The following is a 288,358-nucleotide window of genomic DNA, read 5'->3' as shown; positions in this document are numbered from 1 at the left end:
AGTAGGTGTACTGGGCAGTATGCGTAGTACATACTGATTTGTACCATTGGTATTTCCACGCTTAAGACTATTTCATTCCATTTGGATATTACGGTTGCTCATTTTATAAGCGTGTCTCTCAAAAGTTGCAAATAGCTTACTCCAGGAGGTGGTAAAGGGATTATACCCCAAATACAGTATGTTGAGTAATCACACTTGGTAAGCTCATTGCCAGTCAAGGTTTACCTTTTAAGGTAGCCTGATTTACACAAGGGGATTAGGAACAAAATCCCCAAACTACACTACGCAACTCATAGTCCTCTAACAACCATCTTCTGATGTTTCCTGCGCACAAAAGTGTCTCTGCACATTCAAATGTCTCCGCAAGTGCAATGTTTCACCATACTGGCAAAGTGTCCAGGAATAATAATGGATAGTTTGGCACCCTACACAGGGCAGGTACCAACTCAACACATAAATGAAAGGAAGACTGGCTGAACATACATACTGCAGATAACATGCTAATCGTATACACTGACCTAACATACTGAGGACACATGCACACTTCCTTATTGAACACTATTGCCTCATATAACACATAATTAGCATGCAGATCACACAGTCCTTGTGTGGTCAGCACCACACTTCTCACTGTGGACACATACACTGCAGATAACATATCAGTCTCAGACTGGGTGCAACACACTGAGTGCACACACACACACACACACACACACACACACACACACACTTTAATAACATATTAAACTTAAACTCTATGTAACACATGCAATAATGTATTGAACACATTCTGCATGTAACACACATCCTCTGCGGATAACGTATTGAACCACAGACTGCATGTAACCTATTGCGCACACGCACACCCTCAAGATAACATTTTGAACACTCGCTGCATATAACCAGTGATCCCGAGTGCACTTGGGGCAGTGTCAGTAAGTGTGGGTGCAGGGTAAAAGACGAGGCTAAAAAGAATATATATTCTGTAAATATTTAGTTGGTCTTTCAGGAAACTGCATATAAAATGAGGCACAAAGCTTAAATGACAAATAGTCGCAAGTTTAAGTGGGAAATGCACTATTTTATGTTATTAAACCTTTATTGATTAGTGTGATTACTGCAGATATCTGGGCGTGTAAAAAGAGAGCTACAAAATGGTATTCTGGTTCGTGCAGTGGGAAATAGTGATATGTGTGTTTAGTGCTACAAGGCCCCAACCTGTGACAGAAAGTACTGTGAATATGCAGGTTGTTATTTTAAACTACACACATAGTATAACATTGGCTGTTGTAAAATGCTCAAAAAAATATAGGTTCAAAATAAAAAAAGTATGTTCAAAATATAGATTTAGTCAGGAAATGCAATTTCAGGTGATGCAACTGTTTAAAGGCATACTGTAAATTGTGGAGACATTTGCTATTATTAGTGTTAAAAACACTTTGTACAAAAATCAGTTGTTGAACAAATGATCTTGATCTAATGTATGTGCCTTTATTTATGATGACAAATCATTTTTCTTGCAGGTTCTCCCAGTAATGTACAAAATTGTTTTGTTTTTTGTGTAATAATTGTCATAATGTTTTTAACTTATTTTAACACTGTATGGCAAATGTTCTGTATTTGACCACATGTTCGGTTAATTTTAATAAAATATTTTCATAATTCTCAGCCCTTGGCCTTTGATGGTGGTGGTGTTATGTTCTGGTGATATAATTGTTTGTAGGAGTGTTTCTGCCTTGGTGTATTAAGCTGCCCAAAGGGGATTTTTTCCTGACTATGGTCTATTCGGTGCCCTACTCCTTTGGTGTTGAAGGGGCACCTCTCATTGTATTTGGGACAACATATAGATTTAGTCAGACTGCACCTATTGTAAACATTCTTTTCTGTGTCCATTAAAATCACACACTGCAGAATTTAACTGGTAACATCCCGTAAAAAGAACAAATCGTTGTCATCACGAAGCTTCAAGTGATTTCATCAATTAAAATCTATACTGTATCGCAAGCGTTCTTTACACTAGTAGATTAACTCAATGCACACATTAATATTTCTTTTAGGTAGTAAGCATCCTGGCACCAAAGGCTTGTTTCTTCTTTTGCTTTATGTCCCTCCCTTGGCTCCATAGCACAGGAGACTCCCTCACTTTCCTTTTCAGCCAGGGCATCTCAATTGTCGGAATTAACTGTTCTGTGACAGTCGTCTTTTAACTAAAAAAGGTATGGGCACTTCATTCCCTGCAGAATCTTCCCACTTTGACCTCAGCACAGGGCTTTAAGTGGGCCTCAGACCCGGCAGTAAATAAAACCTAACATTGAAGTAGGTCCATATAAGGCCCTATAATCATATCTTTAACTTTACAGATGGATTTCTGAACAGTGAATGTGAAACACGTTAAAGTAATCCAAGGCAGAGATTTATTTCCTGTTTATATTTAATGTTTTAATTAATCTTCCATTCCCTAAGAGTGTTTTTTATTTCTTGTGTGTTGTGATCTGTACTTTTTATGTGACTCTTGTTACTCTTGTATAGTGCATACTTTGAAATGTGTCACATCCGTGTATTTATAAAGGACTATGATTAAGAGCTCCAGAGTTGAGGCTAAAGGCAGAGTGAATTTCCCACAGTAGCTTTCACTGGATCAAAAAGGTGTTCATAAGACGTGGTCATCCAACCCTTGGCCTCTCAGCAGAGAGCACAGACCAAAATTCATGTATGCCAGTTGCAACTGTTATTCTATGCAAATGTGTGTGAAGTAGATAAACAGTGGTCAAAATATTAACAAGGTGTAAGTAAAACAAAATGCATTGCTTGTAGGTGAGTGGGTGTATTGACTGTTTGAGGTGGTGAATTGAAAGAGATGCAAGAAAGAATATACAGGGGAGAGGGAAAAGATGGCGTTAAAGGGGAAAGATATTAGGTGTGAGGTATGCGGGTGGAGGATTTAAGAAGATGTGAAAAAAACATGTCACTAGTGTATAACAAAGAGACTGCAAAGGAAAGTAGTGTGAAGGGAAGGATGGGAGTGATTGAAACACCCTGAAGACCACTACTCCTTCCACAGACCTCAGTAATGTTCATTTCAGAGTCTCATAATTTCAGAACTGAAACATTTTCACGATTATTTACAACAAAATCGTTGTTGTTACTCATTTATCTTATACAGCTAATCACCACTGACAAAGCCAATAGTAGTGGTTAGTTTTAGGTGTATGTCAGTTGTGTTATACATCTGGATACAATAACAGAAAGCACAGGAAAGCAGCAGAATGCAGTTGGCCGGCACACTATGGGAAGCACAGATTTTTATTTTACATGTTTAAGCCACACCCTCAAATGCATAAGCCACGTCCGTTTCAGAGTCCTCCCAGTTTTTGACATCCCTCTAAAAGCTACCTCTGCATATAACTAGATAAGCAAAGCCGAAACTCACTTCAGATAACGCACACACACTCTCTCTAGGGTGACCAACCGTCCGTAAATTTCACGGACAGTCCGTAATTTCGGCCGTCTGTCCGTTGTCCGTGAAGGATTCTTTAACGGACGCCATTTGTCCGTAATTTTAACCGGGCACCGATCGCACCACCCTAAAGCCGGCACAACTTCCACCCACCTCCCTTCTTGACTCCGATACTGTTGAGGTCGGGTGTAACAGACTCTGATGCAGTACCAAAGCTCCTATACCCAGCAGCATTGGAGAGGCACAGCGGGATGGCAACCCTCACACCTTCCCCCGTGATGACCTGTTAAGAGGTGCTTGAAGGTGACTGAGAGGGAGGGGCTGCAGCTTCAGGAGCAGAGGCATCTATTCAGATGCAAACAGCCCTGAATGCGTCATGTCTCTGCAATTTAGAGGGGCCTCACACATTCCCTTTCTGCCCAGGGCCCCAAAAATCGTAGAACCGGCCCTGATTACACCGAGGCAGCATATGGTTTTCTTCACAGAGTTTAATTACTGTTACTAAATTGTAAGCACACCTCGGTTCTTCAAACATGCAGTCTATAATGTAATAAAATAAAGAAATGGCACAATCGCACCCACACTGATTAACAAAGTATGGAGGACAATCAGTTAAATTAGTTCTCTTGGAGTATCTCCTTTAAGTACTGTACATCACAGTGGGGGATGGCAAAACTAACATTTTAGAAAGAGAGCCTGTCCTCTCGTTGTCTTGTCCAGGAGGGGGTGAGGAGCCCTACCCCACCCTGGAAGAGACCAAGATGATACTAGAATACTGCATGCCCACCCCTGTGCCCACCCTGGTGGATCCTGTCCCCCCTCCTGTGATGGCTCCTGCCAACCCCCCAGTGATGGCTCCTGTCCCCCATGTGGTGGCTCCTGTCCCCTCCCCCTGTGGTGGATCCTGTCTCCTCCCAGGGTGGCTTCTGTCCCAGTCCTGGAATGGCTCCTGCAGCGAGACTGAAGTTCTTGATGGGCCTTTTCTCAAAAAGGCTCAGCTCAAAATGAATATGAAAAGGTGAGCGAGTGAGTAAGTGAAGGGATGGGTGGATGGCTGGATGAATTAGTGAAAGGGTGAATGGATGAATGAAAGATTGAATAGATGGATAATGAGAGAGGATGGATGGATTGATGAGTGAGTGGAAGGATGGATGAGAGAAAAGGTAAATAGCTGGATGTATGGGTGGAAGGGTAGCTGGATGGGTAAAAGGGTGGATGGATGAGTGAAAGGATGGATGAGTGAAAAGGTGGATGATGAGTGAGTGGGTGGATGGATGAGTGAAATGATGGCTGGACTGATGAATTGATAAGTGCAAGGGTGAATGGATGGACGGACGAGTGAAAGGGTGGATGTAAGGATGGATGGATGGATGAGTGAGTGAAAGGGAGGTTGGGTGGACAAAAGGATGAATAGATGAGTGAAGGAGTGAAAGGATAAATGGATGAGAGAAAGGGTGGATGAGTGATAGGGCCAATGGATGGATTCATGAGTGGATGAGTAGATGGATGGGTGGGTGGATGGATGGAAGGATGGCTAAGTGAAAGGGTCGATGGAGAGAGAAAGGGAGGATGGATGGATGACTGAAAGGGTGGATGGGTGGAAGGATGAGTGACTGGGTGGATGGATGAGTAAGTGAAAGGATGGCTGGATGGGTGAAACGGTAAATGGCTGGGTGGATGAGTGAATGGATGGGTAAAAGAGTGGATGGATTGTAAGGATGGATGAAGGGATGGATGAGTGAAATGATAGATGGAAGGATACATGATGGATAGGTGTGCAAATGGTTGAATATGTTTGGATATGGCTGGGCTTACTTATATACTATTGCGCGACCTCCTCTGACGTGTCTGTAAAACCTACCTATTGTCCTGAAGTTTTGTCCTGAATTTTGACATCCTGTCCTGAATTTGTGTCCTGAATTTTGACCCTTTGTCCTGAATTTTTACACTCACCGTCCTGAATTTGCACCAATGCCAGTTGGTCACCCTAACTCTCTCACACAGACACACACCCCTCCCTCCTTCCCTCGGGGCATATTTTGCCGCACTGCAAGTAATACACAACACATAACATACAGAAGTCTGTGGTGTAAATAGCAGGCCCCGGCACCCTAGGGAATCCAGACACACAGCTCCCGGGCCGCAGCTGAGTAACATATTCCGACACTCACTCCTGGCTTTGTAGCCTACAGCAGATGAATGTTGAATTGTTAAACCTATGTTAAGTGAAACTGCACTAATCATACTGCATTATGTTGTTGACTAAAAAGCCAATCATGTTTGGAGGTGCGCTACAAATTGCATGGTTGCTTGTCAGCTGTAGTAGTCCAGCAGAACAGAAACAAGAAACCGAGGGAAAGAGGCAAGAGCGTAAGAATCGTATCCAGGCAGCATCTAGCTGAGGCCGAAGGGGCTGATGGGTAAGTAGGTAAAAGGTCGGGACAGTCCGGGGTGAATGAGTACATTCTCCCAGGGCCCTCCCACAGAATGCGCTTCTGCTCAGTCAACACGCCTCTCTTAAAGAGACACAGCCCTGCACCTGCCTCCCGAAGGGAGACCTCTGCCAATGCACTCGCCTCAGTCGGGAGGTCTTGGAGAGCGAGTGAGAAGCCTCACATGACGGTGCCCAGGGCACAGGAAGCTGGACAGATTCAAGGAATGGGAGCCCGTCCTTTCGTCATAGGTAGGAATCCCGAGCGCCCCATATATAAGGAGCTCATTATTGTTCTCGAAACAGGGATCGCCCCCCCCCCCTTCCCAGCTCCGGGTTTTTGTGGCTTGGATGCTCCTTCCTGAACCAGACCCCATTCTGTTCACCTCTTTATATTTTCCAAGTCGCGGCGAAGAAGAGCCTCCTGTCACTTTAAGGGGCGGGGTTTAATTTGGGAACGAAGGGAGGGGCGGGACAAAGAGCAACGTGAGTGCCGTGGGGGTATAGAGGGCTATCCGTATGGTGAGGGGTGACATTTCCTCTGGTAAAGCTCAGGATCCCATTGGTGTATGTCAGACGCTCCATCGGCCCATAAGCATCGTTCAGCGGGGGTCTTTGACCTTCACCTCCACAACCTGGTAAGTTGCCATCCGTGCCCGCGAGTGGTGGGCAGGTGGCAGGGCATGTTGCCAATATTTTGGAGGCGACAAGATGGGGATTTTTGTTTCCGAGATTTTGGGTTCGGGGAGGTGGGGTGTCACCACATTACACCCTCGTCTGTATTGCAATGATGGTGTTTTAAGGAGGGGTTAAAGGGGCTGGGGTGTAGGGCCTTGTGGGGTGGAGGCTTTGTGTATGTGGATAGTCACAGACCAGAGGTGGTGGTAGCCGTTGTCACCCTGGGGTGCCGGTGCACATTCAGGAGGTGGGGGGAGGGCACCACATTGCTGATGGCCGTGGCCAGATGGGGAGGTAAACAGTTGTCAGTGAGAGTGTCTGGAACAATGACAATACTTTGTTTGCTGTTGCTAAACTGCAGCGAAGAAGCCATAGCCGGGTTTAAAATACCTGCATTGTAAAAATCACATCAACACTTTGATATGTACAGACACACAAGGTGGTGGGTATTTTGCGCAAGACCAATTCGTAAACATTTTCTTTTTAAAAAAAAACATGTTTAATACATGATAGAAAGAATGAGAAGAGAATGTATTGAGAGATGGAACGAACCCCAAGGCGGTCTGTGACTGTATTTATAAAGCAGAATGTTCAGATGAAAGGTAACTGAACAGACACCGAATTTGTATCATTCCGTACAACCAGTCTCCCTTGGGGCATCAGGGCGAGCTTCGTGAAGCAAGCAAATAAGTAATGATGTTGCACAATTCATAACCTACAAGGGACCACCCGAAATTGTAAAAACTCTAGAGTTGTGTGGAGGACTGTGTCTGGCGCAGGAATGGGAGCAGTGCTGGAATTGGAAAACAATCACTCCAGGAATCCATAAATTGGGCGGGGGTGGGGTGGTGGGGGGGTGAAGGTGTGACAGAGGAAAGGGGGTGGAGTCACGAGGGGCAAAAAAGCAGAGCCTGACAATTTATACACGTGACAGTAAATCGATCCTAGCTTGCTTAATTTATCACATTTAAAAAATACCCTACAGGGTTAAGACACCTTCTGCAGAGATCTTTGTGCACCCAGCAATTTTGAGGAGGTTATAATAGCAGTAAGATAACTCTGGTGGTTAACACAGCTCTTGGAGAGTTCAATGTTTTGTCCACTCACGGTTTTGACTCGTACAGTAGCATAGCCTAATAAGCATTGAAGATGCAATAGGCCTCGCCTTTTATTAAGTTAAAGCCATTTGCTTTGCTATATACCATTAGCAAAGCAAATGGCTTTAACTTAATAAAAGGCGAGGCCTATTGCATTTTCAATGCTTGTTTTTTTTTACTTACTACAGATCTTTACTGAAGTGAAATGTTGGTGCACTACAGATCTTCAGAAGGTGGCAACAATGATACTTAACTTGTCACGACTCAATTATGCGGTTTAATGCCGATCATAGAAAGGACTCCTGAGCCGAACATAAAAAGACTGATCTTACCTGGTTGTCTCCGATCATTAACAAATCATCGATGCTCTGCTGTGTCTTCCCTTCTAGTGACGTCAGGTTGCCCCCGCTCTCGCCCGTCTGCTGCAGACATGCGCTGTTGAACAGTAAGATGCTGTTACACGGGTCCCCCACACACACCTTGTAGCTGTTGCTCTGTGTGTAAAACCAGCTCTGGTTCGGACATGCAGGCTGTCCGTATTCAGCTTTGTCCGCACTGGCTTTATGAATCCTCAAAGCAACAAAGATGATAACAGTCAGCAGGAAAACAAAGGAAATGACTGCGATCGAGATGACCAGGTAGAGGTTAAGCTCTGGGGTGCTATGTCCGCTTTCAGGGTTCTCTCTGAATTACTTACGCACATCACTGGTGGCGTCCATGACAGTGATGCTGAGGGAGACTGTACTGGAAAGGGCGGGTTTCCCATGATCCTTCAAGATGACAAACACACTCTGCTGACTCCCCTCGAGTTCTTTAATCTCACGAGAGGTTCTTACCTTGCCTGTGTGGAGCCCCACGTTAAACAAGCAACGCCAACAACGCCTCCCGCTTTTTTTTCTCTTTTAGAGCCGTCCCAGTTGGACTGGCTCGCCTGGCTGGTTTCTTATCTTTATGGGGCCATGCCATAAAGATAAAAAAACCTTTTACGCCAGCAGTAAGTCGGGGCAGCCAGTCCAACTGGGACGGCTCTAAAAGAGAAAGGTGTACGTCACTAGACGCTCTTTTCCCATGGCTGGCCACCGTTTAGCATAAACGGTGACGCCAGCCAATGGAAAAGGGGGGCGGAGCTTAAAGCCCACTAGAGAAATCTCCTCAAATCATTAAATCTCGCCAGCGAGACTGCGCATGTCTGCACAGTCTTACGCTAGGCGAGACCTAAAAAGCGCTTCTACGCCTCGTCAGGTGTAGTAAGCGCTCTATAAATGCAATTACAATACAATACGACACAGGGTTAATGTGCTCTGGTGCAAAGCCATGCGTCACACGCAGATCACAGATTTGCATTTTATTTAGATCGGTAAGTGGGTTACTGCTTTTGAAACAGATCATTTTCTTGCCTCCAATTCATAAGTTCCAATCCTTCTAAAACAGCACAGTGATCTTATTACCTGCATCAAGGAGCTGCATTAAAACTGTAATTCATGGCTTTAGATTCTTATTGTTTTTTTCTCAAACTGTTGTTACTCTGAAAATGCAAAGAAAGGTTCCATTGGAAAGTAATAAAGTATTTTTAGTACAGACAACTCCAACCACAGCAATAAGTTGTATATCCTGACTTTGCGTTTCATCCACATTTCGCTCTTAATGTATAATTTCTACAAGTATGGCCGATATGTGATTCTTACATCTTTGCATCCTCATTGTTTTATGTGAGATTTCCTGGACATTTATTTGCACACTTGTATGATTTATTGTGCCTCTGTGTGTGATGTGAAACACTCTGACATCATACTCTGGGATGAGCAGCACTATAAAATAGTTAATTAAAAGAAATGCCTTCTAAATTCTTATCTGTGAAATTACTCATACACACAGATACAGCTTTAATTCTTACAGTGCATGCACATCTCTTACATAAGGGATTGAGTAAAGTCAAAAACCTGCCTCCGTGATAGTTTCTCTAAAGTACTTGTGAAGTGATAAGCTGTGGGCCTTTGATTCCTTGGCATCTAGGTGTTAGGCTCCAGTTCACTCCCTACCAAGATGATAGTTAAACACAAGAACGGCTGATGACCCTTTAAATCAGACCTTCGTTTTAGGCCCAGTTGGAAGTAAAAATAAGAAAGCCCCCTCACTGCCTGCTGGTTGCTGCTCTGAACAGAATGCAGCCAATGTGCAGGTGCTGCTGAATGATGTCCTAGTATCTGAAAATGACACCAGGACAAATTCAGCATTTTTTACGTGGGATTTGGCCCGGAAACAGCTACTGGAACCCGGTTCTGGCAGGTTCCCCCTATTTTCCAGCACTGGATGGTAGTGATCTGTGGATGTGACTGAACCGGAATAATTTCAGTCTTGGAGGTGGGAAAGGGAAGGACCATGAAATCTTCGGGGGCTGGAAGGAGGCCCTTCTAACCTCAGAAGGCACTGGTCGTGGGTTAGTGTTGGACCTCAAGTTGGTTATTGTAAGACAGGTCTGAGGGACCGCTTTTCATAGTTTTATGAAAACTTTTAGATCACAGTGGCCTCAGGCCGCTCCTTGATGTTCTAGATGGTGGTTGTTCTGGGGAGATAGAGCACTCTTCCTCACACGAGCCACCACTTGTATTCGTTTATTTATAATGTGCTACAGTTACCAGACAACAGTCTAGTTTCATGGCGCCAGGGTGGGAGGAACAAGGATTAAAGCAGCAAAAAAGTCAAGGTGGCTGAGAAAAGAAGAGACAGAAAAAAGAAATGGGAAATGGACAGCAGGAAAGGAAAGAAGGAAAAGAACATTGGCGGGGAAAAATTTGGAAAGCATGCCGCAGACTCTGCAGTAGTGACTTTTTCTGCTAAAAGAGGGAGCAGGAAGAGACAATATCACATCTGGAGGAATTCTGCTAAATTAGAAATTATACTTTTTTTGGTGCCTTCTTGGAACTCTAGATTGGTGAGGTTTCTGCAGGATTGAGGGAGTTGGTTCTTTAGGTCCTGTTTCCAGTCGTTTGTCGCCCGATATTCCTATATTTCCATTCCAGGTGTTGCCAAGTCAGAGGACCCTTCAGTTTTAGTTGTAGCCAGTATGGACTTTGACGAACTCCTCCGTTTCATGGACAGCTACATCGGAAAACGCAATAGGAACAGCAACGATCTGAGGCTGAAGGCCCAGTTTCCTCTGCATGTGAACAGCCACATCTAACAACATGTAGGAGGATCTGGGGTATGATGCCATGGCGGGGTATTGCTTGGTTCGGTATGTAGTGTGCTGTCTATCGATTTCATACACTATGCTCAAAGCGCACCCCCCGCTACACATGGACAGTCGTAGCTCGGGAGAATGAGAGAGAAGCTGTGTGCCACGGCTAAAGCTGGGAGACCAGGTGTTGGTTTGAAGGATAACCACGCCCTCCTTGGAAGAACTACCAAAGAACCCTCCTGGAGAGCGTGTCTAGACGGCAGGAATGAGCCTCGTGTAACGAAGGGTGCTGACGTGTCTGGAGGTTCTCTTTATGTGATTGCTTTACGCACTAGATTTGTGGTCTTGGCAGGATATTTGTCAGCCCTTAAAGCCAGCACAGATATTTCACAAAGGCAGTGCCTGCTTCTGCGCTTTTCTTTTCTCCTATTACAACTGCGTTGGCCATTTGTATTGGATTTGAGGCCTTCGCGACTGGACCTTGTTAGGAGACAATCGCGTATTCCAGCATCCTTTACAAAGGAGGATCAGAGACTCTTTTCTACAGGTCCTGAAGCGAGGTGTCTTTGGGTGTCTGCAGGACTTCATGAATCCAATCCTGTTTTTTCTCTTACATATCACTGAATTATGGCGCACTGGTCAATTGGGAAGAAAGCATTAGGTTACTAAATGCAAACCCAGGACTGTAAATACATTGCCCTGCTAACTTGGGGCAAAGTGGCAACTCTGCATGGACTCAAGGGTGGGAAAAAGCGGGCTTTTGAGCATCGCGAGATTTTAAGTCCACAAGTTCACAACAGCGATGCTTACCAATGTGGACCAAATGTTAACCACAAAAGATGTGATTCTTTGGTATGAACCTGAAGATAGCCAGTCGGGTTATAATAATCAACCAATAGCGATACTGCTCCAGAGCTCTCAAACTTTCCAGTTTCAGATGTTAGTAGGTCATCCAGTCTAGGTTTGTCCTTGGCATTCTGGTACTTGTAGTCCTGGTTTTTATTAGACACTGCAAAGACCTAGACTGGATAAGTTTCCCATCCGTGACCCCCAAAACATGAGAACTGTGTGCTCCAAGGTAAGTAAGACTTCCACCCGGTGAGCAGAGCCCTACTTGCTCCTTCTGTTCTAACCTAGGCTTCTTAGCTCAGAATTATGTGCAAGTTCCGGCCTATTACATATCTGCTATTGTTCGAGATCACCATCCTATATGCAGAGATCCAGAGCGCAAATCCTTTAAAAAGAAGTTGGGGGACTAACTAAGTTAGGCAGTATTCAGGTGACATCATGGTGCATGATATCACTGCACGCGACATCACAGGAACTGATATCACAGGAAGCGACATCACAACCATGAACTCAGAGGAAGTGACATCACAAGAAGTCACATCAGATCTTAAGACCGTACATATATTTAGCAGTTCTATCATGAGTACATGAGAGTGCATTACGAGATTTAATAAATGAGATTGTGTGTTGGGCTTGTGCCAAAAAAGTGACGCTACCCTGATGCAAAATCTGGGCCTTCACTTCCACATTTATTTTTTAAAACTCTTCAACAAGGAAATTGTCAACAAGGAGAAATGTGGCAGAAAATCTGTTCTGCTTAATTGGTTGCAAAGTCTGCATTTTAAAATATCTTATGGAGTTAAAGCATCTGCTGCAGAGATCTTTGTGTGCCCAGTAAACCCTAGGAAATTAAAATAATGATAAAATAACTCTGGAGGTTAACGCATTTGCTAGCGAGGTCTATGTTTTCTCTAGTTCCGTTTTTTGATTAAAGTAGCCTAGATGACTAATGTGTCTCCTGCAAAGCACATCATGTAATATGCAAATAACAGATTTGTGATTTATGCAAATAGGTAAGTGGTTTACTGCTTTTAGCACAGAGATCCTTTTGTTATTTGTAGTTCATTAATCGCAATCCTTCTACTATAGCACAGTGAGCTACGAAGGACATGTGACTAAGCCTGGGTGTAGTTCGCGGAGTTCTGCGAAGTGGAAATGCATTAGTTAAATGCCGTTCGCGGTGATTTTCAGTGCCAAGTGCTTGTCCGCACTATCATCGCGAACCGCACCATGTACAGTGAAAGCGGGAGCTGCTTCCTTTCTGCCGCTCGAGTAGATTTTTACTCGTGCAGCAACTTTCTCAAAGCGAACGGAAGGTTTCTCAACGCGAGCGGTCGCGACCACTCACAATGAGAAATCTGACCGCCCGCGTTGAGAAGTCTCACTGGGAGGTTGATTTTACATGTTCGCCAACTTTATGTCGGCGATCGCGAACAAGGAAAAATCTCGCAGGGAGGTGAATTTTCCTTGCTTGCGCTCGCCAGTTTCATATTGACGAACGTACGTTTTTCAGTGCTCCGTGAGCTCCGCGTAACGCAGAGTGCGGAAAACTCCGCAAACTCCGTGAGCGGAACGGAGTTCACTGCCCAGACTTACATGTGACTCCTACACCCTTTAAACCTCACGGTCTCATGCAGGCCCACTGGAATTATGTGATTCTGATGCCACTGCATTTTTCGCATAATTATGGATTTGGCACGTAATCCATAATTTGCTATTTTTAGCAAAAGAAAATAGTTTCTAGCTTAAAGGGATGAAAAGTTGCAAAAATGCATGCTGATGTGCAGCAGAAGGCACTTTGAAAAAGTTGACTGTTCACCTTTTAGTTGCATATTGCTATATTGGGTGTTAAATTAGTACTAACAAGGTGAAACCTTTTTCCAGACCGTGTTAAGATGCGTAAATATTACAAAATAATGAAAAGGTACTATCACTAACTGTGCCACATCATGCCGCATAATTTGCATATTCTTGCCATGTAATTTAATAAACCCTGCCGCATAATTGAATCCTTCATTGCCGTACAATTCCAGTGGCCTTGGTCTTATATAACACATCCTGTACATTGATTTACACACACGTGATTTTTTGTCAATGTATAATGTGTACGTGTGATGTAAAGTGCTCAAACACCCTGCATTGAGATAAGTAGCACTCTAAAAAAATGGTTATATTTAAATTGGTATTTGTGTAAATACTGGGACAGAGCAGCACACCTGAACATTTTTACAGAGCATGCATAGCTCTTATATACAGGCACTGAACAAGGTCAAAACCATGTCCCTCTTAAGTACTTGTAAAGTAATAATATGCTGCGTGCCTTTGTTTCCCTCCCTCATTACGTTCACGCCTAGGTGTGAGGCTCCAGATAGCTCCCAGCCAGGGTGCTGAAAACAAAAGGAGGACTAACGGCTCCTTAAATTCGACCGTTGTTTTTGGCCCAGCTGGAATTTATAATAACAAAGCTCCCTCACCGCCTACAGGTTGCTGCTCGGACCGAAAGCAGGCAAGGTGTGGGTGCTGCTGAATGTGCCCAGATGTCTTATAATGACAGCGGGACGAGTTCAGCTTACTTCAGTGGGGCCCAACGTCTTGCCAGGGTGGACGGCTTGCACCCTGTGAAAATAGTGGGTGAACGCCACCTACCCGCTTGTACCCCAAGTATTGTGCCTTGCAGAGATCTACCAGGGCAATTTCAGCTTTGAACCAAAGTGGGGCGGCAATCACTCCCATCTTGTCAACTTTTGTCTTGGACACAAGGACAACGTGATCTGAAAATTAGCGATCTTTTTGTCACTCGTTCAAGTTGGAATGTGGTGCGTTGATGGGATCCTTGAATAGTTTAAGTGGGGTGGACTGTCTTCCAGGTCATGTGATAAAATACTACATGGGAACTTAACAGTCAGAAGTAGTTGACTGCGAGGAATTTACTGCAATTTGGTACAACCCTTCGTTCCAGATGTCCGTAGAGTGGTGTGATGCTGCCATCTGCTGGAAGGTGCTGGGCATGCATAATGTTTTGTTTCGGAAGCGCCATCCAGAGAAGTGCTAGCGTATATGCAGGGCCACTGGAATTTTGCGGCAGGTGAAGACCAACATATGCGGAAGGATTGACAAATATGTAGCAAGAAAAGGCAAATTATGCAGCATAATGCGGCACATTTTGTGATAGTATTACTTTGTAATTTTTGTCATCTTTACTCCTGGTAACACTTTCTGGGAAAAGAGTTCACCTTTTTTTTTGTTGAGTTTTATTCAGTGTGAACTCGACCGGAAGGTATCAGAGCACTTTACATGAGCACCAGTTGCGTTACAGATGGACACATTCATTTTGTTAGGCACGGGGAGATAAGTGATTTTCCCAGAATCACAGGATGTTGAGCGTCCCTGCCAAGACTCGAACCCGGTTCCTCAGCTTCGAGGTCGACCACTCTAGCGATTAGACCACATCCTCTCCCCATTATTAGCAACAATATAACATCCGAATACTGCAAGAAGCAACTGAGAGATGACCAGTCGGCCTGGGCATATAGCGTTCCGGTGCACAGGGACCTGAGTTGCCATATATTTTGTAACTTTTGATCCCCTTAAGCTAGAAACAAAATGTTATTTTTGTTAAAATCAGCAGATGATGGAGTAGGGGTACATGGGGACAATCCATAATTATGTGAAAATCGCCGTGACCACGGAATCGCTTAATTCCACTGGTCCTGCATACATGTTAATGATCAAGAGAATTGCATACAGAATGGTGCTGCACAAAGACCTTCAGGCACTGTCTGTGCTTTACCCACAACTCAGAGGAATTGGCCCAGAATGAAAATAGGACCCCCATCAGCTATGCAGCGGCAGCTGCTAGTAGTTTCTTTTTTTTTTTTTTTGCAGATTTTTTTCAGTTATATATAGCGCAAACTCGACCTGAATGTATTGGAGCACTTTTATGTGACCACCAGTTACATAACATTAGGTCTCGTTCATTGGTTAAGTGCCCAAAGGGTAGCCAAGTTACTGCAGGACAGGTCGGTTTGTTCCTGCAAACCTCTTAGTGTGTGGTGCTTTGACTGTAAACTACCTCTGTTCTAACTGTGAGACGCACCTAGCCCTATTTGGGGACCTCTGGCCATATGGCCCCTCCAGGTCTAAGGCCTTCCGAATCTAGGTTTTCTATGCAGAGGCGTAGCTTCACAGGGGAGTGTTTGGGGTGTGAACCCCCCCCCCCCCCCCCCCCCCCCAAATGCATTCTTGGCTTGGTAGTCGGATCTGGGAAACCTCAGTCGGGTCTACTGTATCTGTGTTGGTTTTTATTGTTCCCATTGCACTGAGAGGCTTTAATTCTTCATTTTTGGGATTGAGAACTTAAATATATATTATGAGTGGTTTACCAAAAAAGTAGTTAGTCTGTACCCACAGAAGTATTTATGAAATGGGTGCAAATTTACTATGTTTTGGAATTCACAAACTTATGCAGTAGTAGGCTTGGAAAGCTGTGCCATTTTCAGATTTCCAGACATACTACTGGCAATCAGACACCCAAAGGTGATGGAACGAATGCTTGGAAATGGTCTAACCACTGGCAATTGCTTAGAGTAGTTTTTCAACTAGGCCTGGGCAAAATTTAAATTACGCTGGGGTAATTTGGGAAATTTCTCATTACTCTTGTTATTCAAAATTCCCAAAAAAGGACGTTATTATGCACCTTCGCTTAATTAGGTCCGATTTAAAATAAACATTACAGTGAATGGTGCAATTTGCAGTAACAATTTACAACAAATGCATGGGAACAATAGCACACGAGTAGTTATTTGCGGTGCTTTTGTTTAAATGCTCCTTTGTGCCAACATTTACAAGATTTTGCACTAAAATATAGACCAGAACAATAGATTTGCATTTCGTGTAATTTTGCTGAAATTTCACCTAATTATGCGAAAGCAAATTGCAAACATTTTTGCACACCCCTAATTCCAACCCATTGTTTTTCTCCCATTATGCCACTTTAGACCGAGGTCCACCGAATGCAAACCAGTACTGACCCAGAGACGTTTTAATACATGGACAAGGTGGGCTGTTGTCCAAGGCCCCCAGCCTTTCAGGTGGGGCCCTGATAGGGCCAACTCTCCCTCTGCAGAGAGTGTTGTCCTGGTTACCTTTAATATTTCTTCAACAAGTTGTTTTAAACACCGTTTTCCTTTAATTTAATTTATTTTCAATGTGGGTGATGTGTGGTATGGCAGACGTGTTTATGTTTCATGCAACATTGAGAGAAAACACTCTTTTAGAACAAAACTGGATCTCACATATGAGAAATGGGAGGAGGTCACAAATATTTTTTACAGTAGTATTAGTGTGCTGCTGCTGTGTTACAATATCGGAAACACACGTCGTTATCCCTAAATACTAGATGTAAACCCATTTAGAATTTTAAATAGTGGACTGTGCACTTAGTGACCTGGCCAAAGAGGGCATGAAAGAACTGAAACTGGTTCATGAAATAAAATCTGTTCCGAACAGTGGGCCACAAAATATGTTTGGCCCAGGGCCCCCAAAACCCTGAAGACATCCCTCTACTGACCCTATTGCTTATGTGATCAGTCCATCTAGAACCTTGGCCATCTGACTCCTCCACTTAGTGTCTCATCTGTTTTTTTAGCTGAGAAATGTGAGATTCAGACCCCCGATTTCACACTGTCTAAGCTACGCCCCTGCTTCTATGAGTAAGGGCTTGGTTCTGTGGAACTATGATGACTCCAAGGGGCCCTGGCGTTGAGGCCCTCCCCAAACTGATGGGCCACCCTGCGTGTGAAAGCTTCTGACTTTGGGATGCTTGTACATACATGAGGACTCTGTGACCCTCCGTGTGCTATCGGCCTGGCAGTCGCTCTCACACAGACGATACATGAGTAGCTCTGGTTCACAGATATCTCATGTTTAGGGGAGAAGGGGGTTGAGGCAAAGAACCTTCACACGCACAAGGGCAAAATGAGACAAAAAAAAAGATGTCCAATAGAAGAAAAACTTATAATGACAAATACTCTAGCATTCCTATGGCATGGCATTCCCCCAAGAAAGGAACTGGCTTCCTAATCACTGTGAAGCTGTTTCACACAGCCCTCTTCTAAAATGCCAGACGTCTCCTCTTGTGGTTTTCCTCATACTTGCTAAATAATTGTTTTTTTTTGTAAATTCACAAATTCCCACAAACTCCTGGAAATTTGCCAGAGTCCGAGATTTGCAGTAGATTTTCTGTGGCTAATCTCTACTCATCCGGATTTTTCATTAAGTGAAAAATCCACATGGGCACATTCGATCGAAGTTTGCATTTGCAAATGTAACTTTTTATCCAGTCGACACATTTTGTACCGCATGAGATGTCCTGTCTCCTAGACCTGCATGAAAGTTGGCAGTGTTTCCTACTCATTGCTACACTGGAAGCACAGTTACTGGAACCTTTTTAATTCGCAATTTTACAATTGTGTAAAAACTCGCAAGAGGAAGAGTTTGTCAGTGTTCCATGCATTTTTGTTAGGCCACTCCTCTGACATTTCTCATCCCTTCTCCTAATTTGTGATTGGGAAAGTAGCCATTCTGGCAGCATTTTGGCTATCGTAGGTGCCATATAACGCTCCTAAAATTCCACTTATTTTGTGACTCATGAGATGGGATTTAGAATCATAACACCCTTTTATGTGCATTTAGGTTTCCTCCCTCCAACAGTTATGGTTTGTTGTTTTCATTTGGTGACAGCGTTGTGACTGCATTGTTTTTTTCTTTCATTTTTCGTTATTGTTTTAATCCAGTGCTTCTAATGTGGTTTTTCTTTTTGCTTATCAGAACATATACATTGGCCGATTTCTGCTGCTGCTGCCCAGATCCCGCTGCTGCTCGGATCCCGCTGCTACCTGATGCCTCCCTTACAGTAGATCTTCCCCTGTTGGGATCACTCTGCTATTGGTATTTTTCTGCTGCTGTGATTTGTCATCTGCTGGACCCTTGCTTCTGTCTGGGTCTATCACCTCCAGAGGCACCATGATCTGGATGCTGAGGCTGTATGTCATTGGGACAGTGCTGTCTCTGCTCTCTGTCTTTGTTGGTCTGGTGGACTCTCTGGGTGGTTTGCAGATTCTTTGGGGCTCCGGAACCCCAAGCTCTGATCCTTCTCAAAACAAAGTTGTAGAAAGTGACTTCCCCATGGAGATCATAAAGAGGGGTGTACAGTTGAGGAGTAAGAAAACTGTTGGCTCGTAGATGTTCGAAGGACCGCCAGGTGGCACAGTGGAGGACATGAACGAAGGCAATCCATGACTTCAAATTCAATTCATAACTTGGCTGTCCACATCATTGTCGACACACCATAACACGCGTAGGGTTTTCACCCTGTGCCAGATGAGGATGAGCTGCTCCTGCTTGTTGTGAGCAGGCGTGTCAAGCTTACATGCATTTTAAGGTGACAATACAAGTTGACCAATTTGTACTGCCTATGTCGATCATTTACATGAAGGTACTTGTCTGCCCTGAGCCCTAAGTCCTTGAGGGGTCGGTACTTTGTCGAAGTACATCAGTGCAATTTTCTGATTGTGGACCAACACTGCCTGTGTGGCAGCATTATTTGACCCATTTCAATAGAGTTTGTAAAGGGAGGCAGGAAAGCTGCTCTGAAACCTGAAGTCTCAACTCCATTTCCTGTTCTGCTGTGCAGAGCAGAGGTTTTCTTTGTGAACTAGAGGTGCTTCAGGTCAGCCTGAGGTCTTGCACGCGTCTTGTACAGGCGTGGAGAATGACCACTTACCCGATGTCCTTGCTTCTTGACTCTTTTCATTGGGGAAGGAGATACAAGTCTGGGGAATTGCGGTGTATGCTTTTTTACCATCTCTGTTGTGCTATGTAACACTATTGTCTCCTTGAGCTGTGGGGTGGGCGAAGGAAGTAAACGGGTTGGGGATTGTTTACAAGGAGAATCCTGAAATGCCTGAGAAACTTGACTCTGTGTATCTGCCTGTGAACATTGAGCCGTAGTATTTTGTTTTTTGTACTGACAAAACGGTTCTAAATACTGTCTTGATGAAACTGAATGTAGATGTGTTGGGTTCTTAGAAGCAGAATCTTGCCAGGATATTCCTCTGGAGAAGAATGTCAATAAGATGAATGTCCTGGAGTGAATATTAACAGCATATCCTTTAAAGTGAAATGTTAACATAAGATCGCCTAACTCAAATTCTGGCTAGATAATCCCTCCTCTGCCCAGCTGGTAATACTCGCACCCCCATTTCACCCTTATATGGCGCATCCTAGAAGTAAAAAGTTACCAAAACACTCTCAGAAGGAGCGGAATGCTGGATGTAGGAGTCCCATGAAGTGAAATGCTGGCAGGATAACCCTTCCCACCCTGGAGTGTAGAATGCTAGCAAAGCAAACTACTTGAGTGGATGGCTGGTAGAGAATGGCTCAGTGAGTTATGTCCTGTTGGTCAAGATATATGGGGATCTGCAGCACTAGTTCAAAGCACAGTAAGGCTAATTTAACCTCTGTGCTTCCGACGGCAGCATAATTAGTATGAATAAATTGTGTGATAGTAGTATATGTTATTTATAGCACTTGTCAGAAGGCTGATATGAAGCACCATATAAAACCAGTTACTATTATTAGGAAGAATTATTAACTTGAAATGCTGGCTGGAGGAGTGTGCCTGGAATGGCCTACCCGTATGATCACCGGCCTTTGGGTGGATTGCTTCCCCCCCCCCCGGCCAGTGGAATGGTGACTGAATTAGAGTTTTTTTCTTTCTTTCTGCAGATTTATATAGCGCAAACTCGACCCAAAGGTATTGGAGCACTTTACATGAGCACCAGTTATGTTACAGAAGAACACATTCATTTTTTTGGTAGGCACGGGGAGATTAAGTGATTTGCCCAGAATCACAGAATGTGGAGTCGACCCCGAGGCACGAACCTTGGTTTCCCAGCTCCAAGCTCGGCAGTCTAGCCGTGAGACCACATCCTCTCCCTAGAGTTCTCAGAACTGACATTGCAACAGCCTGGTCTGCTGACTTTTCTGTCCTGTGTTGTGCTTTCCTCTCTGCCGGCTTGGGGCTGAGTTGGGAACCAAGAAAGCCTGTTTATGCAGCAAACAACTTGTTAGCAGCCTCAACTACTTGGGGCCTGCATACCGTCTTGCTGAATTAGGAAGAAGTTTGGCCGGTCTAAAGAGGCCATTACACCTCTGTTGATCCTGCTCTCCTGCCTACAGCAGTAGGAAGCAGTGGTCGGTGTGTACTTTGGGCCACCGGCAAGCAGATACATATTAGCCACACTCTTTCCCCTCCTGATAATCCAGAACATGCTATTTCTTCATGCCAGAACATCACGTATAATTTTAGATCAAGGCGGGGAGGCTAACATGGGAAGACCCGATGGATGCAAACCTTGTCAGAATAAAAAGGGAGACTCTTGTACAATGTCTGAGTCACGCTGTCCTCTGTAATTCCTGTTATTGTTGATGCGTCTCACCAGTTATCCTGATGACCATTGATTAAACATAGTAAATACTGCGTCAGAGTTTTCTTTAGTCCTCTCTTCCTGACCATCTGATTGTGGGTGAAACACAATTGACTAACGTGATTTTATATTTTAAGGAGGTCATCCAGTGTTCTCCAGAACTGGGATGTAATCTGAATGATCCAGTCGCCGACCATTAGTAAGCAATACTATCCTTTTGAAAATACTTGTGCATCTTTATTGCAGATGGAATAATAACCTGCTCTAAAAATGATCCATCTAATGGAACTAAACTACCACATTGTAAGTCTTATAATGTGAAATCCTTAATAAAATCTAATAGTCACTTTGTGCCAAGGCTCTCAAGGAGTAGGTAAAAGTAATAAAAATGGTTTCCACATACCAAGACATACCAAGACATCTTAGCCAGAGTACAAACTCAACATATTTACTTAAGTAAAAAAAAAAGCACTCGTAGACCACCTATGAGTTGGTATAAAATGAACTCCTTACCCATCTATCTTTCCGCTTAGATTCTTCTGGTTTGGGGACATGAATGCTCATTCTTCCTTAAAAGACCTCCAAACTCATGATTTTCCTCTTTATATGGCCAGTGTCAGGCACTGCAACCTCTCTCTGTCTTTTAATATTAATGTCTCTGATATCAAATCTCCACCCATCCAGTCTTCAAGGGATTCTGTGAACGAGGGTCGGTATCGGAGGAGAGTGGTCCGATGCTCCTTTAGCCAAATACCCTGAATCTGGGTTTGTAGATCTGTCACCAGCAAGTAGTCAAACTCCAAAAGGATCCTTGAGCATTAGATTACAATGAGAATTTTTTTTCAACATTATGTTCATTGCACCATAGGCAAAACCTTTCAGTTTTGATTTACTCCCCCTTACCCCCTTCAATTGTTTCAATCTATCCACCTTTTCGTCCATAAAAACAAACCTTTAAAAAATAATCACCTCCCCTCGGCAGGGTAAATGGTTGATGCCAAGGTGGGTCGCACAGCAATACCACTATCGTCAAATCCCCATCCAATGACTTGGTAACTACCGCATAGCAACCCAAAGAGTTAACTCAGGATTTGAGCATTACCAAATGGAGCAGAATTACTGAACAAAAAAGCCAGACCTCATGATCCTGAGGTAGCTGGCATGAGCCAATATTGTAAACCTAGCCCTACCGATAAAGTTACAGTGAGTGCCCACCAAATGGAATGCATGCAAGTACTTAGCCAGTGACCCATCAGGAGTCCTTACATCACATCCCTTACATCAGGAGTCATTCCATTTGGAGTACCATTACATCTCATCGTCATTACATCCCATTTACACTTACCTTTTATTTTTTTTAACTTTTCTTTACATGCCTACCGAGTTAAATGTAGAGAATACATAATGGGTAACCGTGTAATATGGTCCAATATTTCCATCATGGGGTTTTGGTGAGATCATAAACCACAAAGCTGAAGGCTGCGTAATTGTAATTGTCACAGCAATATATGATCACATTATGTTACCTGTTACGTATTTTTTTTTTGTTACATGTTTATTTTGGGACTGTTTGCTTGAAAAGCTGTTTTCTTCCTAGCGCATTTAACATTGAGTACAGATTGAATTGGAATTCTGGGAAAGAAAATGGACAAGTTAAGAGCGAGTGTTTTTCTGCAATTTCATGGCTTAAACGTTTACAACATAATAGGAGATTTATCACATAATTTGGAACAGAATTAGTATAACTTCTAGATTTCACAAAAATCTTGTTGCTTCCTCAAATGGAAGAAAACAATACTGATAAAGAATATACATCATATTTTGCATTTTTATTGCCTAATTTAGCTAACCTCGCTGCATATTTTAGTCCCCAATGCTGCATTATCCTAGTAGCCCCCACAGTAGTAAAGCTGTGCAGAGTGGTAATTGACATTATGATGATGAAATACTATATTTCACTGAGTACCATGAAATGTAGGATTTTATACCTGGATATTTTGTGCAATAAAAGCATCCATACATGTCATATATTTTTAGGTCTCGCCTGGCGAACGCAGCGCAAAGCGCTGCTGTCGCCAGCGAGATCTATTGTTGCTGACTTGCCTCGGAAGTGGGACATGAGATGGGCACGCGCAGGCTCTTGGCGGATTTGAGTTGGTGTACGCGCTTACAGACACGCGGCGTGCACATCTCCTGTCCCCCTTCCCTCGCAAGTCAGCATGCAGTTTCACTTTCGTGAACATTCACTCGTTAAAAACGCAGCATTTGTTAAAAACATATTTTATACTCTACCGATCTATAAACTGTAGCATTACAGATTTCTGTCCTTTCATATTTACATGCCATAGTATATGGCGATTTGGTGGACGCATGTTTTACTGGCTTTCTCGATAACGAACAACAACAGTATGCACACGCAAAATATGCGCGCAGAAGCTTTTCCTATGCGTGTACGACTAGCTTTCTCAGTACAAATGGCGATGATGTAATATTTGCATGCGGTAGGCTATGGCTTGTTCGTAAACACGTGCTACTGGCTTTCTCAGTAAACAAACACCAAAGATACCACGTGCCAGTTTTGTTAAATAAACATCGCAAAAAAGCACGCAGTACCTTAATGTCCTTTAAGTTTGCAAACAAGGTGCTCCAAGTATATTCGCGCAGAATTATTTACTATTTATAAAAGTTGCCTACTAATCTATTTCTCCCTCTTTATAAACACACACAATGCTACTTCGGTACAGTTTATCACATGTAACATTTCACTTTTGCAGGAAAAACACCATATTTATCTAATGCTCTACTACTACTTATCAGTTCCAGCCCAAGTATTAGAAACTCATACGATCACAATAGATTACAAAAGGAAATACAGGCAGACCGTATTTTCGTATCCTTGCCTACCAACAGTCATTCTTCTACAACTAGAGATATTATCCAACCATATACAATACTTAGTTAAAGCGCATACCACACATTGCATGCCGTTTATTATATATTTTAAAATAATCCGCTATTAAGCCTGTTCGCAATACATAAAATACCTTTTTAGACTTTACAGACTAAAAAAAGACTAACACTGTTTACACCGTTGCTATACTAAACGTCACTATTAATTATACTGAATATGTCGCCTCTAAAACGTCCTAATAAAAATACGCTTGGAATTTATAACAATTAAATGCCACACTCTAATACAAACTAGACATTCACACATTATTATTGATAAGCTTACACTTTTGGGGCCATTAAAATTTTAATCTCCGAAGCTGCTTTGCTCCTCGCAGACTGCTAACATAACACATTGTGCACGTGTATGGCATCGTTAGGAAAACGCCATGACCAGAACTGTGCACGAGCACGGAAGCCAAGTACTAGCACGTTATTTTTTTTTCCCGCAGCATGCGTCTAGCAGTGTCGCGCAACTTTATCAGTAAACGATAACACATACATACTGCATTGGCATAACACATCTTAGCAGCCATCACAGTAAGAGGGGGCTCTTACGCTATAGAAATTTGTTCTGGGAGCAAAAAATAAGGCTGCGCCTACAAAGGAGCGTGTACAGTATTTGCTGATAAAAAATTGCTCCTATACGTACAGTCTCACCCAGTTCCCGTTTAAATAAATTATGTACACACGCCAAAGAACATCTAAAAGCCTACACGTCTTCTGTACCTTTATGTGTCACCCCTACAATAGTGCACTTCAACATCCCTCGCAGCTGTCACACTATGAAGAGGCACTGTTGCTATTGCTACCTATTACTTTAAGTCCAGGGAGACTGCTGTGCTTACAAACAAGCCATACCTTTTGTTAATGAAATGTTGCTCCCATACGCACAGTCTCTCCAACTGCCGTTTAATTAAATAATGCCCACACAACAAAAGCCCTTTCAGCCATCACAGTAGGAGGGGACACTTACACTATAGAAACCCGTTCTCAAAGCCGGAAAAAAAACCTGTGCCTACGAAGGAGCGTCGTTAGTTTTATAAGATGCCCTAATAAATCAAAAGTAATTCATGGCATTTAATTGGACACCGTGAATAAACAGAGCACATTCTATTTTATTTAATAAGCCGCTGTAAAAAATATTGCCGTGGCTCAAGCAGCTTGAGGAGTGACTCTTTACAAAATATTAAAAGAGCCTGCAGGTTGCTTTAAAGACCCTGAACCTCTTTCAAAGCTACACTAAGGAGAGATAACCAATATGCAGCATAAATATGTAATTTTAGATCGGAAATGCTACAACTAAATCAGCAGCAAATGTGTTTCTTGGGCTGGCAATCCATCAGCAAGTTGTATGCCAGTGACCACATACCCTATCTAGTAGTTTAAAAGAATTATGGCTGATAAGCTGGTTCTTGGTATTTCTATGAACACAGAGGTACGGGGCTCCATCTAATTTAAAACAAGCATTTGCAATGCAATAGGTCTCGCATTTGCAAGAGTTGGAGCTAGTGGCATTGTAAATGACAATGCCCTTTATTTATGCGTTTGAAAACCTACAAGCTGTGCCTAAACAAGCACTTTGTACTTATAGTCCTTACTTATGAGAAGCAAGGCTGGCAGTCTCCTTTACTGCAAGCCTTGCTTCTCGTAAGCAAGGACTATGCATACAAAGTGCATGTTTATGCGCCGCTTGCAGGTTTTCAAAACAAATGAATAAAAGGCATTGTCATTTACAATGCCAATAGCTCCAACTCTCGCAAATGCGAGACCTATTGCATTGCAAATGCTTGTTATTGTTTCACGTGGTGGTGTAAACCACCACCCACCTGCCATTACACTTATTTTTTGCTACTCTCTAATTTTATATAAATAATTATATTTGGATATATATGAGGGGAACCTCTCAACCCCCGATACTTTATCGTATTTATTTTTTAGAAGATTTTTTATTGCATATAACTCAAATAGAATTGTTGTGACATTAAGCAGCATGTAACACCCGGCCCCCCTCTCCCCCAAACAACTCACAGGGTAGCGGCAAAGTCTAGATGTCCTTGATGCAAGACATCTTGATTGGTACCCATGATAGGAGCACATAGCTACCCCCAATAAGCATTCAATTCCCCCAAATTATAGTCCATTTATTCGGACAATCCCTGCTTTCGTAGACCAGTCTCTCAGCATGCATACACCAGTCCATGCCTCTCATCCAATCGCTCAGCTGCGATGCTACCTAAGCCCTACACAGTCATGCAATATTACGGTTAGTCATCATCAACCCCAGTGTCAGCCAGAGGCGGTCCATATGGGTGAGATTGTTTTTATCCCAGATATTTAGGAGCCACCATCTCGCTGATGGTTCTGTGTCACTTCCACAGACACTTGTGAGACAGACAATCACAGTTTTTCGATATTGCTGGTGTGCCGGGCAGCCCCATATCCTATGAAAAAATGTTCCCGCGTGACCACGTTTCTTTGGGCACAGTGTTGTATCTGCTTTACCTATTTTAACCAATGTTGCACATGCATAATAACATTTTTGGAGGATTTTAAACTGTATCAGGCGAAACCCTGATCTTATAGCCACCTCCCTCGGGGTGCCAACGCTTCAGGCCACTCATTTTCCTCCAGGCTGACTAAGTCACGCTCACAACTCTCTTGCAAGCGAGTCAAAGTGTTAAGAGAGTTGCTCAACAATTTTTTGTAAGTAAGTAAGTTTGACATATCATCTTCAGTCGGGGAGGATTTAGGGAGATCTTCACGCCTTTGCAATACCTTTTGTAGGGCATGGCGTATTTGTAAATATTAGTAGGTCTCAGGGGGTGCCAATTTGTATTCTCTTTGTAACTCTGCGAATATCTCACTCTGTTTCCACATGTTTCCCACCCTAGATAGGCCAATGAGATATCGCTGATCAAAGCCCTAACCGCAAGGCCAGGGTACTCAACTGCGCGCTATCCCACAAGGGAGTGGCTCGCGTGAGCTTGCCCTGCCAGCCCATGATATTCAGTGCAGTGTGCCAAAGAGTAAATGTGACTGTGGTAGGGCTGTTGAGGAGTGTATTGAGTGGTCCCCATAGATGACTCTAAGGTAGCAACTGGGCGGCATGTTCCTCTTATCCATCCTGTAAGCTGGTTTGTTCTACCGGGATATGGATCCAATGGTTAACGGAGATACGGTTGTGACGGCCAGTAATACTTTTGTAGATCAGGGAAAGCTATCCCCCTGTCGTAGCAGCCCCTTGTCAGTTTCTGAAGTGCAATTTGAGGGGGGCCTCCATCCCAGAGAAGTGTACGGGTTGCACTGTCTTGCTAGGCAGTAGGCCAGTGGGACTGGGTAAAGTGTTTTCTGAAAAGCGTACAGAAAACGGGGGAGTGCCATCATTTTGAATAGGGCAGCTTTCCCTAATAGGGACAGGGGCAAGGCTCTCCAGTGTTAAACATCCCCTCGCAAGCATGCAAGCTGTGACTCAAGACTGGCACATAGAAAACATCTGGGTCTCTGGCGAAGAAGATCCCCCAGATAGCAGAAACCCTCAGTGACTACTCGAGTTGCACAGTCATCCGGCAGGTGCACCGTGGTTCCATGAAGGGTATAGACCAGAAACTTGTTTCAGTCGATGGTGTAACCAGAGTAATGAAGAAATAATGTGAATATGTTCACTACCCTGTCAAGAGTAAAGGTTGGGTCATCAATATAGAATAGGATATCGTTTGTATAAAGGGAGATCTTATCCTCTCACTCTGCAGTCCATCACAGCCCCCTGAACAGGGGTTCGCTCCTAATCCAGGCCACGAGTGGTTCCAAGACAAGAGCAAAAATCAAGGGGGAAAGCGGACAGCCCTGTCTTGTACCCCGCTGGAGGTGAAACAGTGCAGATGTGCCCCCATTTACCATTATCTGAGCAAGGGGATCAGAATATAAGAGCCACATCCAGGAGATTAAGTGAGGGTGAACCCCAATGTGTCCAAAACTGCATACATAAAGGGCCACTCCACAATGTCAAAGGCCATCTGTGCATCAACCGACAACACAAGGGCATCTTCTCGGACTCTCGTCGCATGGCCCAGGACTCCATACAACCGTTGCAGATTGAGCATAGAACTCCTTCCGAGCATGAAGCTGGATTGATCCGAGTGGACCAATTAAAGAATCACTCTAGCCAATTGTGTAGCTAAAAACGTTGCCAGAATTTTCACTTCCGCGTTTAACAATGATATAGGCCTGTAAGAGCACATTCTTCCGGCGGTATATCCTCCTTTATGAGTAGCAACTATATTTGTTAATCTCTGATCTTTGGGCAGTACACCGGATTTGCAGCACTCTAAGAACATCCGCAGGAGATAAGGGGCACATTTTGTCTCTGTAAGATTGTAGAGCTCTATTGGCAGGCCGTTAGGGCCCACAACTTTACCTTATGTTAAATCACAGGTGGCTTGCGTCACTTCACTTTCCGTCAGCTCCTGCTCTAGGAGCTCTTTATCCATCTGTGAGAGATGGATAACAGATAGAAACTTGCGAGACTCCTCAGCAATAGCCGATAGTGCTGGGGAATACAGGCAAGAGTAATAGGTCGCGAAGACATTGACCATGCTCTGACTGTCCTTAACACATTCGGCTTTGTCATTTTGGATCTCGAGCACCCACCAAGATGCCACTTCTTTTATTTCCGGCAAAGCCAAAAGCCTCCCAGTTCTGTCACTCGCCTCATTGAGGCGGTCCAGAGTTGCACAATGGTGATACCTATCGGCCTCTTTCACGACATCTATGTATTCCTTTTGCTTAAAGGATAAGTTCTGTTGTAGGTTTCCCAGGTCATCAACCGCAAGTTAAGATTCCAACTCCTGGATCTCCCTTTCAATTGTTTTCAACCGTGCTCTCTTTTCGTTTTTATGCCCCTTAATCCATGCCATGCCTTGACCTCTTATGACTGTTTTATATGCTTCCCACAACGTTTGTGCAGAGGCCACTGAACCCTCATTTCCATTTAAGTTTGTGGGCTCATGAAGTCCCGCCCGTATGCAGGGTACCTTGAGATACTAGGTACACCTTTGTCTATGTCTGCGATCCGCAAGTCCGTAGAGTTGTCGGAGATGCCTCTGGCAAGGTGGTGAACCTCACCAATGTGGGGAAGTTGCTGAGCAAGTGTATAATCAATGCACAAAAGGCTCTCCTGGGCTCCCAAATCGTATGTGTATTGTCGTGCGGTGGGATTTAAGGCACGCCACAGGTTGACACGGCCAATCGCCAACAAAGTCGGCCAAAGGTTTACGGGCCGACACTGACTGGCGAGGAGGCCAGCAGTCATTGATGTCACACAGGGCAGCATTAAAGTCACCGCCCAGCAACAAGCTGTCTTTCGGGAGGCCTGAGGACAGAAAATGCTGCATTATGAGGTCGTGGGGGTATATCGAGTGAAATTATGTTAAGGGAATTGCCCTCCCCTTGTCCCATAAGCACTACATATCCTGTGTGAGTCAGGCCAGGTATTCTGTATGATAAATGGGAGTGATCTATGCATAAGGATGCCTACACCTCTAGATCCTGTCGTGTATGCCACATGAGCAACCTTCTAACCCCATCTATCTAGGGCACGGTAGGTGTTCCCTTGAAGGGACGTCTCTTGTAGGAGGACTACGTCCGGTGAGTGTTGCTTAAGGTATTTGCAGTACCACTCCTCTTTCTTTATCTTATTTATTGGTTAAAGAAATGATTTAAACATTTTTATTTCTTTTCTTTAATTATAATTCGGTCTACATCTTTAAACTCCTTTCTCCTATTTATAAATTTTACTTTTTTCTACAGTTAAAGTTAATTTCACTATACATCCTTATCATTACATTTCTTATTAATGCTAACATCTTAGTAATGTACGCTCATTTTCCATTCTTATGTTTAAATTTGTATTTCTTTTATAAATACTTAACATTTTCTTTATGTATAGTACATAGAGCAGTTACGGATCAGCTGCACTTTACATTTCAAAGACATTTGTAGATCTAGCCTTCCAGACAATGCAAGCTACCAAGAACTTACAGTGGGCTTAGACTCTGCCAACTGCTTACCATTGGTTAGCTTTGTCACTCTTGTGGGCTTGCATTGGCTTGCCTTCATGTTCATGTGTTTATTTCTCTCCTGAAGCATTGTCTTTTTACCCTGCTTTTGACTGGCTGACTTGTATCCTTCCACTGTTCACTTTTAGAGACCTATCTTTTTCTTTTTGGTTAAACACTCAATGAGAGTGTGTGTGTTTTCCAGCTTTCCCCCTCGTGTGCTTCACCCTTCCTCCCCTGCACTTTGTGTTACTCTTTTCCTCATGTGCATCTCCTCTCACACCCCCTGTTGCTTTATCCCTCATGTGCTAGTCCACTACCCTTCATGTTGATCTTTCCCTTGTGCCGCTTTTTCCTCCCACCCCACTCTGCTTCATTTTTGTTTTAAACTACTTCCACCTGCTCCTCTGTTGTTCCCACCGACTTCTGCGTCCTTGTTTTTTAATGTATTTTCTTTGTAAGGCCATGCAGCAAATTGCTGCAGGTTCCCTCACTTAAAAGGAAAAAACCCACATTTGCTCTACTTTAATTTAATTTGTTTTTTATTTACCAAAAAATCTCAGATCAGTAAATAAAAAGCAATGCTGTACAGCATCACCAAAAGCTCTCAAAGATGAGAACTACTGGCTGGGCCAATGCTTGTTTAATTTGCCTATTACTTCGGTCCTCATGGACAGAGCCACATCAAATTTGGCACTAGTTTAGTCTATGCAGCTAAAGTCCGGTTTTCAAATTTTAGTGCAGTCTTGGCAGGGCAAAAAAGTTAAAAAGGCACGGATGGAGTCAACAAAGATGTGTTTTCCCACTTTAGCTCTCATAGGTAATTTTGCACACCGCTACAGCAAAAAAACGTGCAACTGATTTATTCCAGACTTGGAACGAATGTAGAACTTTAATCAAAAAGCATACTTTTCATGATTTGGTGGAAATCCGTTCAGTAGTTTTTAATATTAGCATTAAAAATAATTTTGGGGTGGGATTGAGAGGGTTAATACTAGAAGTGGGCAGAATGTTTTGTTCTGCCTGTGGAATTGGCAGAATTTTGGACACTTTACTTTACTTTACTCTTAAACGTGGAGTTCTGGCCCAGTTCTTAAAATCGCCAAGTTTTTCTGTCACGAGTCTCCAGAAAAAGTGAGCTGGCGGGCGCAAGCCAGATTTGGCATCCCTTTGCTCATTCTTCGAACATGGGCAGTTGAGGTCAGAGGGCTGCCACTCGAGTAGATTTTCTGCTGCTTGAGTACATTTTTCTACTTGAGCAGCAGCAAAATCAACTTGAATGGCCACTTGCTCTTGTGCAACGTGTAGTGCCATTCATGCTGATTTTTCACCACTGCTCCTACTTCTGGCACTAAATTGAAGCACCAGCTGCATATTTTCCGCCCGTTTGTGGAACTCCGCGGAATTTCGCAGAGTTTTATGTAACTCTGTGGAATTCTGCAGAGTGAAACTCTGTGAGTTCTGCCGACCCCTAGTTAACACTTTTGTGTATTTTTACATTTGACTCATCACACTGTCCTCAAACCATTGTTCAAAAACAGTTTGAGGTCCCAAATTTAAAAAAGAAAGATAAAACAAAAGTAACTGGAAAAGGGAGCATTTCCCCACATTATCCATTAAGTGCCTGGCTGGCTGCAAGAGAACATTTTCTTGGGCGGCCAGCATCACAGAATGCGGTACGTATTCAGACAAAAAAATAAAAGCCACTTAAGGGGGCAGCAACCCCTGACCCGTCCTTCAGCCTTTAAAAACAAATTGTTTTAAAGGTGTTTAGTTCCCTCTGCAATGTTTTGCTCTTGGTAGACCGCTTTTTCCCCAACTCCCATTGGCAAAAGGGTGTACAGAGCATTGTGGTTGGCATGATATATGGTTTGTCTTGCATACCATATGCGGTAAATTTAGGGTTTTTTTAGATTGGCATTTGCTGAACCATTACTCACCCCTAACCATGCTTTTTTTCTGTGAATGTACATGTATTTGTTCCAGCTTCCTTTCAAAAAGGGTTTTGGCAAAGTAGAAAACCAAGAGAAGAAGAAAGAAACCAAAGAAGAAGAATATTGAGGAAGAGAAGCTAAAAGTAATCAATTTATGAAAAAGAGTATTAACCATGGAGGAAACAATGGTCTTGAAAAAGGATTAGGCTTTTGTCCAGAAACCCATCATGGTATAGCAGAAGAAAGAATCACTATTATATTGGCGGTCGCCACTAGGTAGTTATAGTTAGGTCAACTGTTCCATAGAAAAATAGTTTTTTGTGTTGCTAATAACTTTGGCATCGTTTGATGAAACTCAACAAAACTAGTTTGGGCATGGAACATTTTGGGGTGATCTGTCAAGTTTAAGCTGATAAAAAAGGGGTTCCACATTTTTTTCCATAAACTTATTTAGGTGAGGCTACAGCAAAAACTGCTGAACGGAATTACACCAATGCTGGCAAGAAACTATATCTTGGTTCACAGATTGTGCTTTTTGTGATTTTATGTAAATCTGTTCAGTAGTTTTTGAGAAATTATGGTTAACAACGAATTGGATATCTGGATGGTTGGATCTGTGAGAGTCTCAATTTAAAAGTAGAGCATTCTGATTGACTAGGGAGCTTTATTTCCCTTGGGCCATCTCACGCCCCTGGGAGTCTGACTCCTGCAAGAGCAGGTGCTCTGACTGGCTTACAGCAATATGAGAAAACTTTTGCTGGCAGCCATTGCAGGACTCGGGTCTTAGTAAAAGGGGACTGAGTAGGGATACCCTGACTCCGTAGGCCCAATGAGGGACGGAGATGAACCCACCTGCCACCTAGTGCCAAAAAAGAAAACAAAATAGGCAAAAAATGATGCGAGCCTGTAGAATTGCAAAAAAAATAATATGGTGGCTGGACTGCATTTACTGTGTTTATGCCCTAGGGAGCCCACACCTGGGGATGTATTTGTAAAGGGAAGGGGGCTACGTGACCTCCCTCCCTGAGCCTGCAAATTCCCTGGTGAGCCCACTCTGGGGCATACATTACTTTATATGTAGAGGGGCTGCACATTCCCCCTCCCTGATCTTCTAAAGGCCCTGAGGAGCCCACCCCCAGGGCCCAAATTGAACAAAATGGTTATTTCAACCAAACACTGAACCTGAACCTCAGTGGATGTTCGTACATGCCAGAAATAGCCCTGTTCCTAGGCCCTGCCCACAGTCGTAGGAGTGTCCAACCATTAGGTTCAAATTAGGGATAGTATTAGCTACCAAAGAATGACAACCTTGAGAAAGGTAGAATCCTTCAATATTAAAACAAACATTGGCAAAGCCAATAGATCTTGCCTTTCAAAAGCAAAAGTTAACCTTTTGGCTCTGCCAGTGCCCCATGCAGATATGGGTCAAAATGCCCACCACAGCATTGTGTATATGAATGCGTGCATCATCTGGCTTGTGTGTGGATAAGCCGTGAAGCTTTGGTGGCCAGTTTGACGTTTTAAAAAAATGACTGTTCCAAGATGGTAGACACTTGTCTTGGAGCTGTAAATTAAAATAACACAACAAAAAGCGCTCAAAAGTCCATTCTAAGAAAAGGAAGAACCCAGCAGCACTTTGCTGATTCCAACCCTCAAAAAAGTAGAAAATAAGTTTACTAAAATGTGCATATAATGAGGGTGGGGGAGCGAATGAAGGAATGCCAACAAAGCCCAGGAAGGATAGGTTGGGGAACAAGAGAGGAGCTGTGTGTGTAGAAGGAATCAAGAAGAGAGTTGGTTAAAAAAAACAATAAAAAAATATGAGCACGACTGGTTGCAATAGTTAAGCTGATGTTAAGGGGATGTGAAGGAGAAGCAACTTGGGGGAACCTGAGGGGGAAGCAGCACATGGAGGAAGGAGCAAGAAAAGACATGCACTCCCTTTGGAGTAATGAAAGAAGAAGACGTCTTCCCTGAAACCTAAGCAGTGGAAGGATAATAGTAACATGATTAAAAGAATTCAAATAAACCATGCTCCCGGAAACAAACACAAGAGGGAGAAAAGCCATCGAAACAAGGAATTTAGGTAGACAAGAAAGTCAGTCGGTTACTTGTGCACCTCACAGAATTCAGAAAGATCTCTCTAAATGCACATTCCCAAGGATCCTTCATATTTTCCAACATCTAACACCTCTTTTTTGAGCATCTTCTTGCATCTGTCTCAGTTCATGCCCTTGTACTGTTGGTGTGACCTTGGAGGAAATGCCATGAAAAGTCAATGACTGAATCTGCCACTGGATAAATCATACAATCAACAGCAAAGACAATGGACCCAGTGCACAAAGAATTTGTCCAGATTTACTCTTGCAGCACTCCTGGCTTACTAGTGGAATTCGGGTGCAAGCTAGGAGTACTACAATAGTAAGTCACCTGCTCATAGAATTGTTTTGTGAATTGGTTTAAATGTATCTGAATTTTGTAAATGAGAGAAAGGCAAAATGTGTTGCTTCACATACTAAATGAGGGTTTTCCAGGTACTAAAGAACAGTGCGTTTCTTCGGTCCATAAACGCACGATAGCGTTCAATGGAAACAGGGACTTAAGTGGTGATGAAGGGGCACATCTGTCAAATATCTAAGGTGAATCGGGCATGGCACTCTAGTAGCAAAACTGAACGTGGCACAGTGGTCTGGTGGCATGGGCGAGCGGCGAATATACATCACCTACTTGGGAAGGTAAAACCGCACAAGTGAAGATGAAAGTGCAGTGGTAGATGAGGCGGAGCGGGCACGGCGCTGTGGTGGTAAAGGAGAGGATGAGACGGTGCACAGTACTTCAGTAGTAAAAGGTAAAGAGGATGCAGACCTGGTTGGGAAGGTGAAGCGGGCACAGAAAAGGCGATGTGGGCACATCACTTTGGCAGCAAAGGTGAGGGGGCAAAGTGGTCTGGAAGAGAAGGTGAAGGTGAAGCTATTGTGGGAGCAGAAGTGATGGGCACAGTGCTTTGGTGGCAAGGATGAAGAACAGACAGTGCTTTTGTGGCAGAAGAGCTTGGGTGGTGAAGTAGAAAGGGGAACAGGACTCTGGCATCCAAAGTGGCAAAGCGCAGCACTCTGATAGTGAAGGTGAAGGGCACAATACTCTGAAAACACTGGAGCCAGGGCACAGGGTCCAACATAAAGGGCTACTATAACAGGGAAACAATGGTGCTGTGGAAGCAAAGTCGGCAGGGCACAGTACAAGGATAGTGAAGGAAAAGGGGGAATAGCACTCTTGTAACGACTGTGCTTATGCACATCAATCTGCAAGCACAGATGGTAGGGCACAAGACACTGGGAGTAATGGTGAATAAGCACAATACATTGGGAGCAAGGGTACAAGGGTAGAATATTCTATAAGCAAAGGTGAAGGGTGACCCTGCCAGCGGTGAAGGTGAAGGTGAAGGTGAAGGTGGCAGAGTGCTCTGGAAGAAGAGGTGAAAGCTCACAATGCTCTCTCTGGTGGTGTTAAACGTGGCGCAGTACTGGAGTAAAGAAGGGGCTGATGCACGGTGCTTTTCCTCATCCAGAGTTCACTGTAACAGAATTCAGAGAGCATGCAAAAACAATTAAGCATGACTGAGATTGAATAATATCCGCATCTTTTTTAAGGGCTTCAAAACGACATCTTTGTTAATGAGCTCTCTATATATTTATGCTGCATTAGTATTATTACAAGTCACTATTTTCTTGAATGTAATTTCGTAAATATAATACACAGTTTTGCTTTTCATTCACTTTAACCCAAGGCAGATGTGGTTCCCAGTGATGTTCTCGTCATGGAACACTGGATGTGCCATGCCCTCATGAGCCATCACACTAAGGAGCTTAGGCACAAGCCCCTTGCGCCAGCAGTGCATCACTTTTTGCGATGCACCGGCAGCACAACCTGCTTCCCCATATTTACAAGGACACGGAAAGCCACCCTGCATGGCTTTTCGTATCCTTGTAAATATGGCCCTTTTACATGCAACACTTTGAGTGAAAGGGGCGTTCCATTAGTGTTGCTGTGGGTGTTCACAAGCAACATTCATGGCTTTGCCTCATTTCCAGATTTATGAGAAATTGTAAACCTGGAAATGCGTCAGAATGCCATGCCTTCCTAGGGGAGGCATAGGGAGGCGCAACAAGGAGAAATGTTTTAATTTCCCCTCGTTTTTTTTCCTCTTGCTATGCATGCTGCATTCTGCAGCCCACATAGGAAGAGTAAATCACCTCTAGCGATTGTTTTTGTGCTGGAAGGTATCCCTTCCTGCACAAAAATAGAACATCCCCATGACGCAGGTGACTGCATCGGCACATGGCAACTAATTGTGCGCCAGCGCAGGGGAGAGCAAAGGGTTCCGTCATATCGTTGTAGATATGATGCATCCCAATGCTTCAGAATTAAAACAGCGCGGTGCAGCCAAATGGCTTGCGGCACAGCACTGCGTTGCATCCTTGTAAATAAGCCCCAAGCTTTTTGAGCATCTAGAGCACAGTCTGCATGAAGCTCATAACCTGATAGGCCCGTTGGGGAAGGGGGGGATTTCGCAGATATACCGCTCCTTGGTCATCAGTGCCCTAGAAGAATTTACTGCTCTGAAGGAGAAGTGAGAAGGTTGGGTGGGACCCCTTGGCTAAACAGACTGGAGGGAGGCTAAAATGCCCCTCATGAGATCGTTATTTCAACCAGTCTTAGGCTGACACATCTGAAATATTTACATTTCACACCCAGTTGCCTGTGGCATGTTGGACATCTTCCTAGCCCCTCCCGCTTTCGCTACATGTACCCCTTCATTAATGTGGCTTGGAAGTGCCCCAAAATCGCAAAATATTGGTCAATGATTGGTAATATACTGACTCGTATCCTAGAAAGAACAACTGATTTATCCCCTAGAGTGGCCTTGTTGGGGATCCTTGATGATACAGGTGGCACTCATGGGGTATGGGCATTGGTAGTAATGGCTAAAATAATTGTTAAGAACAGTGCTTAATTTGAGCCAGTGGTTTCCAGTATTCGGCACCGGCGCTTATGACAGTATGCCACATGGTGGCACAGTCTGTCTAATTTAGAGAGGAGCACAAAAACAGTTGTTTATTAATTCAGTATACATAAAAAATTACGAATACCTGTCCCTCAAGCCAGTCTTATAGCTTTAGGGGCCTGGAATAGTCTGATTGTCACACTTGTAGGGGTGTGAGGGTTAGTAGTTGTGTTGGTACTGTCATTGCCAATGTTGGCAGGGGCCATGTGTGGTGCAAGCTGCAGTGGTTTTCCGACCAGGGCCCTGGCACTTATTTTGTTAAGCACTGGTTAGGAGACATATTGCATGCAAGTAGAAATCATGATCACCCCAGCCCCCAATCGCAGTGCTGGAGTGGCGGCCAGCAATGGACTGGTGTGCTAAGGTGGAGGAACCTATTTATAGAACTGGAAGTTTTCCTCCATTTGTGGCATGCCATAGTAGAATGGTTCATGGGATTTATACGGTACCAAAACTGGTAACTGGACTGGATGCACTGGTGCTTTTCTTGTGTTCTGAGCAAACAAAAGCAATAAAGTTGATTAAAAAAATAACCCTGGATGCTAATATTCTATAACACGCCTGGCGTCTTTAGCACACTGATAAGCTGAACACTGCTCTAACGGTACGCTTTGCAGGATTCGGTTCTGAGCACAGCAGTGACTCCATTCAAAGTGACACAAGGGGGCCATCTGATAACCCCCCCCCCCCGCTCCAGGAGTGCAGTCCGTGCAGGGTGAGCGCCATCTCTTCATCTGTGGAGGAGAAATGAAGAGCAAACTTGCAACTTCCTTTCACTGCCTGAGCTGTCACCAGCAGCTAGAGTTCGCAGTTTAACTCTAGAGAGATCGCTGGCTGCCCTTTTAATCTGTGTGTTTTGCTCATGGTTGGATCTCTCTGCCATCTGGTGAGCCTGCCTTTAATGTCTCAACTGCTCTTTCCTCAACAAGCTGTTGCAGGGTGACATGCAACAAGAAAACTCCTTGCCTCTCATCACAATCGCCTTTCCAAAACAAAGAAAGTGAATCTGCTTGTCTGCAATAGTGCAGCATCGACTGTATGAATGTGTGTTGAAGCATTACTTTCCACAGCAAAAGGGAGAGCTGACACTGCTTTTTAACTAGAATGTACAATGCATTTCCACACAGAAAATTAAGTATGTTCAGTAAAGACGGTGGCAACGTGCTGACAGATAAGAGGCAGGGAGAAGCAGACACGGGGCAGAGCAACACCGAGTGTGGGGCGTGGGAGAGAAGTACATGAAGGAGACAGCTCGAAAACACATGCAAGCTCATGAAGTGCTTAACATCAGTGAAAAAAGAAGTTCTTGAAAAGCAAGAAATGGAAGCCTCCAAGGCAACAAACCAAAAGAGATGTAAAGAGGCAATGCTCCAAGGCAGGGACAAACACAAGATTGACAAGCTAGAAGCAGGCAAATGAGTATGACAAGGAAAAGCAACCAAATGTAAGCAATGGGGGGGGGGGGGGGCTTGAAGTCCCTGTGGTAAATTTAAATTACCTAGACTTAATTTATGCGGTAAAGTTCAATAAGAATAACTCAGTAAAAATAAGAGGCAGAATCCGTGGTATTTGAGGTTTTAAAAGGGGATTTATTCCTTACAAAGGAATTGGTTCGAACCAGGCAATCGGATTCCGTCACCACGAAGGTTCGGGAAGGGATCGAGCGATACTTTATTGACAGGTTGTCATATATATAGTCAATGCATTACAGTAAAGGCAAATGCAGGAGGCGTAACAGCTGAGAAGAGAGATAAGAATACACATACGTAATGAAAAAGGCGTTACAATAGGCATGCATAAGGGCGTGTACTAGAAACGTCATTCTGAGGATATCACAGGTGGGTGGATCCATAAGAGAATCCTGTAAAGTCAGCAGAAATACATGGCAGAGGTGCGCGCACGGCATCATGACGTGTGATTGACGTGTAACTGGAGGGTGAAGGGGACTTGACATTTAGCCCTACATGAGGAGACAGAAGTCTGGGATGTCAGAACAACCTAATCCCAAATCGTATCTAATATCTTGTGTTTACGGAACTGTATTATCTGGAAGGAAAGGTCTCTCAGGCAGAGGCTATCCTATACTGACTTCTAGTGCGTGTATAAGCGTCTACGTGTCTACATGAGATGCGAGGGGGCATGGGCCTATCATGGTAACAGGAGCTATGAGTTACTTGCACGGAGACAGTAAGGCCGGGCCCTTTGCTCTGTAGCTGGGAGGATGTTTACCTAAACTACTAGACAGGAATGTATTTCTCGAGGAGCGGAGCAGATAACTTGAAGGCTGAATACAGTCTTGGCAGGCAACAGGCCGGGCCAGGCACCGTTAGCCGCGCAGGAATTAAGACAAAGGTCAGGGATACAGATACAGGTCCAGGCTGGAGCATTCAGAGGCAGAAAGCAGGAATAGCTCGATGGCAGAATTCAGGGCCTAACTTGCCAGAGCTGAAAAACGTGAAAGGTACTCTATATAAAGACGGTGGCAAGGCACACTTAGGAACGGAATATTCGACCCATTCATGGTGGATCTGAAAGAGGACATGTTAACGTTGGACGCACATGTATTTGCGTCTTCATAGCTGGAAGTGGAGGGAACATACATGTACTTGTAGCATGTACATGGAGCCGTTGGGGTCTAAGATAGGGGACACAATTGTTCATAAAAATTCATATTTCCTCATTCCCTCCTTGTCCCCTACGGACCCTTCATGAGATATCGATCCTCAGGAATCCATCAATCTGTTCATGTAACATCATTTGTTCTTCTTTCTTCTTCCGGGATTTTGAATGAGAACTTGAGTGTGGAATACATGATGTGGCACACAGGCCGCAAATCGCTGGTCCACATTGTAGACACAGGCAGCAACTGAATACTATGAGAAGGCCAATACCTAGGAAGGATAGGACTTTCCATCCCCAGGCTGACAACACGCTCCAGAACCAACCGGACCACGTCCAGGTGCCTGGATTCTGGTGTATCTGACTTGCAATCTTATGAAGACGAGTTATGGCTTTATATACGGATGGCGCGTTTTCTGGAATGAAAACACAGCAACTTGATCCGATGACTCTACAGGCTCCGCCCCTATCGGCCAGGATGACGTCAAGGACAAGACGATTTTGGAGAACAACAATCCGCATCGCAGACTGCTCCTCTGTTAAGTTGCCTAGGGCAGAGGTAGTTTCATTCACTACTGCTTCAAGGGTTCTGGTTAATCTGCGTATCAGTTTACTATTAGAGACAACACCTATGTAGGGGAAGAGACCTTTATTGAAGTCTGTATATTGTTCCCATGCCGTTTCAGTGTAGTCGACAATCGGGAGATCTCTCTGGGGTCTATTGTGTACTAGATGGGTGTTTGTATGATAATCAGGAGGGGCTAGGAAAACAGGTGGCAGAAGGAATGCAATGTAACAGGTACCATCCCAATCTAGAGGTAAACGTATATATGCGGTATGACCACAAATGAAGTAGGAATGACGGGAAGCTCTAAATGTAGACTTGCCTTGATCACTGAATTCGATCACAGTAGTACATTTACTATGACCCAAGTGTACTGAACTATTCTTTCTTACACATAATTCACCTTTGACTGGTAATACGGACATAGCAGGCAAGACTGGTGCAGCTTCGGATTCAACATTCAGAATCATGAGGTTAAGTGTAAAATTACCTAATCCATATACTTCATTTTCTAGATCAGTTCCTGTCCTTTTGGGAAGTCCGTCCTTGTTAGGGTAGCAGGCTTTAAGCAAAACTAAGTTCAGGTTTCCCCATACCCAGTTGCTCTGGTAAACTACGGTATTTGAATCTAAAGAATTAATCAAACTAAACCATGCACCACAGGAACCATTGTGTGTGAATGGATATGGAAAGAGGGGCAGAACTCCCTTGTATTTCTGGTAGGGAGGGAGTCGGCCACATATCCAACAATTTGTAGCGTTGTTGGCCTGATGGGAGTGATGTAACATACTAATGAATGTGTTATTGCGCAGCGCAAGTCTGTAGGGCAACTCATGTGGAGGTAATTCGCTAAAAGAGTGTTCGGCAGTAACGTCGGAAGCAGAATGTGCACGCTTGAAAATAGGATAGTATATGTGCAACAGTATACTTGCAGCAATAATCAGAAGATTTAGAAAAAACATAATCAATAATGTCACTATACAGTGACTATGAAGTAATTTACAATATGCACGTTTCTTGAGCTGTTGCTGTCTATCTCTCTCTCTATTTCGGTCTAGAGGATACATGTCAGAGACTAATTTAACCGATTCACCTAGGAGAGGACTTAAACAATCAAATTGTCTGACTTGCTAGACCTTAGTTTCAGTTTGTATTCTTGGGCAGCAGTTTTCTCGACCAGGGGGAGTTTTGAGTCAGTCTGTGGAGGAGGGTAGGGCTGAGAGTTCAAATCAGAAGGCAGTCCATGAAATTTCTTGATATGGCTCGAATGTAGCCAACCCTTGCGACCCTCAATCTTCACTGCTGTCCTCGTGGTCAGGAGTACTAATTTCGGCGTTTGCCAGCGAGGCTCCAGCGGGCTCCTCCTGTCGAAATTTCTTATGAAAACAAAGTCTCCGGGAACCACTTCATGGGGCTTCACCTCGGTATTGTCGGGAAAGGCTGCAGCTACCTGTGAACGGCAAGATTGTAGTGCAGACATCAAGGAAGCAAGGTAATCTGTCAGCATATTACAATCAACATCAGTGATTTTACGAGGTATAGGCGTCCCCCACATATTTGGTGGCCTACCGAAGACCACCTCGTACGGGGATAGCCCTGTTCGAGAATGTGCTATCATTCTCATGTAAAAGAGCGCAACTGGTAAAGCTACTATCCAGTCGACGCCTTTCTCTCTGCAGATTTTAGAAAGTCGTATTTTCAGAGTCTGATTATGACGCTCCACGAGACCTGCTGCCTCGGGATGCCGGACACAGTGGAATTTCCATTGATAGCCTAACAGGAGTGAAATGTGTTTCATTAGCTCGGATGAGAACGGTTGACCATTATCTGAGTACACGATACGGGGCAAACCATACCGTGGGAAGAATTCACGAACCAGCTGCTTGGCAGTGGTCGGGGCTGTGTAATCTGAGACTGGATAGGCTTCTGTCCAACGGGAAAGTGCGCATACAACTACGAGGACATATTTGAATCCTCGACAACGTTCCATCTGGATATAATCCATCTGGAGGACTTCAAAAGGGTGATCGGGAGGTTGAAATCCACCTTGTTCTACAGGAACGCCTTTACCTGGGTTGAACTGACAACAAATCATGCAAGTACGCACTTTCTGTTTGGCTGCAGCTCGTAAGTGTTTATTAAACCAAATGTTTTGAATACTGTCTAACATAGCTTTCTCTCCTAGATGCGCTGGACTATGTATTGTGTTAATGATAACTTGAACCATGGAGTCGGGGAGAAACCATGTAGATTTTCCCTTCGTCATCCATCCCTGATCTGTTTGGATCCCTCCTAGTTCAGTCCATTTCTTGATTTCCTCTGGTGTAGCATGTGTCTGTATGTCGATTACATCAAGGGCGGGATCCCTTACTGTCATGCAGTGTGTCGATGTCGGAACTATTGTTTTTGTCAAGTCAGTTGCATGAGTCCGATTCTGTGCTGTTTGCTTAGCTGTTCGGTCTGCTAGGTCGTTACCCTGGGAAATGATATCGGTAATTTTTGTATGGGCCTTACACTTCATGATGGATATTAAAGTAGGCAGATGTATTGCATCTAACAGAGCTTGAATGAGGGGACCGTGTTGAATGTTGGCACCGTGAGAAGTTAAATAACCTCTCTCTCGCCAAAGGACTCCGAAGTCGTGTACAACTCCGAATGCATAACGTGAATCTGTGTATATGTTGACTCTTTTATTTTTGGCTTGAATACAGGCTTGTGTCAGAGCGATGAGCTCTGCTGCTTGAGCTGACAAGGTGTCAATACAATTCGTTTCAATAATTTCGGTGTCTGTCGTGACTGCGTAAGCGGCCACTAACTCTCCTGTACTTTTTCTCATGCATGAACCATCCACATAAAGTGTCAGGTCTGGATCTGGTAATGGAATGTCTGTCAAGTCTTGTCTGGGTTTCGTCGTAATAGTAATGACTTCAATACAATCATGTGCCAATGGGTCTGTTCCACTTAATGGCAAAAGTGTGGCAGGATTTAATGTACTACAGCGTCTGATTTCTATGTGTGGCTGGAACAATGTTAATTCATAACCTGTCAGTCGTGCTATAGTCAAGTGCTGAGTCTGAGTTCGGTTTAAAAGAACTTCCACGGAATGTGGAACTTGCACTATCAATTGATGTCCTAATACTATGGAATCGCTTTGTCTGATCGCTAAAGCTGTCGCTGCGACTGATTTCAGGCACGTAGGCAGAGCCTGGGCTACTGGATCTAATGTGCTAGAAAAGTAAGCACACGGCTTGTGTGAACTTGCTTGTTCCTGAGTGAGTACTGACAAGGCAGTACCTTCGCGTTCTGTAACAAAAAGTGTAAAAGGCTTACTGTAACATGGTGTCGCTAAAACAGGTGCTTGACATAAGGCTTTCTTTAAGTCTTCAAAAGCTTGTGCATGTTCCTGAGTCCAAGGGAGGACAGTCGAAGTCGCTGCCTCCTGGGTTGTCAACTGAATGAGTGGTTTTACTAGAAATGCATATTGGGGAATCCATTGCCTACAGTATGAAGTGAGACCTATGAAGGCCCGCACCTCCTTTTGTGTCTTGGGTGGTGGCATGTTTACAATTAACTGGATGCGGTCAGGTGTGAGCTGTCTCCCCCCCTTGGACAGCAAGTGCCCAAGGTACACAACTTGCTGAACACAGAATTGCAGCTTCGAAGGGGACACCTTGTGCCCCTTGTCGGCCAGGAAATGTAAAACCGTCAGTGATGCTTTTTCACATTCGGGCTCGCTTCGGGCGGTGATCAGCAGATCATCGACATACTGAAGCAGGGCAGTGTTAACAGGCATGTGGATTCTGTCAAGTTGTCTTTTCAGTGCTTGGCTGTAAATGCTGGGGCTTTCTGTGAATCCTTGAGGTGCGCGTGCAAATTTGAAGCTTCGTCCATTTAAACAGAATCCGAACAAATATTGGCTTTCCGGATCGATTGGGACGCTAAAGAAGGCGTTCTTGAGGTCAATTACAGTAAAGAACGTTGAATCAATAGCTGTTAATAATGAAGAGATATCTGGAACCACGGGATACTGTGGTACAATGCATTTATTCAATTCGCGCAGATCAATAATTAATCGATAAACGGGGGGTGCATTTGGATCAGTTCGTTTAAGAATTGGAATAATAGGAGAATTACATACATTGGAGTCGGTTTCCACAACCACTCCTTGTGCTATGAGCTCGTCAATGATTTGCAGCAAAGCCACTACTGCATCTGGAGGTAACTTGTATTGTCGAATTCGTGGTAATACCACTCCTGCTTTGAGTGTGACTCGATATGGTGTAATATGCATACAACCTACATCAGTGGGGCCTTGTGCCCATAAATGTGCAGGGACATTCTGTAACCGGTGATCCATATCTCTAAATACATAGTGACCTTTAAAGTCACGCAAAAACAATCGTACCCCTTCTGGGGAACAACATATTACAGCTCCTAGAGCTTTCAATGTCTTTATACCTAACAAGTTTTCTGGGCATGATTTTGTAAGCAATAAATCTGTAGTCCGTATCAATGGACCAACTGCAAGAGGAAGAGGTTGCGATACTTCGTTAACAATAGGCTTTCCTGAAAATCCAAGGGAAACATTCTGTGAGCCTGAGAGGGGTGCCCCTGGAACCTCGTCGTGACTTATAGTTGTTCTGCTTGCCCCTGTATCAATTAAAAACTTTCTGTCCTTCCCTAATACTTGACTATGTACATAAGGACCCTCTTGATCTACAGGAACCTCAATAAGGGGTAAGCCAACCTCCCTCTCTAGGCTATTTCATGTGTATCGCTGATAATCGGGATAGTCATTTTGTGCATACTGGTACATCTGTTGTGTCGTGTTTTGTGTGGCGACACTAGGCTGTGGTTGTGGTACCGCTACGGTCTGTTGTGCAGCTTGCATAGGCTGTACATTCTGAGGTACTTGTGGTTGGATCTGATCCTGTCTAGGTGGACGCGGTCTCTCCTTGGTTTTACCCGTAGAGATATTATGTTTCAGAACTGCACAATCGTTTATATAATGACCTGGCTGTTTACAATAGTTACATGTCCCTTTAACAGGAACCGCTGAATTACTGGACTGTGTCGCACCCTTTTTATGACTGTCAGCTGGAACTGACTGAGCAACGAGCATTTTCATTTTCGTGTCTTTCATACGTCTTTGTTCGTGTTCATGTTCTTCTCTAATTCTATTCTGATGGTACTGTAACATTTGTAACATTTGTGACGGGGTGTTAGCTTGCCAAGAGCTCTCTACTTTCAATACTCTGTTCTTAACCTGGGGCAAGGAATTCTCGACTAATTTTGTTACAAAAAGATGTGGATATGAATCGCTACTTGCTTTCAGGCCGCTATTAATACCAAAACATTTTTCAAATCGGGAATAAAAATCACTAGTGTCTTCATCGGGTTTCTGTTTGCAAGCTGAGATTGCACCCCAGTCTTCCTTTTTCGTGGTTAATAAACGTGGCAATACTTGTACTAATAATCCTGGTAATGCTTTAGTTTTGTCCCCAAGCCCTAGGCCTGCAGTTCGGGCATTTTCTTCGTTTTCTAATGCTGTCCAATCAATCTTTTGCTCTCCCACCTCCCATTCTTTTTCTTTGAGTTTCTCGTAAACACCGGCAGGCAATAATACTTTTAATATTTTCATAATGTCAGGATAGGTATAATCACCCATGAGTAACATGTCTTTTATTTCACGGTGGAAACCTGCTGGATCTCTGTCATGGCTAGGCACTAACTTTTTCATTTCCAATAGTTCTATTTTAGTTATGGGCGTGTACACAAACACGCGTCTAAAAGTATTATCATCATTTCTAACTGGGTGCACTTCGCGTAAGGGATTCTGTCTGTCTATGTAATACATTTTTCTTTCCATGGAGGGAGCTGGATCAAGCTGTGGACACAGGAAGGCACTGTATCTGTGCCGATGTTCTAGAATTACTTTAATTAGATCGGTACCTAGGCCTCTCCATTTATTCATGAGTAGTTCTATCAGTATATCAGGTAGGGGACCAGGATCGGAATGTTGACCTTTATACAATATAAGGAGATGTTGTATCATGTATATACCAGCTAAACGCTGTTCGTCTGGTGAAAGATTCAAAAACGTATGTACTAGCGCGTCATCACTATATTTATCAGAACTGTCAGCCCATTGTACTGCTGACCTGGCTAATTCTTGTTCATCCATAGAATCGAGTACATGGTACCCCATTCGTTCTTGAAGTATTTTATCAGTAGCCTGAAATAAATGTTCAGGGGTCTTTGGATTTGACATGGCTGCTTGAATATTTCTCTTACTTTCTGGACGTATCGGACGTATTGAATTATTAAAGGATCTTCCCTTACCTACATAAGCTATCATTTCTCTAGCTGGTAATTGTAATTGTCCTGTTGTCATTTCTAGTTGTTCCTCCTCCCCCGCGGACTCAGTCTTATCTGCATCTGTTTCTCTTTCAGGTCGTTCTCTTTCACATATTTGTTCTACTGTTTTTCGGATCCTTCGGTACATACTTTCTATACTATTCTGTTTATCATGTTTTCCGTCCGCTATATTCTGACCCCATTTGTTAAGTGCTTTCATTTCTTCCGGGTCTACACCTGGCCTATCTCTGTGTCTTATCAGGCAGTTTATGAAGAAGCGTAACAACAATTTTTGCGTGTCCACTTTCTGGTATGCCATGGCCTCGCCAATACTTTCAGGACCTTGCCCTGTTTGGACAAAGTGATATATTTTGTCTAGATGATCAATCATTCCTGGTAATATCATTAAATAATTCGCAACTCGTCGTAGACGTACTGATGATAGCATCATTCTGTCGTCTTTACCAGGTACTGGATCATATCTACAATCTGTAAGAGGCTCTTTAAATATGTCATAATTCACTGTTTGAGGTGTACGTTGGTGTGCTAAATCCCTATAAGTCAATCGACGCGCTGATGGCGGCGTATGAAAACTTCCTGTCGCACCTCCTGAGGTGCTAGGTCCAAAAGGATTCGTTGGGTGTAAGGTGGGAAGAATAGATGCAGGAAGGAGTGAAGGAACGGGCGGAAGGTTTTGAACGGACGGAGGAGTATGTTGCTGCGGAAGTGGGGGCAGATTATCTCGGGGTCGAGCGTCATTAGCAGGTGGTGTGCGTGGCGGCGGAGCATTAACATATTCGGGGGCTACATCGTCTAAATAGGAAGAAAGGAAAATGTCCTTTGCGGTCTTGGGGAGCAATTTAGTCGGAAGCAATGGAGGTGCCAGATCTTTCGGTACTTCCAGGGTGGCCTTAGGTAAACCCTCGGCCAGAAGAGGATACATACCATTCATAAGAGTGTTTCGTTGTCTGTCTACTTGTTCTGCTTTTGCTCGGATACCTTCCTCAATTAATACGTTTTCTCGGGCTTTGTCTGAATCCTCCCTACTTTTCTCTTCTTTTCTGAGTGCTTTCTCTGTGCGTCTATGCGATTCCTTACGCCATAATTCAATGGCATCTTTCTGTGACTGTCTGGCTTTCTTTTTCCATAATGCTTCTTCTACTCTCATGATGCAATCTGCATCCCATGTCCCAGCAGCGGGCCATCTCTGATTCTCTGCTAAATCCTTGGTGTAGTCCACCCACAAATCGAGATATAATACGGCATCTAGGCCATGTTTATGGTACATAAAGTACCCTGGAGTGTCCCTAGGTGGAATGGGAACGGCTTCCTCGAGTATCCCTTTTCTAGTTCTAATCTGTCTTAATTTTGAGAATAACGGCATCTTAAACCTTGCTACTTGATTCTTTCTCGGACTTGAACACAATTAATACAATAAACACAGTAATGAAGATCGAACAATCACTCATACCACGACATTTAAAACATATTTAAACATTTTAAAACGAACAATAATAATTAGAATAAAACTAGCTAACTGCATAATACTAGATGTACTGCTAAACAGTACAGATACACCGCTAAAACAGTGCAGACCGGATCTGTGTACCCAAACCCGTCTTGACCGGCACAAACCAATGCGCACGTCTAGATGCGTCCCCAGCAACGGTACTCACCGGGAAGCACGGAACGGAACAGAAGGCCTCGGAAACTCTGGTCTGGACTAGACCAGACTGGACTGGACTCGACTCGTGACATGGATACTTCGGAACTTCGGAACCTGGTGGGCCTCTGTATACCTCGGATCTTGCTCTCTCAGCTAGGCTCTGGTCGGGATCCTCCGCACTCCTCACCGCCTCGTCTGGGTGTTGATCGCAGCCTCAGTCACCTCCGTTGGCCTGAGGGAGGTACAGGAAATCCTGCAGGTACGCGTAGTTGTCCGTCCGGCTGTGGCAGGAGACCAGGTCTGCAATGCACCTCCGGCGCGTGGGGTGGGGGAGGAGTCCCTGTTCGGGCGCCAATTATGTGGTAAATTTAAATTACCTAGACTTAATTTATGCGGTAAAGTTCAATAAGAATAACTCAGTAAAAATAAGAGGCAGAATCCGTGGTATTTGAGGTTTTAAAAGGGGATTTATTCCTTACAAAGGAATTGGTTCGAACCAGGCAATCGGATTCCGTCACCACGAAGGTTCGGGAAGGGATCGAGCGATACTTTATTGACAGGTTGTCATATATATAGTCAATGCATTACAGTAAAGGCAAATGCAGGAGGCGTAACAGCTGAGAAGAGAGATAAGAATACACATACGTAATGAAAAAGGCGTTACAATAGGCATGCATAAGGGCGTGTACTAGAAACGTCATTCTGAGGATATCACAGGTGGGTGGATCCATAAGAGAATCCTGTAAAGTCAGCAGAAATACATGGCAGAGGTGCGCGCACGGCATCATGACGTGTGATTGACGTGTAACTGGAGGGTGAAGGGGACTTGACATTTAGCCCTACATGAGGAGACAGAAGTCTGGGATGTCAGAACAACCTAATCCCAAATCGTATCTAATATCTTGTGTTTATGGAACTGTATTATCTGGAAGGAAAGGTCTCTCAGGCAGAGGCTATCCTATACTGACTTCTAGTGCGTGTATAAGCGTCTACGTGTCTAGATGAGATGCGAGGGGGCATGGGCCTATCATGGTAACAGGAGCTATGAGTTACTTGCACGGAGACAGTAAGGCCGGGCCCTTTGCTCTGTAGCTGGGAGGATGTTTACCTAAACTACTAGACAGGAATGTATTTCTCGAGGAGCGGAGCAGATAACTTGAAGGCTGAATACAGTCTTGGCAGGCAACAGGCCGGGCCAGGCACCGTTAGCCGCGCAGGAAGTAAGACAAAGGTCAGGGATACAGATACAGGTCCAGGCTGGAGCATTCAGAGGCAGAAAGCAGGAATAGCTCGATGGCAGAATTCAGGGCCTAACTTGCCAGAGCTTAAAAACGTGAAAGGTACTCTATATAAAGACGGTGGCAAGGCATACTTAGGAACGGAATATTCGACCCATTCATGGTGGATCTGAAAGAGGACATGTTAACGTTGGACGCACATGTATTTGCGTCTTCATAGCTGGAAGTGGAGGGAACATACATGTACTTGTAGCATGTACATGGAGCCGTTGGGGTCTAAGATAGGGGACACAATTGATCATAAAAATTCATATTTCCTCAATGTTCTTGGTGAGCCACAATATGTCTTGCAACAGACAGCTGTCTAGTAGGCTTCGACCTAAAAAGGGATCCAGCACCCAATATGAATCTGCCACAAGACAGGACACCTCAGAGCAGTAACAGCATCAACGTGTATATGACTCTAGAGAAGATCGTAATATCCTAGCTTCAAACATAGGTATGAGCATTGGTGCATCGGCCAATCGCCTTTCCACCACTTCTTCTCCGCCCGTGAGTCTTAACCCCCGGGTTTGATGACATCCGCCTCAATGCCTCTGCCTGTGTCTCATGATCAGTTTTGGGAGCATGGACAGCCTAAGCCACTAGCAAGCATCTTCTGGGGATGTAAAGAGACAGTTTTTTCCATCTCCAGTGACTCATGAGAGAGCTCTGGGAGTTTTTGGCCACCTTAAAGGTTTGCCCTTGCTGTTGTACTGCCCAGGCAAAGTCAAGGATCAGGAGTATCTTTGCATTGTCCAGGAGTAGTGTGCCTCAAGCCCTGGCAGCCTGAAGAATATCATTCCTGTCATGGTTTTTGAAGACTAATATAATGATCGCGCTTGAGTGGTCCCTGGTTTTGAAGAGAGCACATGCTCCCTATGAGCTCTCTCCACCGAGAAAAATAAAGAAACAGCTTGACGCAGTGTGCCTCAGTCCTCACTGGGACACCCACAATACATATGTTGTTGCATCTTTTATCGTGCGGTATTTGAGGTTTTCTGAGATTTGCTGCTTGGAGACGGACTTCCTGGGCTCTTATTGGGTCTCTGAGCACAGGAAAACATATTTGTCCAGCTTTTTTGTTTGTTGGAAGCTCAAAGTATAGTTGCAAGCCATTGATTAATCAGTCCTTCCACAAACCTCAATGTACCAAGCCTTGGGTCAGATCCCTTTCCAATCACATGAAGGTCGGTAAGAGCATTAACCAAGGTGAGTAATTGTTCTTTTGATGGACACTGTTAACCGCAGACTTCTCACCCGTAAGATACCATATGCGGAGGGTCTGGGAAGTGTACTGGGACCAAAAAGTCAGTCAGAATCAAGTGGGCAAGTGACCTCACTAGACATGACTATCGAAGCAATAGTGTTTCATGAACATATGCACCAGTTCCCATGTTGCAGCCTGACAGATGTTCAGAACAGACACCTCTTACACAGATGCCATTGTAGTGGTCTTAGCCCTGGTGAAATGGGATCTCAGACCTTCATATGGCTGCTTCTTGCCTACTGCGTAGCGGATATTGATACAGAGCAGTATCCATCTTGTCAGGGCCTCTTTTACACTGCCTTACGTTTCTACACACCTGAAAACTCATTAAAAAGTAATCAGCTACCTGATTGTCTTTTGTGCGGTCAATGTAAAAACAATGCTTTCCTTGGGTCAAGGTGGTGGAATCTCTCCTTCTCTGAGGTGTGAGGCATGGCAAAGAACACTGGCAGAGTGAAGGATCGTCTAACGTGGAAGGGTGTGACAAGAAAGGAAGTAAGGCTGCCCGTTTCCTAAGCACCAAATTGTCCATAAAGAAGGTAATGTAGGGAGATTGTACCGACAATGCCTGAAGTTCATTAATTATTTTCAAAGTTAAGAGCCTTAAGGAGCAGCTGTGCAGAGGCTCAAAGGGTTGTACATAATAAATGTCAAGACCAGACTCGTGTTCCACTGAGGCATCACAAATGGTTTTGGGGGAAACATGTGGGTCAAACTTTTAATAAAATGAATTGCAACTAGTGGCAAATAAGGACAGTTGGTCCAGAAAATACAGAAAGGGCAAGGGGGCCGACAGATAACCCTTCACTGCAACTACGACAATACATTGCTGGACTAATGAAAGAACAAACAGAAGAACATCAGAGAGTTTGGCTTTTAAGGGGCTAGTATTTTGGGCGTCACACCATGCAACATATTTCTCCCAGCGCCCTACATGGATGAACTTTGTGAATGGCCGACTGGCTGCAAGAATGACATTGACCAGCTCGATTAGCAAATAAAAATCATTTAAGTGCTGCAGTTTAATCTCTATGCATGGAGATGTAGCTTGTATAGACCAGGATATAGGTCCTTCTGAAGTGAGAATGTATATAGGAGCCCTTTATTCCATTCTAGCTGCAATTCGTCCATCACCACTATGAACTCTGAGTGGGGAAGGAATAGTGGCCTGCTGCACCCAGGTTGGTGTCCATAAGCCACTACTGCAGACCACACGCTGTCTCCTTCAGAACCTAGATGGAGTCAGATAGGCAGCCCTGATGCTGGGCCCACGGGGATCCATGCACTAGTTATATCTTGCATATTACATCACTTATACAATGTGAAATTATAGCATTGATAAAAACAGTTATGACACCGTCAATCACATTATTTGTGAGAACACAGTGCATGGTAGAGTGTCGAATCATAAGTAATATTGTGTGGCGAGTGAGGTGTCAGCATTGTGTACGAAGGTGAGCGACTCATAGTAATTTGAAGGTGTTGGATATATTATAAATATAAGGAACAAGTATAAGTTTAGAATTTGTAAAAATGTGTGTAGTTTAAGTTATGTTTGTATAGAAATATTAAATAAAGTTATAGTAATTTAAAGGTGGTGTGTAAATTATGAATTTAAGGTGTAACTTTAGCATTTCTAAGGTTTTACGTTTGGGTTGTATAGAAATAATATAACGTTTTCCTAACTATAACAAAGGTTTCACCTTTGATTTTATCATTGAATTTGAATGTTTTTTCTTTTTAATAAAAATGTGTTTCAAAGTGTAGAGTCTAGTGTTGTCAAGTGGAGTGTCGTTAAGTGGAGTGTCATACAGTAGAGTGGAGGAGAGTGTTGTGTAATGTAGTGTCGTAAGGTATACTGTCATAGAGTCTCACAGTGGACTAACGTGTCATGGAGTGCAGGGGCGCGTTGTATAGTACAGTGCTGTGAGGTGCACCAGATTGAACAGGCAGAGCGCAGAGTCGAGTAAAGTGTTATAAATTGAAGTGGAAGGTTGTACTGTACAGTGGAGTGGTGTGTTGTAGACTGTTGGAAAGTGTTGTAGAGTGCCATAGAGTGTTGTACAGTGGATTGTCACGGCACTGAGTGGAGTAGAGGGTTGTACTGGGTAGTGTAGGGGCATAGAGTGGAGTACAGTGTGGTATAGTGGCACATAGTGTAGTAAAGTATTGTAGAGTGGAGTTGCAAAGAATGGAGTAGAGTGTTGTAAAGGGTAGCAGTACAGAGTGGGGTGTTGTACAGTGCCATAGAGTGGGTTAAAGTGTTGTGTAGTGGAGGAGAGTAGAGTAGAGTAGAGTGGCATAGTATAGAATGGATTAGTGTGTTGAAGAGTAGAGTGGAATTGACTGGTAGCATACAATACAGTGCAGTGAAGCGTTGTAGAGTGGAGTGGACTGGTGTGTTGTAGCCTGTCCAAAACTGTCGTAGAGTAGAGTGCCTTAGAGTGTATTACAGTGTAAAACAGCATAGGGGTGTGGAGAAGAGTAGGGTGTGGTATAGTATGGCAGGGTGGAGTAGTATAGACTGCTGTAGAGTTGAGTGGCACAGAGTAGCGTACAGTGGAGTGGCGTAGAGTGCAGAAGTGGAATGCAGTGGCTTAGAGTGGAGTAGTGTCTCATAGAGTAGAATATAGTGAAATGGGGTGGGGCGGTGTAAAGAGAGTTGTGTGGAGTGTCGTACAGTGGTATAGAGTAAAGTAGAGTGCTGTACACTGGCATAGACAGGAGTCCATTGTTGTACAGTGTAGTGCTATGAAGTGGAGTATAGTGTAGTGTAGTGGAGGGGCGTAGACTATAGTAGAGTAGAGTATAGTATTGTGGAATGGAGTACAGTGGAGTGGAGTTGCGTAAAATAGAGTGGCGTACACTGGAATAGTGTAGAGTGGAGTGGCATATAGTGGAATAGCATAGAGTGGAGTGGGGTAGAGTGGAGTTATGTATAGTGAAATAGCAAAGAGTACAGTGGCGTAGAGTGGAGTGCCGTTGACTGGAGTGGCATAGAGTGGAGTGGCGTAGAGTGGAATACCATACAGTCGAGTGGTGTAGAGTGGAGTAGCATACAGTGGAATAGCGTTTGGGGGAGTGGTGTACAGTGGAGTGGCAGACAGTGGAATAGTTTATATTGGAGTAGCATAGAATGGAGTGGGGTACAGTGGCGTGCAGTAGAGTAGAGTAGAGTGGCGTACAGTGGAGAGACACAGACTGGAATAGTGTAAAGTAGAGTGTTGTGGAGTGGCGTACAGTGGAATTGCATGCAGTTGAGGGGCATAGAGTGGGATAGAGGGTAATACCATAGACTGGAGTAGTATACAGTGGAGTAGTGTATAGTGGAGTGGCATATAGTGAAATAGGATAAAGAGAAGCATTGTAGATTGGAGTTGCGTAGAGTAGAGTAGCATATAGTGGAGTGGCAAACAGTGGTGTGGCGTACGATTGAGTTGCGTACATTGAAATATTGTAGAGTGAAGTGACATAGAGTATAGTGGTATACAATGGAGTGACATATACTGGAGTGGCATAGAGTGCAATGGCGTACAGAGGAATAGTGTACGGTGGAGTGCAGTGGCGTGGTGTACAGTGGAATGGCATACAGTAGAGTAGGGCGGTGTAGTGTGGTGTCGAGTGGAATAGCATACAGTAGAGTGGCGTATAATGGGGCGATGTCAAGTGGAGTGGCGTGGAGTGGCATACTGTGGAATTGCATACGGTGGGGTAGAGTGGAGTGAGGTACAGTGTTGTGGCATACAGTGGAATATGATAGACTGGAGTGCTATAGAGTGGAGTGGCTTGCAGTGGAGTGGCAAAGAGTGAAGTGGCATACAGTGAAGCAGCGTACAGTGGAGTGTCATAGAGCAGAGTGGTGTAGAGTGGAATACCGTATAGTGGAGTGTTATAGAAGAGCAGGGTAAAGTATTGTGGCTCAGAGTGGCATAGAGTGGAGTGTCATACAGTGGAGAAGCATTCAGTGGAGTAGTGTAGAGTGGATTAAGGTTGAGTGTAGTGGCGTAGAGTGGAGTGCCATATATTAAAATAGCTGTAAGTAGTAGGTTTTATTGTTGTTTCCTACCTAGTACCATTTTATAGTGCTAATAGGTAGATAAATGTATATACATATTTTCTATATATTTTTATAACAGATTATGGAGAACTGCGTAAATGTAAGTCATTTTTAGGTATTATCGGGATACTCCGTGGACTTTTTTTGTAAAGAATTAAATATGTAAAGATGTAAATTACACTGTATCTCTCTCTACATATATACTTATATATAGAGAGAGAGATACAGTGTATTTTTTATATTTTAACACATTTCTTTCCTTTTTTTAAGTACCGCAGTAGTTCCTAGGAAGAAGTTTCGCAACACCCTTTCCTTCCGCATATTCTGAATTTCATGTTTATAAATGGACTAGCTACATGCATTTGAAACGTACTTAAACTATGTCTTCCTTTAAGTTGGCTGCTGAAAGACCTGAAGAGAACCTGACCTTTTCCCTGACACCTGGTCGTACTAATACTTTGAGCCACAAAGCTCTTTCTTTCTCGCTTATGTTCTTGGGCCATTTTGGGATGAATGGTTAGGAGAATTCCCAGAATTCAGCTACTCATTTACTAATCATATATTGGGCATGATTTAAGCGTTGGAGTTTCTTGGGTAGTCAATTGAATTGACAGGGTAGGATTGGGTAGTTTTTGCCACAGTTATAGGTTTTTTGCCTTGAAGCACTTAGTCTGACAGATTCCAGGGTATGCCATAAGGTTCAATTACCTTCCAAATACCTGTCCATTAGGAATGGGCTTAGGCACTGTATAATGATGGGCACAGTATAATGGCTGTTGTGCCTTTCACCGTGCTTAGTGGGTGTTCGATGCAGTGCCTGGCATTTGGGCAGGGCACGCTGTGGGGGGCATTGCAGGCCCTGGGACAAAATAGAAACAAACCCTTTTATAGTGTTTTATGGCAGGTTCTTCGAAAAAACATTGTTTTTTCTTTTAGTTTTGGGGTTTTGTGTATTGTAAGCTTTTTCTTTTTTTGCATTTTTGGGGTTTTACCTTTACTTTGTCGGAACTTCAGGGCCAAACGGCTACTTCAAAACTGGAAACACATTTTTGGAGTGCTAGTGCTCTTTCACCTCTCATTCTCAATCGTGGGATTCTGTTTGTCACACCACATTTTAATGATGCCTTCTCAGCAGGATCCGTGTCAGGGTTCCTGGGAGCTCTTTTGGCTTAGGTGACACATAGGAATTTTTCAAACTCCTGTTCATTCTTCCCCTAGAGGAGCCTTCACATTGTAGATGTCCCACAAAGCATTAACCTCTTTGTCCTCTACTGAGCTTTATGTCCCACAATTTAGACATGAACTTTCTGATATTCAGTTTCTTCTCTCCTAGAGTTTTCTAACTTTAGATTGACCCTTCAGACTACCCAAATGGTGAGCGCAGTCCTCGAAATCTGAACAGAATTTGTACATTTTTGCAGGGGGACCCAAATGGGTTCACAAGTTTTATAGTTTGCTAACTTGGCACAAAGTCTGTGAACTACGGCCAGGGACCCAACACCAACATGGGCTGATAAGCAGGGTCAGATTGGGAAGGCGGGCAGTCGGGCATTGGACCGCTGTCTTAGGGTGACCTGCGGGCTGGTTTTTTTAGGGCCTTTGCCAGGGCATGCCCTTTGCTTAATTTCTCCCCTGATAGGCCATCGCACTTCAGGCTATGATGGGTGGGGTAGGGAGGTGAGTCGGAAATGGGGCCTTGCTGGGCCTGGTGTCGCTCTTGCTCTTGGGCCATTCTGTGGGACCCGCCATGCCCAGATGTAGTTTCTTTCCCCCTGACGTCCTGTATCCCCAAACCCTCTTCCCTGCACCCCAACCTGCTAGGCCATTACATTCAAGGCATGGTGGGAGTTATGCAGGTCCTCCTGCACATCCGGGAAGCGGGTGCGGGGGGCGAGTGCAAGTCATTTTGAGACCATTGGGTCATCTTCACCCCAGCTCCTTGGAGTTGAGGCTATGTGCTTTTCTTGACCCCCACCTTGCCATGCCATTGCCCTGAGGGTACGGTGGGGTGGGATGAGGTGAGTAAGAGAAGTGGCATGATGATTTTCTTTATTTTCGTACCAGCCAGGACGTTAACATACCAGTCATGTTGCACGGTGGCAACCCTAGCCTCATGAGGTGTTGTGGTTCTCCGGCCATTTTTTTCACCTCGCCCACCTTGCCAAGATGTAATGCTTCTTGTTTCTGCCAATGTTAGTGGCTCTGTAAGCTTAAAAATGCCTAACTATAAAAACAATTCTCTAAAAATGAGTTCAATGAGACTAACTAAATGGTGTTTCATGAAAGGGCGCGGTCCGGGTATGTGGGCCACTTTTTTGGGGCCTGCACAGGCCTATTCGTGATCCCAATCCCGCCTTGCTCATAAGTTTTAAAGTCTGCGAATTTGGTTTAGAGTCAGAGAATTTCACGGCAGGTTCGCGGACATCCAGGCCCAATACTCGCATTGACTTCACAAACTCTGAACTGAATTTATAAGCTCAGTGCGTCCAAACTTTGGGGATTATTTACAAATCCCTTGCGCCACTTTTGCGTCATCTTTAGCATGAGAAAAGTGACGTAGGGGTGGCGCAATTTACAAGCCCCTTTTTCTTTTAATTTTTTTAACTATGAGGAGGGTGTTGTTTGCCTCCTACTCCCGCCACTTCCCGTCTAGATCGACTTTTGATTTTAAAACAATCATGCAGTTTTATCAACCGATGCCAAAGTTATAAGCAGGGGGCTTCTAGTTTCAACTGATTACAGCCGTAGCAACCTGTAGTGTTCGCAAGGACCCAGTTACCAAAGACACTAATGAAGGATAGGGTGACCAACCGTCCGTAAATTTCACAGACAGTCCGTAAATTGGATCTCACGTCCGTTGTCCATGATGATCCCTTTTACGGACGCCTTTTGTCTGTAATTTTGGGCATTGGGGAACAGTCCTTTTCCCCTGCCAGAAGCCTCAGCCCCCTGATGGGGCCGCCTTGCACTCCTCCTCGGAGCACAAGAGCAGCCCCACCCGCCCATTGTCAATCTATATGCCACTGATTGCCACTTACAGAATGACAATGGGCCAGTCTGAGCTGTTACAGCATGTGGTGCCCTTCTCCAGCCTCAGTACTTTGCAAACACACATGTTTAGTAAGCATCACTTAATCAGAGCAGGTGTCCATCACAGGACTATACTGTGATGTTTACAGGGTACCTAACACCTGATTCCTCAAGAAAAGCATTTGCTACTAAGTGGTCTGTGATACAATTTCTTATTTATCAATGTATATCAAGTCACACTAATGGGACATACATATGGCCTGACACACAGTGGACACGGAACTATTGCCACCTTGTGGTCTTTCATCATAATTACCCAATGGGAGGCAGAGGCTCAGAATGGGGCACCCTTAGCGTGAGCAGTGACACACACACGAAGAAAACAGGCCTGAGGAAAAGAGGGGTGACAGGAGAGCTGCGGGCGATGTCCTGATAGCAAAACGGCCCAGCAAGTCCCTTCAATTTGCAAAGCCCCGCTAGACCGTCAGGTTCATATATCGAAAGGATGCAAAAGATTAGATATATCTCCCGAATGCCCCAAACTCATAGTTGGTGTTAGGATAGGGGAAGCTCTGAAACCTGCCCCCCTGTCCCCTTCAGGTGCCAGGATAAAGTGGAAACTGAGGGAAGGAGAGCTAAGAGGGAACTAACTGCAGAAGAAAGGGAAACCCCCAAAAAAGGATCAGGATGCTAAACCGGCTTAAAGTGAGATGGAAAGGGAGGAAGTGCAACAACTTCTGTTGCCAAGCGCAGTCCTCAATGATTGCTGTCCTTTTAACTGGCACTGCCAGTTCCCGACCTTACTGACCTGAGCATCACAGCCCCAACCGTAAAGGGCCCTCCCCTGTTTGTGCTAGCCGCTACTGTGATTTGCTAAGGCCATTGGTAAAAGCTTGCTACAGATATTTTTCTGAAGAACTGATCGCTAGAGAACCCCGAGTCTGAGGCTGATTCCTGACACATTGCTGCAGGGCACAAGTTGGGGGTAGACGGTGTCCACCCACTATTTTCACAGGGTGGACGCCGTCTCCCCTGGCAAGATGTTGGGCCCCAGTAAAATATGCTAAACTTGTTTAATTTAATTTTCCGACACCGTGCCAAAGTTAAGGGGCCATCCTTTTGTTCCAGTTTGATCCTGGCTGGGAGCTATCTGGAGCCTAACAACTAGAATCCAATGCAAAGGATAGGAAATAAAGGCACACAGCTTATCAGTTCAACACTTCCGAGTTACTTAGGAGAAACTACTATTTGAAGACAAGCTTTTGACTTTGTTCAGTCCCTGTATATAAGAGATATGCATACACCTTATGAAGGTCAGATGTGTCAGTCTATACGAGTATTTACACGAATAGCAATTTAAATACCAGTATTTTGTTTTCTTTTATAGCACTACTTATCCCAATGTAGGGTGTCGGAGCACATTAAACCACAGGCACAAGTTCTACACTGACAGTAAATCTTACAAAATCAATTTAAAGGTCATGATGTCACTTCCTGTGATGCCTCGTACGATGACATGCACTTCCTGTCATGCCACATATAATGGCACTCACTGTGATATTACACGCCATGATGTGCAAAATTAATTATTGTCGGCTGGGAATCTTTGCCACAACTGATGTTGTTACTGCTTCGGTTTCCTTTGCTGAACATGTTTTCAAGCTGCTGTGGAGAGCAGAGCAGCTGAGCCCTCCTGTCACTCTTGACATGGCAGAGTCTAAGGTCCACTCTGTGAACGCGCCGCGGCGGCACCGACAGCACGTGGGCATGCGCAGAGCAACACAGAGAAGAAGGGAAAAAATAGTACTGCAACGGCGGGAAATGTAAACAGACGTCAGCGATGACGTCTCTACCACCTCAGAAATGTGCCGCCATAGATGGAGTACCCCTGATAAGTGAATAGGTCACTCAGATCATACACTGGAATTAATCGATTGTTATCGAATGATGGTGGATTAGAACCAGCAGATATTGGTGATGAGGAATATGTTAGTGAGCAGGCTGCTGGAATGAAGTGTTCGCTCGGGCAGGGGGCTCCCTGCAGCGACTCGAGGCTTCTCTTTAACCTGGGAACTTTATTCCACTGCACACACCCCATGACTTACAACGGGGAGCCGGGGCCTGAGTTCACCCTCCAGTGAGATGCAAAAGTGTCTGAAGAAACTTAGGGCCGGATTTATCATTGTATTCCGTTGCCCTTGTGTCATGCATAGCGTTGCTAGTAGGGTGACCAACTGTCCGTAAATGTCACGAACCGTCCGTAATTTGGATCTCACGCCCATTGTCCATGATGATCCCTTTTACGGACGCCTTTTGTCCGTCATTTTGGGTATTGCAGGAAACAGCAGTGCTCCCCTGCATGAAGCCTCAGCTCCCTGATGGGGCCGCCTCGCACTCATCCTCGGAGCACAAGAGCAGCCACACCCTCCCATTGTCATTCTGTATGCAACTAATTGCCACATACAGAATGACAATGGCCAGCCTGAGCTGTTACAGCCTGTGATGGCCTCCTCCAGCCTCGGTCTAGTGCAGGGCATTCTGTCAGATGAACGACAATGCTGCTACGTAAGAATCCAGTTCATGAAAAGAAGCTGGTGAAAGAAGTTAAAAAGAAGGGGCTGGAGTTCTTTTACAGTCTCATCATTTTAGAACTGATGCATTTTCAATATCATATTCAATGAGGCCATGGTTGCTGCTTTTTTATTTTATGCAACTAACAACCATTGACAAAGGCAATAGTTCTGGCTTGTCGCAGGTGTAACGTAACTTGTTGTGTTATATATCTGGATACAATGACAGAAGTGGCAAAATACCAGTCGGGCGGTACACTATACTAAGCACAGATTTTTAGCCTAGGTGTTTTAAGCCACGCCCTTAATCACATCGAACACCCCCTTTGGAGAGACCCCCCAGTTTTTTCATCCCACTTAAAGCCCTGGAAACGACACCATGTCACAGTCACCTCATGGCCTGGCACTGTGCAACATGCATGACTCATGACTGCCACTTTTTCAGATTGCCTATGTGCAGGGGCATAGTGAACCCTATCCCCACCCCACCCCACACCACCCCTTGCTTTAGGAACTACAGCAAGGGTGAAATTCTTGATGAGTCTCTTCTGTCTGTAACTCTCCAGACAAAGGCTCACAGGCACATGTATCAAAGCAAAAACCGGTCGCATCATCCCATATGCAAAAATCGCAATTTAAGTAATCTCTAAATTGCGATTACTTAAATAGCGATTGCATTTAAGGAATCTCAAATTGAGATTCCTTAAATGCAATGCATTAAAGTTAAAAAATTAGCGATTTCGCTAATAGGGGGAGCAAATTACCATGAAGTTGAACTTCATGGTAATTTGCAAAAACTTTGAAAAATTCACTTTTGTGCATTTTTCAAAGTTTCATGAGTGTGCAACATATGTGCACAGATCAATTTCAAGAGTGCAATAGGGTGTCATTTTGATACCCTTGAAATTGCATGAGCAATTTGCGAGTACCTACTGGTACTCGCAAATTGCTCATGCAATCTCCAGTTCATTCCTATGGGCCTGGAGGCCCATAGGAATGAATGGGACAGCATTCCTTAATTGCGACCCGCAATTTGCGAGTCGCAATTAAGGAATGTGTAGGAATCGCTATTTTTATAGCGATTCCTACATGCATAGGCTTTTGCAATTCCTTATTTGCGAGTCCTTAATAATCGCAATTAAGGAATTGCAAAAGCCTACGTTGATGCATGTGCCAGTCAGCTCATAATAAATATGACAAGGTGGGTGAGTGAGTAAGTGAAGGGATGGGTGGATGGCTGGATGGATTAGTGAAAGGGTGAATGGAATGGAAGAGGTGTGGCGCCGCGGCCAGGGCGATCCCCGGCGCCGGCGGCAGATTAGCACAGCACCATGTGACTCTGGGCAATAGCTTGCTTAATCTTCCAGATGGCCCCCAGGGTGGATGTAAGGATGGATGAGTGAATGAAAGGGAGGATAGATGGACAAAAGGATGGATAGATGAGTGAAGGAGTGAAAGGTTGGATGGATGAGAGAAAGGATGGTGGATGAGTGAAAGGATGGATGAATGAGTGATAGGGTCAATGGATGGATTCATGAGTGGATGAGTAGATGGATGGGTGGGTGGATGGATGGATGGAAGGAAGGATGGCTAAGTGAAAGGGTCGATGGAGAGAGAAAGGGAGGATAGATGGATGACTGAAAGGGTGAATGGGTGGAAGGGTGAGTGACTGGGTGGATGGATGAGTGAGTGAAAGAATGGCTGGATGGGTGAAAGGATAAATGGCTGGATGGATGAGTGTATGGATGGATGGATGGATGGGTGGGTGAAAGAGTGCATGGATTAGTGTACGAATGGATAGGGTGAAAGGGTGGATGAAGGGATGGATGAGTGAAATGATGGATGGAAGGATACATGTTGGATAGGTTTGCAAATGGTTGAATATGTTTGGATATGGATGGGCTTACTTATATACTATTGCGCAAACTCCTTCGATGTGTCTGTAAAACGTACCTTTTGTCCTGAAGTTTTGTCCTGAATTTTGACCTCCTGTCCTGATTTTTTGTCCTGAATTTTGACCCTTTGTCCTGAATTTTTACACTCACCGTCCTGAATTTGCACCCATGGCAGTTGGTCACCCTAATGAGGGGAAGTTTGTTTCGTTTCCCAGCGGGCGCCCAGTGGTTTAACCTGGCGTCTTGACACCAGGAAGTGAATAAAAGGAGGCCGTTCTAGACGTGGCCAATTAGCAGGGCCGTTTCTAGGTGTTTTGCCGCCCTAGGCGAGAATTGAAAAATGCCGCCCTCCTCCCTTTTACTACCATCACTCTCTCTCCCTGTCATCCAGGCTAGAAGAATTAATGCATTAGATCACAAAATGTGCCTTGTTATGCCGCATAATTTGCCTTTTTTAGAACCATAATTTAGCCAACTCTCCGCATAATTTGGTTCCCCCTGCGGCTTAATTTCAAGTGGCCCTGAGTATAAATGACACCAACAATCAAAGAGCACATGGCAAAACAGCTGAGTCGGTTAACCGCTTGCTGCAGAGATCTGCAGTGTTAGCGGGTCACAAATTGAAATATTTGCACAGTCTACTCAGCCTTTTATCTTTCCAAGTTAAAAAGGAGTGTAATATTGACCTAATATGTAAGCCTGAGGCACAATTTAAACAGCGATGTATATTTTGTAAGTGGGTGTATAGAGCGTAAACGCAGCCGTAGAACATCACAGCGCGGTAAAATAGTTGCCTGGGTACATTTGAGTGGTAAATCATATAGAGCTGCCAAACTGACTCTAGAACCAGGTGGATTGGAGAGTCTCACTATATGATTTTATTCACACAGGTCAAGCATCACACGCTTCATATCTAGCTGCCGCTGATTTGTCTCGCATAAATCGTGACAAACAACCCCAAAAGCTAAAGCGCAGGAGGCAGAGCACAATGTGAACTTGTTTTTATTGCAGGTTAGAAAATAGATTATGGCTATTCGTCTTTTTTTCACTATTTCCAGAGCATTGTAAGACCGGAATCTGTATTTTGGGGAGAAAAAACAAAAAACAAATTTCAGATTAACGTGATGGAAAAAATAAGCCTCTTGGCCCCATATATGTTTTTATGTGTGGCGTGCTATTAGCCACCTGTTTGCACTGCTTAAAAACAAATGACATTCGTGAATTATAAACCAATTACCTGACACGGCTATTTTATTTCCTAGGCACCAGAGCAGGTGACACAAACAGTCTGACCCCCGCGCGCCGAGAGAGAGGGTGGTGCGATGTGCGAGACGTAGTCACCGTCACACACTGCTGCTTAAAGCACCGCTCATGGACTGGCCAAAAATGATGCCCAGAGCCGTCATTGGTAGCGCTTTCCCGCGCTACAAGATTGACGGCCCTGGGGACCCACACAGTGGTACCGCCGGCCCGCTTCACACACCACTATACTAGGGTGCGCTGCGCAGCTTGTACAGCAGGTGCGCTTGCACTCACATACAGGTGCTGCTGCCTGACCATGAGGCAAAAAAGTTGCATAGTGCAGTACAACAAGGTTTTTATGATGCAGCCCATCTCTGAATGACTTTTTGTGAATCTAGGCCCTGATTCCCCACTGCTCATACAGATTGAGTCTCCCAATAAGTTGCAGTGATCTACGACATGTATTCTGGGAAGAAATTCTGTTTGACACTTTAAGAAAGAGCTTATTGTGCTGTAGGTTTTGCTCCTTTCTGCTTTGTTATCTCTTACGACCCCCTTTAGCTCCACTTTACCACGTTTTACTTTCTATTTTACTTTCCCATTTGTCACTTGGAACACTGCAAAGTGTTCCTTGCAAACTTAGTGATGTTATTTAAAATACAATGTATTTGTAGCTTTTCTTACTTTTTTTACGTTCACTTACATGTGTACTCTTTTCCATGTGTCTGCACGAAAATGGTGACATTTAAATTGCTTTTAAAGGTTATGAAAAGGGTTCCCTATGGTTTCTTTACAATACTGAAATTATAAAAATTAAAAGAAGGATAACATACGTAAAGAACTTCACCTGCTTCTTCTGTGAAATGAATGCAGACTGTTCCAGTGGGCATTATATGCATGCACAAATAAAAAAAAAATCCCCCTTTTGCCGCCCTAGCCCTTTTGCCGCCCTAGGCAGCCGCCTAGTCTTGCCTAATGGTAGAAACGGCCCTGCCAATTAGTGGAACAGCACCTTGTCCCTGTTATCAGTTGCACGCTGGCTTCTCGCGACACAACGTAACCCACCAGACGGCAAACTAAGTTTTTCTACTGAAGTTGAAAACTATTGAATTTCTGCCACTAGGTGGCATCAGAGATGCTCGTGCAGGAAGGCATTGCATTGCCTGAGACTAAATAGAAACAAGTTCTTTCATAGTTTTATGGAAGGTTCTCAAAAGAAGCATTTTCTATTTTTTGGGGTTTTGTTTATGTATTGTGCATCTGAAATGCACATGCAACCATGGCAGCTGTCTTTGATTACGTGTGTGATGTTTTACCAAATGCTGTCCAAGGATGGCTGCTTGAGGTGCATGTGCATCTGTGGTGGGCATCTTTGAATGTGTTTTAGTTTATTTTAATACATTCTGTTCAAAGATGGCTGTTATGGATCGGTGTGCATCCATGGCACTCACGTTTAAATGGGATTTATGAAAATAAAATCAAACAATCAAAGGTCCCCACTGTGCATGCCTGCATTCGCGCACACACTGGTGTCCATACTTAAATGATCCAAAAATATTTTAAGATGGCCACACACTGACAGCACAGCAGCAAACATTTGTAAAAAAAAAAAGGGGGGGGGCTGGATGGATAAGAGGATATTAGGTGTGTGGGGGTAAAGTAGTGGGATGCGAAGGATGGGGGAGCATTAAGAGAGATCTAGCTAAAACTGTCCTTTCATTGCAGGGCAATGCAAGGTCTGATATCAGCCGACGAAGAACTCCTCGTCCAATCAGAAAATAGAGGGACAGAGATGCTCCTAGGCAGGACAAACGCAAGAATAGCGAGGAAAGCCATGTAATTAGGAGCAGGGAGATGAGACAGACAACAAAGCCATCCAATCATGAGCAAGGGACTGACACGGAGCTCACTTATATTTGATCTACTGGTTACAAGCACTAACTCTGTATGTCGAAAAACCTAAAAATGGGTGCATTGCAACCCTTCTGCACCTGTGCAAGGGAGTAACGACGTTCATGATAGTGATGCACCAGTGCAATATTGCAGGAAGCTGTTGCACAAAGCAAGCAGCAGGAGGGTGTGTGGAGTAGGAAGGAAGTCCAATAAGTTCCAGGCAGGTTGTAGAAAGAAAAGCTTGGCTTATTGATCAGAAGGAACTCCAGCCACAATCTTCCAAGGAGAGCCCCAGTCAACTGTCAACTGTCTTTCACAGAGTCAGCTTTGATAATAAGCATTCTTCCAGGTGGAATCTGCAGAAAGCATGGAAACATTTGAGGCAAGATACAGAATAGAAAATACAAATAAATAATTAAACGACATATTACCACAAGGTGCACGTTTTAAGGCTAGTGCTAAGTTTCGCCTCGATTCCGCCGGATGTAAAAATAATTACCAGACTGTCTGATTATTTGGTTATTGGCCTCTGTCTGATCTCCCCTCCCTTCTGTCCAGGCACCCCTGCTCAGATTGGCCAATCAGAGAGGAGAGCTATGAGACTACATGACTGGATGATAAGTCCTGAGCTTCCCAGCGGGACTTCCGTTGAGCAGAACCTCACATTCTCAAACAGAGGTATCTTTGAGCCCCCGGTTCTGATTTCCATTGTGAAAGAACTGCAGCACACAAGGTGTCCTGGATAGCACAGCTTAAGGAAATTGTTGACCTTTGCTGATGGTAATTAGGTGGAATGTTGAACACTAGCAACGAAGAGGCCCTTAACCAACACGGTAGTAGTCCTAACCAGCACATTGGCGCTCGAATGTCTTTCATTAGCCTTCTATGACCATTAAACGTCTTGCTGGAAAGAATCAGTAGCCAGGATCAGTGAAATATAGGTTTACATGACTGTTGCTTCTCTGAGACAAAGGGCCTGATCACAGGTTTGATGGTGCAGTGGCGGGACCGCCCCGCCGCCGCACCGCCAAACCCGCGGGAGAGCCGCCGCCGTATTATGACTTTTTTAGTCATTGGTGGGTGGTTCTTTTGCCGTTCCCATGGCGGTGCCTATAAAACAGGTACCGCAATGGTAACTACCTTGCAAAGTAAGTAAAACATACATTTAAGCTAAAACATAACATTTTTTAAAGTTAAAAATATCAAATAACAAATAACAAAACAGACTGCGACTTATATTTCTTTACATTTAGTTACTCCAAAGAAATTACGACAGCTTTGAGGAACTGCTAATCTACATAAAAACAAAACCAGTCACATATATGGAAAAAGACATACCAAAAGTAACTAAATGAAAATTATTAGTAAACAGGAAAGCTAGCTAAAACAGTAAAAAATAAAACCTAACTAACTCAGCCTCCCCATCTATCAACAAACAAACATTTAATATGAAAGGAATGTACTTGATTTAAACCAATAGAAAATAAATCATCTGCTCCACATTACAACACCCTCAACGAAAAACCAGCAAAGAAAGTGTGTAACATCTAGCAAGAATATACATGTAAGTATACCACAGAAAAGTGATCCATAATTTTGTTTGTGAATAACAAATGTAGTATACCTTTTACAACTGTAATAATTTATACTATCACATTATTTTTAGACATAATGACAGAAAGAGCAAGAAATATAACATCATAGAAAGGAAAGCAATTATTATCTCATATGGGCTACACTTACAACCAAGAAAGTACAGCAATGGAAACTGTCAATTGGAAATGTACTAAGGGCCTTATTACAAGTTTGGCGGTCCAACCAACGTAGGACCACGTCCGCCCCCGCCAGCAGCCCATGGCGTTGGCTGTCCAATTATGAGTTGAGCATGAGGCCATCGGTATTGAGGTGGGGATCTTGCAGCGGTGGTGAGTATTTTTCACAAATATATCAATGCCTGTGTTGACCATTTTGACTGCAGATGTGTCAGATGTACACGTATACTTGACATATGTGGAAAATACCATTTACCCATTACTGGGGTTCAGCCCATATGTGGGCAGTCCTGGCAAAAAGTATATGGTTTGAAAAGGACTTACCTGAAGATTGCCACAATCCTCGGGGTGAAGATCCTGCTGTGAAGGAGAGACCTGGAGAAAGGGATCCACGTTGGAATCTGCCTGGAAGAAGAAGAAAGGGGTGAGTACACACCCCAAATTCTTCATCACCGCCACCTTGAATCAGGTGGTCGAACCGCCGTGGTCCGCTTTTGGATCAGGCAACTCCTAATACTGACAGTGGTGCAACTCCCCTGTACCACCCTATGGTGGTTGCCTTTCCGCGACCGGGAACCCGGCGGTCTGCTGGTGGTCTCGGCGGTCCAGTGGCAGCCTTTGCAAATCCGATCTGTCCAATCATAATACGGTGGTGGGACCCCGAGCTCACAACGCTCGGAAAATCCAAACTCATAATAAGGCCCTAAATATTACTCTGATGCTTGCTATGGGTTGGGCCACTACAAAAGATAATGTAATTAATGTTAGGGATCACAACCACCCCCAACGGTGACAGAAATAGAAGTTAGACCCTGATTATGATGTCGGGTGGATGGATCACCGACAGACCATCGGTGGCGGTCCAACCGCCAGCTTCCCTTCAGTCCCGCTGCCGTATTATATTACTGATCATCGGACCCTAGTCTGTCAGACGCAAGATCATAGATCCCTACGGTGCAGCGGTCGGAGCAGCGTCCTACTATGGCAGCGGTTCAGAGGTAGGCACCGCTGTCGGAATTATGATATCCCTTTCCGGCAGTCTTTTTATGGCAGGAACCCCACCATGAAAAGGTTGTTGGAAAGGGATATGGAGGGCTACAAGCAGGGCCCCCTGCCATCGGAGGCCACTGAAAAGTAGCCCTGGGGGGAACATGTAGTGCCCCCACTCACCTCCGTGGACCGTGTTCTATGCACAACATGGTGCATGGCACACGGTGCACGGACGTGCTGTAAGGCGCTGCACCACGGTGGCATCTGCTGCAGCCCTTCTAAATGGCCGAGCCATGCCGCTGTGGTGGTTTCTGGACCACTGCCACAGCAGGCTGGTGGTAAGACCGCCTAAGTCATAATCTGGCCCAAAAATAGTCATATACAACATTCATAGAATAAAAGAAATTACTTCAAGCACACTATTACAAAAATAAATGTATACATTTAACATGAAATAGTAACTTATAAAATATAATAATTGTTAATGAAAAAGAAACATAAGATATTCATTAAGAAAATATAAAAATTCCTAAAACATATAGTACATAAAAACGTGATTAAAATGAATACAAATTTATAAAATACATATTTGTAAAATTTAATACATCTAGAATATAACTGTAAATATAATTTCTGATAAATACATAATAATTGATACATATTAAGAATATTTTTGCATTCAAAATATACATATTAAAAAATATTTATACATTTGGAAAATAATTTACATTTAAAATAACTTTTTTTTAACACAACGTATTAAAAATGAAAATAAAATATTTCAAATATAAAAGAAAAATAAATATAATACACTTCATTTTATGAAAGTATATTGACCAATTTTATGTTTTAAAATATATTATATACATTTTAAATAAATATTTACATTATACAATTTAAAATGTAATATTTCAATTTCCCAATTTTGTTTGTTAACTAAAAATATTTATAAAATTTAAATAAATATACAATTAAATGTATCAATACATTTACATCTATACTAACAATTTTGTCATAATTAACGTATTTTATAAACAAAAACATTTTACAAATAATAAATAATTAATTAGCATATTCATAAAATTACACATACAACTAAATTCAAATATACACATTTTGAAAATATCCCTACCCGTATCACCTAAAAACCCAACATCCTGCTACTAGAATACAACTAAAATATTTATTATACTTATTAATAAAACTTTTTTTAAATTCACATAAATGGAGGGGGCGTGGCAGACCAGCAGCTGAGATGGCGGCGCTCGAGTAGAGCTCCGCCCCCTGCCGGCCCAAAACCCCGAATAATCTGTTTAAATATCCTGGAATATTCCCAGGATTGCTGTGCCCTGTGCCCTCCGAGACCCTGAGGCACCCGGCGCGAGAAGCGGTGCGCCGGCGTCTATTCGGCACGCAAGATGGAAGCTGTGGGGGTGACGGCGGAGAGAGGCCTCTGATGCCGGAGCTTCGAGTGAAGGGACGTTGCGGAAGGCCCCGTGAGGAAGTCGGACCCGGCGTGACTGGGAGGTGCCCGCGGCGTTCTCCGTGCGGCCGCCCCTCAACTGTGACTGGAGGGAATACAGGGGGGCCCCAGGGACAGAGAGGATTGCGGCGCATAGATCGTGGAGGCTGTGGCTAGCGTGGGGCGGCCGCTGCAACGTTATTTTTCAAGAGCTGCCTCCGCGCTACTTCGCCGGCCGTGCCTCCCTTCCCCTCTAAGCTCCTTGATTGCCTGGAGAGGGTGCTGGCATGCCTCTGCAGGAAAGGTGAGAGGCCTTATTTACCACCCTTCCATGAGGTTGGCGCACTGTGGTGTGAATTTGCATGCTGTATTGCTGGGGGTGACTGTGCAGGGCACAGGGACTTGTAACGTGCTGCTGGGGCAAGGGATGCCTGCTTGGGCCTGATTGGTGATCTTTGTCCAGCTCTGGCTGTGGACACAGAGAGGAGCTATTACCTGTGTTATTTCCCCTGCAGCGGATGTTTTTGGGCCCTGGTGATTTCTTGCCGCTTTCCTTTGCCTTGCTGGTGCCCCCTCAGGTGCTTGTATATGGAGTGGGCCCTCTCTACCGTCCTTCTACCTCTGAACCTCATAGGGGCTCATAGCGCTTTTGGAACTACACGTGTGGGAAAGAGGGGCACCATCCTCAGAGGTGCAGAACAGCTGCAACCCACATATTAGTAGCGGCCTGGCCGGAGGCAGCTCAAGGTGATTTGTCGTGAAGATGGCGATATGGCGGCGCCCAAGGGATCGAGGCAGACGCATCAAACTAAGCTTGAAAAATATGCGCTCTCCAAGGCGGAGAACCTGGAGGAACAGAATGTGGACCCAGGCGTGAAGATGCAGGCGGATGGAGGTGCCCCTACCCTCCAAGACATCATGGAGGCCATACAGGGGATCTGCAGTGGCTTGGAAATTGAAAAAGACTCCGTCACTTTGGAGGTGACCCTAATGCACTCAAAAACAAATTGCGACGAAGGAGATGGAAGCCCGGCTGGAGGATCAGGAGGGGAGGGCACGCAGGAACAATGTGTGCATTCTGGGGGTGCCGGAACGGGCGGAGGGCCAGGTGACAGACCTCTTTGTTGAAGATCTGATTCTGAATCACCTGCAGCACACGCTCGCTCTCCCACTATTTTTATGTGGAAAGGGCCCATAGGGTGCCAGGTGGTCCCCCCAAACCCGGTGCCCCGCCGCGCCCTCTCATAGCTCGGATCTTCAATTATAGGGACCGGGACGTGATCCTGCAAGCTGCACGTTCCTCCCCCCCTATGAAGTTCGACAATTCCACAATCACTTTCTTCCCGGACTTTACAGTCAAGGTTTAGAAAATGAGGGGGTCCTTTTTGGAGGTTCAGAGGGCACTACGTGAAAAGAACATCAAGTACGCCATGCTTTTTCCTGCAAAACGTAGAGTGACAACGGGAGGGAAGGCCTGGTTCTTCTCGTCCCCGGAGGATACGTGAGACTGGTTTGAACAATGGCAGGCACATGGCCCCTCGCAGCAGGACTCAAAGCAGAGGGAGCGGGGCAGGATGATCTTCGTGAGGATCCTGATTCCAGGGAGGGCCATCGATAGAACCACTGTGGCGATCGTGTGTCGGCTTGTATGGTGGCCTCCTCATCGTTTGCTGTTTCCTGAGGCCGTGAATGGGCACTGCTCGAGACCGTCTACCACTCGGAGATGAGACTGTCCTTTAACAAGTAACTTTGTTCTGAAAAGGGTGGCATAATGTTGGTTGTTGGGCCCGTGTGTATTCTGGTTTTATTATGCTACAGCATAGTGTCTTTCACCATGAGGCCTGGACCGCTTCCTGACGGAAGGGGTCACAAGTTATCCCATATGAGAATTTTGGTCAGCAATGGTGTAGTATAAGAACTTGGGCCGGGATTGATGGGGCCATGTTCCCTCTACAATAGTTTTATGGTGTGGGGTAAACAGGTGCTCTGCATTTTTGGGGGGTGGGCAGTCTGGAGACCACGTTGCAGGGAGGCAGGGAGGGGGGATGGGGTGGTTGGTGCCTTAGGGGTTTGTTGTTTTGTTGTTGCATGTTTATCTTCATTTCCAATAATGTTCTTTGGCAGTGCAAGAAAGGTACCTGTTTTGGTAAAAGAATGTCCGACAATAGAACACGTGAATTGTTTGATTATGTTGCAACTCCTCTTACTTGCTAGAAGGGGCGATATGCTACTGTGTCTATCTGTGATACTTGCTTCATAATATAAATGGCTAGTCGCCTGAAACAGCCTGGGCGACCAGATCGACTTAAATTGCTCTCATGGAATATGAATGGGCTTGGGGATAGAATAAAGAGAGGGATTGTCTTGCAATACTTGAAGAGGCAGCCCCCTTACGGGGTCCTGCTGCAAGAAATGCACATACAAAGCTCCACATACTGCGCTTTGAATAGGTGGGGGTATAAGTTGGTGGCACATGCAGGCTACACCAAGGGCTCTAAGGGGGTAGGAATTCTTCTCCGAAAGTCCTTTCCTTTTCGAGTCCAAACCGTTACACGCGACCACTTGGGTAGGTTTGTGACGCTGACGGGTACTTGGGAGGGCCAACTTATTAACATCACTTCTTTGTACATTTCACCTCGCCTTCACCTCCTGACACTTACTGATTTGGGTACACACCTGCTCAATTTGCTAGAGAGTGAGTTGCTACTTGGGGACGATTGTAATGCAGCCCTAAATGGTGAACTGGATAGACGTCCTGCCAGGCCGTGTGTGCCGGCGGGAAGAGCGCTTGCCGATTTTTTGATGGCAATGTGCCTGCTTGACCTATGGCGAGCCCAAAATCCGTCCTCTCTCCATTACACCTTTCACTCTGGGGTACATGGGAGTCTGTCCTGCATAGATTATATGTTTTGCAAAACGCAGCAGCTATCCCTGTTTAGCGGGATGGGTCACCTCCCTAGAGGCATTTCAGATCATTCCCCGGTGATAGCTACATATGGTGGTTGCCCCTCTGAACATCGCAGTGAGATGCGACTCAACCCCCGGTATTTGAGACTCCCTAAGATACGGGAGGGCCTAATTGACACAACAGAAAAAGATTTCCAAGAAAATGTGAGCTCGGTGGACTCGGCCTCCATGTTGTGGGAAGGCGTAAAAACTGTGATCAGGGGCCAGGGTGTATCTATGGTTGCTGGACATAAGAAAGAAAAGCATAAGCTACTGTTGGCCCTAGAATGCAAAAAATAAACAACTGGAAGAGGACCTAGTGACTGCAGGTACTCCCGAATGCAAACATAAGTTGCTTCTCAAGCAGAAGGAATATAGAGATATCGCCGAGGAGGTGGCGAAGGCTTACTATCGAGCCACGCAGTGTCGAGTCTATGAGATTGGGGACAAGGCAAGCAAGCTCTTGGCGTGGCTGGACCGACGCGAATAATCCTCCAGGTGGGTCACTGAGATTGTAACGGAGAGCGGAGATCACCTCACGGACAGGAACAGTATAGCAGGGGAGTTTGCGGAGTATTTTAAAGCAGTATACTCCTGCGAGAGTGCATGCTCAGGGATCGAGGCGGTGGAGTTGTTGTCCACCCTAGGACTCCCAGTGTTGACAGACACAGAGGTGGAGGAGCTCGAGTTTAACTTGACCAGAGAAGAGGTTGCTAAGGCAATTGGTGCCTTACAGTCCAGAAAGGTGATGGGACCGTGTGGTCTTCCAATCGAACTGTTTAAGCTTAACTCGTCTACTATTGCCCCTTACTTAATAGACATGTATGTAGAGTGTGGCTACTGGCTGCCTTCTCGAGGCTCAAAGACAGGCAGATGTGGTGGGGATTCACAAGCAGGATAACCGACCAAAATTGTTATTAAATCCAGAAGTAAAAATTTTAACGAAGATTCTGGCCACACGTTTGTCACCCTTACTCCATAAATTAATTCATCCCAAGCAGTCTGGATTTATGCCGAGCAGGAATACAGCGCTTAATCTGCGGAGGCTTCATGGAGTTCTGGGTAGAGCCCAGACTATACAAGAAGATGCTGTGATGATGTCACTAGATGCCAAAATGGCGTTTGATCTGATAGAATGGCCTTATCTCTTTGTGCCGCTGGAACGTTACGGTTTTGACCCAAAATGTTTGTCTTGGGTACGGCTGCTTTACTCGGAGCCCCTGGCAGGAGTGGTGGTCAACGGGGGTCTCTCGGCGCCCTTCACCCTGCATAGGGCGACGCGGCAGGGATGTCAGATCTCACCTTTGATCTTTGCATTGGTCCTTGAGCCATTGGCAATCTGGATAAGAAGTGACCCCCTCATCAGAGGCTTAAACTTGGCGCCGGATTGGGAAGTTGGAATATCCCTCTATGCAGACGACATCTTACTGTATCTGGCCCGGCCTTATCACTCCATTCACAGAATACTCCACATATTTACCCTATTCCAGAAATATCCTGGTTACACCATAAATTGGGATAAGTCCTCAATTTATATTCTAGCAGGGGAAGATATCAGACTACCCGCTCACTGCAGTGCCAAAACTGTTACGGAGGGCTTTCGCTATTTAGGAATCTACGTCACGACGGACTCTGCAGTCTTTTTTTATAACAATCTGGTCCCACCTCTGCATCGTCTGCAGGCCGATGTACAACACTGGAAATCATTGCCCTACACGCTCTTGGGCAGAGCGGCTCTATATAAAATGATGGCGCTGCCCCGTTTTGTCTATGCATTACAAAATACACCCTTTCCCGTTCCACTTACATACTTTCAGACTGTAGAATCGGAGGTTAGGACCCTACTCTGGAATGCTGGAAACCCTTGTATCTCTCTGGTTAAGCTCAAGGAGAGCTGGTATGATGGGGGGATCGCTCTCCCAGCACTCAGAAGTTACTACTGGGCATCACAATGGGCGGTCACTAATCATTGGGCGCACTGGCCAATTGATGAACCTGCTTATAGGATGGATAGACATAATATGGCAAACGCCTCTTATCAGCGAGCTCTCTATGGGGGGGCGGAGGAATGCCCCGGTATTCACACCGACTGCTACCATGGTGGTGCTGTGGCATGCTGCGACCACCGCCTTGGTTTGGAAGAATAAGATCACCCTTGTCACTTCTCTTTCTGGTTTTGACCGATTAGGGCTTTTGTCCCATGGCCCCGGGTTTCATAGTTGAAATCTTATTGGGCTTTCAATGGGAGGTGACTTGTGGGCAAAGCGAAGTGTGGTCGCATTCAGTGATTCGTAGCGTCAATATGATCTTAATCCAGGGGAAACTTTTCGATACTTACAGGTGCATGGAGCATTGCATAAGGTGTCCCTGTGGGAGCTGACCTACCGGCAGCCTTGCCCCTTGAAGATAGGTTTCTTGATGACTATTTAAAGGAAAAGACAATCTCCTTGACATATAGGAACATTTTAAACAATTCTCCAGATGCTCTAGGGAAGGTCCGTACAAAATGGGTGGAGGAAGTGGGGGACCTAGATGACGAGGAATGGCAAGAGGCGTTGTCATCTCCGCAGGAAGTTGCGGTGTGCTGCAGATTTAAATTGGTCCAGCTTAAACTCCTCCATAGAGTTTACTATACAGGTGTTGCTTTAGCCAGAATAGGCATTCTGAGCTCCCCGCATTGCCCCCAGGGGTGTGGGCAAGTTGTCACCTACCTCAATCAGTGTTGGAGTGCCCATGTATACGGTTGTATTGGAGTAAAGTGACCGCAAAAATGTGGGAAGTTTGCAGGAAAAGTATGGAGGCCACCCCCTGTCTTTGCCTTTTGACTGTGTGGGACGCAACTGACCTGATGGCTAAGTAAAGGATCTGGGTTACCCTTGGTAGTGCAGTAGCAAAACAAAATATAGCCAGAACCTGGAAGTGCGATAAGCTACCCAAACACCGTGATTGGGAAACGGATATGGATTGGTGTATGCAGACAGAAAGGGTGGTCTATGAAGGGAGGGGTTGCCCCCAGAAATGGACCAAGATCTGGGGGTAATGGAATAAAGCGAGGGGAATGCTGTGTGAACCGTTTCCAGATCCCTCTGTGCAAGAAGACATGATTCAGTAATATTTTTGGTCAGGATGTTGTGATTGTAGGACTGTAATGTGATAGAGATGTTGGACTGCCAAGATGATGTAATTATGGTACTTGTGCACTGTGTCACTTTATTATAGAGTGTTCTATGTTATTTTATTTTGTCAATAAAAAGATTCATATAAAAAAAATTCACATAAATAAATTGTTATAATAAACTCGCTAATCAAACAATTTAACAAACAACTAAAATAAACCAAAATACTATAATACATATAAACACGATATTGTATTGTATTTAATCTAACGATATTTTTTACATCGATTTTAAAAACAACACTTTAAATGATATTCCTACCTTCAATATTACTGTCCACAATATTTTTGACATCCTGATATTCTTGGCACAATATTTGGTATCACAATATTTTTTATTCAATATTTTGTCCAAACACCTCAAAATTACAGTGACACAATGTCATTGTCACAAGCATTGTGTGTTTTGCAGAGAATCTTCAAAAATGCTTCATAACTACTTAAAACATCATTTGATTTCCCATTGGGTAGGCCTTTTTCATGTGCCATTCATTATTGAAGACCCTTTTTGTGTTCTCAGCTACACGTTTCCTTATCTCAAAGGTTCTCCAAAGCATCTAAAAACAAGCTTTTCCCTGTTTCAATATGCCTTCATCAATCTACCCCATTCCCAAACTATTCGTGTGCCTCAGCTTCAGTTGTACTGAACACAATTCTCTTTCTACTTTGAAGTTCTTGCTTCGAGCACCAGGAGTACTGGGTCTGATTGGATGTGGAAGTTGTTTCTCTTGTTGTCTGTTTTCAGACCACAAACCCAAAGACAGGCCCAAGTATCAAAGCTTTCTAAATGGCTATCCATAACTTCAGGAAAAATCTTCTGGCTGCCAATACAGGATGCAAGGATTCGATCCTAGAATCCTGACAAAAAACATAAAAAGGCACATAAGGGAAATGGTTTGTACACCCTTACCTCCAGGCCCAAATGGGAAGCCCCAAAGGGACCTGTGAATAAAATAAAATGCATATTTTTCACTGGGATTCACAGATTCTTGGGCTGAGTTTGCAGCCACAGCACAATCTCCGAGATGTACGAATCGTTGCTGTGGGCTCTGAACTTGGCACAAGCTTCATGACCAAGGGACTGCAGACCCACAGCAATCTTCATGGACCCATGTTGGCCCATACGCAGGTTCCACAAATCCAAAACTAGGTTTGCGGACCCCACACAGGTCCAGGAGTTGGTTAAGGTTCACGAATCCTGTGAAACGATCTGCAAATCGTGAAAAAAAATCTATGGGGCTGGCTACTGTGGGGAAGAGGGCCTGGCCAAAGGCCTGGCACTGCAATCAAGCCCTACTGTGCATGGTCGAAAGTTAGGCTGTAAATATGAAGTTAGGCGCAAGAAACAGTTGGATGTGGTGTATAATCAAGAAATCCTAGATATTCACTGGAGAAACAAAGGTTAAAGTGAAGTTATGGTTACGTTTGGTTATAAGACATTAACATGAGTTTAAAAAAGCCTCATAAATTCACTGAAACAAACTACAGATAAAATGCAATTATGGTTACAAAACAACATCTAAAAATCACTGAAATTTGCCAGTTATTGTTAGGTGAACCAGTCATAACCTGTACCACATTGTGCCCTGCTTAAGCCTTTAAGCCTCAAGTGAGCCAAGAAGCCCCTTCCCTCCCTCAACAATGGTAATTAATAACATATTATGCGGTGCATGTCTGGATATAAGGTTTATGCTATGGCATATTTTCATGCAAGAGGTTAAATTTGTGAAGCAAGGAAAAATCATACTCAAGAGATATTGTGACAATTAGAAGAGTTGTTTCCATGTGTAAATTAATTGTTGCATTAAATCTGTGACGGAGTAAAAATATTTATCATCACGTTTGCTGTACTGTGGTAATAAACTCAAATGTGACCTTTGCACTATAGTAGTAAATGTGTGAATGCAGTTTATCAATACAAGTGCTCTAAATAACATTATTGGGCCATATTTACTTTCACCTTTTATTTGATAGTTCAATCCCTTAACATTGAGGAATATGACTTGAAAGTTACTCCGATGTAGTACTCATATATGGATTGTAGACTGTTTCATCATGGGAGACTCTCTCTACCCAAAGCACTGAATGTCCAGCATGATGTACAGCTTCTCAAAAGATGGAAAGACGAGATAAGAAGAAACAGGGACAACAGAGCCCTACAATAAGGACAAGCAAATTGAACCCCGCCCGTAAAGGCCCCGCAATCTCTCTCCCACTGAGAAATCACAATAAACACACAAGTATATTACATTGGATTCCCATTCCTTTCATCACTTTTGAACACCTTCCTACATCATAACAGATTTTTTAAACCTGTGGAACAGCGCGATATTAAATCAATACGCTAATCTTTCAAAGACATACAAAAATCTTAGCATTAGCCGAGGGTATGAAAATTCAAAATTGTCAAGTATATGAAAGATAGAGATGGCGAGTCAAATGCAGTGCGGCCACGTAATAAAATACCCATCCCAGATTCAGACCAGTTAGCCAAGAATAATCGGAGAGTTTCAGAGTCTGTAAACGAACGAGTGTCTCCTTTGTGTGTGATCATCATTCTCAGAAGACCTATGGAGGCATCATTTCTTATGCGCAATTCTTTGATTTATATTTGGAGATTCAGGAAAGGATGTGTCTAGAGGGCTGTGTCTTCCACATTGTCTTGGGTGAAAGAGATTGTTTCACCCTCCTATTCTAGCTTTTTATTTGCTTGAACCAGTCCAGTATGACAACACTGCCCAAAACAGTAAGGGCCAATCTATCATGAATGTGGGATGCTTATCATTCTTTGTAGCAACTTTTGGAATTCAATGAGCCCTTTTGATCTCAAAGATGTTTGGGAAGATGTGCTAGGTAACATTAAGAATCCAATATTCCAGGAATTCGACTCAAGAGTATACTTTTTTTTCACAACCTTCTGCTAGGACAAAGATTCTTATCTTCTGTGATTTTTGTCCTCCAGATCTGTGACTTCTCTGATTATTTAATCTTGGCCTGAATCATATGAGGATTAATCTTTCCTCAAATAAGAGACCGACTGCAACTAAAAAAGGCTGTGGGGTTCAGGTGGAAACATTACATTGAGGGTTTGGCACAAAATGTGTGAGATGCAGACATTTCAGCACCTCCATTGGGGTGGCTGATGTGCTCATGTGTCAATGGTGAAAAGTCAGGATATTGACTAAGGTCGCTGTCGCTGTATGCAGTGACCTCACTGAGGCATTAACTGACTGAGCGAATTACCCTCTGGTAAGGTGTTATGGATGCTCTCTCTGTGGTTAACTCACATGGAAGGGAATGGCAACTGTCAATGCCTCCACGTGGATATTGGGAGGCACTCATGTAATGAAACTGAAAAATAAAATATTTGACTACTAGAAGTCAAAGAGAAGGCAAGTGGCGGCAGAGACATAGAGGTAGGCTTTCTACCAATACCAGCTTTATGTCAGGGCCATTGCTCACCTTAATTTCTCTGAGCCTGCTTCCTCTTTCTCCACCCTTGTCGGCTGCATGTCTCTTTCTGCTGTTTTTTATTTAAATGGAGGCAGACTTGAGGAGCAGGGGAAGAAGCAAGGGTTCCAGCAGGTATGGAGTCAGGCCATACCTGGGACAATAGTGGTTGTGGAGACTTTACTCACACATGGCAGAGAGACTTTAAGAACAAACAAACAGAAAGTGTCCCCTCGCAGAAAGTAAGGCTTTTAAAAAACAGTTTTTGGTGGTGAATTCACATGGGGAATGCTACAGATGGAGAAAATGAAACAGTGGGGTGTTCCCAATGCAAATTCACCTAGAAAGCACTACCTCGTAGGTTTTTAGAATGATCTAAAACATAGGATCACATGTGGGTCACTTGCTATTAATAGAGACTCTCAGTGCATGAATGAGGAGCACCTGGATGAACAGCAAGTGGTCTAGTTCTTATGGTTGCTGCATTAGATTGGCGGGTATAGAGACTGCGTTCTATCCAATTTCTAAAAAGGTGGTTATGCCTGTGGGGGAAGTAGGGTGCCTTAAGAATATCTTCAGTAAATTTTCCTCAGTGTATGATTTTTAAGATCAGAATTTCTTTATTGTTCAAGGCATGTGAATGGCCGTGTGGAGTTTGGGTTCTGTAAATAAGATGAATACTAGAAGCGTAGGAGTAATGGGGAGATACGAATGCTTAAGTCTTTGGCATCCAAAATATATGAGAGCGCAGAAATGTATGGATACTCTTAGTCCCACATTTTGTAAGGGCTCTGACAGTTTTGTATAATGCTGCAGCTAACTGCATATTACCCAGGAGAAACATATGGTATGGAGGGGTTGGGTGGAAGTAATATGGGTCCAAAAATGGTGGTTATTGCAGAAGATTGTTGTGTAAGTACCAGTAGACAGATAGCTACAAGTATGTTCTGGCATCTGCACCCGTGGTTTCTTATGGCCGACACAGATGAAATGTCCTGATTTTCCAGGACAATAACAATGCTTGCATTTGCATCTGTAACACCAGAGTGATTGCACTGCTAGTCCTTTCAGGCACTCTCTCCGAATGCTTTAACCCACCTTTTCTTAACAGTGTATGTGATGCTGCAGTGAAGCATGACTAGCAATAAACATCTCTGAACCTGTGATAAGATCAGAACAAGCATTGGCAAAGCCAGTAGGTCTCACCTATGCAAAAGTGTTTGTCTTTTTCAATGCCTTTTAGTCATGTTGCAGAGCAACACAGCTGCTGTACAGCGCCTATCTTAAGTGAAGTTTTTATTAATAATAATTTGTTTCATTAAGTAGCGCTTCTGCCTTACTTAAGCACTATGACTAACCAATATCATAGTAAATCAATTTAATAGTACTCACTTTACTGACTTCTGAAGAAAGAGTTGCTCTTCAAAATTGTGAAATTCAGGCTACTACATGTTTTTGCAGCAGTTTTCCTTACTAATTAATCCTAATGGAGAGTTTCTTTAGTTAAAACAAAAGTTTGATTAAATTAACACACCTGATAAAAATTTTTTATAATCAAGCACTTGAAAGCCAGGTTTTATCATGTTTATGTTTAGATATTTTTTCAGCGGGTCACCCCACTGCTTGGGTCAGAGACAGCAAATGAAAAATAAAACGATGTTCTAGCATCGTTTTATTTCTCATTTACCGGCTCTGAGCCAGCTTGTACAAGGAGGGGGCGGGGCATGGGAGGAGGAGTGCTATGTGCTCTCCCTAAGTGCGCATATGTATTTGGCCGGCAGTCTCAGCCCGGCCAAACACATATGCGTACTTAGGTTTCTCCAGCCTGGCTGCATAGAACAGCGGGGCTGGCGAAACCCCCACAGACTCCTTGTCCTGAGCGGAGCATCTTTTCAGCCTGCTCAGGCCAATACCGTGCTGCTCATGCTCGGATTGGATGGGAGTCTGCCCCAGGGGCTGCTGGGACCCGGAAGAGGACAGGAGGTGCGATGCGACGTGGGAGGCAGCTTCAGGTAAGTTCTTTTATTAATTTATATTATTACTAACACCCCTGCGTGTTCCCCCTTTCGTGCGCTTCCCCTCCCGCGTTCCCACCCCCCCACCCTTTGTTTGTGGCGGCCGCCACTGTATTTTTATTCATGCTGTCTTTTGACACCTTGATTCAACTCACCGGGGTGGCCTAGGTGAAGTGAGAATCTTATCGAGGGGGAGGGGATGACGCTTCGTGGTAAGCACAAACACATGGACACTTTAATAGGACAATCCCCTGGAAGTTCTGAGAATGGTCTGTTTCAGTAAGAACTGTCTCTCATCACCCCTGACTGGGAGCGCAGGTCGAGAAAGACTCGGAGGCAGGAAGGGGCAACAGACTGCAACTAAAGATGGGATGAGCTCTCCTAAGAGCGACGGGGCTTGGAAGGACAGAAATGACCTCAGAGCTCAGAAGCATTTACTTAATGAAGAGTACATTGCACCCTGAGGAGCAGGTAGAAGAAAAGCAAACAGCAGAACACAGTAAATGGCCAACTGTGATGTAATCGAACAATATCGAGTGAAAACACTACGTATTCACATTTTATGGAGTTCTTCTTCTTTTACAAATCTCCTAATATCACACCCGTTGCGGCTAGAGCTGCAGACGTTAGAACTGGGTAACTAGGTTAGAATCTAGGCTTCAGTGCAACACCTGGTGTTTCCGTGCAAATCGGTTAATTACACTGTGCTTAAAAACAGTTGTGTAAGGGAAGCTGATTTTCTTGTGAAGTGCTAAAATGCCCTGGTTACCTCTTCACAGTCATTACAGAGTGAGATGGTGTCCCCTCCTTACAGGAACAAAGAACAGGAGGATCCTTGAACCCTATGCCCACCTACTCCACCTAGGTGCCACAAAGGGGCTGGCACCCCTGGCTCTTTTATTTTACCAGACAATGTCCACATCGACTCGGTGGTGGGCAGCCTTGTGGGTCACCCCTACCTGGCAGAGGAGAACATTGTAAGGGACTCTTCGGAAGAAGATGCTGATTCCGCCTTAATAAAAGGTTTTTTTCTGATTACCATGTGGCAATGAGAGCTGGGATTTATGGGGCATACACAGCACAAGCTCTCATTACTGAGTTCAAGGTGTTGTTCACTGCCATTCAGAATGGGGCAGATGGCCTCCCCTTGCTGGAAGACATAGAGCGTCAGATTGAAGTCCTCTCCGACATTTACTTTGATGTTGTTAAATCAGCGGCACTCTCAAGAAATCTTTATTTAAAGGATTTACATACTGACGCAGCACAAAGAGCTGTCACTCAAAAGTCTGTTTGCAGGCTCTCTTCTCTTCGGTGTGGAGCAGGAGGATAGACTGCACCTTATTTTTAAGGAAAGGATACATCCTACTTCATTCCAATTCCATTCCTAGAAAGGGACAAGTTGTTTGAAATTCAGATCATCATTCCGGCTACTCTCAAGAAGGCAACAGACTTCAGACCAGTCGGCTAAGTTTCAGCCTAGATCTACCTTCAAATCTTTTAGGAAGAACAAACCAGATCCGAACTCTAAAGGGCAGCACTGCTAACTATGCCAAGATGAGGCCTCAGTATTAAGGGTTAGTGGAAGGATTCAACAATTCGCTTCTCAGTGGCAACTGTTGACAATGGATTGTTGGGTGCTTCAGGTGATAAAGGGGGATTATCTGATAGACTTCCTGTCTCTTACAGTTTCTACGGGGATCATTCTTACTCCATTGCCTCCAGAACTAATCAAGATGGGGGCACTGATGGAGGGAGTTTTTATTGCTTCAGAAGAATGGTGCAATTGTTCCTGCCAGCAGAGAGGAGTGGGGTCGGGGGGGTTTACTCAATTGTCTTCCTTGTTCCAAAAGCTTTGGGGGAGTTTTGCCCGGTCATCAATTTAAAGAATCTCAATTCCCTCCATCAGGATATCAGATTCAAAATGGAAACCCTACAAAGGTTAATCCCCCTGATCCCACTAAACCACTTTCTGAGAACTCTGGATCTTATGGACGCTTACCTGCACATTTCTTTTGCCACCCAACATTACGGATTCTTGAGGTTTGCAGTGGGGATCTCCCCTGGTACTTAAAAGTTCTTCTAATTGGCCTGAAGTCCGTCCAGAGGCTTCACCAAGATGATGGCGCCATTAGTGGCTCACTAGCAACTTCTGGGAATTCCGTTTTTTCCCTACCTAGACAATTGGCTCCTGCATGCACAGGTTCATCTCTTCTGGGAAAAGACAAAAGGGGTTATCTCCAGCTGAGGTTTCCTCCTGAATCTTCACAATTGCCAGCTGTCTCCCTCCAAGGATTTAATCTTCATAGGAGCCCGCTTAAGAATGGATTTATGGAGAGCTTTTCTGCCTCAGAAAAGGATTTTGCATTTGCAGTTGACCATGCAGGATCTTCTCTCCAGGGATCAGGCTCGGGCAAAGCTTTGGTTGTAAGTTCAGGTGTACTTGTCGGTTACAGTACATACAGTCCATCTATGGCCTCTTCTGTGTCATTTGCACAGTCATTGATCATCAAAAATTCATTCCTTGGACAAAATTGGGCTCCTGGGCAGAGATCAACCTGTTGCATCTGTCAGCAGTACACATCAAGGGCACTGGCAATGTGACGGCAGACAGTCTCAGCAGGAGGTTTCCAAATTTGCAGGAGTTGACCTTATCCAGGTTGACATTTCAAGAGATATGCAGACAGTTCGGAAACCCCTTTCTGGATCTCTCTACAAACAAGCATTGGCATAGCCAATAGGTCTCGCCTTTGGGACCTTATAAGTGTTTAGCCATGCAACAGTTGCATAACTAAACACTTATAAGGTCCCAAAAGCGAGACCTATTGGCTATGCCAAGCAGCCGCACGGCCGCAAAAGTGAAAGTGATCGCGAACGCGATCAAACATCAAAGCAATCGCGGTAAAAGTGGCGCGCGCGCCCGCGCACATGCACTGTGGCTCTAGGCTGGCCTGGTAGCACTTTTTGGAGCCCTCTCAATAAGTCTCGCCAGACCAGTGCATGCGCTGGGTCAGGCGAGACCTAAAAAGGACAATGCTCATCTTCACAGATTCTACTCCAGGTTCCAGAACAGGGATCTTGGGGAGTGGTGATGGTGATGGTGATGAAATGGCCGGGACCTCTCTTATATGCATTCTCTCCCTTTCCAATGATCCAGAAGGTTTTCTTAAAGTACCTGAGGGAGGGAGAGGGATTGATTATTGTAGTCCCTTATTCGCCACAGAGGTCATGGTTTCCGCTTCTGAAGTCCCTGGATCTTCTCCTTCCTTGGGTATTGCCAAAGTCTCCATCTCCTCTCCGAACATTGGCACTTACATTCCGGCTCCAACTCACTCAATCGGTTTGGAGGTGGGGAAATCTGGACTTCTATCAAAGGGTCTTTCCGCTACCTTGTGGAGGAAGTTCACTACTCTAGAAGGCCTTCCACTTTGAAGTCTTACTCAAAGCACTGGAAGTCTGTTTATGATCCTTCTCTACCTACCTGTAGTTTGTTTGATGTTTAACACTTTCTCCTGGGTGCGTTTCACTTAAATCTCTCTGTTTCCATTCAGAAAGCTCAATGATTTGCAATAAAGGCTTTTAGTGACTTTTCTGAGCCTTCTTTGGTAATACTAAACTTGGTGTCTAGACTGTTTAGGAGCTTTTCGGTGGTAAGACGAATGAAAAATCCCCTTTCTCAAGCGTGAGATCTTCCTACTGTTTTTAAGGCTTTACAATTCCATCCTTTTGAGCCTCTGGATATGGTAGACTTGAAGTTTCTTACCCATAAGGTTCATTTCCTTTTTCCTATCACTTCGTCTAAATGAATTGGGGAGCTGGGAGCCTTAAAATGCTGTCCTCCCTTCATTCAATATTTGGAGGATTGGGTCATTTTAAGACCTGACCCTACCTTTGTTGTAAAGGTTTACTCTATTTTTCTTAGATCCTAGGAAATAATTCTTCCTTCTTTCTTTCCTTCTCCTTCCTCTCTAGAGGAACATTTGTTGAATACACTTGATGTTAAAAGAGCTCTTTTGATTTATGTTACCAGGTCTCAGCAGTTCAGGAAAACTGACTCCTTGTTTGTGACTTTTGTGCAGTGTGGAAAAGGCAAGAAGGCGACTTCTATGACTCTTAGCAGATGATTAAGTCTATAATTCTTTTGGCTTTGCAGGAGGTTTCAAGAGATTTTCCAGTTCAAAGAAGGTCCTTGAGACGAACGGCCACCACCTGGGACGAGTTCCAAGTAGTATCAATCCAGGAAATCTCTAGGGTGGCTACTTGGTCCTCAGAGCATACATTTGTCAGGCATTATCATATTAATAATGTTTCTAATTTGCATTTGAATTTGGGTACAGGTGTTTTGAATTCTGCATTATAATTGCTATGCTCTCATTTTGTTTTGTTCCTGGAATTTGCATGCATTAAACCCAGGGTGTTGCATTAATGCAGTGATTCATAATATGTGTTCCTTTCAATTTGTCAAAGGAGTGTTTGGCTTTGGTATACCTCACTCTGTAATGACTGAGACGAGGACGAGGGGCATAGGGATAATGCCCTGGTTACTTACCAGTAATCCTCCTTACCCTAAGTCCATCTCATCTTCGTCACAATCACTCAACATCCCGCCCATCCCTCTCTCCTTTTATTCCTTTGACGAGGGCTTGGATATATACAAGAGAAGTCAGGAGTGCCTGCCCCTTTATGGAACCCAGGTGGGATGGGTAAGACTAGCCTTCAAGGATTCTCTGTTCTTTGTTCCTGTCACAAGCCGGCATTTCCTCACTCTGTAATGACGAGGACGCGGGACGCAGAGGTAATGCTCTCAGTTCAAAATTGCGCTATAAACGTGTGAGATTGGCAAGCAAGGACGGGAAAGAGGTGGGGGTACGAGCAGCAATCAAGATGAGGAGGTAGGTAGGGGCAGCAATACAGCAAAGGAGTGGGTGGGAGGATTGAAGAATCAACACGGGAAAAAAGAAACAATATCACAATCACAGCACGAGAAGCGGACTGACACTAATCAGGCGGAATCGCTCTGTGCTTGGTCCTTACTCCAGAGAAGAAACCAGTACTAAAGTCTGGCATGCAGCAACCAATTAGGAGGCAGCAAAGAAGAGTGCAGAGGAAGCCAACGAATGGTAAGGAATAGGTGGGTCTAAGCCCTTTTTGCAGACAATAGAGGCTCGCAAGCAAGATGCACGCGCTGGCGTGTGTTCTCGCAGGCTCGACCATAAAAGAGAAAGTACTTTTGTACCGAATTTAGCTCTAGAATACCAAACACACTTTTTCGGGAAATACCTAACAAAGAATGCACCCAACCCCAGCCTCCAAGTTCAGCTGCCACTTCATAATCTTTCAACTCACAGCTGTGTTCATGTATACAGCTTGTTTGTTGCCTTAATACTTGACTGTGTACAGTGTTTTGATGACTAAAGAGCCTTGTCTGTATTCCATAAAACTGTAAAATAAATAAAAATAGCGGGAATGGTAACTTGCCAGTGGAGCATAGTGAAGCACAGACATTTGCCAAGGAATGCAGAGAAACGACACTCGTTAAAGAAATGCACTCAAACACAGACGCCAAGCGAATTTGAATAACACAACAATTGCCTGGAAAATGTGTTTTAACAACAGTTGCCACCGGGAACATGGTTAAAGGGCCAACGTATTAACGGCAATCTGTTGGAACACAACGCCTATACAAGAAAAGAGTTATGATAATGACACTTGCCAAGGGAACGTGGTAAAATACCAATAGCTGCCAAGGGGAGAAGCAGAAAAAGCAATGAAAGTCGCACTAAATATCCTGAAAGACCAACCTGTCCGGGCACACACTGATTCCTAACCACGTTTAAGAAACCAAGTTGGCATATATAATTTTTTCCCTTCTTACTGACTGGGCTTTCTCAGCGAGGCCTGCTGCTGTGACATCACTGCTGTATCCTTGTGACATCACTGGATCCGGAAGTTGCAGTGAGTGGGGCCTGTAGCCAAGTGCCAGAGAAAATAAAGGAGCGTTTTCCCAGGCTGGAAGCATGACCCAATCAGGCCTGAAAGGACAGCTTCTCTTAAGAGTCAGCACTCTAGTCGTCCGCCAAGAACCTGGGGTGACTTGGGCTGAGCTGCACGCATGGAAGAATGTTGTCTGTGGGGGCCCACCCCCGAGGAAGAGGACATCGAACTGAACCTAGAGATAGGCAAGGGGGTGCTTGCCAAGCTGCTGAAAACCCAGGAATACAACGATTTCAACAGATCCGCCGTATTTGAGAGCGATTTCATTCAGGTACTTCTCCTGGGGTAGCGTCCCAAGGTACCAAATAACATGACGTGTATTTATAAAGCGCACTCAGCTGGGATTTGAACCTCTGACTAGGAGGTCACAACAGTGGACGCATTAGTCACTAAGCCACCAGACCCGGCCTATATATCGATGCAGTTTTAATGTGAATGTATGGGCACCGATGAGGCGACATTTTTTTTTTTTTGCATATTTATATAGCGCGAACTCGACCCGAAGGTATTGGAGCGTTTACATAGCACCGTATTTACTTTACACATTCAGGCACGGGGAGATTAAGTGATTTGCCCAGAATCACAGGATGTGAACGCGACCTCGAGGCTCGAACCCTGGTTTCCTGCACCAGAGGCGGCAGCGTAGCCGTGTTGGTGATATACAGAGCCAAACTGAAATGAAAATAAAGGGCGGGGTAACAAATTGGCAATCACTTCTATCTTACACAAGGTGAGACGGCATTACATAGTCAATTATTCTGATCACATTAGAAACACTGCGAGTTAAAACCATAACAGTTTTACATAGATCAATCATCATTAAAACGAAAATTTTAAATCATTTCAACAATGGTGGTGTAAAAATTAGCAGACAGTCTTTAAAAAGCAGCAAATGTAAATTAATTCAGGTCTTAAAAACATTCTATAGTGCATATCTGGCTTGCATTAGACTTTATTCTGACTTCCTCAATTTTGTTAGCTCTGTATATTAAAAATACAATTAATATACATTTATATTAAAACTCTAAATTTCAGATACCAGACTGGTTATTTGCTTTCTAGCCGGGTGTAATTTGAATATTTGTAAGTCTCTGTTGCCCTTGTCTACCAGATCGACCTGTCAGTGCCCCTAAAGAGAGACCTATGCGCTGGCTGCAGGAAATGTATGTTAATTGACTATACATTCTCCTTCTCCTTGCGTTGATGATCTTACAAATAGCGGTAGTATTGACATTAGAAACAATAATCATGGTAATGATGATGATAATAAGAATCACAATGACCATTTTTGTAGATCAAGTTAAGTTTAGGTGTTTTGGCTAAACTTTTCAGCGAAAAATAAAGGTTATTTGTTTCCAACACATATTCACTACAGACAGATAAACCGCTTCTTTATTACTTCCAACCCACATACAGAAAATATGAACTTCCTTTGCCCATATTTTCCTTGGCAGGATGTAAGAATAGTAAAGTAGTGTATAGAAATCTATGCCGTCCTTGATCCAGGCGTGGGTGCGTTTTTCCTAGATATTCATCGACCGGATATTTAATCTTATTTTCCAAATTCCAGTATTAGAATTTTGGGAAAGAAGACCAGGTAGTTTGCTTCAATATTTAAGGGCATGTTAATTCACTATTCCTAATTCAAGATACCGAGCACACAGGGACTTTCCGATAATAATCAAGGGCGGGATACATTATTAATATTGCCCTAACTAACTTCGTCGATGAGTGATGCAATGGGTGCAATGAGGAAGATTATTCTAAATATTGCATGGCAATGTACTAAGTCCACTAAGGTTGGTTTACCTGTATTGAATATGTACTCTGACAATCTGAGCTCTAACGAGTTAGTTGAGTTTGATATACATCTTTTTAATTTTCTCCTAATCTGATATTGGTTAAGCTGTATTGAATATTCACAGTAGAAATATGAATTTGGTTAATGTGCGCTGTAAAATCTGAGCTGCGACGAGCTAGCTGGGTTATTTTGAGCTCAATTGATTATGCCTTGTAAAACTGGGAGGTGTGCAGATTTGGTATAGTTTGGTTAACCTATTTCAAACATGCACTGTCAAAACCCAAGACTTAATGATTAAAGTGAGTCTGGTTTCGATATTTTGATATGACACTTTATAAAGCACATCTATCAATCAATCAATCAATCATAGGCATTTGTATAGCGCACTGCTCACCCGGAGGGTCTCAAGGTGCTGGGGGGGGGGGAACGCTACTGCTCGAACAGCCAGGTCTTGAGTTGCTTCCTGAAGGCGAGATGGTCTTGCGTTGTCCGGAGGTGGATGGGGAGGGAGTTCCATGTCTTGGCTGCCAGGTAGGAGAAGGATCTTCCTCCGGCGGTGGCTCTGCGGATGCGGGGGACGGTGGCGAGAGCGAGGCTGGCGGAGCGGAGCTGGCGGGTGGGCTTGTGGAAGGTCAGGCGGCTGTTGAGGAACTTGGGGCCCAGGTCGTGGAGGGCCTTGTGTGCGTGGGTGAGGAGTTGGAACGTGATTCTTTTGTTGACGGGGAGCCAGTGCAGGTCTCTCAGGTGTCCGGAGATGTGGCTGTGTCGGGGGATGTCCAGGATGAGTCGTGCTGAGGCGTTCTGGATCCGTTGGAGTTTCTTCTGGAGTTTGGCGGCGGTGCCGGCGTAGAGGGCGTTCCCATAGTCCAGCCGACTGGTGACGAGGGCCTGGGTGACCGTCTTCCTGGTCTCGGTGGGGATCCACCGGAAGATCTTTCGAAGCATGCGCAGGGTGTTGAAGCATGAAGACGAGACGGCGTTGACTTGTCTGGTCATCGAGAGGGAGGAGTCCAGGATGAAGCCTAGGTTGCGTGCGTGGTCCGTTGGCTTGGGGGTGGCTCCCAGGGCGGGGGGCCACCAGGAGTCGTCCCAGGCGGAGGGTGATGATCCCAGGATGAGGACCTCCGTCTTGTCTGAGTTCAGTTTCAGGCGGCTGTTCTTCATCCATTCGGCGACGTCTTTCATCCCTTCGTGTAGGCTGGCTCTGGCGGCGTCCGGGTCGCTGGTGAGGGAGAGGATCAACTGGGTGTCGTCGGCGTAGGTGATGATCTTGAGGTTGTGTTGACATGCGATGGTTGCGAGGGGGCTCATGTAGACGTTGAAGAGGGTGGGGCTGAGCGATGACCCTTGTGGAACGCCGCAGATGACTTCGGTGGCCGCTGACCGGAACGGGGGGAGGCGGACTCTCTGGGTTCTTCCGGCGAGGAATGAGGTGATCCACTCCAGGGCCTACTCCTGGATGCCGGTGTTGTTCAGGCGCTGTACCAGGGTGCAGTGGCAGACAGTGTCGAACGTTGCGGAGAGGTCCAGGAGGATGAGGGCCGCAGTTTCCCCGTTGTCCATTAGGGATCTGATGTCGTCTGTGGCTGCGATGAGGGCGGTCTCCGTGCTGTGGTTGGCTCGGAAGCCGGATTGCGAGTGGTCGAGGGATCCGTTGGTCTCGAGGAAGGCGGCTAGCTGTCTGTTGACGGTCTTCTCGATGACTTTGGCAGGAAATGGGGCGGTAGTTCTTTTTTTTTTTTTTTAATAAGAAACCTTTATTACACATTAAAAAGATACAAACAAGGGCCTACAACCACAAGGGCCGGCCGCTAGAAAGCTCGGGAGCCAGCAAGGCAACTCCACACATTCAAATGAGCCAGAAGCAAAAGCTCCCTAAAGTTCGAAAGCACATATAACAGACCGCGGCCATAGTCCAAGGGCGATCAAAAAGGACGGTTTCATATTTTCTAAACAAAAAAAAAAGGAAAAAAAACAAAACCAACAATAACACACAAACAAGGCAATGAGAGTCCGAAATAGCAGCGTGCGCTCCCCAGGACGGGGGAAGATCCACATTATCTGAAATAACTCTTGACAGGAGGTGGTAGTGGGGGGCGGCGGAGAAGAGGACAAAGCATGCACAATTACGTAGAATGTGCGGCTAGGGGGACAAAGCTACGTCGACCTCTCGCGGCAGAGGCGGAGCGCAGATATTCCCACGATAGGAATTCCATGGACCCCACACCTTAGTCCACCTCCTAGGCTTGCCTCTCGCCACATACACCGTCTTCTCCCTGAACATACACCAATCCATATTCTCCTTCCATACCGAAATCGTAGGCGGCCTCGGGGAACCCCACAACTGTGCGATATTGCGCTTAGCCACCATGTACCCCAAAGTCACCCACTGCGTCTGCGCCGCATTATAGTCATTTGGTTCCCAGACATTCAGCAAACACCTCCTGGCCTCTGGCAACAAAGCGACATGCGTGACTTCCTCCATTACAGTATGTACCCTGCTCCAAAATCGTACGACCTCCGAACATTCCCATAGCATATGAAGAAAGGTACCCAACAAGCCACAGCCACGCTTACACAGTCCATCCCTCGAATAACCCATACGTATCAAACCAGGCCCTGTAACATACACTCTATGGAGTATCTTCAGCTGCACAAATCTAAGGCGGGCCGGGATCGCCACCTCTTTCGGGGAGGCCACCACCGATACCCAATCCGCATCGTCCAGTTCCAATCCGTCGGCCGTCCACGCCTCCCGCAGATGGGTCAGCAAGTCCGTACGATCATTAATACGTTTTTTTATAGATCAGGGAAATAGTGCTGTCGGGCACATAGCCGTCTAACACCCTATCTTCCAACAGGGAATATTCTGGGATAGCAGCAACATCCGGAAAAACCGAACACAGCGCATGGTGGACCTGTGCATATCGGAAGTACTCCTATCATTTAATTTGTATTCAGTTTTGAGCATTTCAAACGTTTTAAAGGACCCTTTCGCCCAGAGGTCACCCACCTTACTTATACCAATCATATCCCATTTCTCAAAGCCTTTCGTTTTCCACAGACAACCCAAGCGCTGGGAGGCATACAACGGCGTCGCTCGAGTCAAGCGATCCCTCCACCCCATCGCAGCATTCGCCGCATGCCACACGCGTACCGCAACTTGCGTTGGTCCTGTCAACCGTGCATCCGGAGTCGCCGAATACAGTGCCCTATTGTAATCCCCGCCCGGAAGTAATAACTTATCCATCTCGAAGGCCGGATTCAAAAAAGGACCGTATATCCCGTGGTTCACCGCCGCCAATTGAGACGCCCAATAGTATCTTTTAATATCGGGGAGGGCAACACCCCCATCATACCAAGGGAGTGTCAACTTGGCGAGAGCGATCCTCGGTCGCCCGTCCCAAAACAGTTGGCGCTGAAGACCCTCCACCTCACGGAAGTAACGGGCCGGCACGACATCTAGCGTATTTTGTAGAGCATACAAAAAGCGAGGCAGTGACATCATTTTAAACAATGCCGCCCGTCCGAGCGGCGAGAGCGGAAGCCGTCGCCACCTCGCGACGTCGGCCTTCAATCGCTGGAGTGGAGGGAGAAGGTTTCGTTCATAGCGGACCGCGGGGTCCAGTGATATGAAGATTCCCAAATATTTGAACCCCAATGTAGCAATCCGAATAGGGCACCCCCGCGGCAGGAGGGGGGCCTCGCCCGATAGGACGTAAACACATGACTTGGCCCAGTTGATAACCAGGCCAGAGTTACGACCGAAGGAATTCAATACGTCCACCAATACAATTAGCGACTGTCGAGGAGAGGTGAGATACAGAAGAATGTCATCCGCATAAAGGGAGACACGGTCCTCAAATTCCGGCGTCCATCAAATGCCCCGCAACGACGGCTCCAAACGCAACCAGGCGGCGAGAGGTTCCAAAGAGAGTGCGAAGAGAAGGGGCGACAACGGACAGCCCTGTCGCGTACCTCTCCCCAGCGCGAAGGGAGCCGACGCCTTACCATTCACCACAACCTGCGCCAATGGGTCAGCGAATAGCAATTTTACCCACCCAATGAATTCAGGGCCAAACCCGAATTTAGCTAACGCAGCCCAAATATACGGCCACTCTAAAGTATCGAACGCCATGGTAGCGTCCAAAGACGCCAAGATGGCCGGCTCACGCATAAACTCCACTCTAGCAAGCATGCCATGCAACCGCCTCAGGTTCAGGGCGGTATTACGAGGAGGTATAAAACCGGACTGGTCCTGATGAATCAAGTCGCCCACGACCCGAACCAGACGATTGGCCAATACCTTAGCCAGAATTTTGGGTTCCGCGTTCAACAACGAGATAGGCCTGTAGGAGGCACAGCAGTCTCGCGGCTTCCCTTCTTTATGTATCACAACTATGGTAGCGAGACGTTGGTCAAGGGGGAGGGAGCCCGCCGCCCGTGCAGCGAGGAACATGTCACGGAGATATGGTGCTATCTTATCTGGACGCAACTTATATAGTTCAATGGGGAGACCATTGGGACCCATGGCCTTACCAGAAGCGATCGAGCGAATGGCTAGCGCAATCTCATCCGGCGACAACTTCGCCTCCATCAATATGCTATCAGCCTCCGTGAGGGACGGCAATGCAATATCTCTAAGTAACAGATGAGAGTCCTCCTCCGAGCACCCAGAGACCGGAGAGTATACCCCACGGAAGTAATCCGCGAAGCAGTCAACAATGTTTACCGGGTCAGTCACACACACGCCATCCACTCTCTCCACAACCGGCACCACTCTACTCGCTCTCTCCTTCCTGTCCAACCAAGCAATCAACTTTCCGGCCTTATCTCCCACATCATACAGTCGCCCTTGTTGCTCTCTACTCATCCGTTTAGCAGCATCCGTGACCAGCGCTCTATAATCTGACTGTTTAAGGCTGAGAACGTGCAGTTTCTCATCCATGACACCCCGCTCCAAATCCCCCTCCATCTCAGCTATGTCAGTTTCCAGGCGGACCACCTCTTCCCTCCCGCACCTCCTAGCATGGGAAATAAGAGACAAGGCATGCCCCCGGATCACCGTTTTATAACCTTCCCATAGGGAGACAGCAGACGACACTGACCCTACATTATCATTGAAGTAGTGATCAATGGACTTAACCACTTCATCGCGAACATTAGGGTTACGTAAATACCAGGGGTTAATTGGCGCTACTCTTCCCTCTGCCCCAGGAACAACCTCCATCTGCAACAATAGAGGGGAATGGTCAGAAATACCTCGGGCCAAATGACGCACCTCCCCGATCATTCCAGCCTGGAACGCTGGCATAAGTATATAATCAAGTCTCGAGAGACTCCCGTGGGCCCCCGAGTGCAAGGTGTATTGTGCCTGTCCCGGGTGCATCAGTCTCCAGCAATCTATAAGTCCTAAAGTATCTAGAAAGCCACCCAGCCAGGCCTGGGCTCTAGGGAGATCCCTGGGGGGGTGACGGTCCTCCATACCGGATATAACAGCGTTAAAATCACCCCCTAACACCAGAACCCCCCCAGGGAGTCCCAGGACCAAACGCCCCAAATCCGCAAATGTAGCCGTCTGCAATCCCGGTGGCACATAAACAGCAACGAGCGAAACAGTTCTACCCTCCCATCTCCCCACCAATGCTGCATATCGCCCTCTATCATCGTGGAGCACCTCGTCCACCTCCAACGGGAGAGAGGCCCTGACCAAGATACCCACTCCCCTAGAGCCAGAAGTGAAACCAGAGTGAACAGCAAGGCGATAGCCCCGCCTATTCAGGGCATGGAAGGAGTTCCCAATCAGATGTGTCTCCTGCGGGAAAACAATGTCGGGCGAGATCCGTTTCAAAAACTGCAACACCACCCCGCGCTTGATCCTATCCCCCAGTCCGTTCACATTCCACGAAAGTATTCTCAATCCCTTACCCCCCATCCGGCTCCCGTGCATGATGCCCACATCCCGGAGAACACAACCAGGACAAATCAGCAGCTAACCTCACATTGCCTTGTGAAACAAACAAACACGTCCGTTACCAGACTCGACGTCGTCAGACCCAAGGATTTGACCTTTTCATTCGTTTGTGAAAGGTCCGCTCTGACTAGTTTAACATCGATCAAAACTGTGTCCAATTTATGGGCCAATGTATCGAATCGCTGGCCGACCGCCGCTTTCATCTCCTCGATGGCACCCATGACGTCCTGCAATGTTAACTCCGTTGACGATCCCGGGCCATCCTTGGGTCTCTCCGGCGACTTATGCGGGCCAACAGGGGAACCTCTCGACTGGGTATAGCGGTCCATGTTGTTAGCTTGGGTATGAGCTCCCGGCCTAGTCGTCTTGGATTTTTGCTTATCTCCGTCCAATCTAGCCGCCATTGTCTGATGGTCGTCAAGGGTGTCGGCCACCAACACGATGGGCGATCACCGGAGAACCAATCTAGGAAACCTCGGAGACCCCAAGAGGTAGTCCCAGCTAGTCTCCAAGAGCAGGCAGGTTACCCAATCGTCCCACTATAAATGTGTGCTGACAATCCAAGGCCCCTCAGTTTCAGCGAGGAGACCCGAAACCGAAAGTGAAAGTAGGGGGTGCGCACCGGCCCAAGTCCTGCATGCCGTTGTTGTTCACTTTCTGCCCGGGCACCATGCCAACTCGAGTCCGGGGCAAGGTCCGGAGTGGGCCGCCAACTTGGAATCGATACTATTCCGGCTCCCGATGTCCGATTTGAATTTGGACAGCAGGTATCACCTCCACGTAGGTTCGCCCGTAGAAGCCCGTCGATAAAATCAGGATAAATTCAGGATAGACGTGGGAGGTTGTGGAGGCCCTCGGGAGCCCTGTGCCTACGCGGCCATCTTGGTTGCGCGCTAGGCTCCTCCCCCCGGGGCGGTAGTTCTTGAGGTCGGAGGGGTCTGCAGTTGGTTTCTTCAGCAGGGCACTGATCTCAGCGTGTTTCCAGCACTCCGGGAAGGTGGCGGTGTTGAAGGAGGCGTTGATGATGTCGCGGAGGTGGGCTGCGATGATGTGGTCGGCCGTGTTGAAGATGTGCTGTGGGCAGGGGTCCGTAGGGGATCCGGAGTGGATGGTGTTCATTGTGCGTGTTGTGTCTTCGGTGCTGACTGGGGTCCAGGTGCGGAGGGTGGCGGTGGGGGACATCGGTTCGGTGGTGGGGTTCGTGGTTGGTGGGCCGAAACTGTTGTGAATGTTGGCGATCTTGTCGTGGAAGAAGGCTGCGAGGGAGTCGCAGAGGTCTTGCGAGGGAGTGATGTCATTGTTGTCGGGGTTGGAGAGCTCTTTGACGATGCTGAAGAGTTCCTTGCTGTTGTGGGTGTTGTTGTCCAGTCGTTCCTTGAAGGCTGTCTTCTTTGTGGCGCGGATCAGTTGGTGGTGTTTGCGGGCGTCATGTTTTCTGTGGTCTGGTTGGTGCGCCAGGTGTTCTCCAGGGAGCGGCAGTTCTTCTTGGAGGTGATGAGCTCGTCGGTGAACCAGGAGGCTTTCTTGCTGCCGCGTCTGCTGGGGGGGTTCTTCTTCAGTGGTGCGAGGGCGTCTGCGCAGTTGGTGATCCACTGTGTGAGGTTGTTGGCAGCTTCGTTGGGGTCCGTTGAGCTGGTGGGGGGGTTCTGGCTGAGGAAGGTGGTGAGCTGGTCGCCGGTGATCTTGTTCCAGCTCCTGCGGGGGGCTTGTTGAGGGTGGTGGTGGGTCGTCGTTTTACTGAAGCTGAAGTGGACGCAGCTGTGGTCAGTCCAATGGAGATTGGTGGAGTGGCTGAAGGTGACGTATTTGCTGGATGAGAAGACTGGGTCAAGCGTGTGGCCGGCGTAGTGGGTGGGGGTGGTTACCAGTTGCTTGAGTCCGAGGTTGGCCAGGTTGTCCAGCAGAGCAGTGGTGTTGCGGTCCTTGTTGTCTTCCAGGTGGAAGTTGAGGTCCCCCAGGAGGATGTAGTCGGTGGAATTGATGGCGTGCGGGCTGACGAAGTCTGTGATGTCATTGCTGAACTGTGTGCGTGGTCCCGGTGGTCTGTAGACGAGGGTGCCTCTGAGCGTGGTCTTGGGGTCGGTGTGTATCTGGAAGTGGAGGTGTTCGGCGGAGGTGAAGGTGTCATCGGAGTTGGTCGTGATGCGGATGGTGTTCTTGTGGATGATGGCGATGCCTCCTCCTGTCTGGTTGACGCGGTCCTTCCTGGTGATTTTGTAGCCTTCCGGGACGGCGATGGCGACGTCGGGCGCTGAGGAGGCGTTCATCCAGGTTTCCGTCAGGAAGGCGATGTCTGGTGCTGTCGAGTCGAGGAGGTTCCAGAGTTCGACGGCATGCCTGTGAACGGAGCGGGTGTTGAGCAGGATGCACATCAGGTGTTTGTTGCTGGGGCTCGGTTTAGCAGGTGCGGTGTTGGGTCGGAGGCCGGTGAAGCGGCAGGTCAGGCAGGTGAAGGGTCCGTGGGTGCGTGTCGGGGTGGCTCGGTAGCAGGCGGTGTTTCGGCCGGCGTTGAGTGCGTGGAGGGTTTTGGCGTCGTAGATGTGCAGGGTGTGCTGGCGAGGGCGAGGACCAGGGGGTCTGGCGCTGGGCGCGGTCCAGGCGCGGACGGGCGCAGACGTGCTTACCTTTGGCGCACCTTCGGCTCTCAAAAGGCGCTCCCGCTGCGCGCGGTCGCTCTGGGGGCGTCATAAGTAAGGAGCCGGGAGGGAGGAGTAGCTGGGTGGCAGGAGCGGGGCGGTGAATGGAATCACAGGGGGGCGGGGCCGCAGGGAGGCAGCGGCGGGAAATTCCAAGAAGCAGCGGGCAGCGGGAAATTCCCAGGAGCAGCGGGAAATTCCCAGGAGCAGCGGGCAGCGAGCGAAGGAATCTGCAGGCAGGAGGCGGCAAAGGCAGGCAGGAGCGGCAGCAGTGAGTGGGGCGACCAAGCCCTGTGGAGGGCTGAGCGGTCACACTCTGTGGTCCCCTACGGTCCCCTTAAGTAAGGAGCCGGGAGGGAGGAGCAGCTGGGTGGCGGGAGCGGGGCGGCGAATGGAATCACAGGGGGGCGGGGCCGCAGGGAGGCAGCGGCGGGAAATTCCAAGAAGCAGCGGGCAGCGGGAAATTCCCAGGAGCAGCGGGAAATTCCCAGGAGCAGCGGGCAGCGAGCGAAGGAATCTGCAGGCAGGAGGCGGCAAAGGCAGGCAGGAGCGGCAGCAGTGAGTGGGGCGACCAAGCCCTGTGGAGGGCTGAGCAATTATTATACTCTGATGCTTACTAGAAGGTGATGAAATTAGGTTCTCCTTACTCACCTTGGAAGGATAAAACACAGAGTCAGCCTTTTTCAGTTTCAAACCTTTGACGGGCAAGTAATACACCACTGGGTGCTCAACCCCTTCAGCCATCTTCTTCATGACCGAGCCCTTCACAGGCAACACTCTGCAGGGCACAGGCAGACATAGGCTGGTCTACTGGAAATTCTACAAGCCTTCCAGGGGCTCTGACTCTATGACGTTTGGTAATGCTTGCTAGTTACTTTGCTGTCTTTCTTTAGGTCTTGCCTACAGACAGATTCTAGCAATTTACTGGCAATCACCTATTTCGCACAATACTAATACATGGAGTGGGATTTCGGTCAGCCCATTGCTTATCCTTGGTTGGCTTTCTTGTCAATCTCATTGCTTGCTTCTTATTCAATGGTTTTCCCCCATCTTGTGTTTTCCGCCCTACCCCTCCCCCGTAGCATAACTTCTTTAAACCCCTTTTAATTTGATGGCTTGTATACTTTCATGGCTGACATAAAGGAACTACATTTTTCTTTTTCATTCAGAACTCGATGGGAATGCATGTGTTTCCTTGGGCTCTTGTCATGCGCTTGCTCCCACCCCTGCTCTCTTCTGGTACCCTTCTACCTCAGCTCGTCTGTTGCTTCCCTCACACCTCCCCATCCAGAGTTGAGCTGGTTCTTTTTCAGAGGCCCCCTCAGCTTCTTCGTTGCTTCCCTGCCTCTTCGTGCTCTCCTCTGCTCCCGCTGTTCAACATCCACCGTCTTGGAGCAGTAACGTAAAAAAGGCCACTGGAGCTTTTCAATGCAAATGTGCACATTTGCTTGTATATTTTCTCATGTTAGGGCTGTTCAACATTGGCAACAAGCACTGACAAAGTCAAGAAGGCAGTTAATGTGTTTCAAAGGCAAGACCTGTTGGATCTGCCAATGCTCGTTTTCCATATGCAACAATTTTGACCCAAATAGTTGTTGCAAGTCTATGACAGAGGCTGGCATAGATGGACATGTATAAAGTATGTATACCGAACGACAGACGGAGCTCAGAGAGATCGAGATATGTGAGTGGGTCTTCTTTAGCATACATTGTAATCTGAAACACTTCTAGGCATTTATCAGGATTCATGGTGTGGGGTTGGTGTCAGTATGAGAGCATTTGAACATGAAGATAACCACAGTGCAGGTATGGCATGTAGTGGTTAAGCCTCTGTTGAAGAAGCCTGATCGTAGCCCGTTGAGCCTGGGGAACTATTGACCAAGCTCCCTGCTCCCAGCCATGCTGAAGATACCTAAAAGACATATCAAACAAAAATTCGCCCAGTTTGTGGAGGACAATTCACTCCTTAACCCAACTCAAACCAGTTTCCGGCCTCAGCACAGCACAGAGACTGCGCTGTTAACGATCACGGAGGAATTGAAACTGTTGCTTAACAAAGGAGGCTCAGCGGCAATCATACTTTTCGACCTAAGCGCCGCCTTCGACGCACTTGATCACGCGATGCTAGTTGTCAGGATGGGAGACTCCGGGATAAAAAACGCTGCCTTGAACTGGCTTCATTTTTTGAAAGTTAGGTCCTTTCAAATATGCGAGCCCCCTTGTTAATTGGATGTCTTTACATTGAAGTGTGGGGTCCCACTGGGCTCCTCGTTGAGCCCAACACTGTTTAAATTTATTTAAGCCCCTAAGCAGACATTGTCAAGGAATTTGGAGTGTTATTGTTTCTTATGCGGACAATACACAACTTGTTGTCTCACTCTCCTCAGAGACAGGCCTAGACCAACAACATCTGGCCCCTTGCCTAGAGAAAATTACATGGTGGATGGCAAACCATTCACCTGAACTAAACGGAGATAAAACGGAGGTGATAGTTCTAAGAAACAAACAAAACCCTCAAATGAATATGGAATGGCCAGAGAGTTTAGGGCCACCCCAAACTCCCACACAAAGAGCCTAGGAATGTGGCTTGAGGGTGTCTTACCAATGGAAGCTCAGTCAATAAAACTCACACCTTCCTGTTTCAGGATGATCAGAACCCTACAAAAAAATGCTTGAGCTCTAACCCACTCTCTCTAGGAGAATAGTAGTGCAAGCTCTTATCCTGTCTCGTCTAGATTAAGGTAACTGCTTGTATCTGGGCGCCCCTCAATACATCATCAAGAGAATGCAACTGATCCAGAATGCGGCTGCTAACCTGATACTTTAACTTCCCAAACACGCTTCAGCAAATAGTGCACTAGCATCATTTCATTGGCTACCAGTAAAAGAAATAATCAACTTCAAGACACTCTGCCTGGCCCATAGAGGAATACATCGGAAGGGCCCTTCTTTGATCATGGTCCTTCTGGTACCTTTTACCCCTTCAAGGACTCTAAGATCTTATGTGGCGCAACTGTTAAAGGTGCCTCGAATTCAAAGGACCAGATGGGGGTGGCAGTTTCTTTCCATACTTGACCCCAAAACTTTGGAATTCTATGCCGGTCGACTTGGGAAACAAAACTAAAGAGATCTGTTTCGGGAAAATGCCTTCGACTTGGCTATATCCCCACAGACCATTCTGCCTAGTATTGATTTGCCAACACGGGCTATGCCTCACTATGTGCTGGGAAGCCTTTGGGTAGCTATACGCTATGTAAATCAGCATAGCATGGCATGATATGGTTCGGCATGGTAATAATGCTTCATACACCCGATAAGGCGCTGAATAATACTGCGGACATGTAGCACACTATACCCTGGGAGGCCGATGTGTTGATAAGGCAAGCTGAGGGTTGTAGTCAGTCATGCACTTTCCAATCGGTACCATGCAGTTTAAAAAAAAATGTCATGATGATTAGTGCCAAAATGTACTGAGTTCATATGAAATACTCATTTTACGTATTTGAACAGATAGGATGTGTCACACTAGTCTTAACTTTGTCATGCATTTGGATAAGACATTACTATAGCCTTTGTGCAGATTTTTCACTCTGCTACTTTGAGACAGAAATGTGTTATATAGAGTAGTGCAAGGTGCCAATTACTCTGATGAGTGTCATGTTTAAAGCTGTAGTACAGGATATCATTTCTATGATGTAGGTAGAAACATGAGCGCATATTTATACATCAACTGTATTGCAGCAGGACCTCATTTACAAGTGAAATGCAGTGGTCATGTAGGGTGTAAGGTAGAAAACAGGTATTTACAGTCCTTCAGATGGTTGCAAGAGACGTTTCATGAGAAGGAAACAGTATGTTTCGAATTGTGACTGAATTCTTCTTGTTATTTAATTGTAGAGCGATTGGAGTTAGTTTATTTAGTTCTGCTCTGATTGACGTTATTGTTGAGAATGAGGTTTGTGTAGTATTTTCCTCTTTGCTTGGTGCTGGAGGGTTGTCATTTGGACTTATTTGTGGGTGTTAGATATTATCCAATTACTAAATACTAAAAAGTACAAGTTATACATCCTAACTTGCAGATCAATAACAGAGTAATATTGGTCTTTGGTCTTCAGTAGGTACAGGTGGAGCTAAGCAAGTTCTTTGTCATCCTCAGGGAAGAGGTTTGGTGCTGCGGCCAAGGCCACTGACTCTGGAATCTGGGGATCACGGTTCGATCCCCGGTGCCGGCAGCAGATTAGCCCAGCACCTTGTGACTCTGGGCAATAGCTTGCTAAATCTTCCCGACGGCCCCCAGAGCCTAGAGACCCTTACGGGTGATTGTTCGTGCTTTACAAAATGTGGATTATTATTCTAGGTTATTATCTATGGCTCAAATTCTAGCTGGAGTTTAGTACCATAGTTTAGCAGGTTGGACAGAAAAGGATGTGCCACCAATGTTTGGTCTTGTAGGGTAGAATGATTAATTGGGTGTTAGCCTAGAACGCAGAGACCTTTTCAGAGAATATATTGAAGGCTGTGTCTGTAGGAAAAGCAGTCACTTTCTGTTTATTACTTTGTGTGTAATATAAAGTATTTTGACAGCAGATCTTCTAGTGATGGGAAGTCAGTGAATGGCCTTCAACCCTAGGCAGATGTGACCTCGTAGCGTTACATGTAGGCGTTGTCTTGCTGCTGTGTTCTGGATCCTTTGGACAAGTATATGGATGATGTAAGGTCCTTACAAAGCAGAGGGGGCTAGACCTTGGAAGGTGTAATAAACAGTACACGTGTCATCACCACTAAGATTTTAAATGTAATCAATACCATGGCCTCATATGAATGAATCACATAAAATGCATTATTGGATTTGAGCAATGTGTTTTGCGTCTTATACTTTAAGGAGCATGCTGCTGTTCTTTTACACGTTTTGCAAAAAAATCAATCAATCAATCATTCAGGGGAATTGTAAGCGTGCTACTCACTCATGAGGGTCTCAAGGTGCGGGGGGTGGATAAGCAGCTCCGTTCAGTCAAAGAGCCAGGTCTTGAGCGTCTTCCTGAAGATGTTCAGGGAGGGGGCGCATCTGATGTCGATCGTGAGCTCGGTCCAGGTCTTGGCCGTGATGTAGAAGAAGGTTTTCCACCTGTTCTGCCTCTGCGGATGCGCGCGGTTTCGGCGAGGGCGAGGTCAGCGGATCGGAGGTTTCTCTTGGGTACGTGGAAGGAGATTCTATCGTTGAGGTATTGGGGTCTGGTGTTGTGGAGGCATCTGTAGGTATGGGTGAGTATCTTGAAAGTGACTCTCTTCTCAACAGGGAGCCAGTGGAGGTTCCATAGGTGTTGGGTGGTGTGTCAAGGAATGCCGAGGACGAGTCTGGCTGCGGTGTTCTGTATGGTCTGGAGCTTGCGGAGCAGAGACTTGTTGATCCCAGCGTAGAGGGCTTTTCTGTAGTCCAGTCTGCTGGTTATGAGTGCGTGGGTGACGGCCTTCCTTGATTCAGGGGGGATCCACTTGAAGGTCTTTCGGAGGATTTGGAGGGTGTTGAAGCAGCTGGAGGCGACGGCATTGACCTGTCCGGTCATGGAGAGGGAGGAATCGAGTACGATGCCAAGGTTTCGGGTGTGGTTCATGAAGGCGGGGGGCTGCCACCAGGTGTTGTCCCATTCCGAGGGGGAGGGTCCAAGGACGAGGACTTGTAGATGTTGAAGAGCGTGGGGTTGAGCAATGATCATTGGGGCACTCCACAGGTGATTTCCGTGGGTTCAGAGAGGAAAGGTTGCAGTGTGATTCTTTGGGTTCTGCCGGTGAGGAACGAGCGGATCCAGTCAAGGGCGTTTCCTTGTATGCCGGTGTCGTGGAGTCTAGCGGTGATGTGCGGTGGGAGACGGTGTCGAGCGCTGCAGAGGGGTCGAGTAGGATCAGGGCCGCGGTGTGTCCTTGGTCGAGGAGGGTGCGGATGTTGACTGTGGTGGTGAGTATAGCTGTCTCGGTGCTGTGGTTGCTGTGAAATCAGGATTGGGAGGGATGGAGGATGGAGTTTTCTTCGATTAATTTGGTTAGTTGTGCATTGACGGTCTGCTCAGTGACTTTGATCGTGATGGGGAGGAGGGAGATTGGTCGGTAGTTCTTGAGGAGGTGGGGTCTGCTGAGGGCCTCTTGAGCGGAGGTCTGACTTCTGCACGTTTCCAGTCGTCGGGAAAGATGCCGATCTTGAAGGTGGCATTGATGGTGCGTATTAGTTTGTGAACGATGACGGCTCTGTGGAAAATGTGCGGGGGCAGGGGTCTGCGGGGCGCCTTTAAGGGCGCCTTTAATGGTCGAAGTGGTGTCTTCGGTGGTGACTGGGGTCCAGGAGGAGATGGTGGGCTGGATGGCGTTGCTGGAGAGGGAGGTGGTTTCAGAGTTGGGTGTCTGGTCGTTGAAGTTGTCGTAGAGTCCCTTGATTTTTAAATGGAAGTAGGATCCGAGTTTGTTGCAGAGGTCCTGGGAAGGGGTGATGTCCGTGGTTTTGCTGGGGGGCTTGGTGAATTCCTGGATGATGCTGAAGAGTTGCTTGGAGTTGCAGGCGTTGGCGAGGATCTTGTTTTGAATGAAGGTCCTTTTGGTGAATCTGAAGCGCTGGTGGTATTCCGTCATGGTGTTTTTGTAGGTGATGCGATCTTCTGATGTTTTGCTATTTCTCCAGTTCTTCTCGAGACGTCTGCAGGTGCGTCTGGATTCTTGGAGGTCGGCGGTGAACAAGGTGGCTTTCCTGGGGCGCTGTCTGTCGGGGTTGTGTAGGGGTGCAAGCTTGTCTGCGCAGTTGGAGATCCATCTGTGGAGTCCTTTGGCTGCGAGGCTGGCGTCGGTCGAGGTGGTGGGGGTGTCGCTGTTGAGGGTGGAGTTGAGTTGTTACTCAGTGACTTTGCTCCAGTTTCTTTGTGGAGGGCGTGGTGCAGGTTTGGGCGGCCTGGGTTTGTAGACGTGGAACTGTACGCAGTGGTGGTCTGTCCATGGGGTTTGCTTTAGTGTGGCTGAAGTGGATGTTGTTACCTCCTGCGCAGATGGGTTTAGGGTGTGTCCTGCCTTGTGGGTGGGTGTGGTGATGAGCTGTTTCAGTCCGATGTTGGTGAGGTTGTCCAGGAGGGGGGTGGAGTTGGGGTTGCTGGGGTTATCGAGGTGGAAGTTCAGGTCTCCGACGAGTATGTAGTCCATGGAGGCGATGGCGTGGGGTGCGAGGAGGTCGGCGACGGTAGTGGCGAACGAAGTGCGAGGTCCGGTGGGTCAGTAGGCGAGGGTGTCATGGAGTGTGGTTCTAGGGCTGGTCTGGATCTGGAAGTGAAGGTGTTCGGTAGTGGGGAAGGAGTCCTTCGTGGTGAAGGTGGAGAGTCGGAGGGGGCTTTTGTGTACGATGGCGAGTCCTCCTCCTGGGGGTTTGGGGTGGTCCTTCCTCTGAATCTTGTATCCGTCGGGGATGGTGGTGGCGATGTCGGGGCGGAGGACGCGTTGGTCCAGGTTTCTGTAAAGAAGGTGACGTCTGGCGATCTCTACGGCGTGTCTGTGCAGGGAGCGCACGTTGAGGAGGATGCACCTAAGGGTTTCAGAGGTGTTGGCGTTCGGTGCGGGGGCCATGGGGGTGCGGTTGGAGGTAAAGGATTGGCGGCAGTGACGGCAGGAGAACTGGCCGAGAGTGGTTTTCAGCATCGACTGCTGGCAGTTGTTGTTCCTTCCGTGGTTGAGTGCCAGGAGGGCAGCTGCGTTGTAGCGGTGGGAGGTCGCAGATACAGGGTTCCTGGTGCTGGCTGCGGTCAGGTCGCGGACGGGCGCAGATGGGCTTGCCTTTGGCACTCCAGCGGCGCGTCCGCTGCATGTCCGCTGTGCATCCGCTATTAAGTAGGGGAGGGGGGAGAGCAACAGGCACAGAAAGGCAGACAAATGGCAAAGTTAGACACAGGCACAATAACAAGGCAGTGGTGAGGCTAGAAGGAAGACAGAAAAACAGGCACAGAAAGGCAGAAAAATGGCAAAGATTAACACAGGCACAGGCACAATAACAAGACAGGCACAATAACTAGACAGTGGAGAGGCTAGAAGACAGACAGAAAAACGGGCATAGAAAGGCAGAAAAACGGCAAAGATAAACACAGGCACAGGCACAATAACAAGACAGGCACAATAACAAGACAATGAGAAGGCTAGAAGGAAGACAGAACAAGCATTTGCAATGCAATCGGTCTCACCTATGGGACCTTACATGTATTTAGCTATGCAGCACATTAGCCTGGGTGCTGAAACATTACTGTTCTTTAACATGGAGGGAAAGTAAGCACCAAACTGCATGACACACCTTGTATGGGAACACATTGAAATATTGCCTTTCAGCAGGATATGGTTTAGTCCAAAGCACTGTTTTAAATATAAAATCAGGACCTTCGGTGGACATATCACTGAAAATATAAGATTTCAAAAATATTATTGTCTACGGGTGCTTGTGGAAGACAATTTCTATTGACTGGAATCTAGAGAATGCTAAAGTGATTCTGGTGTTTTGCTGACCTCTGCTGGTCGTTTTCAATCAAGAAAGTTATATAGAGGCAGTTGACAGAAAAAGAAAAAAAAAGAAAGTCTCTCAGCAGAAAGCAATTCTGGTATTTCGTTTTCTACTAAGACATTTAAATTGAGGCAGTTGAACAGAAAAAAAGTCCCTAAGCGGAAGCAGACAAGTCCTAGGGCTGAGCCCAAGAGTCCACAAAGTACATAAACATATAAGTATATACTAAAGTATATACAAAAGGTGTTGAATGCTCAACCTAAAAACCGTCTCAGAAAGACAGAAAACGGCACAAACACAGAGACAGACAACAGCTGCCAGCAGAAGAGGAAGGCTCTCCCACTGGACCACCAGGGATGAGGCGCAGGCAGGAGCCTGCGGGCGGAGGAGGGCCTCGAACACCTACCTGCACAAGGGCAGCAGCAGCAGCACAACCGCGGAGCTGCTGGGGGAGTTTAGCTCCAAAATCAATATATTTGTTTGAATTTATTGCTTAGAAAAATTGTCAACAGTAAAAATATCAATATTGGACGAAGCGAAACAAGAAAAGGAGTGTCCATCACCAGTGAAGGGAAACACAAATTGTGCTTGTTAGCTTTGGTTTTGAGATTTAAAAGTAACTGAGCACTATACGTGCACAATAATAAGTGCAAAAAACATTTGTACCAATTATTCACCATTAATAACAAAATTAAATTTGTAATCAGGTTTGAAAACCCTGGTAAATTTCGGCTCTAACACTGATTGCGCTGAAGGATTTCAGGGACCGATTTAGCATACCATTTATGACCTGGCAAGAGGCACACCAGCATGCCAGGTCTGTGGAAGCTGTCAAGTTGTAGCCTGGGGCCTAGGAATAATTACTTGTGCCACACGTGTTCTTGAGTAGTGGCTAGAACACTGCTTGCCACGCCCAGCACTCCGGGCTATTTATTCTTCTACATCACGTGCCTCCCGTGTGGACGTCAGGCACGTCCACGGTGGGCACGCTCAGGGGGGGGAATTGCTTTCACTATTGCCAGGGACCCCCGTGACAGTGGTCGGGTCCACTAGGCAAAACACTACAGAAGCCATGGCTTCTGCTACTCTGCGAGAGGACTGTCAGCCATAATTGGAGCTCTCCTCTTTCCGGACAGGAATCATTATGCCCTCTATGCATCCACAAGTGTGGTGGGTGTGCCGAAGGCACAGTTAAATGTTGAATGGGCATTATGTGTTTTTTCATAAATCGCTCTTTGGAAGTGAGAGTTTGTTTCAGTAAAAGAAAACGTCAATGGCTGTGTAGCGCAGGTTTTATTTTTTTTCTACGTGCATGGGTCGTTGTTTTTTTGCCTGCATGGTGGACCAGGGACAAGAAATTTAGGGTAGCTCACACCCTCCTCTCCCTAAAAGGGCGAGTGCACTGCCAGTCTGACCCAGTGGTCAATGGTGGATGAAATGCCAGATCAAGAATTTTGATAACCTCATTTATTGATTTTATAAGAGCCAACAAGAAAACAATACCAGCTGTTCGTACATTTGGCCGCGAAGGGCAAATACAAGAGGACATTACACCTACATAAAGGAACTGATACAGATCAAGGATTTTGAACAGCGAAGCCAGCTGAGTTGGCGCCACCTGTACCTCAAGGTGTGGCACCCTAGTTGCACCATTGGAGGAAGCCCCCTTTCACTGGAAGGGAAAGTCTAGTGAGTAGCGCAATCACGTCATCAGGGGGTGCTCAAGGCCCGCCAGGGCAATTCATAGGCAGCAGATCTCTGGGATATCCTCTGTGTACACTCCAGCGTTCCCCGGACGGTGTTGACCAGTGACGATCGCTGACGACCTCAAGTACCCCATGGGAGATCACACAGGCCGGAATGCAAGTGATGGGGAGCACAGGTTGGTGTACGGTTGGTCGGTTGAATGGGCATGGGGAAGGGGCCTCACTGCATAGCCATGCTAGCTGGCGACTCATTGTTTATTACATGTTTGTTTTTGTGTGCGGGGGTAGTGTTGCGCCTGTGATGTAACAGGGGCGTCGAGGGTCAATTGTTTGAGCTCTGACAACAGGGGTGTTAGGTTTTTTCCCACCTGCAATTCTCTGTATTGATGGTTGGTTCCACACCACGTGGTGCATGGTTAATAAATATGACCCTGGCCGGATGTGAGGGCAGAGGAGATATCCAGGCTGGGTATGAGCCTCACGACGCAACATTTGCGACTGGTTGGTGACCTCTTGTGGTCCCCTGGACTGTGTAGCGGCCGCGTGTGACATCCAGACATGCGCGGTGCTCGTGCCATGTGTCCGGTGCGGCTACGAGCGAAACGGCGTATGGAGTGATGACATCGGAGGCCACCCGATGCATATATCAGCTTGGGCGGAGCTTCCGTATTCCAGCGAGCCGTCTCGGCAGGAAGGTATTCCGTGCTGCAGCACGTGAGAGTGTAAAGACCAGGTGGTGCAGCGCCCTCTGCTGGCTGCCCATAGTTACTGCAATGGTCCTGGTCTGGTCGGTGACCTGTTTTGACACAGCAGCACGGAAGGAGTAAAAGTATAATACAATAGACCTGGCATATGTGTATTTCAAATGGCCTGGATGCAGAATGTGTGCAGCCACAATATTATGGACTAAGTTTTAGGGCCTACAATCGAGTGCAGTGGAGAACTGCCAGTGATTACGCTTGATGGAAGCTGCTACAGCATGCTGGACACTTCTAAATTAAAAAAGGCTATGACCTAGATACAAGACTCACGTCCAAGAGAGCGGGTAGTCAAGAGTCAACCCAGGTGACACCCCATTCTGATCCACATAATGGTGACCATACCGCCCATGGAGCCGTTTACAGTGGAAGGGGTTTCGTCGGCGCATGCCCCCAAATGGAAGGAGTGGGTAGAAAGAGCACTACTTTTCTTTGAAGCCACCAAAGTAGATAATGCATAAAAGAGAGCCATGATTCCTCATTTGGGGGGAAGAGACATTTACAAAATATCTAAATCCTTAACGAAGTGGCTCACAAAGACACACCTTACCCTTCAGCTCTTACTGTGCACTAGATGCGAACCAGGACTACAAGAGGTTCATATTTTGTCAAGCAAGACAGCAAGCTGAGGAGTCTATTGATACTTTTTATGCCCACCTCAAGGAACTTGCCAGCAAAGCACATGTGAGTTTAACAAAGAAAATGGGGAAATATGAGGGCAGATCATACATTGGTGTGCCTCAGCAAAATTTCACGAGCGGATACTAGAAGAATTGGGAAAATCCTTAGTGAACATTTAAACACTGGGCATGACCAAGGAATTTTCCTGAAATTGAGCTGCCCACATAGATCAGCCCAACAGGCCCCGGGGAAGTCTGAACCCTTCAATGCCATCACCTCAAATCCAACGGCTAAACCAGGTAAGAGAGACAGCACCAGACCACGAACCTGCGGATATTGTGGTGGAAGTAGCCTTCGCCTTTCTGAATGCCCTGTGAGTGGAAAGAAGTGTGCTGGGTGTGGAAAACTCAATCATTTCATGCGTGTCTGTTGCTCGGGAAAGGATCGGAGACAACGCACCACTGTAAACATGCTCCCAGAAGTGACAGGGGGAGGCAGCGACATGGATGATAATAACACTGAAGAACACACCATCCACACTGTTTTCACTATTGGCACCGCTACTTAAACCTTCCGCCGGCTGCCACAATGCCAGATACAGATTGGAGATCAGGTCACCGCTACAGTAGTAGACACTGGAGCAACAATCAATATAATATCTGCAGAGGCCTATAGAGCTCTGAAACCTGCTCCAAAATTGAATCCTGCGATGACCCAGGTGTTTGCATATGGTCAAGACAAACCTCTTGTGATGCAAGGTTAATTCAAGACGACCATCACCTATGGCTCCAAGTCCATTGAGTTACAAGTATATGTTGCTGAAGAAGGCCATGGTATGCTCGTAGGCTGTAGGGCGGCTGAAAACCTTGGCATTGTCACCTTTGCTTTTGGGATCCATCACAAAGCTTTCACGCCCCTTTTGGCAGAAATCCCTTCAGTCTTTGAAGGAATTGGGTGCCTGAAAAGCAAAGAGATCCACCAGCATATCGACATGTCTGTGCAGCCCATAGCCTTACGTCATCGGCAGATTGCGTTTCATCTGCGGCCACTAGTGGAAAAGTAATTGGCCAAGCTGGAGGCTGCCGACATCATCGAAAAAGTAAAGGGACCTACCCCATGGTTCTCGCCAATTGGGGTAACCTGAAAACCCAAGCAGCCTGGTGAGGTGCGACTATGTGTGGACATGCGCATGCCCAATGTGGTGAAAAAAAGGGAACGACATCTCACACCAACGATTGCCAACATTTTTGGAGCATTGAGTGGAGCCAGCTGGGTTTCGAAACTGGATCTGCGTTCAGGATATCGCCTGCTAGTCCTGGATGAGGTGTGATACATCACAACAGTTTCAACTCATGTAGTCCTGAGGTGCTACAAATGTTTACGTTTCGGCATGTCCAGCGCTGCCGAGGTGTTTCAGAAAACTAGTCAGGAACTTCTGGTTGACCTCCTTGGTGTTGTTAATGTCAGAGATTACATTTTAATTTACGCGACGACAGTTCCCGAGAACAATGAAAGATTGAAGAAGGTACTCCTGTGGATTCAAGAGGCTGGTCTGATGCTCCACCGCAACAAATGCGAATTCTTACCGCAGAAGTTACATTTCTCTGGATACGTGTTCTTGTCTGCCGGAGTGACTCCGGATCCGTACAAAGTCCGAGATATTAAGGAGGCCCCTGCTCCTGCTGACGGAAGTGTGCCGTTTTTTATAAATGGTTAATTATTGCGGCTGTTTCATTTGTGACCTTACAAACTTGACGCAGCCTCTGGGTTAACTCACCAAAATGTCCCCCAAACTCCCTGCCCCTCCCTCCCCTCTACCCCCCCCCCCCCCCCCCCCCACTAAGGATGCCCTCTCGTCTAAGACCAGATTGAGTTTTGGCAAATGTCTAGTGGGGAGGTTTTAAGGAACTTTATGTTTATGCTTCTCATTTCGGCAGCAGTGTTTTATTTTGCTTCAATTCATTTGTTTTTAACTTAGTAAGTTTACACTGCAATGTTTACTTTTAATTTAAGCATATTATGGAGCGTAGTAGCTTGATCCTTGGGTGAGCGGGGTGAGGGAGGGAGCTGGTGGAGGTATTCCCTCCAGTATCTCTCAATATGCAGCAGGCTTGCTCGAATATTCAAAGCTTATCTAGCAGGCCTGCATTCACATTCAGTGTCACTCCCACTCCAATGATTGTCAGGATGGCAGTATTGCAATTGTGTTAGGGACCGGTCCGGCTGGTAAATTACGTTATGTCGTCTCATGCTGCATGTAATCGCTGATGCCAGCCGCAGATTTGGGAACCACAGGGGGGGCTGTGGCGAGGGCATTGTAATGCAAGGTGATTCCTGAAGCAGCTTTCTGCTATGTTACACATTTTCCTCTGGATTGTCACCATAACTTGTGCGGGCTGTGGATGTGGCCTGAATGCTGTATCTTAACGCAGACTGGAGATTTGAAAACTCTACAGTTAGATTTCATAAAAGTATCTTAACGTAGACTGGAGATTTGAAATTTCTACAATTAGATTTCATAAAAGCTATTCGTATAAAGGTGTGGTTGCATTGTGGTAGCTCTTTGTGGTAGCTCAGGGGAATCCCCCAGTTGCAGGGTTTCTCATCGTGCAAGGCATGTGCTTGGTTACGGGGGAGAGGCTTGGAGAGTGGCACCGGGGGGGTAGAGGGGGCATTTACATCGGGAGATGTTTTGGTATGAAGAGGGGCGCGCAGGCCTGGGGGGCGGTGACTGCTGCTATGCTAGATGTTGTCACCTTCTGCAGCGGTCAATGTTAACATGCTGTTTTCTTTTGTTTTATGTAGTGTGCTTGGGAGCAACCTCTAATCCTGTGCTTTTTCTCAGTATGATGACGTTCGTCTCCTATCATGGCCCCTAAGCGCATGCACGTCTCCGCGTACGTCCCAGACACGCAGAAGGAATTTCGTTTGCTCAGTGAACTTTGGAAGGTGGCAAAGACCCATGGCATTGATTGGGCCATGCAGGACCTGTCTGAAGATTCTAAGAAGGAGCCAAAACCAGCTGCTCCCCCTGCCTAAGTGGCAGAAAAATGTCTTAGCGTGCTACAGAGAGATCTACTAGGGCAGGCGCTCAACAGCAGTCCACTCCAGCCAGTGAGGGTGAGTCAGCAGGGCAGCTCCCCGCAGCTCGTCAAGAAACCCAGGTTCCCATTGGTCAAGTGTGGGAGCGGTAGGCAGAGCAACATGGTCATTTTGCTGATGCCACAGAGTGAGGGTGCTCCTTAGGTGGGGGCGACTACCTGCATTAGCACAACCACTTGGGGGATGGCTACACAACACACCTCACCTCCACCTCTAAGCACAGCCATGCCTACCCCCTGGTCCCTTCGGCAATCGTTGGTCGGACAGTAGTGGGACAGCCCATTGGTCAGATGCCTCCAGCCCGTTGATTTGATTTGATTAAGTACTTGTAAAGCACGACTGTCACTCCAGGAGGAGTATCCTGGCGCTGAATTGGTTTGGAGGTGAGAAAGAACCATAAAGAGACTAGATAAGAGCAAGGAATGATTCATCTGGGACTCTAAAAACCCAAGTCTTTAAGGCCTTCCTAAATAGAGTTTCTGAGTTGAATAGCCTTAGATGAGATGGAAGTAGATTCCAGGCTTTGGCTCCAAGGGAAGCCACGGTCTTACCTCCTTTCAATTTGTATCTAAAAGTGGGGGGTTTAAGCAGGTTTGCTGAGGATGACCTGAGAAGTCTTATTGTGGTGTATGGAGCAAATCGTGCTGCAAGATATTTGGGTCCCAAGTTGAGCCTGGCTCTGTAGGTGATCAGGAGAATCTTGAAAAGAATTCTCTTGTGCACGGGGAGCCAATGAAGACTATTTAAAGCTGCGGAAGCTGAAGATCTTCGGGGGAGTTTAAGCACTAACCGCGCTGCCGCGTGCTGCACCACCTGTAACTTCTTTAAAATAGCTTTATTAGCTCCTGCGAGAAGACTATTACAATAATCTAAGCGCGAGAGAATCAAAGCCACTGCCACAGATTTCCTTGCAGCCAGTGGGAGAAGGTTGAAGAATTTTTTTAGTGACTTGATGAGGCTGAAACATGTCCCTGCTACCGCTGTGGCATGTGGTAAGAAAGAGAGTGTGGCATCAAATTGTACCCCCAAGTTCTTAGCCACCTTTTCCACATCTGGCGGGCAGTGGCGGTGCGTCCATTGGGGCGCAGGGGCGGAGCCCCACTTACCGCGAACGAACGCACGCAGAGTCGCAGACTGAGACCAGCAATGCAATAATATATTATTATTGCAAGGCAATGAATGCGAGCGTCGGACAATGAAGGGGGTGGGGCCAGGGGGCGAGGCGAGCACTGACAGTGACACAGTGAGTTGATTGACAGCGGCAGCGGGCGGCTCGCAATTTATCTGCGCATGCTCGAGTTTGTCTCACGACAAGCACGAGCATGCGCATTCGCCGCACTGTAGCCATGTGTACTACTAAGTGAGAGGAGGGGGTCGAGAGGCTGAGGGTTGCCTCTGCAGCAGCCCCTCCGGGCGAGCCCTATCCGTGCTCTTTCGCCAATCCAGGGCAGGCGCTGCTAATGCAGCGTCTCTGGATTGGCTGAGAGAGCCTGAGACTGTCTCGGCAGCCTAGGAGTAACTGGATTGGGTGCCGCGCAACTATGGCCAATCACTGTGGCTTAGTCTGAACACAGTGACAGTGATTGGCCATGAGGTGCGCTGCGCACTCAATGCATCAATCTGTCACGTCATCATGCACGCGGTGGTGCCACTGCCTCTGCGTACACACCTCGTGGGTTGACTCCGACCGACCGACTCGTCGTGGTGGTGGTGGTGACAATTTTTTCTGTTGTGTAGTACTACACTGCAGTGCTGAGTCTCTACTGTTGTCCCCCTGGGCCCTGACTTGGTGAGTACTGTCGTTTTCGATGTGGTTTCCCCAGCATTTGTAATGCGATGGTGTTTTACTTTACTTCAGCTACCAATGGGACTTTTCTGGTCAATGTAAGGCCCCAGGGGCGCTGCACAGGGACCCTGTCTTTTGGGGGAGGCTGTGATCGGTGTCCAAGGAGTCTGAGGAGTGCCTACACTGTCTGCATCCTCTCCGGATCAGACTAGTACTAGTGTCTCTACTGTTCCCCCAGAAGCAGAGGTGTAAACTGTAACCAGACCTCAGCCAGCGGCTCGCGCCTTCCACGTACTGAATAATTAATGCGCGGTTAATTGAGGCTTTTAGCGGCTGTGAAACCGGATGAGAGCCGGCCGCATGCCTGGATGTGACGATCCTGGGGCGACAAGCGAGCCGTGCCTCTTCTACGGGAAAGGAGGGTGGGGGCAGCGGTAGACGTAGGATAAGGTCAGAGCGTGTACTTGGGGCGGGGAAGGCTGCGGTCAGGAGTGGGTGACTGACTGCAGGACTGCCACAGAGGGAGGGAGTCCTAGGGGATGTATTCAGAGTGCGCTGGAATCTGCCGCCACCTGGGATATGCAGTACCTACTGACACCCTCAAATACAGAATACTATTACCAAGAAATATTGTCACACTTTGTAAATGTTCTTCGCCATCATCCCTTGTGTTCTGGGCTGCGCGAGCCCACCTCCACGAGCCCCCGTCTCACCAGCCCTCTACACTCCTGCTGCTCACGCGTGGTTCACCCCACGCTCCCCAAAAGTCAGTTACAACAACTGTGATTGAGAGTCTCTTGATTTTCAAATATTGCCTCGCGTAGGACCACCAGCCCTGGCTGACTTTCAAGTCATGTCTTGAAATATTAACGGCCTCTTTGACCACATCAAACTCATGGCAGTCCCTAGCTTTGCCAAATGATTCACACCAGAAGTACTGCTAATGTAGGGCACCCACCTACTAGTCTCCAACTGCCACTTCCTACATAGATTTGGCTATGACCAGGTCTTTCACACTGGTTTCACTAGGGGATCTAGGGGGGTTGTACATACCCCTTCACAAACATGTCCGGCTCGTGGGGATGTGAACCTTCCAGGAGTCACATGGTGACTATGTGGGAATTGAGGGATCGGTAGAGGGGAAACATGATAATATCCTATGCATCTACATACCACCCCAACTGGACACAGAAGCACTCACTGTATTACCACCACGATCCTAGGGTGTTATGTTTTCCTGTGCAGGACTTAAAAGGTGGCACTTTCTTCAGTTGGGAGAGGATGTGGTCCGTCAACTAGACTGCCGACTTTGGTGCTGGAAACCTCGGGGTCGCGTCCTGTGATTCTGGGCAAATCACTTAATCTCCCCATGCCTGAATGTGCAATGTAAATAGGTGCTAATTATGTAAAGCGCTCCAATACCTTCGGGTCGAGTTTGCGCTATATAAATATGCAAAAAATAAAATTAACGTGAGCCTTTAGAACTGCAGAAAATGATGCATTAAGTGTTTGAGAGTGTGTCAAGTCTGTTAAAAGCGACAGAGTCGCATCATTTCTGTGGTCCAATCTAGAAATAACTTTAGCCAAGGCCCAGTGTGAAGCGCCCAAGTAAGTATCAGCAGCGCAGGCTTCAGTGCTCAATGGATGGGGGTGGCTCGGCTGTGGTGTTGGATGTGGTGGAGTTTTATTCTGTATTGTGCTTTGCTGAGTTTATGAAACTTTTTTGTCCTTTTCTGCTGACTGTAAGATTTTTACTCTGCTGTTTGTCATAAAACCTGCTGCAGGATCGGACATTTGATTGAAACGTACATGCCACCATTTCAGAAGAGCAAAGTGGGAGATTGTAAAAAAAAAAAATCGGGAGAATGGGGCCTTGAATCGAGTTACTGTCATGTGTGGGCTTTGTAAGTGTGCTGCAGCAGGATCGGACATTTGAAACGCAAATTCACGTGTTTTTTTATCACCTTTCAGTGCCTTGTCTTTGCTGGCTTTAATTCATAAACTTAATATGGAAAAGTCACTTGGAGAGACAGTGGCTTTACTTAAAATTGTCATAACCACTCCTATGACAACAGTCGAGGCAGAACGATGTTTTTCAGCCTTAAAGAGGATTAAGACATTCCTGAGAAACACCATGCTTGAGGAAAGACTCAATGCTTTGGCAATGCTCTCTGTAGAGAGCAAGCTAGTTCAGAAAATCCCGGACTTTAACACAAAAGTTATTGAAAAGTTTGCTGCTCTTAGAGAGAGACGTGCTGATTTCATTTACAAAAAGTAAACAATTTTGAATGCTGCTACTTTGCAACCAGTTTATTTGTTAAATAAAAAACATCTGTGAGTGAGGTACTCAGAAATGCATTGTATCTCGAAGTCTGTTATGAAGCTCTGTGGTTGTACACTGAATAAGCAGCTACCTATGTTATATGACATCTCTTTATTAATGTTATACCTGCACTTTCACAATTGCTTTATTAACCTTCCTGCTTTCTCAAATTTGCTTGAAAATGCACCATTTTTCTTCTCTTTTTTCAAAATTTTCTCGGGGGGAGAACCCCCCCGAACCCTCCTTATAGGGGTTCGGGCTCGCTCGCTGCGCTCGCTCGCAACAGTGAAGTATACCAATCATCTTACGCCCTACCACTTTAAAATGTCACCAGCCGCCCCTGCTGGCGGGGGAGTCGCACCCTCAGGCCACCATTTAGATGGCTGGAAAAGGACATCTTTCCCTATCGGGAGGAATTCTGTTTTGTCCGTGTTGCATTTTAAATGGTTATTCCTCATCCTCTGGAGAACAGCAGATAGGCAACTTTTAAAATTGGTCTCAGCATCTGTGGTAGTATTATCTATTGAAAGGATTATCTGGGTATCGTCTGCGTATGAAGTGACCTCTATCCCAAACGATCCAATCAGGGAGATGAGTGGGGTCATATATATATTAAACAATAATGGGCTTAATGAAGATCCTTGAGGGACCCCTGCTGTTAAGTTACGTACTGTTGAAAGGAGCGTACCCAGGGTAACTGCTTGTCTGCGGTTAGAAAGAAATGATTTGATCCATTCCAGCACCTTGCCAGAGATGCTGCTGCATTCGAGACGCTTCAAAATAATATTGTGGGAAATGGTGTCGAATGCAGCCGACAAATCTAAAAGAATCAAAACCGCTTTCCTGCCTTTGTCAGCAATCGTTTTTAGAATATCAGTTATTTCCAAAAGAGCCGATTCTGTGGAGTGCTTTGGGCGAAATCCAGATTGTTGTGGATGGAGGAGATGATGATCTTCGATGAATTTAGTTAGTTCCTTGTGGACACATTTCTATGTTATTTTACCTAATAGGGGAAGTAGAGAAATAGGACGGAGGTTTGAAAGTACCGAAGGATCAATATTTTGTTTCTTTTTTAGCGGTTTTACCAGCGCAAGCTTCCACTCGTCTGGTACTATGCCTATTCTTAAGGAGGAATTAACTATATGATTTATGATAGGATTAACCGTGTCTATGATTCTATGAAGGATCATCGGGGGCAGGCATCCAACGGCGAGCCTGATTTGCAAATTCCTATGCCCGCATGTGTTTGCTCCAGTGAGACTGGTTCAAAGATATCAATAGAACCAGTAACGTTCATTGGAACAGGGTCAGAGGCGAAATCCTGATTATGGATAGGGGACACAAGAAATTCTTTTTGAATTTTATAGATTTTTTTCCTCGAAGAATAGTGAGATATTATCACACAATTTCTGCGAGGCAGGAAGCTCTTTCTGTTGTGCTTTGGGGTTTGTGAACGACTTCACTATCAAAAAGGTAGTTTTCTGTTCTTGATTAGCTTAATTTATTTTATTAGTGAAGTATTCTTTTTTAGCCAATTTAATCTGACGATGATAGAGCTTTTTACTCTTTTTGAACACTGTTTTTTGTTCAACATTATAAACTTTCTCCATTGCCGCTCATGTTGTTTACATAGCAAGTGTGCTTGTGCCAATGAGGGCGTGAACCAAGGGGCCTTCTGAGTTTTTAATTTCTTATACTTAATCGGCTTCTCAGGAGGAGAAAGTTTGTTGCATACGTTGGTTATCCAAGACTGAAAAAGGCATGAATCAAGCTCTGTGTTCCCTGTCAGAGCAGGGGTATAGGCCTGTGCAAAAGTAGCTAATTTAGGATTCCCAGCTATTTATGCCCATTTAGGCCCTCGTTGGGGTTCGGTAGGTGACTTGTCCGATTGGATCTTCTGAGGAATTCTAAGCGTAAGGGGGACAAAGAAATGGTCAGACCACAGCTGTGGGGAGGGAGTGTCGGACGATAACCAGGCCAAATTAGAACCTAAGGTATGGCCCGCCAGATGTGTTGGCCCACTCACCAGTTGTTGTAGCGAAAGAAGTTCTATAGTTTGAAGAAAGTTATCTGTTCCTGGATCAGAACTGCCTTCTAAATGAAGGTTAAAGTCGCCTAATAAGGTGATATTTGCATATTTGAGCAAAAGATAGCGCAAGATATCTCCAAGTGAATCTGTAAAGGTGGTACTTTGACCTGGTGGGCGATAGATGAGGGCTCCTGAAAAAGACATGGTGGCATTGAGGGAGAGACAAAAGAAAAGACTTTCTTCTCATTTAATAGTATCAAGATCAAAATATATATGTGCCTCATAAAATAATGGCCAGACCCCCTCCTCTGTCTACCATTCTATCTTTCCTATATATCGAGTAACCGGGTGGAAGAGCGACAGCGACGTCAGGGCTACACCAATCTTTTAGCCATGTTTCAGTGACAAACAACAAGTCCAGCTGGTGATCTACAAATACAATTACATCTCTGACATCTTGACTATGTTTGCACATGGATCTGACATTAATTAAACCTCCTTTGAGCTGGGCATTTCCGATGGTACTAGTAAGGCTGGATTTATTATCCAGGATAAGAGACTCTGTGGGTAGATTAATCCTGCTCTTGTAGCAAGAGCAGGCCCCCAATATTTTATCTGGTGGAATGAGACATTTACAATCTTCCCTGCTGTTAAGAAGCTTAAGAGCCTCAGAGGTGCATACCATCTTTATGGAATTTTGGGCAGCATTTCCCACCCTTGTTCCGGTCTTGGCGCAGACGGGCTTGCCTTTGGCGCGCCGCTGGCGCGCCCGCTGCGCGCGTCCGGCCCAGCATGGGATTAAGTAGCTGGCCGGGCGCGTGAAAAATCTGAGCCCCGCCCTCCTCCCCGGAAGTCAAACTATCCGGGAGACAGGCCGGGCTGGAAAAGGGGGTGTGTCCGCTTCCCTCCAATCGAACAGCAGCAATGCCGGCGTCTGACCGGGGAAGCAGAGACCAAGCTAAAAATGGTCTCTACCAAGCTAAAAATAATAATCACAGTAAGCAAACACAGTTAACAATGTGCAAATAGCAAATTCAATTCAGGTTCAGTGCCAAATAGCAAATGCGCGATGTGTTGGACAACAAGATGGCATTGCGGCGCAGGTGTAGGTCCAAACAGGGGTAGCTGTTCCTCCACTACCCTCGGTAGCCACCACATCACAGGCCCCTATTATGGGCAGTCCCATGCCCCTAGGTTTGGCAATGCTTTTATTGGCCCAACCCTCGGTAGTCTCCTCATCACAGGCCCCTCTTACGATTAGTCCCGTTCTCTTTGGTTCTACATTGCCTCCAGTGACATCAACCTCGACGATCTCTTGACACGTGCTGGTGGAAACAAAGGAGAAGATACAGATGCTGGGCTTGGACAACTTTAGTGGCTCCCTGTTGTGGCAGCAGCCGGTGCAATCCAATGCGGAGTTGGCCCTCCACACAGATGCAGTAAACGGCTTTGGGTTTGGGGCGGTGTTTGGCGCAAAGTGGTGCATGCCACACTGGCCGGAGGAGTGGATGTTCTCCAGGTTTACATGAAATGTGACCTTCTTGGAACTATTTCCCATCATAGTGGCCCAGCAGATTTGGGGTTCCAACTTAGCCAAAAGGAAAATTGTGTTTTGGTCAGACAGCATGTCAGCAGGTATGGCAATCAACAATCAGAGCCCCAGATGCCCGCTTGTGCTTTACTTGCTTAAGATTCTCAATGGCAGCTGCCTTGCACATAATGTGTATTTTATATCAAAGCATGTTCCTGGGGTAGCTGATGCACTGTCTGGTTCTAAGTTGACAGAATTCAGAGCATTGTGGCCACAAGCTGACGTGAAGATGTCGGACTTACTAGTGGAATTGTGGAGGCTTGGTGCCCTGTTGCCCCTGACTTTCAAGCTGCCATCCCTGGCTACCAAGACAAAACGTATATATAAGTCTGCGTGGTGGGCCTATGATTCACCCTTCAGCTCGCCCGATGCAGGTGAGCGGTTTAACTCAGAGGGGGTGCTGCATTTTCTGGCTAGGCAAAGGGATAGTGGTAAGTTGCTATCATTATTTTGGAAGCAGTTGTCTGCAGTTGCCTTCTTTGCGTGGTTAAAGTGGGCTGGGGACCGACTAAGGATCCCAGAGTTATGCGGGCTATGAAGGGATGGGAGCACATGGTCCTGGCTGCGGAAGATGGCAGGAGACCTATCGATGCCACTAGGCTGTCCAGCATGATGGGGTTTTACACCAGGTTTGCCTATCACCTTGTGAGGCAGGGCTTTTCAGTTTCACCTATTCACTCGCTTTCTTCAGGACGTTTAGAATTTCTGAACTAGTAGCTTCATTCAAGTAGGGCCTAGGCACAGACATCATTGTGTCTAATGTCATAGTGTTGGGGGGCTTCCTTCGTGTGAGGGTCAGGAGATCCAAGACTGACTCATTGGGGATGGGGACATGGGTGATCCTAAACGTGGCTCTGGGGGCTCCCTATTGTCTGGTGGTGTGACAGAGGAATTCCTGTGTGTGTAGCCTGAGGGTGGCTGTTCCAAGCAGTTAGTGCAGGCGGATGGGGCTCCACTGACTCTATTCCAGTTTACGTGGATATGAAAGCGCTCCTTGGCCCTGCTGGAAGAGGAGATGTCACAGTTCACTTCAAAAGAGTGGGAAGGTGGAGGTCGTCGTGCTATGAGCGCTATGTGCTGCCTCATTAGGCCTAGGTGGGATAGTAGTATCCAAAGGCCTATCTGCCTCTAACGCCTGTTCCTTTTTTCTTCCTACAGTTAACGGGCACAGGACGTTGCTTGTGTCCTGGTGTGGTCACTCCTTTATTTGCAGAGCGGCGCAGCACTATAGTGTATCCTAACTTGAAAGGACTCAACTGGCAACAGGTTTCAGGCATTACTCGGTTGGGATCGGAGGGGCTGAGGTTGGGGGATCTATTCAATCACCTGCTACGGGCTCTCAAAACAGGGGGAGTGCCCACCCCAGACATCCTGATCATTCATGCGAGGGGCTATGACATGGTTCTGTTGGGTTGCAAGGAGTAAGGAAGACTTTATTCTCTGCACTCTCAAGGACTTTATAATCATTTGCCGACAACGGCCATCTTGTGGGCTGAAGTAATTCCACGATTAGTATGGCCTGGGGCGCCCCTGTTTGAGCTATGAACGTTTCCATGAAGAAACTTGACCATTTGGTCCAGAAGATTCTAGCAGGCTCCTCAATGGGTATGGTGCAGCACAATTTAATCCAGATGTCAAAGTTGGAGTTTTTCCACAGGGATGGCATGCACTTGTCTCTCAGTGGTCAGGAGCTATTTATCCAGACCATGTTGGGGGCCATTGCCGAGGATGAGCGTAGCCAGTGTCGGTGGGGGGGAAGGGTGAGAGTACCAGTAAGCTTCTCATCCTGTAGCGTGGTCCCTGGCAGCAAAATAATGGGGGATGCCTTGAAGTTGGATTCTTTGACTAGACTGACCCCTGGGCGGGTGGCGTTCCTTTGGGCACTGGGCTGGCGGGAGAGGAGACTGACCTGCTGGTGATTCTGGACTCTCCTGCTTTACCCGAGATGCCTGGTTTTAGAGCTTTGGGGACTGCACCTGTGTTCAGGTACCCCGGCGGGGCCGATGCGTTCTGCGCGACCTTGGATTGGTAGTCCCCTCGGTGACGGAGGGTTGGGGAAACATTGGTACTAATGCTTGCTTGTCAAATGTTTTCTATCAATTGTACATGGATGTTCTGGGTGAAACTCGTGGATGGTGCAAATTGAGGCCTGCTGGCACAAGGAGCAATGTAGAGATCACGACAATATAAGTGCTCTTGATAATTGATGCAATGTAAATAATGTAAATACGTCCTTTCGCTTAGTGTAACCTTCTGTCTTATTGCATCTTATTACCTTCCACATTAATTTTGGAGCAAAATCTTGATGTACACTTCTACTTGATTATCAAAGTTTAATGTGAAGCTGTGAAAAAAAAGCTACGCCGTGGATGAACCACAAACTTATTCTGTTCCTTTTCTGGTGCATGGTAGTGGCGGCGTTAGGGATATTACTAGGCGAGTCGCACATTGTGCGCATACTATGAGTTTGCGCTACCCGCACAACAAGGCGGGCGCCTTTAGTTGTGTCACGGATAGGAGCCCCCTTGCACCGGAAGGACAGCCTAGTGGGCCGGGTGAGGATGTCACCAGGGGGAGTGTTAGGCCCGCCAGGGCCATTTAAGGTCAGCAGATCCCTGGTACATCGTCTTTGTCCACTCCAGCATGCACAGGATGTTGTTGACCAGCGAAGATCGTTACCCACCCTCCCTTCCCGAGACTTTCGGGGTCCCTGACAGCAAAATAGCAGGGTCCTGTCTTTTTCTGGTGCATGGCAGTGGGGGCATTGTGGGAATTACTGGGTGAGTAGCACGTTGTGCACATACTATAATGCTTTCCTTTTTGAAAACCCAGTGCTTTCACGTCTCTAGATGAGGCAGGGTAACCGCAATTTTGGAGGTCACAGAACCCTAAATGAGACCCTTAGGTCCCTATTACGATGTGAGTCGGAAAGGTCGGGGGCTTTCCGACTCACATCGTAGGTTTCAAATCTGACAGTCTTATGATGATAAAGGCTGTCGGATTTGAAACTGTCCGGTCGGACTGACTAGCTTCCGACGGGCTCAAGGAGTCTTTTGGCCAGTCGGAGGCCGCTCATAATGCCCTATGTACGGCGTTTATGCCATGGGGATTATGATGTCCGTTTTAGACATGGTTTTCATTTTGGGCTTTCTGACATGAAAAGCCTGTCGGAAAGCAACTTTAAGGGCCCCTAGCAGGGCCCCCATGTCTCCGCAGGCTCTAGTTGGGGAACTGGGGGGCACGCCCCCCTGTAAATCCCTGCACCGTGTGACAGGTATCGTGAGGTGCCTGCCACGTGGTGCAGGGATTTACACACGCTCCCATTTCACCATGGGAGCTTGTGCTACGGCCGGTTTATGTCTGCAGCACAAGCTCCCATAGGGAACTGGGAGTATGCGACTAAACCATGTGTGGTCACATTGTACTGGCTGTGTTGTGAACGCCGACCGGAGGTCGGTCGGTCCTGAGACTGCAGCGACGTCTGCCTGACATAGTAATCAGGCCCTAAGTGTCTTAATGTATGCTAGTTGTGAAGCCTATTTACACAGCAGTCTTACCACTTAATTCATTGTTCTTTCATTTTTTTATCAAATATATTGTAGCAGTTTTATATAGCGCAAGCTCGAGCTGAAGATACTGGAGCACTTTATATGAGCACCAGTTACATGTTGCCTAATGGCTAGAGCGGTCAACCTCGAAGCTGGGGAACCAGGCTCGAGTCTCAGCAGGGACTCTCAACATCCTGTATTTTTGGGCAACTCACTTAATCTCCCTCTGCCTAAAAAAGCATGAATGTGTCTGCTTGTAACACAACTGGTGCTCATGTAAAGCGCTCCGATACCTTCGGGTCAAGTTTGTGCTATTTAAAACTCCTCCAAAAAAATATATATCACACAAGGACACCTTCATTTTTTTTGGTAGGCACAGGGAGATTAAGTGATTTAGATTTTGAGCTGACCAAAGTTGGTAACTCTGGCCTTTGCACCACATCCTCTCCCACACTGTACTATAGTATTTGATAATGTTTTTATACATGTCCTCTATGGTGCAATTCGACAAAATTAAAGTTTCTGATCTGTTCTTCTTTTATTATACATATGACAAACTCATCTTTTGCTAAGTCTATTTTTAAGTCACCACACCAATATCATTTACGGTGGTTTGTCATTCTCTATCACAGACATATATTTTTATACCGTTGAATCCATCAGCTTGGATATACTTTACATTCAGTCAATCCCAGTTTAAAGCACTGGATTAAGAACCTTGTAGGTCATAGCTTTCAGGAACTTAAAAGCATGTCTTGTCTCTTTGGGCGTGTTACGCGGAAGTAGGTGTGTATTTTAAATACACATGAAGCACAATTTTAAGCTAATCTGCCACTGTTATGAGCAGACACCATTATGGTAACATATCACTGTCACTCACACTACCTCACCAAGACCTTCTCCATAGATCCCATCAATGGTTGTACAGAATTTGGGAGGATGTCGAGAATAGGGAGGTAGAGTACTGATGCAATTCACACATAACTCTGTGCTGAGAAAGGGCAGCAGTATATGAATTAAAAAGATGTCAAGATGACCCTATTGTTTTTAAAGCAGTCACCCTGATTCTACCAATCAACACAGTTAAATCCATCTGAAGAGTTTATTAAGGGTGATAAGCAGTGAGTCAGGGGCGACAGGGTTGAACAGGCAGAAGTGTGTTTTGGACCATTATGTGAAAGCTGAGATTACAACACCAGAAATGTGATCACATCACCCCCATTTTGAAAGACCACCACTGGCTCCCTTTGGATTACATTTGAACTCATCTCTTTGGCATGTTAAGCCTTGCAACTGACTATCAGTCCTATCTACACTCCCTATTCTGTCTATCTGGCTAGGTGAGAACTCTGAGGAGCAAGGAATCCCTCTATTTGGAATGCAAGGAATTAAAATCCCACTAAGCCTCACACAGATCCTTCGCTGCTGAGACCCACCACTCTGGCACTCTCTCCCAGATAAAGTCGAAGTGAAGAAGATTTAGGCCTTTTTTGGAAAAAAAACTAAAAACAATTATTTTTAAACAACATGTGAGTGTTGGAAATGGAGCTAATAAAATAGCCTAATTGAATGTTGACTCCCGATCTTAGGCGTCTATTATGATGTTGGGCGGATCGCCACCGCCCGCATGGCGGTGGCGATCCGCCCGCCATCATCCCCCGCCTGCCTCCCATTTCCCCCCGCCATATTTTGATGGCGGGGGGTACCGCGACGGACGGGAAGTCCGTCCGCCGCTTTTCCGCCCGGTCAACGAGTTGACCGGGCGGAAAAGGGTTGAATATGGTGGCGGTGTCTGCTAGACACCGCCATCCATATTACAATAGGAGCAGGAAGCAGCCATTCCGTGCGGGCCCCCAGGATGTTGGGGGACGGGGGGCACATGGTGGCTACCTATTGTACCCCCCTGCATTGGCACAGACAAAGTGGCAGGAACCGCACGGTGTCTGTCACCTTGTGCATGCCAATGCACTACTTGCATTCCCAGCATTGTGGCGGGTGGTGCTGTGAGCACCGCCCGCCACAATGCTGGGAATAGAGGATGCTACCGCCACGGTGGCGGTGGCATCCTAATTGCCGGTGCGGGGCCTCCTCACCACTGGCGGCCGGTACCAGCACCGCTAGGTTGGCGGGCGGACAAAAGTCCGCCCCCCATCCTAATAGGCCCCTTAGTATTTACCTGTGCTTTCCTATCCTCTTCCCTCCTGTCCTCCTCTTCCTCACCCTCGCTAACTTCCTTGCTCAAGTCCTTGTTGATAAGCTAAACTGGTTTACCTGCTAATGTGTGAAATTGTAACACCTGGTTCTTCGGGTACAGTAGGTAAAATTGTGAAGTGCTCTAACACCTTGGTTGGTAGAGCAACGCTATATAGGAACCTTGGATAAAATAAATTAATTAAGGATCTTATAACATTGTTTCGTAAGGCTTCTTTTAGGTTTGTAGGACCTTCTCCTCGTTGAGAAAACTTTGCCATGGCTTGTAGGACATGGAGTGTTGGGGCTTGGCTTTCCTAGCGTGGTATGCATTGTCTTGTTTTTGTGATTTGAGAATATTTTCCACATATCACCTCTCTCTGGAAGTGAATTTCTTGCATTATTGTTCCTGATTTTGTTTGGATGTTATATTTCTGGTGCCTTGTTTTTTTATGCTTCTTTTGACCATAATGCCCTCCCAGATGGCGTGCAGTCTTGGGGAAGGTCTCTACTTTAGCCCCAACTTCCTTTTTATCCTTGATCTTGGCTTAGGCAGAGGTTTCTCATCAGTGACCTATGAGATGGTTGTTCTTTGCAAGTCACTTGCATTACTAAGGAACCTGTTAGAACTAGTGTTACAGTGTTATGCAATGTTCTTGTGAATGACACATTTAAGTCTACTAGAGGACATTCCATTGAAATATTCGCACTGACCAGGAAGTTGGCCTAAGAGGTAATGCACTGTTTACTGATAGTAAAAATGGGTCATTTGGGTTATTATAAAGTGGAACAGTTTATGGGTGGCACATTTGTGGTGCCATAGAAAACATCCAGAAGAACTGTGAAGAAAGTAGAGTTTTAGAGCCTACAGATAACATACCCACGCTCTTTGTTGACCTTCAGTTTCTTTGGCTAGTGATTCACAAATGTAGTCACCATGTATATATTTGGTTAAATTTCAAATTAATTGTCAAACCAAATATTTAATTTTGAGCCTAAGTATTTCATTATTTAATTGAGTACAGCTTATATCTGTTATTTCTTATGGCTGAGGTGTTTGGAACCCAGCTTGTGAGTCTTTAAGGTTTCACAAGGTTAAAGGGTTCTCTTCTGATCCTAATTGAAAACAGATTGCATGTAATGTTATTTTCTGACAATAGTGTCAGTTACATGGATTCTTGTAAGTGCCAGTTGAAAACTGTGTAGTACTTGGAGTGTCTTAAAAATAATCTTCATTGCCATGAGACCTACACTTTCTCATTATATGCCTCGTCTACCTTGTAGGAATGTGGAGTATTATGTGGTGATGCTGGTTAGGCTACACCATGCAATACTCTCCCTAACCCCAAGGATGGTCCTTGGATACACATTAATAAATCCCTAGCTCAGCCCTGGTAGAGTGGCAAAGAGCAGATAGGCTTTACTAACAGAATATGTGTTAAGCATTTCAGAGTACCAAGGTGGACAATAAGAATTTGACACAACTCAAAAGAAATCTAACACCAATTTATAAAAATTAAGCAGATTTTTATCTTAATGTAGACACCAAAACAAACAAAATCAGATACATATAACTGGAGTTATGGATTTTTGAAGCAAAATTAAATCAGTGCATTATAATACTGGGAAACCTTATTATTGCGATCAATGGTATAAACCACTAGTGACAATCAGTAACTTGCTGGTTGAGTTGTGTGGAACCCAAGGAAGGTAAAGGTGATGCAGGTCCTAGGACTAAGCCACAACAGTCAGTTCGATTTTACAGGGCTTGAGAAGCCCAGGTGCAGAGTTGTTCTGGGTTTCCTTGGTGCTGAAGAAGGAGCCAAAGGAGAGCTGGTTTTACCGCTTACAGGGTGCTGTTGGGAAATAGAGTGCAAAATATTGACAACGAAGCCACTGCTGATGTCGGATGAAGCTTTTGTGGAGTTCCCTCAAGGTGCAGCATCGAGTAAAGTTGGTGGTTGCCAGACTGGCGACCACTAAGCCTGGGCATTTCAGTTGTAAGCACAGCAGAAAGTTGCCCGAAGTCTGGGGGAACACGGTGCCGCCTGAAACTTTGTGGAGGTCAGGAATACATTTCTCAGAATTTACTGTAGCATCTACTTCTGGGTGAACCCTCGGACAATGCACTGGACCATCTACTTCTGGGTGATACCTTGGAGGGCCCAATGGCCAGCGGTTCTTTAGTTCCTTATGTTGTTTTTACCTGCAGTTGCAGGGGAATAGTCCCACTAGTCCAATTGAGTCTGAGGTTGCTGCTTCTGGCTCTCACAGGGGTCCCTCTGCCTCAGGGACCCGAGGTTTAGCCTAGGACGAGCTGCGTTCATGCGGTTCCAGGAATGTTGCCACAGGTGCAGCAGAGTTTCACACCTTTGGTTTGTGCAGCTCCTGTTGTCGCAGACACGGGTCTCGTCTTTTGGCCTTTTTGCAAGTCAGATCAGAACTGAGTTTCTCGTGTCAGGGGGAGCCCTTAAATCCTAGATTTAGGGACGTTAGGGATGTAGGTGCACGCGCCTCAGCGGCTAATCCACCCCTGAAGAGACCACATCCGGGGATGTAGGCCACCTTCTCTACCCGGAACCCAAGATTCTACCACCATTAAAAATGACAGAAGTCTTCCTCAGCTGTACAGACCTGATATCCCACCCTAGAGCTGTGGATAGCCTTCTGGGGTTGTACACCTCTTGACTACCTATTTTTCTGCCAGTCCGGTTGCAAATGTGCCTGGGGCAGGGGGAGGACTGTTTTCTGCTTTAGGATGCAGCCTGGTTGCATGTCACAGGCGGTGCAGCCTTTAAAACTCACTGCCTTGATGTGCCACTTTACTAGTCAGTCTGTGAGGGAGGTGTGACCTCCTTCCTGTCCAGGTCATTGTTTCTGACTCCTGGGAAAGTTCACACCTCCTAGCAAAGGGTCAGATTCCTGTCTTGGCAGCAGCAACAGGAAAGGCTGGGGCAACCAGGTGGGCAACCTCTGAGATAGCCACCTGGGTGCATGCCACATCGTCCTCAACATGAGATTCATGTCACAGGCGAGGAGGCATATTGTTTGATACCAAACATGACATATTTAGGTGGTACCATAATGGAGCTGCCAACCTCGGGTTTGCACAGGTGCAAGCCAATGTTATCCTATGAATCGTCTATTACTTATAGTTTCCTTTGATGATAAAGGCCACTACAGGGACATATAAGCTTGCACTTACATGTCCACACCTTAAATATAATGCACCCTGCTTCCATGGCTTAGGAGGCCTTCCTTAGGGCTGACTGGCATATATTTAAAATAGTGCATTGACTTTGCAACACATGGTGTGGGCAAAGTCGAGTTCAAGCAGAGTCTGTAATGTCAATAGTTCACTTGGGTCACTCAGGGTGGCACAAATAATACTTCGAGCCCTGGGCACCCCTTTAACACCCTTGCCCTGGGTAACACTGGTACCATATATTAGGGACTTATAGGTGGGTTAAAGTCCTTGCCAATTGGGGTTACCAATTCACACATATCAGTTATGGAGAAGGTGCAGTGGCACTGTGACTTGGTTAGCAGGCTCAAATACACAATCAAATAGGGGCAAAAAGTGGGGGGCATCTGCAAAAGGAGCATGTTTTCTTACATACCTCTGGCCCATTTTTCTTGGTCATTGTGTTTTTGACCATTGTGGTCTTGCTTGTTCCGCACAAACATGATTATGGAGGAAGGGGTCAGTTATAAATGCCTTCAGCCCAAAGGGAGAGGCTAAACATTTGTTTTATATTTTAAAGGTGTACTGTGGTTAGCTTCTGTGGGCCTTATTATGAGATTGGGAGTCTTGGTGCAGGCGACCACACCAGCGCCCCACTCCAAGACCCCCAAACGCATACTGAGACCACCCGCTGGATTATGACTGAAATCCAGGTTGGGCGGTCCTGCGGTGCATGGCCCACAGCGGTGTATATGTGAGCCTTAGCAAGACATCGCAATGGGAGCGCTATGGCACATTACTGCATGGCATGCACTGTTAAGTCCATGACCTGCAAGAACTGGGGGTGCATGCATACAGGGGGGCACACCATGTGCCCCCCTGCATGCATTCCCTAGCGCAGAAGCCTTAGTTTCCTCACCACCATACTTTTCATGGCCCTCGCACCGCCATGAAAACTGTGGCGGTGAGGAAACTAGCAATATGCTTGGCAGTGCCGCAGCGGCATCGCCAGCATATTAAAAGCCTCACACCACTGCAAGACCACCAGGGATTGAGGATCCCTGGCGGCAGCAGTGGTTTTGTGGCAGTCTGACTGCTGGTGGGTGGACCGCCAGCCTGGCGGTCTACGTACCTCCACCACGAGTACTGCTGTCCAATGGATGGCTGTAGTCGTAATAAGGCCCCATGACACATAGAATCATACTCATCGCTGTTTACAAAGAATCTAAATGAATAGCGCTTAGACTTTTCTGATGAAGAATTTAACCCAATGTAATAGAAACTGTTGGTAAGTGAACATAGAATTTACCTATAAGCACAAAATAAATCAAAAAGGTTACACTGATTCCCTTTTCTACTTGTTATGCAATAAACCAATTTATTACGACAACAGTAGACTATACAGTACACAAGAGAGGTATACTTGCATTCCACATATTTTCTTGCACATCGTTGGTGAAGTCCATTTTCTTCCTATGTTATATGAATGTGATTTATTCTTTGAGTATCTTTCCTATTTTTTCTTTGGTAGGTGACAAGACACGGCTCTTTGATCAACCTACACAACACCCCAACCTTCGTTACCTTGGGGGTCACCTCTTCGGTGCCATGCCTCCCACTGCCCAATGTTCTTCTCATTGCCAGGATCAGCAAGCTCGATGAACAGCCACTGGCAGAGGCAGACATGGGTGATTCTGCTATGGAGCTCAGTAGGTAAAGGATGCCTTGGATACTGTGGCGTAAATTTGAACCACTGACATTTTGGTCCCTGTCGATGCAGCAGGAATTGGGCTTCCTTGTATGCAGTTTGTGTGTACTGTTTATTTGTTATGGATTTATGGGTATGACTTGCCTTCCCACTTGCCTATCTTGATTCCTGATTGATATATATAATTAACCACTTGGCTGGCAGGTGCATCATCAACACCTCCAATAGAAGAGACGTGCTGCACTCTGATTTATTAGAAGAGCAACACTCCAGGCATGCACCGGAAATTCTGCTCTAAGGTTTGCTTATGGCCCGATACATATATTTTACAATCCATAAAACATATACATTCATGCATACTCAATGCAATCCACAATAAGTGATCCATATCCTTGTTAAGTGTTAACCAATCAGAAGTAATGATACTCATACGCATGGCATCGTACAATAGATTTTACCACAACAAATGACTTCATAGGTTGGAAATGTGGGTCAGGATTACTGCCTCTGCACCTCACTAGATCACATCCTTCATATTATGCTGGAGCCAGCAAGTAAATATCGTAGAGGCCACCTCAGCTACCAAACCGCTTACATGTGGTGCAGATGCTCTTCAAGATATATATATGCAGCCTCAAAGCGCACTTTCAAATCAGCGCTGATAGCACGCAAGTCCACATCTGACTCGAAAACAACCAGCAGGTCTGGTCTATGATCTCTAGTGGCCTGAGACGCATATTGTATCGGATCAAAGGAAACCTAAGTTGTTCCAAGTCCAAGGTTAAGATGATAGGAAACCCTGAGAATGATAGGAAACCCTATACTGCCATTTTGATGTCCACCAACGCTGGATCAGGGCCCCATGCCAGTAAATTGTGTAAAAAACCTGAATTACCTGTTTGACCACAAACTATTGTTCAGTCCGCAGTTGTGAGGAACACTAACCTCCAGGTGATGAGACCGCAACACAGGCCTGGTTCCAGGAATTTTTATTTGGGTGGGCCAAGGGTGCGCTCAGGTTCGCCATTGTGGACCCAATGTATGTCAATTCTGGGGGTAGCCTACAAGCCCTTGATTCACACATGGACGTTGATTCACCAAATAACAGGGGTAGCGGAAATAACATCAAACATCCTTCACTTTACTGACATTACAGGAAGTGACATCATATAGCCTTTGACCCTCAATCTTCCTACAAAGTGATGTCAGGTGACCTTAACTCTGATGACAACACAATAATCGACATCCCTGAAGTCAAAATAAATGCCATATTAAAAGCATGAATAGTATAACACAACATAGAGATCATTAATTTTTTCTCTTAATATTACATGACAAATTATGTGTTCATCTGAAGAGGATGTAGTGCTACAACACACACAACAGCCCTGGGAACCTACATGTTTTATACCACAAGCTGTCATTAGTTAATAGTTACCCTACTGTACACTTCAATGAGAAATCTATTAATAAATCCAAAAAAAAAGGTAATACATAAAACAATAGTGGTTATGTCCACATGTATTAATTGATGCAGAGTTGACCATATAGTGAATATAAACTATGTTATTGTCCTAAATTATACTTTACTGTTAATACATTTGATTTAAGATCACCTACAAGGTTCTATCACTTCTGCGTAGCACAGAGGTGAAGGTTTTATTCAGGCACTTAATTTTTTATATATTCACAATAAAGAAACTGCATCAAATTGCTTAAAAATGTTTCCTTTTTAGTTCATTTTTTAAATTTAATTAGAAGAGTGCACATTGTAGTGCTGAATTTATTAATTTGAGAAATTCTAACGTGTAATATCCGAGTCCCATTCGTAGTGGAAGCTTCAAAAGGTAAACAGTGCTCATGAAAACAGTATTTACCCGCTGTTCTTAGAGTCAATGCTAGTGATTTTTGAAAGTGGTGAGCTGTAATACCTGCCTTGAATTGTAGAGAGTGAAGCAAGTGAGACTGACATCTTCAAGGGAGGCTTGCAGGAGGTATCCCCCGATGAACCTTTTGAAAAAATGGGACCAGATAGTGCATTTTAAAGCAGGTTTTTCACATACATTTGCTAAAAGCCATAGGTTCTCTTCTTATTAAATATTCAAGTCTTTCATGGTGTGCCAGAACAATGTAACCTGACGCTCCCAAGAGCTCACCTCTTTTCCAAAATGTGCTAGAGGTGCTCCCATACGTCAAAAACTACCTCCATTGTGCCAGAGACAGCATATTGTCGCGGGTGCTCCACATATGCCATCTGGGACACTTCACTCCAAACATTACATACAATATGCCACTGTCAGAATTTTGCCATTCGTGGCATCCTTAAACCATGGGTGATTCTAAAGTCAAAAATTATCTCTAGTATGTCAGGGCCAGCACGTTGTCATAATTGTCCCCATGGTTGTCCTTCTTATGCCAAAAATTACCTTCAATGTGCCAGCATTTTGAAATGGGTGGCCTCTTTACCATGGATTTTCTTCAGTATGCCAGCAATTTTACGAAGTTGCACCTATGCCATGAATTACATTTGATTTGCTGATGCCAACATATGCTAAGTATAACGTCGATTGTGCCCTTGTTTTCTAGCATTTTGTCACAGGTGCTTGTCATACAAGGAACTGCCTCCAATAGACCAGTGCCAGAATTTTTCCATGGAAGCCTCTTTAAGTTAAAAATCACCTTCAGTATCCCAGGGTCAAGGGCAAACTCTCAAGCATAACATCACATTCTCACTCATGCTCACTTATATTCACACTCTCATTCATTCTCACTAACTTGCACTCATTCATTCTCACAGTTGTGCTCGCTCACTGCCACTCACTCTCACCACATACTCTCACTTTTGTGCAGTCACTCTTTTTCACACTCAGATTCTCACTCACTGACTCACGCATACTCACTGACACTTAGGGGCACATTTACAACAAAAAATAGCAACATGTAGCGCAGCAACCAAAGTTGCCACGCTGCACTGCACTAGGGGAAGAGTGCATTATAGAGGGATATCTACTAAGAAACAGCACTGCTGCTCTCTTCTCCAGTACACGAGTACAAACAGACTCCCTAGCTGGATTAAAAGAAAGCATGTTCTTGACTATTGAGAGCAGTTTTCATGCCTGATAATTGTAAAACTGATAATTGCAGTTAAAGGGGTAACCTTTGGGGTCATATGATACAGAGTGCCCAGAGGGCACCATTGGCTCGTGGGCCCAATTTGTGCACCCTTCGGGCACTGTGGTATTCCAGAAGGGGCTGCAGACACTCATGCAGCCCCTTCTGTATACTGATAACTCGGGAGCACATGCAGAGCCAGCACTATCTTCGGAGGGCATTCTCTCATTTGCAAGGGGGCATGGCTCAATGCAAATAAGGAAATCACTTTACCTCTGTGCCCGCCCTGTGTCATGGATGTGGAGCGGAGGAAAACAGACAGCAGGCATTTTCTGAATGTGTATGTGATGCAGCTAAAGGCCATAAAGGTTGAGGGGACACGCTCTGCAGCTTCTGTGCATGGATCATCAGCTGTGTGACCTCGCATTGTGACAGAGCTTCTTATCAAAGCTAGTTTGATGCTTTGAAATGTAAAAAGTAATCAAACGTTAATTAGGAAATATGACCAAATAGAATAGATGAAATTCTGTCCAATTTGTTTTTACATGTTTGGTTTTAATATAGGTGTATAAAGTATATGCTGCGATGTACACAGAGACTCTTCATTTATCTGAAAATCATATTTTTTTTGTTGCAAAACTTTAGCAATGTCCTTTTTCAAATATACCTGTGCATTGAGTTATTTAGCTCTGAGGTAAGTTTGGATAAGTAGCATTAATGCCACTATGTGTATATCATGCCACATTGCATAACCCATGGTAGCCGTTTATTGAACTACATTATGATCAGTCCCAGTGTGAGTGGATGTGATTAGACAAAGATTAAAATACCTGTAACCAGGACCACTGAAATTATGCAGTAGGGGAAGACCAAATTATGCTGCAGGGTTGAATAAATTGTGCAGCAAGAAAAAGCAAATTATATGGCATAATGCGCCACATTTAGGTGCCGATTCCGATCCTGTAAAACCCGGGTACGAATGGTCGTACGGAGCGTATTCTCCGTACGACTCGTACCTGGGAAATCCTCCTTACAAACCAGCAAGTACGATTCGTACAGAAATACCATTTCCGTACGAATCGTAAAAAACTACGTGCGACGAAAAAATACCCACAATTCCGATCCGGGACATCGCGTACGTGACGTCCGGACGGAGTCAGGCAGCGTTCTACGGACCAGCAAGTACGATTCGTGCCTACGTCACTCCGCACGGATCATTTTTTACGGCAGCCAAAAACTCCCGGGAAATTGAGGACGACGTGAAGAAGGAGCAGCGGTACGCGACGGACAGCCATGGACCCCATCCTACGTGTCATCCCGGCCTTCCTAGCCTACGACCTGGTGCACCGAAACCGCCGCGCATGCCACAGAAGGTCAGCACTACACCCAGGGGCAAAGGGGGGGTGAGGGGCAGGAAACATAACCTCTACCTAATTTTAAAAATACCATATACTGTCCATACATTACCTCCAGGGTCTGGTCACTTCGGGGGGTGTGTCCACCAATCCCCGCGTACGCGTACCCGTCACCACTACAATGGTGGTACGGGCCGTATCCACGCCCTCAGAGCGTGTGTACGGCCCGTACCACGCGTACCCCTACATCACCACTACAATGGTGGTACGGCCCGTACCCACGCTTTGAGGGCATGGGTACGGCCCGTACCACCATTGTAGTGGTGATGTAGGGGTACGCGTGGTACGGGCCGTACACAAGCTCTGAGGGCGTGTGTACTGCCCGTACCACCATTGTAGTGGTGATGTAGGGGTACGCGTGGTACGGGCCGTACACACGCTCTGAGGGCGTGGGTACGGCGCGTACACCTACATCACCACTATACTGCTGGTACGGGCCGTACCCACGCCCTCAGAGCGTGTGTACGGCCCGTACCACGCGTACCCCTACATCACCACTACAATGGTGGTATGGGCCGTACACACACTCTGAGGGTGTGGGTACGGCGCGTACCACCATTGTAGTGGTGATGTAGGGGTACGCGTGGTATGGGCCGTACACACGCTCTGAGGGCGTGGGTACGGCCCGTACCACCATTGTAGTGGTGATGTAGGGGTATGCGTGGTACGGACCGTACCCAACCTATGAATGCGGGGGTACGGACCGCATCACCCGTACCCCTAGGGCACCAGTACATTAGTGATACAAGGCGTACACACGCCACGAATGTTGGCTTAGGGCCTGGTGCAGCATATAACCAGTATATTGGGGTGTGTTCATGGCCAGGACAACAGTGTACAGCACCAAGGGTGCGGGTGGGTGGGTGGGTGTCTGCCTAGGAGTCCCAGCAGTGGACAACACATGTGAGGTGTGGGTGCCTATCACTCCCAGCAGTGGACAGAGACATGTGAGGGGTGGGTGCCTATCACTCCCAGCAGTGGACAGAGACATGTGAGGGGTGGGTGCCTATCACTCCCAGCAGTGGACAGAGACATGTGAGGGGTGGGTGCAGAGGAATACCAGCAGTGGATAGAGACATGTGAGGGGTGGGTGCATATCACTCCCAGCAGTGGACAGAGACATGTGAGGGGTGGGTGCAGAGGAATACCAGAAGGGACAGAGACATGTGAGGTGTGGGTGCCTATCACTCCCAGCAGTGGACAGAGACATGTGAGGGGTGGGTGCCTATCACTCCCAGCAGTGGACAGAGACATGGGGGTTGGTGCCTATCACTTCCAGCAGTGGACAGAGACATGGGGGTTGGTGCCTATCACTCCCAGCAGTGGACAGAGACATGTGAGGGGTGGGTGCAGAGGAATACCAGCAGTGGACAGAGACATGGGGGTGTGTACATCATGATCAGATGACCACAACTCCATGGGTGTATGTACGCATCCCTAATGTTCGACTATGTTGATAGTGCCATAACAACACATCACTGACAGCAGTGTCCCACTCCCATGAGGATGGATGTCTTTCCCCCACTGCATGACACAACACATGTGGGTGTGAGGACAAATGACACATGCATACCCACCCCTGGCGGATGCAGCACAATACACACACAGAGATAATGCCACAAGACTGTATAGTCATGTCAATGCCTACTAAACTAAGAGAGCCAAAGGGAACACACACTGTCACGCACATCCCAGGACTGATAGGAATGTACAGGTGCTGGGACAGCCACCAAGATGTTGCCTCTCGTGGAAGGAATAGGGTGGAGTTCCCACAGATACAATGCCCACAATTGTCAGTCAGGTGCCCAAATACCCTGCAGAACAAGTACCAATTGTGTGCTAGGCTGGGATAACACACATACATAGTGCGGAAAATTGTGAATTTAGCCATTAAGGCATTACAACATACTCAATACACAAGTACAGTGACTAGCAAGGATGGCACAGACGATGCAGCCGGAGACATTGCTGAGCAGGCATGGCCATAGTTGAAGGGATCCGTCACCAACAAAGGAAATTTAGACAGAGGTCAGCACAACAATTGTGCAACTCCCTGCAGGGAAGATGTCAGGTGCCACAGAGGAAGGAACACTCCTTGGGACAATGTCTCCAAACACAAAGAGCACACACGACCAAAGATTCTTTGCAGAGACCTTGTGATGGCACGCAGATACCATGGTCCACCCCATGAGCATCAGACTACAACATTTTCCTGAAACATAACACATTACCACAATCCCAACTCCGGGAGCATCAGCACCCACATCAATACCTGAAATGCAATAGTGTTCAAAGTGAAAAGAAAATGCTTTATTCAGCCTTAAATGAAAAATTATAAAAGGACACTATTTACAAAGGCACATGGCCAGTCCAGATCAGAAGTCCTTGGGGGGGGACACATGGCCACCCGTCTCCCCTAGCTTGCCTGCACATTAGAACCCTCTGGTTCGTCGACTGGGGGGGGGGGCATCATGTGGGGAAGGACCAGGCACCGCAGGGACAGGAGGTGTAAGGGTAGGTGTGGTGGGTGCAGGGACGGACGCCTCCACCACAGGGGGTGGGGCAGCACCAAAGGTGAAGGTCAGCTCGGCGCTGCACACTGCTGCCAGGTCGTCCAGCGTATCCCCTGCACTCGAAAAAAACACAGGCTCAAAAGAGGGGGGGGGGGGTTCGGAGTGATGGGGTGCAGCGCTACTGGGGGAGGGGGTGGACAGGGGGGGAGGGAATCGACTCCCCTACCCGTGGAGTGCCGTTCCCGTTTGCGGGCTGGAGAGCCAGAGGGGCTGAGGCCCAGCACAGCCAAGTAGGCCTCCCTGTCAAATTGTGTGGTAAGGGAGCCGAGGGGAGTGCCATTGGAGGGACTGGGTAGTGCGGCATGTGGACTCGGACTGTGGCTGCGTGTATGCCTGTGTGCCCCAGACCCAGTGGGTGTGCCTTCATCCCCCTGAGTGTGCGTGCCAGGAGGAGTGTGCTTGCCCTTACGTGTTGGTGTGCTGCCTGTGTCTGGTGGGGTGCATGCTTGGGAATGTCTGTGTGTGCTTGGGACAGGCATGGGAGTGGGAAGTGTGGATGGTGCAGGTGTAGGGGGGGGACGAAGCGCTGCAGGAGACTCACTGCTGCCATCAGTGAAGAGTCCATGGACCTCAGCAACATCCGTTGGTCAGACATCGCTGATGACATGCCCTCCATGTACGACACCATTCTGGTGTGGCCATGGAGGACATTCAGCATCGATGTCTGGCCAACCTGCAACTGCCGCAGAATGTCCACAGACTCTGCAGTGAGGGCACCAGGGGGGACAGGGGCAGGGGGTGCGGTGCCTGGCACGAAGGAGACACGGTGTTGCCTAGCACGGACAGAAGGGACCGGAGCAACTGGGAGGGCGGTGATGGGAATGGAGGGGGCGGTGACAGATGTAGTGCTGCTGCCAGGTGTTGTAGCAGCCTCCGCCCCCTCGAGGAGTTCAGCCTCGGACCCGTCAGCATCGTAGTCAGTGTTGCCTCTAGAAAGGTCCTCCGCCTGACTCCCCTCGCCCTCCGTGCCACTTGCTCCTGCAGACTCGCCAGCAGTGGTGGCAGCGGTGCTAGATCCCTCCTCCAGGTCCGTGCAGGTGTCTCCCTCGGTGTCCTCCAATGATGCTGTGGGCAAGGTGAAGATACAGAAAATAATCAGTCACCTGTATACATCTGACACATGAGTCCAAACAAAAAATGTCACAGTGTATATCAGGAAATGCATCATGAGTAACATCTAGAATACTCCGCACATATGTAACCCTGCACTCCCCAGTTGGTTGACCCACCATGGCACTTGGAAACAATGGAGATTATGACACAACAGCAAATAACTTGATATTGAATTATACTGAGAAGCTAGTGTCTGGGAACAGTTGAGCACAGCAAGACTATGAAGGCATGCCACCTCTTGTTCACTGTGAACGAAACAGTATTGGTGCACCCAAGGCCAAATAACAGACCTCAATGCTGAAGGTGTCCCCACACTCTGAGACCTGTGAGTACTTTTGAAACCCAAACGAAAAACATTGCGATCCCTTGGGACTCACAACACTTTACACAATGTACATGTTTAGAATGTGTGAATTTGCCACTTTGTGAACAGAGCACACATGTGCCTGTATAACAGAAGTCACACAAGGAGGTGCACACAAAACTACATTTACACAGTCATTGTATGAGCTGCCAGACGAATTCAAATAAGCTACTGTAAAGAAGAAATGGGGTATCAGTAAGTACATATACATGGCACCACGGTGGTCTGGATGACTTGACACTCGTAAGTTGGTATCAGCAACAACCAAGGACTTACCCAAATGCAAACACACGGTGGGAACATGGATATGTATAATCAGCAAACAAGTGGTAATCGAACTGTGCCTTTCTTTAAAATGTGCCAGCGTGTCCCCGGAAAGTGTAAAGGTACTTTCTTTTGCACTTCCCTGGGAGACATCTGTCATGCAGGCACATTATTGTCCTTCACAACAAACTAGGAAAGTCAAGCATATGAAAAATTGAGACATGTTGACAAGTGTAGTGAGTGCCAAGGTACAATACTTCTTGACTAACAACTTGAATCATTATTATTATTAATGCAATTTATAGAGCGCACGGCTACCCCAAATAGGGGTGTCCCGGCGCTAGAGATAGGTGAGTGGTGACCAGAAAAAGCCAAAGGGACCTAAAAAAGCCAGGTTTTCAATAATTTTCTGAAGCTAGATTCAGTATTAACCTTCCTTGAATCATGCCACCTGTCACATGGCCATCCGTACCATGATGACACAGTTGGAAACACATCTGACCCACTGCCTGTCATGTGGAGTGGCACACATGTCCAAACACAGGACAATGCATTAGCTAATGGGCCTGCAATTGTGTCGGGATAAGGAGCACCTGCACTGAGGAGACACCCTCATGGCAAGCAAGAATGTCCACACAGATGTCAGCACACACAGACCAAACTACGTAGCATCTCGACCACACACTGGTGGCAAAAATGGATGAGCATGAGCCATGTATTTTAACACATGCTGCAAAGCCCAAACATTGAACCCTGCACAACATGACTGGGTCACTGCATGTTGAGTGTCTGTCAAGACAATTATCACACACAGGTCAGACCTGGCAAGGAGACATAAGGTTTGGACATGTAGGCCTTGCCCGCACAAACCCCCCATACCTGAGACAAGGTTATTGAGACAGATCAAGAAGTTACACCTCTTAATCTGGGTTTACTAAAATGTGCATCAAGAATTCCTAAATGTACTCCACATCACCTCGTGAGGCGGCCAACACATATTTGTGACAAACAACCATCAACAGATAGTTGTACATAGACACACAGGCACTGCCCAGTGTGAGGATGCACAAGCCAAATGGGGTCAGCCTGTACAATGGGCACATGTAGCACACTTTAGATGAATACAAATGAGGCCAGGGAACAATGCCACAGAGGCCAACCTATGCTGAACACACAGAGAATGGGCACAGTGTTGGATGACACACATGATTCCGAGGCAAGGATGTCTTAGGGGACTGTAGTGGGCACACAGCTCCATGGTCCTGGAATGATCTGACTGTAACATGAGCTACCGTCCCGGCACTATGCATATTTCCCACTCATGCACATCATGTCTGAGGCCACAACATCGGTCATGCATGCTACAAGTCTGTTCATTTGAAACTCACACTCCTATGTTGAGACTCAGCATCAGTGCCAACTAATATGGACCCCCAAATGACTGAACAGGACAGGGCACAGGCAAGGTAACAACACATGTCTCAGACCCCCCCCCCCCCCACATGATGCAGAAAGCAATGTGCACTTGGATTAACTGGCAGCCTAGATGACCATGTGCAATAGTGATTACACACAGACCAGGGAACACATGTCAAGGAGGGTAAGGGAGGAAGAACAGCACCGTTTGACTTTGGGGAACAGGATATGCACTGCACAAATTAACCCTCGCAGTGTATCCAGGCGACTGAGCACTTCCAAAAGGTGAGCAGTCTAAATATCGAAAATTTAATTTCGACCTACAATAATATCGAGTCTAGAATATCGAAGGGACAGAATATCGATGTCAAGAATATCGATGGACAGAGTATCGACCCTAAGGTAAGTAATATCGATTTTTTTTTATATCGATGTTAGTAATATCGAAGTTAGTAATATCGATATGAAATATATCGATGTTACTAATATCTATGTCACTAATATCGATATGTATAATATTGCTATTTATTTTATTATGTATTTAATATGTATGTGTTAATTATTTTTTGTTAAGTGTTCAACTGGTTTTAAAATATATGTATACAATTTTTATATGTTAATAATGTTTTTTTTAAGTTAATTTTGTGTTTTAGTACCGTAGCGGGTTGTGGGTTTATAGGGGAATAGGGTGGGAAGTAATTTAATTATATGAAATTAATTATACATTTTTAGGAATTATAAATTAATTTCAAATAAATTTTGCGTTTAAATTCTGTAGCGGGTTGTGGGTTTATAGGGGAATAGGGTGGGAAGTAATTTAATTGTAATTAAGTAATATTTGTATTTATTTATTGGTATTGATAATTATATTTTTGTTAATTAAGTATTAATTGGTAATTAATTTTTATTAATTGGTAATTCGTTTTTATTAATTGATTAATTGATAATTATGTTAACTGTATTATTTTATTATTTGAGTGTTTCGTGCGTTTATAGGGGAATAGTGTAAAAAGTAATTGAAATCTAATTAAGTAATTATTAAATTTGTTGCTGGGTATTGATAATTAATTAATTGGAGATTAATTATTAATTGGTAAATATTTTAAATTATAATATTTTGGTTATGAAAATTGGGTTATTGTTGATTAATAATCAATTGGTAATTAGATATGTTTAAATATTATTTATTGATATTTCTAGTTACTATATTAATAAGTAATTATTAATTGGTAATTAATGTATAATAATTATTATTTTTGGTTTAAAAAATATGCAATTGTTTAATATTTTTTAATTGGTAATTAAAGTTTGATAATTATGTTTTGGTATAAAAAATGTAATTGTTTAATATTTTTTAATTGATAATTAATATTCATTAATTATTATTTATTGGTATTTATTAATAATTTATTGCTAATTAATTATTTATTGGTAGTTATGTTTTTAATAAATATCTATTGGTATTTGTAAGTAATTTTTAGTTATTTAATAATTACATAATCAATTATTTTAAAGAATTATTGTATTTCTAAGTATGTTATTTTTAACTTCTAAGTTAACCACCACTTTCCCTACTGTTGCACTCTCTGGAGTTAGAATAGTAATTTTTACCCCTACGCAATCCAACACTTTCCCTACGGTTGCACTCTCTGGAGTTGGAGTAGTAATTTTTACCCCTACGCTATCCAACACTTTCCCTACTGTTGCACTCTCTGGAGTTGGAATAGTAATTTTTACCCCTACGCTATCCAACACTTTCACTACTGTTGCACTCTCTGGAGTTGGAATAGCAATTTTTACCCCTACGCTATCCAACACTTTCCCTACTGTTGCACTCTCTGGAGTTGGAATAGCAATTTTTACCCCTACGCTATCCAACACTTTCCCTACTGTTGCACTGTCTGGAGTGGGAATAGTAATTTTTATCCCTACGCAATCCAACACTTTCTCTACTGTTGCACTCCCTGGAGTTGGAATAGTAATTTTTTCCCTTACGTTATCCAACACTTTCCCTACTGTTGCACTGTATGGAGTGGGAATTGTAATTTTTACCCCTACACCATCCAACATTTTCCCTACGGTTGCACTGTCTGGAGTGGGAATACAATTGTTTACCCCTACGCCATCCAACACTTTCCCTACTGTTGCACTCTTTGGAGTTGGAATAGTTATTTTTACCCCTACGTTATCCAACACTTTCCCTACTGTTACACTATCTGGAGTGGATATAGTAATTTTTAGCCCTCCGCTATCCAAAATTTTTCTTTCTGTTTTTTGGAGCTGGAGTAGTAGTTTTATTGTCTCTGCTATTTAATATTTTATTTATTATTTTAGCTAATGTAGTATATAATTAATTTTAACAATATTTAAATTAAATGTAATTTTTTTAATTTGTTATATATAATATTTAATTTTTATTTATGTTATTGTTTTATGTGTGTAATGTTTTTGCAATTTTTAATATTTTTAAATAATTTATAATTTATTAAAATAATTCTAATAACATTATTAAGTATATATATTATATATTATATGTATATGTTTAATTATTTTTTTATTAAATTTTATTGATTAATTATTAATTTTTAACATTATGAAATATATTTAATTATGTTTATTTTATTTATAAGTATTATTATGTTTATTTTACATATTTTTTGTAACCAAAAAAAACCAGATATTTTTAAAAACGATATTTTTGACATCGATATTTTATTTTCGATATGTTTGTACTTACCATGTTGTAGATAGGATGTCGATATTCTTGACATCGATATTTTTGTTGCGATATTTTTGTAGGTCGAATTTCTGACTTTCGAAATTTTGTCAGAGATCCCTTCCAAAAGCTGGTGACACACAACAAACACACATGTACCTACCCCCTTCCTGCTGCTGCAACTCCTGTAACCGCCTATCCAACTCAGAGAAGACCACCACCAGGACACGTTTCATCTGGTGGGTCAGGCGTCAGCGCCCGCCATGCTTGCGTGGAGGTGGGTCCTTCAGCTGGCACCGGGCGATCCTCCGGGTCCAGCACCGGATGTCCTGCCAGCCTTTCCTCACTTGGGCTAGGCGCCGACTGCAACCCTCCATCGATCTCACGGCCCTGTCGGCCCGCTTCCAGATCTTCCCCTTCTCGTAGGCAGTTACCTGTGAGGATGACAAAGTGAGACAACATCACTACACCTGCTCCATGTCACAGAGACACACATTTGAACATCTTTGATATGTTGAACAGGGCATAGTATGCTGGCAACAAGTAGCACCTTTGTCATAGGGACATTAGCCTCTGTGGAAGCCCCAATGCACTACATGGCATTGAAAGTACACAGGTGGCATGAGGGGTGCAACACACTCCCTGATCATGGCACACACTGTGCATCACATGCAACACCAGGCTGATGGACAGTACCTCCAAGCAGTCACATGCCCCAGGCCACTGACGCAACCTCAGCAGAGTACACAGACACACACAGGCACAGATCAATCACCTGCCATTGGCAACAGCGGATACAAACCTCACTCTGCACATGTGCCACTTGCCTGTGGGGTGTCACAGGTGTGGTGATAGCTCAGCAAGTCAGACACTCCGCACGGCTTACTTCTCACATCAGATGGGTGGAGCTGTTGCCTCCTCCATGCAGCTGTGGTGCAACACTCCACATAGACACTCACCCACATGACAAGGAACATTCACACACATCAATGTCCAGGGGGCGTACACATCATTTGGACACTCTCACCACTCTCACCACAGCTCCACTCAACTCACACACATCTGTGGGTACAGTCACCTGTCACACCGGGGGGGGGGCACTGAATCACCTCTGGACTATAGAACAAAAATGGCCCAAAGGATTGGGCAGGCTGAATGTGCCATGCACTATGCAGTGAATGTCACAGTAAGCACAATGCAAGTGAGAAGTGCACACAGGAACTGCATCATGCTCTGCATGGGAGACATAAGCCATTCCCCCCCCTGGGACCCACTCTAAACAACATTGCATGTCTGTCACACCTGGACACAATGCCAGAAGTGACAGTCACAAAGAAGGTGCACAGTCAAAGGTAGTGGAGTCAGCACTCACCTGCTCCCCTGGTCTTCAATACAGGCTGGTGTACTGTGGGAGGATGACATCCAGCAATGCCTCATTCTCCTCCTGGGTGAATGGCTAGGCCCTCTCCACAGACCTTGACATGGTGCCAGAGGAAGCACAGGCAGCAGCAGTGGTGTCGACTGAAAGGTAGTGCAGGCAAGTGCCCTCTCATGGGTTCTGGCTGACTTATATCTGCCTTGCTGGGCTGTTTCATTTACAGGAGTACAGAGTGATTGGTCAGTCTCATTTGCATCCTACGTTTCCTCCAATCCCTTTAAACATACACCAGTGAGTGCCTTTGCATGGTTCAAAATTTGAGCATAATGTGAAGTCAACAACCACTTTGCAACATTGTATTTAGTTGCCAACTGCCTTTTACAGGCCACCTGATGGAAAAATTTGAACTGGAAACTCGGTATCCATGACAACCAGCATGCATTTAGGCCCTAATACTTGTCCCTCATGTGTCCCTATGTAATTTAGCAATCCACACACAGGTACGGTGCGTTTGACACGTACCCCTACGGCACCAGTTGCACAGTGTGTTTGACACGTATGTGTACGACCAGTGTGTACTCGTACGTGTACACGTACGTGTACGACCAGTGTGTACACGACCAGTGTGTATACGTACGTGTACTACGGTCGTACACGTACGTGTATGACCAGTGTGTACACGTACGTGTACGACCAGTGTGTACACGTACGTGTACTACGGTCGTACACGTACGTGTACTACGGCAGTGTACACACTGGTCGTACACGTGTGTGTGTACGGTCCGTACACACACCCGTACTCCGGCGGGAACACCAATATAATGATTCGGACCGCTCACACGCCCTCAGAGCGTGTGTAAGGGGCGTTTCACAGCTTACACTGGTGATAGGAGGTGCATACGAAAGGAATGGAGGTGTCAGACTCGTGCACGGCTGTACATCAAGTCATTGTCATTGCAGTCCTTCATGTGCAGGGCCTAGGTGTACGACCAGTGTGTACATGTAGGTGTACACACTGGTCGTACATGTACGTGTACACACTGGTCGTACACATACGTGTGTACGGTCCGTACACACACCTGTACTCCGGCGGGAACAACAGTGTGATGATATGGACCGTTCACACGCCCTCAGAGCGTGTGTACGGTGCGCTTCACAGCTTACACAGGTGATAGGAGGCGCACACGAATGGAATGGAGGTGTCAGACTTGTGCACGGCTGTACATCAAGTCATAGTCATTCCAGTCCTTCATGTGCAGAGCCTAGGTGTGTCAGGCAGTGATATGGCACATGTCTCCTCATGTTTTAGCACAATAGATGTGTGATGACCTTTGTACACATGTCATGTGTGATGGGGCAGTATGTGGCACACTTCCCCTTCCCACTTTGCACATGTGTGCATGTAGTACAAACGTGTCAAGCACTGCATCACTGGCATGGCACAGTCACCAACACCCGCAACTGTCCCCTGATGCCAGGGACAGGGACACTAACACCTGACATCTAAGTACCAGCGTGCCCCGATGTGACTATGTCCTGTGTGTGTCATGTGTTCCCATGAGCTTGCTGTTGGTGTTCCGTCAACTGCATCTGCTGTTGCTGCATCCAAAATGTGTCTGTGTGTAGATGGGCATGGCACACATATACGCACACCATGCCACATGTGGATTCACACGTTACGTGTGTCTGGATGCTTCAAAGATGATTTTATGACATGAAAACATATCTGTGCCGTTTCCATGTCTGTGTTTTTGTTTTTCACGTGTACCCTTTCATCGCTATGTGTGTCATCTGTACATTTTCAATGACATGTGACCTGTGCGTCTAGCTTGCTGCCAGCAGTCTGTATGAGATTACATCCTTCAAATGCAGATATGTGGAAGTATGTCACTCCTGTGATGTCTCTGGCTGTTCACTTACACTGGCCCACAGCTAGTTTCGGGGCATGTCATGTAGAACTTGACTATCAACGGGTGTAGCTGGCTTGTCGTAGGAGTATCACCTGGCTGGCATACGTGTCCTGGATGTATTGCACAGACCAGACTCTGTATTTAGCAGATGTGTAGTAGCAGTTGAGCATGTGCTCAGTTCATTGACATTGATGTTGTTATGTACTCACTCTTCGTTATTCCTTCCAATTTTCTGCAGGGCACCGCCTCTCCCCCGACCAATGCCAGACTTGGGTGCCATGAGGGAACGTGACTGCATAAGACGTTACCGCTTCTCGCAACAGTTGATTGAGAACTTGACCGCAAAGCTGGAACCACACCTCCAACCGCGACACAGGTATCCTACTGTGCTGACTCCCAAGATGAAGGTGATGGCAGCCCTACATTTTTTTGCCACCGGTACGTTTCAATTCACCATAGCTGATGTGGGTGGCATGTCACAGACCATGTTCAGCCATGTCCTGCATGATGTTTTAGAAGCCATGTTGGAGCACCTGGATGAATTCATCCATTTTCCAACTCGTGAACAGTTGACAGGTGTCAAGGTTGAGTTCTATGCCCTGGGAGGGATGCCCCATGTAATTGGGTCTATTGATGGGACACATGTGGCTTTGGTACCACCACAGGCACAGGAGGTTGCCTATCGCAACCGTAAACATTACCACTCTATAAATGCCCTTGTGGTGTGTCTTGCTAACATGCTGATTTCCCATGTCGGTGCACGTTTTCCAGGGTCAGCACACGATGCCTACATCATGAGGCGTAGCAGGGTGCCAGAAATGATGCTGCGGCTGCACAATGAACGAGCATGTCTTGTTGGTGGGTATACTCTGTTTGTCCTTTGTTTAGCGCTATCTTTGTATCTTACGGCATCTCCTGACCCACTTCTTTACATGATGTTTCCATGTAGGGGACTCTGGCTATCCCAACATGCCATGGCTGATGACGCCTCTCCGCACCCCCAGAACAGCTGCAGATCACCGTTACAACAACGCACATGGGCAGACCAGGCGAGTGATCGAGAGGACGTTTGGCCTCCTGAAGAGCAGATGATTCCGGTGCCTTCACAAGACAGGCGGGTCCCTCCCATATGCACAGGTGAAGGCCTGCAAGAACTTCCTCGTGTGCTGCATGCGGCACAACATGGCAGTGGAGAAGGCTGTGCCACTCATCCTGGATCCAGATGAGCAGGAACATCCACCCGTGGAGGATGAAGGGCTTGGTCACGAGGCAAGTGAGGATGAGGAGGAGGAGGAGGATGACATCCGGAGTCAGCTCATACGCAACTTCTTCTCATAATGGTGAGTCCATGGGTCTGAGTGTGCACGCCTGGAGCCTTGTGTGGCATGTGTTGCAATGTGTGTGTCCAGCTGACTGTAGGTGTGTTCAGATGTGTCACTCGAGTGATGATGTCCTTCCACACATTTTAGGTTAGACACTCAATTTAAATATAGCATGGTGACACACTTATTCCTGTAGAGTAAATGACCATGCATGCAGATGACAATCTTTTCCCTGACTTCTTGTGTGTCTGTCATCCCCAGGTAGTTTTGCATGCTGTCTGCTTGTGTCATCGTTGGCCTCCCGCTATTCCTTATGAGTATTGCAACGTGTGCTGAATCAGCGTCCCATGCACGGACATGGTGAAAAGTCTTTTTGGTTAAGGATTGCTGCAAGGCATTTTGGTGTTGGTAGGTGTTTGGAATGTGTGGGCACTGCTCCTGTGCATGTTGTGTTACTATACATACATGTCGACTCACCATGGGGCACATGACATGTTGCATGACTCCCATGTATTGATAGTCACCCTTCGTAACAGTCATCTCTAATGGGACTGTAGATTCTGATGAAGGCATCAATGTGTGTACAACTTCCCTCTGAAACATACGGGATGCTAAGGGTGGACATAGTGTGGGACATCCCCATGAGAGGATCAATTTGGAATTGTAGCCCCTTCGTGTGCAACAGTGGGTGTTTGGCTCACCCCCTTCACTTGTGTGCCAGTTCAATGGATTTACAGCATCTGTGTTGTGAAGGGGGTGTCCAGTGTAGGTCCCACATGTTCAGCCAAATTACCTGTGAGTCTGTTCATATTGATGCATTTCCCTAGGTGTGAACCTGAGTAATAAAGGTGTTCCTCACCCTCCAAGGTGCCTCATCTCTGTCAATGCAGGTCTCTTGCCACTTTGCATGCGGCATCTCTGGCATAGTTGTCAAAGATTGTGCATATGAGTCTATGTGTAGTTTAGCAACATGCATGCAGTTCTTCAGGGATTAGAATCTCTATTGTGCATGATGTCCATGGGTGTATGTATTTGGGCATGTTGGTGACCACAACGCGCCGTCAACACCTGCTGAGGGTGTGTATCTGGTGCGCAGCTCGGCCTTCCATTTCATGATCCGGTGTCAGTCATCTTTGGTGATTGTGCATCCATTGTCTCTGGGTGTGCCATGGGAAACCGGACACTCCTTCCTTTACATACGCCTGTTGCAGTTGTCCTTTCTGACATCCTTGTCTTTGTGTGCAACTTGTGGCATAGTTTCCAGGACATGCCGCCTGCTGCTGCGGCCCCTGCAGCAAGGGCCCACAAAGTTTACAGATTCTGCAACACACACACCTCAAAGATGCTCCACTCTTCCTCCCTCCACCCATTCATTTGGCTGGGATCAGCTTGTCTGTGCCACTGTTGCGCCCACGCGGTGCCAAAGGCTGGACCGTCAGTGCATGCAACGTGCACATTGCACGACCCTCATGTCCTTACATGACCCACATCACACTACAGTCTGATGTTGCAGCCACCCTCCAAGCATTGTCCATCCGAAAAGCTACCGCCTGCTCTCAGGCATACCCTAGGCGCACACACGACACCTTTGCATGATGAGTGTGCAACTCCAACTGCCTACACAGCGCTGCCCCACCTTCCAGGCCCTGTCACACCAACCAGGTCATGTCCCTCCTACTCCCCACCGGCTCCGTACACCAGCAAGGCCATGGGAGTGGGACTCAAGCCTTCAGCATGTAGTATAGTGGCATCATCTGGCACATGGCCCAGGTATCATCTCTCAGCATGTCAATCTTCAATGTGTCCAGGTCCCCCTCTCCGGCATCACATGCGCACAGCATCTCAACATCAGCTCGTATGCCATTGACAGCCAGGTGCTCCTCACCCTCACCAAAGACGCAGCCATTGCCAGTTCAAACATTCAAGAAGGCATGAGATCCATTGATGAATGGCTGAACATCAGCCACCTGAGGCTGGACTTGTACAGGACTGAGGTAATCATCTGAGGATTGTCCCCTTACAGCTGGGTCAACTGCTTGTGTCCCACCCGCAAGAGCCCTGCACATGCACCCAGTGCCCACGCACACAAGATGGTGTGCATCATGGATTCGTCACTCACATTTGCCATGCTAATCACCAGCATCTGTACCTCAGGGTGCAACACCCTCTGCATGATGCACATGATCCACAGATAGATCCACTCCAAGGAAAGACAGACCATCCCCCAGGCCCACGACACCAGCTGTGTCAACTACTGCCCCGCCCTCTACGGAGCAAGTACATCCTAACTCCCGGGAAACTTGTCCACATCCAGGCTGCATGTGCACACCTCAGCTTCAACATCCCGCGCCCCAGCCACATCACCGTCCACCAGAGATAGCTGCAATGGATCACTGTGTGCTGCAGGATGGCCTTCAGACTCCTCACCCACACTCAGGAGGCAGGCCACAACCCCAGACCCCAAACCAACCTTTGCCGTCTGTCATCCGAGACCCCGTTGTGCCAACTCTGTGCATCCAACCTTGCCCTGGCCACCATTCTTCACATCCACCGTACTCCAGCATGCAGGACATAGTTCTCCCACCTGGTAAGACATACCTGCTACTCCCTCCCCGGCAACATCCACATGAGCCATGACCTCTACGCCTTCAGGATACTCTTCCCAATTGGTCTGTCCGCACAGTATTGCATGCCCCCCCTCAGCAGCTTGAGGCCATCACGGGTGAGTATTGTGCTCCATGTCTGTATTGTATGATACATTGTTACCCATGTGTGTCCTGTCCCAGACTCAGATTCCAGGGTATGGATGGCTGGAGTTAGTTCAACACTCAGGCATAGTTTGACATTTCCCCACACGTAGGTTGTGTACTCATGCAAAATGAATGCAACATGTAATTGTAGAAATTAAGATTTATTCTCGGTGGGGGCCTGTTAGGTGCTATACAGTGTGCATGGAATACAAAGTTCACAGGGGGAGATGGGATCCTTGTCATTTGGAGTCATCAGAGTCCAGACCACAGTGTTGGTCATCATTGGTCAGACTGTGACCAGCAAGTCCATGTGGCAGAGAATGTCATTGGATGAGGTGCTGCTGTTGCGCATGAGGGCCAGGTGCCAGGCCAGGTGACCTGGGAGATGTGGATGGTCCGCTGCCTCTCACGGTCTTTTCCGTGGACGACCCACCTTCCTCGCGGGACCCTCAGATGCCGGCCTTGACGATGCTTGGGATGCTCCGTCGGACGAATCCTCCTCCTCCTCCCTCCCTGTGGCTGGTGGTGGTCTTCGCCTGGTGGCACAGGGAGGGTTGCCCATGTTGTCGGCGATCCGACGGAGTGAACGGCTTATGTCCGTTTGCACCGCCAGGAGCTCAGCAAGTCTTGCCTCCATCCGTCCTTGGTGTTGTTGTTGACTGGCGTGTTGCTCGGCCTGCTGGTTCTTAATCTCGTTGAGGGTCCCCACTACCTGGCTGATGCCCCTGGTGTCACGCCGGTATGTGTCCAAGATGTGGCGTATGTGTGACATACCGGTTCCCTCAGCTGGCTGGTCAGGTTCGCGTCTCCGCCTGCCTCCACTCCCACCACCCCTGCCCACACGAGCCTGTCCTGCCGTTGTGGGCACATCGGGTCTATGGGACCCCTGAGGGATGGCATTTGCAGGGTTGTCTGCCTCCTCCTGGGTGGCCGGAGAACCTTGTCCCTCCAGGTCAGACTGGCTCAGTTGTTCTGTGCGGGCAGGACTCCTGGGTGTCTCCTGGGATGTGGCAAGAATGGGGGTGGTGGTTGGCACAGATGTACCTGACGCAGGTGCTGCAGGGGCTTGGGCACCAGAGGGTCCAGGTTGGTTGGGGTCATCCACAGAGTGCTGAGAGTCGTCGCTGCCGGTGGGACCATCTTCCTGCTGAGCCTGGGCCTGTGATTGTCCCCGTTCTATGACGTTGCCCTGTGTGTGAGAGAGAGACAATGTTAACGCTGTTTCATGCGACATCCATGTTTCATACATGTTCTAGTTGCCACAGTTCCTCCAGGTAGTTGTATAGTTGTATGTGCCTTGCATTCACATCAATGTTCACTTGTGGATGGGTATGTTGCAGGGGACTGATTGAAATGTTATCCAGGGTCTTTGACATGTCGCATTTGGCCTTGTGTGCTTTTTAGGCTGTGGCTTGATCTTGATGTGTCACATGTCCATTGTGAGAGTGTGTGACTCCATTGGCTGCCCCGGGGGTGTGTGCTTGTGTAAGGGGTGAGTGATCATTCCTCAGCCCGACGCTGTTCAACATCCACATGGCCCCCCTCACACAAGTGGCCTGCCACCACAACCTCAAAAACATCTCCTACGCCGACGACACCCAGCTCATCCTCTCCCTCACCAAGGACCCTCACACCGCCAAGACAAACATCCACGAGGGTCTGAGGGCCATCGCCGACTGGATGCGGAGCGGCCATCTGAAACAGAACTCGGACAAGACGGAGGTCCTCATCCTCGGACTCACACCCTCAACCTGGGACGACTCCTGGTGGCCGATCGCTCGGGGGACATCACCGACACCCACCAAACACGCACGCAACCTAGGATTGATCCTCGCATCCTCCCTCTCCATGTCCAAGCAGGTCAACGGCGTCTCCTCCTCCTGCTACGACACCCTACGCACGCTCCGCCGGATCTACTGGTGGATCCCGACTTAAACAAGTAGAACAGTGACACAGGCCCCCGTCAGCAGCTGACTGGACTACGCCACTGCACTCTACGCAGGACTCCCATCCACACACCAACGGCGGCTACAACGCTTCGGAAACGCCTCGGCACAACTGATCGTCAATGCCCCCCGCCACAGCCACATCACCCCCCTTCTGAGTGACCTGCACTGGCTCCACATCTACAAGAGGATCACCTGTAAGCTCCTCAGCCACGCACACAAGGCACTCCACACTGCCGGACAAGCCTACCTGCACATCAGACTCAGCTTCTACACCCCCACCCGCCAGCTCCGCTCCGGCATCCCCACCCTCGCAGCTGTCCCCCGCATCCAACGTACGCCCGCCTGCAGCATATCCTTCTCCTACCTCGCCGCCAAGACCTGGAAGACCCTCCCAACCCACCTGCGACTGACCCAAGACCTACTTGCCTTCAGGAGACTCCTCAAGACCTGGCTCTTCGAGCAGTGGTGGAACACCCCACCCCCTCAGTGCCTTGAGACCCTCACAGGTAAGTAGCGCGCCTTACAAGTACCCTGATCGATTGTTGATTGATTGACGGTGCCTGCTGGTGGGTGTGGTGTGATTTGGCAGTGGGTCTCCCAGGTGATGTATCTGTCCCACCATGGCGCATGCTGCCATGTCAGTGAGTGTGAGTTCCTGTCCTAGATTTCTGAGCTTGTTGTGTTTGTGTTAGAGTTTGCAGTTGTCACAGGAGGGCCTTGTGCTGCCTACAGCAGGGCCAAGTGTCAGCTACCTTGTCAGTACTTTGCCAGTCCCTGTGCATTGCGCATGGTGCATGGGTATGTACCTGGGCCATATGGGCTGAGGGCAATGGTGTCTGTTTCTGAATTGTACAATATGTTTAGTGATCCCCACCCTCCCAGCATCCCGGACATCCTGTCTTGGGTTTGTGGTTTGTGTAGGCTGGGACATGGCATGGCCTTGCTTTGTGAATGTTAGTGGCATGAACGTTGTTTAGAGTGTGGTTGTGTCAGGTGAGGGCTTGGGGGTAGGTGAGTGCATTTGTTGTAGTTGGGGTGTGGATGCCATTCCCCCCATGTTACGTGAGTTGTTTGTGTACTCACCAGGCTCTCGAACTCCTTCGACTCCGTGTACTCCCACCGGCGGAAGCAGGGCCATCACCTTCTCCTCCCAGGGATGGTAATGTACCGGTCTGCGGGGCAGCCCACCTCCTGTGATGTTACTCTGGGCGTATTCCTCATTCATTTTGCGCTTGACTGCCCTGCGCAGATCGTACCACCTGGCTTGACATTCATTCCTGGTCCTTCTGATGGGCGCAACAGCATTCACCCGATCAACGATCCTCTGCCACAGGCTAGTTTTTTGGGATATGCTGGTCTGTCTGACCAATGTTCCAAAGAGCTGTGGCTCGACTCTGATGACTTCGTTGACAAGGATGTCCAGCTCCTCCCTTGTGAACTTTGGATTCTAGTCTGTGGGCATGGTGTGGGGTGTGGGTGTGGATGGTTGTGGGTGTGTGGGTGTGAATGTGTAGGTGTGTGTGTATGTGTAGAGGGGGTCTGTGTGAAGGAGGTTGTGTGAAGGTGTGTAAGTTAAGGTGTATGGGTGCAGTTGTTTGTGTGTGATGTCTGTCAGCAGTGGGTATGTTGCAAAGGCTCATGGTTTGTGATTGTGGGCCCTTTTTATTGGTCCATTTGTGGGTGTGGCTGGGTTTGAACTTTTGGTGGGTGTGTTATAAGAGGTAGTTGTGAGTTTGGGCCTCTGTTTGACTGTTTGGATGTGCCAGGTCAGTCTTTTAGTTGTTTTTTGTCTTGTAGACGTGTTTTGTGGTGTTGTGCGAGTCGAATTGACCCTCCTTGTGCTGTTTTACAGTGTACTGGTTCAGTACGAGTCGTTTTTGCGTATGTAAGGTGCGTCCATAGCTATGTTGTTGTACAGTGATCACATATGCAATGGTGTTGTACGATTCGTACATACGCGATGCTGGGGTACGGTGCGTCCAAGTACGGGGCTGGGGTGGGGGGTACGGGGCGTACATACGCGTGTGCTGGAGTATGGCGCGTACATGCGCGGGGGCTGGGGTGGGGGTGTATGGCGCGTACATACACGTGTGCTGGGGTACGGCACATACATACGTGGGTGGGGGGTTACGGTGCGTACATACGCGGGTGCCGGGGTACGGCGCGTACATACGCGGGTGCTGGGGTGGGGGGTACGGGGCGTACATATGCGGGTGCTGGGGTGGGGGGTACGGCGCTTACATACGCGTGTGCTGGGGTACAGCGCATACATGCGCAGGTGCTGGGGTGGGGGGGTATGGCGCGTGCATACACGGGTGCTGGGGTACGGCGCGTACATGCACGGGTGGGGGGGTACGGCGCATACATACACGGGTGCTGTGGTACGGCGCGTACATGCGTGGGTGCTGGGGTGGGGGGGTACGGCGCATACATACGCGGGTGCTGGGGTACGGCGCGTACATACGCGGGTGCTGGGGTGGGGGTACGGCACAGACATGCGCGGGTGGGGGGGCCGTACGACTAAGTTCGCTCCGTACAGGACGTTTTCCATACGCTTGTGTATTCGGGACGCCGGTACGGATTGGACTTGTGTGCTCGGACTTCAGTTTTACGACTCGTACGTAAATCTGTCCGGGGACGTCTCGTAGACTTTTCCCGATGCAATTCATATGTATTTTTACGGTACGAATCGGTTTGTGATTGTGGGCCCTTTTTATTGGTCCATTTGTGGGTGTGGCTGGGTTTGAACTTTTGGTGGGTGTGTTATAAGAGGTAGTTGTGAGTTTGGGCCTCTGTTTGACTGTTTGGATGTGCCAGGTCAGTCTTTTAGTTGTTGTTTGTCCTGTAGACGTGTTTTGTGGTGTTGTGCGAGTCGAATTGACCCTCCTTGTGCTGTTTTACAGTGTACTGGTTCAGTACGAGTCGTTTTTGCGTATGTAAGGTGCGTCCATAGCTATGTTGTTGTACAGTGATCACATATGCAATGGTGTTGTACGATTCGTAAATACGCGATGCTGGGGTACGGTGCGTCCAAGTACGGGGCTGGGGTGGGGGGTACGGGGCGTACATACGCGTGTGCTGGAGTATGGCGCGTACATGCGCGGGTGGGGGGGTACGGCGCATACATACGCGGGTGCTGGGGTACGGCGTGTACATACGCGGGTGCTGGGGTGGGGGTACGGCGCAGACATGCGCGGGTGGGGGGGCCGTACGACTAAGTTCGCTCCGTACAGGACGTTTTCCATAGGCTTGTGTATTCGGGACGCCGGTACGGATTGGACTTGTGCGCTCGGACTTCAGTTTTACGACTCGTACGTAAATCTGTCCGGGGACGTCTCGTAGACTTTTCCCGATGCAATTCGTATGTATTTTTACGGTACGAATCGCACTTCGCCGTTTGTACGGGACTTGTACGACTCGTACGTAAAAAAATACGGATACGAGTCGCATGGGAAATTATTTTACCCGATCGGAATCAGCACCTTTGTGTTAGTATTACTTTAATATTTTGTCATTTATTTAAAAACTTGTTAACACTGTCTGAGCATAGGTTGCACCTCATTAGTACACGTTTAACAACCAGTTGCAGCCTTTTTAATAACTTTTGATCTGTTTGAGCTACTGGCAATTTTTTAAATATCTGCAGATTATGTGGCAGATGATAGATTGTGTGGCAAATGCGGCAAATCCATAATTATGTGGCAAACACCACAGCTGCAAAATGACATAATTCCAATGGCCCTGGCTGTAACCCAGGAATGTGCAATGCACTGCAACAAGATATCATAATATGAAATGCTCACATTTGTTGTAACCTTGCTGTACTGGTGAGAATATATTCAGCCCAGTACAAAATCTTAAATGAAAAACTATTATTTATTTTCCCACAGCATTTTGCAGAGAACAGACAGGCACACATACTCTAGTAGGCATAGTAATTCCACATTTATTCTTAGATAATGGTCAGGCATTTATTGATTTCCTTGTGGCTGCTCCCCTAATGGACATGCACTGCAACTATCTGAATAGTATACTGTATGCTCCATCCTACTGTATATTACTGCACCCATCATACACAGATTAAAATACATAAACAGTCTCAGAATTCCCACACAGAAACATGTATAATTGAGGTTCAGAAGGATGCTCACAACCCTGGGCTCTGGTGCATCTGCACCTGCTGCATTATTGGCAGGTAATACCCGAATATGTGATGTTACAAAGCAATCAAAATGTTACATCGCAGTTTTTACAACGCAAGTCGTTACAACGACTTGCGCTGGAGGGCGCTGGACTTAGGAATAGTATAATTTACTATTCCAACTCCAGTCTGTGTACAGTAGGGAAGGTGTTGGAATAGTAAATCATACTATTCCTTAAGTTAGAGCACCATTCAGCGCGCGTTGTAATATCCGCGATGTAAAGGCATTGCGATACAATGCCTGCGTGGTAATGGATGTCTCCCGTAATACCCTGTCCCCACTCCCTCAATACACAACACTTATCTGCAGCTGGCCTCAGACAGAAGCTAGGGTTGCCACAGTAGGGCCATTTTCTTCCGACATTAATATTTCAATGTCACAGTCAGTACAAAAATAGAGAAAATCACCTAAAGCCGGCATTTTACCTCTTTTCAGTGCATACTTAAAACAGTATTTATAAAAACAATGCACTTTAAAATGTGTTCTAGAGCTTTCTTAATGACCCCTGACTAGAGTTGCCACCTGGCTAGTTTTCTACTGGTACCACCAGTATTTTAGTGTCCCAGCAGACACAAAAATAAGCAAAACCACCTAAAGTCTGTATTTTCTGTGCTTATTAGTACATACTTCAAACAGCAAATATGAATAGAAAACACTTTTAAATGTGTTGTAGAGCTGTGAAGATTCCTGACTAATAAATAAAGTAAATACAGACAGAACAGTCAAGTTAGAAATGAATCCATTCGATTTTAATCATAGTCCAATTTAGTATCCTGTCCAGTCCTTTGCACACTCTTAAAACAATGCTTATGTTTATGTTTTGTAAAGCGCATGGCTACCCGAAGGCGTCCCCTCGCTGGTGAGTACTTTGCTGAGAGTAGGGCCTCTGGTACATCAACGGGGAAACAGCCGCCTTAAGTTTCTTCCTGAAGGAAAGTTCATTTCCAGTGCTCTGAAACTGGGTGGAAGATCGTTCCATAACTTCGGTACTACATGTGCAAACGATCTTCCTCCTCATCTCATCCTTTTTACCCTGGTTGTACTGAGGAAATGAAGATGTGAGGATCTCAGGTGTATAGATGGAACATAAGTGGTTACCAACTCTCTGAGCTTTACTGGGCCCTTGTTTTTATGGTCCTATGAGCAATACAGACGGATTTAAACTTAATTGTTGCCTCAATTGGGAGCCAATGCAGCTGTTTGAGGGGTTTTCTTACGGAGACATAACTAGGAACCATTAGAAGGAGCCTTGCTGCCTCATTTTGCACAGTCCAAAGTCTCTTTGTTATGTATTTGGGTGCATCCACATAATGTGAGTTGCCATAATCCAGATGGGAAACTATGTGGGATTGAATGACCGTTTTCCTTAGATGCTCTGGGATCAATACCAGTATCTTCCTGAGCATTCGGAGTAAAGAGAAACAGATGCCAGATAGTTTATTTGCTTGGTGGTCCATTGCTACCAAATTGTCCAACCAGATTCCCAATTTTTTTGTCACCAGTTTGGGAACGGGTGGGGAGCAATGTCAACATGCCAGCTGATCAGAGATTTGTGTATGGCCTGGTTTCCAAGCATCATTAATTCCGTTTTATCACCATTCAGCTTTAGACAGCAGCTTGACATCCAGCAGCACAGTTTATCCAAACAGCATGCCAAATGTTTAACTCCTGGATTAGGTCCTTCTGTAAGAGAAACAACCAGCTGGGTGTAATCCACATAGGAGACCGCTGACAGGTTAATGTCCTGCACTAAGGTGGCCAGCTGGCGCACATATATATTGACCAATATGGGGCTGAGAGACAATCCCTGAGGGACACCACAAATCATTGGAAAGCTGTCAGAGAGGCAGTCTTTGTCCATAACTTGGTAGGATCTGTTTTCCAGATGGTGGTGAGCCAATCTAATGCTTTGCCCTGAATTTCCACCTTGCAAAGTCTATCTCTTAGGATCTTGTGATCCACTGTGTCAAAAGCCACACTTAAATCCAGTAGTAGGATGGCGGCTGAGCCTCTATTATCCAGTATATATTTGACCTCACCTGTGGTGACCACCAGAAGGGCTGCTTCTGTGCAATGGTGGGTACAGAAGCCCATCTGGGTTGGAAGAAGAATGTTGTTATTTTCCAGAAAGTTTGCTAATGTCCAATTGACATGTTTCTCTAGTACTTTTACTAGAAAAGGGAGTAATGAGATGGGTCGTAGATTTGCAAGGATGTCTTGATCTAGTTTCAATAGTGGCCTGATTACTGCATGCTTCCATTGCTTAGGGACCAAGCCCGCCTCTAGTGAGAAATTAAGAAGCTCCATAAGTGACGGTAATATGACCTCTGCCCCTTTGGATAAGGTATGTGGGGCAGTGGGATCTAATGGAGAGACCGATTTGGTTGCCTTTATAAGATTATGGATTGTCTCTTTGTCAAGTGTTTTGCTGGTATGGAGGCAATGACAGATCCCTGCCCTTAGTTACCTCCCCTAGCGCCAGTTTGGGATTGATCTACAACTAATGGCTAGTATTTTTCTTTTGGAAAGGTGGCAACCCTCCCTTTGATTACCCACCTGGCCCACCTGCCTGCCGCCGAAGGTACACCTGTCGCTCCAATTGTACCACAAAGTTGAATTTACTAGAACCCTCATACTCCCAAATCCAGAATTTTTTTATATCGTCTACATTTGTGCTCTAAAGCAAAAAATTCTGCCTTGGCGACATGTTGGTGTAGTACAAATCAAACAAATAAACAGGTAAAAAAACAAAACATTAAGCTACACCACCATAATCAGCCAGAGAACAATCATAGCTTGTAACAAGTCTGCCCTTCCTAGGAACGGTCCGTTATAGACACAAAAGGCAACCACAGTGTGTGGCCAACCACTTCCTACTAGACATGTTTCATGCAGAAAGATTTCCAGCCTAGCGTGTGACCCAGGTGTACTTTTCCAGGCATGTGATGCCTCTGTAATAGACAGGGAACTTCCTCTGCCCTCCAAGTACGCTGCCATTTTGATTTTTTAGCTCACCATGGTTATTATCCCTCAGAAGAACATTTTCCTAATAAGACGCGTCATTGATTAACATTTATTCGCAGATACCCTTATTTTTAACACCATCTCCTGCTTTCTCCATTTTAGACTTCTTCCGTTGAGGTATGTCCGACTTTCAATCCATAACAAACATCGGCGCTTGCTGAAGTTGAGGACGGCCACCCACAGGAATTATTACCTGCAGCTGCGTGACGTTCACCCCGACACTGTCTTTGAGCTCTGGACCCGGCTGGTACACATTCTGCACTGCGGCCTTTCCATCACATGCAAAGACCCATGTATCATCATTCCTTACAGCTTCGTGCACAAGGAGGTCGATATGGGCTCTTCTTCAGAGGTCTGGTACTCATTAACACAGCTTTGTATTTGTGAGATCGCTTGCTGGCCTACTAGCTGAGATCCTTTGCTTACAGCCTTGCATGGATCCCTTGTTTCATGTCATAATCTGTTGCTGTGGCTTGCTTTTATCAAGAAGTATCTCTTTAGACTTATCCTTCAGCCTCATTATGGAAAGCTGCTCCAGAATAGCCGTAGTACCCATGCCACTTCAAAGACTTTTGCAGCCCTGTGCAAACCTGCATTTTGTCTCGCCGTCCTCTAACATTTAGGACATATTGTTGCTGTAGACTGCAAATCTGTTGAACCTTTCTAATGGTGTTCAGGCGAAATATAGTCAGTGATATCGACTGACAACAATTATCGAGTTGAAAATATCGTGATACAGAAATAGCGTGAGCAAAAATATTGTAGACAAGAACATCGATTTTAGGGTGAATATTGTCAATTTTTAATATATAGAGGTCGTTAATATCGTTTGCAAAAATATAGTTGTTTCAAATATAGTTTTTTAAATTAGTGTTATGCATTTTAGTATATATTTTAAATGTTTATGATGTAATTTGTTTGTATAAATATTGATTTTGTTTTTTAATATATGTGTTACATTTTTAGTAGTTATTACATTTAGTTTAATTACATTTAGCTTATTTTAGTTCCTGTGGGGGTTGTAGGTTTATAGGGTGGGAAGTAATTTAGGGGCTCATTATGATGTGGAACGATCGCCACCGCCCGGCCGGCAGTGGCAATCGTTACGCCATCGTAATGAGAAATACCCCCTGCCATATTATGATGGCAGTGGATATCGGGTGGATGCACAGTCCATCTGCTGCTTTTCCGCCGGTTGGCAATTGTTACGATTGCCGGCCCGGGCGGAGCTGGGCCACTAATATGGTGGCGGTGCCTAGCAGGCACAGCCCGCCATATTAGGATGTGGTTGATTGATGGGCCTTTCCATGGCGGCGATGCCGCCATGGAAAGGCTGACGGGGATTGGCTTAGGGGGTCGTTGTGGGCCTCTTCAAGAGGTTGTAGGGGGGTGCACTGGGGGGGGGCTACCGTCCGCAATGGTAAAGGGCCAAGATGCGCCTGCCAGTATGGCGGGGGCATCCTAATTGGGCCTGTGGGACCGCCGCACGTCTGGTGGTCGGTCCCATCACCGTGATGATGGAGGGCGGACTGATGTCCACCCGCCATCATAATGAGCCCCTAAATCATAATGAATGATTATTTTGTTATTTAAGTATATTTATTTAATTGCTATTTAGTAGTGTTAATAGTGCCTTTAATTTTTTGCGGTAAAGTTTATGTGGGTTGTGAGGTTTATAGGGGTGATTAATAATTAGTTGTTAATTATTATTAATTAATTAATTGATAATTAATTTTGGTTGTGTAATATTTTTAGGTGTGGGCTGTGGGGTTTATATGGGTAAAGGAAGGACAGTAATTTATTTTTAATTCATTATAAATTAGTTGTTAATTAATACTAATTAATTGATTGATAATTGATTATGGTAATTGTGTAATTGTTTTCTTTAGGTGCAGGTTTTGGGAATTAATAGGGATAAAGGGTGGGAAGTAATTTTTTAATGAATTAATAAGTAGTTGATAATTAATGTTAATCAATTATTTGATAATTATGTTAATTGTTGAATTACATTTTTTGTGTGTGGGATTTGGGTTTATAGGGGTAAAGGGAGGGGAGTAAATACATTTAATGTAATCAATAATTACTTGGTAAATACTATTAGTTATTTAATTGAAAGGTAATTTAAATTTTGTAATTAATGTTTAAAGTTCAATTTTAGGTGTGGATTGTGGGGATTATAGGGGTAAACAGTAGCGGCTCGTGGAGGAAGTGACGCGGGGCGCTGGGGCAGAGCGGGGAAGCGGCAGGGTGGGGGGTAGTAAACTCCAGTTCATGGCCGACCAGAGTAATGTAACTAAATAAATAAATCAAACTAATTTCATTGTGTGCGCTGAAATGGCAAATGCGTTTCAGGCGTGCAGTGAAATTCATTTGATTTATTTAGTTACATTACTCCGGTCGGCGGTGAGCCGGAGTTTACTACCCCCACCCTGCCCCTCCCCTGCCCCGCCCTACTGCCCCGCGGCACTTCCTCCACGAGCTGCTACTGGGGGTAAAGGGTGGGAAGCTTTTATATTTTAGATGTGGGTTGTGGGTTTTGTAGGGGTAGGGCTTGGGAAGTAAATCAATAGTAAGCAATTCATATTTTTTTAAATTAATAATAATAATTAATTTAATAATTAATTGTTTTGTGTTTTGTGAGGGTATATTGTGGGAAGTGCATTAATAATAATTAATTAGTAATGAATATTTAGGTGCCGATTCCGATCCGGTAAAACCCGGGTACGAATGATCGTACGGAGCGTATTCTTCGTACGACTCATACCCGGGAAATGCACCTTACAAACCAACAAGTACGATTCGTACAGAAATACCATTTCCGTACGATTCGTAAAAAACTACGTGCGATGAAAAAATACCCACAATTCCGATCAGGGACATCGCGTACGTGACGTCCGGACGGAGTCAGGCAGCGTTCTACGGACCAGCAAGTACGATTCGTGCCTACGTCACTCCGCACGGATCATTTTTTACGACAGCCAAAATCTCCCAGGAAAGTGAGGACGAAGCGAAGAAGGAGCTGCGGGACGCGACGGACAGCCATGGACCCCATCCTACGTGTCATCCGGCCCTCCTAGCCTACGACCTGGTGCACAGAAACCGCCGCAGATGCCGCAGAAGGTCAGCACAACACCCAGGGGCAAAGGGGAAGCGAGGGGCAGGAAACATAACCTCCACCAAATATGTAAAATACCATATACTGTCCTAACATTACCTCCAGGGTCTGGTCACTTCGGGGGGCGTGTCCACCAATCCCCGCGTACCCGTCACCACTACAATGGTGGTACGGCCCGTAACCACGCCCTCAGAGCGTGGGTACGGCCTGTGCCACCATTGGAGTGGTGATGTAGGGGTACGCGTGGTACGTGCCGTACCCACGCCCTCAGAGCGTGGGTACGGCCCGTACCACCATTGGAGTGGCGATGTAGGGGTACGCGTGGTACGGGCCGTACCCACGCTCTGAGGGCGTGGGTACGGCTCGTACCACCATTGGAGTGGTGAAGTAGATGTACGCGTGGTACGGGCCGTACCCACGCTCTGAGTGCGTGGGTACGGCGCGTACCCCTACATCATCACTCCAATGGTGGTACGGGCCGTACCCACGCTCTGAGGGCGTGGGTACGGCCCGTACCACCATTGGAGTGGTGATGTAGGGGTACGCGTGGTACGTGCCGTACCCACGCCCTCAGAGCGTGGGTACGGCCCGTACCACCATTGGAGTGGCGATGTAGGGGTACGCGTGGTACGGGCCGTACCCACGCTCTGAGGGCGTGGGTACGGCTCGTACCACCATTGGAGTGGTGAAGTAGATGTACGCGTGGTACGGGCCGTACCCACGCTCTGAGTGCGTGGGTACGGCGCGTACCCCTACATCATCACTCCAATGGTGGTACGGGCCGTACCCACGCTCTGAGGGCGTGGGTACGGCCCGTACCACCATTGGAGTGGTGATGTAGGGGTACGCGTGGTACGCGCCGTACCCACGCCCTCAGAGCGTGGGTACGGCACGTACCACCATTGGAGTGGTGAAGTAGGTGTACGCATGGTACGGGCCATACCCACGCTTTGAGGGCGTGGGACCGGCCCGTACCACCATTGTAGTGGTGATGTAGGGGTACAGGCCGTACCCACTCTCTGAGGGCGTGAGTACAGCCTGTACCACCATTGGAGTGGTGATGTAGGGGTATGAGTGGTACGTGCCGTACCCACGCCTTCAGAGCGTGGGTACGGCCCGTACCACCATTGGAGTGGTGATGTAGGGGTACGCGTGGTACGTGCCGTACCCACGCCCTCAGAGCGTGGGTACGGCCCGTACCACGCGTACACCTACTTCACCACTCCAAAGGTGGTACTGGCCGTACCCACGCTCTGAGGGCGTGGGTACGGCACGTACCCCTACATCACCACTACAATGGTGGTACGGGCCGTACCCATGCACTCAGAGCGTGGGTACGGCCAGTACCACGCGTACCCCTACATCACCACTCCAATGGTGGTACGGGCCGTACCCTCGCCCTCAGAGCGGGGGTACGGACCGCATCACCCGTACCTCTAGGGCACCAGTACATTAGTGATACAAGGCGTACACACGCCACGAATGTTGGCTTAGGGCCTGGTGCAGCATATAACCAGTATATTGGGGTGTGTACATGGCCAGGACAGCAGTGAACAGCACCAAGGGTGAGGGTGGGTGGGTGGCGGCCAAGGAGTCCCAGCAGTGGACATAGACATGTGAGGGGTGGGTGCAGAGGACTCCCAGCAGTGGACAGAGACATGTGAGGGGTGGGTGCAGAGGACTCCCAGCAGTGGCCAGAGACATGTGAGGGGTGGGTGCAGAGGACTCCCAGCAGTGGCCAGAGACATGTGAGGGGTGGGTGCAGAGGACTCCCAGCAGTGGCCAGAGACATGTGAGGGGTGGGTGCAGACGACTTCCAGCAGTGGACAGAGACATGTGAGGGGTGGGTGCAGAGGAATACCAGCAGTGCCCAGAGACATGTGAGGGGTGGGTGCAGAGGACTCCCAGCAGTGGACAGAGACATGTGAGGGGTGGGTGCAGAGGAATACCAGCAGTGCCCAGAGACATGTGAGGGGTGGGTGCAGAGGACTCCCAGCAGTGGACAGAGTCATGGGTGTGTGTACATCATGATTAGATGAGCACAACTCCATGGGTGTATGTACGCATCCCTAATGTTCGACTATGTTGATAGTTTCATAACAACACTTCACTGACAGCAGTGTCCCACTCCCATGAGGATGGATGTCCTTCCCCCACTGCATGACACAACACATGTGGGTGTGAGGACAAATGACACATGCATACCCACCCCTGGCGGATGCAGCACAATACACACACAGAGATCATGCCACAAGACTGTATACTCATGTCAATGGCCACTACACTAAGAGAGACAAAGGGAACACACACTGTCACGCACATCCCAGGACTGATAGGAATGTACAGGTGCCGGGACAGCCACCAAGATGTTGCCCCTCAAGGAAGGAATAGGGTGGACTTCCCACAGATACAATGCCCACAATTGTCAGTCAGGTGCTCAAATACCCTGCAGAACAAGTACCAAATGTGTGCTAGGCTGGGATAACACACATGCATAGTGTGGAAAATGGTGATTGTTGCCATTAAGGCATGACAACATACTCAATACACAAGTACAGTGACTAGCAAGGATGGCACAGAGGATGCAGCCGGAGACATTGCTGAACAGGCATGGCCATAGTTGAAGGGATCCGTCACCAACAACGGAAATTTAGACACAGGTCAGCACTACAAAAGTGCAACTCCCTGCAGGGTACATGTCAGGTGCCACAGAGGAAGGAACAGTCCTTGGGACAATGTCTCCAAACACAAATAGCACACACGACCAAATATACCTTGCAGAGACATTGTGATGGCAGGCAGATACCATGGTCCACCCCATTAGCATCAGACGACAACTTTCTCCTGACACATAACACATTACCACCACCCCAACTCCGGAACCATCAGCACCCACATCAATACCTGAAATGCAAATGTGTTCAAACGGAAAACCAAATGCTTTATTCAACATTAAATGGAAAAGTAGTTAACGACACTATTAACAAAGGCACATGGCTAGTCCAGATCTGAAGTCCTTGGGGGGAACACATGGCCACGCGTCTCCCCTAGCTTGCCTGCACATTAGAACCCGCAGGTTCCTCGACTGGGGGGGGGGCATCATGTAGGGAAGGACCAGGCACTGCAGGGACAGGAGGTGGAAGGCTAGGTGTGGTGGGTGCAGGGACGGACGCCTCCACCACAAGGGGTGGGGCAGCGCCAAAGGTGGAGGCCGGCTCGGCGCTGCACACTGCTGCCAGGTCGTCAAGCGTCTCCCTTTCACCCGAAGACAACACAGCCTCAAAGGAGGGGGGGGGCGGAGTGATGGGGTGCAGCGCTACTGGGGGAGGGAGGGGACAGGGGGGGGCTCAACTCCCCTACCCGTGGAGTGCCGTTCCCGTTTGCCGGCTGGAGAGACAGAGGGGCTGAGGCCCAGCACAGCCAAGTAGGCCTCTTTCTCTGAAGGTGTGGTAGGGGAGCCGAGGGGAGTGCCTTTGGAGGGACTGGTTAGTGCGCCATGCGGCCTCGGACTGTGGCTGCCTGTATGCCTGTGTGCCCCAGACCCAGTGGGTGTGCCCTCATCCCCCTGAGTGTGCGTGGTGGTGTGCTGGCTGTGTCTGGTGGGGTGCGTGCTTGTGAATGTCTGTGTGTGCTTGGGACAGGTTTGGGAGTGGGAAGTGTGGATGGTGCAGGGGTAGGGGGGGGACGAAGCGCTGCAGGAGACTCACTGCTGCCGTCAGTTAAGAGTCCATGGACCTCAGCAACATCCGTTGGTCAGACATTGCTGATGACATGCCCTCCATGTACGACACCATCTGCGTCATCATTCGGGTCTGGCCATGGAGGACATTCAGCAGCGATGTTTGTCCAACCTGCAACTGTCACAGAATGTCCACAGACTCTGCAGTGAGGGCAGCAGGGGGGACAGGGGCAGGGGGTGCGGTGCCTGGCACGAAGGAGACACGGTGTTGCCTAGCACGGACAGAAGGGACCGGAGCAACTGGGAGGGCGGTGATGGGAATGGAGGGGGGCGGTGACAGATGTAGTGCTGCTGCCAGGTATCGTAGCAGCCTCCGCCCCCTGGAGGAGTTCAGCATCGGACCCGTCTGCGTCGTAGTCAGTGTTGTCACTAGACAGGTCCTCCGCCTGACTCCCCTCGCCCTCCGTGCCACTTGCTCCCGCAGACTCCGCGTCCGTGCAGGTGTCTCCATCGGTGTCCTCCGATGATGCTGTGGGCAAGGTGAAGAGACAGAAAATAATCAGTCACCTGTATACAACTGACACATGAGTCACAATTAAAATGTCACTGTGCATATCAGGAAATGCATCATGAGTAACATCTAGAATAGTCCGCACATATGTAACCCTGCACTCCCCAGTTGGTTGACCCACCATGACACTTGGAAACAATGGAGATCATGACACAACAGCAAATAACTTGATATCGAATTATACTGAGAAGCTAGTGTCTGGGGACAGTTGAGCACAGCAAGAATATTAATCCATGCCACCTCTTGTTCACTGTGAACGAAACAGTATTGGTGCACCCAAGGCCAAATAACACACCTCAATATTGAAGGTGTCCCCATACTCTGAGACCTGCGAGTTCTTAGGAAACCATAGCCAAAAACATTGCAAACCCTTGGGACTCACAACACTTTACACAATGTACATGTTTAGAATGTGTGAATGTGCCACTTTGTGAACAGAAGACACATCTGCCTGCATGACAGAAGTCACACAATGATGTGCACACAAAAATACTTTTACACAGTCATTGTATGAGCTGGCAGCCGAATTCTAAAAAGCCACTGTAAATAATAAATGGTGTATAAGTAAGTACATATACATGGCACCACAGTGGTCTGGATGACTTGACACTCGTAAGTTTGTATCACAACAACCAAGGACTTTCACACATGCAAACACTGTGTGAACATGGATATGTATATTCAGAAGACAAGTGGTAATCAAACTGTGCCTTCCAGTGACATGTGCCTGCGTGTCCACGGAAAGTGTAAAAGTACTTTCTTTTGCACTTCCCTGGGAGACATCTGTCATGCAGGCACATTATTGTCCTTCACAACCAACTAGCAAAAAGAAGCATAGGAAAAATGCAGACATGTTGACAAGTGTAGTGAGTGCCAAGGTACAATACTTATTGACTGAAAACTTGAATCATGCCACCTGTCACATGGCCATCCGTACCATGATGACACAGTTGGCAACACATCTGACCCACTGCCTGTCATGTGGAGTGGCACACATGTCCAAACACAGGACAATGCATTATCTAATGGGCCTGCAATGTGTCTGGATAAGGAGCACCTGCACTGAGGAGACACCCTCATGGCAAGCAAGAATGTCCACACAGATGTCAACACAGACAGACCAAACTACGTAGCATCTCGACCACACACCGGTGGCAAAAATGGATGAGCATGAGCCATGTATTTCCATTTTTGACACATGCTGCAAATCACACACATTAAACCCAGCAAAACCTGACTGGCTCACTGCATGTTGAGTGTCTGTCCAGACAATTATCACACCCAGGTCAGACACGGCAAGGAGACATAAGGTTTCAACATGTAGGCCTTGCCCGCACAAACCCCCCATACCTGAGACAATGTGATTGAGACAGATCAAGAAGTGACACCTCTTAATCCGGGTTTACTCCAATGTGCATCACAAATTCCTAAATGTACTCCACATCACGTTGTGAGGCTGCCAACACATATTTGTGACCAAAAACCATCAACAGATAGTTGTACATAGACACACAGGCACTGCCCAGTGTGAGGATGCACAAGCTAAATGGGGTCAGCATGTACAATGGGCACATGTAGCACACTTCAGAGAAATACTAATGAGGGCAGGGAACTATGCCACAGAGGCCAACCTATGCTGAACACACAGAGAATGGGCATAGTGTTGGATGACACAGATGAGTCAGAGGCAAGGGCGTCTTAGGGGACTGCAGTGGGAACACAGCTCCATTGTCCTGGAATTATCTGACTGTAACCTGAGCTACCGTCCCTGCACTATGCATATCTCCCACTCATGCACATCATGTCTGAGGCCACAACATTGTTAATGCATGCTGCAACTCTGTTCATTTGAAAACTCACACTCCTATGTTGAGACTCAGTATCAGTGCCAACTATCATGGACACCCAAATGACTGTACAGGACAGGGCACAGGCAAGGTAACAACACATGTCTCAGACTTCCCCCCCACATGATTCAGAAAGCAATGTGCACTTGGATTAACTGGCAGCCTAGATGACCATGTGCAATAGTGATTACACACAGACCAGGGAACACATGTCATTTAGGGGAAGGGAGGAGGAACAGCCCCATTTGACTTTGGGGAACATGATATGCACTGCACAAATTAACCCTCACCGTGTATCCAGGCAACTGAGCACTTACAAAAGCTGGTGACACACAACAAACACACATGTACCTACCCCCTATCCAACTCAGGGAAGACCACCGCCAGGACACGCTTCATCTGTTGGGTCAGTCGTCGGCCCCCACCGTGCTTGTGTGGAGGTGAGTCCTTGAGCTGCCACCGGGCGATCCTCCGGGTCCAGCACGGGATGTCCTGCCAGCGTTTCCTCACCTGGGCGAGGCGCCGACTGCGACCCTCCACAGATTTCACGGCCCTGACGGCCTGCTTCCATATCTCCCCCTTGGCGTAGGCGGTTACCTGTGAGGATTTCAAAGTGAGACAACATCACTACACCTGCTCCATGTCACAGAGACACACATTTGAACATCTTTGATATTTAGAACAGGGCATATTATGCTGGCAACCAATTGCACCTTTCTCATAGGGACATTAGCCTATGTGGAAGCCCCAAAGCAGTACATGGCATTGAAAGTACACAGGTGGCATGAGGGGTGCAACACACTCCATGATCATGGCACACGCTGTGCATCACATGCAACACCAGGCTGATGGACAGCACCTCCAAGCAGTCACATGCCGCAGGCCACTGACGCAACCTCAGCAGAGTACACAGACACACACAGGCACAGATCAATCACCTGCCATTGGCAACAGCGGATACAAACCTCACTCTGCACATGTGCCACTTGCCTGTGGGGTGTCACAGGTGTGGTGCTAGCTCAGCAAGGCAGACACTCTGCACGGCTTACTTAAACCCCTCAGATGGGTGGAGCTGTTGCCTCCTCCATGAAGCTGGGGTGCAACACTCCACATAGACCCTCACCCACATGACAAGGAACATTCACACACATCAATGTCCAGGGGGCGTACACATCATTTGGACACTCTCAGCACAGCTCCACTCAACTCACACACATCTGTGGGTACAGTCACCTGTCACACCGGGGGGGGCAGGAAATCAGCTCTGGACAATAGGACACAATTCGGCATAAGGATTGGGTAGGCTGAATGTGCCATGCACTATGCAGTGAATGTCACAGTAAGCACAATGCAAGTGAGGAGTGCACACAGGAACAACATCATGCTCTGCATGGGAGACATAAGCCATTCCCCCCCCTGGGACCCACGCTAAACAACATTGCATGTCTGTCACACCTGGACACAATGCCAGAAGTGACAGTCACAAAAAAGGGGCACAGTCAAAGCTAGTGGAGTCAGCACTCACCTGCTCCCCTGGTCTCCCATACAGGCTGGGGTACTGTGGGAGGATGACATCAAGAAATGCCTCATTCTCCTCATGGCTGAAAGGCTGAGCCCTCTCCACAGTCCCTGACATGGTCCCAGAGAAATCACAAGCAGCAGCAGTGGTGTCGAGTGTAAGGTAGTGCAGGCAAGTGCCCTCTCATGGGTTCTGGCTGACTTATATCTGCCTTGCTGGGCTGTTTCATTTACAGGAGTACAGAGTGATTGGTCAGTCTCATTTGCATCCTACGTTTCCTCCAATCCCTTTAAACATACACCAGTGAGTGCCTTTGCATGGTTCAAAATTTGAGCATGATGTGAAGTCAACAACCACTTTGCAGCATTGTATTTAGTTGCCAACTGCCTATTCCAGGCCACATGATAAAAAATTTGAACTTGAAAATCGGTATCCATGACAACCAGCATGCATTTAGGCCCCAATTCTTGTCCCTCATGTGTCCCTATGTAATTTAGCTATCCACACACAGGTACGATGCGTTTCACACGTACTCCTACCGCACCAGTTGCAAATTGCGTTAGCCACGTACGTGTACGACCAGTGTGTACACGTACGTGGACTACCAGTGTGAACATGCACGTGGACTACCAGGGTGTACACGTGTACACCCTGGTAGTCCACGTAAGTGTACACCCTGGTAGTCCACGTAAGTGTACGCCCTGGTAGTCCACGTACGTGTACGACCTGGTAGTCCACGTACGTGTACACACTGGTAGTCCACGTACGTGTACACACTGGTAGTCCACGTACGTGTACGCCCTGGTAGTCTACGTATGTGTACACACTGGTAGTCCACGTACGTGTACACACTGGTAGTCCATGTACTTGTACACACTGGTAGTCCACGTACATGTACACACTGGTCGTACACGTACGTGTATGCCCTGGTAGTCCACGTACGTGTACGCCCTGGTAGTCCACGTATGTGTACACACTGGTCATACACGTACGTGTACGCCCTGGTAGTCCACGTACGTGTACGCCCTGGTAGTCCACGTACGTGTACGCCCTGGTAGTCCATGTACGTGTACACACTGGTAGTCCACGTACACACTGGGACCAGTGTGTACACGTAGGTGTACGACCAGTGTGTACACGTAGGTGTACACACTGGTCGTACACGTACGTGTACACACTGGTCGTACACGTACGTGTGTACGGTCCGTACACACACCTGTACTCCGGCGGAAACAACAGTGTGATGATACGGACCGTTCACACGCCCTCAGAGCGTGTGTACGGTGCGCTTCACAGCTTACACAGGTGATAGGAGGCACACACGAATGGAATGGAGGTGTCAGACTTGTGCACGGCTGTACATCAAGTCATAGTCATTCCAGTCCTACATGTGCAGGGCCTAGGTGTGTCAGGCAGTGATGTGGCACATGTCTCCTCATGTTTTAGCACAATAGATGAGTGATGACCTGTGTACACATGTCATGTGTGATGGGGCAGTATGTGGCACACTTCCCCTTCCCACAATGCACATGTGTGCATGTAGTACAAACATGTCAAGCACTGCATCACTGGTATGGCACAGTCACCAACACCCGCAAATGTCCCCTGATGCCAGGGACAGGGACACTAACACCTGACATCTAAGTAACAGCGTGCCCCGATGTGAACATGTCCTGTGTGTGTCATGTGTTCCCATGAGCTTGCTGGTGTTGTTCCATCAAATGCATCTGCTGTTGCTACAGTGTCTGTGTGTAGATGGGCATGGCACACATATACGCACACCATGCCACATGTGGATTCACACGTTACGTGTGTCTGGATGCTTCAAAGATGATTTTATGACATGAAAACATATCTGCGCCGTATCCATGTCTGTGTTTTCGTGTTTCACGTGTACCCCTTCATCGCTATGTGTATGATCTGTACATTTCCAATGACATGTGACCTGTGCGTCTAGCTTGCCGCCAGCAGTCTGTATGAGATGACATCCTTCCAATGCAGATTTGTGGATGTATGTCACTCCTGTGATGTCTCTGGCTGTTCACTTACACTGGCCCACAGCTAGTTCCGGCCCATGTCATTTAGAACGTGACTATCAACGGGTGTAGCTGGCTTGTCGTAGGAGTATCACCTGGCTACCATACGTGTCCTGGATGTGTAGCACAGACCTGACTCTGTATTTCGCTGATGTGTAGTAGCAGTTGAGCATGTGCTCAGTTCATTGACATTGATGTTGTTAGGTACTCACTCTTCGTTCTTCCTTCCAATTATCTGCAGGGCACCGCCTCTCCCCCGACCAATGCCAGACTTGGCTGCCATGAGGGAACGTGACTGCCTAAGACGTTACCGCTTCTCGCAACAGTTGATTGAGGACTTGACCGCAAAGCTTGAACAACACCTCCAACAGGAGACAGGTATCCTACTGAGCTGACCCCCAAGATGAAGGGGATGGCAGCCCTACATTTTTTTGCCACCGGTACAATTCAATTCACCATAGCTGATGTTGGTGGCATGTCCCAGACCATGTTCAGCCGTGTCCTGCATGATTTTTTAGAAGCCATGTTGGAGCACCTGGATGAATTCATCCATTTTCCAACTCGTGAGCAGTTGACAGGTGTCAAGGGTGAGTTCTATGCCCTGGGAGGGATGCCCCATGTCATAGGGTCTATTGATGGGACACATGTGGCTTTGGTACCACCACAGGCACAGGAGGTGGCCTATCACAACCGTAAACATTACCACTCTATAAATGCCCTTGTGGTGTGTCTTGCTAACATGCTGATTTCCCATGTCTGTGCACATTTTCCAGGGTCAGCACACGATGCCTACATCATGAGGCGTAGCAGGGTGCCAGAAATGATGCTGGGGCTGCACAATGAACGAGCATGTCTTGTTGGTGGGTATACTCTGTTTGTCCTCTGTTTAGCGCTATTTTATTATCTTACGGCATCTCCTGACCCACTTCTTTACATGATGTTTCCATGTAGGGGACTCTGACTATCCCAACATGCCATGGCTGATGACACCCCTCCGCAACCCCAGAACAGCTGCAGATCACCGTTACAACAACGCACATGGACAGACCAGGCGAGTGATTGAGAGGACGTTTGGCCTCCTGAAGAGCAGATTCCGGTGCCTTCACAAGACAGGCGGGTCCCTCCCATATGCACCGGTGAAGGCCTGCAAGATCTTCCTCGTGTGCTGCATGCTGCACAACATGGCAGTGGAGAAGTCTGTGCCACTCATCCTGGATCCGGATGAGCAGGAACATCCACCCGTGGAGGATGAAGGGCTTAGTCATGAGGCAAGTGACGATGAGGAGGAGGAGGACGACGACATCCGGAGTCAGCTCATACGCAACTTCTTCTCATAATGGTGAGTCCATGGGTCTGAGTGTGCACGGCTGGAGCCTTGTGTGGCATGTGTTGCAATGTGTGTGTCCAGCTGACTGTATGCTAAGTGACTTAGATGTGTGTTCAGATGTGTCACTCGAGTGATGATGTCCTTCCACACATTTTAGCTTAGACACTCAATTGTAATATAGCATGGTGACAGACTTATTCCTGTAGAGTAAATTACCATTCATGCGGATGACAATCTCTTCCCTGACTACTTGTGTCTCTGTCATCCCCAGGTTGTTTGGCATGCTGTCTGCTCGTTTCATCGTTGGGCTCCCGCTATTCCTCATGAGTATTGCAACGTGTGCTGAATCAGCGTCCCATGCCCGGACATGGTGAAAAGTCTATTTGGTTTCGGATTGCTGCAAGGCATTTTGGTGTTGGTAGGTGTTTGGAATGTGTGGGCACTGCTCCTGTGCATGTTGTGTTACTATACATACATGTCGACTCACCATGGGGCACATGACATGTTGCATGACTCCCATGTATTGATAGTCACCCTTCGTAGCAGTCATCCGTGATGGGACAGTGGATTCTGATGAAGGCATCAATGTGTGTACAACTTCCCTCTGAGACATACGGGATGCTACGGGTGGATATAGTGTGGGACATCCCCATGAGAGGATAAATGGGGAATTGAAGCCCCTCCGTGTGCAGCAGGGGTTTTTTGGCTCACACACTTCACTTGTGTGCCAGTTCAATGGATTTACAGCATCTGTGTTGTGAAGGGGGTGTCCAGTGTAGGTCCCACATGTTCAGCCAAATGAGCTGTGAGTCTGTTCCTATTGATGCATTTCCTTAGGCGTGAACCTGAGTAATAAAGGTGTACCTCACCCTCCAAGGTGCCTCATCTCTGTCAATGCTGGTCTCTTGCCACTTTGCATGCGGCATCTCTGGCATATTTTTCAAAGATTTGGCATATGAGTTTATGTGTATTTTAGCAACATGCATGCAGTTCTTCAGGGATTAGAATATCCATTGTGCATTATGTCCATGGTTGTGTATGTATTTGAGCATGTTGGTTGCCACAACAGACCGTCAACACCTGCTGAGGGTGTGTATCCTGTGCGCAGCTCGTCCTTCAGTTTAATGATCCGGTGTCAGTCATCTTTGGGGATTGTGCATCCATTGTCTCTGGGTGTGCCATGGGGAACCGGACACTCCTCATTTACATACACCTGTTGCAGTAGTCCTTTCTGACATCCTTGTCTTTGTGTGCAACTAGTGGCACAGTTTCCATGTCATGCCGCCTGCTGATGCAGCCCCTGCAGCGAGGGCACTGAGAGTTTACAGATTCGGCAACACACACACCTCAAAGATGCTCCTCCCTTCCTCCCTCCACCCATGCATTTGTCTGTCATCAGCTTGTCTGTGCCACTGTTGCGCACACGCGGTGCCAAAGGCTGGACCTTAAGCACATGCAACGTGCACATTGCACGAACCTCATGTCCTCACATGACCCACATCACACTACAGTCTGATGTTGCAGCCACCCTCCAAGCATTGTCCATCCAAGGAGCTACCGCCTGCTCTCAGCCATACCCTAGACCAGTGGTTCCCAAACTTTTGACTCCTGAGGACTCCACTGGAAGCCGGGGAAGCCCAAGCAATTTGCCGGATTTAAATTTCAAACAGTAATTCGAAAAAAATAAACACACGTGTGCACACAAAACAAATACTCGAATTACTAAGGATTTTAGGGGCATATTTACAAGTCCCTATCACCATGGGAATGTCACTTTTTGCAATGTTCCTGCGGCGATAGGGGCTTCGCCTTATTAACAAGGCAGCCTGGTCTTAACTTGGCGAAACGAGGAGAAATGCCTTATTTCTCCTCCTTTTTGCTTTATCCCATGGAAAAAGCAAAAACCTTGGATTGTTTATGTTCAGGAAGGTGACCCTTCCTGCACATAAACAATCTTTAATAAAAATGAAGTTTTGTAAATTCCATGTGTGCTGCATTAGGCAGCACACATAGAGGTGACAAAACGGCATTTCAAAATTGTTTGTGTGCAGGAAGTGGGAACTTCCAGCACATAAACAATCTTCCCCTGCACGCAGACACTCTTGCACTATGGTGCAACGGTGCCTGCGTTGGCTCTACACTGCTAAGTGTAGTGCCAGCGCAGGGGGAAATGCAAGGCTGCACCATATTCTTGTAAATATGGTGCAGCCCTGCATTTCTGAAGTGGCGGAATGTGTTGTTAAGCCAAGGAGACTAATGACACGCTCCGCCAATTCTGTTGTAAATATCCCCCTTCGTATTTTATATTGAAAGAATTTGCAAAGAAACCGAAACTTTCAATGGGACGGTTGGTGCTGCATCTCCGTAACTAACTTTTGAATGGTTGGTTTTATTTCGCAGTACGAGGCTCCTGCTCGGGCCTGACTGGAAACCCAAAGCAACCCTGGCAAATGTTTTCAGACCAGTCCCTATACGGTGCACACAAAGTGCAGTGAATGAGCCTCACCACTACAAAGGGGGCTTTGGGAGGCTCTCCCCACAAAACAATTTAGGAAACAATGGTGCTGTCTACAACACATTTATCACTATATAATGAATTGTATTAGCTTTTGAAGAATAGTAAATAAAGACCTTACTATGCACCACGATACGACAATCTTTGTTGGGGTTCTTCAATGATTCTCTTATTATCACCCTCCAACAGTGCCTCTCATCTCTCCATAGCCCCGCTGTCACATGTATTTAATTTGTTTTAGCATCTCTCATACTATTGTAGGATGTCAGAGCACTATACATCACACACATATAGAGATAACGAATCATACGTGTAAATCAGTGTATAGAAAATGTTACATAAGGCAAAGGGGACTACAAGGTGTAGGATTCACATGTCATTCATTCTGGTAGGCATCTTTAAAGAGTGCTTGGTCTGGAGAAGCACAAAATCAGGATTCAGAACATAACACAGTGGTTAGCATTGACTTTAACAAGAAAAATTTATTTCCACCCTAATAACCCTTTTTAGCAGCATCAGGATAATGATAGACTGGGAATAAACATATGTTACTAACTTTTACCATGTAGTTTGCAAGCAGCTCTTTGATGACAGTTTATAGGTCACTGTGCTAGATTACGATTGTCACTTATGAACTGCACAGTAACAAAATTATCTCTCTGACAAAATCAGTAACCCACTGACCTATGCACATAAAATACAGTTTTTTTAATGCATTTTACACGTTCTTTGCAGTAGGTATATTAACCCTCTGTGTCACATTAGAAAAGTCAAAGCTGCCACTGGACAAAACTCTCATCTCTCTCCAGCAGGTTCATTAATTTTATAGTTGCTGGAAAACTGCAAATTTTACAATGAACTTTGCAGTGCTTTTAAAACTGCTGCCTGCGGACCCTCTGAGAATGTGCCACGGACACCTGGGGGTCCTCGGACCCCAGTTTGGGAAACACTGCCCTAGACGCACACACAACACCTTTGCATGATGATTGTGCAACTCCAAATGCCTACACAGCGCTGCCCCGCCTTCCAGGCCCTGTCACAGCAACCAGTTAATGTCCCTCCTGATCCCCACCGGCTCCGTACACCAGCAAGCCCATGGGAGTGGGACTCATGCCTTCAGCATGTAGCATAGTGGCATAATCTGGCACATGGCCCAGGTATCATCTCTCAGCATGTCAATCCTCAATGTGTCCAGGTCCCCCTCACCGGCATCACATGCACACAGCACCTCTTCATCAGCTCGTATGCCATTGACAGCCAGGTGCTCCTCACCCTCACCAAAGACGCAGCCATTGACAGTTCCAACATTCAAAAAGGCATGAGATCCATTGATGATGGCCGAACATCAGCCACCTGAGGCTGAACTTGTACAGGACTGAGGTAATCATCTGAGGATTGTCCCCTTACAGGTGGCTCAACTGCTTGTGTCCCACCCGCAAGAGCCCTGCACATGCACCCAGTGGCCACGCACACAAGATGGTGTGCATCAAGGAATTGTCACTCACATTTACCATGCTAATCACCAGCATCTGTACCTCAGGGTGCAACACCCTCTGCATGATGCACATGATCCACAGATAGATCCACTCCAGGGAAAGACAGACCATCCCCCAGGCCCACGACACCAGTTGTGTCAACTACTGCCCCGCCCTCTACAGGGCAAGTACATCCTAACACCCGGGAAACCAGTCCACATCCAGCCTGCATGTGCCCACCTCAGCTTCAACATCATGCGCCCCAGCCACCTCACCATCCACCAGAGATAGCTGCAATGTATCACTGTGTGCTGCAGGATGACCTTCAGACTCCTCACCCACACTCAGGAGGCAGGACACAACCCCAGAGCCCACACCAACCTTGGCCGTCTGTCAGGGGGCGTGGCCAACCGGGCAGCGAAATGGCCGCTCTGTGAGCGAGCTCCGCCGGCTGCACTATTAATCCTTTCCGTAATCCTGCACCGCCCGCACTGAGAGTCCCGATCTACATTCCGGGAGGCTCCGCTGGACTCGGTGTGGCACCTACTGTAATTTGAAGCCTGGCTGCGACCGGGGGACGGAGATATGCACATTGGCTTCCCGAGCGCGACGATCCTGTGACGCGGCGGCGGCCGGGGGCGGCTGGCAGCGGCTACTAGAGACCGAGGCTGAGTGGTCCTGAGGCGAGCGTGGTGGCTGTGGCCCACACACTGGGGGCCGCGGTCGGAGCGCAGGACGTGCCGAGCGGAGCGGTTCCGCCCGAAGACCTGACTGCTGTCCTGCGGGTGCTGCTCTGGGCGCGCTGTTGCTGGTCCCGGCTGCCGCTGGCGCGGTGAGGGGAGACGCGAGGGGCGAAGCCGCCATTTTGTGGCCTCTGCAGGAGGCGGACATACAGTGCTCCCCGGCTGCGGACGGCTGGTTCTGATCCTTGGTGCCCCGAGCCGCCACGTTCACGCTGCTGTGGAGCCCAGCGACGGACCGAGGTGTGCTGGTGGGGGCGGCTGCCGCCGAAATCCCGAAGAACTGCTGTGGGGGCACACACGTGGCGCTCACCTGGCCTCCCTGGGAAGTAACGGCCACACTAGCGGACTTGGGGCTCTGTCCTGCTCCTCGACGGCAGCCTATAGAATCGTGCATGCGGCGCCCTGCGGTGGGTGGTCTAGAGCGGCCTGACTGGCGGCCGAGCTGCGAGGTCTAGAGATCCTGCCATCCTGCCCCATTTCGCCAGCTCTTGTGACATCGTGGCATCGCCGGTGCCCCGGCGGGCCCGAGATCGGTGAAGCGCCAGCCCTGGGAAAGGGTGAATAGCCTGCCTGGATAGCGACCGAGGCTGTGGGAGCCGTCCTGAGGCCGCCTTGCTGTACTCGACTGGCACTGCCCCGTAGTCATGGGAGGGAAGAACGAGACGAAGCAGTCCAGGCTCACGTTTGAGCATAAGCGTCAGGCCAAACAGACGGCGGCAGACTCGGAAGCGGCGGAGTCCTCCGCGCACGGGGCAGAACCGGAGGTTGACTACCGAGCACTGATGCTGGAGGTCCGCTCGAGTCTTAAGAGCATCGATACCAAGTTAGATGCCATGGCTACCCAGCTGGACTCCGTCAAACAACGGGTCGATTCGCACGAAACTAGACTGGACAGCCTGGAACGTGGGCACACTGAATGCTGCGAGTTCAGGCGCGACACCAAGAAACAACTCACGGCAGTGGAAAAAGAACTGGAATACCTCCGGGCCAAAACGGACGATTTAGAGGCGAGGTCCCGAAGATCCAACATCCGAATCACGGGCATACCAGAGACGACGAACATTGGAAGGATGGAACTATATGTCACAGAACTACTCCATGAGCTCTTTGATCCGGCGCTCTCCCCGGTGTTCGCAGTGGAAAGGGCGCACAGATCGCTCGGTAAGAAGCCACCGGTGGGAGCGGCGCCGCGTCCTATCCTGGCAAAGATCCTGAATTTCCAAGACAGGGACCTCATCTTACGCCTTGCTCGCGAAAAGGGGAGAATTATACACAAAGGGAATAACATCTCCTTCTATCCGGACTTCACTCCCTTGGTTCAGGCGGCCCGGAAGGAATTTCTACCTGCTAAGAAACTGCTGCTGCAGGCTGCCATCCCTTATGCGCTGTTGTACCCGGCGAAGCTGAGGGTGTCGCACGAGGGTACCACACACTACTTCACAGAGGCGAAGGCAGCGCTGAAGTACGCCAAGCAACTTGGGGGGACTGCGTCTAGGCGCAAGACGCCACTGGCTGTGGCGGACGAAGGGCGCTTGAGTGACAATGACTGACCCTGGAGGGCGGTTGTGTAAGTTCTGTGTGGGGTGTCCCACCTGGCCGGTGGGACGCAGGCCCCGCTCTGCCTATTGTTGCTCCTGGTACACAGAGTTTGGTTGCTGAGGGGCTGTGGGTGGCCTGCAATTGTTAAAGGTGCTGCATTTGCCGAATTGTTCCTTCCTGGCATGGTCTCCCGATTAGATATAAGCTTAGCTCCGAGTGAGTCGTGCTCAGCCGGTGCGGAGTGGTGGGTTACATTGTGCAGCCACCCTGTGCAGACGGGGGAGTACGCTTGGTGCACCACGCCCCATGGGGTGCATCCCAATGTTGGACAGTTTGAGTTGCAATCACGCGTTGCGTGATCCACGGGGGGTTCTGTCACCACCTAATTGGGGGGTTGGTGAGGGTGGGGGGTGGGGGGGGAAAGCGGGTTGGTTTGTGTTATGTTGGTTTTGGTACGATGGAGGGGTATGCTCGCAGTTCACCAGGATGCTCCCGTATGCATGGCCCTGTGTGCACACTGGGGAAGTGATGCGGTTTATAGATGGGGGCGGGGGAACCGTACAGGCAACATGGCTGGAGGTATAGCAGGCGTTAGGATATTAACGTGGAACATTAGGGGACTCGGGGACTATAAAAAAGCTCAGCTCATGCAAGGATACCTCTCCCGACACAAGATAGATATCTGTTTCTTGCAGGAGACGCATGTGCGGTCCACCCCCTCCCCTAGACTGAAGCGCTCACGCTGGGCGTGGGTACATTCCACAGCTTATTCTAATTACGCTAGAGGGGTGGCAATCCTCATTAGAGCAGGGCTGGATTGGAAGGAACACCGTACTCATGTGGACGCAGAGGGGCGCTACGTTATCACTCACGGAGTGCTGCAGGGGAGGGAGATGGTGCTGGCGGCGGTGTACGGACCCAATGTAGATGATCCTGACTTCTTCCGGGATCTATGGGCACGGATACTGTTGATGGACTGCTCCACGATCATCCTCGGAGGGGATTTTAACGTACCACTGGTAGATGCGGTGGACCGTAGGGGGGCGGGAGGTCCCACACACACCAAAGCGAGACAGGCGGTCCTTGACATCATGGAGGAGGGGTTGCTGTCGGACATATGGAGAGTCAGGCATCCCGATGATATTGTAGGGACGTGTATCACGAGTCAGCACGCGGCCTGGTCCCGGCTGGACTACTGGCTTGTCTCGCCGGAGGTGGCGACCTGGGCGGAGGGAGTGGATATTCAGGCCCGGTCACTTTCTGATCATGCTCCCTGCCTGTTGGTGGTGCGGATGCCTGAGGCCCCTGCTCGCGCGTTCTCCTGGCGGCTGCCCCCGTACGTGTTTACCGACTCTGTGTTTACTGAGGAAATCAGAGAGGATATTGTGCGCTATTTCGATCTCAACGAGGGCACGGTGGAAACAGAGGCGGCCCTGTGGGACGCATTTAAGGCAGTGATCCGAGGCCAGTGCATCTCTAGAAGAGCGGGGGTCCTCGGGACAATCCGCGGCACACTGCGCAGGCTGGAGGGGGAATTGCGAGACTTGGATGCTAGTTTCTGTGCTGACCCGTCGCCCGCACTGGCGGTTCGGATGAAGGCTAAGCTGTTGGAGTTTGGTGAGGAGGCGCAACGCGAAGTAAAGTTCCTGGGACGACAGGCGGAGGCCCGTCGATATGGGGAAGGGGATAGGCCTAGCAGAACCCTGGCGAAGCTCATCTCCCCGCGGGCGCGATCAGATTTCATAGCGTCCATAAAAGATGGGTCGGGTGAACTCCGGCTAGGACATGATGCAGTTCTGACTGCTTTCGCACAGTTCTACTCGGCCCTCTATACGTCCAGGCAAACTACAATCCCGGAGTCACTGGACGCCTTCCTCGACTCCATTGCCATTGTCTGGTTCAATGACCACCACCGTCGCTATATGGATGTCCCGTTCACTGTTCAGGATGTCGCGCAGGTGATTAAGAGCATGCCGGCGCACAAAGCCCCCGGCCCTGATGGGTTGACCACCAGTTTTTATAAGACCTATGTTGAGGAACTGGCCCCTAGGCTCCTCGCGGTCTTCGCTGAGGCCCAGGAGACGGGATCCCTGCCAGACTCGATGCGAGAGGCGCTAATAATCACGTTGCTGAAGCCGGACAAAGACGGCCAGCTGCTCGACTCGTATCGACCACTGTCCCTCATCAACGTGGACGTTAAGATCTACGCTAAACTGATTGCGGACAGGCTTCAGCCCCTGTTGCCCATGGTGGCATTGCCTGATCAATCGGGGTTTGTCCCCGGCCGTGCCACGTCGCACAATCTAAGGACGATATTCTCAGTGCTGCACTACCTACACCCCTCCATCCGGGCGGCGGTTATTTTTCTCGACGCCACAAAGGCGTTTGACTCGCTTGAATGGCCCTACCTGTTTCGGATCCTAGGCAGAATGGGTTTTAGCCCTCTCTTCATAAACTTAATACGGCCCTTATACGCGGCTCCACGGGCGAGAGTGCGAGTGAACGGGCTGATATCCAAGCCTTTTGGCATATCTCGCGGGACTAGGCAGGGGTGCCCCCTGTCCCCGCTGCTATTTGCCATTGCCATGGAGCCTCTGGCGGCTCGGGTCCGTCAGCACCACACTGCCCGGGGCATTGGCTTTAGCTCTCGTAGCCTGTTGATATCCTTGTATGCGGATGATGTAACGTTATATGTTGCTGACCCCACTGAAAACCTAGATCCACTGCTGAGGGAGTTTGTCAGATTCGAGGGCCTGGCCGGAATAGCTATCAATTGGTCCAAGTCTGTTGCGTTCCCTCTGACGGATGCCACCCCGGAGGTAACTTCGGATTATCCCTTGCGCTGGGAAACGGACTCGGTCAAATACCTGGGGGTTTGGATCAGTCGCAACCTGAGTGATTTGTGGACGATGAACTATGGGCGAGCGATAGACTGGCTGGAGGGGAAGATCGAGATCTGGAATAAGCTCCCCCTATCTTTGGTTGCGAGGATAGCCCTGGCTAAGATGGTAGTCCTCCCGAAATTCTTATATCTCTTTGTAAATTTGCCGTTGCCCTTGACTGCGCATTTCCATACTCGATTGCGCTCGCTGCTGTTGACGCTGGTTTGGGCCGGAGGCCAGGCGAGATCGTCCTGGGCGCTGCTCACCCTCCCGTTGCGACAGGGTGGACTGGGGGCTCCAGACATGGCGCTGTACGCGCTATGTGCGCAAGCACAATTCCTACACTTCTGGGTTTTCCCCACCCCCTACCAGCCGCATGTGGCGGTGGAACGGGCGGTGGCAGCTCCATTGCCCCTTAGCGTGGCATTATACGTGAAGGCGCCCCGCCCGACTGGGGACGTCGACACGGTGGCCTTGCTCCGCTGGTCGTGGCGGGAGTTGCAGAGGAGGGCACGCCTCCCTCTCCTGTATGCACCTGCTGTGCCCCTGAGGGGCAACCCATTGATTCCCTGCCTGCAGGACAGCGGGGGGGAGGTCGTGATTAGAGGAAAAGTTCTGCGTACTTTCGCGGACCTCTACCCCGATGGCACCTTTGGGGTTCCTGTAGAGGAGGACTCTGAGACACCGGAGACATTTGCGGACACGTTCGCGCTCTATAAGCTTAAAGAATCCTGCAGGGCGCTATGGCCTCTGTTCCCAGAGGAGCCCCCGCATTTTCAGGCGTTGCAAAATTTACTGTCCAGGCCCTCCCCCAAAAAACTTGTGTCCCGATTGTACAATTGTATGCAGGAGCAAGCTCCCATTATGGTGCCGTCCTCGCTGCATGCGTGGAACGCGGAATTGGAGTCCCCTCTCTCGGACGAACAATGGACCTTCTGCTGCGGGCAACTGAAGGAATTGTCGCCTAACTATAGGTTGCGCCTAATACACTTTAAGTTCCTACATAGATACTACCGTACACCGCGGCTGCTACACCGTATGGGCCTCAGGGAAGACGACACTTGTTGGAAGTGTGGTGCCGAAAATGCCACGTTTCTTCATGTGGCGTGGAGCTGTCCCCGCCTGGAGGAATACTGGTCGAGCATTTTTGCAGCTATTAACCAAATCCTCCATAGAGCCGACACGCCGTCTCCACATCTGGGACTACTAGGTCATGTCCAAAATACTCTACCAAAAGCTAGGAAACTGCACGCGATGCTGCTCCTTTATGCTAAGCGACAGGTGGCGGTACGTTGGGGACGCAGGTGCTTGCCTAAATTTGAAGACTGGGTGGCAGACGTTACATATGGCAACACACAACTTGCATGCTACTGGGAATCTATGCCGGTCACCTCCCGACCTAGGGACATCTGGGAGCCCTTTCTGCACTGGTCCCGCGAGAGGGCGGAATCCCCACGAGCCACAGGCTCACTGTCTGGTGCGGTATCTGATGATATGGGTTAAGGTTGTTTGGAGTTGTGTGTGGGGTCGCATGGGCTGCTGAGCTCTGCATGACACTATGGGCTGTGGGTGGTGGTCGGATGTCGGTGAGGTGCGGCTGGGCCGCACGGTCGGCGGGGTGGGGCGACAGGGTGGATGGTTCCCCGGGTCAGCGGGGGGGAAGCCCACTGGGGTCCCGGCTTGCTGGGATGTGTGTCCAAATGTGATTCCTCTAGCTGCGAGCTTCTCCGACCTTGCCGTCCCCTCTGCAGGAGACGTGCATCAATCGATAGTGTGAACTGTTAGGGTGTTGTTACCTTCCATCTGTACCATTGTTTGTTTTTGCTATGGTTCATCTGTTGACGACTTTAGGTGTAAAAAAGGGACAATACACTGATTGGAATACCTATGCTACGTTACAGTTATCAATTGTATCAGTAAGTTGCCTGCTCTTGCCATGGCTCTACGTAAATTTAACTGTAATGTTCGATATCTGCTGTCCTGAATAAAAAAAAAAAAAAAAAAAAAAAAAAAACCTTGGCCGTCTGTCATCCGAGACCCCGTTGTGTCAACTCCGTGCATCCAACCTCGCCCTGGCCACCATTCTTCACATCCACCGTACTCCAGCATGCTGGACATAGTTCTCCCACCTGGCAAGACATACCTGCTACTCCCTCCCCGGCAACATCCACATGAGCCATGACCTCTTCGCCTTCAGGATACTCTTCCCAATTGGTCTGTCCGCACAGTAATGCATGTCTCCCCCCCCCCCTCAGCATCTTGAGGCCATCACAGGTGAGCATTGTCTGTATAGTATGATACATTGTGACCCATGTGTGTCCTGTCCCAGACACAGATTCCAGGGTATGGATGGCTGGAGTTAGTTCAACACTCATGCCTAGTTTGACATTTCCCCACACGTGGGTTGTGTACTCATGCAAAATGAATGCAACATGTAATTGTAGGAAAAGCGATTTATTCTCGGTGGGGGGCCTGTTGAGTGTGGACAAATAGGTGCTATACAGTGTGCATGGAACCCAAAGTTCACAGGGGGTGATGGCATCCTTGCAAGTTGGAGTCATCAGAGTCCAGACCACAGTGTTGGTCATCATTGGTCAGACTGTGACCAGCAAGTCCATGTGGCAGAGAATGTCATTGGATGAGGTGCTGCTGTTGCGCCAGAGGGCCAGGTGCCAGGCGACCTGGGAGATGTGGATGGTCCGCTGCCTCTCACGGTCTTTTCCGTGGACGACCCACCTTTCTCGGGGGACCCTCCGATGCAGGCCTTGACGATGCTTGGGACGTTCTGTCGGATGAATCCTCCTCCTCCTCCCTCCCTGTGGCTGGTGCTGGTCTTCGCCTGGTGGCACAGGGAAGGTTGCCCATGTTGTCGGCGATCCGACGGAGTGAACGGCTTATGTCGGTTTGCACCGCCAGGAGCTCAGCCAGTCTTGCCTCCATCCGTCCTTGGTGTTGTTGTTGACTGGCATGTTGCTCGGCCTGCAGGTTCTTCATCTCGTCGAGGGTCCCCTTCATCTCTGTGAGGCTCCCCACTACCTGGCTGATGCCCCTGGTGTTGCGCCGGTATGTCTCCAAGATGTGGCGTATGTGTGACATACGGGTTCCCTCAGCTGGCTGGTCAGGTTCGCGCCTCCGCCTGCCTCCACTCCCACCACCCCTGCCGTTGTGGGCACATCAGGTCTACCGGACCCCTGAGGGATGGCATTTGCAGGGTTGTCTGCCTCCTCCTGGGTGGCTGGAGAACCTTGTCCCTCCAGGTCAGACTGAATCATTTGTTCTGTGCGGCCAGGGCTCCTGGGTGTCTCCTGGGATGTGGCAGGAATGGGGGTGGTGGTTGGCACAGATGTACCTGATGCAGGTGCTGCAGGGGCTGGGGCACCAGAGGGTCCAGGTTGGTTGGGGTCATCCACAGAGTGCTGAGAGTCGTCGCTGCCGGTGGGATCATCTTCCTGCCGAGCCTGGGCCTGTGATTGTTCCCCCCCAGTGTTAGGGGGAGATCCATGACGTTGCCCTGTGTGTGAGAGGGAGACAATGTTAATGCATTTTCATGCGACATCCATGTTTCATACATGTTCAGGTTGCCACAGTTCCTCCAGGTACTTGTATGTGCCTAGCATTCACATCAATGTTCACTTGTGGATGGGTATGTTGCAGGGGACAGATTGAAAGGTTATCCAGGGTCTTTGACATGTCGCATTTGGCCTCGGATGCTTTTTTGGCTGAGGCTTGATCTTGTTGTATCACATGTCAATTGTGAGAGTGTGTGACTCCCTTGGCTGCCCCGGGGGTGTGTGCTTGTGTGAGGGGTGAGTGGTTATCACTCAGCCCGACGCTGTTCAACATCCACATGGCCCCACTCACACAAGTGGTCTGCCACCACAACCTCTAAGACATCTCCTACGCCGACGACACCCAGCGCATGCTCTCCCTCACCAAGCACCCTCACACTGCCAAGACACACATCCACGAGGGTCTGAGGGCCATAGACGACTCGATGCGGAGTGGCCATCTGACACTGAACTCGGACAAGACGGAGTTCCTCATCCTGGGAAACACACACTCAGCCTGGGGCGACTCCTGGTGGCCAATTGGTCTGGGGACATCACCGACACCCACCAAACACTCACGCAACCTACGATTGACCCTCTCCATGTGCAAGCAGGTCAACGGCGTCTCCTCCTCCTGCTACGACACCCTACGCACGCTCCGCCGGATCTAATAGTGGATCCAGAATTAAACAAGTAGAACAGTGACACGGGCCCTCGTCAGCAGGTGACTGGACTACGCCACTGCACTCTACGCAGGACTCCCATCCACACACCAACGGCGGATACTACGCTTCTGCAACACCTCGGCACAAGTGATCGTCAACGCCCCCCGCCACAGCCACATCACCCCCCTCCTGAGAGACCTGCACTGGGTCCACATCGACAAGAGGATCACCTGTACGCTCTTCAGCCACGCACACAAGGCACTCCACACCCATGGACATGCCTACCTGCACATCAGACTCAGCTTCTACACCCTCACCCGCAAGCTCCGCTCCGGCATCCTCGCCCTCGCAGCTGTCCCCCGCATCCAACGTACGCCTGCCTGCAGCAGATCCTTCTCTGACCTTGCTGCAAGGAGCTTGAACACACTCCCAACCCACCTACGACTGACCCAAGACCTACTCTCCTTCTGATGTCTCCTCAAGACCTGTCTCTTCAAGCAGTATTGAACCCCCCCTCAGCGCCTTGAGACCCTCAGAGGTAAGTTGTGCGCCTTACAAGTACCCAGATCGATTGTTGATTGATTGACGGTGCCTGCTGGTGGGTGTAGTGTAATTTTGCGGTTGGTCTCCCAGGTGATGTATCTGTCCCCCCATGGCGCATGCTGCCATGTCAGTGAGTGTGTGTTCCTGTCCTAGTTATCTGAGTTGGTTGTGTTAGATTTTTCTGTTGTCACAGGAGGGCCTTGTGCTGCCTACAGCAGGGCCAAGTGTCAGCTACCTTGTCAGTACTTTGGCAGTCCCTGTGCATTGCGCATGGTGCATGGGTATGTACCTGGGCCATATGGGCTGAGGGCATTGGTGTCTGTTTCTGAGTTTTACTATATGTTTAATGATCCCCACCCTCCCAGCATCCCGGACATCCTGTCTTGGGTTTGTGGTTTGTGTAGGCTGGGACATGGCATGGCCTTGCTTTGTAAATGGGGCATACTCATGTTAGTGGCCTGAGCGTTGGTTAGAGTGTGGTTGTGTCAGGTGAAGGCTTGGGGGTAGGTGAGTGCATTTGTTGTAGTTGGCGTGTGGATGCCATTCCCCCATGTTACGTGAGTTGTTTGTGTACTCACCAGGCTCTCGGACTCCTTCGACTCCGTGTACTCCCACCGGCGGAAGCAGGGCCATCACCTTCTCTTCCCAGGGATGGTAATGTACCGGACTGCGGGGCAGCCCACCTCCTGTGATGTTACTCTGGGCGTATTCCTCATTCATTTTGCGCTTGACTGCCCTGCGCATATCGTACCACCTGGTTTGACATTCATTCCTGGTCCTTCTGATGGGCGCAACAGCATTCACCCGATCGACGATCCTCTGCCACAGGCTAATGTTTTGGGATATGCTGGTCTGTCTGACCAATGTTCCAAAGAGCTGTGGCTCGACTCTGATGATTTCGTTGACAAGGATGTCCAGCGCTGCCGTTGTGAACTTTGGATTCTTGTCTGTGGGCATGGTGTAGGGTGTGGGTGTGGATGTTTGTGGGTGTGTGGGTGTGAAGGTGTAGGTGTGTGTGTATGTGTAGAGGGGGTCTGTGTGAAGGAGGTTGTGTGAAGGTGTGTGAGTTAAGGTGTATGGGTGCAGTGGTTTGTGTGTGATGTCTGTCAGCAGTGAGTCTGTTGCAAAGGCTCATGGTTTGTGTTAGTGGGCCCTTTTTATTGGTCCATTTGTGGGTGTGGCTGTGTTTGAACTTTAGGTGGGTGTGTTATAAGTGGTGGTTGTGATTTTGGGCCTCTGTTTGACTGTTTGGATGTGCCAGGTCAGTCTTTTAGTATTTTTTTGTCCTGTAGACGTCTTTTGTGGTGTCGAATTGACGGTCCTTGTGCTGTTTTACAGTGTCCTGGTTCAGTACGAGTCTTTTTCGCATAGGTAAGGTGCGTCCATGGCTATGTTGTTGTTCAGTGTTCACATGTGCAATGGTGTTGTACGACTCGTACATACGCGATGCTGGGGTACGGTGTTGGGGTACGGTGCGTCCAAGTATGGGGCTGGGGTGGGGTGTACGGGGCGTACATACGCGTGTGCAGGGGTATGGCGCGTACATGGGGGGATGCTGGGGTACGGTGTTGGGGTATGGTGCTTCCGAGTACGGGGCTGGGGTGGGGGGTACGGCACTTACATACACGTGTGCTGGGGTGGGGGGGTACGGCACGACCATACGCAGGTGCTGGGGTACGGCGCGTACATGCGCGGGTGCTGGCGCGGGGGGTACAGCGTGAACATGTGAGGGTGCTGGGGTGGGGGGTACGGCGCGTACATGTGCGGGTGCTAGGGTGGGGGGGTACGGCGCGTACATACGCAGGTGCTGGGGAGGGGGGTATGGCGCGTACATGCGTGGGTGTTGGGGTGGGGGGTTCGGCGCGTACTTACGCAGGTGCTAGGGTGGGGTGTACGGCACGTACATACGCGGGTGCTGGGGTACGGCGCGTACATGCGCGGGTGGGGTGGGGGGTCGTACAACTCGTACCTCGTGCCCAAGTGTACCGGGGTAGTGGTCATACAAAGTTTGCTCCGTACGGGACGTTTTCCATACGCTTGTGTATTCGGAACGCCGGTTACGGATCGGACTTGTGCGCTCGGACTTCAGTTCTACGACTCGTACATAAATCTGTCCGGGGACGTCTCGTAGACTTTTCCCGAGGCAATTCGTATGTAATTTGACAGTACAAATCGTACTTGCCCGTTTGTACGGGACTTGTACGACTCGTACGTAAAAAAATACGGATACGAGTCGTACGGGAAATATCTTTACCGGATCGGAATCGGCACCTTAATGAGTGAAATTTAATTTGTTGATGAATATTTATATTAATAGTGTAAATAATTGTGTAGGTGCAGGTTGTGTATTTTGTGGTGTTAGAGTGGGAAGTACCTAATGTAAATTTATGTAATAATTAATGTTTTTGCTATTAATTAATTTCTAAATAAAAATATTTACTTGTATGCAGATCATTTTTGTATTTTATATATAATTATATTTGTCGGTGTTTGTGATATGTATTTAACATTATAATATGTTTTATTTTTAATATAAAAATATTTTTATTTTTGTTTTCAACATATTTATATATATTTTTAATTATTTTGTTTTTAAAATATTTTGACTTTTTGGAAGATATTTTATTTGTTTTTAATTTTGAACTGACTGGAGTGGGAATATTACATTTTACCCCTCAACTATCCAACACTTTTCCTACTGTTACATTTATTGGAGTGGGAATAGTAAATATTAAATCTTCTCCCTCCGCAATCCAACACTTTACCTACTGTTGTACTGACTGGAGTGGGAATAGTACATTTTATCCATTAGCTATCCAATACTTTCCCTACTGTTGCACTCACTGGAGTGGGAATAGTAATTTTTCTCCTCTGCAATCCAACATTTTCCCTACTGTTGTACTGACTGGAGTGGTAACAGTAAATGTTATCCCCCCCGCTATCCAACACCTTCCCTATTGTTGCATTTACCGGAGTGGGAATAGTAATTTTTACCTCTCCACAATCCAACGCTTTCCCTACTGTTGTAGTGACTGGAGTGGGAATAGTCAATGTTACCCCTCTGCAATCCAGTGCTTTCCCAACTGTTGCACTTACTGGAGTGGGAATAGTCAATTTTACCCCTCTGCAATCCCGCGCTTTCCCTACAATTGCACTGAATGGAGTGGGAATAGTAAATTTTACCCTCTGCAATCCAGCGCTTTCCATACTGTTGCACTGACTGGAGTGGGAATAGTATATTTTACCCCTTCGCATTCCAGCGCTTTCCCTACTGTTGAACTGACTTGAGCGGGAATAGTAAATTTGATCCTGTTCCTCCGCTGTTCCCGCTTGCTGCCATAAGCATCATTGCTGGTTGGGACTTCTTCTACCTGCCTGCTTTCAGCCCCCCTGCTGCCAGCAACATCATCTCGCGGCCGGAGCGGCCGGGCTTTGCTCCGCTGCTCCCGCCTGCCTACAAGCTCCAGAAGCCTTAGCGGCAGGACGCCACTTGCTGTGCGCCAGGAGGCGCTCAAAGGCGTGTGCGGGGCCGAGGCCTCTGGTGTTCCTGTTCCTCCGCTGTTCCCGCTTGCTGCCATAAGCATCATTGCTGGTTGGGACTTCTTCTACCTGCCTGCTTTCAGCCCCCCCTGCTGCCAGCAACATCATCTCGCGGCCGGAGCGGCCGGGCTTTGCTCCGCTGCTCCCGCCTGCCTACAAGCTCCAGAAGCCTTAGCGGCAGGACGCCGCTTGCTGTGCGCTAGGAGGCGCTTAAAGGCGTGTGCGGGGCCGAGGCCTCTGGTGTTCCTGTTCCTCCGCTGTTCCCGCTTGCTGCCATAAGCATCATTGCTGGTTGGGACTTCTTCTACCTGCCTGCTTTCAGCCCCCCTGCTGCCAGCAACATCATCTCGCGGCCGGGCTTTGCGCCGCTGCTCCCGCCTGCCTACAAGCTCCAGAAGCCTTAGCGGCAGGACGCCGCTTGCTGTGCGCCAGGAGGCGCGTGCAGTCCCTCGTCCGTGAGGACGCGACGGGAGAAGCCCGGGACAAGGGTGGGACCGTCTGTGGCCGTCAGGGGCCGTAAGAGGCCGGGCTGGGCCACCCCCCTTGACCTGAGATAAGGTCATCATATGTGAAGCCATTGGCAATGGTAAAAAACAGAACTCTTTACGTCGTACTGCCATTGTGCCTGGTTACTTGCATTTTGCTATATAATATTATATTGATTGCTAAATCAATAGTCCACCTAATTGTGGGGTGGACTGTTGAGCCACATTGAATACTGTTTTGTTAAACCTTAACATTGGGTATCACTATCAGGGATCATGGTTAAAAAAAATTCAATGCAGCCCCGTCCTAGCACGAGGCAAACAGCTACTACTAATGCCCCATTACCCAGTTTGACCGCTATAGACCTAATGTTGCAAAAGACAATAGGAGTAGTTGCCTCAGCGATCGAAAATACAGAGAGGCGCCTCTCGCTCCCGACTGGTATGCCTCCTCCCTTACAATCTGTAAACATTCCCTCAACCTCGGTAAATTCTTTTGATTCTATAATTATGTCATCTTACATTGGGCTCCCAGTTGCCCAGAACCAAGAGATCCCTACAACACAGCATAACTCACCTCATGATTTCCCCCCTCTTATTAGTAGACTTTCTTTAACACCTCCAATGTTGCCGCTGAATGCGAGTATGGAGCACCATCACTTAACTGACGACCCAGCAGGTCAGGATGAGAATGTTGTTCTTTTAAGTACCGTTCCTATACTACTAGATAGCTCCAAGCCCGATAGTCCACCAGCAAGAATGAGAGGGAAAAAGCAAAAAGTAAGCAGAAGCATATTAGTAAAGACCCGCCCTTAAACAAACATAAGGGAATGGGTAGTCGAACACAGCAAAATGCGTTATCAACACTAATTAGACAAAAGGGGAAAAAGGATGAGGGTCAGATAGCTGCTACTGATACTAAAACTGATGTGGGATATACCGAGGTCGGTGATGAAAACTTCTGGGTAAGATTGGAGTCAACGCTATCATCATTACTGGGGCCCATTAATCTTAAAATCACGAATATCGAAATGAGGTTAGGTATTATAGAGGACCAGCTGATTAAAAACAACAGGAGCCCCAAAAAAGCTCCTACTAACGAACAACCTGCTAAGAGTCTTCCAAACAAAAACACTTCAACGATCGAAAGAAATATAATTCCCTCTCTAGATCAGGGTAATTGGAGGCAAGAAAATACAGCAATAGTTGAAGATGTTAATAGAGGTACTAGAGTCCAAGCAGGAAAAGATGCTAGCCCGGTTCCTGCTTTTATAAATCTACCCCCAGAATGTAGCGCTTATGTCGCAGTACTTGTAAATGTTCCCAAGTTAAGAAAGGACCAAGTAGAAACCCATGCTGCATTAAAAAACAAATCCCTCCACTGGTTATCCACTAAATGTGGCTTCCCAATGGAGAGAGCCAATCAAATTATATTAACACAGTGGGTGGGTTGGGTGGGTCCGCTTAAGAAAAATGTGGAGGGGGACTGCATCATCATTAACTTTCGATCCCCGTATTTGGCCCAAACTACCCTTGCCAATGCACCACCTCCATCAGCTTGGGAGTTCAATACGACCCTATTGCCCCTGGGTTATTTCTACAGGCATCTACTGGAAAATAAATTCAGTGATAACAACAATCCATTAGCGCATAGCTTAACAACATTTTCAATGTTTCGTCCACGTTTTACAATACCAACTTATAATAGATTCTAGGCCTTTGATTCCTTAGAGCATAATGACTGACTTAAATTGGCAAAGGTTAAAACTAATACTGGGCCTACACAGGAAAAACGAGACAATACGGGTACAGAAGTAATGTTGCACCGTAGGCAATCGACCTTTTTGCCGGTATTGTCGGCACAGGAATCATCAATACCAACCAATAATAGTGTTGCAATGGATGATGCACCAGGTATAACTAATAGGGGTACACCCCCAGTAATATTGGTCACAACTATCCCAAACAATGTACTTGTAGTACCTCTGATCGATATAATGGGAGGTGACCCAGTCCTGGAAGCAGGCTATAATTTAGTAACATGGAACATTGCAGGACTTTATAGAAAATTGGATACACCATTTTGGTTGGATTTTATTAGGGCAGGTTATGACATCATTTGCCTTCAGGAAACATGGTGTAAGGAGAGTATTTATATAGAAGGTTATACCTCACATTGGCTAAATGCAACTTCATCCATGGCCGGGAGAGCCAAGGGTGGTCTTCTTATTTTGATATCCAATAAATTACTTATGTGTAAGATTAAAAGTTACACCACAGTAGATACCCATTGTCAGGTGTTTGCGATTAGAATTTACTAAAGGCAACGATCTTCTATTGGTGAATTACTATAATAATGTCCTTAATGCAACTATGGACAAAGTCTTAAATCCACTTGAAAAAGAGATTGAAAGGGTATTAACACTGTCACGTAGACAGACCATTATACTCTGGGCAGGTGATTTTAACATCCAATCCTGCCCTCTGGCTACGAGTAACTCCTGTGGCTTTAGGAAGGAGATCGGTGATGATGATGGAGCTGATCATTTACATTTTCTGCATTGTAAGTATGGCACAGCACTGAATAAATTAATGGTAAAACTTGATATGGATTTTTTAAATTGTACCAAGAACAAGGTTAACACCAAGTGTCCGACTTTTACCGGTAGGAATGCGCAGACAAATATCGATCACATCCTACTCTCCAGTAATACTGAATTTTCTAATTTATGGATTGAGGAACAGGTTTTAAGTGACCATAACAGCATTTCCATATCTTTACTATGTTGGGGCAATAAGCAACTCAATGCTTCGAATTGCATTAATGATGTACCTGCTACTCGAATAAATGGTACGAGAATAAAATGGGCTGGAATCGATCCCCAGAAAATGCACAAGGAGGTAGTAAAGACGTGTAGGAAAGAGATAGACTGTTGTCTTAGTGATGAAGTCACTCCCGAGACTTTGCTTCATAATTTTGTTAAAATTAACGGAACTATAGAAGCCTTATTTACTAAAAAAAGTCATGGTAAAAGGGTACCAATTTTAGGGTGGTTTGATAAAAACTGTACTAGAACATTGCACGATTTAAAACACACCCTGAGCATTAGGCCACGTGATAATTTATCCATCAAAATTTCACGGATCAACTATAAATTGGCCGTCTCTAATAGGGAGAAAGAACTCCAAGATGAGGCTTGGAACAATCTTAACCTAGCAGCAGATACCAATAACAGTAAATTGTATTGGGAAACAGCCCTTTTTTGAAAAATGACAGTGTACCAGAAATAACTTCATATGTAGAATGTAATGCATGGATTGAACATTTTTCGAATATTTTTAACCCTGATAGGTCTATTTTAAATCCAATTATGTGTAACGATTTTTTATGGTTATCATTACCGTTGTCAGTAAGTTTAGATGAAGTATATGAGGGCTTAACTAGTAGTAAAGGAGGCAAAGCGCCTGGCCCAGATGGGGTGCCGGTGGATTTATATAAAATGAAATATGAATCTCTGGGCCCCAATTCTAGTACGACTCTTTAATGCAGCAGCTGAAGGGAGCCTCCCGGAGTCATGGGGCCGTCTGTAATTATCCCTTTGTACAAAAAAGGATCTAAATCTGAGGCGTGTAACTATCGTCCCATCTCTCTATTAGATTCATCAATCAAAATAATGAGCAGAATTATCTTGAAGAGATTGGATATATGGGCAACTGAGAACGGGATTCTATCAAAAGTTCAATATGGATTTAGGAAGGGTTTGGGGACATTAGAACAGTGTATTAACCTTGATCTCCTTATTAACAAATACACTGTTGCCAAGGAAGGAAATCTGTATCTTTGTTTTGCCGACCTGAGTAGTGCATTTGATCTCGTGGATCATGCCAACTTGTGGCACGTCTTACTTGAATTAGGGGCTCCTAATGAAATTGTACATTTCCTAGCAAGATTATACGAGAAATTAACTTGTAAAGTACGCTATGGACCTGCTGGTGAATGTACCCATTTTTTCAGGGCCACAAGAGGCATCCGCCAGGGTTGTGTTTTGGCACCACTTTTATTTTCATTATTTATTAACAAAGTCGACTCAACCCTTGGTCAGATCTCTGCAGATGCCCCGCTTATAGATGGGAAAGTGGTGCCTATCTTATTATATGCGGATGACGCTGTTTTATTGTCACTTACTCAGATTGGTTTGCAACGACTTATTAATGAGTTTACTTCTTTTATTGAAAGCAGAAAACTTATAATAAATAAAACCAAGACCTTTGTGATGACCTGTGGGAAGAAAACTAAATCAGGGATGTCGAAAGTGAGTGGTATAGTTGTTGGAGTGGGCGGAGTCAGGAGGGCACGGGAAGAGGAGGGGGGACGACAGGAAAGGGCAGATAGTGTAGGGACAGGGACCGAGTCAGAAGCATGGAATAAAGCTCATCATAAAATCATATTGAGTGTCTGTTATTTTTGGCCCTGGACACGACAACTGGCGACGAGGGTGGGACGCTGCAGCCCAGCGCCCCTGAAGCATCAATGGAAGTGTCCCTGTCCCTACGGTGCAACCAAAGGAATGCGCGTTTGAATTAGAGCGCTGGTTCGCGCTGAATTGAGAGTCGCCCCGGAGGCGTGCAAGCTGACACGCGAGTGACGAGGCGAGAGCGGGAGCCCACCCCGACTCTGCTGGCTGCGCTGATGATCGAGCGGTGCCTGAGGTCGTACTGAAGCCTCGTGGAAGAGTTTGGCAGAAGGAGCGCCGTTGCGCGTTAAAACGAAACCTCACCCCCGATGCGTGAGAAGCGGCACGCGCGCGAAGGAAAACGTCGGGAGCCCACTCCGAGCCTTCCTTGGCAGGTGAAATACCCCGAATTGTGCGCGAAGCACGGCTAGTGTGCTGACACATGTAGAAGTGACTGCAGGAGTGCTGAGTGAAGCGTGGCGAGCCTGAAAAGAATTGCAGCAAAGACCTCGTGGGAGTGAGAGGCCCTGTGTAGCGGCCATCTTAGAGTCAGGCGGCTCCTGGAAGACATCCCTATGAAGTCCATGGGGCGGCCATCTTGAAGTCAGGCAAGAAACAAACAAGCATTGACGAACAAAAAAAAAAAAACTTAAATTAAATTAATTAAACAAACACCAGTTCAGGCAAACAAGAAACAAACAAGCACGTGCACAGACAAGACGAAATCAGGATTGCGCTGCCGAGATGTCGAACCATAATTCTCCGCAAAGAAATGAAGTCAAACCAATTATGACGGGAGTGTCGCATTTGCGCCCACCTGAACCGTTAGCGCTTACGACTGGAGGGAGCATGGGTCCCAGATGGCAGGAATGGCTCGAGGACTTTGAGGATTACATCAAGGGATCAAAAGTGACAGAGGATGAAGACAAAGTGATCACGCTGCGCAACCTGGTGGGTAAAGAAATTAGCAAGCTAATCAAAGAACTGCCAAGGGCAGACACAGGAACATATGATAAAGTGAGAGATGCTCTAAACAAGAAGTTTCTGCATAAAAGAAATGTGGACTATGAACGATATGCGTTTCACCAAGCCCATCAAGGGAAAGAGGAAGTGATAAGCACCTTCATAACGAGTCTACGTCGATTGTCCAGGTATTGTGAATTTGATGCGTTCTCAATGGATGATGCCATCAGATCACAAATAATTGATGGCTGTCAGTCCGAGACACTGAGAACGAGACTATTAAGGAAGAGTCACAACCTGGAGGAGATAGAGGAAATGACCCGAGTCTATGATCAAGCCGAGGAGCAAGCTGAGAGCATGGAGACCGGGCACCCGGAGAGACGAGAGCAAGTATGTCGAGTGCAAGACAGTCGTAGTCGCAGATATTCGAAGGAGCGACGGCACCCATCCCGACCATCCTCTCGCCACCAACACACGGAGCGCAGGAGGCATGAGTCAAGCAGAAGAGACAAGAAACAAGACAGGGGACGGAAATGCTATTGGTGCGGGTATGACTTCCCGCACAGAGAGGCCTGTCCAGCCATGGGTCAGCAATGTCGAAAATGTGGACGAACAAATCATTTTGAAGCAATGTGTGGAGAATATCGCAGGGAAAGAAAGAACGAAGAAACGAGGCCAACTCGCTCTGACACCAGACGACACCATGTGAAAGCCGTACAAGATCGGCTGAAATCATCCTCTAGCTCTTCACATTCTAGCAGAGATTCAAGGAGGTCTCAATGGGTGAGGAGGTCGCCGTCCAGGGACTCTCGATCAGGGTCCTGTGAATCAGAATACACCATTGAATATGCCAGTATGGTCGCCGATCCGGACCAACTCAAAAAATACACGAGACTGAACATAAGAGTAGGAAATCACGCCACGCAGTTTGTTCTGGACAGTGGAGCATCACTGAATTACATCCCGGTAACGGAATACAAAAAAATTGAGCCACCGCCGCCTCTGTGCCCCGCGTATGTCAGGGTATTTACCTGGATGTCAAAGAAGCCACTTCCCTGTCTAGGGAAGTTCGCAACCACTCTCAGACACCAGAATATGTCTGTGTCAGCATTCATACATGTAATCGATGGCCCGGAAGCTGATTGTCTTCTCAGCTTACCAACGGCGGAGCGACTTCGTTTGGTTGAGATTCTATACTGGGTCAGTGGTGACCACGACATTTTAAATAAATTCCCCAAGCTGTTCACCGGGCTGGGAAAGATGAACAAATGTCAAGTTCAACTTCACATTAACGATCAGATAAGACCTGTAGCACAACATCCCAGGCGAGTGCCTTTCCACCTTCAGCAAGCGGTGGAGGATGAACTTCAAGAACTATTAGCATCCGACATCATTGAGCGGACCGACGGCCCCACCCCGTGGGTGTCACCTGTAGTCATTGTGCCAAAGAAAGGCACCTCTGGGAAGGTGCGGCTATGTGTTGACATGCGGCTTCCTAACACTGCGATTGAAAGGGAACGTCATCCCGGGCCTCACTTGAGTGACATGATCTCTGCATTAAATGGTGCCCGGGTATTCTCGAAACTAGACTTAAACAAGGGATACCATCAGTTGGAGTTGCATGAAAAATCGAGGTATATAACAACATTTGCAACTCACCTGGGTTTGTTTCGATACAAGCGGTTGAGTTTTGGAATTTCCTCAGCTGCGGAGATCTTTCAAGAGGCCATACGTCAGACCATACAACACATACCCAACACACTGAACTATAGCGATGATATTCTTGTGTATGGGTCAAATGTTCAAGAACATGATAAGGCCCTCGATCGGGTATATCATGCCCTCCTGGAAGCTAATCTAACTCTAAACAAAGATAAGTGCGAATTCCATCAATCCACTCTCAAATTCTTTGGACATGTGTTCTCCGGAGCGGGAATGAAGCCTGACCCTGAAAAAGTGATGGCCCTAAACGACACCAAGAGTCCCCAAGATGTCAGTGACATTCGTTCATTTCTGGGTATGGCCAGTTATTGTGCCAGATACATCAAGGACTATGCCACAATTAGCCATCCCCTCAGAACTCTCACAAAGCAAGGACAACCTTTTGACTGGACCCCTCAGTGTAAGCGGGCATTCCAAGACATCAAATGTGCTGTTGAGTCGGCCGACAATTTAGCGTATTTCAAACCCAAACGGAAGACAGAAATAACTGTAGATGCTAGCCCGGTGGGCCTGGGTGCAATTTTGGCTCAGTACGATAATGACGGTGATCAGCGTCACATTGTAGCGTATGCGAGTCGCAGCTTGTCAGAGACCGAGAAGGCTTATTCTCAACCAGAGTAAGAGAGTCTGGCGGTTGTCTGGGCCTGCGAACATTTCCATGTCTTCATCTATGGCAAGCATTTTACAATGGTGACTGATCATCAGGCGCTTGTCACCATATTCGGAAATCCCAGGTCGAAGATGCCACCTCGGATTGAGCGATGGGGTTTGCGGTTACAGGAATATACTTACACGATACTGCACAAGCCGGAAAAATCAGCAGATCCGGCTGACTACATGTCACGCCACCCGCAATCAGCGACGGCGTCACAAGTGTCAATGGCTGAGGAATATATCCACTTTGCTGTGGGCCACGCTCAACCACCAGTGGTTCCCCTGGACGCCATTCGAGAGGCCACTGCGCAGGATGTCATTCTGCAGAAAGTACTCCGCCGACTGCAGACCAATAGGTGGAGACACGACAGTGAGGAGGAAGGGAAGGATCCCGCAATTAGACAAAAACTGCAAGCTTTCTGACATGTGAGTGAGGAGCTCTCTGCCACCTCGGAAGGTCTTCTGCTGAGGGACCAAAGGATTGTCATTCCGACGCAACTACGGCAGGGCATCATTAATCTCGCTCATGAAGGTCATCGAGGAGTGGTTGCAACTAAGAGAGCTCTTAGAGAGCGAGTGTGGTTCCCACTGTTGGATCAGATGGTGGAACTCTCCCTCAAAGACTGTCCCCAATGCCAACTCGTCAGTCAAGGAGTTCCCCCAGTTCCTTTGCAAATGACAAAACTGCCCAGTGGCGTGTGGCAAGAACTTGCCATTGACTTTTACGGACCTCTTCAATCAGGAAAGTACGTCCTGGCATTTATGGACGAATATTCAAGGTTTCCAATAGCCCAATTCGTATCGTCCACCAGTGCATCAAGCACCATTGCGGTGTTGGATGATGTGTTTGCGGCGTGGGGTATTCCCACAGAACTCAGGACAGACAATGGCCCTCCTTTAATGGACATGAGTTTGGTGAATTTGCGAGACATCTGAATTTCACGCATCGTAAAGTCACGCCCCTATGGCCGCAGGCCAATGGTACCATTGAAAGATTCATGGCCACTCTAAAGAAGACATTTCAACAAGCGACAGTCGAGAAAAAGGATCTTCAAGTGGCTCTCAATGAAGTCCTAAGGGCTTATAGAACAACCCCGCATGCCACCACAGGAAAATGCCCTGCCACCTTAATGCTAGGTCGACCAATCAGGACCCGGATACCTACCTGGGAAGGCGCTCTGAGAGCGCTCTCACCTGCTCGTATTCATCAAGAGGTCATGTCAGCTGACCGTAGTGGAAAGGACAAAATGAAATCATATGCGGACGCCCGAAGGAGAGCGAGATCACCATCCATGCATGAAGGGGACTGTGTCACAGTCAAACAGGAACAGCAAAGGAAAACGGACTGTAAGTTCAGAGCCGAGCCTCTGACGATCACTCAGAAGAAGGGTACCATGGTGACCGCAGTGTCTGACAGCCGGAGAGTTACCAGAAACGTATCACATTTTCAGAAATGCACTCCAGTCATGAGAGAGTCGCTCCAGAAGATGGTGGGGCACCAAGGGAGAGAAGGAAGAGAACAACCTGCAGTGGCTGTCGAGGGTCAGTGTCCTGATACTCACGGAGAACTTGAGTCGGAAGCAGGAACAATGTCACTCCGACCGCGACGGGACATTCGCAGGCCGAAACGACTAATTGAAGAACTATAAACAAGTCAGTCATTTCATTTTGTTAAAAAAGGGGACGATGTCGAAAGTGAGTGGTATAGTTGTTGGAGTGGGCGGAGTCAGGAGGGCACGGGAAGAGGAGGGGAGACGACAGGAAAGGGCAGATAGTGTAGGGACAGGGACCGAGTCAGAAGCATGGAATAAAGCTCATCATAAAATCATATTGAGTGTCTGTTATTCTTGGCCCTGGACACGACAAGGGGGGCCATCTTTTTTTATCGATAATGTAAAGATGCAAACGGTTAAAACATTTTGTTACCTTGGTTTAACGTTCGCGGGGGATGGGAAATGGACACAAGAACATGATAACATCAGCCTCAAAATGAGTAGGAACACTAACAGTATATTTAAATTTTCATCTAAACTAGGGGCAAGACAAATCAGAGACATGATGGCGATTTACAACGCCAGATGTGTCTCATCCGCACTTCATGGAGCGGGTGTATGGGGTCACAAATTTAGCCCAATTTTGCAGCAAGATGAAAATAGGTTCCTTAAGAAACTTCTGTGCGTCCCACCCTCAGCATCAACAGAATTAGTTCATGAGGAAGTGGGAATCGAATACATCTCTGATATGGCTGCATTACGTCCTCTGGCTCTTTGGCGTTCGATCTGGTCAAAGTCAGAAACATTATTTACTCAAGCAATCATTAAAGATTGCTTGAGGCTTGACCATTTTAATCGAATCCCGTGGCTCAAATACATCCAATATTGGTATCATCTTTTATCTGAATGTGACATTTTCCTTGAACCCGAGCTCGCAGCTTTAATCCCTAAAAAAGAGTTAAAAGCGAGGTTTTTATTACATAAGAAGGAGATATGAGAAAGGTCATCTAGGAAGCTATCAACTGTTATTTTTTATCGGGATTTAGACTTAAACAGTGGTTTCCAGACCTATCTATGTACTGTTACTCGTAATTCACACAGATTTGTCTTAATTCGTCTTAGACTGGGAATTGTTCACCATTTAGTGGCATTTTCGCAAATGAAATATGGTACCAATTCCTTGTGCCCATGTGATAACACGTCAAGACAAAGTTGTTTTTTACTGTTTTGCAAGTTTTATCAATCTTTGAGAACATTTTATTTAAAACCTATACTTTTAAAATATAATGTTCGAGCCACAAAAATGGCTATGAAGTTAGTATTATCTCTAGAAGGCCCTGACATCTGTTTTTATGTGGCTTTGTATATACTGAAATGTATAGCTGCCAGGAAAGCAATAACTATCTAACATGATCGCTTTAGCTTATAGAATATAATGTTAGAAGGCGTGTCAATGTGTTCTTGTCTGTACACGCATATAAATTGGAGCACCAAGGACCCTTTGCAGGCTATTTTGCACTTAAGTATATTGTGTGGAATTTGTAAATACCCAAGGTTTTAGTTGTATCAGGTTTTTAACAATATTCTGTTCAAATATTTATTTTTGGATGCCCTTTTATAGACTGTAAACGCGATGGGTTTTTAAATATTGTGATTTATAATTTGTTTTACAGCTATGATGGGGCTTTTGCTTATGAAATATTGTTTGTCTATTGCTCTGCTTATATGGTTGTATTTTATAAACCGAATAAAAGCATAAGAAGAAGAAGAAGACCCCTCCGCAACCCAACACTTTCCCTACTGTTTCTGTGACTGGAGTGGGAATTGCTTTTTTTGGTAATTATACATTTTATTTTTGTGTAGTGGGAATAGTAAATTGTAGTATTTTCTAATGTTATATTTTACATAATTTTATATTTAGTATAGTTAGAATAGTAAATATTATTTTGTGTGGTGTAAACTATTTTGTAACTGTTGTGTTGTGTCAGGTGGGAGTAATTATATTTATATTTATTTAGTAGAAAAAAATCTTTTTAATGTGGTGGGAAATGTATATGTATTTATGTTAATTTGTAATAATGTATTTAATTTAATTTATATAGTTATTCATTTGATTTATTATAATAATCATATAATTAGCAATATTTTTTGTTTGTATCTTACTTTTAATAAAATAGTAAAATATGGGAGTTGTTTAATTTTTATTTTAAATTAAATTGATTCCCTTTTTAAATATTTTTTGTTTGTGGTATATTTAAATATGTTTACATATATTTTTGATAATATGCTATTTAAGAGCTTTTAAATGATATTATTAATTAAAATATTATTTTATATTTTTAACATATGTATGATTATAAATATATATTGATATATATGTGTGTGTTTACATTTTTAAAAGGAAGTTTATTTATTTGTTAAAACATACATTTAATTATACTTTTTTTATAAATTAAAGTTAGTATTTAATTTATGTTTATTTTAACATTTTAAATTAGATATATTTTAAAATCGATATTTAATACAACTATATTATTGTAAAAGGTATTTTTTTTTCGATATTTTTGTACTTACCTTTCTAAGTATAGGGAGTCGATATTTTTGTGTTCTATATTTTACCCTCAATATTTTTTACATCTATATTTTTGTGGTCGATATTCTGTCACTGAACCCTTTCTAATTGTGGCACCGTAGGCAGAGGTCTAGCATTGTCTTGTCCTATAACCAGCAATTGTGTTTTGTAGAAAAGGCAGATTTTCCCTTACTTTTGCAGTCATTCATTTCTAACCTGACCTAAAATCTGTGGAATTATTAGCAGACACCTGAAGCCAGATTTCTTACTTTGCACCAGTATTATTAGCCTGTTATGCACCAGTCCAGTCTACATCACTCCATTCTATTCTGCGACATGCTACTCTGCTGTGCCACTCCACCCTGCTTCATGCTACTCTACTCACAGCACTCTAATCCACTTCCCCCAACTCTATGACACTCTTCTCTATTCCATTCTACTCCATACCACTCTACTCTATGCCACTCTCTGCTAATCCACTGTGCACCACTAATCTTTATGCCATTCTACTCTACACCACTCTACTCTATGCCACTCTCTGCCAATCCACTAGTCCAATTTACACCACTCCACCTTCCTCTGCTCCACGCCACTCTACTCCATCCCACTCTAATGTACACCACTCTGCTCTATGCCACTCTTTGCCATTCCACTCTATGCCACTATATGCCACTCTCCTCTCTACAGCTTTCTGCGACACCCACTCTACACCAGTCCAGTCTACACCACTCCACCCAGCTCTATGCCACTCTTATCTATGCCATTCTACTCTACTCTATACCACTCTATACCAATGCACTCTACACCACTCCACTCTATACCAATCTGGTCTATGCCACTCTACTCTACGCCACTCCACTCTACTGTATGCCACTCTATGCCATCCTACTCTACTCCACTTTATTCCACACCACTCTAATCCATTCCACTCTACTACATTCCACTCTATGCCACTACTCTATGCCATTCCACTCCATGCCACTCTACTCTATGCCACTCTACTCCCCTCTACACCGCTCACTCTACACCACTCTTCTGTACTCTAAGCCACTCTACTCACGGCAATCTACTCCACTCCACCAAGCTCTATGCCACTCTTTTCTTTGCCATTCTACTCTACACCACGCTACTCTATGCCCCTCTATACCACTCCACTATATACCAGTCTACTCTATGCCACTCTACTCTATGTCACTCCACTCTACTCTGCTATACGTCATTCCACTCTACTCTGTGCCACTCCACACCAGTTTATGCCACTCTACTCCATTTTACACCACTCTATTCTACCTCACACCACTCTAGTCCATCCCACTCTATGCCACTCTACTCTACTCCATGCTACATCCACTCTATGCCACTTTACGCCACTCTGCTCTACGCCACTCCACTCTCCTTTATGCCACTCCACACAATGCCACTCCGCTTTACAGCACTTGGCTCTACACCACTCTACTCTATTCTACTCCACTCCACTCTATGCCACTCTGCTCTACGCAACGCCACTCTATGCCATTCCGCTCCACACACGTCCACTATACGGCTCTCCACTTTACTCCATGCCACTCTACTCTACTCCACCCCATTCTATGCTTCTCTACTCAACACTGCTGTATCCTACACCTCTGTACTCTATGGCACTCTACACCACTTCACTCTATGCCACTTCACTCCACGCCGCTCTACTCAATGCCACTCTACTCCCTGTCATACTCCTCTAATCCACTCATCCTACTCTATGCCTCTCTACTACTCCACTCTATTCTACAACACTGTACTATACGCCTCTTTATTCCACACAATGTTACTGTATGCAACTTCACTCTACGCCACCCACTCTACACCAGTCCAGTCCACACCACTCAACTCTACGCTATGCCACTCTGCTCTACGCCACTCCACTTCACGCCACTCTACTCACTGCATTCTACTCCACTCCACACAACTCTGTGCCACTGTTCTCTACACCATTCTACTCTACACCACTTTACTCTTTGCCAGTCCACTCAGCACCACTCCATGCTAACCTGCATCACTCTACTGTATGCCACTCTGTACTGCCTCACTCCACTCTACGCCGCTCTACTGTATGCCACTCCACTCTACTCAATATCACTCCACACCACTCTACTCTATTCCACTTTACACCACTTCATCCCACTCTACTCCACACCATTCTACTGTATGCCACTCTACTCTGCTCTACTTCACTCTACGGCACTTTACTCAATGCCACTTCACTCTCCGCCACTCCATTCTATGCCACTGTGCTCTACTCCACCCTACTGTATGCCATGCTACTCGACTCCACTCCATGCTGCACCCCTCCATTCTGTGCCACTCTACACCAGTCCACACTACACAATTCCACTCTACTCTACACCACATTACACCACATTACTCCACTCCACTCTACTAATGGCATTCCCTCTCTATGCCTCTCTACTCCACTCCACCCAACTCCTTGCCACTCTACTTTACGCAATTCTACTCTATGCCACTCCACTGTATACCAGTCTACTCTATGCCCCTCCACTCAACTTGACTCTATGCCACTTCACTCCATCCATTCCACTCCACTCCACTCAGTGCCACTCCATGGCACTCTATGCAATTCTACTCTATGTCACTCTACACTATGCCACTCTACTCTACCCTATGCCAATCCACCCTATGCCTCTCTATTCTACGCTACCCCATTCCACTCTGCTTGATGCCACTCCACTCTATGCCACTCTACTCTGTGCAACTCTACTCTGCACCACTCTACTCTATGCCACTGTACTGTACACAGCTCTAGACTACACCACTCTACTCTGTGCCACTCTACTGTATGCCACTCTACTCCAATCCACTCTACACTAGTCCTCTACACAACTTTACTCTACACCACTCCACTCTACTCTTCGCTACTCTATGCAACTCCATTGAATGCCACTCTAAGCCACTCTTCTCTATGTCACTCTACTCTATGCCATGCCACTAAACTTTAGCTATGCTGACAGCAGCCACGCTGCTGTACCACATGGCTAAAAGACATTGACAAACCCAATAGCTCTCATGAAGCGAGACTTATTGATTTTGCCAATACTTGCATGTGTTTTTAGGTCTCGCCTGACACAGTAAATATGCTGCCGCTTGTAAGACATTTTGTTAGCTTAAAAGGGGCTTAGAGCCCACCCATTACTTGTCATTGATTGACTTCACCGTCGCTCTCATTTTCTTGCTTTTCACTGGTCAGCATATGCCAGCTACACTTTCTCTTCATCTGTTTGTTCCTTCCCTGGAACATGGTCAAGTACTGGTTCCTTTTGGTGCCAGATGTCTTTCCACTGCACGTGTTCTTTTGAAGGTACTTTTTAAATGATAATTGCAGCACTCTGTAAGAGTTCATGCATTTGCAGGTTGTCTCTCCCCTACCTCTGTCCTTTGTTATTGCTTGCACCCACCCTTGCCACTCCCACCCCCTCTCGCATTCCATAAAGGCTTGCCTCTGTCCCTACCACCCCATTGCATTCCATTGTTGTTTATTGCCTCGTCCCTCAAACAACCTACCACATTTCATTATTGCATGCTCCATCCCTCCTACCCCCTTCCGCATTCCGTTATTGCTTGCCCCCATCCCTCCCACCACCTCCCACTGTCTATTGGTGTTGCTTTCCCCACCCCCCACCAATGTTGTTGCTTGTCCTGTTCCCTGCCACTCCTTATCCCTGTTGTTGCTTTCCCCTCCTCTCTTTCAGTGCTTTCCCGTCCCCTCAACTCACTGGCCCCATTGTTGATTGCCCCTTCCTCTGCTTCCCCCTGCCAGAAAACAAAACGCTCAGACACAGCCAGCACTGGCTGCATCATAGCATTTGTTTTTGGCACCCCCCCCCATACCTCCCCTATCGTTGCATACCCGTAGCATCACCCTTGCTTGCCCTGTACCCCTAAGCCCCTGTAGACAGGTCTCGGTTCTTCTGCTAGATCTGCCTCCACCAAGATGAACGCACACCCTGCATTCCCTCTTTGGCTCAGATTTGGGTGATGAGATTGGCCAACCTTATCACAAGGAGAATTGATATGACGAACTGGAGGAGGTCAGTGGCCCTTATCTCTCCCCTGAGTCTGGGCTCCTTTCCTCTCCTGTTCCTTCCCCTGTGCAGAGTGCTTTTTAAGCCATGGTAATGTGTAGGGTGTCAAAGTCCTTGAGCTCCAGCTTCCCACTTTGGAGTTCAAGAGCTCTTCTTAGAGAAGTCCTCCAGGTGAGGCAAACATCCACTGAGCCCCTCTTGTTTTATAACGAGGCCATTGCGGATACTATGTTGAGGGCACGGGCCAAAATTGCTCTGGTCCTCTGATCAACAGCCAGATTGTACAATGCCACAGCCCAGCATCTCAGAAGCCCTCTCCTGAAAGATTGGTGGTGCAAGCATCTGCAAGTACACTAACACCAATATGTTGCCTACTACTCCCCCAGACCAGGAGTCTAAAAGAGTGGAGACATTCAGGAAAAGAGTCTACTCGTTCACTAGCTTGGCACTTCATTCAGTGATGCCAGCTGCCTGCAGGGGCACTGTTCCTATGCCCTTTGGGATTCTGTGGATCAAGTTCCTAGTTCAAGCAGAGGTACCTGAAGATCTTTGACGTGTCCTCACCCAGGTCACACAGGACGGTCATGATGTGGTCAGGTTCACAATTTGTTGTGGCTTGGACACCACCGTTTCCATCGGGTGGGCCTTTGGCACCACTGTGGCCATTCGCCACCATACCTACTGCGATCCACCTTTTTTTCAGGTGATGTCCAGTTGTCCCTCATTGACATGTCAATCAACTGGATTCGCCCTTTTGGGGATGTGAGAAAATGTGGATTATTATGTGGTGTGATTATGAGACCTCAAAGTGTAATAAACTCATAACCCGTCTTGGGTCCAGTCAGGTTAATTTGTCACACCTGTCAATGCTGGGTAGTTGTGGCTCTGAGCAGTCAGCTTCAGCTAAGGAATACATGTAAAACATTTTAAACAACACCAAAACAATTGGACGAGATAGAAACACAACTCTCAAGAAATCGGACACCAATGTATGAAAATAGACTATTTTTATGAATGTTTAGACACCAAAAAGAAAAAGATCCACCAGAGTGCTCAGGCGATACAATTACTTGAAGAAATCTCAACTTTTCATTCATATGTGAACAAGCATTGGCAAATTCAACAAATTTGACACTTAAGAAAACATTGGTCAAAGTTTAATGTGGTCACTTTCAGTCACTTTTGGTGACCAACACTGGCAGGGAACAGGTCATGGGGACTAATAAAGTCTCAAAGAACAGGTACCTTCAAGAAGAAGCAGTCTCCACTCCAGTCCCAGCATTAATGGCAACTTGTCATTGACTACAGTGGTCCTGATGCAAGAGATGCAGGATGCTTAAGATACTGAAAATGCCGTTCATCATCTTGGAGCTACTCCTGGGTACATTGATTTTTGTGGGATGACTTTGACCATGGGGGTCGATGTCCCTTGAAGTCTTCTTTGGTCCAGTAAAGGTCAATTTGCCACTGGACTACTGGTCTCCAGACACAGCGAAACCAGCAGTTCCCTTCTTCTGGTAATAGTTTTCCTTCTGGGTGACCAGACTGCACTCCAACAACTCTCCCGGGTTTAACAGACTTGTATGCAACTTTGGAGCGTCAAGGCTTCTAGGCTGCACTGCGACGATGAGCAACGATCTGGTGATCTGGGCGACCAACACGCCCAGGCAGGCTTCTCTAGCTTTTCTGGCCCTGGTGATGGCACAGTACATAAGCCAACTGAGTCTTGAAGCATTGAGTCCTCTTTAGCAGGAGCCATTACACCAGTGCCTAATAGTCCAAAGGGGGGCTAAAAGTGGGTTTGAACTTTCAAAAAGTGTGTTTCCTCACAGGGAAAATTGCAGACTTTGCTTTCGAGCAGTTCAAGAAGCGCAGGGCCATGGCACGCTCCATGGGCTAGTCTGTCGCACCTCAGCAACCCCATCAGCCCTACTGCTCCTTTCGCAGCTTCAGCGGAGGTGCCTCATACTACCAACCAATCCAACCTCTGCAAGGCACCCCTGCGGTCAAGGTCAAGACCTGCCTAGTCAACTGCCTCCTTTGAGCCCCACCTGCCAACGCCTTAGTGGAGCACAGGCACCTGGAAGGAAGCATGATGCAATGATTCTTGCCTGGTTGGCAGATCATAACATCAAATTGCTTCCACAGAGATATGCCCTACCTTTCATTCTCTTGTTGCCGCACCTTCCACCATCCCCCCAGCAACTGATGGAGGACCATCTCTCCATTTTGTAGCAGGAAATGCAAGCCCTTTTGGCAAAGGGTTTATCGAAAGTGTGCCTGTACCAGTCGTAGGACATGGTTGATATTCTTCGTACTTTCTAGTGCCAAAGGAGGACAGAGGCCTTCATCCTATTTTAGACTTGCTCCCTCTCAACACCTTCTCCAGAAGGAAAAATTCAAAATGCTCACACTGGCCCAGGTCCTGTCTGCCCTCGACCCTGGAGAATGGATGGTGCTGTTGGACCTACAGGACAACTATTTCCATATACAAGTGTTGCAGGTCCATCGGCGGTACCTGCTGTTCGTGGTGGGACCAGGAGCATTTTCGGTTTTCTGTGCTCCCTTTTGGTCTCACCAGGGCCCCCCGGGTGGTCATGAAAGTAATAGTGGGGGTGATGAAGGTCAGGTACACCAGTCTTCCCCTACCTCAATGATTGGCTCCTAAAGGCGGGCTTGCCCCAAACAGTCGTCAACCTCCTTCAGACTATAAAGAGCATTCTGTCATCTTTGGGGTTGACTGTCAATGTGCCAAAGATTCACCTGGCATACCAGACACTCCCCTTCTTTGGAGCCATTCTGGACATGGTTTGGTTTTGTGCCTTCTCCCCAGGAATGAGTATCCAGGAAATTCAGACTATGCCCGATATCTCAGCCTTGGTCCTGGATTTCTGTGCAGTCGACTCTGAGACTCCTGGAATTGATGGCATCCTGCATCCACCTGATTGAGTATACCTGGTGGCATATGTGGGTGCACAATGTAAGCGCATCTGCGCATTGGAGTTTCAAGGTGTCTCATGCTGGGAGACGAGTTACACCTCATGTGGAACTTGGGACTCCTCTATGCCTTTCCACCACTACCACTTCTGCCCTGAGTTCTCAAGAAGATCAGGACTAACCAAGCTGAAGTTATTCTGGTGGCCGCAGATTTGGCAAAGATACTAGGGTATCCAGAACTCATGAGCTTGAGCATCTGTCCTCCGATCATGCTGCCCCTCTGGGAGGGTTTGCTGATGCAGCGAAGGGCAGGGTTTTGAGCCTTCGCAGTATCCACTTTTGTGCTTTGAGATTGAGAGGCTAAACACCTTCAGCCTTCCTCAGGAAGTGGTTGATTTCATCTTGGTAGACATGCGTCCCTCAACAAAAATTGTATATGCCTGTCGTTGGGACAAATTTGTGGCTTGGTGCAGTACCCCACGCTAGTATACTCCTCTAGGCTAAATGGTCTTATGTTTTGTTATTTGTTTTGTCCCTTGCCTGGAAAGGATTTTTACTTGGGCAGTTAAAGGGTACCTTTCTGCTCTTTTGCCTTTTTTTTTACAGTTTCATTGTCAACCCATCTTGCTTAAGTCTCCAATTGTTATGCACTTTTTTAAAGGTTTATAACATTTGTTTTCTCCCTTTCCCATGCCACAGTGAGACCTTCACTCAGTGGCATAGCTAGATCTGCGGCAGCCCATGGCGGCCCCCGAGTTTGCCGCCCCGCGGCGGCAGTCTGAATAGCGGGAGAATAGGGGGGCAATTTCTGCCAACACCGCCCCAGCGACGGCCTCAGGTGGGGGGCTTAGGCAGCTGCCCTCAAAACTCGTGACACCCGGGGTGGACCACCCCCTCTGCCCCCCCTTGCTATGCCACTGCCTTTACTTGGTCCTGATGTTTCTAATGTGCAGTCCCTTCCAGCTGCTTCACAGTTGCTCCTTGGGGCTTTACACCCTCAAGACAGTGTTTCTCGTCGCCATAATATTGGCACAGCGGGTCAGTGAGCTTCATGGCCTCTGTGTCAGCACGCCGCATTCCACCTTCTTTCAAGACAAGCTGGTTTTGCGGACACAGGCATCTTTCTTACCTAAAGTTGTGACGCCGTTCCTTACCAGTCAGAACATCACCTTGCAGGTGTTCTTTGCTCCACCTCACCCCTCTTAGAAGGAGGAGAGGCTCCATCGCTTCAACCCAAGATTGCGCTGACCTTTTACATAGATTGTACAAAAACCCACTGGGTGTATGATCGGCTCTTTGTGGGGTTCTCTGGAGAAAAAAATGGCAAGGCTTTGCAGAAGATAACTATCTCTTGCTGGATCGTGCTCTGCATTAAAATCTGCTATTCATTGTCTCATTTTCTGGAAGCTTTGATCTTTTTTTTTAGTTCTCAGGAAATTATATAGATTAGGATGACTTTTGCCAGTTAAACTACTCAAAGATTTATGCCAAACCTCAATGTCATTATTAATTTTTGCACCTCCGTCTAAACAGGTCGAGTAACAGTTCCACTACTCAGTAGGAAAATGTGGCTTTCTTCTGTGGCTATTTATATGGCCAATCCAAGCATATTGCTGCCTCCACACCAGTGCACCACTAGGGAATGGCGTTTCCCTGGATGCTACGGCAGGGCAATGGTGGTCTGACCGTCCTAATTGTAATAGGGCGGTTGGAAGACCACCACCGCCGCGCCCCTATGAGTCTGGTAATCCATGGACCACCAAATCATAATTGAGCCCTAAGTTCCAACTCTGTTGCAGAGGCAGAGTGGTTATGCTCTGTAGTCTTCTTGACAAAGTCATCTAGAATAACACCTCTGCCTCTGCAACAAGTTCAGTCGTAGCCCATACAACTCAAATGACTCCTGAGCCCAGTAAGTCTCTCCATACAGTAAATGTACCCACAGTGTTTTACTAGCCTGTTGCCTTGTTTGCTCAAAATATAACCTGCTTTTGACATATTTGCCCTGATCTTGACTTCCGAAAATGAAACAAAAATAGAAAATGTAATCTTTTGATGGTGATTTGTATTTTTTATAAATCTTATTCTTTGGCATTCTTGCATCTCCTTTTTTAGAAAAAGAGTATTGTTTTCTTATTTGGAAATAAAAAGGATATAAATGTTATTGGGAAAGAGTTTTGGTTATTTTCCTGCCTGTTTAGAAAGAGATTTTCATGGTTAAAGTATACTTGTTGGTGAAAGTAGTTTATATTTACCTTTGATTTGAAGATGGTGTTTAATTTGGCTTTTGCTTGTTTTTTTCTTGCTTGCCTCGGGGGGAGATGTCTCCTGTAGAGGAAAGAAAACAAAAAAATATCATGTTTCTTGATGTTGAATGTCATTTTTGGTACCTGAAAAATTTATATTTTACTTTGCTTATTTTAGTATTTGGGTCTAACAAACTGTCAGTAAATCTGTAGAAAGAATGGCTTGTGGCTGATTACAATCGTGGCGGAAGGGATACTCCACCACAAACGTGACAGATATCTTGTCAGCCGTATTACAAGGTCCATAAGATATAATGAAACTTGCAGTACGGCCGACGGGGTATACGACACGTTTGAGACGGAGTATCCCATCCACCAAGATCGTAATCTGGCCCTAGGTCATTCCTTAAGACTTTTCCCTAATTCTTTTTTCAATAATTTACCTTTTAATCACTGGTTTTTGGGATGATATTCTGTTTGGTTGATTTCAGAATTATATTCAGCAGGATTATATTTTTGAATTTTTGCTGAAAATCATCTAAAGAAAGCAAGAATGCAAATGTTTACAAATTGTTTAGATGTTAAAACATGTCACATCATTTTTTTATCTAAGAACGTGGTCATTTTTTAATTTTTTTTATTCTATTTAAATATTTAAAATAGTACTTACATTTTTTTAACAAGATTTCTAATGTTATTACTATGTTTATGTGTATGTGTGTCTTCTGACAGTTGACTCTTGCAGGATTAAATGGGGAACTTTCAAATGTTTCTGACAAGAAAAAAATATATGATTTACATTAAAAAAGAACAATTACTTTTTTCTATCCGTTGACATTACATATAATATACATGTTTCTACAGATAGATGCCAGTGTTCTCTTGGTTCTTTGTGTAGAAGCATGTGGTCAGCTCATAGTCTTGTGTACTATTGGGCATAAAATGGTGGATGCTGCATTTTATAGGGAATTGTAGGTTTAAACAAATTTAAAAATATATATTTTTAAAGAGTGCAGATTGTTTTTTCCAGATATTAATCCGATTAAAATTGTCCTTATTGTTAACATCTCATTTTTTCAAATATTTTGAACTTCTACTGTATTAATATTATTTGCAAACTTGGTTGGAGAAATCTCGTTTTAACTCATGGCTGTGTGGTTTTTTTTTGGGGGGGGGTTCATAGTAATAAATATTTACCAACTATTTCTTTGAAAATACTTAAACATATTATCTTTAAAAAAAATTGTATCGTAAAAATAAATGCATTAAAGACGTGCATTGTTAAGGTCTTTTTAATGTTAGTCTATCTATTTGCATTGTAAAGGTATGTGTGGTAAAGATCCGCATTTTAAAGGGATGCGTTGTAATGTCATACAACCACTCAAAAGTCTGGTGCAGATGTAAGAAATGTATAAAGAGAACTCTTCAGAAAACTAAAAGTAACGTGTGGATCATACTTCTCCATCAGTAGCCATCTCCAGAACAGCTTTGAATAGGGTGGCACATTTCAGCAGATGGCACTGATGGGTCTGATGGAGTGCCTTGTAATATATACATTAGATATTTTTTGGTAGCAGGGGTTGTCAGGACTCACTATTCACTAAACAGCAAAGAACGCAACTTGGTAAATCAGCGTAGTAAGGCATGGAATATTACCCATGAAACCTTTTTAATCCCAGATGTAGACATGCAGGGTCAAATAGGTTTTTCTTAATTGTCGACAGTTGTTGATATTGCTAGTGAACAATTAAGATTAGGGAGTGAATTAATTAATTATTGTTGCTCTCTCCCTTGTGTGCTTCTTTTCCTCCTCTAAAATTCGCCTGAGCTCTGTATCCTGTCTCCCGTGTTTGCTTGTCCCCCATGCACAACTCATCTTTCCCTGCCGCTCACCGTCTTTCCCCACCCTGCATTATTTTAGCAGATGCCACAGAGCATTGGCCAAAAAATACTAAATAATTATAGAGAATTCATTCCCACATACCACATTTTCACTTCTGTACGATATATGGAGATTCAGTTACACTGCTATATCTCACATATTAAGAACGTTGATGTATTTTCTGTTTCTAAATATTACATGAAATATCTGCTGAAGTTATCTAACTCCATGGTGAGTACTTTTGCAGATGGTGGTATGTAATTACAGGTAAAAGAGCACAACATTATAACATCTTTTGATTGAATAAGAAAGCTTCCAATAATTTAGGCTACTGATTGCTACTTGTCATTAGAGGCATCAGTCTTTGGTAGTAATTTTACAACAAATTGCAATATGGGACTTGTAGTCCAAGTTCACCACAATTAGCCTAAAGGCCTTAATATGAGTTTGGTGGTCCAATGGACTGCCAAACCCGTGGAGGCAGTCCGCCCGCAGCATTAGGAATGTGGCCTTTGGACCACTAGAGTACCACTGCTGTCGCCATGATCATCATCCATGATCCCTGGCGGTGGTGCAGCGGTCTGAGGACCCGAATATGTTGGAGGTGCCACTGTGGGACAGCCAAGCATATTAGGAGCTTCCTCACCGCCACACTATTCATGGCGGTGCGACCGCCATGAAAAGTGTGGCGGTGAGGAAACAAAGAGGGCCCTACAGGGCCCCCAGGTGCCTCTGCGCCATGGGGTGTATGCAGGGGGCATATGGTGTGCCCCCCTGTCCTCATGCACCCCCATGTTCCTGCATGGAACGAAATGCACAAGATTGTGCATTTTGGTCCATGCAGCAACATGCTTTGACGTTCCCATTGCAGTGCCTATGTTTAAAGGCACCGCCGTGGGAACAGCAAAGATCTGCCCACCAGTGACTTAAAGAGTCATAATATGGCAGGCGGTCGTTTTTGGCTTTGGCAGTGTGGGAGCGGGGTAGTAGTGTGGCAGCCCTGTTCCTACACCACCAATCTCATAATAAGGCCCTTAAGCTCTAGATTACACTGGTTTAGACAATGGCAAACAGGACTGGAATATGGGGTCCCTGGTGGCATGAAGCCTTTTGCTAACATTACTTATAATTGCCACACAATACAGAAGTCATAAAATAAATCTAAGCCGGCGCTTACTAGTTAGGAAGTGAAGGGCCTCATTCGCCTTCCAGTCTTACTTTGTGACCTGCATCCCCTAGAAGACAGCCCCTGACCAGTGTGAATCCCTCATCCTATAAGAATCACGGTCCCCCCTTCAAAGAAACGCAACAATGTCACCAGGCACGCCTATTTTTACCAACTCCCCCATACCAACCAACTTGAAACCTCACGGCGGTAACTCCTTCGCGATTAGTTTTCCCCCCAACCTCTCCCTTAAAGCGAAAAGAAACTTCAAACATAGGCTGATTAGAAAGCATCCAGAAACACTATTCGTGGACACATATCACTGCTCCTCCAAAGGGCAGTTAAAGATGGATCTCATCTTCCACACTGAAAGATCCGATAACCGGAACGCCAGATTCAGATCGCAACTTCACATCTCCAAAACTACGATTACTACGCATAGCTGCAAACTGACGACCCCGCCCACTAACCGCTCGACACGGTGCAGGAACACGTCTGTGACCATCTACTCGAACGGCACAGTCCTGATACAGACAATCAATGAGAACCTAGAAGCCTTTGACTCCCTCTTCCCCGCACTCTGAACCACCCACTTACACACGCTTCGACCTTCCCTGGCCTAGTACTTATGCCCGGACAACCTGTCTCACCAGGTGAAGCAAACAACCATTCCCGTGCCCGTTGCAAGAACCACCATCCTCCCCTCTCGAGTCACCACCCACTCCTCCACCCCCACGAATCGTGATCTTCAACTCTCCGATGAACATCAAACTCAACCTCCCCCCCGATTCACCTACAACAACATCTTGACCCTGCCCTGCCGGCACTGTCCACTAACTACACTACCACACCCGTAGACATCAAGAGGATGAACCCACGACACGACCCAATGCACCTCCTACCCAGGGTCCCAAACAGAGGCAGCATGGCCTACACAAGCAGCATTAGGCACCATAACACAGTCACGCCCTCCACCTCACGGGAAGGCCCTACCCAAGACTCCCTCACCCCCGCCCCAGAAAACATGGCGCAGCGTCTCGTCCTACTAGAAAGCCAGCTAAAAATGATATTCCTGAGCCTCAATGAAATCTTAACTAACCTCGACAAGGCCCGAAAGCCCCGGCAATCCCCTCCCATGGCTCCCACTCCGACCAGCTCCAACCAATTAACGCGCCCTATCGGGTCCTTAACCACCTCCGTGACCTGGATACAGAGACACATATGAACTGACACAGAGATCCCGACAAAGAGACCCATAAGAACCAAAGCCCCCGCAACCGGGGTACAGAGACTCATAAGAACTGATACAGAGATCCAGACACAGAGAACCATAAGAACTAAAGCCGCAATGTCCTCAGAGGAAGCGGCTGATCTAGCCTCAACGTACGACTCTCCTCCCACAGCCTCCCCAAAATCCCAGATCCAAGTGATCACGGGTTTCAGAAGAGACTACCCCCTCACTAAACCCCCAAGACCCCGCCCTTCCTCACCACCATACCTAGGGCTCCCCCTGGAAAGATCCACAGCAAAAAAGAGCTTTCCACCAACTGCATGCTCATTAAATGCAGATCAGCCTCCAAGCATGCAACTGAACTACCAGAAGCCATCCTCTCACAGGACATAAACATTGCGTTCATCACGGAGACTTGGCTAAATGAGCTCTGCTCACCAAGCTTGGATATGCTTGTGCCCCCAGGTTTTACTATTATCAACAAAGACTGAAAAGATCAACGAGGTGGAGGTGTAGCTATCATACACAAGGACAACATCGCCATCGTGGAAATGGACACTTGCAAGTACAGCACCTTTGAATGTCTAACCGCCAATATCAAGACTAGGGATAATAGAGCAATACTATGCCACCTTCTCTATCACCCACCAGGCAACACCCCCACTTTTCTGACCTGATTGTTCACTGTTCACTCGGAGACACTAGCATCTTAATTCTTGGTGACCAAAACCTACATTGGAATGAAGTGAAAAACCCGCTAATTCAAACTCTAGACAATCTCTGTGACAACAATTTATCCCAACACTGCTCAGAGGAAAGGCACAATAAAGGAGCAACCTTGGATGCCATTATCACTCAACGAGACGCAATTACGATTGACCACATACTTCCCGTGGACTGGTCGGACCACCACATTATCTTATTCCACATCCACCAAAAAGTGCTATCACAGCCACCCGTGCAAGACCCCCCCAGATGGGCTAGAAACCTCACCCAGATTCCCCTTGTCGTCCTAGAAGAAAGGATAAGCTCGCTCCTCTCCAGTGCCAACGATCACCTCACCACAACTGAACTCACCTCGCTCTACAACTCAAATATGGTGGCCATGCTTGATCAACTAGCCCACCTTGATATAAAAAAAATGCAGGGCCACTCTTTCCAGATCATAATTCAACTCTGACATCAACTCCGAAAGGAGACAACTAAGAGCCACAGAAAGACGCTGGAGGAACAATCCTACTATTATCCTCCGCGAACATGTCAGAGCAGTTCGCAGGAAGTACAACAATCACATCAAGAACAAAAAAAACATGTTTTTTTGTACCGCGCTGGACATAAAACATTAGCAGGCTACAAACCTCCAAGCCCGCTACATCCTCAGTGCTGGCGTCCAAAACACTATGCGACAACTTTGCCAACTTCTTTAATGACAAGATCACCAAGATCGAGCTCTCACTGGACACCAACTGCAACCCCCCCCCCCACCAATAGCAGCACGTCTAGGGCATATGATAACGCACCCATAACCCCTACCAAACCCTGACTACTCTTCCACCCCATTCAGGAAGCTGAGATAGTCAAACTGATCTCCACCTCCAATCCCTCATCTCATGTCCTAGATCATATACCCCCCCAACTGACCAAAAAGCTGAAACTCTCTCTAGCCCCGCTCTGGTGCAAGATCATTAACAGCTCCCTGAGAAGCGGAGTCGTTCCAGTTTGCCTCAAAGTTGGACAAGTCATGCCACTGCTGTAAAAACCCGACCTTGACAAAAGGATTTGAATAACTTTAGACCTGTCTCTAACCTTCCTCTTCTATCCAAAATCCTGGAAAGATACGTACTCCAACAACTAACCCAACACATGGACAGTATCAACCTCCTTGACACCCATCAGTCTGGCTTCAGTAAAGGCTGCAGCACTGAAACCGCGATCCTCAAAATCATCGATGATATCCACAAATCACTTGATTCGGACCAATGTTGCCTCCTCATTCTCCTAGACCTATCAGCAGCATTCGACATGGTAGATCACAAACTTCTCATTAAGGTTCTCCAAGAAAGGGCAGGACTTGATGAGGTGGTCCTCCAATGGTTCTCCTCCTTCCTACACAACCGCACCCAAAGAATCAAAATCAAAAACTTTGCGTCTGACCTTCACCCAGTCAACAGGAGGGTTCGCTTGGCAGAGGTAGCAGCAACTGGAGGGGCACCGAGCTCAGAGGGCCAGTATGTAATGTCCCATCCTTTGATTCAGAATAACCAGCTCATATTACATTTCTGTCTAATAAAGGTTTGTCTCGCTTTTCGACAGTGGAAGGATGAAAAGCTGAAGGGACCATCTGAGGCTTATATGTGTATGATACAGAGAGATTTCTGTAGTGTGTGCATTCGCAAATAATCTACCATACTGTGTTGCTGCAATCTCGTTGTTCACCTACCAGTGCTTATTGCGTTTCTCTATGGCACATTCAACTTGTTCATGCAAACAATTTTAAATACCTGAAAAGATGCATTATATCACAAGTCATTAAAATGCAAAGCATCCACGTTTTTTCTTCCAGTGATTTCCAGAAAAACTCTCAGTAATGCCATACATAATATTTGTAATTTTCTCACCCAAAAGACGTGCCAAAGAGATGTATCAATCAGGGAAATCATGTTGCCAGGGCTCGTCAATGTGATCTTGTTATCATGCATTATTTACGACTCATGGTGCCAAAGGTTTTATAAAAATACAACGATTTCACCGAAATGGCATCTGCACTTGCCACGACATAGCTCTTTTTGTTTAAATTATTCACTGGAGGGAGGGCCACGGGGTAGCAAGCAACAGGGGAAAGGGAGGGAGAGCAACTGGACAAAAGTAACAAAAAACATAAAAGAAGAAGGAAAAGAGAAGTATACGAGGGAGGCAGCTGAAAAACATGCACTCTTGTGTGCTCAAACAAAAAAAAAGTACCGCCTAATAAAATGAGCAGTGGAAGGACACAAATAATACGTCCATGCTCCGGAAAAAGAAATGCACATAAAAGTCAACATGATAAGCTGTCCATCAATCGTATGTGTTTTTTTATTTTCAAAAAGAAAATCCCAAAGCAAGATTTTCTTTTTGAAATTAAAAAGAAAATGTCACCCTCAACAGGGGATCAGCTCCCATGGAGAGGGAGCATTTTTAGATTTGTACTACCTCTCTGCCAGGGTTTTCCTGGAATTGACGGGCAATAAAACAGCTATATGTCCTCCCATCTAAATTGGGCGTGAAGACATATAGCCATTTTTGCCAAAATAAGGTTTGCCCACATCTAAGTTTAACGAGCGTACCATTATATTGGCGGAAAGGATACTCCACCACTGTATGCTCACTGCCAAAATATAAATCAGGCCCTAAGACTTTATTTTATTTTTCTGTTCAGGACGTTGGTATGGACCTATACTTTGGTTTTTACTGTACTCCCTTGGGGCTGCGTTAATACTGAAACAAATACTTTTAGATACACTGCGATTGTTATTGGTATGCTTCAATCCTGGCTTTTCTTTTAACCTCTTGAGTGCCCATGACGAGCTGGTCTCATCATGGGCCGCGGTTGCGCTGTGCCCATGACGAGACCAGCTCGTCATAAACCCCGCCCGCTAATGAAACGCCCGGCACGGGGTAGGGAAAGGGGCGGGCACTCAAGGGGTTAATGTGCTGCTTAGCACTATTTTACGCTGTTGTGAGTGCCTTACAAAAATAACTCTCTCACACTGCTCAAGGCTTCCGGCAAATGCCATGAAGCCGGGGTGCAAGGTGCTACCCTCACTAAGAAGCACTAGTTTGGGCTGTTCTTGGTGCTGTACTAGCAGAGGTTGAATTGCATAAAAAAGTATGGGAATTATGATAAGTGTAATGGGGTTGGGGTGAGCGAATTTGGGGCAAGGCAACAAGAAGTATGGGGTTAATAGTGTGAAATTCAAAAAGATTGGGACATCGTTCCCAATAGTTCCCACCCACTTAAACCTCTGCGTAGTAGTATGCTGAAATACTCTGTTCTCACTTACGTGGATGTGTCAAGATCTCGGAATCCATGGTGCTTGCCAAATATCCCTTTTCAGCTCCATTGTCAAACCAGTTTTTTCGACGGTGTTCTGGTCACAGTAGACATGTTTTCAAGCTGCATGCTGGTCATTGATTGTTGTGGATGTCTTATTTCTTGGAGTGTGACTTAGTTCACATTTCATTTCTTTACTCAAGCTGTAGGACTGTGAATACCATTTTAGTGAATTTCAAAAAGTCTTAGGGGGCTAATTACGACTACTGCGGTTCTATGAACCGCCGTCGCGGTCTAACCGTCCTGTTACGAGTTGGCGGTTGGATCCATGATCCCTCGGCGATGTTGCAGCGGTGTGAGCAATATGCTGACGGTTTTGTTGCAGCACCACCAACGCTTATTACGAGTTTCCTCACGGCGACCCTATTCATGTGGGTGAACCTGCCATGAAAAAAGTGGAATTGAGGAAACTAAGAGCCCCCTTGTTGCTTTTTTGCAAGGAGGTGCATGCAATGGGGCACAGTCCCCCTGTCTGTATGCGCCCCGTTCCTGCACGGAACAAAACGCACAACATTGGCATTTCGGTCCGTGCAGGAACTGGCTGCATTGCTCCTACAGCTGTGCCTTTCTCCTATGAGCCTTGGAAATGCCCCGCCGTGGATCCGCCACAGCAAGACTGCCTGGCCTGTATTCCAGTTGGAATACAGCGGGTAGGCTGACTATGGGGTTTGGCGGTCTTGGGGTGGGGCACTGGTGTGGCGGCCCACTCCAAGACTACCAAACTCGTAATCAGGCCCTTAATGATTTGCTATAGAGCTGATCAAACAGCTTTTAGAGCCCAACATGAAAGGGTAGTAATTTGGGGCTGAGCAAAAGCCTCCATCGGTCTTCCCTGCCATGTTACAGAAAAAAAAATATATACTTCGGCATGAAGGTCACACTTCTCTTTGGGCCTGATTACGAGCCTAGTGGTCCATGGACCACCAGACTCGTGGTGGCATTGTTCCATCTGCCGGATTACGACTCTGAGTCATTCTGGTGCTGGACCGCCGGCTGTGCGCTGGCTGTGCCAGGGAACCACCGTTCCCTGGCGGTGACGCGGCAAAGGGGTAATGCAATATGCTAAAGGGGGTCTGGCGCAGTCCTGCCGAGCATATTACGAGTTCTCTACCGTCAGCCTTTTCATGGCGGTAAGCCTGCCACGAAAAGGCTGGTGGTGGGGAAACAAGGGGGCCCCTATAGGGCCCCTATGCCCCCCCCCCCATGGGGATGCATTCAGGGGGCACAACATGTGTCTACCTGTCTGCTGGCATCCCTAGTTCCAGCACAGCATGGACTCCACAGTCCATGCCGTGCGGGAACTAGGAACATATTTGCCATTCCCACTGCGGTGCCCTTTTTCAGGGTACCACTGTGGGAAAGGCAAAAAGACCATCCGTCAGCACGAGTTGAACTCGTGATCAAATTGGCGGTCCTTGTGGCTCTTTGGCGCAACTGCACCAAAGTCGTATCAGCCCCTTCGTTATTTCATTTTTTATTAGTACATTGTGTTCACCATGCCTGTGAGAAGTTGGCCTGGTATATGCTGCTCACTAGTTAAAGTGATCACCTTGTACCATGCCAAGCAACCCTTATGGTGTGGTTGTAAGTCAACCTTTTTGGACTAGCTGCCCTAGTGGTAGCGTAGGCTAAGCAGTCTTTGAGGCTAAACTCGTGATGCGTGTTAAGCAAGCTGTTTTACCAATAGTAACCCCCTTTTATACCAATGAAAGGACACCACACAGATATATATTCAAAATATATATGTATTTATTTATCAAAGTAACCCCTAGTCTCTTTATGAGCACAGGAGCACAAATCGTCAAACAAGATTATCACAGAATACACAGAAGTTGCACTTTATATGGATAGGCCCTGGTGGCCACTCGAACCATATACTAAAATAGTGGTATAAGTACCACGAACAGAAAAGGGAAAAGGCCTAGGGCCTCTAGAATCGCTGGGCCTACAAGGAGCTAACGTCAGTTAGTGACCAGGAGGTCCACGGGTGGCGTGTGCAGAGCAAATAGTCACACGCGTGCTCCCATAGGTTTCAATGGGTGCGTAAAAAGTACAAAGTTACTGCAAAAGGAATCTTCCGGATGACCTAGGAACTTAAGATTTGGAACACAGGCACTAGAGATGTATTACTACACTTGGGCACCGGAGTACCAGCTTTACCTCACCCACAGGAAGCGGGTGCATAGGCCTCAAAGTGCGTCGGGTTTCTTCTATCTGTTCCGTTGAGCCTGGGACAAAGATGCTGCAGGCGGTCGGTCCGGGAGAGATGCAGTGGACCCAAGAGTGGATCGGAGATGTTGAAGACCTGTAAGCAGAGGGGACAGTGTTCACAGTCACTAGCCAGTGACCAGCGTGGCACCAGGTGGGTACCAGGCGATGTCGGGTGCAAACAGGTGATGAGGGGTAGCTTGTCTCCGCAGCCACGTGGTCCCTGAAGGTCGACGACGTCCAGGAGTCGGCTCACGAGCTGTCCCACGCAGGCTCTCGCTGTCGGCGGTGTCGGCGACTTGATCGAAGCAAACAAGCCTTGGCAAAAGCAATTGCAGGAGGATTCGGAAATCAGCTGTTGGTTCTGACCAGCAAGGTCAGAGGAACTGCTCCTTTGGAGGGGAGCAAGGGCCAGTCTGGAGCAACCAGACCAGCGGTGTTTGTCGTAGATTTCGTCGCCAAGATGGCCACTAGCCAGCGGGCCAGCAACCGGTTAGGCGCGTCGAGTGGCAAAATGCAGAAGGGCCCCACGCAGATCGTGGAGATGCTGGAGGGCTCACCTTTGGTGCAGATGCTGCTCGAGGGTTGGGCTTCTCAGGACCCAAAGCACAACTTGGAGGGAGCCTCGGTTGTTGCACTGGTCAGCTTGTCGTAGTCGTTTCAAGATGGCTGGCTCCACGTGTCTCGGTGCCTCCACGGGTCTCCTCTTTGCAGGGACTGTGGATCGGGCGGTGAGAGGTCTGGAGGTCCAGGTCTTGTCAGTCTCTGGGCTCGGGCTCCGGCGGGAGGCGGCGGCAAAGCAGACGTTGATTCGCTGGATGGTGCTTGCGTTAGCAAGGTGGTCACTCCCTGACCACAGGGGAGATTGGCTTCAGTCCTCTGTGCGGCAGAGCGTCGAAGTTCCCGTCTTCTTCTTAGTTTCAAGTTGATTCCAGGATGTCTGAAGTCTTAGGACACAGCTCCTACCTTTATTCGGATTTTAGGGGCCGGACTACCTGCTAGGTCCCTCCCTATGGGTGGGACCAGGAAGGGGGGTGGTTACACCCCCAATCCTTTGTCCAGCTCGCCCCAGGCCCGGGACTGGTGTGCCCCAGGACCGGTTTGAACTGGCATATGCACCGAGGCTCCTTGTGAGCCACAGGCATGTCTGGTTTCTTTCAAGCCCTACCTGACCAATACACAAAATCCTGTCTGGGGTGGTGCTCGCACCTCCCCTGGCAGGAAACCCTTTGTCCACACCTCCCAAGCTGGAAGGACTCCCAGCAGCAGGAGGGCAGACTTGTGTCTGTGGTGGCAGCATCCATTTTGTGGAGCTGAGGCTATGTCTCATTTTACCCGGGTTTCAGGTACTGTACATGTCGTGTCCCTCTAGAAGGGTGGAATGCTAACCCCGTCGCCAGAATTGGCGAGGGGTTAGTATTCCAATTCGTATGACACCTTACTCGACATGTTTTGATAAAGCCAAACCAAAGATAGCATTTAACCGCGAGGTTCATAATGCACTTAAGAGTATATGGTATGACGATATCTGGAAACAGTAGAAGGAAGTTGTTCCGACCACTGCAGACAGGCTCAGCTCATGCCAGAGCACCATCTCACATGGAACCAAGCACTCTGCCTTCAGGATTGTTAAGGCCTGCTATAGGAGTGACTTATAGGTTACCAGGTGTCCCATTTAAGGTTAGGTATAGGTATACTACACCTAAGTAAGAGGTGATTACACCAACTTACCCCAGCTGAGTGATCAGCCAGTTGTGTCAGATTGTTAGGCCAAGCCTGGGGTGGCATAATACATGCTGCAGCCCTTGGCAGGCCTTGGGTACACCAATGCCCTGGGTACCTAGTGTACACTGGTACAGGGGCTGACAGGGTGATCCACTTCCAATTGGTTATGCACCTAGGGTGCATAGTTTTAATTTAGTAGAGAGAACAGCAGGCTGGGGGTCTGATTGGCAGGCCCACAGCCTCAATATGTCAAAAACCAGTGAAGCAAAAAGCAAAAATTTGGGGTGACCATAGGATAGCAGACCCTACTCTCCTACACAACCCCCCCCCAAACGCTGGGACATTAAACTAGCCTTGACCAGTCTCGTCTTCATGTCCTAAGTGGAAGTACCTGGAGAGACCATCTGCATTCCCATGGTCAGTACCTGGCCGGTGCTCCACTGTAAAGTCCATCCCCTGTAGGGAAATGGACCACCTAAGCAGTTTGGGGTTCTCACCCTTCATCTGATTTAGCCACAAGAGGGGCTTATGGTCGGTCTGAATCTTGAAGTGAGTGCCAAACAAGTATGGCCTCAGCTTCTTCAGGGCCCACACCACAGCAAAGGCCTCCCTCTCAATAGCTGACCAATTCTTCTCTCTGGGGGTCAACCTTCTGCTAATAAAAGCAATGGGTTGGTCTTGACCATCTACATTAAGTTGTGACAGCACAGCTCCCACACCCAACTCAGAAGCATCTGTTTGGACAATAAACTCTTTGGAGTAGTCAGGACTTTTCAGGATAGGTGCAGAGCACATGGCCTCCTTCAGGTCATCAAATGCCTTTTGACAGCTTACTGTCCACTGAACCTTTTTGGGCATCTTCTTGGATGTCAGATCATTAAGAGGAGTCACAATGGACCCATAGTTCTTAACAAACTTCCTGTAGTACCCAGTCAAGCCCAAGAAAGCTCGAACTTGAGTCTGGGTGGTTGGAGGGGACCAGTCCTTGATGGATTGTATCTTACTCTCCAGTGGTTGAACTTGGCCTCCACCTACAAGGTGGCCCAAATATACAACCTTACTCTGCCCTATCTGGCACTTAGTAGCCTTGATAGTGAGGCCTGCCCTCTGCAGGGCCTCAAGAGCCTTCTTCAGGTGGATCAGGTGATCCTCCCAGGTGGAGCTAAAGACAGCAATGTCATCAAGATATGCTGCACAAAAGTCATCCAACCCAGTAAGGACTTGGTTCACCAGCCTTTGGAAGGTGGCAGGTGCATTCTTCAGACCAAAGGGCATCACCACAAACTGATAATGCCCACCTGGGGTTGAGAATGCTGTTTTGGCCTTAGACTCCTCGGCTAATCTGATTTGCCAATAGCCAGCTGTTAAGTCAAATGTGCTCAAAAACTTTGCAGAAGCTAGTTTGTCTATGAGCTCATCTGCCCTTGGAATAGGGTGTGCATCTGTCCTGGTGACAGCATTGAGTCCTCTGTAATCCACACAGAACCTCATCTCTCTCTTGCCATCTTTGGTGTGAGGTTTGGGGACCAGAACCACTGGGCTAGCCCAGGGGCTCTCTGAGGGTTCAATGACACCTAATTCCAGCATTTTATGTACCTCAGCCTTTATACAGTCCCTGACGTGGTCAGGTTGTCTGTAAAGTTTGTTCTTTACAGGCAGACTGTCACCAGTGTCCACAACATGGGTACACCAGTCAGTTTGACTAGGTATCAAGGAAAACATATGTGAAAATGATTGTAGAACCTGTCTACATTCAGTCTGCTGATGGGCAGTGAGGTTGCCTCCAAGGGTCACTCCTTCAACTGAGCCATCTTCAGGGTTCTGAGACAACAGGTCTGGGAGAGGGTCACTCTCTTCCTCCTGTCCCTCATCTGTAGCCATGAGCAAGCCCATGTCTGCCCTGTCAACATATGCTTTAAGCCTGTTAACATGGAGTACCCTGTGGGGACTCCTGGGAGTTCCTAGGTCGACCAAGTAGGTGACCTCTCCCTTCTTTTCCAGGATTGTATGGGGTCCAGACCATTTGTCTTGGAGTGCTGCTGGGGCCACTGGCTCCAACACCCATACCTTCTGTCCTGGCTGAAACTCAACCAAGACAGCCTTTTGGTCATGCCAAGCTTTCTGTAAGGCCTGGCTTGCCTCAAGGTTTTTGGATGCCTTCTCCATATACTCAGCCATCCTGGAGCGGAGACCAAGTACATAGTCCACTATGTCTAGCTTAGGCTTTTTGAGAGGTAACTCCCATCCTTCCTTCACCAAACACAGTGGGCCTCTCACAGGGTGCCCAAACAACAATTCAAAGGGGCTGTAGCCAACTCCTTTTTGTGGGACCTCTCTGTAAGCAAACAGAAGGCAGGGTAGAAGGATGTCCCATCTTCGCCTGAGCTTTTCAGGTAATCCTTTGATCATACCCTTTAGGGTCTTGTTGAATCTCTCAACAAGCCCATTGCATTGTGGGTGATAAGGGGTGGTGAACTTGTAGTTGACACCACATTCCTTCCACATAGCTGTTAAGTATCCTGACATAAAGTTGGTACCTCTGTCAGATACTACCTCCTTAGGAAACCCCACTCTGGAGAATACTCCCAGCAGGGCCCTGGCCACAACAGGAGCTGTAGTGGTCCTAAGGGGAATTGCCTCTGGGTACCTGGTGGCATGATCCACTACCACCAGTATAAATCTGTGCCCAGATGCAGTGGGAGGATCCATGGGACCCACTATGTCTATTCCCACTCTTTCAAAGGGGACCCCCACCACAGGTAGTGGTATTAGGGGGGCCTTTGTTGTGCCACCTGATTTGCCACTGGCTTGGCAGGTAACACAGGAGCGACAAAACTCCTTTGTATCTTCATTCATGTGAGGCCAGTGAAAGTGAGGGACAAGTCTGTCCCAGGTCTTATTCTGGCCTAGGTGTCCTGCTAAAGGAATGTCATGGGCCAAGGTAAGAAGGAAGCCCCTAAATTGCAGAGGTATAACCAACCTCCTGGTTGCACCAGGCTTGGGGTCTCTAGCCTCTGAATAAAGGAGCCCTTCATCCCAATACACTTTATGGGTACCTTGAGCATTCCCAGCAGCCTCAGCAGCAGCCAGCTGTCTGAGGGGTTCAAGAGAGGGACAGGATAACTGAGCCTGCCTCAAGTCAGCCCTTGAAGGTCCCCCTGTCCCCAGAAACTCAACCTGGTCAGGTTCAAGCTCTTCAGGGACAGTTCCTTCAGGGTCCTCTAGATCAGCTTCCTGGGAAGGCTGATCATCACTCTGAGGCAGGGGGGAAGGCACAGCCTTGACCCTCCTGTTCTTCTTCTTGGTAGGTGCTTGGTCCATTGTTCCAGGATCCAAGACCTGTGGTTCAGTGAGGCACTTTTTGGCCTGTGACCTGGTCACAGCAAGGACATGTGATGATATACCTAACATCTCTGCATGAGTCCTGTACTCCACTTCTGACCATAGAGAACTCTCTAGGTCATTGCCCAACAAACATTCTACTGGGAGGTCTGCACTAACCACAACCCTTTTGAGGCCAGTTACCCCTCCCCATGAGAAGTTAACAACTGCCACACTGTGTGAAGTAGTGGCATTGCTGGCATTGGTCACCAGGTAGTTCTCACCTGGTATGTACTGTCCAGGGTCCACAAAGCTTGGTGTCACCATAGTGACACTGGCACATGTGTCCCTGTAGGCTTGAGCCACTTTGTCATTAATTAAAGGAGTCTGTCTGTACTTGCCCAGGTTACTGGGGCTCACAGTCAGGGACAAATCAATGTCCCCATCACAGATCAAGACTGCCTGTGTCAGGGTTCTGTCTAAGTCAGAATCTCCTTCAGTTCCCATAGTGATTCCCACTACACCCTTTGTCTGGGGACCAACACTGCTAACAGTAGTACTGGGAGCAGGTGCCTTAGGGGCAACAGTGTTGGGGGCTCCACCCTTTTTGCAATCACTAGTCCAGTGAGTTGTATTTTTACAATGATTGCACCAGGGTTTCTTTTGACCTTCTTTCTTCTTTTTGGACTGTTGTTGGGACCCACCCTCCTTAGCAGTAGTTTGGGGCCCTGTTGAAGACTTCTGGTCTTTAGATTTCTGATCTCCACCCTTTTGGTCTGTTTTCTTCTGATCACCCCCTTGGCCCTGGTTCTGGTTCTTTTGCTTAACCCTGGTTCTGACCCATTTGTCTGCCTTCTTTCCCAATTCTTGGGGAGAGGTCAGATCAGAGTCAACCAAGTGTTGATGCAGTTGCTGGTTTTGACAGTTATTTAAAATCTGTTCTCTCATCATCAAATTATACAATCCTGTAAAATCAGATACCTTACTCCCCAGCAACCAACCCTCCAAAGCCTTAGTGGCACATTCAATGTATTCAGACCAGTCCTGAGTCTGTGTCTTTTGGGTGTCTCTGAACATTAACCTGTACTGCTCAGTGGTTAAGCCTAACCCATCAACTAGAACACTCTTCAGGACTCTGTAGTTTCTGACATCCTCTTCTCTAACAGTGAGGAGTCTGTCTCTGCCTCTTCCCTCAAAGGAGAGCCAGAGGATTGCTGCCCACTGATCTTCAGGAACCTGCTGTACTTTGCAGGCTCTCTCAAGAGCAGTTATCCACTTGTGGATGTCATCCCCACTTTTGTAGGGGGGCACAACCTTAGACAGGTTTCTATTGTCGAAAACCCTATCTTTGTCCTTAGGGACAATGCTGCCACCAGTGGGTATAGACCCACTCTCTTTATGCTGTCTAGCCTTGCTAAGTTTCTCTTCCATCAGGGCTACTTCTAGCTCCTGCTTCCTGATCCTCAGCTGAGCCTCTTGCATCTTGGCCTCATGTTCCCTCCTCTGAGGGGTGGTCATCCTTCTCCTGGAGTGACCTTGAGAGCCTCTAGAGCCATGGGAAGCATTGGAGTCACCTGAGCGATTCCTTTGCCTTCCAAGCCCTGTGTTAAGTCCACTGGGGAGATCCAGTGGGTTGAACCCACTGTCAGTCCCTAATAGCCTTGGTTTAGCTGGGCCAAGTATAATACTTGGCACTGGGCTAGTTCTCCCTTCATCCTCACTACTGTCAGTATCCTTTTCACTCTCATCCTCTGTGGTAGGCATCCCATCTAAGGGGTGACTATTGGGAAGGGGTACTTCAGTGGTATCTTCAGAAGGGGGGCCTCCTGTTCCTGTCCCTAAGGGGGCTAACTGGGAAGCTTTCTTGAGTGCTCTCTGATTCTCATCATTCTGTAAGAGCTCTCTGAGCTCAGCAGAGTTTGGGTTCTTGGGCTGTTTAAGGCCTCTAAGAGTTGCCAAATGCCTGAGCTCATTCTGATTAAGGGTAGCAAAGCTGGATGGTGCCCTCTGGGGGTCACTCTCAACAGAGATGGGTACAGTGGACCCCTCTGCCCCGGCCATTGCTCTTAAGTGTGGGTGGATGTGTTGCAATCTACCTACACTTGGGTTTACCTACTAAACCTATCTAGTAGTTGTAGTCAGGGTGTGCTACTCCCTTTGCTCTACAACAACTAAGTTCAGTAGAACTTAAGTATATCTAATCTTGTTTTATATGTACCTACAGGTACCTATGTGATCTTTCAATTGGTAACCAAGAGATTACAATGGTAAAACACAGCAAGCTCAAATCCAACCGCTGCTCACCAATGTGAGAAGTTGGCCTGGTATATGCTGCTCACTAGTTAAAGTGATCACCTTGTACCATGCCAAGCAACCCTTATGGTGTGGTTGTAAGTCAACCTTTTTGGACTAGCTGCCCTAGTGGTAGCGTAGGCTAAGCAGTCTTTGAGGCTAAACTCGTGATGCGTGTTAAGCAAGCTGTTTTACCAATAGTAACCCCCTTTTATACCAATGAAAGGACACCACACAGATATATATTCAAAATATATATGTATTTATTTATCAAAGTAACCCCTAGTCTCTTTATGAGCACAGGAGCACAAATCGTCAAACAAGATTATCACAGAATACACAGAAGTTGCACTTTATATGGATAGGCCCTGGTGGCCACTCGAACCATATACTAAAATAGTGGTATAAGTACCACGAACAGAAAAGGGAAAAGGCCTAGGGCCTCTAGAATCGCTGGGCCTACAAGGAGCTAACGTCAGTTAGTGACCAGGAGGTCCACGGGTGGCGTGTGCAGAGCAAATAGTCACACGCGTGCTCCCATAGGTTTCAATGGGTGCGTAAAAAGTACAAAGTTACTGCAAAAGGAATCTTCCGGATGACCTAGGAACTTAAGATTTGGAACACAGGCACTAGAGATGTATTACTACACTTGGGCACCGGAGTACCAGCTTTACCTCACCCACAGGAAGCGGGTGCATAGGCCTCAAAGTGCGTCGGGTTTCTTCTATCTGTTCCGTTGAGCCTGGGACAAAGATGCTGCAGGCGGTCGGTCCGGGAGAGATGCAGTGGACCCAAGAGTGGATCGGAGATGTTGAAGACCTGTAAGCAGAGGGGACAGTGTTCACAGTCACTAGCCAGTGACCAGCGTGGCACCAGGTGGGTACCAGGCGATGTCGGGTGCAAACAGGTGATGAGGGGTAGCTTGTCTCCGCAGCCACGTGGTCCCTGAAGGTCGACGACGTCCAGGAGTCGGCTCACGAGCTGTCCCACGCAGGCTCTCGCTGTCGGCGGTGTCGGCGACTTGATCGAAGCAAACAAGCCTTGGCAAAAGCAATTGCAGGAGGATTCGGAAATCAGCTGTTGGTTCTGACCAGCAAGGTCAGAGGAACTGCTCCTTTGGAGGGGAGCAAGGGCCAGTCTGGAGCAACCAGACCAGCGGTGTTTGTCGTAGATTTCGTCGCCAAGATGGCCACTAGCCAGCGGGCCAGCAACCGGTTAGGCGCGTCGAGTGGCAAAATGCAGAAGGGCCCCACGCAGATCGTGGAGATGCTGGAGGGCTCACCTTTGGTGCAGATGCTGCTCGAGGGTTGGGCTTCTCAGGACCCAAAGCACAACTTGGAGGGAGCCTCGGTTGTTGCACTGGTCAGCTTGTCGTAGTCGTTTCAAGATGGCTGGCTCCACGTGTCTCGGTGCCTCCACGGGTCTCCTCTTTGCAGGGACTGTGGATCGGGCGGTGAGAGGTCTGGAGGTCCAGGTCTTGTCAGTCTCTGGGCTCGGGCTCCGGCGGGAGGCGGCGGCAAAGCAGACGTTGATTCGCTGGATGGTGCTTGCGTTAGCAAGGTGGTCACTCCCTGACCACAGGGGAGATTGGCTTCAGTCCTCTGTGCGGCAGAGCGTCGAAGTTCCCGTCTTCTTCTTAGTTTCAAGTTGATTCCAGGATGTCTGAAGTCTTAGGACACAGCTCCTACCTTTATTCGGATTCTAGGGGCCGGACTACCTGCTAGGTCCCTCCCTATGGGTGGGACCAGGAAGGGGGGTGGTTACACCCCCAATCCTTTGTCCAGCTCGCCCCAGGCCCGGGACTGGTGTGCCCCAGGACCGGTTTGAACTGGCATATGCACCGAGGCTCCTTGTGAGCCACAGGCATGTCTGGTTTCTTTCAAGCCCTACCTGACCAATACACAAAATCCTGTCTGGGGTGGTGCTCGCACCTCCCCTGGCAGGAAACCCTTTGTCCACACCTCCCAAGCTGGAAGGACTCCCAGCAGCAGGAGGGCAGACTTGTGTCTGTGGTGGCAGCATCCATTTTGTGGAGCTGAGGCTATGTCTCATTTTACCCGGGTTTCAGGTACTGTACATGTCGTGTCCCTCTAGAAGGGTGGAATGCTAACCCCGTCGCCAGAATTGGCGAGGGGTTAGTATTCCAATTCGTATGACACCTTACTCGACATGTTTTGATAAAGCCAAACCAAAGATAGCATTTAACCGCGAGGTTCATAATGCACTTAAGAGTATATGGTATGACGATATCTGGAAACAGTAGAAGGAAGTTGTTCCGACCACTGCAGACAGGCTCAGCTCATGCCAGAGCACCATCTCACATGGAACCAAGCACTCTGCCTTCAGGATTGTTAAGGCCTGCTATAGGAGTGACTTATAGGTTACCAGGTGTCCCATTTAAGGTTAGGTATAGGTATACTACACCTAAGTAAGAGGTGATTACACCAACTTACCCCAGCTGAGTGATCAGCCAGTTGTGTCAGATTGTTAGGCCAAGCCTGGGGTGGCATAATACATGCTGCAGCCCTTGGCAGGCCTTGGGTACACCAATGCCCTGGGTACCTAGTGTACACTGGTACAGGGGCTGACAGGGTGATCCACTTCCAATTGGTTATGCACCTAGGGTGCATAGTTTTAATTTAGTAGAGAGAACAGCAGGCTGGGGGTCTGATTGGCAGGCCCACAGCCTCAATATGTCAAAAACCAGTGAAGCAAAAAGCAAAAATTTGGGGTGACCATAGGATAGCAGACCCTACTCTCCTACAATGCCATACCAACGTTTTTCAAATAAAAGAATTAAATATTCCAACATCATTTTATACGTATATTTGGGTAAGTGTTTAAAATCGATTCCGGACAAATTTCTTTAAAATAAATTAAACACCTTATGGGTTTTTGCAGGATGATCCTTTACCAAAACGTAATTGTAGCATAAATACAACTTTTAGTAGCTTGGTAAAAAACTTTGCAGGCAAAGCAAGTGGTTTCCAGAAAACACCAAAATATAACAAATGTGTTGCAGTAACCCGGGTGTGATATCCTGTACCAGTTAACCAACTCAGTCTTTCATCATTTAGATGTCTGGATACTGCCACTTCTGTTTTTCAGACTAGCATCTTTCACACACATTTATTTTGAGAAATACTAACAGCCTGAGCGCTTCAAGCATGTAGATCTCGCATTACAGTTATCCTTTTGCAGGCAGGTCTCATCAATCATGTGTTTTTTCACAATCCTTGTAAACCAGTGACGACTCCCTACCAAAAAAAGTTCACAGCCATTAACCAGCTACTTAATTAGGCACATTTCTGCTACTTACCCACTTACTACCAGTCTAACAACATCCATGCTTGTTTTTTGGCAACACAGAAGAGGGAGATTTAGAAAAAAATAGTAAAAATATAAGTTCGCTACTAACTCAAATTGAAGTGTAGGGCGTTTTAAGAGAGAAAAAACTGAAATAGCAGTGGCGAGGAGCGTCACCCCACTGCAGTGTAAAATAAAAAATAAAATGATAATAACAGGAGTTATGATCATTTTATTTTTGGTATCTGCCATGTTCGGGCGGGGCGGGTGGGGCTCCTTTGACATGCGAGGAGGAGTGGTTCCTGCATTCTAAAGTGCGCATTACGGTTTAGACAACCATCTTGGCCCGGCCAAACCGTTATGCGCACTTTGCATGTTCTCCACTGAGGCTGCATTACAGCCTGGGTGGAGAACATGCCCAGGTTCCCATTCCCCATCGGAGCGCCGAACCACAGCGCTCAGACCTATCACAACGTTGTGTTGCAGCGTTGTGATTGGCTTAGGGGAGCCTGGGTGCTTCCTGGTTGAGGAGCGGAGGAGAGAGGGCGTGGGAGAGACAGCTGCTCACTCAGGTAGGTGAGTTTTAATTGTTTTCCCCTCCTACCCCATCCCTGTACTGACCACCACTGTAAAATAGCGCAATTTTGCTTAAAACAGGAATATCGTGCCTGAATTTGGAGTGTTTTCCTGTAATTAGGAAGCCCTTTTATGCTTTTTATAGTTAAAGCATGTTAACATTTTTCACATGGCATTAAGTAAGTTAAATAACTGAACCAAAAAAAGATAGAACATCATCTATCATTAATACCAATGATCTAAATACTTTCAATATTTTTAGTATTTGTGGAGTACAGGGTGTGTAGAAGTATTGCGTTGGTGTGAACCTATGAGCATATAGTAGTCTATGACTTCAGGGGAACAAGAGTGCACATTCTGAGTAACAAGAAAATAGCAGCTCTGTCCTACAAGAATGGGAAAGGCATAATTGAGGTACCACGGGCAACAGCGTGCTAGTGGAAATCTGTTTAGTGTACAAGATACCATTGGCGTGACCTTCATCATTGAGACCTGGCTCAAACCCTCCCCTAACCCGACATCACAGCGCCCGCAGGCTTCAAGATCATACTCAGGGACCACACCAACAAACCCGGAAGAGGCCTCACCATCCAGTGGCGGCTCCTCCACATTGGAGGAGGAGCGTCGCCCAACTGCCTGGCTCAGAGCCAGCAAATGTAAAATAAAACAATGGTCTTGCATCGTTTTATTTTGCATTTGCTGGCTCTTAGCCAGCGGTGTTGGGAGGGGTGGGGCTGAGACATGGGAGGGGGGAGAAGGAGTGCTACTTGTACTCCACTCCCTAAGTGCTCATGTGTATTTGGTCGGCCGTCTCAGGCTGACTAAAACACACATGCCCACTTAGGTTTTTTCCAGCCCAGCAGCATTGAACAGCCGGGCTGGAGAAACCCCCACAGACTCCCTGGTCTGAGCAGGACGTATTTCCTGCTTGCTCAAACCGATCCCCGCGCTGCTCTGCAGCACTGAGATTGGATGGGAGTTTGTTCCGGGGGCTGCTAGGATCCAGAAAGAGGAGAGGCGACAAATGTAACACTGGAGGCGGCCGGTGGCAAAATGTACGTTTTTGAAAATATTGTATTTCTAAGCCTCACCATGCAACGCCTCTTGCGCAACCCCACCCACCCCTACCCTTTGTTTATGTCGGCCGCCGCTGTCACCATCGTCCACATGGACATCTTCCTCTACTCCATCACTGACAACACCTCACACCGATCAATAAGCATCTCAACTTCAAACTTCAAACCGATGCCAAGACAACCATCAGTGGCACCCTCGCCTACAGATCCCCAGGTCCCCACCACGGCTTCTGTGACACCATCTCCAAATTCATCGTCCGCTAACCATTGACTCCAAGCACTACATCATTCTCAGCGTCCTAAACTTCCACATCAATGACCCTATAGACACCAAAACTCCACCAACCTTCTGGAAAGCATGAGCAACAATGGCCTCGCCCAGCTGGTCACATGCCCCACACACAGTGCAGGACATTCATTGGACCCAACCTTCATAGCCAGCGACAGAGTCATGTTTAGTCATATTATCGAGCTCACCTGAACTGACCATGCCATGGTCCAGTTCACCATCACAGGCTCCCAGGGCTCCACCACCAAGTGCCTGAGCTCCTCCCACCACAGCTGGAACAAAGTAACAGAGACTCCATGGACGGATGTCCTCAACACCACCAGCAACCTGGAACAGTCCACCTAGAACTTCTCCGTCCGTATCTCCAACAGCGCTGACAAAATCACCCCCATGAACCTACCAGCAGATCCACAAGACATGCCAGCTGGTAGACACCTGAACTCCAGACCATCAAACGTGAATGCAAGCGACTAGAAAGATTATGGAGCTCCAACAGAAAACTCACAGGCTACACCACCTTCAAGTCAGCCCTCAACAAATACCAAAAACGCTTCAAAGACACAAAGAGAGACGTCCTGACTGACCCCATCGAGGCAAGTGCCAACCACACTAAGGAACTCTTTAGAATCGTCAGAAAGTTCTCCTGCCTTTCAGCCACCAAGAAAAAAATCCGTCCCTCCCTAAAACTCTGTGATGCACTGTCAAACTACTTCCACGACAAGATATCCGCCATCTACAGCAACTTCGAACCCAACCCACCGACCACGCCACCACTAGAACAAACTTCCACAACGCCATGATGAGCGTCGCCTACTGGATGAGGACCAACTGCCTGAGGCTCAACACAGACAAAACGTAAGTGCTGATTTTCAGGAACAACATATCCCCATTGGATGACACCTGGTGGCCCCCCCAAAGTTGGACCTACACCTGCTCCTACTGACCACGATTGCAACCATGGCATCATCCTGGACAGCAAACTCACCAGGATATGACAGATCAACTCAGTCTCATCGCCTGCTTCCACACCCTGCGCATGTTCTGAAAGATTTTCAGATGGATCCCCATCAACACCAGGAAAACGGTCACACAAGCCTTTGTCACCAGCTGACTAGACTATAGAAATGCACTCTATGCCGTAATCACTACCCAACCCCTCAAGAGACTCCAGACGATACAGAATGCAGCAGCCAGACTCATCCTCAAACTCCCCAAATGAACCTGCATCACCCTCCACCTCAGAAACCTCCATTGGCTCCCTGCCCAGAAGTGATACCAGTTCAAGATGCTGACCAATGTCTACAAAGCCCTCCACAACCAGGGTCCAGCATACCTCAACCACCGCTTGAGCTTCCTTGAACCTGCCAGACAACTGTGCTCCACCTCCATCGCCCTGGCACACGTGCCCCGCATTCAGCGAATCCACAGCGGAGGTCGTTACTTCTCCTAATTCACTGCCAAGTCCTGGGACGACCTCCTCCTCCACCTGCAGATGTCACCCTCACTCGCAGACTTCAGAAGGGGACTCAAAACCTGGATCTTTGACTAAGACCTGCGAGACCTCAGTGCCTGGATACCCCCAGGGGTGATTAGCTGCATTTTATAAGTACTGATTAACTGACTGACTGACTGACAAGATACTGTTAATGAGTGAATAGCTAGGCAGGCTTACTGTTTCAGATAGATAGTCCGCAAAAAAGGAGGCAGATGGTATTGCGTAACCACCCTTTAAATATAGTCCATCCAAAATATTATCAGCAGCGCATCGTGGTTACTTAGAGGTTTATGCCTTTTAGATCTCATGTACAGACAGCTGCAGTTGTCTGTCAAAGACATCGTGTTGCCAATACACATGCATTCTATATACAGAAGAGCATGCTTTTGGTCAGCCCCTTTCAACCAATCACTGTAAGGATTTTTAGGGTAAGTCTACCAGACAGCATAAGCTGTCTGCAAAAGACTTATTGTTGGCTTACCAAGAGCTGACAGGGGCTTACAACCCTCTCACTGGATACCATTCGTTGACTTGATCGTCACTTTCATTTTCTTGATTCTTATTCAATGGCTTTCCTTGTCCCAGCTTGTCCATTTTGTGTTTGTTCCTCCTATGGAGCAAAGCCTTTTTATCATCTCTCTGACTGGCTGTTTTTTATCCTTCCATTGCTCACTTTTAGGGAACTACTTTTTTCTTATGCACGTAATTCGAGTGCATGTGTTTTCCAGCCCTCTCCCTTGTGTGCTCTTTTCTCCCCTACCATAAACTTTCCCACAGCAGCCACTGTTTCTGTCTTCTTCCTGTTCAAGCTCTCTTGAATGTGTTTCCCCATGCCAAACTCCCTCTCTCCCTGACGCTCCCTGTTGCTTTCTAGCTTGAGTGCTTCCCCCCTTGAGTCCCATGTTGCTCGCCTTCCTCTGCTGCTTTTTACCTTCCTCAGCCCTCTCCCCTTTGCTTGCCTCCAACTGTTTCTTTTTTGCCCCCCACGCTTACCGTCTTTAAAACAAAAACAAAAAAATCCTTGTGGAGGAACAGGCAAAAAAATTGCTGCCTGTCCTAATATCTTGAAAAAAGAGCTTTTGCTATTCTTCTTTTTCATGTTTTTAAATCTACTGATCCATCTCGAACCGCTTGAAAAAACAAAAAAACGATGTAATTGTTTAGGCATGCATTCATAATGATGCATGCTGGACACTTCTACAAAATGGCGCAGCCGATGAGGCCACATCATCCTTCCTTTTTTTTGTTGCTTGTTTTTTACTTTTGGCTAGGTCCCAAAGGCGATGCCTACTGGATTTGCCACGGCTTGTGGTCATTTGAGAATTTCTCGTCCTTCTCTCGCACTGCCCGGTTCGGTTATTCTGCCATGTATGGTGGGGCACTGACCCTTGCTACTTTGTAGGTGAGGCTTGAAGTCTTGAAGAAGATGCTACTGTTAGAAGAGTAGCAGGTGGTGGTCCAGCAGGTGAGAAAGGGGTGACTGCATACTTAAGTGCTTCGATGAGACATACAGTACTGTATAAGGCTCTTCTGTAGGTTCCGAAGGACATCAGGACGCTAGCAAGCTGGTGTTGCCACCATGCCAGTGGAATACAGCCATTGCTTGGATGGTGACTCTGATTATGCTCCTGGGGATAAAGCTTGATTTTGCACAGAAGTTATTATGGTCCTAAGCTGCCTGTGCTTTTCAGTGGATATATCTGGTTTGTTAACTTCTCGAGATGGAATGTCTTTATTTACATGTTTGTGCATAAAAACTTTGAAGCCCATAATTTCAAAAGTGTAAGTGACAAATTGTTCGACACAAACACAAAATTATTGATTTCACATTCATCCTAGTTTTTTAAAAAACTTTTTAAGTTATCCCTCAGTGTCTGCCACTGTACTTCTTATCAGTATCTTCGAGGCTGTCAGTCTTCTATTCACTGCAGAGGATTTTCGTTGCTGGCTTTAGTGAACATAGACAGACTAGAACATTCCCAGTCAGGCAACTGGTCATTTCATTTGACACAATTTTATTTTCCCTAGGGGGCAAATATGTTTTTTCACTGGGGGCCATGCCGTAATTTAAGAGTTATCAAAAAAGGAGGGGTTTGGCCCAAAGGATTAGAGGGTAGGTAGGGCCAGTTATACTACATAAGAAAAAAATTACCTATACCTCTAGTGACTTCAACACTTATTCATATGAAGTAAGATAAACGAAAATTAATACGTTTACCTAAGCAGTAATTTCTGCCTTTTATTTATTTTTTAATTTTTAATTAATATCTTTGATCACAAAAAGAACACATAATGAACTACACGAAATACCACATTAGTACTTACACAATGAAAATGAACAACGTGAAAAATTTGTTTTGATATACAATTACAAATAAACTCATAATATTTGAGGGGGAACAACCTTTACAATGCAACTTTTACAACGCACTACACTTACAACGCATTTTTTACAACGCAACATCCACTACAACGCATTCCATTACATAGCATGACACTACAACGCATTTTTAAAAACTACCTTTACAACGCATTCCATTACATCGCATACTACCTTTACAACGCATACCATTACAACGCATAATATTACACTACACTATCCAACACTTACCCTACTGTTGCACCCCCTGGAGTTAGAATAGTAATTTTTACCCCTATACTATTCAACACTTACCCTACTGTTGCACCCCCTGGAGTTAGAATAGTAATTTGTACCCCTATACTATCCAACACTTTCCCTACTGTTGCACCCCCTGGAGTTAGAATAGTAATTTTTACCCCTATACTATCCAACACTTACCCTACTGTTGCACCCCCTGGAGTTAGAATAGCAATTTTTACCCCTATACTATCCAACACTTACCCTACTGTTGCACCCCCTGGAGTTAGAATAGTAATTTTTACCCCTATACTATCCAACACTTACCCTACTGTTGCACCCCCTGGAGTTAGAATAGCAATTTTTACCCCTATACTATCCAACACTTACCCTACTGTTGCACCCCCTGGAGTTAGAATAGTAATTTTTACCCCTATACTATCCAACACTTACCCTACTGTTGCACCCCCTGGAGTTAGAATAGTAATTTTTACCCCTATACTATTCAACACTTACCCTACTGTTGCACCCCCTGGAGTTAGAATAGTAATTTTTACCCCTATACTATCCAATACTCACCTTAAATGCAATTTAATATTATGCGTTGTAATGGTATGCGTTGTAAAGGTAGTATGCGATGTAATGGAATGCGTTGTAAAGGTAGTTTTTAAAAATGCGTTGTAGTGTCATGCTATGTAATGGAATGCGTTGTAGTGGATGTTGCGTTGTAAAAAATGCGTTGTAAGTGAATGCGTTGTAAAAGTGTGCGTTGTAACGACATACATCCATATTTGAGCAATAGAAGATTTTTTTTTACAGTGTCATAAATGGACAATATTTTTCCACAACAGCATGTTGGTTTGAGATAGTTCATAGAGTCATACTTGAATCCTGCATCTGCATACTTAGCTTGCTTCAGACATTGATAACAACTTGTTTCAATAGTTGGTCATCAGGCGATCTTAACTTGATCAAAATGAGACTCATAAGCATTAGCCTATACCATTTTGATACAGTATATTGCACAAGTAGAAAGTTGCATTACAGATCCTTATCTTGTAACTTAATAGTTGGGACCAAGCGCAAATTCTCTCACTGGACGAAAACTACTAACTGATACTTTAAGCCTTTTGAGCAAGTGTCCTGGTTGAGTTGCAATAAACATGCACTACAAACCAAATCACTCTCTTTTCACAATCAAGTTAATCAGCTAAACTCCCCCCGTCCTGCTACAAGTGTTATTTACTTATTTTTATTAAACACTGCTTCCATTACATCAAGGATAAGGACGCACATGTAAATTTCCGGGGATTACAATCAAAATATCTCCAATATTGTTAACAAAATATCCTGTGAGTATATACAGGGTCATTACTCGTAAGGATGAGTCACTCGCGCTTAAATCAGCAGTACAGTTGTTTTTCTTTGTTCTTTTTATCTCCAAACAGGTAAATCAACATACCAAGTAATGTAATAATAACAATAATCACAACAGGGAGTACAGATTCTATTTCATGAACCCAATCCCTACCCCCATCCCTCCATTCTCCCCTGTGGCATACACGCGTTTTGTTATGGTATGCAGTTATATGTCCTACAGGCCTGTGGGGCTCCAGAGCAGGTAAGGGCAGAAGAATCAAGAGGGGGAGAGCAATTGGTTGGGAAAGATGCTGAGTAGTAAACTGGTCTTCAGATGTAATGCTTATGGGAATACCTAGGTTCCTGGTCTTGTTTAGAGAAACAACTGTAGCTGAGTCAGGTTCTTCCAGATCTGACTCCCACACACTGCCTAGGGCTTGAGGCTGTAGCTGGTTTATTCTGGTCATATTTGAATGATCTTGAAGTGAAGCCTTTGGATCACACTGGTCTTCGCGAACTGCACCAGCCAAAGCCAATGGAGGACTGTGAGCACTCATACAATCCTTTAGGTGAAGACTGTAGGTCACATGCGCGGCACAGTTTTGTAATCTGGAGTTTGTTTGTTTATTTAGTTTTCGAGGCATACAGGTAGGGGATGTTGCAATAGTTGGGTAAGTTAGACCATATAACACGACTCTCATACCTTTGTCTGAGAAGCTCTGGATTGGGGAGTTCTTAAGGTCTTGTACAATGAACAAGGTGATCTAACATGATAAAGTTGGTCTTCAGAGCAGGCTGGCAATCAAAGATGACTTTGAGGTTCCACACCTTCATTCCTGGAATGGCAAACTAGACGACCGCCAGTGACATGATCGAGCTCATCTGTTAAGGACCGAGTCTGCTATCCACACTCATCCCATTTTATTTTTGTGATAGACACAGACAATTTTGCGTAAGTGTTTTGATATTTTACGGAAGTTACTAGTATCTTTACATTGGTATATGGAGCTTTTGTAATGTAGATCTGCATCCTCTGCACACTTGTGGCATTTGAGTTTGGATTTCTGTTATCTCACTTTGGTATCTCAGGTAAGAAGGCGGGTGATGTGACTTATCGTTGTAGTATTCTGAAGATGTGGTTAGAAGTGACTGCCACGGTGTGCCACAGTGGCCCTGCGCTTGATTGTCTGGCAAAGTAAGGATGTTGCCAGAGTGTACAATAAAAAAAACAAGTTTTTCCAGTATTTCGAGAGTGTGTTGTGGTCCGTGGTGGCATGCTAAGATATCCGTGGGCTGGGAGGACTTATTAGAAAGAAGGCTATCTTAGCACCCTTCCTCGAGATATCGGGGGCAATAAGAGTGAAGAGCAAATCCACCTATAAAGATATGTACAGGGACACATATCGCTGATCCAAGAGAACGAGCAACACTAATGACATCTGAAGCAATCACTGGCTAGAGAAAGGGAAGCGTTATAAGATGTTGGGTACTCAACCACACCCAGACGAAGAGTCACTAAAGAGAGGTGAGATTACAGAAGATGATGTGAACACTTGTAGGCCAACTGCATGCATCACTTTTTAAGTATACCTGTGATGAAGAGAGGAAATAGGAGACCAGATAACACCATGATCCCCGGAGATTGACAAAAGATCAGGAAGAGAAAGTACAAGAAGAAACATGAATGGAGAGTTTGGATGGCAGGCCAGTGGGGGCTGGGGTGTAGAGGGATTAGGCGAGTCTTCCATGTTAGACTAACACAAGAACCAATCAGAACAGGGCCCTGAGGAAAGATGGGCCCTTCAATTGGAATGTAGTAAGAGGCAGTAGTAGTGTTTCCCTTCCTGTACCTCTGTTGCTATTCCCCCTTCCCTCTGTTTCTTCCCATTCTACATCTTCTGGTGTGACGTGCACACCGTGTGCTCAGAGAGTTCTTTGATTCTGCTCCGGTGCTGTTCAGACTTAGCACGTCTCCGTTTGGTGTAGTCCATTTAGGCATCCTCCTGGCTTGATATCTTCCACACACCATGAAACCATCTAATTCAGCCTCCAGGACCTCTGGGATATGAGAGGGATACCTGCTTCTTCTTGGCTTGTTACCAGTGTACCTCTGTGGAGAAGTAGCAAGTCCTGGACTAGAGTGATTTAAATGGAATAGCATAATGCGTGCCCACACAATGGGATGATGGACGGAGCGCTGACACTTTTCAGACACTCACCCCCAGTCACAGATCTGGGTTGAATCCATCATCGTTCTTTAGCTCACTTCACCACCCCAGTTCAGACCCAGTTATATTCAAATCAGTCTTGATCATGTGCCTCATGGGAACAGTCCAGCCCGAACTGCCAAGCCAGGTCGACCCTGGACCGGAAACAAGCATCCTGGGACCAGTTTCGGGGTAACACTCCTCATTAGCCAGCCTAGCTGGAATCCAGTGGCAAAGTGAGCAAGGGACTCACGTCTGGGCATACCCTGCCAAATTAAGGCAAACAAAGCAAACACAAGGAGATGATCAACAGAGCGCTGAAACCTTTCAGACACTCACCCCCAGTAACAGATCTGGGTTGAATCCATTAATATCACTTATTATTTTGGTGAAACTTGCCAGTTTGCTCACATTGAACCTGCCTGAGATGTCTTAATTCCACCAGTAAAAAGTCACCTAAAATATCTCTCTCACACCCTCCTCATTTACCCTAGCGGAGAGACTTATGAGTTTATTACAAGCTTGTGGCTCAGAAAGTGGAGATTTGGGATTAGCGTCAGAATTCAGAAGCTTGCTCCATTAAGACCAAATCCTCACAATACTGTCATGTTTAATTCTTCATGTTTCTGCTGAATTACCACACTGCACAATGACATGTTTTACTTGGTGCAGGAATGCATCTGATAAAACCAAATGTATTTCCACGAAAATGTTCTCACTTAAAACAGGTGGAAGATGTTTGTTAAAAAAAGGGCCTGGAATTTGGGAATCACATGCCACAATAGACTTGATAATTCTGGCGCCCACATCTTATTTCTCATTACGTACCAAATCCATTGTGATGGCTGTAACTAGAGTGGTGAAACTGGCTGAAATTGATAGCATCGTGCCTGGTATTACAACGCATGGGTACCAGCCATCTCTTAATGAGGTGATGATTTCTTTTCGGATTGATCTGGAGAAGTAAGGAGTTAAGTTTCTCTCATTTCTCTATCAGCAATCAGGCCACAACCGTGACCTTGTCCTCGGAGGTTCCGCCTGTTTCACCCCCTTCCCTGGTGGCCTTTACACCTATCGATCTGCCTGATTCACTTAGGGTCCTTAAGGCTTTGAAATCAGGTTCTCCATTTGACCCCTGTGCAGCTAGGCTCCTGGCTTCAGTCGCAGAGACAGTTAAGCCTGAAGTTAACAGGCTCATCAATTTGTCCCTCCAGGAGGCTCTTGTTCCGGCTGCTTGAAAACAGGCCAAGATTCTGCCACTTTTTAAAAAAACTTCGCTAGATCCACTGAACCCAGTGAGCTATTGTTCCATTTCCCTTTTACCTAGTGTGGCGAAAGTCTGTGAAAAAGTTGTTAATAAACAACTTAATTACTTCATCGAAAGCTTGCGCCTACTTCAGCTGGCCCAATCCGGGTTCAGAGCCTCTTATAGTACCGAGTCGGCTCTAGTGGAAGTCTCTGAAGCCATTTGGAAATGCTTGGATTCTGGTGGAAAGGCAGCTCTGATTATGCTGGACCTCTTGGCAGCATTTGATACCGTTCTCCTCTCTCTGCTGCTTCCTCACCTTGTGAACATTGGAATTTCAGGCACAGCCTGGAGCTGGTTGAAATCATTCTTGGAGGGTCGTACGCAACAGGTATGGCTCCCCCCGTTTGCTTCCCCACTGCAGATGGTGTCTACTGGGGTGCCGCAGGGGTCCTCTTTGAGCCCCCTTTTTTTTAAACATTTATTTTACTCTCCTTGTTCAGTTGGTTGAAGATCTTGGAGCCAAACTTATTGCATACGCCGATGACACTCCGCTTCTGTTTACTTGGGGAATATCCGAGTGATCCACCTCCTCGGCAAAAAACTGTCTGACAGCAGTTTTCCATTGACTTTCCTCTGCGCAACTAAAATGCAACGAGGACAAATCAGAAATCCTCCTTTATGCAAGCTTCCCCCCCAGTTTAGGGAAGCACTCTGGCCGGCTGATTATCCCTTGCCTGCCTCAACGGGGCAGCCCGCTAAGAATCTTGAGATTTGGTTTGAAGAGAACGAGTTAAGTTTAAAGCCCTGGTCCTGGCGCATCGTGCCCTGCATGCTTCCGGTCCAATCTATTTAAGGAAACGTTTTATGTTCTACACCCCAGCTAGACAGCTTCGTTCAGCCTCTCAGCTCCTAGTCCACATACCTCGCTTTCGTCTTCAAAGGATGGGTGGCAGCTCCTTTGCTTTTAGGGCTGCTACGGCCTGGAATTCGCTTCCATTTGCTCTTCGCAGCATCCAGGACCTCACTCTTTTAAAAAAAAGACTGAAAACGTTCCTTTTCATTTAACCAGCCCTTCTCCGCTTCTCAAGGTCCGTGCCGGGACACACGTCGGAGTATCCATGCGTGTTACAAGCTCCAATAACATAACATAACATGGTAAGCATCTGGGCGTCAAAATCTCACTGCAGTACCACTTAGCCAGGAGACTGGCCAGAGAGCGGCTTGAGGTTGTCAGTGGATCCATCCCTTTCATCATGACTCTGTCCACCGACTTCAGTGTTTTGGGTGTGAGGAGCTTTCATTACCAGTGTTTGTGAGGTGCAGCCCGTAAAACGTGTTTGATTTAAATTTGCCTTTTTTAAATTCTGTTTGTACATTCGCCCCCTTGAGAAATAACATGTTAGACATGATTGACACTGCTTACCGTTGTGCCGAGTCTAGTTTGGCGCCTCGGGTAGTTCTGGTGGTTCAAGGCAATGAAGTGCGCTCCCATGCTGCATGCCCTTTTGTTGGGGACACTTATTTAGTTCTAGTTTCGAGCGACGCCTTCACAGAGGCCTCGAGTGTTACTCGTCACAAGTGGCACTCACACATTTGGACGTGGTTTGAGCTGTGACTCTCACTAAGCTGAACTTCCCTCGTGGTGAGGAAGACCTGACCGCCAGAGGAGGCCCTGCTCAGACTTCTGCTCTGAGCAACTCTCGGCTGCTACAGAGGCACCAAGCAAGACGGTCCTCAGGAAAAGCACACTTACAGCGTTTGGGTGTTATTTTATTAATCGCATATTTATTTTGAGCATGTTTATAATTCCACAGATGTCCCCTGCGACAGTGTTCTCGGTGTCTACGGTTGAGTTCTGTAATTTTCTTTCACATTGGCAAATATGATTATTTGAACTTCGAACTTTAGGGCTCTGTCTACACATTCTTGCTATTTTAGTAGTATCATGGGCGGACTACAATGATTAGCGAAGATAGATAGCGTTGCTTAACTAGGGTGGATTGCTAAGAGGGAGCCTGCAAATCCCACTGAAGAGGAGCAATTGAACCGGGTCGCAATCCCGGAAGATGATGCGAGCAGTACTTCCGGTAAAACAGGAGAATCATTTCTCTCTCAGCGTTTCCGCTGGCATTCATAGGACATCCTGCAGCCAGGCATGTACAGGAAGAACATTCCCCAGGGGAAGCAGTGTGGATTGTGAAAGAGCCCAACTTCTTCATGCTTTCTGGCATTGGTGAACGGTTCTTCAAAAAGCAGAAAGATACAAACAGAAAGCCAACATTCTAGTGTATGACAAGATAAATTGACAAGAGGCACCATCTGATGATGTCAAGCTCAAGGGGTAAAAAGCTTATGGCATTGCTGAGAGTGTATGTGTTTTTCAACGCTCCTCGCTCGCAGTGCAGCCCTGGGTACAATTAGGGAGATGGCCGGTCCTTTCCGGGCGAGTCTCCATGCTGCTCGTCTCCCCTAGACCGGCTCCAGCTCCTTCGGTTGCAGAGGTACAGCTGAGTGTGTATGATCTGCTGTCAGTGATCTTCCGTGTCAGATCAAGTATATTAAAAGTGAAGAAAAATATTATTGAGTTAGAGTTATTGTGTTGCGCCATGTTTCAAGTGACTATGATGGAAATCTATTGAGGACATTCTATCTCATCCTTGAGTTAGGTGCTTTCGTCACTCCCAAGTGATGCCTTGTAGCCTTTTAGGCAGACGAAGCATCAAATTGTTCTCCTCTTGTATCCGAAGTGTATTTTTGTACTGTCCTCATGTTCTCTTAATGGTTGTTGAGTCTGAGCAGCTAGGACTGAAACCATTCCTTTGATTTCTTTTAGTCTAGGTGCGATCTTAATTGGGTCATTTTTTGTAGTCCTCGTCGGTTACTTAACATAATAAATATTGTACTTCATCCCACTTGCTTGTTGACTAGCTCAGTCACTACTGGCCAATTCATCCAACCAGGCACTCATTTAGCTGACTCCTTATCTCATTACAGTTTGGTACCATTGGGCATGGGGTAAGGTAAAACAGAGGCGGCATGCCAACAGATAACCCAGACACGTCTTCTCAGTTATAACATGCCATGCCCAACTGCGCAGGGCAAGTCTCACCCCTATTTATTTTCTTGCACTAACCTGCAACGTGGGATCAGTGCTTGTGTGTGAGTGCGCGTGACAACGTCAGGTGCGACCCTTCGATGCACTACATTTCTATAAAACTTTAAATATTTTTGTTTTTGCATAACAAATAACTCTACGTATGTACGTATGAGAGATACAACACACTTGTCCTTGCAGTCCTGGGCCTTTCAAGTCTTGTGAAATTACTCACAGCTATTGTCCTCTAGTTTCTTTGGTCTCTTGATAGTGGGTTTGAGTCGGTACGGATGTCCTCAACTGGCAGCAGTTGTGATGCTGTATTCCACTGCTCCTGACACCTGAGTCTCCCTTTGGCCTTCCAGGGGTGCTTCTCTTGAAGCTTTTGATACATTAGTACTTCGTGTAGAGGGATGTGTTCTGGCTCTAGCTCCCACTTCTCCGGGGATGCGGGGGAGGTCGGCATGTCTTCTGAGTGTTGTGTCTGTGTGTTTTGTGTTACTGGGTGCCATTGGCTGAAGAATGACACGTTCCCTGTGATGCAATCAAAATTGTTTGCTTCAGTTATCATGGTGCCTTTTCTGTGCACTACTTGGAGGGGGCAAACTTCGAATGGCAACCTGAACTTTCCCTTCAGGCGCCCTTCACGCCCTAGATCCCAATCTCCTACTTGACTGTTGGAGTCTTGGGCTCTGTGGGACAGACTGGCTTTGTGGTTGTTGCTGGCTTTCTGTTCAGTGGTCTGTCTCTACGTCACTTGGGAGTCCACCTTTCTGTGTGGGAAAGTCGTCCCTTGCGCTCTTCCGAATAAGACGTCAGCAGGTGTTCTTTGCATGGTGCTGTGTGTGGTACGCCTGTATGCTCCAAGGGAATTGCAAATGGCTTGCTCAATGTCGGCCTGCTGTTCGCATCAAATACAGATTGCCTTGTTTAGCATATGCATTAGCCTCTTGACTTGTCTTGAGGCCACTGGGGAAAGATGTTCCTGTGGGTGTTTGCAAACAACAGCAGGTAGTCTTTGCTGTATTGGCTCTGAAACAGTGGGCCATTGTTGCTTTTTAGGGTGGTGGGGACTCCTTAAATGGCAAAGATCGAGGCACTTCCGTGTATGGTCAAACGTGGTCCTCGGTAGCACTTCTACTATTAAAAACTTCAAAAACACATCTGAAACTACAAGCGTGATTTTGTCCATCTGGTATAGATGCGAAGTCTGCGTTAATGTCGAGCCAGGGACCGGCACTGGGTTTGTCGGTGGTGATGGTCGGGGGCTGGTTTGGGGGCCTGCATACTAAACACCATTGGCAGTGGGTGACCAGATTATCGACATTTGCATCCAGATAACCACACCTCCTCCCTAGTCGTGCATTGGTCTTGGTGGCTCCAAGGTGACCTGTGTGAGCGAGGGCTAGTATTGACATTCATAGTGCATGTTAGATTACCTGTCGGTGTTCCCTTAGGAGATTTCCAGGTTCTGTAATGCTGAGTTCATATCAGATATTCCAGAGGGCGGAGAGGTCATGTTTAGCAGGGTCATAATGTTTCCTGATGTCGTTGAGGAAGTCTCTGCATTTTCCAGACATCCTCACTTCCAAGGTGTTTTGGAGGCACGGGTCGGTGGTTGTGGCGTTAGCGATGTCTTGGAAGGTTAGTGACTTTGGGAAGCCAGTCTCGGTGATCCAGTGAGCAAAATGGTCAGCATCTGATGGAAGGCTGCTAATGATGCCAAGTGGCAGACAGGGGTGTCTGGACAGATAGTCTGCTGGGTCATCACACACAGGTTTGTAGCCCCCCATCAGCTGGTACTTTGAAAGTTGTAGTGCCCACTTCTCAACTTGAAATGGAGGGTGGGATACTGATCCCGCAAATAGTGGAATGAATGGGTTGTGATCTGTAACGACCGTGAAGGGCTGCCTGTAGAGATTCAGATGAAAGTGATGGCAGCCCACTTGATGGCAAGGGCTTTCTTTACTATGTGAGCGTATTTCTTCTCGATCTCTGTGAGAGCCTTGCTGGCAATGTGACAGGAGCCCACATGTCATGGTCAGCACATTGCCTGAGGCCAATGGGGCTTGTGTCCACTACCAGTTCAGATTTCATTGCTCGGTCAGAGTACACCATTACTATGTTCTAGATTAAGGTGTTTTGATTAATTGAAACACACCTTTCTCTGGTTTGCCCCATGACCATTGAGAATATGTTTTGGTCTGGTGTTGCAGGGATCCTGTGAGTCTGGGAAGATTTATGCTGAATCACCCGCAGTATGTAGCGAGGCCAAGGAAACTGCGGAAATATGAGTGGAGAACGTTGTGATATATCTACTGTCCCCATGGAGTTCTAGTTGATGGTAGCCTATGTTCAGATCGAGCTTCGAAAACCACTTGGATCCATTGATGCCAGTGATCATATCATCTATTGTGGGTGAAATGTGGCTCTCATCTGATAGCCATGTTGGAGAGATTTGCATATCAATGCGGACGTGGATGCAATCGGTCTGCTTGGGTTTCCAATCATGGGGGACAGCCACTGAGTGTGTCCCAGCACTTTTTCAGTGACCCCAGGCTCTTCAAGTTTCTGCAGCTCATCCTCTACTGCTGGGCGGGGGTGAAATGGAATGCAGTTCTGTTGTCTTCTGGCGGGGCACAACATACGGTAGATATGTACTGATATTTGTTGCCCTTTTAAGTGCCCTAGGCCAGTAAAAATGTGTGGAAAATCATTGAGCATGTGGTGCATGACATTAGCTAGATTGCTCATGGTGGTGGTGAAGTGGACGAGTTGGAGGTGTTCCTCAGCATCACAGTGGAGAAGTGTCTCGGAGTCAGAAGATGGGATGAAGAACTTGGTGTGGCAGGTCGCCTCCCCATTGGAGATGAAGTAGAAGAACATTCCCGCCAGTGGGATAGGTTCGGTGCAGCCATATGCAAACATCTTGGCCGTGGTGGGCTGTAAGTTGGGGTGTGGATGGATGGTGAGGTACTGCTTTAGGCAAGTTACGTTGACGGATGCACCTGTGTCCATAAAGGAGGAGATTGATGGGCTGCCAGTGTTGATCTGGAAGGTGATCAACTGACGCTGAGGGTGTCCTGGTTTAAGGGTGCATGATAGCAGGAAGAGTGTCATCTTCCTCCTCTGTTGACATGTTGGCCTGGCCCACAGTGCTGTTGCACCTTCAGGTCTGTTCAGTGGGCAATTTCAACGGTCCTCACTCCCGTGTAGTGCGGAGTGCCACACCCTCTGAAGAATGATGGTTTGCGTCCTCATCTGTAGAGGTTCGTGAATTGGTTAATTCGTTGGCACATTGAACAAGTCTTGCCTGTCGCAGGTTATCCTGGAGAGGGTGCAAGAAGAATCCGCAAAAGCCACATGTGTCCCTGCCGTGTTTGCCAACTGCTTGTGTCCGTTTAGTGGGAGGCCGACGGGAGGTGGGAGGAAGTCCTTTAGAAATGGTGGTTGCTGTTTCTACTTTGATGGGTCGATGTACTGGCTTGGGGTTTGTAGAGAGTCTGTGAAATGCCATCTTGATTTTGTTGGCACAATCATTAGACAGCTTGTATGAACAGGCAAGCATGAGGATATCGTCCAACGGCATGTTAGGAAAGCAGAGGATGAGGCGTCACAAAGTAGCTGACCGGCAGCCTTGGATAATTTCTGCCCGTATCTCTTTGTGGGGTAATTCGCGGTGCATGTGCTGGCGAGCTGGCATAGAAGAGATTGATGGATTCCCCTTCCTTTTGGCGAGCTTGACTTAGCATGAACCTCTCAAAGCCGGGGTTCATCTGCGGGTCAAAGTAGGCGTTAAGGGCCGTTAAGGCGGTATTGTAATCATCGCCTGCCGTTGCGTTGGGAATGTTGCGGAGTAGTTTGAAGATTTTGTCACCAGCATAGTGGAGAAGCAGGGACTGCTTGGTTTCACCATCAGTTTCTTTCATGGCAGTGTTGGCAGGTGAGTGGGAGACAGCTTTTGGAGTGATCCGTACGGGCTTCTGTGCAGCTCAGTGGGTGCAGCGAGCCAGCTGTCATCATCGTCAGTGGTAGCCCAGAGAAAATGCAGAAGGCGGTATGCCAACAGATCACATGAACACATCTTTACAGTTATAACATGCTGTGCGCAGCTACACAGAGGCGGGGCTTGCCCCTATTTATTATCTTGCGCTGACCTGGAGGTCAGCGCAAGATAATAAATGGGGGCAAGTCAGTGTGTGTTTACGGGTGAGCGTGACGTCGTCAGGTGCGACCATGCGATGCACTACAGGGCACACATGGTTTGGATGTCTAAGCATGCTTTCCCTCCTGAAAGTGGGAGGGAACCCTCACGAACCACAAGCAATGTGCATCCATGACCATAACAGCTAAAGGTAGAATCTTCTTTTTCTCTAAATTGGGCACTTGGTGGAAAAGTAGTTTTACTACAGTTCTGTGTTACTAATATCTAGATACAAAAATATAAAAAAAAATAGTGATGGGGGTGCGCAAAGTTAGCAAAGTTGGCCTTACTAGCTGCGTGACTTTTGTTTCAAAGCTTCACTATCTTCACAAAGTTCTTGAAGTTTTAAAACAAGCTGGTGAAAATCCTTTAAAAGTAGCTGTTTGTGGGAGGAAAACTTGGGAAAATATTTTTTTGTGAACATTGACCCACTAATTTCCCCAGAGTGGCACGTTATGTCACATTTTTTCTTGTTATCACTTCTTACGAGGTCACTCACTTCAGTGTCACAAGTCAAAGATTATGCTTTGTGGTTGAGATCCTGGCCCCTTCACTCCTCCAGGAAATCTGGAATCTGTCATCTCTGGTGGTGAACAAGAACTTCACTGGAAGCTCATGGCACTCACTCAAAACAAACAACTAAAAGATTTTTTTTAAGGTGGGCATAGGTGCTATTGAATAGGCATAGCCCCCTCAGTTACATGATGAATGGGATGAAAAATCAGCCCACAAGTCAATGAGGGCTTCAATGGTTAAACACTTTTATTGTTATCATGGGCTGTTGTCAGTAGAGGTGCTGAATCCATAGGTCAATCGCCAGGTAAAGGTTCTGGATCCAGTGAACAGAAGAGCAACCTCTGGCCGAGGTCAAATGTGGGTCACTGGAGCAACCTCCAGTGGAGGCTGTAAAAGGCAGAGAAACAATGGACATTTTAGGGATACCCAGAAGCGATTTTGAGAGGTGAATTAATGAGGCAGATACGAGCAAGAGGCAGGGTATTAACAAGGACCTGCAGTCCCTGGGACAACAGGGAGACAGGGTGATTCTTGACTGTGTTCATATGTTCTGAAATTGCATGTTTTTGTTTGGGTATGTGAATTGGGGAATCCATTTTGAACTACAGAGTAAATCCTTTACTTTTGTTCCCCTGCCCTTTCTGACCAGGATTCTGACACAGAGACTTGGAGTGACTCACGAAAGGCGCGGCAACAACCAAGAAGGAAACGAAGCAGAGTAAGTTTCAGTTTACCGAGATGGCCAATTCTACGACATTTCAAGCACAAAGTGGAGGAGGCGGAAGATGATGCTACCCAAGAAGTTCATAGCACACAGTGAGATGATTTTATATTTATCACAAGTTAAGCATTGAATGTGGACGCTGTGCTGCAAATTCAAATGTTCCCTCGCTGTGCTTTTAAAATGAGTGAGTTTTAAAAAAATCCTCCAGATAAAGTTGCAGATACTGGAATTTTGAGCCTTCCCCGTGTACACAGAAAATCTGTGTGGTTGTGCGCAATCCCAGTTTGCACTGTACCTTTGATGTGAGTGGTACACTAGATTTGTAGGAATATCCCTTCCCAGGGTTTAAGGTCTGGTATTTAGTGATAAAGGTGGTATCGTGAAAGGTGGAGGTGGACTGGTCTGGTCGTTTTCCAGTAAGCCAGGGCCTGCGAATGACAGGTAGTGGTATGGCTGACAAACGCATGAGTGTGTGTGCTTTCATTCCACATACTGACACCTTAGCCTAAGGGACAAAACCTCGGTTTCAAGATTTGATCCTTATATGCAGCTTTAACACGAGCTCCCAATCATTCAAGCCTACATAGACTTTACACAATCTAAGTATGTATATCACATTTCTAAGCCACTTTATAGTAAAAGAAATAGTTAATATGTGTTCCGTTTGTCCTCAGTACATCAACCCTCCTGTCCTGGTACAGGACGTCAGGCAATCCAAGTACTACAGTTGGAATGTTTGCGCTCATTTGTGGTGATCCAAACCATACATTTATTTATATGCGTTTTCATTAGGTTAAATATCATGCCTGAAAACTTTGCCCTGCCTGCAAGTTACTTTCTTCAACACTACCAAGTAGACATCTCTCCTCCTACAGAGACTGAACTTCATATACATCATAGCACTGGGTCTACACCTAAATATTCGGAACATCAAATTATTTCGGAAAATAACAGGTTCCTCATAGGAACGTCTTGCCTGACTATGGATATTTCCACATAGTAACACCTGCCTATAGCCCGGGCAGCCTGGGAGGAGGGCTTTTGATGATGATGGGGGACTGCACTCAATACAAATCCAGGGTTCCCACATACGCTTGCTCATTCCTGACTGGGACTGCTTGCGCCAAAATTACCACTCCATCAACCCCAAGATATAAGGCTAGAGCTCTGAGTCACAGGCAGTGGGATCTTCATGGTCCAACTTTCTTTGCCAACAGGCTTTGTTCGTGACTCTCTTCAACCACTTGGTGGTCCTAGGGAGCCAGGTACGCCACCTTTTCTTGGTTCCAAGCCCACAGGTACACCGGACTAGGGTAAAAATCCTCAAAAGCTCCTCTGTCTCTTTATACATCAGTTTCTGCATCAAATGTTAGAACAATCTGAAGTTCTTCCTACACACCTAGGTCCATCTGTTGTATGGATAGGGATTATCACAGGCTTGCTGGACTCCATTACTACTCTAATAGTTACATTTGTGCACTAAGGCAAGTCTAACAGACATGCACCGGGAGTAGGGAGATCACCAGCACAAGAACCACTAACTCAGTATTTTCATTATTCGTACTAGATTTCTGAACCACCTTCCGTTTTCTAACCTAGAACCCTATTTTGCATGGCTTTAACACACAGAAGTTAAGCCTGGTTCATCGGGAAGATGTTGCCATGGTATAGGTGACTATGGTTGCCTCCTTGTCTGGGTTTGACCTGAGACATTTGGATTGGAGTTAATCTGTTAATGCCAAAGATGGCAGCACCTGTTCCATATAGAAATTCTTGTTCAGTTGGATGAATCCTGTTCTAGTCAAAGAGACCATCTGTCCTATTTGAGGCTGGGCAAAGCTTAGTTTGAGTCTGAGGCATTGTTTGAGTCTGGCTTGAACAAAAGGCGACAAATCTACAGGTTCCTGGCTCTGACTGGCATAAAGGAAGGTGAAATAGATATGAGACCAAGACTTTTCTGGCCTTATTAGATTTTCGTGGCTTCAGCCAGCTAGGAGTCTCCGGATTTCTCAATAAGCCAATCTACTGCCTCACCCATGTGTTAATAGTTCAGAACATAGGGGTAACAGTTCTAGAAATTGTGAAAGAAGTGGGAAAACAAGATGGTTCTGGTTAACCCTCGAAAAAAAGAAAGACAACAGGAAGAAAGGGTTCAATGTGGTCTACAAAAAAACCTGCTTGAAAATAAGTTTTCGACATAAAAGGCAACCTTCAAGGGGGAATCATCAATCGAGTAAATGCATTCAGTTTGAACATTTCAGAGACTTGGGTTAGAAAGAGTCAGTCATTGCAACTGGTTTCCTCAGATTGATCACATACAGCCAGTTAAATCAGATGAGTATTGCAGAGCAAGCTGGATGCCGGGGGTGTCACCAGAAATGCTCAAGCCAATTTGGGCTCCGTGGTGAAAGATACATTGTTTGCAGAATTCAGCAGGAAAGTAAAATTTGCTGAAGAAATCCTATACTAGATTCAGTTGTCATTAGAGACTATTCTAAAGGCTCGATGCCTCGTCCCTCTCAGGCGCAACCCTTTGGGAAATCTAAGCTGTTTGAGTAACTGTAACATATCACCAAAGGATGACAAGATGCAAGCTGGGGCTACACTCACTTGAGCACATGGCAATGAGTAACAGTAGCAGCTGGTACAGCCCTTACGGAGCCATACACATATATGAGGCTACCAGGAAGTAAGATGGTACAACTGCGTAATGCCGCACAGTGTGTTTTATGCAGTTAGGACCAGTGCAATTTGTTAGCTCGTGCTGCAATTAATGAGCGCTCATTAAGGGAGTTTACCCAGTACTCTGTCCACAGGCTATATTTAAGTTTCAGGTTGGTCTGCAGTAAGTGATTAAGTCTGTTTTGGGAACTATAGAATAGAAGTGAAGGCATGTTTAAGGTACGCTACTAGATTTCTGCAGCTCTGCTTCTAGCTTCTAGTTGCCGCTTGAAAGGTAATTGTAATCCTGGCATAAAGATGCCCATGACGAACACCTCATGCAATCTTGCAGGTTTGCGCTGGGTGTTGTGCATGGAGCTCTGAAGAGGAAATGTTCAGGAAAGTAAACATTTTACTCAGACGGGCTGTATTTCCTCGTAGGCACTAAAGTAATCTGCTCATGAACACCAACATCCACGTGGCACCACATCAACTGCAACTTATACTAAAACATTGGCATGGGTCTCCATGACAGTATCGCATTGATGCCGGTTCTTAGTGACGGCTAACAAAGTAATATCACATCCGCATGGTGCCATTTATTTTTGTCACTTCTGGGTCGGGCTGCCCTAGATAGACCAAGACATTGTTAAATTCAGGACTGAGTAACAGGAATATTCCTATATCTAACTATTTTCTCAGGACAGTGTCAGCACTCTGGAAATTCAGAGATTCCTATTACATAATGGGTTTAATCCTCCGAAAATTAGGTTGCTTTAGGCTTTTTCTTTCTTTCCTTCAGTTTCCAAAATCAATCTCCAGTTTCTGTCCTAAAACGCCTTTTTTTTTTTTAAACTCATCAAAAGTGCTAAGCAGGCAGTGATTCATCGTGTCTATTGTAAAAGAGCTGTGCCCATCACGGGGAGCATGACCTGGGGCTTGGTTTACACAGACCCTTTTTAATTCAAAGTAAAACGCTGTAAATGGCTCACTCAGCATCATCATTTCAATTTCTACCCTCCTCTGAACCTTGTTCAGTGTCCCCATAAACCTCTCTACTTCTCCATTAATTAATCTGGACTCATCACGAGTTGGTCTTCAGATGATTAATTCTGATTGAGCGTCAGGTAGGAGGCAAATTGGTTCCCTTGGAATGGGGGTCCTTTCTCCATTCACATTCTCAATAGTATCCCATGGGCAGCAAATGTCTTCTCTGGCTTGGCTACTTAGTCATCAGCAGAAGACAAGTACCTCAGTTCAACCTAAGGGCATCTGGTTAGGTCATTCACCATAATAAGTAAATGAAGCCTGTCAGGAAGACAACAAAGTGATGGAAGATTTGTGGGATCAGTGTGTAACTAGAACCTGTTGCCGTACAGATACACAGGGTAAGGCTGACAGCCCCATAAGATCACTATTGCCTCCCTGTCTATATAAGGCTACCTTTGATCAGTGATGGGAAGCGGGCATCTAGAGTAAGCAGTACGAGCCCACTGTCTGTTTTCTTGATGTTGGTATTGAACCTGCCCCAATGCTTCTTCTCACAATACCTCTGCAGCAATGCTGTTGGGCAGACAGGCTTGCAATATTAATATTACTCCTCGGAGGTATCCTGTTGTCAACTATTCTGTTCTAACAGTATTGCCAGCTAGGAAGGATCAGATAAGCCATAAGAAACAGCTTAAAGACAGTGCTGTATGAGTGGAAGACGGCATACTCTTGCATGACTGTTTTCTTGAAAGAAAGTTCAGGGCCTTCTATGAACTGCATTCTTGAAGTGTGACATCTCAAAATCGGACACTGGTAAGCACTGAATAAGGTGACGTTTAAGTGATAAATTTTAAAAGACTTAAGTTGAGCAACCAAGGCTGGATAAATTAATGCAGGTGGGATTCTCTGTTGGCACTGATCTTGCAAGCTCCCTTGTGCCAACCCCAGTCAGTTATGACTTTTTTTGCAGGAACTTTCCCAGGTACCCCTGCAGAGTGGTCCTATGTTTGGGTGGGAGTGTTGCGTCATAGACCGGTAGCAGGGGCATAACCTGGGGCATCATTTGGAGCTAACCTGCTTTGTATTTCCAAGTGGTCTCCTCCAGTGTGAGGTCCCCTAGTAAATAAAAAGAGGTTTCAAATGCACATGGGATTTGCAGAACTGGGACAGAACAGCTACTATTTAAACTGATTTTAGGCTTGTGAGTGCAGTTCACTAATGATCAACCATATGAAGATAGTTCAGTGGGGTGCACTGCCTGCTTTATCGCTGTCTGCTTAATTATCTACTTAATATTCCAGCACACATTCTTAAAATGTTGTCCCTTATTGTTTAATGATGCAGGGTTTTAAATAAAGGTAAAGAAACTGCAGGGACTGCTCGGTATCGCCCTTGAGGCAGTTCCTTCCAGGAAATGTCTGTCTTCATTGTTTGGATTCAGTGATGCTATCTGTTCTTCTCCTCCCCACAGTCCTGAAGATGCACTGGAGGCAAAGATGACCGACCATAAACACCAGGAACCCAGCATCCCAGGTAACTTTCTGATACGGTAACTTGTACAGCTTAGCCCCACATGCAGTAAGATAACACCTGAATCCCGGAAGGAATACGGGATACACCCAAACCCCAAATGCAATAAGGGATACAGGGTAAACCAAGGGAGTAGCCAAAAAATGAAAGCACCTTCTACTTGAAATATATCTCTACTCATAGTGAGCATGCGAAGCAAGCAAACCTGACCTTCCTTAGAAGAGTGCTTTTGATCCCTTAATCCTCCTTCCATCCATCCAGTCCTCCATCCCCTGACCCATGCATCTTTTCAGCTCTCCCTCTGTACTTCCCTTCGTCTTTCCATCCATCCACCGATTAATATAGTCATGCATTCTTCTATCTGCCCTGTCACCCTTCTCGAACTGTTCATTTTTCCATCCATTCACCTACTTACATGTCAAGCCTTTCAATCTTCCATTCATCCTTTTGCCCTTTGATCTGTCAACCTGTTTATCCTTCCATCTATTTATTCATTATCTCACCTTCCATCCTACCTTCCCTTTTTTTCCAACTTTCCTTTCACTCTTTCCCTCTGTTCACCCTCCCTTCGTCCTCCCATTTTCTTTCACTTTTCTACCCATCTTTTTTTTCATCCTTATTCTGGCTTACCCGCTCGCTCTCTCTCTCTGGGATCCAGCTTAACACTGGAGCGATAGTAGGTTTACTATAATGCATTTGTTGATTAAGAGTAGACTCAACACCTGCGTGTTTTTAATTGTTTATACTTGAAAAATAACAAACAGATACTAAATAAATTCTCATATTACAATTGATTGAGCTCATTGCAACAGGCACACCTCTCAGCGCAGTCCAGGGGCTAAAAACACATAAGACGTTACCTAAACTAAGACGTTACTTAAACATGAATTAATTGCAAGTTATACAAAGTATGCACTATTTCTAAATGTGCGCATGATAAAGAGGTGCCTGGTCTCACCAAACCCAAGTTTACCCTTTGGTGGTACAGTCCATTAATTCTGTGCATTTAGGTAATATACATCATTGTTAAGGCTCCTTGTTTTCTTTTTTTACTGATTTTTACAGATAAATACAGACATAAAACAATTTATTTTCCTGTCTGTATTTATTATTCAAAGTGGATAAAAACAGAAATTGGGTTGTTTTTGAGTGATTCTAAATGCTGTCAATCATGACTGCCAGGCGAATAGCGGTACAGATTGAAAGGTAAGGGGATTAAATAAATATAGAGATTTTAGTAAAGAACCTTAAACAGCAGTAGATTTGCACAACCTTGATACTAAAATTTACATATTTTCTTACAAGTGAATATTTTAACTGGTTAAATAAATGCAGAAATATACACATTACAGCTTCCTTTTTTCACAAAACCTAAAGTAGATAGGGATAAATACAGGCAAAATTAGCAAAAAAAATATATGGATAAATACAGACGGAAATGACAAAAATATAAATACCATAAAATTGGGAGCCCTAATCATTATTAAAACCTCCTTCATCATTCATATCATGTTTTAATTGCAGTAGATATACTTGAATGAGCGACCAGATATCCCTAGGTGGTTCTTTGACTGGCGAAATAGCAATGAATGTATCTGATACTGTGTTACATTTACTGACTGTTGGGAGAGGGCCTCTCCCACACCGCATCACTATTCGCCGCTTTGACAACAGCAAGGCATTACCCTACACTTTCTTACCAATGCAGATAGTTCTTTCACACTACCCAGAAAATCCATTAGGGGGCTAGGTTCAACTCTCTGATTTATCATGTTACCTGCTCTACAAATAAATGTTTCCAATAGGCCCATGTACCTGGGCACCACCAAGCCAGATGCATGAAGTGTGCCCCTTCCCTACGGCACCAGCAGCACCTAGAATCTTCTCTAAGGCCATATCTACATAGTGCAATCGAGGTAGAGTTAATTCTTTGAATACATTTAAATTGAATAAGTCTGTGTCTACTATCCATAGTTACATTCTTGATAGCTGAGTGGCAGGAAATCTTCTTCTTATCAGAGATGTCACATCCAACAAACTTACCATCTGCGAAGTGCCGTGGAAATCTCTTGAGGGCATATTACTCTATGCCAAACTATACCGTTTATATGCTATATGTTTGGAGTTTTCCTTCTGTATCAAAAATGTTATCATACTGAAGGATTCTGGCTCAGCGGGACAGCTTGTTGTGACATTTTAAAGTGTCTCCCATATTCTATAATGCAGGGAGATGTCCAGTGTCTCAAAGGTTTGATTACTATCACGTATCTGATAAAGGGACTTAAAAGTACCTTCACGGAACAGATCTCCCATATTTCTAATATTCAATCTCCGCAATTGGCCACTTACCCACCGTCCATCAAAGCAGGCAGCCAATCGCAGCACTCCACACAGATAACACTGGGATACAATACATACATTGAATTTGACATCGGTTTATTAAACATTGCCACGAGTGCAGTGTCGAGCCTACTGGCTCCATAGCAAAGCCTCCTCTGGTGTGAGGTTCAAACAAGTTTGCCAGAAGCACCCTGGGAGCACCTGCATCTTTTTCTAGTGTGGCACATTCAATGTGCAGACTGAGCCTGTGCAAGAATATAGCATAGCTCCAGGCCAGGGCCCCCCATGCTGCCCTGCTCATATGACAGCATCAGCATAGACCATTTAATTATGTGCTGTTTCCCTGCCCAGAGTAGCTTTAGCAGTAAGCTATGCATACCATGAAAGAAAGGGCAGGTGAGAACTATCGAGATATTTTGAAACAAGTATAGCAGCTTCGGGAGTACCACCATTTTCACTATGGCTATTCTGCTGGCCAGAGAGAGTGGAAGGGTGATTTTTCTCTTAATGTTATCAGACATTTTTAATTGTTGCACCACCATCGCAGCTTAGCACCTCCAATGCATTTTGATGCACCATTATATCCAAATATTTCACTGGCTTATGCTTATGCATACCTGCATGAGTTTAAAGAATGCAGTCTGATTGAACATTTACATAGGTTTTTCAAGGCCCAGATTCGGTGACACCTGTGGTGGTCAAGTTCAGGGTGTTGGAGCAGAGAGACCAGCAGGAGACTCACTGTATGATATCAGATCCCAACACAACGGTACCCTATTTGATTGGGGCTTCTAGAGTAGTAGGGATGGTCCAGGTACTTGCTCCATCCTTCCCATCCCCAAAACGACCCTTTGGACTCAACCGTCTGCGAGTCCACTATTGTGCTGCATGGCATCGAGAGGAGCAGGTCCCCAGCTCGAAAGGACAAAGAGCAACACCTGATTGACTGAAACTTGTGTGGAATTCGTATCAAGGAACCAAGCCTACTGGAAGCCAAGCTGGCCAGCCAAAAAGGCTCAAACTGGCCTAGGGTGTCAGCCTTACTAAGAGGGTCAGGTACCTGCAGAAAGCAATCCAGATATATGGATTGCTGTAAGCTGAAGCATCTCCTAGCTGCAATAAGATGATTTTTTTTCAAACCATATTTATTAAAGTTTTGCATTATCAACGGCAGATGATAATGTTGTATGGTTCTATAATTACAGATTCACCGTTGCACTGCAAATGTGTCAATAGCAATACATAGTACAGGAGTATGATGGCATATTATTTCATTCTTCTGCAACCTAACTAGAAACAAAGAACATGAGCCTATAACCCCATCCCATCTAAGACAGTAAACAAGAAACGGAGACACCATTTAGAGACTAGAGACGCCTGAAGTTTTCCCGGGGGAGGGTGGTAGCCATTTGGGGTGGGGGGTCCAAGTCCGGGGCCACCCACTCCAACACCTGGAGCAACATCATGCTGGCCAGGCTTGGCGATGGAGCCATGCTTCCATTATGGTACTTCCGCTCCGCAGGGGGAGGAAGACTATACCTAATCGGGGAAGATTCTACTATCACAAGGGGATGCCGTGGTGTACTAGCTGGAGCCCTCCTCACTGTCAAGGGCCCCTTGGAGAGTGGACAATAACTTATTCCATGTAGCCGCTATGGGTCTCTTCCTCTGACCTCTTCTCGCCAGGGCATCTGCCATGTCCCATTTTATGGTTGCCTTGCGCCAGCATTCCGTGCCCTGGAGTGTAGAGATTTTCCAGTGCATTGGTATCAGCCATCGGGCTAACAGCAATGCCAAATCAATAAAGCGATTTGTGACACCCCCATCTGTTGGCGCTTATAGAGACCCAAATACAGCTATCCGCTCAGTCCAATCCCAGGCAGCCTGTAACACAGGTTATGGTTCTGCATACTTCAGCCTAAAGCATGCAAGCACTCGGACAGGACCAGAACATATGTATCATGTCTGCCACAGGGGCATGACATCGAGAAACATTTTGGGGATGCTGTAGGGTATTCTTTGTACAACTTGGCTGTTGTGAGGTAGACTCAATGTATGTTAAACTGAATGTTCTGAAAGCGGGCGTTACAAAAGACTTTTCACAAGTATGTCAGGGCTCTTTCCCATTCGTTCTGTGACAGACCACGCCCAATGTTGCATTCCCAGTGTTGTCGCAAGGGTTCCAGTGGTTCTTGTGTTGTATAAGAGAGGGCTTTTGAAAGCCCGGGTATCAAACGGTGCGCATTGTTTGGAGGACTTGCGTCAGGGGGTGTGGAGCGGGCTTCTTGTCAATGGTGCCCCACATACGTTCCAATTCAATTGCAGGACGTCTATGTGTCAGGAACTGGCCCGTTGGGAGCCCTGGTTGCTCTGTCAGCAGGTCAAATGGGATGAGCACTTCTTTCTGGAGCAAGTTGCCCAAGGTTTTGACCCCCACAGCATCCCATAGTGCCAACCCCTCCAGTCCTGCAGCCTCTCTAAAAGCTCATGTGTGTACAACGTTATACCGGACGTGAGCCCTGGCACCCGGCGATAGCATTGATATGCCACCCAAAGGAGGCTGTTAGATGGCACTGGCAACACTGAGCCGGACCAAACTGATTGCTCCTGTTCCCGGGTCTGATCTCACCTACATCAAGTTTCACCCCCAGCTAGCCATTGTGCCGGCCATTGGAGCTGTGCCATCAAAGAGTAATGCTCGAACAGCGGAGTGCCAAGCCCTCCACTCTCTGTTGGACTTTGCAATTTGGGCAGAGCCACCCTCCGCCTTCCCTTGTCCCACACCAAGCCCCGCCAAGAATGACATTCACCGTCTGAAAGGTGCCGTGGGGGATAAGGATTGGCAAATTGACAAAGTATAAAAGCAGTGTCAGCATTACCATTTTGGAGATGGCCAGCTGGCCTTGCACTGTAAGGGGGAGGGAGCACCAAAAGGCAATCTGAGGTTGTTGAGAAGAGATAGCCTTTGTGAGGTTGCCATCAGTTAAATCTCAGGTCGTATGGTAAATATCAATGCCCAGGAACCGAAAGGTGTGCAGCTCCCATCTTATGGTATGAATGCCGACCACAACAGTATGAGTGCGACAGTCTGGGTGCAGGGGGAACAGACAAGCTTTGGCCCAGTTTACCCCCAGGCAGCTTTGAACTTGGCCAGGATCGGGGGCGATCTCATCCACACCATCCCGTATACAAGGATGTCGGCGGCTTACAGGGACACTGCATTGGTCTCACAGCCAACCTGTCCACCCTAGTCCACGGCAGATTGCCGAAGATGCTGAGCCAGAAGCTCCATCACCAAGGCAAATAGTAATGGAGAGAGGGGTCATCCTTGGAGTGTGGCCCTGCTAATGAGGAAGGGGTTGGAAATTCTGTGATCGATTTTAACCCTTGCTAATTGTTTAGTGTATAGAAGCTTGATCAGCCAGTACAGTCTATCCCGTATGCCAACTTTCTGCAAGACTGCAAACATATAGTCCCATTCCAGGGTGTCAAATGCTTTTTCCAAGTCCAGGAGCAGACAGTATGATCGGTGCACCGGAGCCTCCTCCAAAATTCTATGCAGCTGGAGAATAGTGAGGGTCACAGACCTGTCTGGTAGAAAACCATCCTGGTCATGGTGGACCAGCATTGTAAGGTGCTTCAGCACACGCACTACCAGTACTTTACTCAGGATCTTATAATCACCACCCATCATAGACAGCGGTCTATAAGACAAAATGTCCAGCAGGTCCGGTCCTGGCTTAGGGAGGGATACCAACAGGGCCTCGCTCATAGATGGAGGGAGTTGACCAGCAGAAAGGGCTGCATTGTATAGTTCAACCAGTTTGAGGGCCAGCAGGGTACTAAATGTTTTATAGAATTCTATAGGTAGGCTGCCTAAGCCTGGAGACTGGCAGGTGGGGGAGTCCTGTATGGTATCCCTAATTTCCTGCTCTGACACTGGGCCATTAAGGGCTTCTCTTTGGTCCATAGGCACTGCTGGCAATGGGATACCATGGAAAACGTTCTAGGCCCCAAGCCGTTGGCAATAAGGTGTGGGGTTGTAAAGGGCCTGGTAGTGCTAACAGAAAACTCTATGTATCGCTTCCTGGGTGGTAGCCACCGTGCCAAGAGGATCACGGACATTGGTATCCGCGCGATGTTGGGTGCTCCCTTCAGCAACCATGCCAGTAGGTTCCACGTTTGGCTCCCTCCAAGTGCATTTTGCCGTGGTAAGCCTTTTAGTCCAGGCATTACAGCAATTCAATCCATTGAGCGGAGCAAGTTCTGGCTTCAGCCAATTCCACCTGGGCATCATCATTCTCCATTGCGGCCCGTTCGAGATCTTGTAAAAAGGTCTGCACTTGGGTGAGTTCCCGATTGAGCATGTCCCTTACCCTTTTAAGGTATGTATACAGTGCCCCTGGATCACAATTTTTAGAGCATCTACTCTACCGTATGTGTGGAGGTGGTATTGCTGTTTTCTGTTATGTAGGTAGTGTCACTTGGATTGAGTTAGGGAACACAGAGTCTTCCAAAGCCGTGGGTTGCAATTGCCAAATGGGCCCCGGTGGGGTGGGATACCCCCACCCCACAGGAACGGATTATGGTCAGACATATTCCATCTCCACTACCTTAAACTGGGTGGGTGGCGGGGTGGCAAAAGAAGCAATCCAATCAAACATGAAGACGGTGCGGTGGGAAATAAAAGGAGTACTCCTTGGTGGTCGGTTGCAGGGCACTCCAGCTATCCACAAGGGACCGTAAGCCATTGCACAAGTATGACGCAGAGTGCACGGTGGGGGACTGACGAAGAGGAGGATGAGACCGATCCAGTGCTGGGCCTAATAAATAATTAAAGGCGTCCCCAAGGATTCAGGGAAGGTGGGACCAGCAGGTCAAAAGTGATATGTGTGTGAAAACCTGGCCTAAGCAACCTTTGGCAAATACAGACTTCCAACAATACTTCCACACTGCCTATCTTCCCCTACACAAACACATAATGTCTTTCTGGGTCTACTCTGTTGCTCTCAAATGGCACAGACGAACGCATCCATATGAGCACTCCCCTGGCATAGGATGAATAGGTCATGCTAAAGCATGTTTTCCTCCATCGTTTCTGATGTTTTAAGTGTTCCCCCTTTGCCAAGTGAGTTTCTTGCAAGAAGGCCACGTGTACCCCTCACCATCAGAGATATTGATGAACAGAGTGACACCGCCCGGCTGGTCCCAACCCTCTGACATTCCAAGTGACAAACGTTCAATTCGTCATCCGACACAAAGAGAGGAAATAGGGGAGATAAGTCCCCCTTCAATGGGGAACCCCCACGCATAAGGTATAGAAGGTATGAGAGGCTAAACTAGAACAAAACAAATTCCAGAACTCCTCATCTGCTGCTCCTTCCACTGTGTCTCTGCCCCCTCCCCCCCGGTCGCCACCGCTCCCATAGGGCTCACCATATGGCTTTCCAATTCGGGGTGGGGGAGAGTGGGGCAACCTCCAGCATGCTACAACCGCTCCATACTGCCAGTCGAGGCCCTTTCCACCCACAGGGCTCACCGTATGGCTCTTCAATTTGGATTAGAGGGGCGCAAGCCCCAGCTTGCTACAACCGCTCTGTGTTCCCAGACGAGGCCCTTTCTACCCAATGGGCACAGAGGCCATGCCACCAACTCCGCACTTCCACAGCCCTCAGGATCGCCTCGTGTGCAGAAATGGGAGCTCCCAGCCTGCTCAGATCTCCGAGGGGGCCCCTGCTATGAAAAGGTCCCCCTCTCAAATCTGTGAGGTCCTATGGAGCTGGATCCAGGACCGCTGCATTGTTCACGATGGGAGACCCCAAGCTCTTCCCGGGGAGTCCAGGCATAAGGTGGGGGCTCTCGCTTTCACCCTTGGCCCTTCTCCGCCCGCTCCTATGAGCCTAGAGGCCTGCCACCGGAGCCTCACCGCCTCTGCCTCCAAGATTGCAGCGCAGCCAGCAGCGGGAGGTCCCGGGTCTTTCCTGCGCAACTGAGGTACTCAAGGGTACTCCCAACAGTACTTCTGATGGCCCCCCTGCCTCAGGTCTGGCTGATAGTGGTGTATTACAGGGCCCCCACTCTGGAGCCTCAGGGATTCGTGTCCCCCATTTTGCGGTGCTTAGCCACCCCTACCTAGCTGCATTAAGATAACATTACTACTAAGCCATATGCTCCATAACGGTTGAAGGAGGGTACTGGTGGTAAAGTCCAGTGTGCTGGCACTGCAAGGCCAGGATGAAACTCCCTGCATAATACATCTGACACCTGTACGCACTGTAATGCATGCCATAGTGGAGAATGGGATGACATTGGTACTTGCATCATCTCCCAAACCACTCAAGCCTACTCTGCCCTGGAATACACCGAGGAGGTGACATATCACATGTGGTGACCTCATTACTGTAGTCTTTGCAGTGAGCTTAAATGTGTTGACACTTTCAAAGCCTCCATTTGGATGGAAGCTCTCTGTTACGAAGAGGTCTCCCCCTTCACGTACCTGACAGCTTTTAGCTGCCTGGTTGTGGAAGACCTTTTGTGGGCTATCCCATGAACTTACAGTGGGCTCAGAGCCCGCCCACTGCTTCCATTTATTGGCTTTGTAGTAACTCTCATTTGCTTGCTTCTCATTTGCTGGCTTGTGTTCCTCTTCTTATGCTTGGCCTTCCCCTCCACTGCTCACTTTTAGGCAATGACTTTTCTTTTTCACGAACGACTCCATGTGTTTTATAACTCCCTCCCTTGTGTGCTTCTCCCCCCAACAAATACCTGCCTACCTGTGTTCCCTGTTGCTCTTTCCCTTGTGTGCTGCTCTGTCACTCACATGCTTTCCTCCGCAACCCCTCACTCTGTGTTGCTCTCTCCCTCGTGTGCTGCTCTTCTCCACCTCTGCTCACCCAGCTTTATTTTTATTTTCTTACCCTACACTCTTTTGCTTTCCCATGCTGGTCCTGCTTTGCTCCCCTACCCTTTGTGGGAAAATAATTTTTTTAAGTTGTTTGTTTTGAGGGCCCACAGCTTCCATTTGTTGCCAAAATTGATTTTTGTTTTAATATACTGTGTGCCATCTTAGATCAGTTGATGGTAAAAAGGGAAATGGTACATGCATCAATATATCGGTATGTGCATGCATGGTGATGCATGCCAGCACATACATCATAAGGTATGCATGTGCCTATAAACTGGTGCAATTGGCAACAACGGTGGGGTCATTGCGCCATTTTTCTTTATTTTTTGCCGATGTTGCACAGCATTTGGTAAAAAGCATTGGCATAGCATTCTTCCAGCCTTAATGGGTAGCCTTGTGTACTCTCAGTTGGTTGGTGACTCAACACGTTCCTCCCAAAAAGATGCTGAGTTTAAAGGGTCATTTATCAGAGGCAACCATGAGCAGGTTAGAAGGACTGGACAAGCTTAGTTCACAAACCCAGCTTCTGCTTTCTCTCACACTAAACACCATCTTTTTGTGCTCCACAGGAAAACCCAAGAAGGGATATTGCTTCTGCAAAAAGTGTAATAAATGCATTGGTATTGGTCCATACAAGCCACTGCTGATTTCTGGAGAAGATTACAAGGTTACTGCTGAGCCTCCACGTGAGATGGATGCTCATGACCATGACCATGGACTCTGGGTGAGAGATGAACCCACAGGAATGATGCCACTCTCTCGTCTTAGCAGTCTCATAGCTTTCGGAGAGACAAGCACTGACCCTGTCCATTCGAATCAATGATGAGTTGTTTTATCTCACTTCACTACTGTGACCTAGCTCCATGTCATAATTTTTTATCACAAGCATTCCCTCGTAATGTATCAGTGTGAGTAATAAAGCATATGACTGTGTGATAAGTTACTACTTCTTTATATTAGTGTACAACTTGTTCAAAGTCTGTTGCATCTGTAAATGCTGGCATATGACTCACTGGGATTATGATTTACAGACTAGGAGGACTTACTCACATTTTTCTGCCTATAAATAAAAGATGCAATGACTTTTCTCACTGCAACAATATACAAATCCACTGCTTGGAGAGGAGCAGGACCCTGACCATAATGGACAAAAGCAACAATTTGTCACCAGCGTTGATCATCTAGAGGAAGTGTGCTACCTAGAAACCATGCTGGCCAACCAAGCTAACTGAAAGCGACCATGGATATCAGCCTCATTAATTGTGTTGAAAACCTGCAGAGAAAAGTCCAGATATGCAATGGTGACATGCAGCATCCCTACCCTACACTGCCTCTGACATTATGGATCCCTGTACTTATCCATTTCAAACTTGTGAGGTAAACAAACATTTCCCTCTTCTCCTAAGCCCTTAGAGTAGTGTCTCACTGATTGTGACTGATTGCCAAAGATCTGTAACACCTTCAAACATTTATCAAGCCCTTACACAGCAGTTCCAGGTGGTGAAGCAGTGGGTTCTATGGCAGCACCTGCAAACTGATAAAGCTGACTGTGAATGGCCTGTATCGAGAAATAATCATATAAATTAGAATGCACTTAAGGTGCTAACCCAACTTAGTCCCCCTTGCCTGAACAATGAAAATTTGAACCAGCAACCAGTCTTTCCACAACTGTGCCCAGAGCCCCTAGACACACACACTGTATTCTTTGTAGACTTTTTAACCGGACAGAGAGTCTCTACTGACTTTAAGAACTAGCTACCAGCACCTGACAGGTAAGAGAGTATAAGAGTATACTTCCTGGTAGGTGTAAGCCGGAACTGGGGGAAACACCAGAGCAAGACAATACAATAAGCCCCCGGCAAAAAATGGAAATAAGAGAGAGCGAGAGAAATGAACTGAACTGGAGTAAACAAACTTATCTGAGCTGCATTTTGTAATGACCCACTGTTGTATGCAGATGGTTTGAGTCAGCTTGCCCCCTAAAATGAATATGCAATAGCCGGCATGTAGTTATGGTAAAGCCAGAGTTTCTATTGAAAAGCCATTTTATAATTTGCTGATAACTTTGTCACTATCTGCACAAAAAGTTTATCCAGTTTAGGATCAGCACATCGAGTTTCTTGTTGATCCATCCATTAAGGTTGGAAAATAAAGGGGTTGAGGGCATATGGACCAAAAAAGCAGCATCTCCCATAGAAATCTTAGCACTCTGTTATGGCAAAACGCTCAATGATATATCAAACGTGGCATATAAGCATAATTTTACTCAATAAACTACCTTTCTTGGTTTGGTGTAAATCCTTTGAACAGTTTTTGAGAAATTAGCACTTAAAAAATGTGCCGGAGGGCCTATGAAAAGTTCAATGATGTTGATATCTTGACAGCTAAAAACTTGTTTTTGGATTTTCAGATAGCGTTATTTGATAAATTTGAATGAAATTTGGCAGATGCTACCATGTTTTACTTACTCTTAATATTTTTATGTTAGCGCTAATAACGGTGGTGGGGCTTGAAAATCTGCCTGGGATTTGGCAGGCTATTAGCAAGTTAATCCCAGATTTCATGCATATCTGACAATGGAATTAAAGGGAAGACAAAAAAAAATATTTGCTAAGATCTCTGGTGCTGGTTCACACATCTGCATGACACTTGACAATGTGTTTAGCTTAATCTTCAGATTTTCAGTTTACTGAAGATCTAAAAGGGGGCAGAGTTATGTGGTAGGTCTAAAAGAGCTCATTACCTGGCAGGTTTGGCTTTATTGAATTTCGATGACATTTTGCAGGCTGTTAGAAAGTTAAATCCAGTGCAGGGATTTCAGGTTTCAATGAAATAATATACCAAGGTGCATAGTTAAGGGGTGGAGACCAAAAACATTTGCTTTGCTAATACCTTTGGTGTCATTTCATAAAGGTTGCTGAAATTTGACACAATTGGCATGTAGAGTTTCATGTACATCTGCCAAGGAGGGATGGGAATCCTAGAGGTTGTTTGCTTGTATTCGGGATATAGTTCAATCAATCAATCAATCAATCAGGGAATGAGGGTCTCATGGCGCAGAGGGGGGGGGGGGGTAGCGGATCTGTTTACCCAAAAAAACAGGTCTTGAGGGTCTTTCTGAAGGTGTTCAGGGAGGGGGCACGTCTGATATCTGCCGGTAGCTCTTTCCAGGTCTTGGCTGCAATGTGAGAGAAGGATCTTCCGCCTGCTCTGGTTCTGTGGATGCGCAGGGTTTCGGCCAGTGCGAGGTTGGAAGATCGGAGGTTTCTTTTGGGTATGTGGAAGTTGATTCTGTTGTTGAGGTATTAGGGTCCGTTGTTGTGTAGGCATTTGTAGGCGTGAGTGAGGATTTTGAAAGTGACTCTTTTCTCCACGGGGAGCCAGTGGAGACTTCTTAGGTGTTGACTGATGTGTTTGTGTCGGGGGATGCCGAGGACGAGTCTGGTGTTTCATATTTCTCAGCAACATTTGCAGGAACGTATTACTATGTGTATATACACAAGGACCTGGACTATGGAAACACACTCTACGCCGGCATCAACAAGTCCCTACTCTGCAAACTCCAGACAATACAGGTGATGAGTGCATAGGTGACTGTCTTCCTTGACTCAGGGGGGATCCACTTGAAGGTCTTGCAGAGGGTGTTGAAGCAGCTGGAGGTGACGGCGCTGACCTGTCGGTTCATGGTGAGTGATGAGTCGAGTACGATGCCGAGGTTCTTGGCGTGGTCTGAGGGGGTAGGTGGGCTTCCGAGGGCGGTCGGCCACCAGGTGCTGTCCCATGCAGAAGGGTGGTACCGAGGACTAGGACTTCTGTATTCTCTGCGTTGAGCTTCAGGCAGCTGTTGGTCATCCAGACTGCGACGTCTTGCAATCCTTTCTGGAAGTTGAGATTGACAGTGGTGGGGTCTTTGGTGAGGGAGAGGATGAGCTGGGTGTCGTCGGCGTAGGATATGATGTTGAGGCCGTGTTGTTGGACGATGGCTGCGAGGGGGGCCATGTAGATGTTGAAGAGGGTGAGGCTCAGGGATGAACCCTGTGGGACTCCGCAGGTAATTTTCATGGGATCGGAGATGAAGGGTGGGAGTCTGATCCTTTGTCTTCTTCCGGTGAGGAATGATCGGATCCAGTCCAGGGCTGTTTCTTGTATGCCTGCGTCGTGTAGTCTAGCGACTAGTATGCGGTGGGAGACGGTGTTGAAGGCCGCTGATAGGTCGAGTAGGATGAGAGTTGCGGAGGGGCCTTGGTCCAGGAGGGTGTGGATGTCATCAGTGGCGGCGAGTAGTGCGGTCTCTGAGCTGTGGTTGCTTCGGAATCCGGATTGGGACGGGTCGAGGACTGCCTTCTCTTCAATGAATCGTGTCAGTTTCCTGTTGACTGTTTTCTCTGCAACTTTGGCTGCGATGGGGAAGAGCGAGATGGGCCGATAGTTCTTGAGGTTGGGGGGGTCAGCCGTGGGCTTCTTGAGCAGAGGTCTGACTTCTGCGCGCTTCCAGTCGTCTGGGAAGGTGCCTGTTTTGAAGGTGGTGTTGATGGTGCATTGTAGTTCGGGTGCGATGGCTGCCGCGGCTCTGTGGTAGATGTGAGGGGGGCAGGGATTGGTGGGGGCCCCCGAGTGGATGCTTTCCATGGTCAAGGCGGTGTCTTTGGCCGTGATCGGTGTGCAGTTGGGGATGGTGGGCTGGCTTGTGTTTCTGGGGGGCTGTCTGTGGCGTCTGGGGGATGGTCGATGAAGCTGTCGTAGAGGTTTTTGATCTTGAGGTGGACATAGGTTCCAAGCTTGTCGCAGAGGTCTTGGGATGGGGTGATGTCTGTGGCTTCGCTGCGTGGGTTGGTAAATTCTTGAATGACACTGAAAAGGTCCTTGGAGTTGGTGGAGTTGGCCAGGATTTTGTTGTGGATGAAGTTCCTCTTGGTGGCTCTGATCTGGTTGTTGTAGTCCGTCATGGCATCCTTGTAGGTAGTGTGGTTTTCGGTCGTCTTGGTGTTTCTCCAGTTCTTCTCCAGGCGTCTGCCGGTGCGTCTGGCTTCTTGGAGAGCGGTGGTGAACTAGGCGGCTTTCCTGGGGCGTTGTCTGTCGAGGATGCGTAGCAGGGCGAGCTCGTCTGCACAGTCGGAGATCCAGCTGTGGAGTTCTCTAGCTGTGTCGTTTGCGTCGGGTGCCCAGGTGTGGTTGTCTCGGGTGAGGGTGGAGTTAAGTTGCTCGTCTGTAACCTTGCTCCAGTTCCTTCGTGGTGGGCGTGGGGCTGGTTTGGGCGCCTTGGGTTTGTTTTTTGGTGGTCGGTCCATGGCGGCTGCGTTGTGTGGCTGAATTGGATGCTGTTCCCTGCCGCGAAGTTGGGGTCTAGGGTTTGTCCTGTTCTGTGGGCCCCCCCTCTTCCAGTTGTTTAAGTCCGATGCTGGCGAGGTTGTCACGAAGAATAGTGGAGTTTGGGGTCACTGGGGTTGTCGAGGTGGAAGTTCAGGTCTCCAATGAGTATGTAGTTTGTTGAGACGATGGTGTGGGGTGGATGAAGTCGGTAATGGTGGTGGCGAAGGGTGTTCGGGGGCCGGGGGGTCTGTAGACTAGGGTTCCTCAGAGTATGGCTTTGGGGGTGGTCTGGATCTGGAAGTGCAGGTGTTCAGTGGAGGGAAGGTTTCGCTGGAGGTTGTGAGGCAGAGGGTGCTCTTGTGAGCGATGACGAGGCCCCCTCCTGGGTGGTTGGGGCTGCCTTTCCAGATTTCCATGGCGTGTTTGTGTACGGAGCGTACGTTGAGGAGGATGCATTTTAGGGTGTCACCAGTGCTGGCGTTGGCGGTGTTGGAGGCCAGGGTGGCGTTGAGGGTCTGGCGGCAGTGGAGGCAGGAGAACTGGCCGTGGGTCGTGTTCGGCGAGGCCTGTTGGCATTCTCTGAGTCTTCCAGGGCAGAGCGCGAGGAGGGTGGTGGTGTCGTAGCGATGGGTAGTGGGAGGTTCAGGGTTACTGGCGCTGGACGTGGACGGGTGCACACGGGCTTGCCTTTGGCGAGCCTTTGGTGCGCCTGCAGTGCGCCCGCTACGCGCGTCCACTGCGCAACCGCGCAGCGGCCGACATTAAGTAGGGGAGGTGGGAAAGAGGAGAGGCAGGGAGGTGGGTGCAGGGGAATTCCGGGGGGAGGGGCCGCAGGGGCAGCAGCAGCAAAAGGAACAGGCAGGCACAAGAAAATAAAAACAGTGGTGGAATTAGAGCAAGACAAAGATGGGCACAATAACAGTGGCACAACAGGGAAAAATTAAGGAAAAAAAACGGCTGAGAAAGCTTACGGTGGTTGCAGGCAGTCTGGTCCCAGTTGGAGCGGACAGCAGCCTCGAACCTCCCATGGCAAGAAACGGCACAGCAGTGCTGTGGGGAGAGAGTGGACCTAGACCGAGGGTCAGAGGTCTTATTCTTAATCTTATAGATGAGAAGCAATGTAGCTTCTAATCACCTTACCTAGAAATGGAAGGGTGGATGCTGGGCGGTAGTTGTTAAGGTCATCAGGATCCAGGGATTGGCTTTTTAGAAGCGGAGAGATTTGACCGATTTTTAGCTAGTCTGCCAACAGGCCTGGGTCCAAGGAAGAATTGACCTGAGTAGACCATACGGGGAGAAGTTGTTTGGCAAAGGTTTTACAGAAGGAGCCAGGAACAGCATCATGGAGATGCTTATAGGGTTTCGTCTTCAGTATGGTCATCAGTAGGTCGGCTTCTGAGATAGGAAAGAAAGAGGACCATGTTTGCAGTGCCTTGCAGTTTAGATTCTCCTTGACTTCACTGATGCATGTGGCCGGAAGAGAGGTGTTTATATCCCTGACTTTCTTGTCGAAGAACGCCACAAAATTGTTGCAAAGTTCTACTGAGTGCATGGGTGACGGGTTGGTAGAGGTGTTGTTAGCCTGTCTGATTACCTCGAAAAGTAGTTTAGGCCTATTCTTAGCAGTGTTTAGGAGAGATCTGACGTGATATAACTTGTCACTAAAAATTAGTTTTTTGGTTTTTTTTTCGTGGATCGTAGCTTAGACTAAGTGGCGAGGTAGCTTGTCTCCATTTTTCTCACGTTTTCTGAGTTGCTTCTCCTCTTCATAGAGATCCCTTGAGTACCAATGGATCTGTTGTATTTGCTCTTGAGGGGAGCAAATCATCAAGCAGGGATTGCACGCAGGAGTTGAATCTGTCTGTAGCCGCGCTGATGTCAAGATGAGGTGCTATCAGGACATGGTTTGGAAGGGCCATGCTAGCCATGGCTTTGATGTGAAGCTTACTTGTGTCCGTGGACCAAATTGTTTGCTTCTTACGTTGACCGAAGGATTGAGACCTGGTGAAAGACACAGTAAGGGGAATCTGAAGATGGTCAGACCTGTATAAGTTTACTGGTTGAGCTGTGAGGCGTTCTGGATATGATCAGATTTGGATAATATTGTCTGAGCTGATTAGTAGGGAAGGTAGGAATTCCATGCATTCTTCAATGAAGGAGTTGGTTTGACCTGAAGGGTGGTAAATCACCTTCAACCTAAGGTTGGGGCGGTGTGGGTTGAAAATTCCAGTGACATGCATTTGAAGGATTGAAAACGGTCAGGGGGAAGAGTCTGCAACTAAGTGAGTTTCTGTGAATGACTGCAAGACCGCCACCGTGTCCATCTTTTCTGTTGCAGCACAATATTGGGTAAAGGGGGTTAATAGCAGTAATAGAGCATTGTTTTAGGTATTGTTGAGACAGGTTTTCTCGAGAACCAGGATGTCAAAATGTAGATCCTCAATTGTTTCAGAGATCTTGTGGCAGTGTTTAACTGCTGATGATAGTTATGCAACATACAACCAAGCGAAGAGCTGGTAAATGTGTTGACGGTCTATGTTTAGATGCAGCCCGCGGCCCACTGGGGTCCTGAGCTGCCTTGCTGGAGGCAAATGGGCCTCTCTTACCTCTCTTTTACCAAGGGGGTGGAGATATCATTCCCAGTCTCTCGTTGGGCTGGCCCAATAATATATGCAGATTGATCAGGGCCACGGGGGCAGAGCAGACGTGGCCTCATTTATATTCAGGGGTGGATTACCATTGTGAACTAATCAGTGCACAAAGAATCCTGGCAACATTTGCGTTTTTTTTTTATCTCAGTGAAGTTAAGAAAACATGCCTCTTTTAGGGAACCCCCCTCCGTTTTTCATAATACTTAAAGAACTGAAACAGTGTTTTGCCAAAAGGCACAATCCACAAATGTTGGCAACTTTTTTTTTGGGGTGTCATGGCCTATTTTTTATCCCAATCCAACCCTGGTTTTGAAGGTTTCTTTCCGTGTGCTATGGTATTAGTCTGCAAAAAGGGTTTCTGGGAAGTTTCTCAAAGTTTTGTGTTTCAAGTATTTCCTCAAATTTTTAAAGAGGTTTAACTACTGATCTGGTGAAGTGGCTTGTGAGTGATGTGGGAGCAGGGATGTTACTGCCATAGTTAGAGGTAAATCAGGATGAGAGCCAGGACATAGGGTTTGCGAATCCAGCCCTGTCAGGAAATTGAAACTCTGGAGGTTATGATGAAGTGAGCGTCAGGGACCTATGCTCCTTAGGTGACAATATACATAGCTGCCAAGGTTTCAAATTGCGATGTGTGACATTTTCATATTTTCAGTGTAATTATGAGTGACATTTGAATGACTATGAGTGACACTTTCTCGTGAGCAAAATCATGCAATGAATAAGGGGAAACATAAGTATAAGAAATTACACCCAACGTAAAACTGTAAGAAGAAGATCTTAAAACTGCTATAAAGCACCAGACATAAAAGAAAGACCAGAGTCTAAGAAGGGAAGATCAGAGTTATAGGACTTATGAGAGTGCTGTCATCAGTCTGAGTTAGCAGAACCCCGAGCTCACTGCAGAACATCCATGGCGTAGGGAGGGAAGTAAAGAGTGTGGATGTGGTGGGGAAGCTTGGATTCTTGTTATTTACAAGTTGTAACCCCTGATAGCATGGGGGGGTGGAAATGAGAAAAAGGGGGCTTGGTGGCAAACGACTGAGTTTTTGTGGCCGTTTCCAGTGACAGGATAGATCTGTGTTAGATCTTTCACTATTCGATATTTTGTACTTTTTTTTGTTAAAAGGTCATTTTAGTTCGCAATTCGCAAACTACTAATATTTCCATTTTTGAACGGTGCATCCCGCTAGTAGAAATACAATGCAAAACATTATAGGTGGCCATGAGTTTACCTTGAGGTGAAAGGGAAGCAATACACTCAGTGCAAACTCCTGATCATCCATGTTGCAATTTAAAGGCTGCAGCACTGAATTTGGGCAAGCCAACCTGACAGACAGCTGAGGCACACACTTGAAAGTCCTGGCCCGGTCGCCTGCTGAAAGCCTCAGTGATCCGGGCAGAGATACACCGACTGGCAGGCAGCTGATGATCTCGCGCTAGCCTACGTGCTTAAGTTAAAAGTACATTTCATTTTTTGCAGATTAACATTTATAAACTCTGGCACACACTGTCTAACTGACACTTACTTGTGAAACATGGCAATTTGGATTTACAGTCCTGCATCCTTAAGGTCCTGGTCTGTCACTCCCTCGGCAAACGTGCATCCGTCGGCCGCCCGGGCTCGGACTCCCTCACTTAGGCTCAGCAGCAGGAACAGGTAAGCAGCACAGTGTGGGCTCCAGCGGCCGCTGGGGCCCGTTGGGTTGAGCCCGGCGGTTGCGGGGTCATTATTAATTTACCGCGCGCTGCCATGATTTGCCACACTATTAGGGAAGCAGGCGTCCTACAAAAGTGATGTCCTGCGGCACGCACCTATTGGACACTGCCTCCTGACGTCAGAATGAATGCTGCGCCGCCGCTCCGGAAATCTTCTCCTTTTACTAATACAATGTGGCAACCAGTGAATTAGCAGCAACTAGCCAGCCACCAGTCTGGAGCAGTGCGCTGCCATTCTTTTATTTTAGTCAGGATAACCAGCACTACTGCGGCTTGACAGCAAGGCAGGCACTGTGCCTGTTATGCGTAACTTCTCATTTCTGATGGATACATCTGCCAGTGGATTCCTCACCTTGTGAATATCCCCTGCGCCAGCATTCCACGGAACTTTTCTTCCCCAGCATTCCACGTCGACGTGGGCGACGTCACAATACATCGGCTCCGCACGCGACTCCGTACGACGTCATCGGAGCCATAAGAAGCCCACGTCGGCGTGGTGACGTCAGTTCCCTTTTTTCCGCGCCGTCGACGCGCAACGGTTTTTTCCCAGTGCTCTCTAGATACTTTGTAATCTAGTGGTGTATTCTTGTTAAAATCGGAATGTCTTCGACGAGGAAGTCGGGCTTTAAGCCCTGTAGGGAGTGCGGAGGCCTGATGTCCATGACGGATCCGCATCAGAATTGTTTATGGTGTCTCTCTTCTGATCATGATGTGGATGAGTGCGGGTGCTGTAGGAGCATGAATCCTAAAGCACTGAAGGAGAGGAAGACCAAACTCTTCATGAAGAAGATCGGTGAGGAGAAGAGAGGGAGGAAAAAGGAGAAGTCCAGGCGGGAGTCTTCGACTTCGAGGTCGTCGAAGTCGAAGAAGCACCATAAGAAGAGGAAGCATTCTTCTCGGCGTCGGTCCTCGAAGTCTAAGAGGTCGAGGTCGGCTTCGCCTCGTCGACGTCAGAGCAAGATCTTGTCTCCTTCGCCTTCTCCGGATAAGTCTTCGAAGTCTCCCTCTCCGAAGCGGACTCCGGCTCGTTCCCCGACGCCGTCTCCGGCGCCGTCCAAGGCTTCGACTCCTGGTCGGGTGGAATCTGATGTGGAGCAGGAGCAGGAAGAGTCTGTCCCGGTGCCTGATGACTCCGTGGTTCCGGTGGAGGATTCGGAGGAGCCGACGCCGGTGGCTCCACAGGAGGATACAGGGGCAGTTCCTTATCCCCAGTTCCCGGCTCCAGGTACGGATCCTTCGGGATTTCTGAATGCCATGTATGGCATTTTTCAGAGAGCATCCTTCCCATCCGGAGCACCAGCAGGTCCCGTGGGTCCGATGGCGTTTTCTCTGGGAGTGCCGCAGCAATATGCTCAGGCTCCTTTTATGCCTTTTATGCCGATGGCGCCTTCTTGGCAGTTTCCGGCGCCGGTTGGGAATCCGGCTCGACCTCGGATGGATGGTCAATCTTCGGAGCCTTCTTTGACGCCGAGGCCGACTCCTTCGACGCCGCATCCGGCGCCGCCGACTCCACCTGTAGCGCCTCCGACGCCGATGCCTTTGGCTCCACCGACGCCGCGTACGACGTCGACGACGCCGGCTCCCCGGAATCGATCGAGGCGTGAAGCCCAAAGGGTTTTGGAGGAGGAAAGATTTCGTGCTGAGGTGGAAGAAGGTGAGGTCGACTCTTCTTCGGACGAGTTTGGAGGTATAGAGGTGGCAAGTGGTTTGGATACCACCCCGGAGTGGGAGCATGCTTCTGCAAGGTCTTCTCCACCACAGGAATTGGCGCCCTACCATGTTGTGATCAAGAAGGCCGCGGAGTTGTTAGATCTGCAGCTGCCCTCTGTGGAATACAAGTCCAATCTGCTCACAGAGGTGTTGCACTCCCCGACGTCGGCTTCTGAGCCTTTGCTACCTTTCAATGAGGCTCTCTTGGAACCAGTATTGGAGGTGTGGAAGAAGCCTCTGTCAGCTCCAGCAGTTTGCAGGCAGGTGGCAAGGAGATACAGGGTTGCGCCAGGAGACCCGGATTTTTTATCCACGCATCCTTCTCCGGAGAGCCTAGTGGTGCAGGCTTCATGTTCTAAACATGCTTCGGGTGCTTTCCCCCAATCTCCTGCTGATAGGGAGTCGAAGAAGGTTGATCAGGCGGCCAAAAAGTCTTTCTCCTCAGGAAGTATGGCATTGAAGTCATCAAATGCTACGTGCTTGCTGGGGCGTTATGTTCATGCCCTGATGGACTCTATAAAGACTCTGGCCCCTAAGTTACCTGAGGGGGATAAGTCGTCCTTCATGGAGGTTGTGGCGGACACTCAGGCAGCTGCCAGGCAGGTGATCCAGTCTGGGCTGGATACGGCGGACTCTGTGGCGAGAATTATGGGGTCGTCCATTGCCGCAAGGAGACAAGCTTGGCTCCGTTCCTCAGGGTTTTCTGCGGATGTCCAGGCCACGCTGGTGGATCTGCCCTTTGATGGACAAAAGTTGTTTGGGGAGAAGGCAGATTCTGCTCTTCAACGTTTTAAGGACAGTAGGTTAACGGCGAAGTCCTTGGGTCTGCAGGTTCCTGTGAGAGGTTCAACTTTCCGTAAGGTTAGGGGATTCGGAAGGTCATCCTTTCGCTCCTTCCGACAGCCACAACAACAGCAGCAACAACAGCAGCAGAATCCCCTCTATCGCTCCTATAGAGGGAAGCAAAGGGGTCGGAGAGGTTCTGGTCGTAACCCCTCTTCTTCTTCCTCCTCCTCCTCTGCTCCAAATGAGGCTTCAGGGAAGCAGCCCTAGATCCCCCATCCCGGATCATGTAAGACCTGTGGGGGGTCGGGTGTCCTACTTTCTACGGGGTTGGAAATCTGTTACAACCGACCTTTGGGTTTTGAACCTCGTAGAGACTGGGTACGCCCTTCCCTTTCGGGAGTTTCCTCCCCCTTACCCTCCTTGCCAAGGTTATTGCTCGGAGGACCACCTGCTTCTCCTGCAGAAAGAAGTTCTGGCCTTGTTTCAGAAGGGCGCAATAGAGGTGGTTCCGGAGCAGGAAAGGGGTCAGGGATGCTACTCCCGGTATTTCCTGATCCCCAAGAAGGACGGCAGATTGCGTCCGATTCTGGACCTCAGAATCTTGAATTTTTACCTGAAACAGGAGAAGTTCAAGATGCTGACCCTTGCGCAGGTTCTTCAAGCGTTGCAGCAAGGAGACTGGATGGTGTCGCTCGACTTGCAGGACGCGTACTTCCATGTCCCAATCCTGAAGTCGCACAGGAAGTATCTCCGTTTTACGGTTGGGTCGCAACATTATCAGTTTGCGGTCCTCCCGTTTGGTCTTACTACTGCACCTCGAGTCTTCACAAAGGTGATGGCAGTGGTGGCTGCTCATCTCAGGAGGTCGGGGATTCCGGTTTTCCCCTACCTGGACGACTGGCTTCTGAAGGCAGAGTCCCCGGAGATGGTGCAGCGTCATCTGCAGGTGACAACTCAGCTGTTATTCGACTTGGGTTTTTCGATCAATGTGCCCAAGTCTCACCTGGTGCCCTCTCAACGCAACCTGTTTATAGGGGCAGTACTGGACACTACTGTGTGTCGGGCATTCCCTCCTCCTCAAAGGATTCTCGACATTCAGGAGATGGTCCCTTTATTCCACAGTGGAGCGGTTGTTCCAGTTCTGAAGGTCCTTCGCCTGCTCGGTCTGTTCGCTTCCTGCATTCTGTTGGTCAACCATGCACGCTGGCACATGAGGGCGCTCCAGTGGTGCCTCCGCAAGCAGTGGTATCAGCACAACGGGGATCTCGGGGAGTCGATCAAGATCTCCGGAGAAGCTGCAGCGGATCTGTCTTGGTGGAGCGTGGAGGGCAATCTGTCCCAAGGAAAGCCTTTCCATCTACCTCCATCGGTGGCCACAGTGATAACGGATGCCTCCACCCTAGGGTGGGGAGCTCATCTGGGGGATCTGGAGATCAAGGGTCTTTGGTCTCCAGAGGAAAGGTTGTTTCATATCAACCTTCTGGAGTTGCGGGCGATTCGTTTGGCACTCAAGGCCTTTCTCCCTTCCCTTCGCGGTCGGTCAGTTCAAGTTCTGACGGACAACACGACCGCGATGTGGTATATAAACAAACAGGGAGGAGTAGGGTCTCTTTGTCTCTGCAGAGAGGCCCTGCGGCTGTGGTCCTGGGCTCAGGACCATCAGATTTGTCTGATGGCAAATCATCTGGCCGGGGTGCTGAATGTGCGTGCGGACAGTCTCAGTCGGCAGTTCTCCGCCGACCACGAGTGGAGGCTCCATCCGGAGGTGGTTCGTCACGTCTTTCGGACGTGGGGGACTCCTCGGGTGGACCTGTTTGCCACCCGAGAGAACGCGCACTGCCCGTCATTCTGCAGTCTCCAGTTTCCGATGCAGGGGGCGTTGGGGGACGCGTTTCAGTTGAGTTGGGGTTCACGACTCCTTTACGCGTTTCCTCCCATACCCTTGATTCCTCGGGTTCTGAGGAAAATTCGCCAAGACCGGGCCCAAGTCATTTTGGTCGCCCCGGACTGGCCAAGAAGGGTGTGGTACACAGATCTTCTCCACCTCTCCTCGTGCCCTCCGCTCCGTCTCCCTCTGAGGGCAGACCTCCTCTCGCAGTCGGAGGGGCAGGTTCTTCACCCCCACCTCCAGAGCTTACACCTTCATGCCTGGAGATTGAACGGGGCAACCTGAGTTCCTTCTCTCTCCCACCTGATGTGGTGGACGTTATTTTATCGGCCAGGCGACACTCCACCAAGTCCATATACTCCTACAGGTGGTCTAAGTTTGTAAAGTGGTGTGGAGAGAGATCCATTGACCCTTTAAAGGCTCATCTTTCTGATGTGCTTCAGTTTGCTCTTTCCTTGGCTCAGCAGGGCTGTGCTGTGGCCACGGTCAAGGGCTACCTTTCGGCCTTATCGGCATTTCTGTGCCTTCCAGATCAACCTTCGTTATTTAAATCTCCGGTTGTTCTGAGGTTCATCAAGGGCCTTACAAACATGTTTCCTCCTACTCCATTTGTAATGCCTCAGTGGGACCTTAATCTTGTCTTAACCTTTTTAATGGGGTCCCCATTTGAGCCTCTTCATAATTGTCCTTTGAGGCTGTTGTCCTTTAAGGTGGTTTTTCTTGTAGCCATAACCTCGGCAAGGAGGGTAAGTGAGCTTCAAGCTCTTAGTTCCAAACCTCCTTTTCTTACCTTACATGCTGAAAGGATGGTTCTCAGGACCAGGGCTGCTTTCCTGCCAAAAGTTGTTACTCCTTTCCATTTGGGGCAGTCTATTACCCTCCCTGTTTTTTATCCACCCCCTCATCCTTCCAAAGAGGAAGAAAGACTCCATCGCCTTGACCCGAAGAGGGCTATGAGTTTTTATTTGGACAGGACCAAGGACTTTCGTGTTGATGACCAGCTTTTTATTGGCTACGTTGGTCGTTCTAAAGGTAAAGCGGTGCACAAGCGCACGCTGTCAAGATGGATAATACTGACCATCAAGATCTGCTACGCCCTGGCTGGTAAGACTCCTCCTGAGGGTATTCGTGCTCACTCTACTAGAGCTAAGTCTTCAACATCTGCTCTGGCCCGGGGTGTTCCTGTGGTAGATATTTGTAAGGCCGCGACTTGGGCCTCCCTCCATACTTTCGCAAAGCATTATTGCTTGGACTCTGAGATGAGGAGGGAGGGCCACTTCGCGCGCTCTGTCTTGCAGGACTTTCTGGTATAGAAAGGTGGACACCCTCCTCCGGGAGTGGGGACTGCTGTGGGAATCTATTCACAAGGTGAGGAATCCACTGGCAGATGTATCCATCAGAAGAACAAGTTACTTACCTTCGGTAACGATTTTTCTGGTGGATACAGTATCTGCCTGTGGATTCCTCACCAACCCACCCGCCTCCCCGTTGTCCACCTTTTGTATACCATGAAATTAGTCTTGTTTGAAATGCTTATATTTTCTCTTGTACATTTGTAGGTAATGCTTGTTTGATTAGCATTCCCTTGTTTTGTATGCTATGTATATGTATTGGTTTTCTATATACTGTGTATACTTGGGTTTGTCGTTGGTTCACCTGTTCGCCTCGAAGGCACGGAAAAAATGGGTGGAACTGACGTCACCACGCCGACGTGGGCTTCTTATGGCTCCGATGACGTCGTACGGAGTCGCGTGCGGAGCCGATGTATTGTGACGTCGCCCACGTCGACGTGGAATGCTGGGGAAGAAAAGTTCCGTGGAATGCTGGCGCAGGGGATATTCACAAGGTGAGGAATCCACAGGCAGATACTGTATCCACCAGAAAAATCGTTACCGAAGGTAAGTAACTTGTTCTTCAGTGCGGTAATGCGGACCACCGCACTGAAATGCGTTAGTCTAACGCCTGATGCGTGATACTTGGCAGAGCTAAATATATAGTTATCGTGTGAGTAAGGATGGGTTTCTCATTAGAGGCAGTGGCCTTGTTCTATTCATTTTCTATTCATTTGATGGTGAGTTTTATATGACCGTTGGCCATCATTGTACTTAAAAGGGCCACCCTTTTGAATTACATCCTAGTAATTATCCCTGTAAATTTTAAGAGCTGCCCTTTCCGAAAACACCAACTAGAAATGAACCAATTCACATTTGGACCACCCCATTTGAAATATGCGGGGCACATTTGGCCTTTCCCGCACATACCATAAGCATTAAAGGGCAGGGCTTTAAGTGGAGGGGGGGTCTGAGCTCCCTCAGTTTTTTTGGGGGGCCTCAAAAGGGGTCTCTAGGGGGCTCTATTTTCGGGCCTCAAAGGTAGGGTGACCAGACATCCCGGTTTTTGTTGGTGTTTCGAGTGAGCATGCGCGCGCACTACTTAAGGCGTGACGTCATTGTAGCAGGGAGAGAAATCCTTTGAAGAGAGACACTTTCTCTCGGGATTTCCCTTCTCTTTGAACACGCAGCGCCACCTACGGCATCGTGCCAGCCATCGGCACAACAACAGCTGGTTAGAACCGGCACAACCCTGCTTTTACGGCCGGCAGCAAGATTTCTCCAGCAACCAGTGTGACCCTGCTCTGCCTTACAGCAAGCGAGGGACAAGGGTCTACAACAGAATCCAGCAGCAGTGAAAAGGAAACTTACCTTTGTGATGCCTCCCCAGCCCTACCAGCACCGTCGGGACCCTGCCTCCTCATCAGAGCTGCCTCAGCCAGGATCCTTCTGAAGCCACACAAGACTTGCCCTCCCAGCCAGCAAGCCCGCAACGTGAGTATTTTAATGGCCGTTTTTTAATCCCCTTCCCCGCAGCTTTCTCATTCTGCTGCAAAGCGCCATTCATCTTTTTCAAAACACTCTCACTGCCAATGCTGACTTGTTCTGTTTATTGATTTATATATGCGGTGGTAAAGCACCCTAATAGAAAGCACTGCGTATGCGTAGAAATGATTGAACAGCCCTCCGAAGGGGAATCAAGTCAAATATTGAGCGCCACTGGTCCCCCAGAATTCGAAAATATTGTTCCAATTGAGAATTTTTGTTTTGCTTGTGGCTGCATTGAAAATGTTCAGGTATGTTGCAGGGATTCTGCTCATGCACAGAACTATGCGCAGGAAACCAGGACCTCAGTGAATTGTGGTGTACCAAAAACTCACCTCAGTACCCAGAACCCCTATCCGACCAGCATCAGTGTCCCATTCGTTATCCGTATTATCTCGGAGGTCCCAATGTATAGACAACCCAGAACAAGCGACTTAGAGAATTCTCAGGAATGGTGGTGTTGTAAATTGGCTGCGATTGGATTAGCATTAGCGGAATCCATCTGGTATTTAGAGGCTATCTTGTCCATTTTCTGGAATCCATTTGTATTTCTGGCAGCCATTTTGTTTGCTATGTGCTCACCATGTGCTTTGTCCTCCCTTAGTGTTAACTGCTCTTGTAATCTGCCTAGAAACAAACTATATTTAGTATCTTCTACCTTCGCACATGCCCAGTTGAGTTTGCAGCTGTTAGTAGTATGTAACTGTCAGGATGTGTTTACTAGCATTGGCAAACTGTTAACTCCTCCTACTTGTCGACTGTGCAGTTTCTGTATGACCATCTATGTGCATAACTCCTCTCGTGTGTACTTGTACCGCCTTTTTTTCAGCCCCTGTGTGGGTATAAAAGGACCATGCCCTTTCTGTTCAGTGTGCTACTTCACTCAATACCGAAGGGTGGTGTGTGAATGTAGTTCCACCTCATGAGGTTTATTAAACTTTGTATTTTCTATTCCAGTTTCTGTGCCAACTTCTTCCTATTGGTCTGAGGACTCTGTGCAGAGAAGGGCGAACCCCTTGCACTGGTAGGCCTAGCTGAGGTCCACTTCTACAGTGGGAATCGGAAATACCTGTTCGCTATTATACATATATCAATCCACAACAAAGTAATCAGAGACACTGTAAAGTTTAAAAGGTTTATTTTATAAACTACGTGTCCTAAGATGCAGTACTTTGGCTAACATAAGCAGACAAATGATTATAATTAAAACCATCAGCATTGTTACAATACCATAGAAAATAAAAGGAGAAATCATAGTATAAATGACAGTGGCATACAGCCACCTTCCTTTCGCTAGTAAACTAATATTATTAGACTAGTAGAAGGTCTCTTAGGCTTGAAAGGGGAACCCCATACCGTAAAGATCAGCTTTATGAGGATCACATCACAGGATCAGCTTTGCTCTGCGCCTGGAAATGTTCTTCTCCAGAATGTGTTTCAAACGCATGCAAACTGTAATATTAAAGGCTCTCGATATTCAGGTATTTGCAGCTGTGTGCATATTATGACTAGAGAGTGGGCCGATCAACCTGGATTCAAAAACATACATTGTCTGGCTGCTCAAAGTGTTTTGCACACAATGTTCAGACCAAGGTCGCAGTGCACGTCTAGGAAGGTGAACAAAAGACAGTTCTCATGTGAAGCAAAGGCAAGCAAGCAGTTTCTCAAATAATAACATGTATCTGCAGTATTGCGTGCAAAAGCAGCAAAAGGGGCAAGATGGCTTTCTAAAAGCTAACACGCTTATGCTAACATAGCGATGTATGTAGCTACCTTCACTACAGGTACAATTCAGAAGTAAGTAGATATCTCAAGTCAATAGTAAAGCCGACCCAGACGGACCCCACTGAGTTTCATTTTCATCTACTTTCACATTGCTCTGCTCTTCCTATGTTTACTAACACTGATGTAATTAAGTCCTGTGTGACACTCTACACAGATGGGGAATATACAATCACACTGACTGGTACCAGGTATAAGGCTGATGTGCAACTTCGCTTCGACTCGTGATTTGACAAATCCATTACACTTGGGGTCCTCAGTAAGGGAAAAGTGATGGGTGGAATGCTTGAATTATACCATATTTTATGTTTTTGAAAAATGACATCAAACATCTTAAAGGAAACCATCAATCAGCATCAAGTGCCTTTGTTAACTATGCAGTCTCAGCGAAATTGCTTAGTTACTACTCGGATACCAAATAACACTTACTTGAAATTAGACAGTTTCCCTTAAGTGTGTAATAAGAGAATAATTAAAGAAAAACGGGAAGGAATGGACCGCAAGTGCTCACTTAAAGCCAGCTCAACAAACATTGGGCAAATTTGCACCGATTACTGAGGAATTTCTCTCTGGTGATGGTTAAGTTTGCTCCAGTCTTGAATTGGCATTTTCTCCAAACAACTGTTGGGAAATATCCTCTCTTAAGTTCACTGTTATTTTTTTCTTAAACGGAGTTTTATATAGAGCGAACTTGACCCGAATCGGGTATCAGAGCGCTTTACATAATAGCACCAGTTGCGTTACATGAGGACACAATCATTTTTTTGTAGTTGGAACTTAATAAATATACCTTTTTTCCTATTTTATTATCCTTTGCTGGATGCGACTTCATGATTTTCTTAAGCACACAATGCTAGTTATCTTGATTTAGACCACGCCCCTACTCGGATAGGCCACACCCCTTTTACAAAATTTGCCAAGCCCATTTTAGAGCACCCCCAGGTTTTTTTTCCCACTTAAAACCCTAAAGGGCAACAAGTTATCATACTTGCCAACCCTCCTGATTCAGGCGGTAGACTACCGATTTCAAGGCTAGTCTCCCGCCTCCCGATTCCTG

The 288,358-nt window shown here is 46.9% G+C and overlaps 1 protein-coding gene and 1 long non-coding RNA gene across 2 annotated transcripts; both read left to right on the top strand.

The window, feature by feature from the left end:
• Positions 1–6,374: 6,374 nt before the first annotated feature.
• On the top strand, positions 6,375–21,231 carry LOC146855806 (uncharacterized). Its single transcript, XR_014981392.1, has 2 exons — positions 6,375–6,526; positions 18,519–21,231. It is a non-coding gene; the product is annotated as an uncharacterized LOC146855806 (long non-coding RNA).
• A 66,268-nt stretch (positions 21,232–87,499) lies between these two features.
• On the top strand, positions 87,500–269,512 carry LOC146855805 (Golgi-associated RAB2 interactor protein 1A-like). The gene is made up of 6 exons (XM_085653721.1): positions 87,500–87,695; positions 130,717–130,898; positions 160,503–160,752; positions 254,080–254,246; positions 259,277–259,338; positions 269,149–269,512. The coding sequence occupies exons 1-6, from the start codon at positions 87,543–87,545 to the stop codon at positions 269,400–269,402; spliced, it is 1,068 nt and encodes a 355-aa protein (XP_085509847.1). The 5' UTR covers positions 87,500–87,542; the 3' UTR covers positions 269,403–269,512.
• The last annotated feature ends 18,846 nt before the right edge of the window (positions 269,513–288,358 follow it).

Source organism: Triturus cristatus, chromosome 4_1 (assembly GCF_964204655.1).
Source record: "Triturus cristatus chromosome 4_1, aTriCri1.1, whole genome shotgun sequence".
NCBI lineage: Eukaryota > Metazoa > Chordata > Amphibia > Caudata > Salamandridae > Triturus > Triturus cristatus.
Note: the sequence above shows the minus strand (reverse complement) of the source record. Positions and strands in the feature narration are given on the sequence as shown.

Excerpts from the sequence above, each read along its gene's own strand:
- LOC146855805 (XM_085653721.1), top strand. The coding sequence starts at position 87,543 with ATGGAAGAATGTTGTCTGTGGGGGCCCACCCCCGAGGAAGAGGACATC. Across the intron at positions 130,899-160,502 it reads TCTGCTATGGAGCTCAGTAG|ACTTCTTCCGTTGAGGTATG; the intron begins GTAAAGGATGCC and ends TCTCCATTTTAG. Across the intron at positions 254,247-259,276 it reads CAAGAAGTTCATAGCACACA|TCCTGAAGATGCACTGGAGG; the intron begins GTGAGATGATTT and ends TCCTCCCCACAG.